Source organism: Triticum aestivum, chromosome 1B (genome assembly GCF_018294505.1).
Source record: "Triticum aestivum cultivar Chinese Spring chromosome 1B, IWGSC CS RefSeq v2.1, whole genome shotgun sequence".
NCBI lineage: Eukaryota > Viridiplantae > Streptophyta > Magnoliopsida > Poales > Poaceae > Triticum > Triticum aestivum.
In genome coordinates this window covers 491,101,633-491,389,990 of record NC_057795.1, presented here as the reverse complement: position 1 = coordinate 491,389,990, position 288,358 = coordinate 491,101,633, and positions in this window count along the sequence as shown.

Sequence of the window (288,358 nt, the reverse complement as noted above, 5' to 3'; positions counted from 1 at the left end):
GGTGTTCCAGGCGGTATTAGTCGTGAAACAATTTCCACAATGTCTTAATTGTGTACCAAACTCGTAACTCAGATATTTATCTCTATGATCATATCATAGGCATTTTATCCTCTTGTCATGACGATCTTCAACTTCACTCTGAAATTACTTGAACCTTTCAATAATTCAAATTTGTGTTTCATCAAGTCAATATACTCAGAATCTACTCAAATCATCTGTAAAGCAAGAACATAACGATATCCACTGCGTGCCTCAGCACTCATTAGACTGCACACATCAAAATGTATTACTTCCAACAAGTTGCTTTCTTGTTCCATCTTACTGAAACCGAGGCTTTTCAGTCATCTTGCCCATGTGGTATGATTTGCATGTCTCAAGTGATTCAAAATCAAGTGAGTCCAAACGATCCATCTGCATGGAGTTTCTTCATGCATATACACCAATAGACATGGTTCGCATGTCTCAATCTTTTCAAAAACGAGTGAGTCCAAAGATCCATCAACATGAAGCTTCTTCATGCATTTTATACCAATATGACTCAAATGGCAGTGCCACAAGTATGTGGTACTATCATCACTATCTTATATCTTTTGGCATGAACATGTGTATCACTACGATCGAGATTCAATAAACCATTCATTTTAGGTGCAAGACCATTGAAGGTATTATTCAAATAAACATAGTAACTATTATTCTCCTTAAATGAATGACCGTTTTGCGATAGACATAATCCAATCATGTCTATGCTCAACGCAAACACCAAATAACAATTATTTAGGTTTAACACCAATCTCAATGGTAGAGGGAGTATGCGGTGCTTGATCACATCAAGCTTGGAAACACTTCCAACACATATCGTCATCTCACCTTTAGCTAGTCTCCGTTTATTCTGCAGCTTTTATTTCGAGTTACCAACACTTAGCAACCGAACCGGTATCTAATACCCTGGTGCTACTAGGAGTACTAGTAAAGTACACATTAATATAATGTATATCAAATATACTTCTATCGACCTTGCCAGCCTTCTCATCTACCAAGTATCTAGGGTAGTCCTGCTTCAGTGACCGTTCCCCTCATTACAGAAGCACTTAGTCTCGGGTTTGGTTTCAACCTTGGGTTTCTTCACTAGAGCAGCAACTGATTTGCCATTTCATGAAGTATCCCTTCTTGCCCTTGCCCTTCTTGAAACTAGTGGTTTCACTAACCATCAACAATTGATGCTCCTTCTTGATTTCTACTTTCACGGCGTCAAACATCGCGAATATTTCAAGGATCATCATATCTATCCCTGATATGTTATAGTTCATCATGAAGCTCTAGCAGCTTGGTGGCAATGACTTTGGAGAAACATCACTATCTCATCTGGAAGATTAACTCCCACTCGATTCAAGTGATTGTTGTACTCAGGCAATCTGAGCACAAGCTCAATGATTGAGCTTTTCTCCCTTAGTTTGTAGGCTAAGAAACTCATCGGAGGTCTTATACGTCTTGACGTGGTCACGAGCCTGAAATTCCAATTTCAGCCCTCGAAACATCTCATATGTCCCGTGACGTTTCAAAATCTTTCTTCGGTGCCTCAATTCTAAACCGTTTAACATTACTGAACTATCACGTAGTTATCAAAACGTGTATGTCAGATGTTCACAACATCCACAGACGACGTTCGAGGTTCAGCACACCGAGTGGTGCATTAAGGATATAAGCCTTCTACGCAGCAATGAGGACAATCGTCAGTTTACGGACCCAGTCCGCATAATTGCTACTATCAACTTTCAACTAAATTTTCTCTAGGAACATATCTAAAACAGTAGAACTAAAGCGCGAGGTACGACATAATTTGCAAAAACCTTTGACTATGTTTAGGATAATTAAGTTCATATCATGAACTCCCACTTAGATAGACATCCCTCTAGTCATCTAAGTGATACATGATCCGAGTCAACTAGGCCGTGTCCGATCATCACGTGAGACGGGCTAGTCATCATCGGTGAACATCTTCATGTTGATCGTATCCACTATACGACTCATGTTCGACCTTTCGGTCTCTTGTGTTCCGAGGCCATGTCTGTACATGCTAGGCTCGTCAAGTCAACCTAAGTGTTTCGCGTGTGTAAATCTGGCTTACACCCATTGTATGTGAACGTTAGAATCTATCACACCCGATCATCACGTGGTGCTTCGAAACAATGAACTTTCACAATGGTGCACAGTTAGGGGGAACACTTTCTTGAAATTATTATGAGGGATCATCTTATTTACTATCGTCGTTCTAAGCAAATAAGATGCATAAACATGATAAACATCACATGCAATCAAATAGTGACATGATATGGCCAATATCATTTTGCTCCTTTTGATCTCCATCTTCGGGGCTCTCCATGATCATCATCGTCACCGGCATGACACCATGATCTCCATCATCGTGTCTCCATGAAGTTGTCTCGCCAACTATTACTTCTACTACTATGGCTAACAGTTTAGCAATGAAGTAAAGTAATTACATGGCATTATTCAGTGACATGCAGGTCATACAATAAATAAAGACAACTCCTATGGCTTCTGCCGGTTGTCATACTCATCGACATGCAAGTCGTGATTCCTATTACAAGAATATGATCAATCTCATACATCATATATATTTCATTCATCACATCCTTCTTGGCCATATCACATCACACGGCATATGCTGCAAAAACAAGTTAGACGTCCTCTAATTGTTGTTGCAAGTTTTTACGTGGCTGCTACGGGTTTCTAGCAAGAACGTTTCTTACCTACGCCAAAACTACAACATGATATGCCAATTGCTATTTACCCTTCATAAGGACCCTTTTCATCGAATCCGATCCGACTAAAGTGGGAGAGACTGGCACCCGCTAGCCACCTTATGCAACAAGTGCATGTCAGTCGGTGGAACCTATCTCACGTAAGTGTACGTGTAAGGTCGGTCCGGGCCGCTTCATCCCACAATACCGTCGAAACAAGATAGGACTAGTAACGGTAAGCATATTGAACAAAATCAACGCCCACAACAACTTGTGTTCTACTCGTGCATAGAATCTACGCAATAGACCTAGCTCATGATGCCACTATTGGGGAACGTAGCAATAATTCAAAATTTTCTATGCATCACCAAGATCAATCTACGGAGATTCCAGCAACACGAGAGGGAGGGGATGAGTGTATCTTCATACCCTTGAAGATCGCGATGCGGAAGCGTTACAAGAACGCGGTTGGTGGAGTCGTACTCGCAGTGATTCAGATCACGGTCGATTCCGATCTAAGCGCCGAACGGACGGCGCCTCCGCGTTCAACACACGTACAGCCCGGGGACGTCTCCTCCTTCTTGACCCACTAAGGGGAGAGGAGAAGTTGAGGGAAAACTCCAGCATCACGACGGCGTGGTGGCGATGGAGCTCGTGGTTCTCCGGCAGGGCTTCGCCAAGCACTACAGAGGAGGAGGTGTTGGAGGAGGGAGAGGGCTGCGCCAGGGAAGAGGTGCGGCTGCCCTCCCACCCCTCCACTATATATAGGGGCAAGGGGAGAGGGGGAGGCTCCCTAGGGTTTCCCCTAGGGGGCGGCGGCCAAGCAGATTGGATCTCCCTAGGGAAAATCCTAGGGAGATTTGCCCCCCAAGCCAAGCAGGTGGAGGATTGCCTCCCAAGCCAGGTGGAGGCTCCCCACCTCCCCAAATAACATGGGAAAGGGTGTGGGGGGCGCACCACCCCTTAGTGGGCTGGTTTGCCCCTTCCCCTTTGGCCCATGAGGCCCTCCAACACTTGCCGGGGCTCCCAAAACACCTTTCGTTCATGCTGGCCATAGCTTGGTACCCCCAAAACACTTCCGGACTCCAATACCCTTCGTCCAATAATCTTCACCGTTGGACCATTCTGGAACTCCTCGTGATGTCCGGGATCACATCCAGGACTCCGAACTACCTTTAGTAACCACATACTATTTCTCGTAACAACTCTAGCGTCACCGAACCTTAAGTGTGTAGACCCGACGGGTTCGGGAATCATGCAGACATGACCGAGACATCTCTCCGGCCAATAACCAACAACGGGATCTGGATATCCATGTTGGTTCCCACATGTTCCACGATGATCTCATCGGATGAACCACGATGTCGGGGATTCAAGCAATCCCGTATGCAATTCCCTTTGTTAATCGGTACATTACTTACCCGAGATTCAATCGTCGGTATCCAATACCTCATTCAATCTCGTTACCGGCAAGTCACTTTACTCGTTCCATAATGCATGATCCCATGACTAACTACTTAGTCACATTGAGCTCATTATGATGATGCATTACCGAGTGGGCCCAGAGATACCTCTCCATCATACGAAGTGACAAATCCCAGTCTCGATTTGTGCCAACACAAGAGACACTTTCGGAGATACCTGTAGTGCACCTTTATAGCCACCCAGTTAGGTTGTGACATTTGGTACACCCAAAGCATTCCTACGGTGTCCGGGAGTTGCACAATCTCATGGTCTAAGGAAATGATACTTGACATTAGAAAAGCTTTAGCAAACGAACTACACGATCTTGTGCTATGCTTAGGATTGGGTCTTGTCCATCACATCATTCTCCTAATGATGTGATCCCGCTATCAATGACATCTAATGTCGATGGTCAGGAAACCATGACCATCTATTGATCAACGAGCTAGTCAACTAGAGGCTCACTAGGGAGAAGTTGTGGTCTATGTGTTTACACATGTATTACGGTTTCCAGTTAATACAATTATAGCATGAACAATAGACAATTATCATGAACAAGGAAATACAATAATAACCATTTTATTATTGCCTCTAGGGCATATTTCCAACAGTATCTACTTGAGAAAATGCAGTAGTGCATCCACTTTTCACAAACCACACTAGTACATCTAGTTGGGAAACAAGTCTGATGAAATTTTCAGGATACAGTACAAATAAAACAGATAAACCATACAGGGCAAATGAGTAGGATTTCTCACCATTTTGTGGCCGCTACGATGTGGTACACCAAGCAGAGGTCATCAACGCACAACTGCAGGACTGCTGCCATCTGGGGAGGTTCATCTTCGTTGGTGTAGTGCACACCAACGCCGACGATCCTACGATTCGGACTCTTGCCGCCAAGCTTCCTCCAGAGCCTGGAGATCACCTTGTCAGCCTTTTCTGGTATGCTGGTGCAGACGATCTCCAGCGTCTCGTTGTCGTGGAGCTCAACCCCTTTGAGGGTTGTTGTGTACTCGCGCTTCTTGCCGGGGACGTGAATGTCAACGAGGTTGCTGCTCTTGTCCGACGTCTCAGCATGATGACGCTTGGCAAACGGTTCCTCCGCCATCGCCTTCCGCCGGCGACTGTGGGCTTGGGAGAGAGAAGTTTTTGGTTTGTGTGCAGTGGAGATGGAAGCAGCAATGGTGGTTTGTGGAAATGAGGGAGAGATGGAATAGAAAGGTTTTTTTTGCAGTGCGTGGATGGGGATTTGTGGGAGGCGGTTCATCGTGGGCGTGGGTGTAGTGGGTGTAGTGGCGTGGGGTCACCGTTTGCAGTCCCTTGTGGCAACCGCTCAATGGGTGGCGCGGGTGGAGGCGTGGAAGAACTAACCGTCCAAGTTAAATGGTTTTTACTGTTGAACTGACTAGTCTTGTCAAGCTGTACTTATGACCTACTAAATCCCACTTGAACGTCTCTGCGGTGGTGATGATGGTATTTCACTGTTGCACCGATTTGTATAGTCAAGCTGTACTTATCAGCTTCTTATCCCACTTGCACGTGTCAGGGTCGGTGTTGATGGAGGTCTAAACTCCTCTACTGTGGTACTTGGACTGGTGATTGAAGTGTAATTGAACGTAACAAATACCAGTGAGACTATGTGTGGTGCTAATGTTTTTTTAAAACATTTTTTGTATTTTTTAAAGGATTGTTTATATCAAGATAATCTCTGAGTATTTTTTACAGACAAATTAGATTTTCATCAGTATAGGATGTATTATATTTGCATTTTGCTTGAGGTAATTATTTTTATGTACTGATGGTCTTTCTGAATTGGGACTGGCAGAAGCAGACATAGTTTTTTTTAAAATGATGTTTTTTAGGCGTTCACGGGTGTGTTTGTTTTACTCTGCTTTTGTACTGACGACCGAGAATTATCAGTACTGATGTACTACAAGAGTTTAAATTTTTCCTTGACATATTTTTGCTGAGTTACTGGTCGACAGTAGCGTTTGCGTCAGATATATCAACATAAGTTTTTTCAAATTTATTTGTGATTGTATTCAAAAGGATTATCAAATGGTTTACATAATAATGTCACTGCTCCAGTGGGCACAAATCAGAAATTATATCAGTACTGATGTGTACTCTGCCTTGTACTGACGATTGAAAGTTATCAGTACTGATGTACTACAAGAGTTAAAATCTTCCTTGACATATTTTTTTGCTGAGTTACTGGTTGACAGTAGCGTTTTGCGTCAGATATATCCAGATAAGTTTTTTCAAACGTATTTGTGACTGCATTCAAAATGATTATCAAATGGTTTACATAATAATGTCACTGCTCCAGCAGGCACAAATCAGAAATTATATCTTAACTATAGTACTGATCGAGAAATCGACGATAAAGCTAAATAAGTTTTGGTAACGACAGTGTTTCTGAAATGTGTCCTCATTGTGTGCCGATGCAACCGAGACTACAAGGTTATTTTTTAGTTGACGCAACAGGATAACCACTATGTATTATTCAGTCTTGAGCTTCTCATAACTGTCCTGAATGTTGTGCCTTGCCGGCGCCCTTTCCAGGTTGAGCCTTGGCAGCTTCATCGTCAGTTTCAGTTTCCTCGCCCCTAACACTGTCATCTTCATTGTCTTCGTCTGATTGGTCGTCATTCTCATCAAACTCTTCTTCTTCATTGTCTTCATTTGATTGCTTGGAACTCTGTACCTTGCCCTGTTTCTGTTCAGCTCCACTGACCTCCTTGCCCACTTTGCACGTGCGGGCATTATGTCCGTCAGTTCCCCCACACTTGCGGCAAGTGTAGTTGTTACGTGTGTTGTCTCCATTGGTAGAAAGCTGGGTGGCTCCAATCTGCTTGTTCTTGTTGACAGTGGCATCTGTGCGGAGTGGGCATTTGCGGTAGTTATGGTTGCTCACGACGTTGCAGAATCCGCATGCCCTTATCCCGAGAGGTTTGCCGTCCGGGCCAAATTCCACGCGCTTGATGGGGCGTGGTGGCTTTTTGGCTACTGCTTTCGCAGCTTTCACTGCTTGCGTCTTGCTCTTCCTCCCCTTTGTGTTTGAGAATATGGGTGGTTTAATCACCCTTTCTTGCTGCTGGTGGTAGGATGTGCTATTGTCATGTCGTTCGCCTACAGCACCATCAAGCTCATGATCTCGCATGTGAGCTTGTTGGTGCTCTTGAGTGTGCACATGGGCAAGCTCCGGTTGCTGCTGCTCCTCTTCCTCGTTGTCAAATGGGTCAATAGCTCCCAGATGGTTCATCTCAATGGCTTCATTGTCTGCGACACCTCCATTTTCAGCAGCATGCATGGCATCGAGTTCTTGTTCAAGTTTGTCCATGACAACCCGTGACCTCGCCATTTGCTCTTGGCTTCTCAAGCTTTTTCTATGCACCCTCATGTTCAGCATCAGTAGTGAGCTTTCAATGCAGTATTGGGATTCCTTGTTTGACGCTACTGTCCTCAAGTCATTTCTGTCAAATGTTGGCTGGATGTTCAGGTGTTTGGTGTATCTCCTGAGGATGTATTTCTCTGGAACGCTGGCAGCCTTAATTGTCTGCATCATGCACAGGACAAGCACGCAGAAAAGACCTGTATTGTTTTTGGAAGAGGTGCATGTTTTTTGTCATTTCATTCAAACAAAAACTTTGCAAAAAAAGTAGTACAGTATGTAACATCTTTTTTGTAGTCCTCACCTGTGTGGTCCCATAGCCTGCACTCGCACTCATATGTTTCTCCCACGGGGTCTGCAACCACCTGGAACGCGTGCTGAGCCCACACAGACAGTTTTTGCGTGTGGTTGTAGCACACGAGGTACTTTGTGGGCTCTTCCGTCTCTGTCGCCGTGAAGAGTGTGCTCAGTTTTAGCCTATTTCTGATCTTGCTGTACACAGCTCGTGTGTACAGCTTTGCCATCTGGGTGTCAAACCCATAGAAGGTCAGCGTGTTTTGTTCCTTTTGCACATGCAAGAATGATGACCAAATTGTTAGTTTTCTCGCAGCAAAAACTTCTAATAAAGTTTCACTTTAGTAAGCATGTAATTTTTTGTATTACGACAAGTGATAGAGCTATACCCGGTTACCCATTGTCTCCTGGTTCTCTGTCTGCCTCCTGGTTTGGACGCAGGAGTTTACCTGGCTGACAAACCGGTGTAGGTTATGTCTCTCACTTACGTAGTTCTTCTTGAGCACATAGTTCATGCTCTCACTTCGCTATGTGAATGTCATTTTGGCGCAGAAAATTTCTTTGAAGTAGGCTGATATCCATCTCTCACGCACGTTCCACATGCCCACCATTGTGGCATCATCGTGGAGGTTGTACTTATCCATGAGTCTTTTCCAGGCATCCTCAAACTCAGTTGGCATGAGGGGCCAGCTGAGCATTGATGTGAATTCATCCTTAAAGTCAATGTGCAGGTAATACAGGTACGCGAGGTGTTCCCTGTACTTCTTCATAATGTGCCAGCAGCATAGCTTATGTACTATGTTCTTGAAAACATCTGTGATCGCCAAAGCCATTGCCGGGCACTGATCTGGTAACGAGAAAATAGACTCGGAGTGGTCAGCAGATGGTTGTGCATATATACCAATAGAACTGACACAACATTTTTACTATGTTATTTTCCTTTTCTTTTTTGGATGGGGGGTGGTGGTGGTGGTTGGGGGTGGTTTTAGTGGTTGTACCTGTGAGGATGCATGCAGGAGCCTTCCTTCTCATGCACCTTAAAAATGTCTTGAACAACCACTTGAATGAATCTACATCCTCATCTCTTATCAGGGCGAAACCAAAGAATGTAGTCTGTAAGTGGTTGTTAGTTCCGACAAACACCCCAAGTGGCATATGGTACTTGTTGGTCTTATATGTTGTGTCAAATGTTACACAGTCCCCGAAGTCCTGATACGCCCCTCGGCAGCTTGCGTTCGCCCAGAATATGTTCTTAACTCTGTCGGACTCATTGAGTTGCATGTCACAGAAGAATTCCCTGTTTATAGCTTTCATCTCCCTAAAGAAGTTGACAGTCTTTAGGACATGGTCCACATCATCAACCCTTGAATTCTTTGCTTTCCTGCATATTAAAAGTTCATTGGAAAATGCATGTTGAACTGGCGTCAAGTCATGCGCTGCGTAATATGTTTGTACTGATAGAGGAAAAAAGATGGAGGCGGTTTATGGGAGGAGAATAAGTTTGTACTTACAGGATAATCAGGTCTTTGGCATTCATTTCGAGGAAGTAGCTACCAGGGTCATCATCGCCCAGTATGCTCATGATTTGCGCGTGTTCAATGCCTTTGAACTGCAGGTACTTGACGTACTCCAAGATTGTTTTGTCAAAGTTTTTGTGGGAGTGCAAGAAGACAAGCATTTCTGCGGTGAGCTGTAGCTTGTGGTTGTGTTCCCAGACTATCTCTTTTACGACAAATGTTCCATCCTTTTCCTTCTTCAGCCTCATTTTAGCCCCGCATTTAGTTCTGGCTGTCGTCTTGTTACGCTGTCTATTTGCTTCAGACACCTTGGATTCATAAACTCCATGGCACGTGCAATAAAGGTAGGCTCTGGTCTTAAACTTGGGGTCTTCCCTGATAGCAAAACCCGCGTGCTTTGCATATACATTGTAGAAGTTCTTTGTTTCTTCAAAAGTTTCAAACCACATCTCTAGCCTTGGCAGAACGTAAGCTTCAATGTCAGGTGGCTGCACGCAATAGTGACCAAACAAAAATGTAGTGATGAAAATGTTAGATGGGGTGGTCACAACACCATGGTATGGACTGTGCTTGTATGTTTTTTTTCTATATGGATACTTACATGTGTATAGCTCTGCGCTGCCTCTGGTGTTTGTTGTTCACCCTGGTTTATGGGCGCGGGTGGTGTCACCCTTGGCACATGCAGCAATGCATCTCTTGGAGGGAGCAACGTTGACGAAGATATCCGTCTCTCATTGTATGGCCGTCTCCCCTCAGACTCATTGTGAGGTTGCTCCTGTCTATATGGCTCATATCTTGTACTTTTGAACCTGCTAGAGTGGCCAAAATTTCTGTCTCTTTGGCCTGGTCTTCCCGTCGCAACCGCTTTTGCAGCACGGATGATTGATGTTGACGGAGCGACTGGTGGAAGCCTTGTTGCAACCCATCCATGGCTTCCTATCCTTGGCTTTTTGCATGCGCTAGGGAAGGAAAACATTTGTTGTTGGTGATATTGTTGGCCTCATTGCAACCCAGCAGTGGCAAAGCTTGCATTCCTAGATATTGGTGTTTGCTGCATAGAAGAACATATCCATGCTTCTGATGATTCCGGTGTATCTTGAAATATGCCTGTATTGTTGAAGTATCCAGGCAATATTTCTGGTGTTACCCAACCAGGTGGTGCCCCATATCTGTTTGGCTCATCAAACGCTTGCTGCGTGCGCCGCCTTGGATGCTTCTGCAAATGACATTCAATAGTTTTGGCATTAATCTGGTTTCATTTTCTGTCGAACTGATGAACGTTCATGTTCAACACTGATGTACTGATGTACTGTTTTTTAGCACTGCGTGTAAACTGGACATTGAACTGATGCATGACTTCTCTTTTGTTCATCTATAACTTATGCAACTACACTAGAAGTACTCCTAGTTTATGTATCATTGAACTTACTGTGTAACTGTGGCACTCTCTTAGCACTATCTACTTGGACTGATGCATATGTTTAAGTTTTTTTTACTTGAACTGAAGCTAGCATATTAGATGTACTGACAGTAACCTCGACATCCTAATCGTGCATCAATGCATCTACATTACAAGTACTGCTAGTTTATGTAACATTGAACTTACTGTGTAACAATTTTATATTTTTTTATTAACAATTTTGTTACTCGTTCGAACTGACACAACTACATGACTTGTACTCTTAGAAATAACAACATACAACTTTCAGTGGTAGCTGAACCTTAGCACTATCTACTTGGACTGATGCATATGTTTAAGTTTTTTTACTTGAACTGAAGCTAGCATATTAGATGTACTGATAGTAACCTCGACATCCTAATCGTGCATCAATGCATCTACATTACAAGTACTGCTAGTTTATGTATCATTGAACTTACTCTGTAACAATTTTATATTTTTTTCAGTAACAGTTTTGTTACTCGTTCAAATTGATGCAACTACATGACTTGTACTCTTAGAAATAACAACATACAACTTTCAGTGGTAGCTGAACCTTAGCAGTATCTACTTGGACTGATGCATATGTTTAAGTTTTTTTACTTGAACTGAAGCTAGCATATTAGATGTACTGACAGTAACCTCGACATCCTAATCGTGCATCAATGCATCTACATTACAAGTACTGCTAGTTTATGTATCATTGAACTTACTGTGTAACAATTTTATATTTTTTTAGCAACAACATGTTACTCGTTTGAACTGACGCAACTACATGACTTGTACTCTTAGAAATAACAACATACAATTTTCAGTGGTAGCTGAACCTTAGCACTACCTCCTTGGACTGATGCACATGTTTAAGTTTTTTTACTTGAACTGAAGCTAGCATATTAGATGTACTGACAGTAACCTCGACATCCTAAACGTGCATCAAGTGGTAGGGGTGTAAATGAACTGATGCAAGCATTTGCAATGTACAATCGAGTTCTTCTTCATAGCAGGACTAATGAACTGATGGACTGACACAAACGTGGGAAGTAGACATTACCTCCAGTGGACTGACTTCTTCTTCTACCTCTCATGGGCGTCTTACTAGCATGTTCTTGGGAGGCGGCGCCATTGACGCAGCTCCTGCTTGTGGTGGACGTCTGGCGAAGAGGTTCGTTGGGGCAGCACCTTGCGGGGATCACTGCCCCGGAGAAGGAGCACCGGCAACGGAGGGAGGCAGGAGGCGGGGATGATGGCCCCGTCGATGGATCCGGCGACGGAGGGAGGCAGGAGGCGGGATGACGGCTCCGTCGATGGATCCGGCGACGGAGGGAGGCAGAAGGCGGGGATCATGGCCCTATCGATGGAACCTGCAGCGGAGGGAGACATGAGGCGGGGATCATGACCCCGACGATGGATCCGGCGATGGAAGGATGCAGGAGGCGGGGATCACGGACCTGTCGATGAATCCGGCGACGGAGGGAGGCAGGAGGTGGGGATCACGACCCCGTCGCTGGATCCGGCGACAGAAGGATGGAGGAGGCGGCGGCGGATCCATCACCGGCCAGTCACGATGCCGCGGGCTCCCTCGCTCGGGCTGCCGCCGTCGCTCGCTCGCCCACGATGCTTGCCTTCAGCGGAAGAAGGCGCGTTGGGGTCAGGGGGATTCTACAGTGGTGTGCGTGTCGCGCCTATAGGGGGCGGGGGGGGGGGGGGGGGTTGTAACAGAATAATATTCTGTTATGGGTAACAGAATAGTCCAGCCCTATGTATGGGGAAGGGGGCTCCTACACAACACAATATCAACTGTTAGCCGTGTGCGGCGCCCCCTCCACAGTTTACACCACCGGTCGTATTGTCGCGGTGCTTAGGCGAAGCCTTGCGCGGATCACTTCACCATCACCGTCACCATGCCGTCATGCTGACGGAACTCATCTACTTCCTTGACACCTTATTGGATCAAGAGGGCGAGGAACGTCATCGAGCTGAACGTTTGTAGAACTTAGAGGTGTCGTACGTTCAGTACTTGATCAGTCGGAGCTAGAAGAAGTTCGACTACATCAACCACGTTTTCAAACGCTTCCGCTTTCGGTCTACGAGGGTACGTAGACACACTTGTTGGGAAACGTAGCATGCAATTTCAAAAAATTTCCTATGCTTGATCTATCTAGGAGATGCATAGCAATGAGAGGGGGAGAGTGTGTCCACGTACCCTCGTAGACAAAAAGCGGAAGTGTTAACTTAACGCGGTTGATGTAGTCGAATGTCTTCTTGAATCAACCGATCAAGTACCAAACGTACGGCACCTCCGAGTTTTGCACACGTTCAACTCAATGACGTCCCTCACTCTTGATCCAGTAGAGGTATGAAGGAGTCGAGGAGTTCTGTCAGCACGACGGCGTGGTTACGGTGTTGGTGATGTGATCCGTGCAAGGCTTTGCCTAAGCACTACAACAATATGACTGGAGGAGTATATGGTAGAGGGGGGCACCGCACACGGCTAAGAAACAACTGTCGTGTTTTGGGATGCCCCCTGCCCCCGTATATAAAGGAGGAGAGGGCGCCGACCCTAGGGGGTGCGCCAAGTGGGGGGAGGAGTCCTACTAGGACTCCCAGTCCTAGTCGGCTCACCCTTCCTTCCAACGGAGGGTGAAAAGGTAAAGAGAGGGAGAGGAAGAGGGAAAGGGGGGTCGCGCTGCCTCCCCTAGTCCAATTCAGACTCCCTACAGGGGGGGGGACCACCTCGTGGCCTACCTCTCCACTCCCCCATGGCCCAATAAGGCCGATTACTTCCCCGGGGGGTTCCCGTAACCCCTTAGTACTCCAAAAAAATACCCGAACCACTCTGGAACCATTCTGGTGTCCGAATATAACCTTCCAATATATCAATCTTTACCTCTCGACCATTTCGAGACTCCTCGTCATGTCCATAATCTTATCCGGGACTCCAAACAACCTTCGATCACCAAAACACATAACTCATATAATACATATCGTCATCAAACGTTAAGCGTGCAGACCCTACGGGTTCGATAACTATGTAGACATGAGCAAGACACCTCTCCTGTCAATAACCAATAGTGGAACCTGGATGCTCATATTGGTTCCCACATATTCTATGAAGATCTTTATCGGTTGAACCGCAATGTCAACATACGTTATTCCCTTTGTCATCGGTATGTTACTTGCCCAAGATTCGATCGTCAACATCTCATACCTAGTTCAATCTTGTTACCTACAAGTCTCTTTACTCGTTCCGTAGTGCATCATTCCGTTACTAACTCATTAATCACATTGCTTGCAAGGCTTCATATGATGTGCATTACCGAGAGGGCCCAGAGATACCTCTCTGATACTCGAAGTGACAAATCCTAATCTTGACCTATGCCAACCCAACAAACACCTTCGGAAATACCTATAGAGCATCTTTATAATCAACCAATTATGTTGTGACGTTTGATAGCACACAAGGCATTCCTCCGGTGTCCGAAAGTTGCATAATCTCATAGTCAGAGGAATATATATTTGACACGAAGAAAGTAGTAGCAATAAAACTGAACGATCATTATGCTAAGCTAATGGTGTTGGAAATATGCCCTAGAGGCAATAATAAAATGGTTATTATTATATATTTCCTTGTTCATGATAATTGTCTATTGTTTATGCTATAATTGTATTGACCGGAAACCTTAATACATGTGTGAATACATAGACCACAACATGTCCCTTGTGAGCCTCTAGTTGACTAGCTCGTTGATCAACAGATGGTCATGGTTTCCTGACCATGAAAATTGGATGTCATTGATAACGGGATCACATCATTAGGAGAATGATGTGATGGACAAGACCCAATCCTAAGCATATCACAAGGTCGTGTAGTTTGTTTGCTAAAGCTTTTCTAATGTCAAGTATCATTTCCTTAGACCATGAGATTGTGTAACTCCCGGATACCATATGAATGCTTTGGGTGTAGCAAATGTCACAACATAACTGGGTGGCTATAAAGGTGCATTATAGGTATCTCCGAAAGTGTCTGTTGGGTTGGCACGAATCGAGACTAGGATTTGTCACTCCATATGACGGAGGGGTATCTCTGTGCCCACTCAATAATGCATCATCATAATGAGCTCAATGTGACTAAGTTGTTGGTCACAGGATCATGCATTACGGAACGAGTAAAGTGACTTGCCAGTAACGAGATTAAACGAGGTATTGGGATACCGACGATCGAATCTCGGGCAAGTAACGTACCGATTGACAAAGGGAATTGTATACAAGATTGCTTGAATCCTTGACATCGTGGTTCATCCGATGAGATCATCGTGGAACATGTGGGAGCCAACATGGGTATCCAGATCCCGCTGTTGGTTATTGGCCGGAGAGCTGTCTCGGTCATGTCTGCATGATTCCCGAACCCGTAGGGTCTACACACTTAAGGTTCGGTGATGCCAGAATTGTTATGGGAAATATTATGTGGTTACCGAATGTTGTTCGGAGTCCCAAATGAGATCCTGGACGTCACGAGGAGTTCTGGAATGGTCCGGAGGTGAAGATTTATATATGGGAAGTCATCATACGGTCACCGGAAGTATTCGGGTGTTTGCCGGTATTGTACTGGGACCACCGAAGGGGTTCCGGGGGTCCACCTGCCCCGGAGGGCCCTATGGGCTGTATGTGGAAGGGAACCAGCCCCTAAGTGGGCTGGGTGCCATCCCCCCTAGGGCCCATGCGCCTAGGGTTTGGGGGAAACCCTAAAGGGGGCGCCCCCTTGGCTTGGGGGGCAAACCCCCTCCCCTTGGCCGCCGCCCCCCTTCTAGATATCATCTAGAGGGGCCGCCCCCTCCCCCCTTCGCCCTATAAATAGAGGGGAGGAGGGAGGGCAGCAGGACCTCATCCAAGGCGCAGCCCTCCCCCTCTCCAACACCCCTCCTCCTCCGTTGAGCTTGGCGAAGCCCTGCCGGAGAACTGCAAGCTCCACCACCACACCGTCGTGCTGCTGGAGTTCTTCCCCAACTTCTCCTTCCCCCTTGCTGGATCAAGAAGGAGGAGACGTCCCCGTGCTGCACGTGTGTTGAACGCGGAGGTGCTGTTGTTCGGTGCTTAGATCAGAATCAACCGCGATCTGAATCGCTGCGAGTACGACTCCTTCATCCGCGTTCTTGTAACGCTTCCGTGTCGCGATCTTCAAGGGTATGAAGATGCACTCCCCTCTCTCTCGTTGCTAGTCTCTCCATAGATTGATCTTGGTGATGCATAGAATTTTTTTAATTTCTGCAATGATCCCCAACAAATGGATGGGTCTTGTCCATCACATCATTCCACTAATCATGTGATCCCGTTTATCAAATGACAACTCATGTCCATGGCTAGGAAACTTAACCATATTTGATCAACTAGCTACTCTAGTAGAGGCATACTAGGGACACACTGTTTTGTCTATGTATTCACACATGTATCAAGTTTCCGGTTAATACAATTCTAGCATGAATAATAAACATTTATCATGATATAAGGAAATATAAAATAACAACTTTATTATTGCCTCTAGGGCATATGTCCTTCAACACTCTCCCCCTCTCGTTGCTATGCATCTCCTAGATAGATCTTGCGTGAGCGTAGGAAAATTTTAAAATTGCATGCTACCTTCCCAAATAGTGGTATCAGAGCCAGGTCTGTGCATAGATGATATGCACGAGTAGAACACAAAGAGTTGTGGGTGGTGATCGTCATATTGCTTACCACCAATGTCTTATTTTGATTCGGCCGTATTGTTGGATGAAGCGGCCCGGACCAACCTTACATGACCACGTTCATGAGACCGGTTCCACCGACAGACATGCAACTAGTTTTGCACAAAGGTGGCTGGCGGGTGTCTGTTTCTCCTACTTTAGTTTAATCAAATTTGACTGCGGCCGTGATGTCTACTACGCAACCTTCTTCTTGTAGACTCATGTTGGGCCTCCAAGCGCAGAGTTTTGTAGGACAGTAGCAAATTTCCCTCAAGTGGCTGACCTAAGGTTTGTCACTCTGTGGGAGGCGTAGGATGAAGATGGTCGCTCTCAAACAACCCATCAACCAAATAACAAAAAGTCTCTTGTGTCCCCAACCCACCCAATACAATGGTAAATTGTATAGGTGCACTAGTTCGGCAAAGAGATGGTGATACAAGCGTAATATGGATAGTAGATATTGGTTTTTGTAATCTGAAAATATAAAAACAGCAAGGTAACTCGTGACAAAAGTGAGCAAAAACGGTATTGCAATGCTTGGAAACAAGGCCTAGGGTTCATACTTTCACTAGTGCAAGTTCTCTCAACAATGATAACATAATTAGATCATATAACAATCCCTTAACATGCAACAAAGAGTCACTCCAAACTCACTAATAGCGGAGAACAAACAAAGAGATTATTGTAGGGTACGAAACCACCTCAAAGTTATTTTTTCTGATCGATCTATTGGGCTATTCCTATAGGTGTCACAAACAACCCTAGAGTTCATACTAAAATAACACCTTAAGACACACATCAACCAAAACCCTAATGTCACCTAGATACTCCAATGTCACCACAAGTATCTGTGGGCTTGATTATATGATACGCATCACACAATCTCAGATTCATCTATTCAAACCAACACAAAGAACTTCAAAGAGTGCCCCAAAGTTTCTACCGGAGAGTCAAGACGAAAATGTGTGCCAACCCCTATGCATAAGTTCACAAGGTCACAAAACCCGCAAGTTGATCACGAAAACATACATCAAGTGGATCACATGAATATCCCATTGTCTCCACAGATAAGCACATGCAAGACATACATCAAGTGTTCTCAAATCCTTAAAGACTCAATCCGATAAGATAAATTCAAAGGGAAAACTCAATCCATTACAAGAAGGTAGAGGGAGAGAAACATCATAATATCCAACTAAAATAGCAAAGCTCGCGGTACAATAAGATCATGTCAAATTAAGAACACAAGAGAGAGAAAGAGATCAAACACATAGCTACTGGTACATAACCTCAGCCCCGAGGGTGAACTACTCCCGCCTCATCATGGAGAGCGCCAGGATGATGAAAATGGCCACCGGTGATGGATTCCCCCCTCCGGTAGGGTGCCAGAACTAGGTCCCAATTGGTTTTTGGTGCCTACACAGGCTTGCGGCGGCGGAACTCCCGATCTAGATTCTGTTCTGGAAGTTTTGGGATATATAAGAGGTATTGGCGCCGAGAACAAGTCAGGGGGTCCCCGAGTCAACCACAAGATAGGGGCACGCCCAGGGGGATAGGGCACGCCCTCCTGTCTTGTGGTTGGCTCGGGACTCTTCTGGCCCAACTCCAATGCCCCGTGGGCTTCTTCTGGTCCAAAAAAACTCACCATAAATTTTCATCTCGTTTGGACTCCGTTTGGTATTCCTTTTCTGTAGAACTCAAAAAAAGGAAAAAAACAAAAACTGGCACTGGGCTCTAGGTTAATAGGTTAGTCCCAAAAATCATATAAAATAGCATATAGAACATCGAAAACAGATAATATAATAGCATGGAACAATAAAAAATTATAGATACGTTGGAGAAGTATCAAGCATCCCCAAGCTTAATTCCTGCTCGTCCTCGAGTAGGTAAATGATAAATTTTTTTTGATGTGGAATGCTACCTAACATATTTATCAATGTAATCTTCTTTATTCTGGCAGGAATGTTCAGATCCGTAAGATTCAAAACAAAAGTTTAATATTGACATAAAAACAATAATACTTCAAGCATACTAACAAAGCAATCATGTCTTGTCAAAATAACATGGCCAAAGAAAGCTATCCTTACAAAATCATATAATCTGGCTATGCTCCATCTTCATCACACAAAATATTTAAATCATGTGCAACCCCAATGACAAGCCAAGAAATTGTTTCATACTTTTGATGTTCTCAAACTTTTTCAACTTTCACGCAATACATGAGTGTGACCATGGATATAGCACTATGGTGGAAGATAATATGGTGGTTGTGGAGAATACAAAAAGAGGGAGATAGTCTCACATCAACTAGGCGTATCAACGGGCTATGGAGATGCCCATCAATAGATATCAATGTGAGTGAGTAGGGATTGCCATGCAACGGATGCACTAGAGCTATAAGTGTATGAAAGCTCAAAAAGAAACTAAGTGGGTGTGCATCCAACTCGCTTGCTCACGAAGACCTAGGGCAACTTGAGGAAGCCCATCATTGGAATATACAAGCCAAGTTCTATAAAGAAAATTTCCCACTAGTATATGAAAGTGATATATCATAGGAGACTCTCTATCATGAAGATCGTGGTGCTACTTTGAAGCACAAGTGTGGAAAAAGGATAGTAACATTGCCCCTTCTCTCTTTTTCTCTCATTTTTTGGTTTTTGGTTTTTGTTCATTTTCTTTTTCTTTTTTGGGCCTTCTCTCTTTTTTGGCCTCTTTTCTTTCTTTTCTTTTTATTTTATTTTTCGTTCGGAGTCTCATCCCGACTTGTGGGGGAATCATAGTCTCCATCATCCTTTCCTCATTGGGACAATGCTCTAATAATGAAGATCATCACACTTTTATTTACTTACAACTCAAGGATTACAACTCAATACTTAGAACAAAATATGACTCTATATGAATGCCTCCACTGGTGTACCGGGATGTGCAATGAATCAAGAGTGACATGTATGAAAGAATTATGAACGATGGCATTGCCACAAATATGATATTAACTACATGATCATGCAAAGCAATATGACAATGATGAAGCGTGTCATAATAAATGGAACAATGGAAAGTTGCATGGCAATATATCTCGGAATGGCTATGGAAATGCCATAATAGGTAGGTATGGTGGCTGTTTTGAGGAAGGTATATGGTGGGTGTAAGGTACCGGCGAAAGGTGCGCGGTACTAGAGAGGCTAGCAATGGTGGAAGGGTGAGAGTGTGTATAATCCATGGATTCAACATTAGTCATAAAGAACTCACATACTTATTGCAAAAATCTATTAGCTATCAAAGCGAAGTACTACACGCATGCTCCTAGGGGGATGGATTGGTAGGAAAAGACCATCACTCGTCCCCGACCGCCACTCATAAGGAAGACAATAAATAAATAAATCATGCTCCGACTTCATCACATAACGGTTCACCATACGTGCATGCTACAGGAATCACAAACTTCAACACAAGTATTTATAGAATCCACAATTACTCCACTAGCATGACTCTAATATCACCATCCTCATATCTCAAAACAATCATAAGGAATCAAACTTCTCATAGTATTCAATGCACTTTATATGAAAGTTTTTATTATATCCCTCTTGGATGCCCATCGTATTAGGACTAAATTCATAACCAAGAAAATTACCATGATGTTTAAGACTCTCAAAACAATATAAGTGAAGCATGAGAGTTCATCAATTTCTTCAAAATAAAACTACCGCTGTGCTCTAAAAAGATATAAGTGAAGCACTAGAGCAAACGACAAACTACTCCAAAAGATATAAGTGAAGATCAATGAGTAGTCAAATAACCGTGTAACTATGTGAAGACTCTCTAACAATTAAGAATTTCAGATCTAGGAATATTATTCAAACAACAAGCAAAACAAAACAAAATGACATTGCAATGATAGCACATATCATGTGAAGAAGCAAAAACTTAGGCTCAACCAAAATTGACCGATAGTTGTTGAAGAAGAAAGGTGGGATGCCAACCGGGGCATCCCCAAGCTTAGATTCTTGAGACTTCTTGAAATATTAACTAGGGATGCCTTGGGCATCCCCAAGCTTGAACTTTTGTGTCTTCTTAATTCCTCTCATATCACAGTTTCCCTAAATCTTAAAAACTTCATCCACACAAAACTCAACAAGAACTCATGAGATAAGTTAGTATAAATCAACGCAATAACCTCAAAATGGGAATGGGCCGACCCAGCCCTGGCTCTGGCCCCAGCCCCATGGCCCCAAGGCCAATATGTGAAGCCATGGGCCGACCCATTTCATCAGATTTTGTGGCCCCATTGACCCATTGGGCACATCAGGCCGACCCAGATTTAGCAAATGTTTACACATCCCAGAGGATTACAGGTTTTTTGAACCAGATGTTTGCACCGTCCAACATTTGTGGCCTCACCAAATTACTAATAAGTCCCCAGAAAATAGATATGTCAGCAAATGTGTACACAGTACAATAAAATGACAAGGTTTAACCTTTTCACATTTAGTAAAATGGTGAGATTATGTTTCAAAGAGCATCAACCTAAAGACCTCAGTCCAACAGATTCGAACAAGATCAAAAGATTACAAGTTTCAAAGAGCGTCAAGCTAAGGACCTCAATCCAACAGACTCAGACAAGATCAAAAGATTACAAGTTCAACATGCAAAACTTTTCACATCTAGTAGGTTATAGAGAAAGCTGACTTATCTTTGCTTCATCATCTGCTTGAGGTTTAACATGAATTGCTCCAAAAAGCATCAATCCTCGATATCTGTATTTACAAAGAAATGTTACAAGAGTAATTATGTGCACATAAACTAAATAGTATATTTATCACTTTTTGGAGCAATTCTAAATGTGATCATCAACTAAATAGTATATTTATCACTCAAAAAACTAAATAATATATTTATGAACAAAGGAATATTCTTAGTAGCAAAGGCGTGTTCTAGAAAACCAATTCATGATCAGGTTTGCAAGAAAATACACTTCTAAATATCCATCATACACTACCCATCATCCACTCCACAAAAAAGATTAGAACAAAGAGAATATTCCCGATTCTCATAAGCATATCAACAAGAAAGAATGAAAATAGAAATATATATATTAGAGATCAACTATAACTTGGGGAAACCAAAACCAAAAGCACTAGTTCTGTGTGCAAAACACTCTATATATTCATCTACATGATTGGGCTGCATCTTGCAAATAGTTCCCTGGAACAAAATGTAGATATGAAATCACTCATTAAAAAGCAGACTTCATACTTTAAGTGTACTTTCATATACATGGCACTATATACATCAGAAGGTTTCTCATACCTTGTAAGTCCATTATAATGTTGTGAACTGAAGCCAAGTTATGTTGAGTATTAGCTGCAGAAAAAAGAAGAAACTTGTAAACTTGAAGCATTAATAAGAAACAAAAAAGAAACTTGTGTCCTATGGCTTTATCACTGGCCCTTATCCAATCTTGTAAGCAAACAAGAGCTTCAAGTGTTGTTGCGGTCATTCGACTTCCAAAATCTGATAGGACTCTCTTCCCTGTGCTGAAGGCAGACTCGGATGCCACCGCAGAGGCAGGAGGCGCCAAGATATCTGCTGCCATGCGACTCAGTGTTGGGTATTCACCTGAGTTGGTCTGCCACCATGCAAGGATATTGAATTGATCACTTTGATGGATGGGTACCTTTGACAAGTACGAATCAAGTTCAGTAGAATCTAAATATGTTGATTGAGAAGTGAGGGTGACATGGTGGTCCCAAATCAGCCATAGGATCTTCACCACTTACAGCCATGTCATCATCACCTCCTTGTGACATGGGATCTGAGCCATTGCCATTCAATTGTAGGTATTCCTTGAACAACCCTTGGAACACATTTTTTATTTCAGCAATCATTGTTGTAGCTTCGTTCCAAACTCTAGGCCAAATCGGAACTCAATATATTTCAACTTGAATTGTGGGTCCAAAATCACTGGAATACAAAGGCTCAACCATGTCATATCCCAATACCTTCTGAATTTTCTATTCATATATTTGACCGTTGTACCCATCTCGGAATCCTATTCATAATGTTGTTTCTCTAAGGTCAACTTCACTTTCCACATGTCATGGAAATACAAGTTAGCAGTTGGATATTTTGTGCCGGATATCACATTAGTGGCTTCATAAAATACCTTCAGTAGCCTGCAAACATCTTCGGCATTTTCTCAATCCTCAAAAGATGGCTTGAAGGTATATTGTTTATCTTGAATGGCCAAAGAGTCAAACACTCCATGATACTCCTTTACTATATCAATCATCATGTAGGTTGAGTTCCAGCAAGTTGGAACATCAAGATTTGGAGTTCTCTCACATGATACACCATGCTGCGCAACGATTTCTTGAAAATTTTCCTTTCGACTTGGTGAGCTTTGAATATATTTAACACTTTCACGCATCATGTTGATCACTGGACCAAGGAAGTTCAATCCTGCTTGACATATCAGATTTATGACATGGGCGATACAACATTGGTGAAACAATTTGCCACTACCAGGTAACATCTTCTTAAGCAGGAGATGTGGCTTCAATAGCTTCATCATTGCACCATTGTTTGATGCATTGTCTAGCGTCACATCAAAGAAATTATCTTCAATATTCCACTCTCTTATGAAATTCACCATGATGTTGAACATTGCAGCTCTGTGTGCGGCGTCTCCATAGCTGCGAATTTCACTATCCTCTTCTGCGGCTTCTATCATGGTTCTAAGACTGATAGTAGAAAGGGGGGGGGTGGGTATGGAGAGGCAAGATCTCAGCTATGGTGAAGGTGTACACACGGGTTTTACGAGTTCAGGCCCTTCTCGGAGGAAGTAACAGCCCTACGTCTTGGTGGTCGATTGGATTATATGTGTGATGTTACAGGGGGTGCGAACCCTTGTGCCAGAGGAGGAGGGTGGCTTATATAGAGTTCGCCAGGACCTTTCCCACCCTCCATTACAAGGGAGTTAATGTACATAAAGTGGTGGCATTACTGGTAACGCTAGCCTTAAGTGTTGTTAATGACCTTAAAGACTACGGAGTTAATGCTTGTCCGTTGCACGCTGAGTGACTCCTGGTCTTCAGGAGGTCGAGTGATTCTCTGGTAGGTCGAGTGACAGTAGGTAGGGAGACTCCCGAGTGACATGATGTCGAGTGGATTGCACTCGACATCTTCGACCGGGGGTCTCATGTTGTCTCTTGACCTTCTTTCCTTCTTGGGTAGTGACCTTGGATATGATGTATAGGTCAGGCCTATGACCCTACCCCAGGTCTATATCCTCATCAGTAGCCCCCGAATGGCTTAAGGTTCGAGTGGAAATTAGGTTGGAGTTGAACTTGTTCTGACTCTTGCGCCTTCGCGAGCGTTTTCTGCAAGATGGAAAACTCACGTTGGTACTCCAGCGTCGATTCAGTCGCCTTGATCCATTCAGGGAGTCGTCGACTGAACTTGTGGCGTCGTTTGTCGAGTGTTGTTTTGGAGTGCAGGATCGTGGGCGCGATTGACTGCTGCATATCCCGGATTTCACGGGATACAAAATTTCGGGGAAGCGCGCGGGACGGGGAGTGCCGAAGCGTGCGGAGTGGATAAACAGTGATGCCTCGATTTTCCGTGCTGCCTTTTTCGCCACGTACGCTGCGTGCGACTATTGCGGGATTTGACAAGATTGCCTGGCCCCACGCGTCAGTCACTCAGAAGCGGCCCTTTATAAGGTGACGGGACTGAGGCGTCTGCACTTTGCACATCCTTTCCTCCTTCTTCCTCCTCCGCTTCTCCGTCACACCCAGCTCTTCTGTTCCGTCGCTGCTATTCCGCTGCCATGGTGAAGGACAAGACGGCGTCGCTAGAATGCACAAAGAAGATGAAGGGGGTGGCGAAGGGCAAAAAGCAGCAACACGGGTCGTCATCATGCGCGGGGCTGCCGCCGGGCTGGATCCAGGGCGATTGGATCCGGTCTTCAATTCGGCAGGAGGATCTAGACGAGCTGGCGGAGTTTGGTCTAATCGCCAAGGGAGTGGCAAGGCTGCCGGAGGGGGAGATGAATCCTCAGCCTCGACCGGGTGAGTGCGTTCTGCTCACTACCCACGTCGACCGTGGTTTTTCGCTTCCCCCGCATCCTTTCTTCCGGGGGTTCTTGAACTTTTTCGGCGCTCAACTCCACCATTTTTCCCCTAACACCATCACGTATCTGGCCGCCTTTGTGTCGACGTGTGAAAATTTCTTGGGGTATCGACCGCACTGGGGTCTTTTCAAACACATCTTCACCATTCGATCCCATTCGGTCAAAAAGGCGAAGTCGAATGACTCAAAGACCAACGTCATCCAGATGTGTGGGGGTTTAGGTATCCAGAAAAGGCATAGGAGCTCCTTCCCTGCTATGACTCTCCCTGAATCGGTTAGAGGCTGGCAGTCGACCTGGTTCTACTGTCAGGACCAGGCAGCTCCAGGTCAGTCGACAGGCCTCCCTCACTTCACATTCGACCGCGTCCAAACTCCTTCTCCACTCAAAGTGACCGCAGCTGAGAACTTGGAGACGAAGATGCTGGTAGAGAAAGTGGTTCAGCTTATCAATGAAGGTGTTACCGGCCTGGACCTGCTGGAAGTGTTCCTCAGTCGATGGATCCAGCCTCTCCAGGCCCGTGATCATCCTATGTGGCTATACTCTGGACCTAAAGACACCGCTCGGGTCCATCTAGAGGAAGTGTCATCTGAGACTGTGGCCATGTGGTTGAGGAGTATCACAGGCAATCAGGACAATCCCAGGGGATCCAGGCGAGTTATTCCTTTCAGAGACAACAATCCACCTAACAAGGTATGCCTTTTTGTTCTGACTGCTTGGCACATAAGTTCCGACTGCATTCGATGTCGACTGATTTTTGCTTGACTTTTCATCTTGTAGGTCTTCACTAAAATGTACTCTATGCCCAACAGTGAACAAGCCCTAGAGTAGGGCCAGGAGGAGGAGGCCAGTGCAGACGAGAGCGGCGAATGGGAGTCTTCGGGCGGAGAGGATGAGGAGGAGAGCGAGGAGTCGGACGACGAGGAAGAGGTCGACTTGCCGCCGCGTTCCGAGCGCCGATCCAAGCAGCAACACGACCCTGCAGGCGGGCGCGGGAAGAGCATGGCTCCGAGTACTCACGCTCAGAAGCACACTTGGACATCGACTTGGGAACCGATAGAGAAGACTGCCAAGCAGCTCAAGGTTTCCCCTCCCAAGACTCGGAAGACTTTACCGCGGATCAAGATGGACATCCCAGTGGCTTCGGGGTGAGTAACAGACTTGTGCTTATACATACCGACTGGCATTTCTATTCTGACCAATCGGATTACGCATCTTTCCAGACCCACCTCTGCTGCTACTGACATGGATGTCGATAAGGCACTAGGAGACGAGGAGGCCACCTCCCGAGCTGGTAAGTTCGTTCGACCAAGTTTCATTTAGTCGAGTGGGCAGTCAATCGGCTGAAAATTTGATACTTCTCTCTTTCTGTAGCTCCGCAAGAGATCGTTGTGCTCCCTGATGACGAGGAAGAAGAATTTCCTCTACAAGAGAGGAGGAAGAAGAGTGGAGGCTCAAGCAGGAGGAGGTTTGAAATCCAAGTCCCTCAATCGACACTGGCGCTTGAGGCAGTGGTCGAACGTTCCGAAGGGCTAGTTCGGACCAACGTCACATTCGCCTACCCACTGACGACTGATCGTCCGTCAAGATCGACTGCACAGACTCCTGCTCCACCCGTGCAACTCCACTCGTCCGACCTAGTAACTGCTTCGACCACCTTGGAGCCATCACTCTTTGCTACGTATCAAACTCCAGATGACTCGCCGGGCACCGTTAGGGAAGCTCTTCATCAGGTGAACCTTGTCATGGAGCAGGTGAAAGTGATGCATGAGGCTAGCCAGGTAGCTTACAACACCAGCACTGCCCTTCAGACCAATGTTCAGGTCAGCAAAATTCCGACTGAACTTTTGAGTGTTGCTTTATGTCTGATCACCCACTGGGGTGTTCCTTTGTTTAGAATCTAGGAAATCTTCAACTCCGCTCGCCTCAAGCTGAGTCCCAGTAAACTGTTTGAATCAGTGGGGGCACGCCGAGTGCACCCACTGGGTGTAGTCCCCGAGACCACGGTCGACTGCTGGCAGTCGACTGAGGTCTAATGATGTATCCTCTTGCTTTTTTTTGAACTCACGCTGGGCAGGCCTTGCTGAGTATTGATCTGATCTAGTGGGGGTACGCTAAGTGCACCCACTGGGTGTAGTCCCCGAGACTACTGTTGAATATCTGATTCAGCATTAGTCTTAGAGTAACTTATCTCCATGACTGTCTCTTATTTCTATCGACTGACATGTCTCTGTTGCTGGCTGCACAGGTCTTGTGATCTTGGAGCTCGACTCTCCGAATTAAAGAAGAAGCATATCAGCGTTGAACTTGACCTTGAACTCGCAAAGAAGAATCTCAAGACTGCTGAATAAGAAACGACCATCATGGGAGGTAATCATTCGACCGTTTTGTCTGCTTTGTAGCTTGAACTTCGCACTGGTTTTTCTTTCAGTATCTTTGAACTGAGTGATTTCACACAAGCAGATGTGCATAGTGAAAATCGCCAACTTCAGGCTTGTCTGAAGAGTGTTGTTTCTTTAGAGAGGATGAAGGAGGCTTTGGAGAAGAAGGACCTGGTCCTTGCCGCTGCTCAGAAGGAAGCGCGTGAGAAGACGAAGCTTGCGGACCAGAAGCTGGCTTCAATCGGCAAATTGGAGGAGGAGAACGCGAAGTTGAAGGCCACCATCTCGGAAGCTAATCAGGAAGTCGAGCAGCTGAGGAAGGATAAGGAGAACCTGACCACAGAAGTCGGCAGCCTCAAAGCCAAGATAGACAAGAAGGAGTCTTATATGGAACAACTTGCTGCGAAACTTGTTCTGAAGCTTGAAGGTATGACCATTCGACTAGTCAATTTGTCGCCAACTAAAGTTTGTTGTTATGCTGTCGACTCATCGTTTTTCGTGATGGGACAAAACTGTGTCAGGACTTTGAAGCTGAAACTGGGCGGGTCGAGACGGGTCGAGACCCATCAATTGTCCTGTGAAATATGACGTTGCAATGAATCTGCTACGATTGGAGTCACGCTTGGATGGTGCAGTTGCTTATCTGGCTCGACTGAAGGCGGCGATGACCCAAGTGTACGCTGAACTCTGGCCTCGGGCAGAACTGTCTCAAGACCTCGAGTCACTGATGACTCGACTTAATCAGATTCCAGGCCGAGTGCAAGAGTGGAAGAAATCTTCTGCCCGCTGTGGTGCCGACGTCGCCTTATCGTTGGTCCAAGTGCACTGCAAGGAGGCTAAGGAAGACAAGCTGTCTGCTCTCAAGGTAGCGAATACTAAGAAGCACTCCTTCCAGACCTTCATGGACACCTTCCTCAAGGCAGCCACTCGTATCACCGACAGCATCGACCTCGACAGCTTCTGCGATCCGGCCAGTCCTTCTCCCGCCGAGTGATTGAAAAAAAACATTATGCTTCACCTTTATTTGCCTCAGAATGCCGAGTGATTTTGTAACCGTTAAAACTCCTTCGGGCCTGATGCCCGAGCACTTTATTCTGCGGTTAGGAATCTTTGGATTTATCTTCGAATATATTGTGTTTGTCTTTGAGTGAAATTTGTTTTTCTCTCGGATTGGTTTCTATTTTCTTGATGCAGCTTCTGAAGAAGAATCAGCAATCGACCGATTGGACGATCCTTGAGCAGCATTGATCAGCTCATCAGCAAGGCACCCAGCAGTGGTCTTGACATTCTTGTCAACCGTTGGAGGGGCCTTTCACAGTGCGCACAATCTCGTCCTTCTTCTTGACGGTGCAGCCCTGGGGGTGTGGGGTCACAGTCGACCCGACTCATTCGACAGGACCGGTCAACTCATCAACGAGAAATTCAGCAATGGTCTTGACATTTCTGAAAGTGGCTTGCCCTGGCGACACGCTCAATCTCATCCTTCTTCTTGATGGTACAACTCTGAAGTGGTGGTCGTGGTCGACCCGCACTTTGCATAAACTTCGAGTGGGAGGATTGCTCATCACTCGGTAAGATTTTTCAAACTTAGGTGAGTACTGGACTGCAGCTAAGCCCCCGAGTGGGAGGATTTCTCACCACTCGGTACGATTTTTAAAACTTAGGCGAGTACTGGACTGCAGCTAAGCCCCCGAGTGGGAGGATTGCTCACCACTTGGTAGGATTTTTAAAACTTAGGCGACTACTGGACTATAGCTAAGCCCCCGAGTGGGAGGATTGCTCACCACTCGGTAGGATTTTTCAAACTTAGGCGAGTACTGGACTACAGCTAAGCTCTCGAGCCGGAAGATTGCTCTCACAATCTCGTCCTTCTTCTTGATGGTGCAACCCGGGGGGGGGGGGTTATGGCTGACCCGTATTGTTTGATGGGACTTTTTAAACTTAGGCGAGTACTGGACTACAGCTAAGCCCCCGAGTGAGAGGCATACTCACCACTTGGCAGGATTTTTTATTACTTAGGCAAGTACTGGACTGCAGCTAAGCCTCCGAGTGAGAGGCAGACTCATCACTCGGTAGGATTTTTATTACTTAGGTGAAACAGATTCACAGCTAAACCCCCGAGTGAGAGACATACTCACCACTCGGTAGGATTTTTATTACTTAAGTGAAACGGATTCGCGGCTAAGCCCCCGAGTGAGAGACAGACTCACCACTCGGCAGGATTTTTAAAACATGTAAAAAATGAACAACAATCATTCAGAAGACTGTAAAATCATGTCTTTTGATAATCAAACTAAAAGGGCACTTCTTATTACATCTCATCAGTTCTAAATACTTAAGAGTAAGAAGGGCGGAGCGATTCCGCATTCCAGGCGCGTGACTCATATTTATTATGCTCGACGTTGAAGAGACGATACGCTCCATTGTGGTGCACTTTGGTGATGACGAAAGGGCCTTCCCAAGAAGGAGTGAGCTTGTGTGGTCTCTGCTGGTCCACTCGAAGAACCAGGTCTCCTTCTTGAAATGCCCGACCACTTACATTTCTGGCATGGAATTGACGCAAGTCTTCCTGAAAATGGTCGATTGGATCAAAGCCATCTCTCTTTCTTCTTCTAGGAGATCGACTGCATCTTGCCAAGCCTGCTCTGCTTCCTCTTCTGAGAAGAGTTCAACTCGAGGCGCGTTGTGGAGCAAATCACTAGGGAGCACGGCTTCGGCTCCGTAGACTAGGAAGAATGGAGTCCTTCCACTTGACCGGTTAGGAGTTGTCCTCAATCCCCAAAGTACTGATGGGAGCTTGTCGAGCCAAGCCCCTGCTGCATGCTTCAGGTCACGCATCAACCGGGGTTTCAGTCCTTTGTGAATCAACCCATTTGCCTGCTCGGCCTACCCATTCGACTAAGGATGAGCGACCGAAGCGTAGTCGACTCTCGTTCCTTGGGAGGCACAAAAGGTTCTGAATTCTTCTGAATCGAAGTTCGAGCCGTTATCTGTGATGATGCTGTGTGGGACGCCATATCTGAATATCAGTTCCCTGATGAAACTCATAGTTGTACTGGCTTCAAGGTTTTTTAATGGGCTTGGCTTCGATCCATTTGGTGAACTTGTCGACTGCCACCAGCACATGAGTAAATCCACTCCTGCCAGTCCTCAGAGGTCCAACCATGTCCAATCCCCAGACGGCAAAAGGCCAGACGAGCGGAATTGTTTTCAGAGCTGACGCAGGTTTATGGGACATGTTGGAGTAAAACTGACAGCCTTCACACCTGTCCACTATTTCCTTAGCCATCTCATTGGCCCGCGGCCAGTAAAATCCGGCTCTGTATGCTTTGGCCACGATGGTCCGAGAGGACGCATGGTGACCACAGGTCCTCGAGAGAATATCATTGAGGATCACTCAGCCTTCTTCTGGCATGATGCACTTCTGGCAGACTCCAGTTGCACTTTCTCTGAACAACTGTCCCTTTATCACAGTAAAGGCCTTAGATCGCCGGATGATCTGTCGAGCCTCTTCTTCATCCTCCAGAAGTTATTTCCTTAGAATGTATGAAATGTACGACACTGTCCAGTCGGGAGTAATGACCAAAACCTCCATGACGAAGTCGACCACGGCTGGGATTTCGACTTCAGTCGGATCTGTGGCACTCTTGGGCTGTGGCGACTCTTCAGTGAAAGGATCTTCCTGAACTGAAGCTGAATGAATATGTTCCAAGAACACATTGCGGGGATTGGCCTCTCTCTTTGAACCTATCTTTGCCAACTCATCTACAGCTTGATTTTTCAATCGGGGTATATGGTGAAGCTCCAACCCTTCAAACTTCTTTTCCAGCTTCCTAATAGCATTGCAATAACCAGTCATGGCTGGACTTATGATATCCCATTCCTTCATCACTTGATTAACCACTAGATCTGAGTCGCCATATACCATGAGGCGACGGACACCGGGTGAAATGGCCATACGCAACCCGTATAAAAGTGCTTCATATTCCGCTTCATTATTGGAGGAATCAAAATGAATCTGGAGAACATAGTTAAGCTTGTCTCCACGAGGGGACACCAATACTACCCCAACACCTGATCCGTTTAGCATCTTGGAGCTATCAAAGAACATAGTCCAATGTTCTGAGTGAACTTGAGTCGGCAGTTGTTGCTCAATCCACTCGGCAAGGAAATCTGCGATTGCTTGGGACTTGATAGCTTTCTTTGCCTCAAACTTGATGTCCAGTGGAAGGAGTTCAATCGCCCATTTTGCCACTGGACCAGTTGCATCTTTGTTATTCAGAATATCAGACAATGGTGCGTCGCTGACGACTGTAATAGAGTGATCAGAGAAGTAATGTGCAACCTTCTTCATGGTCATGTATATTCCATAGACAAGCTTCTAATAATGAGGATATCCTTGCTTGGATGGAGTCAAAACTTCAGAGAGATAATAAACTGGGCGCTGAACCTTGTAAGCTTTTCCTTCCTCTACTCGCTCGACCGTGAGTATTGTGCTGACAACTTGTCCAGTGGCTGCAATATAAAGCAGTAAAGGCTCTTTGCTGATTGGCGCAGCGAGCACCGGCTGGGTGGAAAGCAGGGTTTTGAGTTCTGCAAACGCTGCATCAGCTTCCTCAGTCCACTCGAACTTATCAGATTTCTTCATCAATCGGTAAAGAGGCAAGGCCTTTTCACCGAGACGAGAAATGAATCGACTCAAGGCGGCCAAACAACCAGTCAATTTCTGAACGTCATGCACTCGCACAGGGCGTTTCATTCGGAGGATGGTATCAACTTTTTCTGGATTGGCATCGATCCCTCATTCGGAAACAAGAAAACTGAGTAACTTTCCTCCTGGAACCCCGAACATGCAATTTGACGGATTAAGCTTGATATCGTACCTCCTTAGGTTGGCAAAGGTTTCTGCGAGGTGAGTCAGTAGGTCGAAACCTTTGCGAGACTTGACCACGATGTCATCCATGTATGCTTCCACATTCCAACTGATTTGAGTGAGCAGACACTTCTGAATCATTCTCATTAATGTGGCTCCGGCATTTTTAAGACCGAATGGCATGGTGACATAGCAAAAGCACCCGAATGGGGTGATGAAGGATGTTTTTATTTCATCGGGACCATAGAGTCGGATCTGATGATACCCGGAATATGCATCTAGAAAAGACAAGCGCTCACACCCCGCAGTCGAGTCAACAATCTGATCGATACGGGGGAGAGGGAAGTGATCTTTCGGGCGGGCCCGATTGATATGCTTGAAATCAATGCACATACAAAGTGAATGATCCTTCTTAGGGACCATGACGACATTGGCAAGCCACTCGGAGTGGTAGATCTCTCAGATGAACTCTGCTGCTAGCAGTCGAGCCACTTCTTTGCCAATCGCTTTCCTCTTCTGCACAACGGACCACCGAAGGTGCTCTTTGACGGGTTTTGCCTTGGGGTCAACACGCAGACGGTGCTCAGCCAGTCCTCTTGGTACACCTGGCATGCCAGAGGGTTTCCATGCAAAGATGTCCCAGTTCTCATGGAGGAACTAGATGAGCGCTTCCTCCTATTTGCTGTCGAGTGTCGTTGATATATGAGTCGGCGCGGCACTGGGATCGGTCGGGTGAATATGGATCAGATTCGTTTCACCAGACGACTGAAATGCAGAATCTGTGGTAGGCTTCTTGGCTCGGAGCAAATCACTCGGATCTGCATTCTTCTAATACTCTTGAAGTTCAACAGCTGCCATCTGCGTATCGGCAATTTTGGAACCCTTCTGGAAGCATTCCTCCGCCTTTTGCCGATTGCCAGTAACTGTGATCACACCCTTGGGGCCAGGCATCTTCAACTTGAGGTATACATAACACAGTCGATCCATGAAACGTGCGTATGCAGGCCTCCCCAGAATGGCATGATAAGCACTCTGGAAATCCACGACTTCAAATGTCAACTTTTCTTTACGGTAATGCTTGGAATCACCGAAAACCATGTCGAGAGCGATCTGGCCGAGTGATTTGGCTTTCTTTCTGGGGATAACACCATGGAAGCTCATATTGCTCTCACTAAGCTTGGACATCGGGATGCCCATCCCCTTCAAGGTTTCAGCATAAAGGATATCCAGACCGCTACCATCGTCCATCAGCACTTTAGTCAGTCGAGTGCCTCCGACCACTAGGTCGACCACCAGCGCTTGCTTCCCGGGGGGGGGTGGCTACACGAGCAGGATGGTCCGACTGGTCGAATGTGATGGCTGTCTGGGACCATTTCAGGTACGTGGTCGTCGTCGCCGGAGCAACCATATTAACCTCTCTATTGATAACCTTCAACCGACTCTTGCTCTCAACATTAGCAAAAATCATGAGAGTGGAATTGACTTTGGGATAACCATCGTCTTCCTCTTCATCCTCATCTTTGTCCGACTCTTTCTCCTTCTCATTGGGTTGTTTCTCTCGGAACTGTTGGATCAGGAGTCGACATTGTCGAGTGGTATGCTTCGGGTAAATCAGATTACCTTCTTCATCTTTCTTCGTGTGGATGTGACATGGCAAATCCAGCACATCATTTCCTGCTTGATCCTTTACCTTCTTAGGGGGCCAGGGCCCCTTAGGTTTTCCCTTAGACTTTCCTTGAGCCACTGCTGCAATCTCACCGGGTGCTGCCGGCTCGGCCTTACGCTTCTGTTTCCGACTGGAGTTACCCCCTCTGGCTTCTTGGCCGACTGGTTTACTCTTCCCGCTACGGAGTCGATCCTCTTCTTCTCCGTTAGCGTACCGGGTGGCTATCTCCATCATCCAAGTCAGAGTCATATCCCCAGTCCGACCGAATTTCAGGACCAACTCTCGGTACTTGACGCCTTCCTTGAAAGCGCACACTGCTTGATGCTCTGATACATTTTCAACAGTGTGATGCAAAGTGGTCCATCTCTGAATGAATTCCCTCAAAGTCTCATTCGGCTTCTGCACACAATGCTGCAACTCAGGCAACCATGCTAGTTGCTTGCACGTGCCCTCAAAAGTTCATATGAACACTTGAGCTAGCTCCTCCCAACTGTGTATACTGCTTGGAGTTAACTGAGTCAACCACGCTCAGGCCGACCCTTCCAACATAAGAGGGAGATGCTTCATCGCTATCTCATCGTTTCCGCCTCCAATCTGCGCAGCCACTCGGTAATCCTCAAGCCAGGTTTCAGGCTTGGATTCTCCAGTGAACTTACTGACTTCGGTTGCCAACCTGAAGTTGGGAGGAATCACTGCTGCCCTGATGGCTCTGCTGAAACACTCTGGGCCTGAAACATGCAATCTGCTGCCACTCGGACGATCTCTGCCAGGGTCTTCTCTATGCGCTTTGTCCCGGTCGACCAAGCCTTGAACGAGAATGGATCTCGCATCGAAGCCTGACTCTCTTGGGTCGACTGGAGCTCTGTGCTTGTCACTGTGACGACATCTATCATCATTCTGCCGAGGCACGTACGACGCACTCCTCAGAGGAGGTGTAGGCACTCGACGACGATTGTCGCGGTCGAATTGACGATCATACTGTCCACTGCCTTCACGCTGCTGGGCGATCTTGGGCTATGGGCCGACTGGACCATATCTGCTACTACGGATCTACTGTGAATCCTATTCTGCGACTGAGACAATGCAGTGTTCTGCTCTCCTGCTGCCCGGAGCAAGGCCCGGATCTGCATCAACCCTCAGCCAGTCTTCGACTGGGAAGGTTGGATTGACTCTGCAATTCGGGCCGTAGCTGTGAGGTTCTGAATCGGAGTATGGTATACCTTAGGTGGAGGCGGGAAACGCTTCCGTCGACTGGACTCAGGGACCCGCTCCCGAGCTCGCTCGTCGAGAACGCGCTGCAGGTTCTCCAGTCAAGTGCGCTCAGCCAAATTAGCCAAGCGTGCCTCCTCCAAGGCTCGAGCCTCGAGTTTTCTCCAACGATGGGCGTGTGGAGTGCATCCATGTTGCGGCGATGACGTTCTTCCCTCTGCTGCGAAGAAAGAGGTTCAGGATGATACTCCTCATGGACTCATGATGGATCGCCGCCACCATCTTTGTCGTCCTCACGACGAAAGCCTGGTGGGCCACGCGGACCATCGACCATCAGGAGTTCAGCCACAGGGTCGCTGCTATTGCACTCAGATGCAGTCTCCACGGAGCCAGTCGACAGATCGAACAGGCCGTGGAGAGTTTCATCGGGCTCGATTACCGTGACCTGATGGGTGTCCGAACACCGAGCCACCACGTGTTTCACCCACCGCTGAAGTCGCGATCAACCGGATCGCTTGCGGCAGTGAACAGCAGGGAGGGAAGACACCGTCGAAGCCGACTGATACTGGGTCGACGGCTGCCGAAGAAGGACGCCATGAACGCACGCGTGAAACTGCGTTGCCCCTCAGACAGGAAGCGCCTCAATGTCAAACGGAGCTTCTTGAAGCCATGCGAGTCATCGGTGATGAAAACAAGCGTGCCGAGACGGATCTCACGGCCCTCAGCCAACTCGCCGCCGGAAACCATGATGATGATTGGAAAAACTTGCAACTTCACCAATAAGTCGCTAAGACACCTGCCCCGCGGTGGGTGCCAACTGTCGTGGTTCTAAGACTGACAGTAGAAAGGGGGGTAGGTATGGAGAGGCAAGATCTCAGCTATGGTGAAGGTGTACACACGGGTTTTATGAGTTCAGGCCCTTCTCAGAGGAAGTAACAACCCTACGTCTCGGTGGTCGATTGGATTATATGTGTGATGTTACAGGGGGTGCGAACCCTTGTGCCAAAGGAGGAGGGTGGCTTATATAGAGTTCGCCAGGACCTTTCCCACCCTCCATTACAAGGGAGTTAATGTACATAAAGTGGTGGCATTACTGGTAACGCCAGCCTTAACTGCTGTTAATGACCTTAAAGACTAAGGAGTGAATGCTTGTCCGTTGCACGCTGAGTGACTCCTGGTCTTCGGGAGGTCAAGTGATTCTCTGGTAGGTCGAGTGACAGTAGGTAGGAGACTCCCGAGTGACATGATGTCGAGTGGATTGCACTTGACATCTTCGATCGGGGGTCTCATGTTGTCTCTTGACCTTCTTGCCTTCTTGGGTAGTGACCTTGGGTAGGACGTATAGGTCAGGCCTATGACCCTACCCCAGGTCTGTATCCTCATCAGCTTCCACTCCTCATCAATGAAGTGGACTGTGATGCAAATGTAGCCCACTGTCTGATTTGATGTCCACAGGTCCGTAGTCAAAGAAATCTTGGATTTGGAGTTTTGGAACATCCTTTGTAGAATTCTCTTCTCTTCCTTAAATGCTTTCATGCAGTCCTCCTTCACTATTCTTCTACATATCATCTTAAAGCTAGGATTTAGATTAGAGACAAATCTTCTAAATCCATCTTACTCCACCAATGAGAATGCCAATTCATGCAACACTATCATCCTCATAAGCTCTCGGCGTGCTAATGCCTGATTAAAGGTCCAAAGCCCCATTGCAACTCCATCAGGACTCATGATAGAAGCACTCAGCTGTCCAGAAACTCTAAGAACCTTCTTTCTTTCCCTGCATCTCTTCAAATGTTTGCAGAATGAACTTGTTCCATGTTTACGCTCAGCACAAATATTCCTTGAACAGTGTTTGCACTCAGCAACTACAACTATGCCATCAACACGGATAGTGTCATGGAATTGTCACATAAGATGTCCTAGTGTGAGGACTTAGTCGTGAGGCCAATGCATCTATGTGGAAGCTTGAGAGGGGTTGAGCGGAATCAAGAAACACAACACGCAAGACAAAGATTTAGACAGCTTCGGGCCCTGCGAAACATCATCCGGTAACAACCCTACATGCTGTTTGTGGCTAGGTCTCATTATCATCACGAGGGAGTCACTGTAAACCAGCTCTCCTAGTTGTGTCTAATCCTTAAGATTATCTTCCCCTCTTGGGGTGCCCTGCCCCTCCTTATATATGCTGAAGGGGCGGGTTACATGTAGAGTCCAACTGGGATTAAGACTTAAACTATTCTAACTTCTCTTCATGGGCTTCTTAACGTCTTGGGCTTCATAATGTCTCGGGCTTCATAACCCCTGGCAACCGAGTTATCTCTGTCTGTCGGGTTATGACTGGTGTCGGTTTATGATGGTCTTCCGGGTCATGATTTCCTGCCGGTTTATGATTGTCTGCCGAGTTATCATCTAACTTAACTCCTGCCGGGTTATCATCTGACTTAATTCCTGTAGGGTTATCATCTGACTTAACTCCTGCCGGGTTATCATCTGACTTAACTCCTGCCGGGTTAACATCTGACTTAACTCCTGCCGGTTTACCACCTGCGGTTTACGGTCTGTCTTAGCCATCTGTCTTAACTATCGGTCTTAAGTGTCTACCTTAACTGTCTGCCGGTTTACCAAGTCCCAGCCGGGTTATGACTCCGGCCGGGTCATACCACGGGGTATATCCCCGACATTAGCCCCTAGTTTAATTTGGATTTATCCATGTTAAACTGATCCTGATCATCCTTAAATCCTTGGCACTTCCTTCTAGAAAATCCGGGTCAATAGGCCAGCTTCATAATCAAATTGCTGACATTGACTTGTCATGGAAAAGTATTATGAAGAATAATTCATTTGTCTCAGCTCCCAATGCTTAACAAAAATATTGGTCCTTGAAATATTCATCTGATCTTCAGCCGATTTAAGGATATAGAACTCGCCGGTTTATCATTGCCAAGATTGCCGGTTTATAAATATTGATAGCACCGGGTCATAATTACAGTTAATATCAAGCTTGAAAATATACCTCTTATATGCCTATCACTTGTAGCCCCCAAGTCTTAAGAAGGTAACGTAGTAACAGCTTAAGATTTGCTTCAGTATGAATGTCACAAGCTTGAAGAAATCCAGGTTGTTCATCTCAATCACTAGTCAGAAATGAGTATTCCACATATGTAGCCCCCAAGTGCCGGGTTGTCATGCTTGCAGCAACCTGGGACTTGTAATTGCCTGATGCTCATAAAAACTTCAACCAGTGTAGCCCCCAAGGGTCGGGTCATTATGCAATAATGAGCAAGGACTTTTAAATATAATCATGTAAACTTTGAACAACAACGTGTATCCCCCAAGGGCCGGCTCAGTAAGATAATATTGAGCTGGGACTTGAGATATACTTCAATGAAAATAACATCATATGATGTAACCCCCATCATGGGGCTTGAATCCATGTCCACATGGTTAAGAGCCTTATGCTTTACCAAGTGAGCAGTGTACCCTTCAATATAATGGATTAAAAGCTTTGTACCTTGAATTGTTGACAGGAGCAATTGGTAGCCCCCAAGGGCCGGCTCATTACGATGTGATGAGTTGGGTCTTCAATAAGGTGAGAAAACAATGACTTTGCATTAGCCCCCAAGTGGCATGATGCATGCTTGTAGCGACATGAGACTTGTGTATTTCATGTAATCTCAACTTAAATAATGTAGCCCCCAAGTGCCGGGTCGTAAGCCTGTAGCGACTCGGGACTATTCCTTCCATTGTAGAATAAATTATATCCATTGTGCTGAAGCGACTTTGAAAACCTCAATCATAATATTTATTCATAACCATAATAAAAATACAGCCGTGTTGTCTATTAAATATTTGAATAATATAACCTGGTTTGAAAACTAATTCCTGCCATATAAACTGATATATCCGTGCACATATGATACATGCTATGATGATGTAATAATGATGCAATATATGATGATGTATGTGTATGATCAAGAGGGTTTAAGCTATGGTTCGGATACGACCAGAGTCCCCAAGTAGTCATAATTGTGGCATTGCGCCGATCAAGAGGTGTAGCTATGGTTCGAATACGACCAAGCCCCCAAGTGATTTCCCTGGTGCCCTTATGCCTATCAGGAGGTGTAGCTATAGTTTGAACCCATAGCCCCCAAGTGATTTCCCTGGTGGCCTTACGCCAATCAAGAGGGTATAAGCTATGGTTCGGATACGACCAGAGCCCCCAAGTGATCTCCCTGGTGGCCTTAAGCCTATCGAAAGGTGTGACTATGGTTCGAACATAGCCCCCAAGTGATATTGTGAGCTGTGCTCAAGGGATACCCATGTTTGAGTTGTGCTGTCCAGCAGACTCTCTTTGGCCCCTTATGATAATATTGGCTTGATAACCGGATTACCGAAGTAACCAAAGCTGTGCTCTTCTGATAATATTGTCTTGATAGCCGGATCAAGAGGTGTAGCTATGGTTCAAATACGACCAAGCCCCCAAGTGATTTTTTATATATGGCTTTATAAGCTGGATCAATGGGTAAACAGAACTCCGCTTTATAAACAGAAGCCCCCAAGTGATATATTTCTGAGCTGTGCTCGCCGGGTGCCTATGTTTGAGTTGTGTCGTGCAACAAACTCTCTTTGGCCCCTGTAATTTTTTCTAAAAACTCAAACTTGCGAGAGATGAATTTCTTTTTAACCCGAATTTTGAACCGGATATTGAGAGCTTCAAAGCTTTGTGGGAGACAATTTACCTTGAACCGGATTTTGAACCGGAGTCCATCTTTTTAAGCCAGAAATTTTCCGACGGCCTTTAAATATTCGCCAATAAGGCAGTAGCCTCCGGGGCCGGGTTATTTTTCCTCCACTGACCCAGAGTTCTTGAATTCACTGAAACCGGCCAATTCTGCCAAGTCATGTCATTGTAGCCCCCAAGTCTTAAGATGACTCGCGGAGTTGGCTTGAGATTCTTCACATTTGACCATGATACAACCGGTATGAGTCATTCAACAACTAAGTGATATAATAGTCCCTTTTGTAGTAGACAATTTATCCTGCATTGAAGAACTTGCAAGCCAGAGTAATTGCTCTTTTGAAAAAAGCAATATATAATATAAAAATATACTGGATAGATTTCACCTGATATGTTAGGCCAGAAATTATCCACCGCGGAGTTGATGATCACCATGGTGATACTGAAATTAATCACGGCTGAGTCGGCCGCGGCCTTGTAAGCCGGTGCAGTCAGGCAAGTCGGCCGCGATGTTGTAAGCCAGTGCAGCCGGGCGAGTCAATCACTGGTGCGCGGATGGATGAACCGGCCGCAGTGTTGAAATGCCGAAGCGGCAGCTTGCACACCCGTTGAACATCAAGCGGGCGTGCATGCTCCATGAGCATGACACCACCTTTATAATGAATCATTGTCCTGCACAAAATATACTGCAGAATAGAGTAATGGTTCTCGAAAAAAACAACATGTACAAAAAAGAAACAGATAGAAAAGATAGCACCTGGAAGTTTAATTGGCCGTGCCACCAGCGAGCATTAGCATGCTTTTTTTATCTGCACGTACCGACTGTTTCTCGATTGTGAAATATCATCCTTGACATGAGTAGTAAAACAGCCACTAGTACTTAGTACGTACTAGCACTTAATATTGATCTGGTTTGATATTTGATGTAGTGCGTAATAACTTCTGTAGCTTGAGTTAAAACCGGCCGGACCAGCTCCACAGTAAACCGGCCAGAACACATGTCGTGGCCTGGTGACTGTTAGCACTAGGATTTGACCCTCAGGTCGCCGATTCAACCCACGGCCTGCTCTTTTATCTTCACGTACTAATTGCTGGATTGATGCTATGTGCTTTCCTGCTTCTATCGCTTTGCCTTAGCAAATCACTGTAGTAGGAGCACTCAAAAAACCGGCTCATGCATATAGGCTTCAGAGAGGCTGGCAGTGCGGGACGAGCCCAAGGCGGCTCAAAAACCAGGGGTGGGTCAATAGCAGGCGGCCTTGCCAACTGTGATAGATCGACAAAGCTCCAAGCAGGCCGACAGGGCTTCGGCAGGTCGATGACAGATGCAGGTTAAACATCAATGAATAGTAGCAATTTTAACACAGAAGCCAATAGCAGAGGCGGCGATGACGCGGTGAACTGGAAGCCAACCCGACGGGAGTAGCGCGGGTGCCTGGGAATCGATCGGCGACTCGATTTATAAGAGGCGCACGGGGCGGTACGACTAATGGCGGGTCGGAGTCCGGCAGGCGAGCGGCAATACTGGTGGGTCAGTGAGCTTGGTGTAGGCCGGTCTGTAGAGCAGGGGTCGCGCTGGCGGCTCACCACAAAAACAAGGCCGCGGGAATGGCAACTCACTATGGCGCCGACGGTTTGGAAGTGCAAACCAGCGATAGCAGAGGCGTGTAGAGGCAGGGCCGGCTCGAAGCCACGGCGGAGACAGCCGTGAAGCCGGACCAGCTTGAAATGCGACGCGACAGGCCAGCGTGGAGACGGCCACAAGGCAGGGCCATCTTGAAGAGCGTCGGCGCAAGCGGCGGGTCACTCGGCCCAGGCGGGCTTCGCAGAAGAAGCAAGGTGAAAGAGAACCTTACGGCGACTTGAGGCACAACTGTAATGGCAGGAGTCATAACAAGTCACGGCCTGGCCGTCTCAACGCAGCGGCGATTTAAAGGTGCGGGCCACGGTGAGTCTTAGTAGTAGCGGTGAGTTAACTTGGCAGTTTGACCAATCCGAGTTACTGAACACATCAGTTTCCTGGTTGTTCCTATTTTCCGGGTTGCAGCCATATGTTTGCTAGGCAGAGGCGACGGGCGGTTCAACAATAGCGAAGCTGGCAATTTGTAGCTCTTTATGATGTGAGCAGAAACAACTGCGGCTCTCCTGCAGAGATAACTTGGAGCTGAAACAACGGCTTGCTAATCGCGGCGATTTGCGGATCGAGGTGCAGTATCCAAAGGCAAAGCGACTCAAATCCGGAGCGGCTCCGCAGACGACGATTCAGAACCGAGCAGTAATTCCAGCGGCTCGTAGGCAGGTCATGGCCATGGCTCAGGGTCAAACCCGCTGCAGCTCGGCGACGCGAATCTGGGCTGTGGCCGTGGTCATTTTTTACCAAGTGACATATGTGACTTCCTCCGGGTTGTGTCCCCTCTATATTTTTTTAAATCGCTTTCCTTTCCATTAATTCCCTTGACTCTGACTTGCAATCAGCACGGGGTGACTAGGCCAGGTCAAACCTTCGGTTCCTTATACTTCAATTTGGTTTTACTGCAGATCGGATCGAACCGGTGACTTCTATTTCTCTTTCCATAGATATGGCGACTTGACAGCCATGACAAACCGGGAAACAACTATAGATCATCCATGGCAACTTGACAATATTTGCCTGATTTCAGAGTTGTTGCCAATCCTTCCGTGCTGAATCTTTTTCCACTTGAAAAATTACGAACTTCTCCAAACCCTAGAAAAGATCCCTCCAAAAAACTCAACACCACCGTGCGCAGGCCCCATGGTGGGCGCCCACTGTCGTGGAATTGTCACGTCAGATGTCCTAGTGTCAGGACTTAGTCGTGAGGCCAACGCATCTATGTGGTAGCTTGAGAGGGGTTGAGCGGAATCGAGAAATGCAACACGCAAGACAAAGATTTAGATAGCTTCGGACCCCGGGAAACATCATCAGGTAACAACCCTACATGCTGTTTGTGGCTAGGTCTCATTATCATCACGAGGGAGTCGCCGTAAACTGGCTCTCCTAGTTTTGTCTAACCCTTAAGATTATCTTCCCCTCTTGGGGTGCCCTGCCCCTCCTTATATATGTTGAAGGGGCGGGTTACATGTAGAGTCCAACTCGGATTAAGACTTAAACTATTCTGACTTCTCTTCATGGGCTTCTTAACGTCTTGGGCTCCATAATGTCTCGGGCTTCATAACCCCTGTCAACCGAGTTATCACTGTCTGCCGGGTTATGACTGGTGCCGGTTTATGATGGTCTGCCGGGTCATGATTTCCTGCCGGTTTATGATTGTCTACCGAGTTATCATCTGACTTAACACCTGCCGGGTTATCATCTGACTTAACTCCTGCCGGGTTATCATCTGACTTAACTCCTGACGGTTTACCACCTGCGGTTTACCGTCTGTCTTAGCCATCTGTCTTAACTATCTGTCTTAACTATCTGCCTTAACTGTCTGCCGGTTTACCAAGTCCCAGCCAGGTTATGACTCCGGCAGGCTCATACCGCGGGGTATATCCCTGACAGATAGGCTCATATTCTTTCCACACTTTATACAAAAACTTTCTTCCCGGTTCAGAAAATGATCCCATGTCAATGGTCTCAGCCCCTCCCTCTTCATCCACATTATCTCGCTCTTCTTCTTCATCATCATCATCATCATCATCATCATCATCATCATCATCATCATCATCATCATCATCATCATCATCATCATCTTCTTCTTCTTCTTCATCCTCAACTTCTTCTCCTTCCTCTTCTTCTTCATAGTCAACATCTTCTTCATCAGCCTCATCTTCTTCAAAGTCAACCATACGAGTGTCTTGTGAACGTCCTGCCGAGAAAAGGACACGAGTGTTAGCATTGCAATTACGAGTATTTTTTATTTTAGCAATCATTAATTTGCATCCCTAGAAAAAGAAAGATTAACTACTCACCATGATAAGATCTACAAATGTTTATCAAAGAAGGAGACACCCCTTGGGGTGGTTGAGCCATTCTCATTGTCGCACCGGATATCAACGATGAACCACCACTTTGGTATGCCTCATGGTCCCCTTCTTCCTCTTCCAAATTTTTTGATCAGAGGGAAATATAGGAACATTATAGAGCATTAACTATCAAAATCAACAGCAGATGTAATACCCAAATTTCATTTATTTGTACTAGTGTAGGACAACCAACAATTTTTGTATATGAACTTAACAGAATTTGGTTTGAGAATCCAAACACTTAATAGGATTTGGGGGAAGATATTTACAAAGCACTGATAATATCTGAACACACGCACGAACATACTTCGACGGAGCCATACACATACGAGACCAGGACAAACAACAACGAGATGCGGCGAATGGATATACTACTAAACTGCCTCATCGGCGAGAGCCGCACACTACAAATGGACAGACTACTAAAGTGCCTCATCAGCGAGAAAATTCTGCACATTTATTGATCACAACTACACAAACAAACTGCTATGACTTACTAGGCATGGTTTTTGTTCCACTTTGACAAGCAACATAAACAAAGCTACAACCATGAACCCCAAATCTGTTGCTTGCCCTGGGCAAAATGATCCACTATAAAACATTTCCAATCAAATATGATCTAGTTCTTCATGTACTTGTTCATGTACACCGACTGAATGACAGGGAACACTATATAATTACTACAGAACCAACACTGAAAGTAAAAGACCCCATGGCTACAGAGTACACTGACTGGAAGTAGCAGAATCAATACTGAAACAATTGCAGACAACACTGACCAAGAACCTAAACAAGACTAGTGCTTGCATTGCAGCTGCACTGGGACAGGGAGGAAGCTGGCAAGAGTCTCACCTGCAAGATGATGACGCTGAGGACGGCGACCGGAATGGCGAGGTAGACGGTGGACGGGACTGCAGGTCAGCGAGCTCGACGTCAACCAAGACGACGAACTAGATGCAGGAGGAACACCGGCGACATCATGCCAGCAGGGATGTTCAGGGGCAGCCAACAGCGGCAGCAGGTCGGCAGAGATGGTCGGGAGTGGCCGGTAGAGAAGGTCGTGGGAGGCCGGGGGGCGGCAGAGATGGCTGGCGGCAGCAGAAATTGTCGGGAGCGGCCTACAGAGATCGTGGGGGGGGGGGAGGGCGGCATAGATGGACTAGGGCAGCACGATCAGACTACTGGGTCGACCCGTCTGGTCCATCGGGTCACACGGGGCCGGCTCCACTGACCCGTTTTATGATTCGAGGCCAACCCGCCTGGCCCATTGGCCTCGAGATTTCGGGCCGGGTCAGTGACCCAGCGGGCCAACCTAGCCCATTCCCATCTTGACAATAACCTTATCATTCTCTACTGTAGCAAATCACTAAAATTATTATTTGATATTGCCTACTAAATGCCTCTGCATATTAACACTCCTCTCCTCAAATAGAATCATTAAACAAGCAAACATATGCAACAATGCAAACATAACAGCAATCAGCTAAATAGGACAGTCTGTAAAGAATGCAAGAGGAATCATACTTCCCTAACTCTAAATTTTGAAAAATTACCACACTGTAGAAAATTTGTTGTTACTCATTGTGTCAAAATTTCAAGATTTTATCATGTTCTGACCATTCACCAATATTCAAAACATAACAACAAACTTTCTGATTTCAAAACAACAACGTATAGACTTGTAAAATAAGCCTGGTAAAGGCTACAATTGACCTTTTTTTTGTACTGAAAGATAGAGAACATGTCTCTGAATAATAGCAAGCAAATATAAACAAAATAAAATGACGCTCCAAGCAAAACGCATATCATGTGGTGAATAAAAATATAGCCTCAAGTAAATTTACCGATAGACGAAGACGAAAGAGGGGATGCCATCTGGGGCATCCCCAAGTTTAGTTGCTTGGGTATTCCTTGAATATTACCTTAGGGTGCCTTGGGCATCCCCAAGCTTAGGCTCTTTCCATAGTCCATCGAATCTTTACCCAAAACTTGAAAACTTCACAACACAAAACTCAACAGAAAACTCGTAAGTTCCGTTAGTAGAAGAAAATAAATCACCACTTAGGTACTGTTGTGAACTCATTCTAAATTCATTTTGGTGTTATATCTAATGTATTCCAACTTCTCCATGGTTCATACCCTCCGATACTACTCATGGATTCATCAAAATAAGCAAACAACCCATAGAAAACAGAATCTATCAAAAACAGAACAGTCTGTAGTAATCTGGAAACTTCCCATACCCCTGTAACTCCAAAAATTCTTAAAACTTAGGACAATATAGGCAATTTGTATATCAATCTTGTGTAAAAACTTCAGATCAAAATCACGTTCTAGTGAATTTTCAAATTTCCTGGACTAAGCGCAAAAGTTTCTGTTTTTGCACAGAATCAAGTCAACTATCATCCACACTATCCCAAAGGCATTACTTGCCACTTTATTGAAATAAAAGCGATAAAACATGATTAATACAGTAGCATAATCATGTGAAAACAAAAAATTAGTAGGGGTAAATATTGGGTTGTCTCCGAACAAGCGCTTTTCTTTAATGCCTTATTAGATAGGCATGATGATTTCGATGATGCCCACATAAAAGATAATAATTGAAACATAATGGGAGCATCATGAAGCATATGACTAACACATTTAAGTCTAACCCACTTCCTATGCATAGAGATTTTGTAAGCAAACAACTTATGGGAACATGAATCAACTAGCATATGAAGGCAAAACAAGCATAACTTCAAGATTTTCAACACATAGAGAGGAAACTTGATATTATTCCAATTCCTACAAGCATATGTTCCTCCCTCATAATAATTTTCAGTAGCATCATGAATGAATTCAACAATATAACCGTCACATAAAGCATTATTTTCATGATGCACAAGAATAGAAATTGTATTACTCTCCACATAAGCAAATTTCTTCTCATGAATAGTAGTGGGAGCAAACTCAACAAAATAGCTATCATGTGAGGCATAATCCAATTGAAAATTAAAATAAGGATGACAAGTTTCATGGTTATGATTATTCTTTATAGCATACATGTCATCACAATAATCATCATAGATAGCAACTTTGTTCACATAATCAATTGGAACCTCTTCCAAAATAGTGGATTCATCACTAAATAAAGTCATGACCTCTCCAAATACACTTTCATAATTATCACAATAAGATTCAACACCCTCCAAAATAGTGGTATCATTACTTCCTAAAGTTGATGCTCTTCCAAACCCACTTTCATCAATATAATCATCATAAATATGAGGCATGTTTTCCTCATAATAAATATTCACATCAAAACTTGGGGGACAAAAAATATCATCTTCATCAAACATAGCATCCCCAAGCTTGTGGCTTTGCATATCATTAGCATCATGGATATTCAAGGATTCATACTAACAACATTGCAGTCATGCTCGTCATACAAAGATTTTATGCCAAACATTTTATAGACTTCTTCTTCTAACATTTGAGCACAATTTTCCGTTCCATCATTTTCATGAAAGACATTAAAAAAGATGAAGCATATGAGGCAACCTCAATTCCATTTTTTGTAGTTTTATTTTATAGACTAAACTAGTGATAAAACAAGAAACTAAAAGATTCGATAGCAAGATCTAAAGATATACCTTCAAGCACTCACTGATGCCTGCTTGAACTACGCCGTTATTTCCCCAAAGAGGAAGGGTTGATGCAGCACAACAATGATAGGTATTTCCCTCAGTGATGAGACCAAGGTTATCAAACTAGTAGGAGAACCAAGAAACACAACGTAAACAGCCCCTACACACAAATAACAAATACTCGCAACCCGATGTGTTAAAGGGGTTGGCAACCCCTTTCGGGTAACGATGCCTCAAATTGGCGAGAAGACGTGATAAAGTTGTGTTAGATAGGATAAATAGATCACAAAGTAAATAAAGTGCAACAAGGTATTTTTGTATTTTTGGTTTAATAGATCTGAAAAGAAAAGCAAAGGAAAATAGATCGCAAAGGCAAATATGATGAAAAGAGACCCGGGGGCCGTAGGTTTCGCTACTGGCTTCTCTCGAGAAAAATAGCAAACGGTGGGAAAACAATTACTGTTGGGCAATTGATAGAACTTCAAATAATCATGATGATATCCAGGCAATGATCATTATATAGGCATCACGTCCAAGATTAGTAGACCGACTCCTGCCTACATCTACTACTCACACATCGACCGCTATCCAGCATGCATCTAGTGTATTAAGTTCATGGAAAAACGGAGTAATGCAATAAGAACGTTGACATGATGTAGACAAGATCTATTTATGTAGAAATAAACCCCATCTTGTTATCCTTAATAGAAACGATACATACGTGTCATTTCCCCTTCTATCACTGGGATCAAGCACCATAAGATCGAACCCATCACAAAGCACCTCTTACCATTGCAAGATAAATAGATCAAGTTGGCCAAACAAAACCCAAATATCGGAGAAGAAATACGAGGCTATAATCAATCATGCATATAAGAGATCAGAAGAAGACTCAAATAACTTTCATGGATAAAAACATAGATCTGATCATAAACTCAAAGTTCATCGGATCCCAACAAACACACCGCAAAAAGGCTTACATCATATGGATCTCCAGGAGACCATTGTATTGATAATCAAGAGAGAGAGAGAGGAAGCCATCTAGCTACTAAATACAGACTCGTAGGTCTACAAAGAACTACTCACGCATCATCAGAGAGGCACCAATGGACATGATGAACCCCTCCGAGATGGTGTCTAGATTGGATTTGGTGTTTCTGGAACTTGCGGCAGCTAGAATTGATTTTCTTCCCTAGGGTTTCTAGAATATTGGGGTATTTATAGAGCAAAGAGGCGGTGCGGGAGGCTACCAAGGTGGGCACAACCCACGGGGGCGCGCCTGGGCCCCCAGGCGCGCCCTGGTGGGTTGTGCTCCCCTCGGAGCACCCCTCAAGTACTTTCTTGGCCCACTAGATGTCTTCTGGTCCAAAAAAATCCACAAAAATTTTCGCTGTGTTTGGACTCCGTTTGGTATTGATTTCCTGCGATGTAAAAAACAAGTAGAAAAGAGCAACTGGCATTGGGCACTATGTCAATAGGTTAGTACCAAAAAATGATATAAAATGACTATAAAATTATTGTAAAACATCCAAGAATGATAATATAACATCATGGAACAATTAAAAATTATAGATACATCGGAGATGTATCAGCATCCCCAAGCTTAATTCCTGTCCGTCCTCGAGTAGGTAAATGATAAAAACAGAATTTTTGATGTGGGAATGCTGCCTAACATGTTCATCACATTTTATTTTCTTTGTAGCATGGACATTTGGACTTTTAGACGGTTCAAAGCAATGGTCTAGTTTTGACATGAAGACTTTAATACTCAAGCATACTGATACGTCCATTTTGCATCATGCTTATATATTGATATTTATTGCATTACGGGCTGTTATTACACGTTATGTCACAATACTTATGGCTATTCTCTCTGATTTTACAAGGTTTATCATGAAGAGGGAGAATGCCGGCAGCTGGGATTCTGGCTAGAAAAGAAGCAAATATTGGAAACCTATTCTGCACAACTCTAAAAATCCAAACTCCACGGAAGTCATTTTTGGAATTAATAAGAATTAATGAGCGAAGAAAATACCAGAGGGGGCCCACACCCTAGCCAGGAGGGTGCCCCCCCCTACTGGGCGCGCCCCTGTCTCCTGGGCCCCTGTTGGCCCTCCGGTGCCCATCTTCTGCTATATGAAGCCTCTTACCCTGGAAAAAAAATCATAAGCAAGCTTACGGGATGAAACTTTGGCGCCACGAGGCGGAACCTTGGCGGAACCAATCTAGGGCTCTGGTGGAGCTGTTCTGCCAGGGAAACTCCCCTCCGGGAGGGGGAAATCATCACCATTGTCATCACCAACGATCCTCTCATCGGGAGGGGGTCAATCTCCATCAACATCTTCACCAGCACCATCTTCTCTCCAAACCTTAGTTCATCTCTTGTATCCAATCTTGTATCAAAACCACAAATTGGTACCTGTGGGTTGCTAGTAATGTTGATTACTCCTTGTAGTTGATGCTAATTGGTTTACTTGGTGGAAGATCATATGTTCAGATCCTTAATCCATATTAATACTCCTCTGATCATGAACATGCATATGCTTTGTGAGTAGTTATGTTTGTTCCTGAGGACATGGGTGAAGTCTTGCTACTAGTAGTCATGTGAATTTGGTATTCGTTCGATATTTTGATGAGATGTATGTTGTCTCTCCTCTAGTGGTGCTATGTGAACGTCGACTACATGACACTTCACCATTATTTGGGCCTAGAGGAAGGCATTGGGAAGTAATAAGTAGATGATGGATTGCTAGAGTGACAGAAGCTTAAACCCTAGTTTATGCGTTGCTTCGTAAGGGGCTGATTTGGATCCACTAGTTTCATGCTATGGTTAGGTTTACCTTAATACTTCTTTTGTAGTTGCGGATGCTTGCAATAGGGGTTAATCATAAGTGGGATGCTTGTCCAAGAAACGGCAGTACCCAAGCACCGGTCCACCCACATATCAAATTATCAAAGTACCGAACGCGAATCATATGAGCGTGATGAAAACTAGCTTGACGATAATTCCCATGTGTCCTCGGGAGTGCTTTGCTCATTATAAGAAATTGTCCAGGCTTATCCTTTGCTACAAAAAGGATTGGGCCACCTTGCTGCACTTTATTTACTTTCATTACTTGTTACCCGTTACAAATTATCCTATCACAAAACTATCTGTTACCTACAATTTCAGTGCTTGCAGAGAATACCTTACTGAAAACCGCTTGTCATTTCCTTCCGCTCCTAGTTGGGTTCGACACTCTTACTTATCAGAAGGACTACGATAGATCCCCTATACTTGTGGGTCATCACATACCAACAAGCAACCATGTCTTTCAAAATATCAACACTAAAGCAAGTTATCCCTAGCCCATTATGCTCAAGCATTGATCTATTCATGAAACACACTCGAATATTAGCTACACCTAATGCTCAAATACGATCATAGTGCCCCTTAGTTGGTGCCATATAAGAGAAGATGGAGACACAAATTCAAAATAAAAATTGCATAAAGTAAAAGAAAGGCCCTCACAGAGGGAAGTAGGGATTTGTAGAGGTGCCAGAGCTCAAAGCAAAAATTGAGAGATACAAACATTTTGGGAGGCATACTTTTCCCACCTACGAAAATGACTTAGAGCTCCCAACACTACAAAAAAAATACACTTTTGTGATGATACGTGTTTTTCACAGTAGGTCATGTTTTCTGTCATGCATGTACATCCATGGCGATTTTATGACAGAATCAAGATAGTCATACCTGTGCTGTCGTAGAAGTGTTCCATGACATTACCTAAATTATCATCACGGAAGTGTCCACTTCCATGACGATAAATTGTGCGTCATAGAAGTGCTTTCGTCAAGGGTGACCGACACGTGGCGTCCACCATAACAGGATGCCGTTAAGCTATCAGGTCCGGTTTTGGATCTGATAACCCGTTAACAGCCCAGACCAATGGGGATTTTCCACGTGTAAAATTCTCATTGGCCGGAGGAAACACGTGTCTGCTCCTCGGTGGGCCAGATGTCATCCACTCATTGGACAGGAGGTGCCTATGATACGTCGACACGTGGCACGACCCAGCAGAGGCCCATTGCAGTGAAAAGGCCGGCCCGTTTGACTTGGTAAAAAGGTAACGGGATGGCCCATGGAAAGCATGTTAATGACCTGTTCGTATATCGCCCATTTACGACCCGCTAACACCCGTCCCATTACGACCTATCAGAATTAAGCCCAGTAGCTTCATCCGGGCCGTACAATATGATTCCAGCCCGTTGTAACTTTCGACCCATGTATGGCCCATGATGTCTTTTGGCCCATATGAGGCCCTTCCTAACTCTGGTCCCATTAAAGGCCCGAGATGAAACTTGCCCATAATGAACAGTGTATCGCTTTATACCCATTAAGGGCCCATTATTCCGTCCGCCGTTTCCAGCCCGTGTTAACTTTCGGCCTTCTAAGGGCCCATTTATTCTTGGGGTCATTTCTAGAATTTGGCTAGTTATGGTCCGTTACTGGCCTGTTCCGTTTGTGGGCCAAATTCAGCCCGTGGTTACATTCGGCCCGTTTGTGGCTTGTTAACCCGTTGGGCTATTTTCATGTCAAAAAAAAACCCGTTGGGCTATTTTCTTTGAGTTATCAAATACGGCCTATTAACGGCCCGTTATGGTCCATGAATAGTACGACCCATGATTGGCGAAATGATTATATGCCCCGTAGAAGGCCCATGGATCCTACGGCCCGTAGAAGACCAATGGATCCTACGGCCCGTAGAAGGCCCATCAATCGTACGGCCCGTAGAAAGTCCATGGATCCTACGACCCATAGAAGGCCCATGAATGCTACGGCCTATAGAAGGCCCATGGATCCTACGACCCATATAAAAGACCAATGGATCCTACGGCCCTAGAAGGCCCATGGATCATACGGCCCGCAGGAGGCCCATGGTTACAACAGTCCATGTGTTGCCATGATTATTGTGGCCTAGTTACCAAAAATAGGTTATTATGGCCACTAGAAAAACATGGAAAAAGAACTGCAGTGACTACAAGCAAACAACTAAACTAGACAATAAGGAAATAAATAAGCAAGAAACTAACGCTAGCCTATTACCGCTATTACACATATTACATCCACTGGGCATCAAAGTTCTCCACCAGTGCAAATATAGGGAACAAAGCAGCATATTACATACACTGGCCATCAAAATTGGACAACAGTGCAAATAAACGCGGCAGCAAAACAAGAGCATAACTGAAACAACTTCAGAAGAGCTCAAGAAACATTATCCTGGATATCCACCATGCTGGCAATAAGCTTAGCAAGCTTATTAGCTTTGTCCTATTTGGTGCTAAAATCCTCCAACGCTTGTTGTTGCACCAAAAGTATGTATCTGAATGCTCCAGGGACTTCCGCAGTCCTTCCGCTTCTTGTCGCAGCACAGCTGTCGATGTCTTTCAACTTGTAGTTGAGACTCAAGAAACCGAACTGATTCAGACAATGAGTTTGAATAGCTTGTGCAAGCGTTAGTGGCTAGTAACTCGAACACTAAACCAAGACAGGACTTTGGGGCTGTCTCACTGTCTTCAAGATAACCTTCCTTAGCTGTTTTATCAGCTTTGTTGGAGACCAACAAGGATGTCTCACTATCCTGAACCTTATCTGCATTACTTCCTTTACCATTGCTTAATAAGGCACTCTTTCCCAATATTCTGTCAGCATTCTAAAAGAAGAAACAAGCACACACATAACAGGTTTAGCATGTACTAGTATATGAAGCTCATTTCGATGAACCAGTTCATTAGTAAGGTGGACATGATTAAACTACCAAGTATTTCATTGCCAAGTACTAGTACATAATAAAAGCATCAGACAAACATATATCTATGTCCTATGGTCACTGCATTGTCTTGCCAAATCAAAATAGAGACCCGGTTCAAATCATATCAATTCAAGACAAAGTAGTAGTGAAAGAATACAAAGCGTGGGAAACTACATGACACAACAAGATTTCAGATGGGTACCACGGGTCTACATGTACAACAACACTATTGGCTCTGTTGTGATGCTAGTAATGTGCATGATATGAGAAGTCAACTGTATACACAATTGAAATTGAAATCAACAGAGCTATTGATAAGAGTAAACCTGTAAAAGAAACATGTGTGAACATACCTGCTGTGCCATTGGAGTTTCGATTGGATCCTTCAATTTAAAAATAAGTTTGTATGAGTAAACACAGTGATATAAGAGCAAAGCAGTATGCACGATAGCAATGGAATCTTAAATTAGAACAGTTGTTGTTCAGGTTTAGGCACTTGTTCTACATGAACAGAGTATAGTAAGATGCAAGAATACAATACTTAAAAATAGAAAATGAGCTCATAGAGCTTACCACATTCTTGGTTCAGGACCAGTACAGAACAAGGCATTCCCAGTCATCGTCCAATAAATGTGTCTCAGGAGAACGTAAGGGAATTTGATGAGTTTCTTTGCTGGTGAAGTACGTTTTCTTCAGGTAATTCTGATACTGCCACCAAGCATTCTTGAAGATATCAGAGGTATTAGCACAGGTTACCTCATCCTGAGTTTCCAAATCAGTTCTTCTCTATAGAGAAAAATGGAAAAATTTGCTGTATTATAACCATCATGGAGGTAGGATGTATGGGACAAAGCAAAGTAATTGCCATGAATAACATTACTTACACATAACTCCTGGACAAACACCTGCAACTGGCATTTTCCTTCATCTTCAGTATAATATTTCCAAGGTGGGAAGATACACACATAGGATTTAACAACATCAAATGCGATAGATGCCAAAATATGACTGGTTGATTGTGCTTCCTTCACAGGAATAGGAGTACTAACTGGTGCAGTTGGGGTTCGCTGTGGTAGTACTGGCCCTTTGGGCACTAGAGCTGCCTTACTAACTGCTCTTGTTTGGGAGTTCTGTGGTGGAGATGGTGTTGTGTCAACAGGAACTGGGTTATTCACTACAAAAAAATACACTTCCATGATGATACGTGTTTGTCACAGTAGGTCGCGTTTTCTGTCATGCATGTACATCCATGACGATTTTATGACAGAATCAAGATAGTCATACATGTGTTGTCGTAGAAGTGTTCCATGACATTACCAAAATTATAATCATGGAAGTGTCCACTTCCATGACGATAAATCGCGCATCATAGAAGTGCTTTCGTCAAGGGTGACCGACACGTGGCATCCACCGTAACGGGACGCCGTTAACCGCCGTTAACCTATTGGGTCCATTTTTTGGATCCGATAACCCGCTAACAGCCATGACCAATGCCGATTTTCCACGTGTAAAATTCTCATCGGTTGACAGATCCACGCGTCAGCTCCACGTTGGCACAGGTGTCACTCATTCAATGGTCGATATGGGCCTATGATATGTTGACACGTGGACCGGCCCAAAAGTGGCCCATAAAGTTTAAATGGGCCGGCCCAACTGAAGGCCCATAAGATTTAGCGGATCATAATGGGCCGACCCAGCTAAAGGCCCACAAGATTTTGCAGACCATAATGAGCCAGCCCAGATAAAGGCCCACAAAATTTAGCGGACCATAATGGGCCGGCCCAGCTAAAGGCCCACACGATTTTGCAAACCATAATGGGCCGTCCCGGCTAAAGGCCCACAAGATTTTGCAGACCACAATGGGCCGGCCCAGCTAAAGGCCCACAAGATTCTGCAGACCATAATGCGCCGGCCCAGCTAAAGGCCCAACATTCTCTGTCAAATCGGCCCATCAACGGCCTGTCCTAAACTTATCATAACATGGCCCATGGTCACTTCTGGCCCGTTAACAGTCTGCTAAGTAATTGGGCTGAATTACGGCCTGGTGTATTTCTGGCCTGTTAAAGGTCCTGCTTCATTTGGGCCCATTTACAGGCCATCAAAACTTTCGGCCCATAAATGACCGTGAAGGATTTGGGTCATATTCGGCCATGTCTGACATTCAGCCTGTTAGAGGCCCACTATAGATTTGGGCCACTTTCGGCCTGTTGTCATTTTCGGCCTGTTAACGTCGGACGAAAACCATGGGCCATATGTGGCCCAACGTCATATCGGGCCCATTAACGGCCCATATAAGAATGACGATAATCTAGCCCGACCTAAGTTCCGGCCTGTTAAAGGCCCGTGTATTAGGTCGGCGCATTTACGGCCTGTCCGAATTTCGGCCTGTCAAAGATCTGCATCGTAAATGGACCACCATTTCGGCCTGCTAAGACCAGTGGTTATTTGGCACAATCAGGGCCCAATCTCACTTTTGGTCTATTAAAGGCCCATGTTTTTTATGGGCTCGAGATATTTACACCTGTAAATGGCCTATTTTTACTAAGGGCCCAAATTATGTTTAGGCCTGTTAAAGGCCCACTATGGGCACATGCCAACCAGAAAAATATGAAAGCTTATGCTGATTTAGGCCCAGATATTTTTAGTGGGCTACATGCCAATTTTGGCTCGTAATCGTTTTTAGCCCAATTGGAATGGGCCCGCCGAATGTTGGCATGTTGGGCTCCTACGAAGCTTTCGGCCGAATACATTACTAAGATAAACCTACACTATAAAAAAATAGCGTCGTAATTACTGCAGCCTATGGCAACATCATAAATGTTGTATCACAACAAAATAAATTCCAACCATACAACAAAAGGCCTGTTGGCATAAAGTTTATAGTCCTTCCAGATAAAAGCACCATCAGATGTATAGAAGCATAGATCATTTGACCTAAGTGCTAATGTTTCAGGCTATAGAATCTGATGGAGCAGCACGATCTCCACCTTTTTTCTGCCATTGCTCTTGAACAACGAAGCGAATTTCTGATTATCTGGTTTCAAAACCATTCATATCTTGACGACATTTGTCAACCACTATTCTTGTTTCTGAAACGACGTCCATTAGGGATTGGACTTGTGTCTGGAGCACAGATATATCACTTTGTCTAGCAGGAAGATTTTGTTCAATAGGCGATTTGGATGAGGTTACCTTGACAACCAACCCAGAATTACGCAGGAAGGTGTTTTTTGCACTGTTAGTGGAGAGATACTGATGCACTGCAGCAAGAGGTGACATTGTGCCTGTGGTAGCCTCGTCACCTTCAGGTGGTTGTGGCTGTTCAATCATTTGTTCCATAGCTTCCTGAAAGTTTGAACTTGTAGATTAGTGTACCAGATAAGTTACTAATGAGACAAAAACAAACAAACTAGGTTAAACGTTTATACATAACTTATTTTGGTGAACTACTGTAATACATTAGCATGTATTATAGTGCCAACTACATAATAAAATCACTTTCGGAACATATGTCCATGTAGCATGCCTACTGTATTGTCTATTTCCTCACATTGGTTAACATCTAAGGATAAAGAGACATGGTTTAAATTAGGATGAACATAGTATGACATCATTCATATTATGGGCGAACAAATATAAAACAAACAGGCTATTTTATCATTGTGTGCGCACGTGAACATAACAACTAGATTACAGATCAAGACCAAAAGAATATCTTTCATCTCTTTTAAACCATGTAAGGTGAAATGATACGTTAAGACAACTGTGTATAAAAGTGAACAGAGTAATTGACATTGGCTGCAAACCAAGTAGTTAAATGAACACATCATAGTACCAATCAGTTCAAGGCAGGAGGAGTAAGGACTTACAATAGCGGCTTGAACTGGTGTGCTCATGCCCTTCATCTTGCTGGTGTGGCAATCCTTGAAGATTTGCACTGCATTCGGTTCAGGTTCTTTTTGGTCCGCACGGGCTTTCCTCTATATTTGGAACAAGTCAATATAGATACGATAATATGGCACAAAAAAAAGAAGGAAGTAGCAGCTATTTACAAGAGCCTAGCAGTGTGCAATATAGCTACGAGATCCTGTTGTCTGTTGGAATTTCACTTTAGAACGGTTGGTTTTTTTCTTCAAACAGTTAGCCTAGAAGAAGATACACTTGTAAGGCACATACATAAATACAAGTTCAATATGTGGTCTCATCAAATACATATAGCCTCCCTGATACTTTGGATCAGACCAGTGTTTAACGAGGGCTGTCCAGTCTTCATCTGTAATATATTCCACTAGAGATGTTTGGGCGATTTCATTGTTAGCCTTGCCTTTAAAGTGAGATTTTCTAAGGTGGTACTGATACTGTCGCAGAGCAGACTGAAAAAGATGAGTGCATGCTTATTTAGTTGCATCATCTTTCGGATCCAACTTGAACCTCATCTGTTGAAAAAAGAATGTGAGTCTTATTAGGACGAAGCTAGAAAGTATGGGACAGAGCAAGACAATATTACTAATTGCGATGAATAACATTACTTACGGATAAATGGTTAAGGAAGGTGTTAAACTAGGTATTGTCTTTCTCATTCCTATACTGGATCCACGTTGGGAGGATATATGCATGACACCTAATGGCAATGGCTGCCTCTGATACTAACTTGGCTGACTCTGTAGCATCACGTGGCCTTTTTAAACCTGTCTCAAAATGGATCTCCATTCTTCCTCCTTTAGATTTTGTTAATATGTCAAGCATTATCCCTGATGTCTGTTTCCGCTTGCGTCGTGGTGCTAGTTCAATGACGAATATGGAAAGTGTTAAGTGTACATCAAACTATGAGAGTACATATAAAGGAGCATGCAACTGCAACTTGACTCGGTCAGGTACCGTCTTGGTGTTGATGCTCATGAGGTTCGTCTGATCTTGCCAAGTCCTGTTGTGTCAGCAGTGCTTTGGAAGTAGTGTTAGGTGTGAAGGCAGCTTGGGAACTGGCCAGTTCCGGAGCAAACAAATGAGTAACTTGTTGAGATGCTGGTACAGTTGAAGCGGATGCTGCAGCTAGTGGAGCAGGTGATACTTTGTTTGTAGATTTAGCCTGTGGACTTGGACCTTCTACTGCACTATAAGTACCAGCAGAATCTCGACGGCAGATCCTTTTCCGTTTCACTCGATGAGTAACAACACTCCCTACTATATTATTTTCCTTGCTCTTTTTTGACTTTTCCATGTCAAGCTGTACCCACAACACAAAAGAATAAAACCACTCTTCAGAACTCATTGATGCATGATACAGACAAGCAATACTTTGATGTAAGACAACCGTATGAGGATGGAATATGTAAGAAAAATAGGACGGCATGACATATTCACAGCTACAATTTGCAAACTAAGCAGAAGGATTTTCAAGAAAATAGAAGTAATGCAAGCTAGACACCATATGAAAGATGCAACCAATATTACTCTGCCAAGTTAAAAGTGTCTTGTCATAAGTGGCAATTTGAAAAATTAGAAGCAGTACAATGTAGAAATCAATGCAAGATGCAACCACTATCAAACTGCCATGTTAAAAGCGTCCAATCATGAGTGACTGATGCGGGATACACAATAGCAGTACTTTGATGTAAGAACATGGTATGATAGATAGATGCAATGTATTCTAGACACAAAAAGCCATGTCATATGCACATGTATAACGTATAAACTCAGCAGGTGCAATTTAATTAAAATAGAATAAATATATGCTATACAACATATGCAACATGAAACCAATTATCACACTGTCAACTTAGAGCAAGCACCTGCGATGGTGGAGTACGGGAGATGAACTCATCATGTAGATTTGGGACTTCAACTTCATTAGCAGTAGCAGTGGCAAATCTAGAGAGTCTCTGTTTGCGTCGGTGCGGAGGACCACCAACATCCCCTAACTTACTCTTTTCCTTCCTATTTTCTGATATTGCCTTATGAAGTCAAAACCACAAGAAGATGAATAAAATTAGCTCTGCATAACTGGTTGATGCATGATACAGACGAACACTACTTTGATGTAAGGCAAGCGCATGATAGGAGGATGGAATATATACAAAAAAGACATCGTTTCATATTCACACGTACGATAGGAGGATGGAATATGTATGAAAAAACAGTAAGCGGAAGGCATTTCAACGAAATTAGAAGAAATGAAAGCTAGGCACCATATGAACATGCAACCAATATCACTCTATCAGGTAAAAAGTGTCTCGTCGTAAGTGCCCTTTCAAGAAATTAGAAGCAATACAAGCTAGAAGACAATGCAAGATGCAACCTACATCATAGTCCCAAGTTAACTGTGTCTTATGGGTAAGTGATCATTGCAGGTATAAGTTGTAAGCTACGCAGATGCAATTCAACATAATCAGAAGCAATACAAACTAGACATCATACAGAAAACACAACCACATATAATAGTTCCAAGTAAGAGCAAGCACCTGTGATGGTGGAGTAGGGGAGATGTGCTCATCATGTACATGTATGTTCTAGAAACATGAACATGTGTCATATTCACAGGCATTATGTGAAAGTAAGCAGATGCAATTCAAGTTAGAAGCAATACAAGCTAGACATCATACGCAACATGCAACCACATATAATAGTGCCAAGTTAGAGCAAGCACCTGTGATGGTGGAGTAGGGGAGATGTGCTCATCATCTACACAGCTACGTTGACTGTCCAGCCTTGTGTTGTGTTGCGAATCTTGTTGGGAGGATGGCGGAGTAGAATCTGTAGAGACCCCCTGTTTGAGTTGCTCCTAAGGACCACCATCATCCACTGCCGGACTAATTTCCTTCAGCTGTAATGATTTTTCACTATGAAGTCAAATCGATAAGAAAAAGGAATAAAATTCGCTCTTCAAAACTCATTCATGCATGATACTGATGAACACTACTCGGATGAAAGGCAAACACATGATGCAAACACATGATGCGAGGATGGAATATGTATGAAAAACAGGATGGCATGACATATTCACACCTATGATGTGGTAACTAAGCAGAATGCATTTCAACAAATTAGAAGCACTGCCAGCTAGACACCATATGAAAGATGCAACCAATATCACTCTGCCAAGTTCAAACTGTATGGCATTTCAACAAATTAGAAGCAGTACATGATAGAAATCATATGAAAGACACAACCAATATCACAGTGGCGACTTAAAGGTGCCTTATCATAAGTGACTGATGCGGGATATGCAAGAACAGTAGTCTGATGTAGAAACAGGAACACATGTCATATTCACAGGCATTATGTGTAAAGTAAGCAGATGCAATTCAACAAAGTTAGAGGCATACAAGCTAGACATCATACGCAACATGCAACCACATATAATAGTGCCAAGTTAGAGCAAGCACCTGTGATGGTGGAGTAGGGGAGATGTGCTCATCATCTACACAACTACGTTGACTGTCTAGCCTTGCGTTGTCTTGCAAATCTTGTTGGGAGGATGGCGGAGTAGAATCTGTAGAGAACCTCCGTTTCAGTTGCTCGGAAGGACCACCATCATCCAATGCCTTGCCAATTTCCTTCAGCTTTATTGATTTTGCATTGTGAGGTCATACCGCAAGAAAAAGGAATATAATTCGCTCTTCAGAACCCATTCATGCATGATACTAACAAACACTACTCTGATGAAAGGCAAAGTCATGATACGAGGATGGAATATGTACGAAAAAATGGACGGCTTGACATATTCACACCTATGATGTGGTAACTAAGCAGAAGGCACTTCAACAAATTAGAAACACTTCAAGACACCATATGGAAGGTGCAATCAATATCACTCTGCCAAGTTAAAACTGTCTCATCATAGGTGGCGTTCATCAAACTAGAAGCAATACATGCTAGAAATCATATTCAAGACGCAAACCAATATCACACTGCCAACTTAAAGGTGTCCCATCATAAGTGACTGATGCAGGATACACAAGAAGAGTAGTTTCATGTAAGAATATGGTGTGATAGACAGATATAGTATGTACCAAAAATAGGAAAGCGTGTCATATTCACATGTATCATGTGTAAGCTAAGCAGATGCAGTTTACACTAATTAGGAGCAATATGAGCTAGACACCATATGCAACATGCAACCAGATATCACACTGCCAAGTTAGAGCAAGCACCTTGGATGGTGGAGTAGGGGAGCGGAGACTTGGACCTTGTAATGCACTATCAGTACAAGAAGAATCGGTACAAATGCTCCGTTTACGTTGCTGCAGAGGACCACCATCATCGCCTTCCTTCCTCTTTTCCTTCCTCTTTCTTGATTTTGCCTTGTCAAGTCAAACCCACAAGAAAAAGGAATAAAATTTGCTCTTCAGAACTCATTGATGCATGATACTGACGAACACTACTTTCATGTAAGGCAGCCGCATGATAGGAGGATGGAATATGTATGAAAAACAGGACGGCGTGACATATTGACATGTATGATGTATATAGTGTAAACTAAGCACAAGGTGCTTGAACTTGTTAGAATCAATGCAATCTAGAAACCATATGAAAGATGAAACCAATATCACTCTGCCAAATTAAAAGGGTGCCCTAACAAATGTATTTGACCAAATTAGAAGCAATACATGGCAACAGGCTAGAAATAATATGCAATATGCAACGAATAAAAGGTGACTCATCGTAAGTGATTGATGCAGGATACAGAAGAGAGGTAGTTTCATGTAAGAACAAGGTTAACACATAGATGTAGTGTGTACCAAAAATAGGAAGGCATGTCATATTCACAGGTATAGTGTGTAAACTAAGCAGATGCAATTTACCCTAATTAGAAGCATTACAAGCTAGACACTGTATGCAACATGCAACCACATATCACACTGCAAAGTTAGAGCAACCTGTGATGGTGGTTGAGGGAGTCCTGGACTAGGGGGTGTCCGGATAGCCGAACTATCATCATTGGCCGGACTCCAAGACTATGAAGATACAAGATTGAAGACTTCGTCCCGTGTCCGGATGGGACTTCCCTTGGTGTGGAAGGCAAGCTTGGCGATACGGATATGTAGATCTCCTACCATTGTAACCAACTTTGTGTAACCCTAGCCCTCTCCGGTGTCTATATAAACTGGATGGCTTTAGTCCGTAGGACGAACAACAATCATACCATAGCCTAGCTTCTAGGGTTTAGCCTCCTTGATCTCGTGGTAGATCTACTCTTGTAACACACATCATCAATATTAATCAAGCAGGACGTAGGGTTTTACCTCCATCAAGAGGGCCCGAACCTGGGTAAAACATCGTGTCCCTTGTCTCCTGTTACCATTCGCCTAGACGCATAGTTCGGGACCCCCTACCCGAGATCCGCCGGTTTTGACACCGACATTGGTGCTTTCATTGAGAGTTCCTCTGTGTCGTCACCGATAGGCTCGATGGCTTTTTCAATCATCAACAACGATGCAGTCCAGGGTGAGACCTTCCTCCCTGGACAGATCTTCGTATTCGGCGGCTTTGCACTGCGGGCCAACTCGCTTGGCCATCTGGAGTAGATCGAAAGCTACGCCCCTGGCCGTCAGGTCAGATTTGGAAGTTTGAACTTCACGGCTGACATCCGCGGGGACTTGATCTTCGATGGATTCGAGCCACAGCCAAGCGCGCCGCACTTTCACGACGGGCATGATTTAGCTCTGCAGCCGGACAGTACCCTGGAGGCCGCACTCGAGCCCGCTCCGATCTTCAATTCGGAGCCGGCTGCGCAGATCGAGGACGGATGGCTAGACACCGCCTCAGGGGCTGCAACCTCTACGACGATAGAGCCAAACACTGACCTTGTCCCTCATGAAGCTCGTGACTCCGAGGCGCCATACTCCTTGCCGGACTCCGAACCTCCCGCGCCCCCTCCAATCGAATCCGATTGGGCGCCGGTCATGGAGTTCACCGCTGCGGACATCTTTCAACACTCACCTTTCGGCGACATCTTGAGTTCGCTAAAGTATCTCTCGTTATCAGGAGAGCCCTGGCCGGACTGCGGTCAGGACGGTTGGGATGCGGACGACGAAGAAATTCAAAGCCCACCCACCACCCACTTAGTAGCCACTGTCGACGATCTAACCGACATGCTAGACTACGACTCCGAAGACATCGACGGTATGGACGACGATGCCGGAGACGACCAAGAACCAGCGCCTACCGGGCACTGGAAAGCCACCTCATCATATGACATATACATGGTGGATATCCCAAAGGATGGGAATGGCGAAGGAACAGCGGAGGATGACCCCTCCAAGAAACAGCCCAAGCGCCGGCGTCAGCGGCGCCGCTCTAAATCCCGCCACAGCAAGAATGAAGATTCCGGCACCGGAGATAATAACACCCCAGACAGTGCCGAAGACAACCCACTCCAGCAAGATTCAGCACAGGAGGACGGAGACGCCAGCCCTCATGAGAGAGCGGCAGAAGAAGAGGTAGAGGATTATATGCCTCCCTCCGGAGACGAGGCAAGCCTCGACGATGACGAATTCGTCGTGCCTGAGGATCCCGTCGAACAAGAGCGTTTTAAACGCAGGCTTATGGCCACGGCAAACAGCCTCAAGAAAAAGCAGCAACAGCTTAGAGCTGATCAAGATCTGCTAGCCGACAGATGGACTGAAGTCCTCGCGGCCGAAGAGCATGAGCTCGAACGCCCCTCCAAAAGCTACCCTAAACGCAAGCTGCTCCCCCGATTAGAGGAGGAGGCGTATGAACCCGCATCACCAGCAGACAATACGGCTGACCGACCACCCCGTGGTCGCGACAGAGAGGCCTCTAGGCCCTTCACTAGAACCGTACCCCGGCATCGCTCGAAAAGCACAAGGCCACAGGGGAACGCTCCGGACTTGCGAGATATATTGGAGGATAAGGCAAGACAAGCAAGATCGATCTATGGATCGCGTGGGCGCCCCATGATACGTGACGACAACCGTCGCGCCGGACACAGTAAGTCCGGCCGGGCCGAACAAAATAGACAAAGCTCTTTTGAGCTCCGTCGTGATATCGCCCAGTACAGAGGCGCCGCACACCCACTATGCTTCACAGATGAAGTAATGGATCATCAAATCCCCGAAGGGTTTAAACCCGTGAATATTGAATCTTACGATGGCACAACAGACCCCGCGGTTTGGATCGAAGACTATCTCCTTCACATCCACATGGCCCGCGGTGACGATCTTCACGCCATCAAATATCTCCCACTCAAGCTTAAAGGACCAGCCCGGCATTGGCTTAACAGCTTGCCAGCAGAGTCAATTGGGAGTTGGGAAGACCTGGAAGCCGCATTCCTCGATAACTTCCAAGGCACGTATGTGCGACCACCAGACGCTGACGACCTAAGCCATATAATTCAGCAGCCAGACGAATCGGCCAGACAATTCTGGACACGGTTCTTAACCAAGAAAAACCAAATCGTCGACTGTCCGGATGCGGAGGCCCTCGCGGCCTTCAAACATAACATCCGCGACGAGTGGCTTGCCCGGCACCTGGGACAGGAAAAGCCGAAATCCATGGCCGCCCTCACATCACTCATGACCCGCTTCTGCGCGGGTGAGGACAGCTGGCTAGCACGCAGCAACAACCTCAGCAAAAATTCTGGCAGTCCGGATATCAAGGACCGTAATGGCAGGTCGCGTCGCAACAAAAACAAACGCCGCATTAACGGCGATAATAGTGAAGATACGGCAGTCAATGCCGGATTCAGAGGCTCTAAACCCGGTCAGCGGAAAAAGCCATTCAAAAGAACTACTCCGGGTCCGTCCAATTTGGACCGAATACTCGACCGCTCGTGCCAGATACACGGCACCCCCGAAAAGCCAGCCAACCACACCAACAGGGACTGTTGGGTATTCAAGCAGGCAGGCAAGTTAATTGCCGAAAACAATGACAAGGGGCTGCATAGCGATGACGAGGAAGAGACCCGACCGCCGAACAATAGAGGACAGAAGGGTTTCCCCCCACAGGTGCGGACGGTGAACATGATATACGCAACGCACATACCCAAAAGGGAGCGGAAGCGTGCACTCAGGGATGTATACGCGATGGAGCCAGTTGCCCCGAAGTTCAATCCATGGTCCTCCTGCCCGATCACTTTTGACCGAAGGGACCACCCCACCAGCATCCGCCACGGCGGATTCGCCGCATTGGTTTTAGACCCAATCGTCGATGGATTTCACCTCACCAGAGTCCTGATGGACGGCGGCAGCAGCCTGAATCTGCTTTATCAGGATACAGTGCGCAAAATGGGCATAGACCCCTCAAGGATTAAACCTACCAAGATGACCTTTAAAGGCGTCATACCAGGTGTAGAAGCCAATTGTACAGGCTCAGTTACACTGGAAGTGGTCTTCGGATCCCCGGATAACTTCCGAAGCGAGGAGTTAATCTTCGACATAGTTCCGTTCCGCAGCGGCTATCATGCTCTGCTCGGACGTACCGCGTTCGCAAAGTTCAACGCGGTGCCGCACTACGCATACCTCAAGCTCAAGATGCCAGGCCCTCGAGGAGTCATCACGGTCAACGGAAACACTGAACGCTCTCTCCGAACGGAGGAACATACAGCGGCTCTCGCGGCAGAAGTACAGTGCAGCCTCTTAAGGCAATTCTCGAGTCCGGCCGTTAAGCGACCGGACACGGCTAAACGCGCCCGGAGTAACCTACAACAAGACCACCTGGCACGTTCCGAGCACGCGTAGCAGTGCGGCCCCAACCCCAGCCCCTGCAAAACGTCAAGACAGGTCCTTCGCGTACACCATTACGCTCTGAAGATACCATGGGCATGGGGAGAGGGGCACGACCACGATAGGCCCAGAATGCGGCTCAACCACACCAGGGGCTCTCAAGTGTGTCGTTCTTTTTTTCTTTTCCTTTTTATTTTTACCCACAGGACTCCGTTCGTCAGAGGCCCTGTCCGGCAGCAGACCTGCCGAACTCACGATGCAACAGCCAGGGAAGGAGAAAGGCTACAACGAATATCCAGGTGGTCTCCATTACGAGCATTAAATCTGTTTTATGCACCATTCCGCAGCCTACCCCTGGAGGGGGACATGTTTAATAGTCCCATCCCTTGCTTATCGCACCATTTGTATCGTTCTGCATTTACAGCAGTTTTTCTTGAATAAGTAATGCAGCACCTTTTTGCTTCCAATTGCATTTCTTTCTTATACATATGTTCATTTATGACATGTTGCATCCGTACATTTTGGTACGGCTAAATACACCAGGGGCTTATGTTTCCCGCATCATGGTGTGATAAGTCCGAACACTTTCACAAGTGCGGCACCCCGAACTTATAGCATTATATGCATCGGCTCCGAATCATGTCTTGGGTCAATAGTTGGGTTTGCCCGGCTCCCATGTTTTGGTACCTTACGTTCCGTTGTATCGGCTAAGGTAGCACTGGGAGAACCACTGCGATTGCGCCCCAGTTGAGCTGGGCGAGCGCCTCAGTGGAGAAAGCTAAAACTGACCGTCATGATGAGGCGAGAGCCGGTCGCTGTTCGAGAGGTTTTTTGCGAGTCCCTAAAGACTTATGCCGCTTAGAGCGAGGAGCCGGCTTTGTCCGGCCCAGGCGTGGATAGCGCCCCAAATTCGGCCTTCCGAAGACTAGGGGCTTCGCCGAAATTTAAAATTATAGAATTCTATGGCTAAGTGAGAGTGTTCAAGCATTATAAGTCCGGTTGCCTTGTTCGTTGTGTTGAGCGCCTCCCTAGATGGACCCAAAAATGGGAACAAGAGTGCTCAAGTTTATCCCGAACACCCCAGCACTCGTGGCATGGGGGCTGAAGCCGACGACTTGCCATCTCTCAGATTTGATAAACAGCCGCACAGAAGGTAATATTTTAAATTAACAAGCGTTGCTTAGCGCATATGAACTAAGTTTTCAGCGCACAGGATAACAAAATGCGAGTCTACTCAAATATTACATCTTTGGAGCACTCACCCGCAATAATGCGGGCACCCTTCAGGACACTCTTATAATACATCTCGGGCGTGCGATGCTCCTTGCCCTGCGGTGGCGCGTCCGTCACAAGCTTCTGAGCATCCATCTTGCCCCAGTGCACCTTTGCGCGGGCAAGGGCCCGACGGGCACCTTCAATACAGGCGGAGTGCTTGATGACTTCAACCCATGGACACGCATCCACCAGCCGCCGCACCAGGCCGAAGTAGCTCCCAGGCATGGCCTCCTTCGGCCACAGCCGAACTATGAGGCCCTTCATGGCCTGTTCGGCCACCTTGTGGAGCTCGACCAGCTGCTTCAGCTGGTCGCTAAGGGGCACCGGATGTCCGGCCTCAGCATACTGAGACCAGAAGACCTTCTCCGTCGAGCTCCCCTCCTCGGCCCGGTAGAACGCGGCAGCATCGGACACGCTGCGAGGAAGATCTGCGAACGCTCCTGGAGAGCTCCGAATTCGGGTAAGTAACAGGTAATTAACACTCACATGCTTACTTTGCATGAAAAATGCCTTACCCGCTGCTATTTTCTTCAACGCCTCGATTTCTTGGAGGGCCTTGTAGGCTTCGGCCTTAGCGGCTTTGGCACTCTCAAGAGCCGATGCAAGCTCAGACTCTCGAGTCTTCGAGTCACGCTCCAGGCTCTCATGTTTTTCCACGAGATCCTGGAGCTCTTGCTGTACCTCCGCCACCCGCGCCTCCTGCTTCTCTCGCTCGGTGCGCTCCGCGGCCGCATTACGTTCGGCCGCGGCCACCGCCTCCTTCAGGGTCGCCACCTCGTTAGTGGCCCCTGCAATACCCACGTTATCCTTGTCATTCTTCTTGCAACCAAAATCCTTTTCTGTAAGGTACAATTTTAATAAGGTGTTACTCACCTTCCTTGTCCTCGAGCTGCTTCTTGGCACGGCCGAGCTCGTTCTCGGACCGCTCGAGGCTTTGCTTCAAAGTATTGACCTCCGCAGTCAATGCGGCAGAGGTCAGCAGCGCAGCCTGCAATCCCATATTGACATATTTTTTATGACTCCTGCGTATATCTTTTTAGATCCTCAGTCCGGCTTTTCTTTCCGAACACCGAACCGAGCATCAGGGGCTACTGTCTATGCGGTACTATTTTACATATATCAAAATTCTTACCTCAAAGCCTGTTAGAAGGCTGCTGCAGGCTTCGGTCAGCCCGCTCTTGGCGAGCTGAACCTTCTGAATCACCGCACTCATAACAGTGCGGTGTTCCTCTTCGATGGAGGCGCCATTGAGCGCCTCCAGCAAGCTATCCGGCGCCTCCGGTTGGACGGAGGCTGCCGGCGTCACGGTCTTGCCCTTCTTACGAAGGGGCCGCCCGCCGGACTCCGGAGCCACTATGGGTTCCGGGGCCGAGTCCGGTGCAAAGTCCGGGAGGTTGTTCTGCGACACCTCCGGGGCCTCCTCCTCCTGGTGGGTCCCTTCCCGGGATCCCACCTCGGCATCGTCCGCATCACGGGGGGTGGAGGCGGTCGGAAGAGAATCCATATCCGACGCACCTAAGGACCCGCTCGACGAAGCGGGAAGATCATCCTTGGGCGGACTGCAGGGTTGTATGCGGCATTAGAAAGACATTATGTGGCGAAAAGAAAAACCATGAAGTTATTCGGGAGTCCGGATACTTACGATCTCGCCAGGGGCTTGGCCCTTGGAGGCCAGTCCTCGTCGTCGTCGCTGGCGTTGGCAGAGCAGTCCGGGGAAAGAGTTTTTCCCTTCTTGGACCCTTCGGCCTCCCTCGTTGGGGAGGCCTTCCTTTTCTTCCCTCCCCCCGCTGGGGGAGAGGCTTTCTTTTCTCCTCCTCGCCTTTGTGGGAGGAGTCTGCCTCGGAGTCATCATCCGATAACACCTGAAAACGGGAACTCTTCCGAGTGCCCGTGGCCTTCTTCTTGGCCTTCTTCTCCGGCACCATGTGGGGTGCCGGAGCCAGCAGCCCTGTTAGCGGGCGTCCGCTGGGTCCTCTGGCAATGGGCCGGACAGATAGTCTGTTCGGCCTTCTCCAGCCAGTCCTGTCAAAGGAAAGGGAGTTTAGATCCCGCATAGAGTCAAACTATGGAAAAAAGCCCAAAGGGCAAAATCACTTACCTCGTCAGCTGGACGCTGCGAGCGGAATCCGCGATCTTCGGTAGCGGATGCGGGGGCCTCGACACCCTTAACAACACCTTCCAGACATCTTCGTATGTAGTATCGAAGAGCCCGCTCAAAGTCTGGTGCTGCGCCGGATCGAACTCCCACATATTGAAGCCCCGTCGTTGGCACGGGAGAATCCGGCGGATGAGCATGACCTGGACTACGTTGACAAGCTTGAGCTTCTTGTCCACTAGCTTTTGGATGCAGGCTTGGAGTTCGGTCAGCTCCTCCGAATCACCCCATGTCCGGCCGCTCTCTTTCCAGGAGGTGAGCCGTGTGGGGATGCCAGATCTGAATTCGGGGGCCGCTGCCCATTCAGGGTCACGCGGCTCGGTGATGTAGAACCACCCCGATTGCCACCCCTTAATGGTTTCCACGAAAGTGCCCTCAAGCCAAGTAACGTGGGACATCCTGCCCACCATGGCGCCTCCGCACTCCGCTTGACTGCCCTTCACAACCTTCGGCTTGATACTGAAGGTCTTGAGCCACAAGCCAAAGTGGGGCTGGATGCAGAGGAAGGCCTCGCACACGACGATGAACACCGAGATGTTGAGGATGAAATTCGGGGCCAGATCATGGAAATCCAGGCCGTAGTAGAACATGAGCCCCCGGACGAAGGGATGGAGTGGGAAGCCCAGTCCGCGGAGGAAATGGGGAAGAAATACTACCCTCTCATGGGGCCTGGGGGTGGGGATGAGCTCTCCCTTGTTGGGGAGCCGGTGCGCGATGTTGCTGGACAGATATTCGGCGCTGCGCAGCTTCTGGATGTGCCCCTCCGTGACGGAGGAGGCCATCCACTTGCCTCCCGCTCCGGACATAGTTGGAGGAGGTTGAGGTGAGATGTGCGGACTAGGGCGCTGGAGCTCGAGTTCGCAGAGATGGATAAGCCAAGGAGGAAGAAGGCGCAGGTAAAAGGGTTGGATCCTTATCCCCTTATATGGGCGGACAAAAACATGTGTCCCCACCGGCCTGATAAAACTCGCTTATCTCCCAAGCGCCGCAATCAATGGCGCGGTTGGGTTACCCACGTCCGTATTGATGGGAATCCCGGAATAAGGGGAACACGATCTCTGCTTCGACAAGACGTGCCAAGGAAACCGCTTCGCTAAACGCGCTGAGGTGGTACAATAAAAACAATTCTAGTAAAGGCTTGGTAGTGGTGTGACGTCACGCCACCAAATACGTCAGCAGATTGAACTTGTGTAATATTATTCTCTCTACGGTGGTACGTGGAATTTATTTTGCAGAGCCGGACACTATCCTGGTGTTCACAATCTTCTATAAATTATTCGGAGAAGGAACCCGCCTTGCAATGCCGAAGACAATATGCGCGCCGGACTCATCGTCATTGAAGCCTGGTTCAGGGGCTACTGAGGGAGTCCTGGACTAGGGGGTGTCCGGATAGCCGAACTATCATCATTGGCCGGACTCCAAGACTATGAAGATACAAGATTAAAGACTTCGTCCCATGTCCGGATGGGACTTTCCTTGGCGTGGAAGGCAAGCTTGGCGATACAGATATGTAGATCTCCTACCATTGTAACTGACTCTGTGTAACCCTAGCCCTCTCCGGTGTCTATATAAACCGGATGGCTTTAGTCCATAGGACGAACAACAATCATACCATAGGCTAGCTTCTAGGGTTTAGCCTCCTTGATCTCGTGGTAGATCTACTCTTGTAACACACATCATCAATATTAATCAAGCAGGACGTAGGGTTTTACCTCCATCAAGAGGGCCCGAACCTGGGTAAAACATCGTGTCCCTTGTCTCCTGTTACCATCCGCCCAGACGCACAGTTCGGGACCCCCTACCCGAGATCCGCCGGTTTTGACACCGACAGTGGTGTAGGGGAAGTGTGGTCTTCAAGTACAGAGCTACATTCAATATCTTCATTTAGGCTTGCTATTTCTTGAGAATCATGTGGAGAGGATGAAATTGCATTCTTTATAAGAGTATAGCGTCTCATATTAACCCACGCGCCTGACTGTCTCATCATAAGCGATAGATGCAGGATACACAAGAACAATAGTTTGATGTAAGAACATGGTGTGATAGGCAGATGTAGTATGTACCAAAAACAGGAAGGCGTGTCATATTCACATGTATAATGTTTAAGCTAAGGAGATGAAATTTAACAAATTAGGAGCAATACAAGCTAGGAACCATATGCAACATGCAACCAGATATCACACTGCCATGTTAGAGCAAGCACCTTGGGTTGTGGAGTAGGGGAGATGAGATTTGGAACTAGCACTGCAGTACGAGTAGCAGGAGAATCTGCAGAGATCATCTGTTTCGGTTGCTCCAGAGGACCACCATCATTATGTGCCTTCGTCCTTTCAGATTTTGCCTTGTCAAGTAAACACACAAGAAAAAGGAATGAAATTCGCACTTCCAAATTCGTTGATGCATGATACTGACGAATAGAACTTTTATGTATGGCAACCACATTGTAGGAGGATGCAATATGTATGGAAAACGCTAAGCAGAAGGCATTTCAACAAACTGGAAGCAATGCAATCTAGATACCATATGAAAGATCCAACCAAAATCACTCTACCAAGTTAGATGTATCTCATTATAAGTGGCACTTCAACAAATTAGAGGCAATACATGTTTGAAATGATATGCAAGATGCAACCAATATTACACTATCAACTTGAAGGTGTATCGTCAGAAGTGATTGATGAGGGATACACAAGAAAAGTAGTTTGATGTAAGAACATGGTTAATAGAAAGACGTAGTATGTACCAAAAACAGGAAGGCATGTCATATTCACAGGTATAATGTGTTAACTAAGCAGATGCAATTTACCCTACTTAGAAGCATTACAACGTATGCACCATATGCAACATGCAACCACATATCACACTGCCAAGTAAGAGCAAGCACCTGCGATGGTGGTGTGGGGGAATTGCGGTGATCAACTAGAGAGCTACGTTAACTATATTCATTTAGCCTTGCTATTTCTTGAGAATCATGTGGGGAGGATGACACTACACTCTTTAAACGAGTAGGGCGTCTCACAGTAACCCACTCGGGTGACTGTCTCGTCATAAGTGATTGACGAGGGATACAAAAGAGCATTAGTTTGATGTACGAACATGGTTAATAGACATATGTAGTATGTATCAAAAACAGGAAGGCATGTCATTATCAAAGGTATAATGTGTAAAGTAAGCAGATGCAATTTAACCAAATTGGAAGCAATACAAGCTAGACACCATATGCAACATGTAACCACATTTGATAGTGCGCAGTCAAAGCAAGCACCTGGGATGGTTGTGTGTGGCAATTGAGATCATCAACTGCAGAGCTATGTTTACTGTCTCCAACTGTTGACACTCCACCCATTAGAGCGCTGAAACGCTTAGTGCTTATCATGGAATTACACAGGAGCGACTTGTGTCTTTTCTTTTCTGCATTCATCAACACTGCGTCAGAGCCTGAAATACCCATGCATAAAAAAGAAATAGTGTGAGTATGGGTGAAGTGTGTGCACAATTAGTACAGTGTAAAGGTAGCAGATAGTAGGTCGGTGAGAAATAAATGACGGGAGACATATGATAGCTCTACAACATGCATGGCACACTAAATTACTATAGGATTCTATGAAAATAAAAGTCGACTGAAAGCAAATAGGTCAGTCCATTTTTTCTGCACTATCTGATGTACAAAGAACGGGCAGATCGCCTTCATATACCTCCAGCCAGTCAGTGTTGACGAGCTTCCTCGAAATGCCAGCGACCACCGGCCAAGTATTCCTCCCCTGCCTGCGCCCTCCTCTCGACCTAACCGCACCGCCGTGCTTGGCACCGTCCCCCGGCCATCCATTCAAGCCCCGCCAACCGCCAGATTGGGTGCAAGCAGCTCCTGCGCCCCACACCCCTATGATAGACAATGATGCGCCGCTTCCCCGGGGAACAGGCAGACTAGATGCTCCGCGCGCCTTAGCGGGTGCCACTTCTTTTAACTGCGGTTTGACTGACTGAATTGAAATCCAGGTGGGCTACTGACCTCTAGCAAAGGTGAAATAGTAAAAGGGAGGAAACCTTGTGCATTTAGTATCACGAAGAAGATGTAGTAAGAAGCGCTCAACTAGTTTCTTTCATGGGATGAATACGGTGTAAGCGGAGACGTAAGATTTGCACGAATAAGGGAAGAGGAGTACCTCTTTATGCTGGCAGTGTTGTTCCCTCCTTCTGTTTTTCCAGCGATCTTCTTATGGTTCGCCGAAAACCAGAAGTTGTGGAGGACGGTGCAGCCTTGGACGAACCCATGGCCAAGTTGTTGAGTGTGGTGCGGTGGCCATCTGTCGGCGGCGGGGAAGCAGATCGAGGCGGCGAATGACGGCGTAGCAGGAACAGCTCCGGTGCGATGGACGGTTGCGACAGTGGAGCGGCAATAGTGAGGCGCAGGAAGGCATGGTCGGAGTGGTTCTGGTATGGCGCACGTCGGCGTCGGCGTCGTGGAGGCAACTCTGCCTCGGCTTCAGCTGCTAAGTCCTTGAGGGCGTTGTGGTTGCGGTTGCGTTGGACGATGACACCGGGGTAACGGCTCCGGCGTGATGGAGGAGAGCGGCGGTGGATTGGCCGCTATGGGGTGGAGGACGGAGGAGGCTGGGGTTTCGCGACTGGTAGAGAGGGCGTTTTGGCGCCCACGGAGTATGAATGGGGAAACGGAGGGAAGCAGGGAACTAAGAGGGAACAATGTTTCGGTTTGAGACGCGCTTGTTTGAAATTTGGGGAAAGTTACAAACTTTTCCCCCCTCTAAAATTTCAGACATATTGCGGGTTGGGGGTAGGACAGTAATCTCAGGTGTCCCAAATGTGGGCGGGATAGATTTTGGCCGAGCGCATGGGTGTTTAGGTGCCCATGGCGTATGAATGCTTCTCGGAGGCGGTTGAGACTGGCATCTTGGTGAAGTTACAAACCTACCCCGGTTTAGACCTTTGGACATCAGGCCGATAGGATACACGAGCCAGAGTCAACACAGTAATTTCCTACCACCAAAGATTAGTCTCACGCGGTTTCGGGTGACCACAGGCCTATTTGGCGCTTCATTCAATATTTGGGAGCAGAAGCATTAACGTTTTTGGTTCTCTTGATTTGAACTTTCAGGATTTGTCAAACTTTACAAATCTTTACTCTTGAAAATCCTAAAGCTACGATTATTTTGGAATGGAGGGGGTACATTTGAATATACATTGTACATGAGTATATATTAAAAAATATGCAACTTACCTCAGTTCATGCATGGTTCCAGATATAATCTCCTTGGTTGCAAAAAAAAGTTAGATATGTGTATGGTTATATATAGCATGTTCAAACTCACAACAAAGATTGATGCCCCCTTTTACATCTGATTTACAAATGCCATTATCTCGGGTTCAAATAGATGAATGCACTTGCTATGAAATCGAATCTTCGAAACCCCCTTTATGTTGAATTCGACATGTATTCTATTTCATAGGTAGCAATTTGGAATGTATCCATGCAAGTGACAAATGTTTAAAGTGCTTCACACTAACAACATGGAGTGCACTAATTAATGTTTATACATGAATTGCAAAAGTATCCATTGACTGTATTTCAAACCACTCTCACTCTATGGATCAATAATATGAAATAAACACATGCACATGCTAGAATTCAATACAGTATGGGTGTCTGATAGACCGATTTTCGTCCATACGCAATTTGCAAAATTCATGATCTCATCCAAAAATAATAATGCCATTTATATGTTAATTTAATGCGTAGAACCGCCTTTTACACGTAAATGCACTATGCCTCGGCCCATTCTCACAAACGCATTATATATCTCTCTATCTAACGCATAAGTTCACACACTTTATATGCATCGGCAGTTCTCTTTCACACATGCTCACAATCACTCTCAGGGTGTCGGGGTGTCTCACACACATGCTCTCTCTGTTTCTCTCTCTCTGTCATTCTGACTACTATGTACCACTCTTTTCACTAATCTCAGTTGGAAAACACTATTTCTCTCACATGCATATATACACATGCACGGTCTTTACTAGCCCTCTATACGCACATATATGTGCCTACATGTCTCCTGCACGCACATTATCTTTCGGCCTCTCTCGCACACATTGCCCCCCCAGACACACCTCTCTCTTAGTAGTTGGCAGATATGATTTCATCATATCATTCAGTAGGATATCCCTGGCTGTTAGGCTGGATGGTAATACGAGGCAAAGTTTTACCCTAGTTCGGACCCTTGCAGTTGAAGAAATAGCCTACTCCTGGTACTGTATATTAGTGATAGGGGTGTGTACAAAGTACTAGTGAATACCAGGCATTGTGTGTGTGTATACTATCGACGAACTAGCCCCCAAGCTTCTGTAACATACTGGGGGCCTAGGGTTACAAATCATATATAGTCGGCTTATCACCAGTGGGGATAGAGTCCTCCGCGACTCTGGTAGCTTCGTGTTGTACGCCGAGTCCTCCACATGGGTCTTCGTATAACGCGTCTCGGGCCAACCTATATGTGGCGCAGGATGGAACCGGCCCATGAGTCTTCATGTTGACCCACCACAACTAGAAATGATGTGCCCACCACACCACACACGCAATCGGCCACTAAGAAAATAAGCATATACAATAGTACAACGGTATCTAGCTCACGACACGTCTCCATATTTTGTTGATGACACTGACGGACTTTGCATATGATGCGTGCTCTGTATTTTGTTGGCGACACTTATGGTCATTGTATTTGAAGCGAAAGCACGATATGGTCACTGGACTTTAGAATAAGCTCATCACGGTCACCACATACATTTTGTCGTGCTAACCAACATATGGTTGGATGGTTAGGGGGACAATGGTTTCTCGAGCCCACCAAGGTTAAAGTCCCGGTGCTCGCATTTATCTTGTGTTAATTTCAGTATTTTCCGGTGATGTGTGTTCAGTGGGAGGAGACGTTCCACTCGACTACGAGGCACCTATGGTGACTTCGTAAAATCTCAAGATCATATATGCTAGCCCACTCTCTCGAAGGTGCTCATAAGGGTAGGGTCCGCGTGTGTGCGCTTATAGCGGTGAGTGCTTGCGCGTATATATGAGCCCTTGCGTTTGTACCATGTTAAACAAATACATGTCATGATTATACGGTCACTGGCTCACCCGTACAACTTCATATTTTGTTGATGACACAATCAATTGACCAGTCAAACGTTCCACGCGGCGCAACTAGTGTTGCACCATCAGGGTGCGTAACCGTGGGGCCCAACTGTCAGCCCGTATGTGAAAGAAAGAAAATGGTAGTTTGAGTCTGTACTGTGTTAATAAACTAAGAGTACATTTTAGGGTGATCATACGGTCACTGGCTCACCATACAGCTCCGTAAATTGTTGATAACACGATCAATTGACCAGTCAAACGGTCCGCATTCAGCAGTGCACATTACCATAGGGCCCACCCGTCAGCGCGTATATGAAGGGCATAAATGGTAATAAATTACTGGTTGGTGGGTATTCGAAGTCGTGAGACCTCTGGTTGGGGGAGGCGTTGATTGGGCGGTGGGGTGGGGATCGCCGGAGAAAAAGCTCGGTGCGGGGGGGGGGCTAGAGGGATGGCCGGTGCGGCGGTGGACCGGCGATGGGGAGTGGTTTCGGGGAGGGCGGGGCAGCATAGCAGCGCAGGCCGGCCGCGGGCGGCGGGGGCCGGCGGTTCGGCCGGTGGTGCCTGGCGGCTCAGGGGGGGGGGTGGAGTTTGATGATAAACTGGAGCCCCTTGATTTCGTATCCAATGGCTGGAAAATCTAATGACCATAGATTAACAAGTCAGTCGACTAACATGTAGCCTCACCCCGCACGTACACATGCACGCACGCAAGACACGCACCCATGCAGGCGTGCAACACTGACAAGTACACATAACGTACACACGCACGCATGCTGGCATGCAACACTGACACGTACACATGCACTCACGAACATACGCACGTATGCACCCATGCATGCAACACTGAAACGTACCCTGATGTCTACTACGCAACCTTCTTCTTGTAGACGTTGTTGGGCCTGCAAGTGCATAGGTTTGTAGGACAGTAGAAAATTTCCCTCAAGTGGATGACCTAAGGTTTATCAATCCGTAGGAGGTGTAGGATGAAGATGGTCTCTCTCAAACAACCCTACAACCAAATAAGAAAGAGTCTCTTGTGTCCCCAACACACCCAATACAATGGTAAATTGTATAGGTGCACTATTCGGCGAAGAGATGGTGATATAAGTGCAATATGGACGGTAGATATAGGTTTTTGTAATCTGAAATAATAAAAACAGCAAGGTAACTAGTGATAAACGTGAGCGTAAACGGTATTGCAATGATAGGAAACAAGGCCTAGGGTTCATACTTTCACTAGTGCAAGTTCTCTCAACAATAATAACATAGATAGATCATATAACAACCCCTCAATATGCAACAAAGAGTCACTCCAAGGCCACTAATAGCGGAGAACAAACGTAGAGATTATGGTAGGGTACGAAACCACCTCAAAGTTATTCTTTCGGATCAATCTATAAAAGAGTTCGTACTAGAATAACACCTTAAGACACAAATCAACCAAAACCCTAATGTCACCTAGATACTCCATTGTCACCTCAAGTATCCGTGGGCATGATTATACGATATGCGTCACACAATCTCAGATTCATCCAACCAACACAAAGTACTTCCAAGAGTGCCCCAAAGTTTCTACAGGAGAGTCAAGAAAACATGTGCCAACCCCTATGCATAGGTTCATGGGCGGAACCCGCAAGTTGGTCACCAAAACATACATCAAGTGGCACGTGATATCCCATTGTCACCACAGATAAACACAACAAGAGATACATCAAGTGTTCTCAAATAGAGACTCAATCCAATAAGATAACTTCAAGAGGGAAACTCAATTCATCACAAGAGAGTAGAGGGGGAGAAACATCATAAGATCCAACTACAATAGCAAAGCTCGGGATACATCAAGATCGTGCCATAGAGGGAACACGAGAGAGAACACAAGAGAGAGAGAGAGAGATCGAACACATAGCTACTGGTACATACCCTCAGCCCCGAGGGTAAACTACCCCCTCCTCATCATGGATAGCGTCGAGATGATGAAGATGGCCACCGGTGATGGGTTCCCCCTCCGGCAGGGTGCCGAAACAGACTCCCGAGAGGTTTTTGGTGGCTACAGAGGCTTGCGGCGGCGGAACTCCCGATCTATCTTGATTTCTGGTGGTTTTAGGGTACGTAGGCATATATAGGCGAAAGAAGTCGGTCGGGAGGTGCTCGAGGGGTCCATGAGACAGGGGGCCGCGCCTTGTAGGGGGGCGCCCCCCTATCTCCTGGGATCCTCGAGGGTCTTCTGACTTGATCTCCAAGCCTCCCGGATGATATTCTTCCAAAAAATCACGATGCCAAAGGTTTCATTCCGTTTGGACTCCGTTTGATATTCCTTTTCTTCGAAACACTGAAACAGGAAATAAAACAACAATATGGGCTAGGCCTCCGGTTAGTAGGTTAGTCCCAAAAATGATATAAATATGTAAAATAAAGCCCATAAACATCGAAAAGGGGTAATATAATAGCATGGAACAATAAAAAATTATAGATACGTTGGAGACGTATCAAGCATCACCAAGCTTAATTCCTGCTCGTCCTCGAGTAGGCAAATGATAAAAACAGAATTTTTGATGTGGAATGCTACCTAGCATAATTCTCAATGTAATTTTCTTTATTGTGGCATGAAAGTTCAGATCCAAATGATACAAAGTAAAAGTTCATATTGATAAAAGAAATAGTAACACTTCAAGCATACTAATCAAAGTAATCATGTCTTCTCAAAATAACATGGCAAAAGAAAGTTCATCCCTACAAAATCATATAGTTAGGCTATGCTTCATTTTCGTCACACAAAGATGTTCCCAACTTCTATACCCCCGATGACAAGCCAAGCAATTGTTTCATACTTAAATAATCTCAACTTTTTCAACCTTCACGCAATACATGAGCGTGAGCCATGGATATTGCATTATGAGTGGAATAGAATATGATGATGGGGATTGTGTGGAGAAGACAAAAAGGGAGAAAGTCTCACATTGACGAGGATAATCAACGGGCTATGGAGATGCCCATTAATTGATGTCAACATGAGGAGTAGGGATTTCCATGCAACGGATGCACTAGAGCTATAAATGAATGTTTAACAAAAGAAAACTAGTGGGTGTGCACCCAACTTGCTTGCTCACGAAGACCTAGGGCATTTGAGGAAGCCCATCGTAGGAATATACTAGCCAAGTTCTATAATGAAAAATTCCCACTAGTATGAAAAAGACAACTTATGAGACTCACTATATGAAAAACATGGTGCTACTTTGAAGCACAATATATGAGACTCACTACATGAAGAACAAAGTGCTACTTTGAAGCACAAGTGTGGAAAAAGATATAGTAACATTGCCCCTTTTTTTCTTTTTTTTTTCTTTTTTTTGGGACTTTTTTTTTCTTTTGGCCTTTCTTCTTTTTTTCTTTTTTTCTTTGGGCAATGCTCTAATAATGATGATCATCACACTTCTATTACAACATATGAATTACAACTCGAAACTAGAGCAAGATATGACTCTATATGAATGCCTCCGGCGATGTACCAGGATGGTGCAATGAATCAAGAGTGACATGTATGAAAAATAATGCATGGTGGCTTTGCCACAAATACGATGTCAAGTACATGATCATGCAATGGCAATATGACAAAAGTAAAGTATGTCATGATAGTGATGAACGGAATGGTGGAAAGTTGCATGGCCATATATCTCGGAATGGCTATGGAAATGCTATAATAGGTAGGTACGGTGGCTGTTTTGAGGAAGATATAGGGAGGTTTATGTGTGATAGAGCATATTGTATCACAGGGTTTGGATGCACCGGCGAAGTTTGCACCAACTCTCAAGGTGAGAAAGGGCAATACACGGTACCGAAGAGGCTAGCAATGGCAGAAAGGTAAAAGTGCGTATAATCCATGGACTCAACATTAGTCAAAAGAACTCATATACTTATTGCAAAAATTTAGAAGTCATCAAAAATCAAGTACTACGCGCATGCTCCTAGGGGGATAGATTGGTAGGAAAAGACCATCGCTTGTCCCCGACCGCCACTCATAAGGATGCACAAGCCAGTTACACTTCATGTTTCAAATTTGTTACACAACTTTAACCATACGTGCATGCTACGGGACTTGCTAACTTCAACACAAGCATTCTTTAAATTCATAATCACCCAACTAGCATGACTTTAATATCACTACCTCCATATCTCAAAACAATTATCAAGTATCAAATTGATCATAGCATCCAATTCACTTCCTATGATAGTTTTTATTATACCCAACTTGGATGCCTACCATTCTAGGACCAATTTTATAACCATAGCAAATACCATGCTGTTCTAAAAGACTCTCAAAATAATATAACTGAAGCATGAGAGACTAACAATTTCTACAAAATATAACCACCACCGTGCTCTAAAGGATATAAGTGACGCACTAGAGCAGATGACAAACTACTCCGAAAGATATAAGTGAAGATCAATGAGTAGTCGAATAATTGTGCAACTATGTGAAGACTCTCTAGCATTAAGGAATTTCAGATCTTGGTACTCTAATCAAACAGCAAGCAAAGCAAAATAAAATGACATTGCAAGGATAGCACAACTCATGTGAAGAAGCAAAAACTTAGGGTCAACCGATACTAACCGATAGTTGTTGAAGAAGAAAGGTGGGATGCCTACCGGGGCATCCCCTTAGATGCTTGAGAATTCTTGAAATATTATCTTGGGGTGCCTTGGGCATCCCCAAGCTTGAGATTTTATGTCTCCTTAATTCCTCTCATATCATGGTTTCTCTTTTTATCAAAAGCTTCATCCACACCAAACTCAACAAGAACTCGTGAGATAGGTTAGTATAAACCAATGCAAAACCTTATCATTTTCTACTGTAAGAAATCACTAAAATTATTATTCAACATTGCATACTAAATGCCTCTGAATATTTAATACTCCTATCCTCAAATAGAATCATTAAACAAGCAAACATATGCAAACAATGCAAACATAACAGCAATCTGTCAAAACAGTACAATCTGTAAAGAATGCAAAAGTATCAATACTTCCCTAACTCCAAAAATTATGAACTAAAATTCCCACTGTAGTAAATATCAGAGCTCATTATGCAAAAAGTTTCAACATTATATCATGCTCTGACTTTTCTAGGGAATTTTTGCAACAGCGGTAAACTTTCTGTTTTCAAACAGCAACATGTATACTAGCAAAATAAGCATGGCAAAGACTATCCTTGACATTTTTATTGAAAATGAAGATACAAAACATTATTATAAATAATAGCAAGCAAATAATATCATGTGGTGAATAAAAATATAGCTCCAAGTAAAGTTACCGATGAACAAAGACGAAAGAGGGGATGCCTTCCGGGGCATCCCCAAGCTTAGGCTTTTGACTATTCTTGAATATTATCTTGGGGTGCCTTGGGCATACCCAAGCTTAGGATCTAGAAACTCCTTATTCCATAGTCCAACGAATCCTTACCCAAAACTTGAAAACTCCACAACACAAAACTCAACAGAAAACTCGTAAGCTCCGTTAGTATAAGAAAATAAAACCACCACTTAGGTACTGTAATGAACTCATTCTAAATTCATATTGGTGTAATATCTACTGTATTCCAACTTTTCTATGGTTCATACCACTTAATACTAGCCATAGATTCATCAAAATAAGCAAACAACACATAGAACACAGAATCTGTCAAAAACAGAATAGTCTGTAGTAATATGTACGAAACATATACTTCTGGAACTCCAAAAATCCTACCAAATTAGGAAGTCCTAAGAAATTTGCGTACAAATCCAGAGCAAAAAGAATCAGATCAGAATAACGTTTCTGTGAATTAACCAAACTAATTTAATGGGTGCAAAAGTTTCTGATTCTCAGCAGGATCAACACAACTATCACCGTAAGCCATCCTAAAGGTCTTACTTGGCACTTTATTGAAACAAAAGCTATAAAACATGATTACTACAGTAGCATAATGATGTGGACACACAAAAACAGTAAGGGTAAATATTGGGTTGTCTCCCAACAAGCGCTTTTCTTTAATGCCTTTCTAGCTAGGCATGATGATGACAATGATGCTCACATAAAAGATAAGAATTGAAACATAACGGGAGCATCATGAAGCATATGACTAGCACATTTAAGTCTAACCCACTTCCTATGCATAGGGATTTTGTGAGCAAACAACTTATGGGAACAATAATCAACAAGCATAGGAAGGTAACACAAGTATAGCTTCAAGATTTTAAGCACATAGAGAGGAAACTTGATATTATTGCAATTCCTACAAGCATATATTCCTCCCTCATAATAATTTTCAGTAGCATCATGAATGAATTCAACAATATAACCAGCACCTAAAGCATTCTTTTCATGATCTACAAGCATAGAAAATTTACTACTCTCCACATAAGCAAGATCCTTCTCATTCGGAATAGTGGGAGCAAACTCAACAAAATAATTATCATGTGAGGCATAATCCAATTGAAAACTAAAATCATGATGACAAGTTTCATGGTTATGATTATTCTTAATAGCATACAAGTCATCACAATAATCATCATAGATAGCAACTTTGTTCTCATAATCAATTGGAACCTCTTCCGAAATAGTGGAATCATCACTAAATAAAGTTGACACTCTTGCAAATCCACTTTCATATTCATCACAATAAAATTCAACATGCTCCAAAATAGTGGGATCACTACTTCCTAAAGTTGACACTCTTCCAAACACACTTTCATCAATATAATCATCATAAATAGGAGGCATGCTTTCATCATAATAAATTTGCTCATCAAAACTTGGGGGACAAAAAATATCATCTTCATCAAACATAGCACCCCCAAGCTTGTGGCTTTGCATATCATTAGCATCATGGATATTCAAGGAGTTCATACTAACAACATTGCAATCATGCTCATCATACAAAGATCTAGTACCAAACATTCTAATGCATTCTTCTTCTAGCAATTGAGCACAATTTTCCTTTCCATCAAACTCACGAAAGATATTAAAAAGACAAAGCGTAAGAGACAAACTTAACTCCATTTTTTTGTAGTTTTATTTTATAAACTAAACTAGTGATAAAACAAGAAACAAAAATATTTGATTTCAAGATCTAAAGATATACCTTCAAGCACTCACCTCCCCGGCAACGGCGCCAGAAAAGAGCTTAGTTGACGGTGTGTGAGTGAGTGCCGCTTACCTAGCCTCCCCGGCAACGGCGCCAGAAAAGAGCTTGATGTCTACTACGCAACCTTCTTCTTGTAGACGTTGTTGGGCCTGCAAGTGCACAGGTTTGTAGGACAGTTGCAAATTTCCCTCAAGTGGATGACCTAAGGCTTATCAATCCGTAGGAGCGTAGGATGAAGATGGTCTCTCTCAAAAAACCCTGCAACCAAATAACAAAGAGTCTCTTGTGTCCCCAACACACCCAATACAATGGTAAATTGTATAGGTGCACTAGTTCGGCAAAGAGATGGTGATACAAGTGCAATATGGACGGTAGATATAGGTTTTTGTAATCTGAAATAATAAAAACAGCAAGGTAACTAGTGATAAACGTGAGCGTAAACGGTATTGCAATGATAGGAAACAAGGCCTAGGGTTCATACTTTCACTAGTGCAAGTTCTCTCAACAATAATAACATAGATAGATCATATAACAATCCCTCAACATGCAACAAAGAGTCACTCCAAAGCCACTAATAGCAGAGAAAAAACGTAGAGATTATGGTAGGGTACGAAACCACCTCAAAGTTATTCTTTTGGATCAATCTATAAAAGAGTTCGTACTAGAATAACACCTTAGACAAAAATCAACCAAAACCCTAATGTCACCTAGATACTCCATTGTCACCTCAAGTATCCGTGGGCATCATTATACGATATGCGTCACACAATCTCAGATTCATCCAACCAACACAAAGTACTTCCAAGAGTGCCCCAAAGTTTCTACCGGAGAGTCAAGAAAACGTGTGCCAACCCCTATGCATAGGTTCATGGGAGGAACCCGCAAGTTGGTCACCAAAACATACATCAAGTGGCACGTGATATCCCACTGTCACCACAGATAAACACGGCAAGACATACATCAAGTGTTCTCAAATAAAGACTCAATTTGATAAGATAACTTCAAGAGGGAAACTCAATTCATCACAAGAGAGTAGAGGGGGAGAAACATCATAAGATCCAACTACAATAGCAAAGCTCGGGATACATGAAGATCGTGCCATAGAGGGAACACGAGAGAGAACACGAGAGAGAGAGATCAAACACATAGCTACTGGTACATACCCTCAGCCCCGAGGGTGAACTACTCCCTCCTCGTCATGGATAGCGCCGGGATGATGAAGATGGCCACCGGTGATGGGTTCCCCCCTCCGGCAGGGTGCCGGAACGGACTCCCGAGAGGTTTTTGGTGGCTATAGAGGCTTGCAGCAACGGAACTCCCGATCTATCTTGATTTCTGGTGGTTTTAGGGTACGTAGGCATATATAGGCGAAAGAAGTCGGTCGGGAGGTGCTTGAGGGGTCAAGATGCCGAAGGTTTCATTCCGTTTGGACTCCGTTTGATATTCCTTTTCTTCGAAATACTGAAACAGGCAATAAAACATCAATATGGGCTGGGCCTCCGGTTAGTAGGTTAGTCCCAAAAATGATATAAATATGTAAAATAAAGCCGATAAACATCCAAAAGGGGTAATATAATAGCATGGAACAATCAAAAATTATAGATACGTTGGAGACGTATCATACCCTTGCACGCACGCAACACTCGCACGCCTGCATGCGCATAGCACACGACGGAAGACACACGCTCAACCTATATGTGCATGCACCCTTTGTTAAGGACATGGATTGTTACGGGTATTAATCAATCTTATCTGTGATAAGCAGAACATTTATGTTTGCAGCGGTCTTTATGAATCACAATGTATCGAACGGGCTATCAACATAGTAGGCTTATCTACATGAAAAAGATGACGTCACACTGAATGAACAATCATCAGTTTATGAAATGCCCGCTTCTGTCCGCCCTGGCCCACCAAAGGTTCCTGTGCTGTGCGCTGCCTGCGTTGACATGCAGGTCATGTACCCAAAGAGCCCACACATCAGTGGAAGAATGGTGCGGTGTCCTAGGTCAGATTCGAGGGCACCACTCGCTGCACGCCCGACTGAACACGCCTCCTTCCCGCATTCAAACGCTTCCATGAAACCCGCCCGTGTGGAAGCCAAGAAACCCACTCTGGACACACGTCCGTTCATGACCGGGCCAGCATTAAACGCAACACCGACCGAGCTCCTCCCGTCCGCCGTCTATTTAATCTCCTATTTAAACGAGGCCAAAAGCTGGGCAAGAATCGCACACCTCCGCCGCTCCCCTCTCTCCTCCTTCACCATTTTGTCCACTCTTACAATGGCTTACGAAGAGTAGTTATTTTGCATCCATGCCGACTGGGTAGCCCACCGGATACGAGCTATGCAGCTCGCTGATCCACCTCCCTCCCCTCGCCCGACAGAGCCAGTTGCCGCCCCAAGCCGGCACGCGGTTCAGCAACTCGCCGCTCTAGGCCAGCTTGACGAGGAGCGGTGCATGGGCGTCGTTGCTGCTGCCTCGTACCGCGTCTCCCGTTTCTGTGGCCGAGACTCCCATGCCGGCGGCCGGGCCATGCAAGCAGTGACAGAAGCCGGGTGTGCGGAGAGCGACGAGTCGGTGGCCAGCGCCTCCGCGTCCGCCGCCATCATCGAGGAGAAGTAGAACATGGGAGGCCACCGTCGCTTGGGTCCCATGAAGGACACCGCGGAGGCGACGTCGGCGTACACAACAGGTGTCTTGCCGGATCTTTTTTTTGCCAGGACATTCATCAACCCCGCATGGGCGCCACGGAAGAGGGGAATGTTAGGATGAACTCGAGCCGGTGCCGGCCATGGCGAAGTAGTGGTCGGTGATGAACTCGAACTAGTGCCGGCCACCATCATCTTTGCCATCGGCCAATGATATCAGTTGGGCAGTGGGAAAGCGAGCCGTCCTTTGCGCTGAAGCATATACCTCCGGGGCTCCCGACAGTCCGGTGATTGGGCTGCCGGACATGGGGAACACAAATCGATCAACGGGCGACCATTTAGGCCAGGTATTATATACCTGTGTTGTCCAGAACTAGCACCACATAGTTCATTTGAATGTAATGAAATCCGTCATGTTTGCATGAAAATCCGGTATTTTATATGATTTCCGTCGTTGTTATATGAAATATCAGTTTGTCTACGTGTTTGCATGAATTCCGTCCGGTTGGTTGAGTTGCTGTCATACTGTGTGCGGCTACAGTTGGATAGCGTAATTTGCGGGTCGCCGGTCGGTCTGCGGGCGGCTTGGGCAGTGTTGTGGGACAAAAAAAACACAGCTCGTGCGAGCTCGTGTCCAACCTGCGCGCTGGAGGATGCATGAGCACCCGAGCCATTCCTCGTTCATCTGTGGCAAAGGCATCGGTGGACAAAAGGGTCGCCAATATTTAGGCTACCCCGGGCAAGATCGAAACAGCCCCTCCCAACAGATTCAAATCCCTCGTTTGCCGTGGAATTTTGCCATGTGTTGTTTTCATGGACTAGCAAGATGCCCGTGCATTGCACGGAACATCAAGATGCATTTTTTTACAAACTCCCACATGCATGGAAGGGATAATTAATGTCCTCCTTTGCTAGTACCATGAGGCAAACACCATTAATATTTAGTGTTAGTGGCCTTTTATATCTGCAAATTGTAATTTTGATAGTGGCCCCTTGTATATAAAAATGGAGGGAGAAAGATGAGAGATAAGGTGAGGAGGAGTGGGGCATGGTGGTGACTGGTGGTCGGACTGGGGGAGGCATGGGGATGGACGGCGCATTATGTCTAGGTTTGTATCTCTCTCACACACACCCACGTAGGTGGGGGACGTGCACGAAGAGAAGAGGTGCACGCACAACACACGTACTCCCATCTCTTTCCCAACCATGCCCGCGCGGGTACAGGGTGGAGCTCATTTCTGTATGAAAAGGCAGCCCATGTGGTAATTTGACACGTGTACTGGTTGTCCACTTGGTGGAGGGAGGATCGTCTACCACGGGTGAACAAACAAATTGTGACTTGACGTGTTACGTTAAAAAAGAGGCAAACCATGTGGGGCCTACCTTAGAGGCAAGGCTCTATACACTGGAGTAATTTTGATGTGTCCCGTCAACTCGCAGAACAAGGAGAAGCTTGCTTAGTACGCCGTCTCCCCCGCCCACGGGCGCGGTGGCTCGCAAGATGAGGTGAAGCTTGCTTACAAGTAGTAGTAGTAGTAGTACTGTACGCCTTACGCCCGCTCCCTCGCCCACGCGCGCGGTGGCTCGCAGGACGAGGAGAAAATTTTACTACTCCCTCCATTTACTCCTCGTCCCTACTACGTACCTTGGTTAGAGAGATTATCATATTGTTTGGAATATATATGTCCTTTAGTACTCCCTCCATTTACTTATACACGGCCACTATAAAAAATACATTTTGCATCTATACAAGGCCACAAATAGTAATCGAGACAAAAGTTACTACTCCCTCCTTTCCAGTTTATGGCTCAATTTCAAAATCTCTCCAACCAAGGTAGACTGTGAGTGGTCGAATTAATTTCGTAGTTTGCACAAGTAATTAGTACGCTCGTTTTTCTCAAGAAGTTATGTTTACCGAGGCATTAATTAGAACGAATGCATGAATGCCCACTAAATTTCCATGAACTTCTACATGCATTGGTGAGTTTCCTCTTGACACTGCTTGCATCGGGTGATCTAACGCACCTCGAAATCCAACATGTAATGGTACTACTACTAATAGTAGAATTGAGACTTATCAAACCAAAAAACGAATGTTTTTTAGATGATCCCTATAAACCCTAGTGGGTACGTACTCCGTAAAAACAGATTTTTCCAAAACTAAGTCGCTCCCTTTCATGAATTTTGTACTTCCTGTCGCCGACATGTGGGACATATAGCAACCAGGTCGACGTGTCAAGTACCAAATAACAGTGCAGAACAGCAGGGGGACACACCCCACTCGTACCGGCCCAGTAGTAGTAATGAGCAATGAGGCGTTAAATCATAATGACACACCTTCCTAGACGGACGAAGCAACCATTATTTCAGACTTCAGTTCGCCATCATCTCAAACCACATAGTATTGCTTCTGCCTCAAGAGGGACACGCGCATCGCCTTGGTACATCATGACACGTGGGACCGCATGACAGGCCATGCTCCCCCGCCGATCGCTCGGTAAAATCACCTCATTTTTACTATACTTCCTCCATATCGGTTTACTACATGGCATGCACGTCGTTCTAGGTTGAGAATTTAACTGTCTATATATGTGATGAGCAGTACTCTAGCCTTTTAAAAAATGTATACTATTGTACAGTAGTAGTATCGATGGATTGCGCCATGGAGCAAAAATTGAAATTAAAAAAAGGTGGTACATATAGAGAGCGCTCGTCGCCAAATTATGCATATAGTACTATTAAAAAAGCTAGTATGTGCTTAATTGGGGTGCTAAATTCTATTAAAGAAATACTAGTAGTATGTACATACAAAAGAGTTAAAGTAACGAGAAGAAACATAACATAGTTCTGCTGGGGGCTCAGTACAACACACCCCTCAATTTAAACTAAGCACGCCTGAAATTAAACTATGCAACTAATCCGGTAGACACTACATTAGAACCACCATGAGCAATGATATTGACACCTTACTCACTCGGAGTCCTCGTCCACGTCCTCGACTTCGTCCTTGTCCCTCTTCCTCTTGGCCGATACTTCTTTGCTTGAACCGCACACTTGGCTCTTTCTCTTCATCCAACCCTTGTAGATATTGAAACAAAGGTAGCCATCCATTGCAGCATAGTGGATGTGGTCTATATCTAGTACATTCCGCTGCCATGCATGACGATGAAACGTGTAATGAGGTTTCTCCAGTTTACGGTACGAAGGATGAACCATGGCTCCTGCCAGGGTCAGCATTGAAGGCTGGCCACCGGAGGGCAGCAGCCGATTCTTCTGGAGGTCGAAGGGGTTGCCTACAACGAGGCCTATCCGAACCAGGACTTCTTTGTCGTTCCTAAACTATACAGTAACAAATTTGACTAGGTTGCTCTCGAGGAATTTCTTAAAATCCTAGCACTCAACGTCGGCATGGCATATGTTGTAGACCAAGCATAAGTCATGCACGCAAACCTGGATCATGGTGGGCTTCTTCCTATCTTCGTCCTTTAGATCCTTCTCTCGTCCCAGGACTGTGGTGTACTCAACATCTAGCCCAGCGACCCACTCATCGTCTGAGTTTTCGAACATGCGTCTGAAGCAAGAAAGGCATCCTTTAACTGGCACCGAAGAACGGGTGTAGATGACGTAGAACTCATCGCCGGTGATAGTTCTAACCTTGTACTCAGCGCCGATCATGGAGATTTGGGACGCCATGGATTTGGGAGGAGGGTTAGGATTAGTGGAACTGCCGTAATGTGAAAAGGAGGGGACGACTAGGAGCGAACCACCGTAGTATTAAAGGATGTGCGGGGACGAGTAGGAGCGAACTACCAGCGTGCGAACGGCAGGGTAGTGGCTTTCCATTCTCCCATGGTACAGGCTTCCAAGAGCCCTTGGATCTGAGATCGAACGGTTGCATGGCGTGATTCTAGACCTATTGGTGAATATCCTATCCTGGAGGGTTATTCTGCAAATTTTTAACAACTTAGCATGCGACCGTTTGATCTCAGATCCAAGGGCTGCCAGCAGCCCGTATCATGGTCGCGCCTACCACGACCATCTTATCGCACGCGCGGTCGTGCCCTTGGAGATTTAACACGGTGCATTAGGCTATCTGATGTTGGCATGTCATACATAGTCATCACTTAGTCACTCATACTACAACAAGGTTAGCTATAAGGTTGGCTATAAGTGTATTTTTTTACTTCTCTCTATCTCTTTCTTCGTACTCCCTCTGTCCCATAATGTAACAACATTTTTGACACTAGTGTAGTGCCAAAAACGTTCTTATATTATGGGACACAGGGAGTACTAGCATTTATTGCATTTGCCAAGGAGTGACCTCTTCCAATGAAATGGTGTGCTTATTAGTTTTTTGTTGCTAAGTTTGCTTCATTTAATTAGCTATAGACTCAAAATTGTCTTTTCACCTAGGTACACACGCTTAGCACTGTTTCTTCCTTGGTTCACCAAACTAGTCTCTCTCTTCTTGATTAACTTGCCACATCAGACTTTATGCCTATGTGGCAAGCTTAGCACCTGTAGGAGCAAGTAAGTACAATAGTGCGCTTTACATGGCATTTTTGCATATGTGGAGGAAAGAGAGGCAAGGAAAAAGTGGAGAAGTGGGTTCTCATGCAAGAGCCAGTCTCTACTACATGGTGGAGCATTGGGAGAGGCACCTGTATGGAGGTGGTCAGGAATCGGGAGACTCACGCCGGTCGTAGCGCCACAATTAAAATGATAATGGAAAGTCAAATCACAGGGCCCCACCTGTCCAGCAGTAACTCGCTGTCAAATCACATAGCCCTACATTTGTAGCGGCCTACTCCCTCGTCTTCTCGCATCTCTATCGAACCGACTAGGCGGAACTACCCCGCCTACCGTGCAGGAAAAGCCCCGCCTTTGACTTTTAAATACAACTACATCCGCTTAAGAATCCAATGATATACTTTTTGTGACATAGTAACTCATATTTAGTTAGTCAAATGGATTACCTAGAACTACGTGCACGCCCTATAAACCGAGATGCCTAAAAATAAAAAAACAAGATGGAGAGGGTAGTTCAGCATGTATCTTTTTAGATCAATATAATCGGGATTCACCAAGGAGCAAAACCAAGTGGTAGGCTGCTCCTGTCGTGTTGGCGTAACAACTCAAGCATGGTCAGTCCGCACACGAAATAGCGACACACTTAACAGGACCCCTTTGTCCGACATGTGGCTCATCCACCGTCTTGTTCCACGTGCAATGCACCAAATTACAGTTCGGAGCAGCGGTTGGAATTGGAGGCACCCCGGTCGTAACGCCACAGTAGTAGAAAATGAGCGATGAGGGGTCAAATCACATAGCCCCACCTTTCCCGCAGTAAGCTGGACGGACGAAGCAACCATCATTTCACTCTAGGGTGCAAGAGCATAAAGAAAAGAGAAAACAATGATGCGTGCGGCAGCTACCTAGGGCACCCTAGGGTAGGGGTCTCCACTACAGATCCTTTTTTTTGAAAGCGCCTCCACTACAAATCGGCTTCTCCCTTGTCCTCTTGAAGAAAACTGATGATGAGTGCGGCGGTAGGGTTTGTAGGAGTACTACGGCGTGCAGGCCACATCGTAGTAAATGGGTTCGAGTCGACGCCTTAAATATGGGTGGGCCGCTTGGTTTTACGGGAACGAGGCAGCATTTTGGATTCGGGGACTAGTGGAGATATAGTATACGTACAAAACATTGTGGACATAGGTTCGACCGAAAGCAATGATGCATGGGCCCTGCATTTGGACATACTCGATGCCGCGTGGAATTTGTTACTCTACTGAAAACTAGTAAGGTACACATGCATTGAATGCATGAGATTTCGAAACCAAATTATGAATAAATACACACTATAGCATGTAAAGCTTCGAGTCATATATGCATGATGTAGATGTTCGTTTAGTTCTTATAGTTCATCTCATTCAAAATCAATTAGTTTTATAAGAATGTTAAGATTCATGGGGTTGTGCATTGTAAAGCATAAAGTAAAAAAACAAATAATGGCAATTCATTTAGAAAAAAAATCAATTATGATACAGAAGATTCTAGAACAAAGGAGAAGTGCTTGTGTTTTGAGGTTTGTGCATTATGCTTAAGTTCAACCATCGAGTCTTCTAAATTGTACATGTGGCAGATCTGGTGGAATGTTGATGATATCCAACGGCCAGTAGTGCTCAGATTCGCCATCTCCGTACTGTCAGATTAGCTTCATCCAGCGACCATCTTTCAAAGTTATTGGCACACTATATAGTTCTTGTGCCATAGTTGCATGTTTTGGAAAAAAGCTACTAGTGGGTTGTACTATCTATTTAGGAATAGAAGATGTATACATGGAAGTTGTAGGGAAAGAGATGACATGGAGCATCTCAATTCCTATGAGTAGGGATTGGAAAAGAGATGTCATTTGGTTCACATCATAGGAACTTTTCTATTGAATCTAGAGATGACATGTATCTCAATTCCTATGAGGAGGGATTAGAAAAGAGATGTAATTTGGTTCATATCGTAGGAACTTTTCTATTGATTATACGCTAATTTTTATTTTCCTTTGAAATTAAGGGAGTATAGGAATCCATTCATATGAAACAGGTGGCTCTAAAGCTATAGAAATGATATCATGTTTATTTCCTTTGAAGTGTGGAGTATATGAATCTATTCCTATGAACCAATTGGCTCTAAAGGAAAAAATCCTATAAAAATCATATCATTAGAGTTCCTATGATATTCCTCGACACTAAAGGATGGTTGAAATTGTTGTGGGTGATACGATGGTCTTTCTTTGTAAACTCCTCACCCATCTTTATAGTTACCTCTCGAAGATGAATGAAATGATATATACAGGGTATTCTACATGTGTAATTTGGTACACGAAAACTTGGTAAAAGTTTGCGAGGTTCAAATTTTCAGTAAAGCTATATGCACCGCATTTCGGAACGGAGGGTGCATACATAGTTGCTAACACTCACGTGGAAGATTTGTGTGTAGGAGGAGTGGTTGTTCTGTTAAATGACATGGCAAAACTGACACTGTCAGATGCCGACTTAAGGGTTCTTACGGCGTTTGTCAGGAAAAGGCTTGTGGTGAACGTTTGTCGGATAATTATTTACGGACACATGCATTGCATTGATACGTGCACCCCTCTCTCTCACGCACACACACCCTCATGAGTCACGACTCTCCCGAGTCTTCTCGCAGACTCGCACGTCGCACCCACCGTCTATTTGTAGGTAGACGTCACGCACATATGTGCTCTTCACACCCCCTCAGAACTTCTAAAAAACAAAAGACGTCGCGCACATTTTATTTTAGCTCACACGTCACACACTTATACTATTACTCTTGTGGCGAACATTCTTTGGGCATAGTATATTGTACTCTCACGAAGACAAGTTGTGCACGCACGCACTAGTTCTGTCACACCCACTCGCGGGTACACGTAGGAGCGCATTTTTTTGAAGCTGGTACAACAAAATCACTCCACTATATATATAAGCAGGAGCCTTAGCGCTTCCTTTACTAGGGTTCCTCTCGTTCACTCTCTCAGCTCTCCAGATCTAAGCAAGACATAGGTGGCCACACTCTCTCTCAGCTCATGGTTGTTCACAAATCCGACCGGACAATCTCGACCGGGGCAGGGGTGTAGGTGCATCATTCACGCTATCGTCAGCAGCGAGGGAGGAGACCAACGGCTACCCGCGCGTCTCGATCGGCGGCCGTCTGAGGACTATAAGGTGCCAAGGGAAATAGCTCCATCCCATTGGATATCCCTAGCCATGGTGGATCAGTGCAGTGAGAAAAAACTCTTCCATTCTATCTATGGTAGATAAAGGAGCTTCAAAGCTGTAGCCATCCTCATGGCCTTTTCACCCTACAGCCATTGCACTTTTTTTATTAAATGAAATAGTTCGTTTTCTCGCTCTTAACTCGAAAGTACTAACTAAATAGGGGCACGGGAAATGCATCCTCGTTGGCTTATGATTGGTTCCTCGACCCTGCCTTTAAACGCACGAAATCGAAGCAAGGCAGTGGAAATCTCATTGAATGCAATGCGTTCTCTACTTTCGTATCTCCATGTTGATAAAAACTATTAGCAAAACATGAGGAGAGATAAAAAGAAATCAAGTGGGAATTCAAGTCCAATCAATCTTCAAAAAACTCGATCAAAAAGAAATGCCGGACATCTAATCTAGTCTTTAGTCTGGAGGAGGTCAATCAAAAAAATGACTCAATCAAAGATCCAACTGATCCCCACGCCTTTATTGCAAATACGCAGTCATGAATAATCCCGCTAAAGTAATAGGAATTAGGCTGTCGTTCTCTCTGAGAGAGCGCCGGATCGGGAGGGCCTCCGACCCCGGTATTGTGGCCAAGATGCGGCCTCCCGACGCCGTCTTTGCTACATGTCGTCGACCCTCAGGTATATATTCCTTCGAAACGAAACACCTGCCTTGCTCTACTGCCCCAGCTCCCTTCGTGTGGATCTTTTTCTACTTCCGTCCGCTGTTCCAAAGCCACCTAGACTTTTACTATTACTAGAGGTAAAGCTAGTTCATACAGTTGACTCTAAGCATTCGTTCAAACAGGGAAGAAAGTGGGAAAGCTGTAGCATGAATCTAGGACTTGGTTCTAAGAGGAAACGGGGGAAAGTAGTAGATACTGGCTACCCAACCGGTCTCTTGGTTGAAAAGACGTAGAAAGCATGGTGGATGGCGAAGGGTGGGGGGAAGTGGACCTATCTCTTGGTTGAAAAAGGAAATAAAGTGACGGGTGTTGGGGGACAACGCAGATGAGAATGAGCAGGTCTAGATTTCCTGTGCTCACATAGGAAAATGTCGCTGAGGAGATAAAAAATGGGACAAATGCAGACATGCTGCCTGAGTGTTTGCCGCTCTCGGCAACCACATCTGCCTCACCACTTTATGCCCCTGCTGTCCCTACGCCCATATCGCTACCGTTAATGTAAAATCACATGAAGCATTAAGCAATGCCACCTAATGTCACTATAAGTAATGGTCTAGTGCCGTCGATAAATTGTAGCAATGCCACCACCATTTTATGAAGTGCTTCCGTCTTGCTTTATTTCCTATGAATTGTGTTTTTGCAGTTACACTTAAATATCACACCGCTAACATTGCTTCATCCCAGTGGAACTGCACAAATATGATTGCACATTTACTGACCATGTGCTACTCTCATGACAGTAATACTAATGCCATTGTTCTGCATGTTAATCTAGTGGCATTGTTGATGTGATGTGATGCTACTTACTTAAGGACTCTTCATACTGTCAATCTAGTGCCAATTATAACACAATAGTTGATGCTGTTAATCATACGCCACTGCAAATATCTGTCACTATTTAAATAACCGTATTTCGTATTTGCGCAAACAGGGATGTCTGTCTCCATATCGTTTCGGGATGTCTGTCTCCGTATCGTTTCTATCCGCGCAATCAAAAGCACACACCTCAATTTTAGTACAACTGCGCAAAATGAGATGGCTATCCCTCATTGACGTCGTCTAACCTCCCTTCTTCAAGGTATTCCTACATTGGTAGTAACTAAGGTAGAATGACCAACGCAATCTAAAAGAAGTTGATTCGTATGTTTTACTTCTTGACTGCAGTGCAGGGACGAGCGAAAACAACTGCATCCTAGTCCGGAATGCACTTTCTACTAGTTCATCCATGGACCGTGGACTAGCTGGCACGGCTGCATGGAAATTTTTTGGACAGGTGCGCGGACAAGAGATATTGTGGTCTGCTTATTTCTGCAAATAGCGGTGCTTAAATTTAGTGGAATGCACAAGAATTTCACCTGGTCAGTACACTGCATGGTTCAGTTCAGCATTCCAGCTGAGACCACAATTATAATTGGTTATTCTAGAATGAGAGAACCTAACCCTGGATGGTGGCAACAAGAAAAAACCAGAGTGAACTCCAGGAAATTTAAGCCTGCCGGGAGGCCCTTTGCTCAGAGAAGCCTTGCTTGTTTTTTCCTGATTTGTAAACCTTCTCACAACTTTGTCTTTTGCTGTGAACTAGTATATGTTTGTTATGTTCTATGAATCATTGGGATGTATAAAATTGCTTAACTTATGCTTTTCAAGTTTTTTATGAAGACGAGTTTAATGTGAGTGTTCCACATGAGCGCTGGACTAGCGTGTGAATGTTTGGAATTTATTACATTGTGGCCTCAGTTAACTGCATGAACCACTGTAACAAGATACATAGTTGCTTATATGTCAGACAACAGATTGTTGATTGCTAGCTGGTCGATAGCCTAGTGTTGAAGCGAGCTGAGCCAATGTGCCGTGTTTTGCACAACTGCTTACAAGTGGGGTAGCACTAATAGTGTTTACAAGTACTTATGTATACGTCGGCGCACAGTTCTCGAACGAGTGCTCTATTTCATCAAAACACACACTGCACGTATGATAAACCGTGACAACTTATGTCTTACCATGCCATATTCATGAAAAAACTAGCGAGGACGCATCTGTTTAGGCAACAATTACAATGGTTCTCACATGATTCACGGGCACACAAAAGTAGTAGTAGTTCCCATAGATGGATTCAAACAGAGTACTAGCCCCAGAGGGGTCGATAACAGGCAAGGTTCGGATAATTAGACACAATCCAAACTACTATTAAACACTAGCTGGGGCAACTATTTCATGCCTCGATCTAATTTGGGCTGGACACAAGACGGACCTTGCCATGAACATCATCGAGGACGTCCCGCAGCAGCTCAATCCCGTGAACCTTCACGAAGACAACCTTGTGGCCTTGCCACTGATAAACTTGTTTGTGGAGGCATGCCACGTCATCTTCCTGCGTAAGCTTGACAAGAACAGTATGCCTCACAAACGAAGGAGTAGCTTTGAACTTCTTGTGCTTCAGTACACCCTAGACAACACGCCTGACAACAGTGAGGCTGGAATACAATTCTTCATTGGTATAACCGCAAATGGCTTCAGGGATCCAACAGCCTAAGAACTCTGTTTTCCCAGTGCATATATTTAGGTCATCCGCCTCATAGCGAGTGACGTGTACAACCACACAATCCTTGTCTGCATCAGGCCTCTAATTGAAACAGAAACAAATTCTGAATTACTTTTCAGTATAAGAAACACAAGTTATTTAAACCACTATGTATAGCATGGCATCGAAGCTAATAAAATTTTGCATTATTAATCACCGCATACTTAGATGAAAAACCACAATCGAGATCGGCAAAGAAGAAAATCACCTTGGGCAGCTCAGCGGGGGGGGGGGGACACATCCTCGAAGGTGGAAAATTGCTCCTATAGTGCCACGGGGGATGTAACCTCAAACGGGGCGTTGACCATCTCAGTAGTGGCCGTGAGCGTATCTGGGGTCGGCTCGGTGGCTGCCTCCATCTTATTGGAGCTCTCTGTCTCGTGGGGATCAGTCTCCCGCGTCTGCTCCAATATCGACAGATCTTTGTCTGGTTCTCCTTGGTCCATCATGAAACTGACGAATACTAGGAGACCACTCAAATGAAAACACAATCGCAATGACAATGAAACAAAAAAGAGAGTGAGGATCGGTTACTGCTTTGCAAAAGTTCTTTTTTTCTCTGAACGAAAATATACCAACATCACGGATCTTCTTACCTTCCCTTCGTTGGGAGAGAAGAACAGTGGCAGATGCGAGTGTTGCCTTTCTTGAAGATGGTGAGGGAGAAGGGGATTCAACGAAGAGTGAAATGATGGTTGCTTCGTCTGTCAAACTTTTAGACTACGGGGAGGTGGGGTTTTGTGATACGATGGGCTGTTTGGTTTGTGACTAACTTTGCCAAAGATTGCCACACCTAAGGTTAGGCAAGTTTGACCAACTTAGGCAACTGTTTGGTTCTAGCCACACCTTTGGCAAGCCACACTTGGGCCCCACATGGCATACACACAAAAAGTGTGGCAAGATTCCCTTAGGCTTGCCAACTTGTGGCTTTCATTTTGATGAACTAACCTTAGGCAAGCTTGGCAAAAATGTGTGGCAAAGTGTGGCAATGCTAGGCCTAGAACCAAACAGCCCCGACGGCTCGTTACTGCCGCGCTACGACCGGGGCGACTCTCCGCCTGCATACTGCCTTCTAATTTGGTGGATGGCATTTGGGCCCGCGTGCTGCATGGCCCGCATGTCAGTGAACAAAAGTATAACGACATTCAGTAGAGGGAGACGTTTCAATGACCTAGGAAGAGCCAGAAGCGGTAGAGTGTCTCCACTGTACTAGTAGTAATTGTTTTTTTGGGTAGCTGTAGAGTGTCTCCACTGTACTAGTAGTAATTGTTTCTCTGGGCCCAAGACAAAACAGCCCATCCGCACTAGTAAATAGTAAAATCAATTCAAAAGCCCATATATTTACTGAATGAGAGGCGCTACCCACACCCAGGCACCCAGCACACTGCCCCCCAAAAAAACCTGGGTGCTCTTCTTCCTCCTCGCTCCCACCCACCTCACGTCAGCTCACTCCACTCGTACCCCCAAATTCCTGACCTCACTCCTACAGAAAACCCCAGCTCCCCTTCTTCCTCACTCCTACAGAAAACCCCCAGCTCCCCTTCTTCTTCACTTGCACTACAACTAGGCTCGTCATTCATTACTCTGCCCAAATCCATGAGCGCGACGCGACGCCCTCGAGGAAAATGGAGTTGGCTGACCCCAGCACCAAGAAGATGAGGCTCCTGCCAGTGGCGATGCCTGTTATAGATCCTGCCAGCGGCAGCGCGGGGAGAAGCAGCGACCCCGCCCCTACCGGATCCCAGGAACCCGTAGAATCTTGGGTGGACCGCATCAGCGATCTCCCAGACGCCATCCTTGGGGAGATCATCTCGCTTCTCCCCACCAAGGATTGCTGCCACACCCAAGTCCTCTCAATTTGGTGGTGCCCTCTATGGCGTGCCATGCCCCTTAATCTTGACTGTCGTCAGCTATCTCTCTTCAATGATTTTGAAATCCCCAGAGCCATCATCTCCTCCCACCAGGGATCCGTTCAAAGCCTCTGGATCCCGTCATGCTACCTAAGCAAGCATACCATGCCCTACACGGTGGACGCCTAGCTGAAATCCCCTGAATTCACAGAACTACAGCTGCTTGAGTTCTACTATTACCCTGGAAATCACATACTACATACCGAACGCCATGAACTTGTGCCCTCAGCACCGATGTCCATCTCACAGTTTTCCTCCTCTCTCCACACCGCCACCTTTGCATTGTGCTACGTACCAGACAATCTGGTACTAAACCTTCGACTCCCATTTCTCAAGAAACTTCCACTTGTGCGGGTTCGTATATCGGAGGCCTCATTGCACAGCATCATCCACTCCAGTTGCCCTGCCCTGGAGTGCTTGGTGCTTGTTTTCACAGTTAGAATTGGTTGTCTCCAAATAAAGTCGCCTAACCTTGTAAGAATTGGAATTTCTTTTGACGGGAGGGAGCTCATCATCCAATATGCCCCTTCACTTCAAAGGTTGATCCTTGATTCTAGTTATTCACCGTTGCAAATAACCGTCCTCTCTGCGCCTAAACTGGAGACCTTGGGTGTAATACATGATCTATGTGCTCATTTCAATATGGTGTTTGGCTCCACAGTTCTTCAGGTACTTTATATTATCATGTACACTTGTAACCATAAGCTGCATTTTAAATTTCTGCGCATAAGTTATATATCATCTTGGAGTACACATTTTGTACTAATATTATGTTCTATGCTCAATGAAGAATTTCTCCATGGATGGCCTATCAATGGTGCTAGATTCTGTTAAGATCTTATATATCCAAATGAATAGTTTTGATCTGAACAAGATTGTTGGCTTGCTGCAATGCTTTCCATGTATGGAGAAGTTGTATATAAAGGTGATAATTTCACGCACATTGGAAACCCGCATATAGTGTACTAGAATTAACCGTTTAGCCGTTGCTCTTTTGACACTCTTCTTTTAGACCTTAACTGTTTTCAATCTTCATGTCTATTTAGGCAACAGGATGGGGTAAGAAAGTTATAACCAATCGGTGGATTCGTAAGCATCGGGATTTACTCACTTCTCATGAGATTCGATTGAAGACAATAACGCTAGAATGATATGTAGCCAACCGTGTAAACACTAGATTTGTCACATTCTTCCTGTTGAATGCGAGGTTACTATTGTCCATCAGGCTTAAGTTTATCAGCAGCATGGTTTTGACAGATGGGTATGTCAAAGAGCAAAAAAAGGAGTTTCAGGTGGGAAAAAGAGCTTTTGAACGTGTCGGGCTTCTATTTACAACATATTGTGGTCATAATCCAGTAAATTTTACGACCCAGGATGTTCATTCTATGGACCTGACCGATCCATTTGACTGTGACTGCCGAAAATAGTGCTGGAGTTAGATGTTGTTGCCCTTTTCAACCTGGGTTTTTTTGTAAACCTGATGAACAATTAACCCTCGTGCTTTTGTATAGTTTGTAAGCTAGAGTTAGATGTTCCTGCCCTTTTCAACTCGGATGTGACTGTCATATTTTCTTTGAAACAAGGCTAATGGCTTGCCATTCATTTAATTTAGAGTGAAATATTGTAACAAATTCCAACCAAGGGAAATAACATCACTCTCGCCGGCTGCTTGAGCTCACTGTGCATTACAGAAGCCAAGTGATTAGCCCCCACCAGCACCCACAAACTTATTTCGAACTAGCACATCAAGTGGGCTATAAATTTTCATAGGAAAGGCTGAATGACAGTGATAGATATGGATTCTGACATTTGGGGCCCGCGAGGAAATAGTCTATCCAAGGTGGTGTCGACTTACTAGCCAGTCAACAAACGATTCTGCCTACTAGCCATTTCATTGACATCCAACATCTGTCGTGTATCTTCTATCTCTTGTCTTCTTCTTCCTCCAGCCGCCCAAACCAAACCACCCCGTCGGCTCTGCCTCCTCCCGCCTCCCATGGCTCGCTGCGCCTCCGTCGCCCTACCGTACGTACCCTCCAACATTGGCCAGTCCCTCCATCTATTCCCCCACACGTCCTGTTATTCTCCGGCGACGTCAGCCCCAACATGCACCTGCACCCGAACTAGTCAACCCTCGTACTCCCCACCGCCTGCGATTGGACCGACGCATCTTCCACTGCTCCTGTTCGTTTCGTCCAAGGCCTCGCCGTCATCCTCCGCCTTGCGGCCTTGGTTCGCTCGCCGTGCGTGGTGCGATGCCCTCTTGCATTGTCAACGTCGGCAACAACCGAGAGGAACAAGGATATGACTGTACGTGGAGAGGATGACAGTAGGGACCCACCAGCGTCATGGCAGTACGCAAGCAAGTGCCTCTATATTACAAGCCCAAAAATATGGTTCCTCCTAATGGTTGGACATCTGGGGCTCACGCCATTGTCCACGTAGTCAATAAATGAGAGAATTACACTAAGAGTGGCTGACACCAGGGACCTAGCAGGTCGTTGATACGTCTCCGTCGTATCTATAATTTTTGATTGTTCCATGCCAATATTATTCAACTTTCATATACTTTTGGCAACTTTTTATACTATTTTTGGGACTAACATATTGATCCAGTGCCCAGTGCCAGTTCCTGTTTGTTGCATGTTTTATCTTTCACAGAACCCAATATCAAACGGAATCCAAACGGGATAAAAACGGACGGAGAATTATTTTGGAATATTTGGGATTTTCCGGAGGAAGAATCAATGCGAAATGGTGCCCGAGGTGGCCAGGAGATAGGGGCACGCCCTCCCCCCTGGGCGCGACTGGCACTCTCCTGGGCCACCCGTAAGGCAGTTGACGCTCTTCTTTTATCGCAAGAAAGCTAATTTTACGAGAAAAATCTGGGCAAAGATTCACCCCAATCGGAGTTACGGATCTCCGGATATAAAAGAAACGGTGAAGGGGCAGAATCTGGGAACGCAGAAATAGAGAGAGACAGAGAGATAGATCCAATCTCGGAGGGGCTCTTGCCCCTCCCACGCCATGGGAGCCAAGGACCAGAGGGGAAACCCTTCTCCCATCTAGGGAGAAGGTCAAGGAAGAAGAAGAAGAAGGGGGGCTCTCTCCCCCTTGCTTCTAGTGGCGCCGGAACACCGCCGGGGGCCATCATCATCACCGCGATCTTCACCAACACCTCCGCCATCTTCACCAACATCTCCATCACCTTCCGCCATCTATATTCAGTGGTCCACTCTCCCGCAACCCGCTGTACCCTCTACTTGAACATGGTGCTTTATGCTTCATATTATTATCCAATGATGTGTTGCCATCCTATGATGTCTGAGTAGATTTTTGTTGTCCTATTGGTGATTGATGAATTGCTATGATTGGTTTGAGTTGCATGTTTTATTACTGGTGCTGTCCTATGGTGCTCTCTGTGTCGCTCAAGCGTGAGGGATTCCCGCTGTAGGGTTTGCAATATGTTCATGATTTGCTTATCGTGGGTGGCGTGAGTGACAAAAGCACAGACCCAAGTAAGTAGGTTGTTTGCGTATGGGATAAAGGGGACTTGATACATTAATGCTATGGTTGGGTTTTACCTTAATGATCTTTAGTAGTTGCGGATGCTTGCTTGAGTTCCAATCATAAGTGCATATGATCCAAGAAGAGAAAGTATGTTAGCTTATGCCTCTCCCTCAAATAGAATTGCAATAGTGATTACCGGTCTAGTAAAGTAGTCAATTGCTTAGGGACAATTTCACAACTCCTACCACCACTTTTCCACACCCGCTATATTTACTTTATTGGTTCTTTATCTAGACAGCCCCTAGCTTTTATTTACGTGTTCTTTATTATCTTGCAAACCTATCCTATCACACCTACAAAGTACTTCTACAGTTTCATACTTGTTCTAGGTAAAGCGAACGTCAAGCGTGCGTAGAGTTGTATCGGTGGTCGATAGAACTTGAGGGAATATTTATTCTACCTTTAGCTCCTTGTTGGGTTCGACACTCTTACTTATCAAAAACTGTTGCGATCCCCTACACTTGTGGGTTATCAAGACCTTTTTCTGGCGCCGTCGCCGGGGAGTCATAACGTGGGGTGAATATTCTCGGGTGTGCTTGTTTGCTTTAGCACTAAGTAATTTTTATTTGCTGTTCTAAGTTGTTCTCTATCTTTACTTATGGATATTGAACATGAAATACCAAAAAAATTAGGTGTACTTGCTACTCATGGAGATGGGGAACCTCCTAAAACCATCGATGCTCGTTATGTTCAAGATATTATGTACTACTTTGATAATCCTGAGAAAACCCCATTCAATTATGTTATGGGACACACGTTGGATCAACGTGAATACTGTAGGGATTATCGCTTGACACAAAAAAGGAAAGCCATTATGGGATCAAATTAATATGTTGCGTTGGTATGCTCGGGATCTATGCTTGAGATATGATATTACTTGTTTCTCTAGGATGAAGGCTCCACACCTTCCCTTTTCATGCAAATTTAATGATAATGAAACCTTAGCTTCTTATGCTACTGGTGTATATGATTACTATGATGTGGAACAAATAGAAGAATTTGTTGCTTTTATGGGTGCTTATGAGATTGAATCTATGTTTAAAGAGTTTGATGATTTTGATGATGCAGTTTATAGACCTGCAAATTTTGCTATACTTAGATATTGCTATAAAAATTATGAATACAATTACAATATTAATGCATATATTGATAAAGTCTCTGCTGTCCAAGAAGAGACTAATATTTTGCAGGAAGCTATGGAAGAAGAAATTGATGAAACTGTGAGCTCATTGGATGAAAAAGATGACGAGGACAGCAAAGAACAAAAGGAGGAAGAGCGGATTGATCACCCATGCCCACCTTCTAATGAGAGTAACTCTTCAACTCATACATTGTTTAATTCCCCTTCGTGCTTACCGAAGGATGATTGCTACGATCCCTTGAATTAGTTTGAAATATCCCTTTTTGATGATGCTTACTATTCTTGTGGCCAAGATGCCAATATGAATTATGCTTATGGAGATGAACTTGCTATAGTTCCTTATGTTAAACATGAAATTGTTTCTATTGCACCCACGCATGATAGTTCTATTATCTTTTTGAATTCTCCCAACTACACTATATCGGAGAAGTCTGTGCTTACTAAGCATTATATTGATGGGTTGCCTTTTACCGTTGCATATGATGATTTTGATGAATATAATATGCATGTGCTTGCTGCTCCTACTTGCAATTATTATGAGAGAGGAACTACATCTCTGCCTCTTTATGTTTCCGACACGATAGAATTGCAAGAAACTGCTTATACTATGCATTGGCCTTTACTTGGTGTGCATGAATTGTTCTCTTATGACATGCCGATGCATAGAAAGAGAGTTAGACTTTGTTGTCGCATGATATATGTTACTTTGTGCTAACTACTAAACTACAAATCATTGTTAATTAAAATTGGCTTTGATATACCTTGGGATCCGGGTGGATTCATTACTTGAGCACTATATGCCTAGCTTAATGGATTTAAAGAAAGCACTGCCAGGGAGACAACCCGAAAGTTTTAGAGAGTCATTTATTTCTGTTGAGTGCTTTTATATAGTTTTAAAACAAAAAAAATAAAGAGGGGAACCTAAAACTTTTCAAAAAGGAAAGTGAAAGTGAGAAATACAAGCATTGTTGAAGTGGGAGCTAGCCTTGAACTTTGTTGATGCTCATGGAAACATTGTGAATCTTGATTACAGAAACTTATCGTCAAAAATAATTATCCCCTTGTATAATTCCATTGTATTATAAAAATAATGTGCCAAGGTTTGCCTTTAGGATGTTTACAATGCTTGTTGGTTTGTACGGTGCATGACAGAAACTTTGGCTGTAGTGAGAGATTTTATATTTTTAACAGGAACGTCAAACAGTTCCGATTATTTTTGCACTGTCTTGCTATACATATTGTTTATTATTCCTAATTTTGGTAGAATTTTTGGGGTACCATAAGTATGGTGGATGTTCAGATTGCTACAGACTGTTCTGTTTTTGACAGATTCTGTTTTTGATGCATAGTTTGCTTGTTTTGATGAATCTATCAATTTATATCAGTGGATTAAGCCATGGAAAAGTTGTGTTACAGTAGATACAAAGCAAAAACAAAATATTAATTGGTTTGCAATAGTACTTAGAGTAGTGCTTTGATTTATTATACTAACGGATCTTACCGAGTTTTCTGTTGAAGTTTTGTGTGGATGAAGTGTCTAATCGAGGATGTCTCGATATGAGGAAAATGAAGAGAGGAAAGAGCTCAAGCTTGGGGATGCCCGAGGCACCCCAAGTAAATATTCAAGGAGACTCAAGCGTCTAAGCTTGGGGATGCCCCGGAAGGCATCCCATCTTTCTTCAACAAGTATCGGTATGTTTTTGAATTCGTTTCGTTCATGCAATATGTGCAGGTCTTGGAGCGTCTTTTGCATTTAGTTTTCACTTTTCTTTTATGAACCATGCTGGTATGAGATAGTCCTTGGTTGATTTATAGAATGCTCATTGAACTTCACTTAAATCTTTTGAATATGGCTTTATAGAATGCTTCACGTGCTTCACTTATATTATTTGAAGTTTGAATCGCCTGTTTCTCTTCACATAGAAAATCGCCATTTGTAGAATGCTCTTTTGCTTCACTTATAATTGTCAGAGCGTGGGCATATCTTTTGTAGAAAGAATTAAACTCTGTTGCTTCACTTAGATCTATTTAGAGAGATGACAGGAATTGGTCATTCACATGGTTAGTCATAAAATCCTACATAACTTGTAGATCGCTGAATATGATATGTTTGATTCCTTGCAATAGTTTTGCGATATAAAGATGGTGATATTAGAGTTATGCTAGTGGGTGACTGTGGATTAGTAGAAACACTTGTGTTGAGGTTTGTGATTCCCGTAGCATGCACGTATGGTGAACGGCTTTGTGATGAAGTTGGAGCACAATTTTATTTATTGATTGTCTTCCTTATGAGTGGCGGTCGGGGACGAGCGATGGTCTTTTCCTACCAATCTATCCCCCCTAGGAGCATGCGCGTAGTACTTTGTTTTCAATGGCTTGTAGATTTTTGCAATAAGTACATGAGTTCTTTATGACTAATGTTGAGTCTATGGATTATACGCACTCTCACCCTTCCAACATTGCTCGCCTCTCTTGTGCCGCACAACTTTCGCCGGTACCATACACCCATCATATACCTTCCTTAAAACAGCCACCATACCTACCTATCATGGCATTTCCATAGCCATTACGAGATATATTGCCATGCAACTTCCATCATCATCATATACATGACTTGAGCATTCATTGTCATATTGCTTTGCATGATCGTAAGATAGCTAGCATGATGTTTTCATGGCTTGTCCGTTTTTTGATGTCGTTGCTATGCTAGATCATTGCACATCCCGGTACACCACCGGAGGCATTCATGTGGAGTCATATCTTTGTTCTAGATATCGAGTTGTAATATTGAGTTGTAAGTAAAGAAAAGTGTGATGATCATCATTATTAGAGCATTGCCCCAGTGAGGAAAGGATGATGGAGACTATGATTCCCCCACAAGTCGGGATGAGACTCCGGACTTTATGAAAAATAAAAGAGGCCAAAGAAGCCAAATAAAAAACAGAGGCCAAAGAAGCCCACCAAAAAAAAAGAAAAAAAAAGAGAAAAAAATGAGAGAAAAAGAGAGAAGGGGCAATGTTACTATCCTTTTACCACACTTGTGCTTCAGAGTAGCACCATGTTCTTCATAGAGAGAGTCTCCTATGCTATCACTTCCATATACTAGTGGGAATTTTCATTATAGAACTTGGCTTGTATATTCCGATGATGGGCTTCCTCAAATGCCCGAGGTCTTCATGAGCAAGCAAGTTGGATGCACACCCACTTAGTTTTCAGTTTGAGCTTTCATACACTTATAGTTCTAGTGCATCCGTTGCATGGCAATCCCTACTCACTCACATTGATATCTATTGATGGGCGTCTCCATAGCCCGTTGATACGCCTAGTTAATGTGAGACTATCTTCTCCTTTTTGTGTTCTCCACAACCACCATTCTATTCCACCTATAGTGCTATGTCCATGGCTCACTCTCATGTATTGCGTGAAAGTTGAAAAAGTTGGAGATTATTAAAGTATGAAACAATTGCTTGGCTTGTCATCGGGGTTGTGCATGATTAAATACTTTGTGTGATGAAGATAGAGCAACAGCCAGACTATATGATTTCGTAGGGATAACTTTCTTTGGCCTTGTTGTTTTGAAAAGAGATGATTGCTTTATTAGTACGCTCGAAGTATTATTGTTTTTTTGTCAAATGATAGACTATTGCTTTGAATCACTCATGTCTTAATATTCATGCCATGATTAGAAATATGATCAAGATTATGCTAGGTAGCATTCCACATCAAAAATTATCTTTTTATCATTTACCTAGTCGAGGACGAGCAGGAATTAAGCTTGGGGATGCTGATACGTCTCCGTCGTATCTATAATTTTTGATTGTTCCATGCCAATATTATTCAACTTTCATATACTTTTGGCAACTTTTTATACTATTTTTGGGACTAACATATTGATCCAGTGCTAGTGCCAGTTCCTGTTTGTTGCATGTTTTATGTTTCGTAGAAACCCAATATCAAACGGAATCCAAACGGGATAAAAACAAACGGATTATTATTTTGGAATATTTGGGATTTTCCAGAGGAAGAATCAACGCAAAATAGTGCCCAAGGTGGACAGGAGATAGGGAAACAACTACCAAGTATTCCCTGGCTCCGTGTCGTTCCCTTCCTAGGCCTCACTGTCGTCCACCGCCCTGGTGCTCTTGGCGCGGCCTGGTCAATGTGGTACTGTACGTGGAGAGGCTGACAGCTTGGTCCATGGCCGCACGCAAGGAAATGCCTCCTTATTACACACAAAATAATGATTCCTCCACCTGACAGGTAGGACCCACAGGAAGGGCCTCTGTATTTTGCGAAAAAAAAGTTCCGCCCGCTAAAAGGTCGGACCCACCAGCTATATCTTCGCACGCAAGGAAGTGCCTGCTTATTGCGCCCAAAAAAATGAATACCCCCTGCTAGCTGGGACCCACTATATTGTTGGGCTGACTTGTGGGCCTACTAAGTTGACGGGGACGGAGGGCTTTGTCAACTTAGTCAATACTCCAGTGACCGTATGATGTCCATCCAATGGCCATAGTGCTTCTTCAGCCTCTGGTCTTCTTGCTCCAGCCGCCCAAAGCAGCGCCGGTCGTGCCGCCTGCTCCTGCCTCCCGTGGCCGGCTGTGCTACCGCGGAGACCTCACCGCCCCCATACTACTCCCACCACTGGCCAGGCCATCCCTCCACTCACCCACACCCCCTGTTATTCTGCGGCCGTGGCAGCCTCACATCACAGCCGAACCAGTGAACCCTCGTACTCCTCTCCGCGTGGGCGTCCACTACCGCGTCTTCCCCGGCTCCGCGTCGTCGCCTTCCTAGGCCTCGCCGTCGTCCACCACCGTGGTGCTCTCGGCACGGCATGGTCAATGTGGTCAACCACCAACTTCCATTGGAGGAGTACTGTACGTGGAGAGGCTGACAGCTGGGTCCTGGCAGCCGCAAGGAAGTGCCTCCTTATTACGCGGAAAATGTTTATTCCTCCACCTGACAGCAGGGACCCACCGGACGGGCCACCAGTATTTCACAAAAAATGTTTGCCCCTGACTGTTGGGACCCTCCCGACGGGCCATCGTATTTCGCAAAAAAACGTTCCCCCCACTGTCAGCTCGGACCCACAGGAAGTGCCTCCTTATTATGCACAAAAAAATGAATACTCCCTCTGCTAGCTGGGACCCACCTTGGTGGGAGGCTGACTTGTGGGCCTGCTAAGTTGACGGGGACGGAGGGCTTTGTCAACTTAGTCAATATAAACGATTCTAGCTCTAGTGACCGTACGATGTCCATCCAACGGCCGTAGTGCTTCTTCAACCACTGGTCTTCTTGCTCTAGCCGCCCAAAGCAGCGCCGGTCGTGCCGCATGCTCTTGCCTCCCATGGCCGGCTATGCTACCGCGGAGGCCTCACCGCCCCCTACTATTCCCACCGCTGGCCAGGCCCTGAAGTGACGGCAGCCTCACACCACATCCGAACCAGTGAACCCTCATACTCCTCTCCGCGCGGGCTTCCACTGCCGTGTCTTCCCCGGCTCCCCATCGTCCCCTTCCTAGGCCTCGCCGTCGTCCAACGCCCTGGTGCTCTCGGCACGGTGTGGTCAACGTGGTCAAGGAACGACTTCTATCAAACATGGACTGTACATGGAGAGGCTGACAGCTGGGTCCATGGCCGCAGCAAGGAAGTGCCTCCTTATTACGCGGAAAATAATGATTCCTCCACCTGACAGCAGGGACCCACCGGACGGGCCACCGTATTTCGCGAAAAAAACGTTTCCCCCCTGACTGCTGGGACCCACCAGCTACATCTTCGCACGCAAGGAAGTGCGACCGGGCACAAAAAATGATTCACCCCCCTGACTGCTGGGACCCACCAGCTACATCTTCGCACGCAAGGAAGTGCCTGACAGTCGGGACCCACCTGGTCGAAGCATATGTAGCATTGTCATTCTGGTCGCGAACGTGTACGTACATAAATACTGGTGGATGTAGAGGCGCTTACGTGTCGATGTAGAGGCGCGCACGTGTCATAGTAGAGACACGCATGTAGCATGTACACGTACGTACAGCGGCCAGTGTGCAAGAAAGAAAATACGGCCACGTATGTGTACATACGGGCAGGGTCTCGAATGCCTACTCGCGCATACGTACGGCCAGGGCTCGTGTACATGGCTGGGTCAGAATAGAGAAACAACATCGTCGTCGTGTTCATGGGGAGCCAACTAGCTGGGTCGGAACGGAATGCGTCATCGTGTTCATCGGGAGGGCTTGGATGGAACAGGCGATGGAAACGAGGCCTGGCATACCGCAGAACGGAGGAAACAGCCTTGTGTTCGACCGGCTACATTCAAAACGGGATGCTGTTCATCGGGAGGGGTGTGGCGTACCGCAAAACGGAGGAAAAGGACCTCCTACGGTTGAAACGGGGGTCCTATTGATCAAGAGGGGTGTATCATACCGCAAAACCGACGAAACGGACTTGTGTTGGAGTGGTACAGTCGAAACAGGGGTCCTGTTGATTAGGAGGGGTGTGGCGTATCGCAAAACGGACAAAACGGACTTGTGTTGGAGCGCTACGGTCGAAACGGGGGTCCTGTTCACCGGGAGGGGTGTGGTGTAACGCAAAACGGGACTCCACGGGATAATGTTCATCTCCACCATCGACCTCCTCTAGCCTCCATGGGCTACCATCGACCTCCTCCAGCCTCCACGGGCTCCTGTTCATCCAGCCTCCACCGCGCGCTACTCCATCGGCTACTATTCAACCACCCCTCCACGAGCACCCCTCCACCGTCTACTGTTCATCCAGCCCTCCGTGGGGTCGTCCTACTCATCCAGCCCTCCATGGGGTCCTGTTCATCCAGCCCCAACCAGCTCGATCGATCGGGGTCCTGTTCATCCAGAGGCAACGCCACCGTTCACTGTTCAGCCAACCCCCCTCCCCCCCCCGCAACATTCACTATTCATCCCAGAGGCAGCATCGATCGGCTTCAGTTAGCAGCTGTAGCGAAGGAATCGCTTGATCGGGTTCAGCTAATAGCCATCGATCGATCGCTCGGGTTCAGTAACACATAGCCTGCAGTGCAATCGCTTGGGTTCAGTTAGAGCCCAACGCCTCGCTCGGGTTTAGTTAGAGCCAACGCCTCGCACACACGCGCGTACATGTACGAGAGAAACGCGCATCGCTCGGCCCCCGACCACCCACCATAACCGGGAACTCCCCAAAATTTTCCTCGCCCTCACTTCTACCATAGTTTTTTCCGTCATGGACGGCCCAAAGAATGTCGTGCAGCTGCGTCTCCGGCCCGCCCAGGACAAAAAGCCCATTTTCTGTCATCGTTTTTTTATCATAGAAGTAGGATCCCACCACATCTATGATGATACCGGGTTTTGTCACAATTATCATCGTAGAAGTGTCACCGAAAAAAGTTTCGTTCGGCCCAAAATGTCACGGATGTGTCTTTTTTTGTAGTGATTATCTGCTGGGGTTGGGGTTAGATTGGGCGAAGCTAGTTCTCTGTCCATCGCAGTAGGGGTACAATCTGCGAGAGTCTGGGTTATGTGTGGTAGGGTTGGTTCCCGTGCATGTACAACCGGGGTGCTATCTCCACCAAGAGGTAGTACTGTTTTATTTTAAGACCATGATTTTACTTCGCCAGATACTGGCATCACCCGCTCCAATTCAAATGGCCGATAAACAGGAAACATAGTTGAATGTACAGACATTGTATGAGAGACAGATGCAATAGATAGTGTGGAAAAAAGAGGGCATGAAATAGTTGACATGTATATTGTTTAACTAAAACGGATAGCATGACATAATTTCACATATATGATGTCTATCTAAACTGGATAGCATAGCATAACATAATTCATAGCTATGATGAATAACTAAACAGGATCGCATGACATAATTCACCTACATGTTATCTAAGTAACCAGGATCGCATGATTTAATCACATATGTGATTTATATGCTAAACAGAGGGCATTCTATATGATGTCTGAACTAAGAACATGGTGTTGAATATTGTGTATATGATGTCTAAACTATGCAACGCAAGACACCATATGCATGATATGAGCAGTATAATCGTGCCAAGTTAGAGCATACACCTCGGTGGGGGAATAGGACAGGTAGCATAGTCTGCTATTAGGACCCAACAAGAGATCTGCTTCGACAGGTAGCATTGTCTGCTCTGAAGGCCTTGTTTTCACTCCATATTTTTCCATCTCCCACCCAAATGGCTGATTCAGAGGAAGAGTAGTTTAATGTACTGTCGACAAATGGAAATGTAATGAAGAAAAGGATGGGCAAGATATCATTCAAATATATGATGCCTGGTTAAACAAGATGGCATTGCACATTTCACATATATTATGGCTGGCTAAAAGACACGATACTGCATAATTCCCATATATGATATAGAAACTAAACAGGTGGCATTACAGAACATGTCTCAACTAAGAAGATGACATATATGATGTCAAAAGTAGGCACTGCAAGGCAACATATGCATGGTATGACTAACATCATCATGCCAAGGTAGAGCAAACACCTTGGGGGTAAATAGGAGTGGTGTCGGGGGTTGGGTGCGACATATGCCAAAGGATGGCTTATCATGGTGGGAGCGAGTAGAACGTCGCCGGTGCCAGGAAACGGAATTAGGCGAAGGCATGCACGCCGGCGAATCTTACCCAGCTTCGGTGCTCTCCGGGGAGATAACACCCCTACTTCTGCTGTGTGGGGTCTCCGCATGATCACTAAGGTGTAGTGACTACAAGGTTGCTCCTAGAGCTGTATTCAGGAGGTAGAAGGAGGCAAGGCTAGCTCTCTCCCTCCTATATGATCTAGTCTAAGGCTAATGGATGCGAACCCTTTGCATGGGTGCCCCGGGGGGTTTATATAGGCCTACCCCTGGGGGTACAATGGTAATCCGGCTGGTCGCGGGTCCCAGCCGTATGTCTCACAGGTTGTCGTCTTCTCCACCGACTGCTGGGGCCCGCTGACTTGCGGGCCCCGCCAGAGTCCGACACTGTAGCCGTGCTTCTGATGATGCAGGCTTGATCACTGGGTCATGGAAACAGTGTCACCGTCTATCGGGCGATCAATGTCATTACTTCCCGTCTTGTCTGGTTAATGGCGCGTGGGCCCCGTGGGAGAGGCCGGCCGACTCTGGGGAGCCGACTCCCACCGGGCCGCCTTCGGGGCGTATCCGCCGTCTTCTATGCTCTCACTAACTGGCGGGTCCGCCGTCTTTGAGCCATACAGGTAGGCCATCGTGGCCACAGTGCGCCACTCACTGTGGCTGAGGTCAGGGCTTGGCATGGCAACAGTGTCAGGCCGCACCGGAGATCTCCAGCGGTACGGCACACTGTAGCCATGCTAGCCCCTCGCAAGGAGGAGGTGACGGCCACGCCGTGGTCGTACCCGCCTCGCTTATCACGACGAGTGTAGCGTCATGGGCCGACTCTCCATAGCCGACTTTTCTGGAAGTCGCCGGCCATGAGTCGGCTCATCTGGGAGTCATCATCTGAGACTCGGCTCATCTGGGAGTCGTCATCTGAGACTCGGCTCATCTGGGAGTCGCCATCTGAGACTCGGCTTTGAGGGGCGCGGCCTGCCCCGATGTCTTGAAAGGTTCTGGGGCTTGGGTTAGCCTACCCGTGGCCCATTACTTCGACAGTAGTCCCCGAAGCTGGTGAGGCTCCGAGAGTGACTCACTGGGGGGCCTCAACAGTTTCATTCTTCCGGTGGTGGACTCTGGGCTTCGCTTGCCGTCTTCCTCTGGGCCGACTATTCGAAGTCGGATTCGTAGAGGGTTGTCCTGCTCTGTGGAGAGCTCGAAAGTTGTGGCGGGAGACCAAGCGGCATGCCTGATAAGCTTCCCTGCTGCCGCCCGCCGTGGCCCTATCGCGTGGCGCCACGCGGCGGGGACAGTCTGTCAGCCCACGCGCGCGACGGGACAGGCTGTCAGGCGGGGCCCGCCACTACCGCGCCTCGGCACACGAACGGATCCGCTGCGGCCGTGCGAACGGTTAGGCTTCCCACGCTGTTACTGCATGCAGTAACTTCGTGGGGTAAATCATGGGGCGGCGTGGGGCTCTGAGCGTAGTTAATCCCACGCCCGCCCCCTCGGCTTCTCAGCCTCCAAGGCTATAAGTAGGGGGGGAGTGGAGCGGCATAGCATGCGCGCCCATCTCCCCCGATCCCCGCTTCCTCTTGCCTCCTCTCTCCTTCTTCTTGCCGCCGGCGAGCAGAACCACACCGCACCAGCCAGCGATGAGCTCTTCCTCCGCCGCCGCGGCTCTGGCTGTGCGTTCTGGCGCGTGGGACGGCTTGGTGGTCGACGACGACCTCATTGAATTCCTCCGCAATACGCGCCGCCTCCCCGGTGCTCACCTCGTGCGAGCCCGCACCGCGCCGGCGAGGGAGATATCGCCGGCGCCGGAGGAGGGCGAGCGGGTCATCTTCCGCTGGCACCTCATGCGAGGCCTGGGGCTGCCGGCGAGCGGCTTCTTCCGCTCCTTCTTGGAATTTCACGGCCTCCAGCCGCACCACCTCACCCCGAACACGGTGGTGCTGCTGTCCGCCTTCGCCACTCTGTGCGAAGGTTTCCTCGGCGTTCTCCCCACCATCGAGCTGTGGGGAGAATTCTTCTCATCTAAGCTCGGCACGCACGTCGCTGGCGTGCCGGCTCAGTGCGGTGCCTACATCGCGATGCGGTGCTCGACGGCCGACAACCCCTTCCCTTCCATCTCGCTGATCAAGTCGGTGAAGATGTGGCAGCGCTCGTACTTCTACGTGAAGAACCTCGCCTCTGACGGTGACTGGGTTAATCTGCCACCTTACGAAGCCGGCCCCCCCAGCTGGGAGGCTCCCCAGCTGGTCTCATCGAGTAAAGACGCTGACTTCCGCCGGAGCCGCCGCCGTAGCGCAACTCCGAGTCTTGACGCAGTCGGAGGGCCTCGTCAGGGCCGATTTGCTGGCCGCCTTCGTGGCGCGCCGAGTTCTCCCGCTCCAAGGTCGGCCTCACCTGATCTGTCAGATGAGCGGCCTCCGAGACCCGAGTCGGATGAGCACCAAGGAGATGCCCCGCGAGGAGGTGGCAAACATGGTGAACCATATCGCGAACTGCAAGTTCGGGGAGGACTGGCAGTTCGGCAAGGAGCCGTACTCGCGCGCCAACCCCCCTCCAGTGGTAAGTCGTATCTCCTTATTGCTTTGTCTTCTTTATAGCCGAATCCGGTTTCTGATTTTCATTGGTTTCTTCTGAGCTAGAACCCCCTCATGCAGCCTTCAGCCGGTGTCGCGAGACAGCCCCGCGAGTTCGTCCCCGACCGTGCGGAGAGCGACGTCGACAACCCTGACTTGGGGGCGGCGGCGATGGAAGCCGATGCCGAAGGAGGAGGAGGAGGAGCGGGAAGCGGCCTCAGGCTCTCGGCCACCTTCGCCGACTGGCCTGAGGATGACGCCGAAGGGGAAGTCACCCCGCGCCATCAGCTAAGGGTCGGCCCCTCGGGCGCAGGCTCCTCCGCCGGCCTGGCCGGCCAAGGCGGCGCGAAGAGGCGTCTCGCCGGGCCGAGTGCGCCCGGCGGCAAGTTGTAGAAGTTCAAGGGGGCGGCCGCCGCAACCAAGCTGGAGGAGGCGGCCGCGAAGGCCAATCGCTTCCGTAGGGAAGTGAGAAGGCCGCCGCTAGTCTCTGCGTAAGTTTTTACGCTTTCGTCTTTATTTTTCTTCGGTGAGTCTTGTCCGAGTCTTCTTTTATACTCCTCCCATTCTTCTTCAGGGCCCCCTTTCCCTTGATAGAGTCGCCGTCCCCTCCGTCATGGGGTCGGCAGAGACGTTCGCCAATACTCCGCGGGTCGACCCCGCCGCCGACCTCTGGGAGGCGATGGAGCGAAACGCGCGGGAGAAGCACGACGAGGAGGAGGCCGACCGCCTGGAGAAGGAGGAGTCCGAGAAGGCAGCTGCCTCCGCCCAGAAGAAGCTGGAAGATGCTGAAGCCGCCCTTGCGGCGAGACAATGAGCTGAGGAGGCCGTACGTCGCCAATCGGCAATGCTCGTCCCCCCACTGTCTTCCGCACCGCCGCCTCCGGAATTCACGGGGCAGACTGGAGAAGCCGGCGCCGAGAACCCCATCATGGAGAAGGAGAGTGGCGAGGCCTGTATGTCGGACACGCTAGAGCCGCCGCCTCCGCCTCCACCGCCGTCTGGGAGAGCCCACGGCAAACAGCCGGCAGGCCCGCGCGTGCCGCCGACTGAGGACGAGGCAAGGCTGCTTCTTCAGGTTGCCTCGCCAGTGCGCCGCCGCCTCGAGAAGGCGACTTCGGCGCCGCGGCCCCTGGAGGTCGGAGCCGCCAGCTCGGCCATCCCAGACGCCGAGGCGACGAGTGTCGCGCTCGTTGGGTGGGTGCGCGGAGGTGGCTCGGGCCCGCTGAACCAAACGCTTCTGGATGTCCAAGCGAAGCTCCGAGCCGAGGGCGACACCCTCCAGATCTGCACCAAGGCGCATCTAGCGTCGCGAGCGGCCGTCCGGGTATGTTTTCCTCTTTGATTCTTGTTTTTCTTGCCCTTCTCTGTGGGGGCGCGCCAGCGCACCCACTCGGTGTAGTCTCCGAGTTCTGGGCCGACTGCTGAGCAGGCGGCTCGGAACTCCCTCTGGCGAGTTCCAAGTACTTATTTTGTCCGAAATCTTTGTTTGCAGGAGTATCACAACCTCCGTGCCACTGCCTTCAACCGCAATGTTGAGGAGTTGAGCAAGCGGACTGCTGACTTGACGGAAAGCCGGAGTAAGTTCTTTTCCTCTTCTTTGCGGGGGCGCGCTGGCGCACCCGCGGGCTGTAGTCCCCGAGATTCGGGCCGACTGTTGAGCAGTCGGGCCGGATCTTCCCGGCGATCTTCTTTGCTGACAACTTATTTTTCTCTTTCTTTCGTTCTTCAGGGGCCAACGCTACTCTTCGGGAGCAGCTGGGTGAAGTTAACACCGCCTTGCGCGTCAAGGGGGAGGAGTGCAGCAAGCTCGCTACGGAGCGCGATCTGCTTACTGCGCAGCTGGCCGAGCAGAAGGAGGTGCTCAAGAAAACGCAGGACGAGGCCAAGAAGAAGGAGGCTGCTCTTCTGATCGAGTTCGAGAGCGAGCGCTCCTCCTGGACCGACAAGGAGGCGATGCTGACCTCCGGCTTCCACGAGATCGAGGATATCGTTGATGGTGAGCTTTCTTTCTTTGAGTTTCCGACTATGTCTCAGGCTGACTTCTGATTTTTTGACTTGCTTCTTTTTTGTTTTGGCAGACTTCTTCCCTGGCCACTCGCAGGCAGTCCCTCTGGCCATCGAGGCTGATCGTGAGGCGCGGAGGGCAAGCGGCGAGGTGATTGCCGCCAACGCTCCCCTGACTGTCGATGAGCAGCTTCTGAGCATCGAGGCCCGACTTTGTCCGGCCCACCGGCGGATGCGCCGGCTTCAGCGTGCCGGCGCCCAGGCAGTTGCCGCCCTATGGCCAGACATGCCGGCTCTGCGCACCGCCAGCCGGACTGCCGACTGGCTGGAGGTCGCAGCCGGCCGTCTTGAGGCCTGGAAGGGTTCCTTGGCCCGGGCCGGAGCGCGCCGGGCCTTGGAGTTCGTCAAGGCGTGGTATCCGGGGCTGGACCTGGACTGTCTGGGCGCGTTCCGGTCAGAGGCCCAGGCCGAGATGGAGGCTGTGGAGGGCGCCCTTGTCGAGCGTGCGGCGGCCATTGCCGACTACACGGACACCAGTGTCTTCGTCCCCGAACGGGCTGAAGGCGGCGAGGAGGTGCCGCCAGAGTGGTTTGGGATGGACCCGAAATATGGCGAGGACTCGGCGGAAGTGATTGACTCGAGCACTGAGGAAGAAGGCGAGGCGGAGGACGAAGGCGAGACGGAGGTGCCAGAAGGTGGAGCGGGCGACCAGCCTCAGCTCGACCGCGCCTCTAGCAACGAATCGCGTCTGACCGGGCAGACTGCCGCTGGCGGCGATCAAGCCGAGATTGCCCAGCCGACTCCCCCGGCGCCTGACACCGTCATCTCCTCCGACCCTCGGAACCCGTCTGCTCCTCCCTAGGCTGCCTTCTAGCTTTGTTTATCTGTTCTAGAAAGTCTTTGATAAACTTGTTAATTTGCACAATTCCACCCACTGGGTGTATTTTGAACTTCTGTCTGAAGATTCGGCTAATCGGCCTATGTTTATGTCAATATTAATCCGAGTTCTATCTTTCCTTGCTTATTGCTCGTTTGGCTTTTTCCTTTGCTGCCTTCCCCTAATTTCCGCTTTGCCAGCCGGCGAACCACTCTGCGGACTGCCGCTGGGCCAAATGCCTGGCTACTTTGGGGAAAACAAGTACTTGCCTTTCTTTGGAGTTTATTTAACAAGTTGGATAGAAAGCAGTAAGCCAAATATTCGCGAGTCGGCTTGTAAAAGGGGGCTGGAAGCCGACTTAGGCTATGTTGATGTTTTGGGTCCTTAGCCATTTTTCGTGTGGACGCCCATTCATCCTTACTCCTGCCTACCAAACAGTCGCTCTGCGAGCTGCGGCTTCTGGCAGGAGACGGCTTAGGCGCCGCACACTACTTGTCCGACTTCAGGAAACATTTCATAGCGCCAGACGGCGAGTCCCCGGGCCGACTAGTCGAGCCCGGTGCCAAGCGGCGTAGCAAGAAGTAGCATACTTGAAGGCATAATTCTTATCATACAGATAATCAAAAGGGGCAGTCCCCGAGCTCGTCTCGGGGGGCCCGAAGTCTCGGTACTTTAATACAAAGGGGTAGCATGATACATACTGAATCAGCTGTAAAATCTTCAAAGGAGGTTTGCATTCCATGGTCGTTCCGACTCTTTGCCGGAGTCATCTCTCTTGCGTGCTCGGGGATTCTGAGCATCGATTAGGTAGTAGGAGTCATTGCCCAACACCTTGCTGACAATAAAGGGGCCTTCCCAAGGTGCTGACAGCTTGTGCTGGCCGGTTGTCCGCTGGATCAGTCGGAGTACAAGGTCACCCTCTTGGAAAGATCTCGACTTGACCTTCCTGTTGTAGTATCGGCGCAGGCTCTGCTGGTAGATGCCTGACCGACTGAGTGTCAACAGCTGACCCTCTTCCAGCAGATGGACGCCGTCTTGACGTGCTTCTTTTGCTTCCTCCTTGGTGTACATGGTGACTCACGGGGAGTCGAATTCTATGTCCGTCGGGATGACGGTTTCAGCACTGTAGACGAGGAAGAAAGGCGTGAAGCCGGTTGACTTGTTTGGAGTCATGCGCATACTCCAGAGGACGGCTGGCAGCTCCTCAAGCCAACAGCCGGCCGAATGCTCCAGTGGTTCAACCAGGAGGGGCTTGATGCCGGATAGGATGAGGCCGTTGGCTCGCTCTACCTGGCCGTTTGACTGCGGATGGGCGATGGACACTAAGTCCAGTCGGATGCCCTGCGTTGCGCAGAAACGGGCCAAGGCTCCTTTGGCACAATTTGTGCCATTGTCGGTGATGATGCTATGTGGGATGCCGTATCGAGTTGTAATGTCGGCGATGAAGGTTACTGCAGTCGGACCATTCAACTTCTTGATGGGTTTTGCTTCTATCCACTTGGTGAACTTGTCCACCGCGACAAGTAGGTGAGTTAAGCCGCCTCATGCCATCTTGAATGGTCCCACCATGTCCAGGCCCCAAACCGCAAAGGGCCAGGTGATGGGAATGTTCTTGAGCGCCAAAGCCGGCTGGAGCGGCTTGGAGCGGAACATCTGGCACCCTTTGCAGTTTTGGACGAATTCCTTGGCCTCCTCCAGGGCAGTCGGCCAGAAGAAGCCGTGTCGGAAGGCTTTGGCGACGAGTGCCCTTGAAGCCGCATGATGGCCACACTCGCCTTCATGAATGTCTCTCAGGATTGCTTGGCCTTGTTCTGCCTCGACATAGTGTTGACACTGCGCCTGACCAGCTCTCTGTTGACTATGGTATAGGCTGCCGCTCGGCGTTGCACTTGCCGGGCCAGGATTTCATCAGCTGGCAGCTCTCTATTTACTAGGAACTTGAGGATGTGCTGGGCCCATGAAGGTGCTGCTATTTCTTCGATTGCCACTATTGCGACTTGGACAAGGGTGGCTGGGCTGGGAGGCGGCAGGCTGGGATCCGTGGCCGCTTGCTGGGTCAGTGAAGTCCCCGGGCCGACTGGAGCAGTCCCCGGGCCCAGCTCTGAAGTCTTCAGGCTGACTGTCGCAGTCTCCGGGCCGGGTTCTGAAGTCCCCGGGCCGACTGCAATAGTGGCACTTTTGGAGCCGTCTGTAAGGATTTTTGTGTCGTCTGTAAGGATTTCTGTGTCGTCGGTGCTCTTGAGTCGGATCCGACTTCTTCGGGGGGAGCTGGCACAAAAATGGAGTCTGATTCTGGCGAAGGCTTGATAGACGGTTGAGGAGGCGTTGAAGGGCGACGCCGGACGGTATTGCTTGACGGGTGGAGCCGACTCGTGCCAGGGCGTCCGCTTGGTCGTTGTCATTTCTTGGAATGTGAAGGAATTCACACCCCTCGAAATATCCGCTAATTTGCTGCACCAGGAAGTGATAGCTCGCCATGTTTGCATCTTTGGCGTCCCAGTCACCAGATGATTGCTGGACCACCAAATCGGAATCGCCATAGCACAGGATCCGGCGGATGCCGAGTTCTTTGGCAAGCCGGAGCCCGTGAACGAGCGCCTCGTATTCGGCAACGTTGTTAGAGGCGGCGAAGTGGATCTGTAGTGCGTACTTGAGCTTGTCGCCTTTGGGGGAGGTGAGGACGACGCCGGCTCCCAGGCCAGTGCGCATCTTGGAGCCATCGAAATGCATTCGCCAATGGGTGGAGTCGGGTGCTGGCGGTAGGTACTGTGTCTCGGCCCAGTCGACAAGGAAGTCGGCCAGTACTTGTGACTTGATGGCGGTGCGGGGCTGGTAGTAGATGGTGTAGGGAGCCAGATCTATGGCCCACTTGGCTACTCGGCCTGAAGTATCACGGCTTCCGATGATCTCGGCCAGTGGAGCGGTGCAAACCACAGTGATTGGATGCTCTTGAAAGTAAGGCTTCAACTTCTTGGCGGCGAAATGCACGCCGTAGCACATCTTCTGGTAGTGGGGTAGTTCTGCTTGGAGGTCGACAGTACCTCGCTCAGGTAATATACCGGTCTCTGGACGGGGAGCGCCTTGCCTTCCTCCTTGCGTTCGACTACGATAACTGTGCTGATTACCCGGCTGGTGGCGGCAATGTATAGGAGCATAGGCTCTTTGGGAGTCGGAGCCGCCAGCACAGGGGGAGTAGTCAACATCTTCTTCAACTCGAGAAATGCTTCATCCGCCTTGTGGTTCCACTCAAAAAAGGTGGTCTTCTTCATCAGTTGGTACAAAGGGAGAGCCTTCTCGCCCAGCCGACTGATGAATCGGCTGATGGACGCCAAGCAGCCGGTGAACTTCTGCACATCTAACAGTCGACGGGGGACTTCCATCCTCTCGATGGCTTTGATCTTCACAGGGTTGCACTCTATGCCGCGTTCGGAGACCAGGAAGCCGAGGAGCTGACCGGCTGGTACTCCGAAGACACACTTCTCTGGATTGAGCTTGATCTGGAATCGGCGCAGATTCTCAAACGTTTCTTGGAGATCTTCCAACAGTGTCCCACGCTTTTCGTCTTCACCACCACATCATCCACGTAGACGTGGGCATTCCTGCCGAGTTGCTTGAGGAGACACTTCTGCATGCAACGCTGAAAGGTGGCGCCAGCATTCCTCAAGCCGAACGTCATAGTCAGGTAGCAGAAGGCCCCAAACGGCATGATGAAGGCAGTCTTCAGTCTGTCTGCCGGGTTCAGCTTGATCTGGTGATATCCTGAATATGCATCTAAGAAGCTCAACAGCTCGCATCCGGCTGTGGAGTTTATCACCTGGTCAATTCTTGGCAGAGCAAATGGATCTTTGGGGAAAGCTTTGTTGAGGCCGGTGTAGTCGATACACATCCGCCACTACTTGTTCTTCTTCAACACTAGGACCGGGTTCGCCAGCCATTCTGGAAAGAACACCTCCATAATGAAGTTGGCCGCTAGGAGTCGGGCTATCTCTTCTCCAACAACTCTTCTTTTCTCTTCTGACAGGCGGCGCAAAGGTTGCCTGATGGGCTTCACATCAGATCGGACATGTAACTTGTGCTCGGCGAATTCCGTCGGTACACCTGGCATGTCCTTAGGGGACCATGCAAAGATGTCTCGATTCTCACGGAGGAAATCGACGAGCTCGCCTTCCTATTTGCTGTCTAGGTTTGCACCTATGACAGCGTACCTCTCCGGGTCCAAAGGTATCCTCTTTGTTTCTTTAGCCGGCTTGAACGAACCCTCCGCTTCCGACTCCTTGGGGTCGGGCGACATCTCTGACTGCTTGCCGGCCATTGCCACAACCCGATCAAGGAGCCGCCTCTCAGCTGCGATCACCAGGGACTCGGCCAGCCGACTACTCTCGGCCGCGCAGGCAGACGACTTCCTGTAGTCGCCGGCCACGGTCAAAATACCCTTTGAACTTGGCATCTTCATCTTGAGGTAAGCGTAGTGGGGGACCGCCATGAACTTGGCCAGAGCGGGTCGGCCAAGCAATGCTTGGTACGGGCTTTCAAGGTCCACCACTTCAAACCAAACTGGCTCTCAGCAAAAATGATCCTTGTCTCCGAAGAGGACATCTATCTGAATCTTGCCAATTGGGGAGCAAGAGAGGCCAGGTACAATGTCGTGGAAAACAGTTCGGCTGCTTTGAAGCTGCTTCTGCTTGATTCCTAATTTCTCCATGGTATCCTTGTACAGGATGTTGATGTTGCTGCCTCCGTCTATCAGCACTCGCGAGAAGCGAGAGGCCCGCCTATCCATGGCCAAGGTGGCGCTCAGAACCAAGGCGTAGGAGCCCAGATTCGGCATCACCTATGGGTGATCAGCTCTGCTCCAACTGATAGGCTTCTCGGACCAATGCATAAACTCTAGAGTATCTGATGCTACCACATTCACTTCCTGCTACTGCAACCGTCTGCTGCACCGATCATCAGCCATACTGGTGAACACCACATAAGCTCCGTGTTCTTCGGGGTACTCATCTTGCACGGCACCGACTGGCCTGGCCGTCGGCTGCTGGGGCGGTTGTGGAGGCGGCGGCCCAGCAGGCGGAGGAGGGAGGAGGCCGTCTCCCTTGGCGATTCTGGTGAGCCAGTGGCATTTCCGGGTGGTATGGTTTGACGGCTTCGCGCCGCTATGGAACTTGCAGGGACCATCCAAAGTCTGCTCATAAGAGAAGGCCGGCAACCAATTGGACTTGCCGCCTTTCTATCGCTTCGCTGGAGGCTTCCCCTCAGGCTGTTGGTCTTCGACTGTCGCAACCTGCCGACTGCTGGGAGCCGGTTGTGGGGCCTTGCGCTTGTGATCATTCTGCTGCTGTCGCCGACTGGTGTCCCCAGCCAGAGTTCTGGGGGCTTGAGGGGCCACTTTGCCAGTCGCACTAACTAGAATTTCTGTCTTCATGGAGAAGTCGGCCGTTGCATACTTGTCTGCTATGACCAGCAACTTGTCGAGGGTCTCTGGCTCGTCATAGAGGAGCCTGTGCTTGAGGAGGGTGCCTTCTCTGCACCCGGCGGTGAAGTACTCGATAGCCTACACCTCGTGCACGCCCTCGCAGGAGTTCCGAAGCTCGCCCCATCACGTGAGGTAGTCGCGAGTCGACTCGTCTTGGCCTTGCACGCACAAGGAGAGCTGGCGCGGCTTGAGGGGTCGCTTGTATGTGCTTGTGAAGTTGCCGATGAAAGCCTCGGTGAAGTCGACCCAATTGTTGATGCTGCGGGGCTTCAAACTGTTCAACCATGTCCGGGCCGTGCCTTGGAGCATGAGCGGAACGTACTTCACGGCAACGCGCTTGTTGCCGTTCGCTATGTTGACGGCTGTGGAATAGTGAACTAGCCAATCTTCCGGCTTCACGGAGCCGGTGTACTTGGGCATGTCTCGGGGGAGCATGAACCCTTTGGGAAAAGGGCTCGTCTCAAATGCGGGGCCCGAAGCAGGGCAGGCCCAGCTCATCTTCTTCTTCCAGCGCCAGGGATCGGTGGAGTCGGTCGATCCAGAGGCGGGCGTCGTTCTCTCCGACTCCCTCTCGACGGCCGAGGTGGTCGCCGAGAGTCGGATGCTCAACGGGCGGCGGGGAGACTCGTCTTTCTCTTCGTGGTGGGGGAGGCAGGTAGTCGCCCTGCCGTTCCACTGCTCTTGGGCGGCCGTCTTGGTCGCGCTCGATGGTGATGCGAGTCCGACTATGGCTGACAGCCAGATCCTTCTCTCCTCTTCCGCGGGCTCCGCTAGTCGGCGTCCGAGACGTCGCACCTTGATCTCGGCGGGGAGGTAGGTTGTCATTTTGTCGTTGCGGCGCCTCCGTGCGGCAGCCGGCTTCGTTCTGCGCGGCAGCCGCCTTGAGGAGTCGCTGGACTCACTCGGTCATCAAGCGGCGCTCTTCGCCATCGAAGTTGTCTAGTTCGTCTGCTGCCGCCTGGGCGGCGCGGATGTTCTCCACAGGCGTGGCATATACGGGGCGATCATCCCCGAACAGGTTGGCGATGGCCACGCCGCATTGTCGGACCGCGCCTAGGCGGCTAGGCCCAGTCGGCGCTGGCGAGCCGCCCACGGCGCGGTCCATCTCACGTTGGTAGGCCTCCGACAAGCGTCTCATGCTTGCCAGCTTCTTCGCGGCCTCGACGAGCTGAAGGCGGCGTGCCTCCAGCGTCTCGGCGTCAGCGTCCTCCAGAATGGGTGTCGACAGGTCTCGCAGAGCCGCGTCGAGCGGGTCATGGGCTCCTTCACCGGAGTGCTCGCCATGACTAATAACGAGCACCTCCGTGACGGCGCTTCCGCCGCTCTCTTCACGAGCTGGCGGCTCGTCGTAGATCACCACATTGGAGGGGAACGTGTCGAGCGACACGCCGTCGGAGTCGACCAGCATCGGGTCGGTGGAGCCTACGGACTCCAAGTCCACGGCAGGCTCGCCAGCGACATGGAGATGGTCGAGGAGGCCCGCGAGGAGGCTTTCGGGGCCGCCCGTGCCCGCATCGGATGCAGGCTCGTCGGAGATGCTAACCTCGCCGAGAAGGTCAGCGAGGCAGCTCGCCGCGCAGGCGTCGTCGACGCTTTGCAGCGCGTTAGGGCAAGCGCGATCGGGCGTGCCAGGCTGGCTACGCTCGCGGAGGAGGAAAAGGGTTCCCGTCCAAAGCAGGTCTCTAGACGACGGTGCACCTCGCCCCACGGTGGGCGCCAAATGTCGGGGGTTGGGTGCGACATATGCCAAAGGATGGCTTATCATGGTGGGAGCGAGTAGAACGTCGCCGGTGCCAGGAAACGGATTAGGCGAAGGCATGCACGCCGGCGAATCTTACCCAGCTTTGGGGCTCTCCGGGGAGATAACACCCCTACTGCTACTCTGCGGGGTCTCCGCATGATCACTAAGGCGTAGTGACTACAAGGTTGCTCCTAGAGCTGTATTCAGGAGGTAGAAGGAGGCAGGGCTAGCTCTCTCCCTCCTATATGATCTGGTTTAAGGCTAATGGATGCGAACCCTTTGCATGGGTGCCCCGGGGGGTTTATATAGGCCTACCCCCGGGGGTACAATGGTAATCCGGCTAGGCACGGGTCCCAGCCGTCTGTCTCACAGGCTGCCGTCTCCTCCGCCGACTGCTGGGGCCCGCCGACTTGCGGGCCCCGCCGGCGAGTCCGGCACTATAGCCGTGCTTCTGATGACGCAGGCTTGATCACTGGGTCGTGGCAATAGTGCCGCTGTCTATCGGGCGATCACTGTCGTTACTTCCCGTCTTGTATGGTTAATGGCGCGTGGGCCCCGTGGGAGAGGTCGGCCGACTCTGGGGAGCCGACTCCCAACCGGGCCGCCTTCGGGGCGTATCCGCCGTCTTCTATGCTCTCACTGACTGGCGGGTCCGCCGTCTCTGAGCCGTACAGGTTGGCCATCGTGGCCACAGTGCGCCGCTCACTGTGGCTGAGGTCAGGGCTTGGCATGGCAACAGTGCCAGGCCGCACCGGAGATCTCCAGTAGTACGGCACACTGTAGCCATGCTAGCCCCTCGCAAGTAGGAGGTGACGGCCACGCCGTGGTTGTACCCGCCTCGCCTATCGCGATGAGTGTAGCATCATGGGCCGACTCTCCATAGCCGGCTTTTCTGGAAGTCGCCAGCCATGCGTCGGCTCATCTGGGAGTCGTCATCTGAGACTCGGCTCATCTGGGAGTCGTCATCTGAGACTCGGCTCATCTGGGAGTCGCCATCTGAGACTCGGGTTTGAGGGGCGCGGCCTGCCTCGATGTCTTGAAAGGTTCTGGGGCTCGGGTTAGCCTACCCGTGGCCCATTACTCCGACAAGTGGTCAGCTGCGTCTGAATCCGCCTTAGAATAGATATCTTCCTTTGGATTACAATCTGGAGAGGGGGGAGGTTTTTCCATTAAACCCACCATGGAGCGATGTCTGCATGACATTGTATTTCCGTGCAAAACTCTTCTCTTTTTCTCTACATGTCTAGCATGATTGTGTACAATATGTGACATGCATACGAAAAAAATATGGTGCGATTATGTAAGGAGAGCATGCAGAAATTTACAGTGATGGTAACAACCAGTGGATGGATCCAAAAATAATGATAGCATGCTGATGATTGCTTTAACTTAATAAAAAGACATATGATGATTGCTTTACTATTTGTTTCCCACCCAAGATGAAGAACATAGGCATACCCTAGGTGAACCATATATTAGACAAAGATACTATTCATTGCTGCCTTGATATGTGCCCCACAACTAATTTAGAACTCAAGTTTGAACATTAATTTGGACCTGACTTGGAGTCTAAGAGGTGAACAGGATGATAAAGTAGCAGGTAATTTTAAGCAATGCATAACATAAGCAGAAACAAAAGAATGGGACCTCTCTTGTGGACCCGTGTACTCCTCAGGTTCATCCACTGAGTCAATGATTGTGATGCCGTTGTGGTGGGTGCCGGTGGCAGGGAAGGAGATCTGGGGCGGCGAAAGACAGCTAGGAGTCGTGATGTCTGGTTTGGTGGATGCTTCTGTCGATGGAGCAGCTCAAGTGAGGTGGACCACGTCGCCGCAAGAGCAGGACAAACCACACAAAGTTCCCTTTGACACCTACCTATAAATGAAGTAATTCTCTAAGGGCTCATTTGGCTTGCATGATTCTAAAAACGCAAGGATAGGAAAAACACCGGAATAGGATAGGAATGCACATGGTAGACAAAGCATTTGTAAACACATGATTTCTGTCAACTTGGTTGTTTGGTTCACAGGAATTGGAAGAGCAGAGAAATGCAAAGAAACATGGCCAAAATAAAGTGAAACCATATGAAAGCATGTACAGATAGAATGTTATTCTGCCACTAATGCACTTGGTCTTGTTTTCATCCATAGGATGTTGAAAAGTAGGTCTAGGTGGATGTTTTGCTCCATTCCTTTCAACAAAAGCATTAATAATTGAATAGTAGAGTGGCATAGGAAAATTTCCTATTGATATGTTTTTCCGTTGAACCAAAATAGCCCTAATGGATCGACATGAATGTAGAGTAATAAGTGATGCAACAAGTGTACAACCTCTTTGCCGTAGCCGTGTCGACTCAGCATCCTCTTTGCCGTAGTCGTGTCCACCTTAGCATCATTGGGTTGGCCGCTGAAGAGGTTGAGGCAGAGGTGGATGTCAGAGGTGTGGAGGAAGATCTGAGATATCTGTATACGGCGTCCAGGGCACTGCTCTATTGTGATGGATCGTTCCGTCATTGGAGCAGCTCCGGTGAGCCGTAAGACATCAAGGCTGAAGCAGCACAAGACATACATCGTTAATCTCAAGTGGGATTCTAATAGCATCTCCAATAGATGATATAAAATAGATGTAAAATTTACATCACCAAAAACCACCTAACTACAACAGATGAGGTAAAAACTGTTGACTATGAACTTAACTGTCGAAACTGAAATTTACTGTGGAATCTGAATGTTACTGTGGAAACTGAATGCAATGGTAGCGGAGAGGCACTTGAAATGTAGTTTAAGGAGGGCTTGCAGTTCATCTTCAACATGCACCCCCTGAGCCGCCAGCCACCACCAGCCGAAGCGCCGGCCCCAGCGCCACCCCGAAACAACTCCCCACCGCCGGTCCCCCCCCCGCCAGCCCTCTAGGCCCCCCGCCCCCACCCTGAATCCTAAGATAGATAGTGGGGTACCTCTCCGGTGAGCCCCCTCCTCGCTGCGGGTGGTTCTTCCTTAACTCCGGTGAGCCCCCCACCCCCTGAAAATCGACTGACCCAAAAGTCGATTCAGTCGACTGAAGTGTAGCTAAATCGGAGCAGAGCAGCAGCACGAGCGAGGGGGAGAGAAGCAATAGTAGCACGAGCAAGCGAGAGCCAGAGCAGCAGCAGCTGCGCAAGCGAGTGAGCGAGAGTCGAAGCAGAAGCAGCTGGGCGAGCGAGCAAGAGCTAGAGCAGCAGCAGATCTGGCTGGTATGGCCGCCGCCGCCGAAGGGGCCTTGCACTGGGGGAGAGCCGCCGTGGAGATGTCGCCCACGGAGCCGGCTTCAAGGTAGCTGCTCCATGGGGGTGCGGGATGGAGCACCGTCGGTGCCGGGAGGTCGAGTTAAGGAGAAGTGCGATGCGATGAGTGTACAACCTCTTTGGTGGCGCCGAGTAGGCCTCGGCTTCGTTCGAGGAGTCGGTGAGGATGTTGTAGTTCTGGTGGAGCAGGTTAAGGCGGCGCTATGGTGATGGAGCAGCCATGATAGACGAGGTGATCGTCGGAGCAGCTCCTTGGAGGTGGAGGACGGGGCGGCTGAACTGGTGGAATGGCGAGATGGACGACGGATCCTCATCCAGGGAGGTGGACGAGGGACGTCGAGCTGTTGCGGTGGACGACATCATCGGAGAAGAGGCTCCGGCTGGGCAACGGTGACATGTCGGATGGAGGAGGGTGGGGTTTCACGGCTGGAGCGGAGAGGTTATGGCGGCCTGGGATTTCGAATGGCAAAATGGGGGCGATGGGAGGGGGTGAAGCATGACTTAGGGACGCGCTTGTCCAAAATGTAGGGTGTGTTACAAAAGTACCCCCACCGATTTGAACTAGCGGCCCTTTTGGCTCAGGGTTAGAAGGGGGATTTCACGTGTCGGGATTTGGTAGTTGGAGGGAGTTTTTGCGCGCGTTGTAATTTTGGGATAGCAAGGCGCGGGTTGTGAAGGCGCCAGTTTTGGGAGCACGATATCTGAATTTTCGGGATATAACAAGACGCGGGTTTAATTTTATGGGACAAGCCTAATGTAGTAATATTGTACTTGTACGTACCAAATTAATTCGCACTTCCCTCAACCAAAAAGAAAACGAAAAAAATAGAACTATTCACACCACACAGAAGAGAGAGTCTTGCCCGTTTTACTATACAAATGATATTCAAAGCTACTCCCTCCTTCCATCTATATAGGGCCTAATGTGTTTTTCGATGCTAACTTTGACCAAATATTAGAGCAATAATATATGACATGCAACTTACGCAAAGCACACCGTTAAATTCATGTGTGAAAGGAGCTTTCAATGATATAATTTTCACATTGTGCATGTCATGTACTATTAATCTTGTCAATAGTCAAAGGCGGTCTTAAAAAATGCATTACGCCCTATATAGATGGAAGGACAGAGTATGAATCCATGTTATGTCCAATCAAATTTTTTTGCTGGCTGTATAATGCATGTAACCTACTCATACCAACATTTTAGTGCATTCCAAATGTCTATACTACCGTTGCAATTCGAACTGAATTTGAATTCGTTTCTCTATTTCAATAAGAATCTACAATCATGATTGTTGCCAACTTCAACCATCATTCGTGTATTACCTTAATAACACACCGCATGATTACTATAGAGATAGATATGAACTATGTGTACTACATGAACTCGAATTCTATTTTCTGAATAGACTTGATGTTGATTCCAAATAATAGTACATTTGATGTACTAACTATATATTCATAATCTAAACCATGTTCCATACGTACACCGTGTTTATCCACAAAGTATAGTGCCCCGCCCCCTACATTATGACAAGTATTTAGACCTGAGTTGCAAAAGCCACACATTAGCCCAAATTATAATCAATGTCTACATTGATATCTTCTTCAAGTATCCATATCCACTTTTTTATAATGAATTATGATCTTTGTTCCATCTTTACACCTTCACGATCCTCTTCTATTTGTAGCTAGCTAGCGCTAACTTTCTATCGTGCATGCACATGCCCTCCCCCCTCTCACCACCCTTAGCATCCCCTCCATCGCGCACGTTCATTATTTCTCTTTAGGTCGTCCACCAGCGGTGTGTGTAGGCCCCCGACTCCTTCTTTCTAGCACACACCGGTCGATATACCTCTCTAGCCAAGTGTGCCTACAACAAACTCATATATACTTCCCCTCTTCTCTTCTCACCGTCCATGCCCCCATATGTCCAATACGATTCCACGCAGGTGCACACTCCCACCCCTATTTTCAATAATCACATGCTCGCACACTCCTCCCCCTCGACATGGTAGGCCTCTCGCACCACCTCCTAGCCACACCCTCTCCCCCTGTCTGCCTCTCCGGAACTTATTTGCTTCTAACACATGCAGGCGTGATATGAACTGATCTCCCTACATATAGCCAAGTCAACTATAATTTGTTTTCACCAAGCACCAATACACTTACCTCGCTAGTTATGTCTCTCCTTTTCTCGGACACACGACAGGTTGATCTTCCTATGTAGTTACGCATGCTTACCACAACCATATCTTCTCCCCTCATCATCCTTGAATACCTCCCGACCCGTCTCTCACACGCACATGCATAGACAGACACACACCCCCGCCCTCTCTTATTGATATTGCACTCATACCCTCCGTTCGTCTAGCAGGCCTCTCCCACCATTTGTGAGACGCCACTCCACCACCAACCCTCCGATACTCTACCTTTGTCTTTTCCCCAACCTTATTCCTCTGCTACACATATCCATGGATGTCGATCGATCTCCCTCAATACATAGCTAGGTCTCTCTCCTTCCCCCACATATATACTAGTCGACCGGTCTCTACCCCCCCCCCCCCACACACAGACCGATAGTCGAACGTTGTAGGTAGGTATCCATGCCACGGAGAAGAACTGCACCTCTGCCCTCTCAAATTCCAGTAGGCCAGCCGCCCTGTATCTTTGACGTGGGCAAACACAAATTCGAGGGCACTCTTTATCGATCGCGCAGCCACACACTTCATCCCTGTTTTCAATTCTATCGATATCTCACGTCCATGACTCCGTTTCACACACAGTGCATATGTTACGTTTTTCTAATTGAGATATCATCAACACATTGCCTCTGTTTTCGCACAAACCATCTCTCTCACACCCACCCACGTACGTACCTGCACCTAAAGAGGAGGTGCACGCAGGACGCACGTACTCACGTCTCGTTCCCAGCCACACCCACGCGGGTACACGGTGGAGTTCGTTTCTGTACGAAAAGGCAGCCCATGTGATAATTTGACGCGTGTAGCGGTTGTTTACTCGAAGGAGGGTCGAGTACCACACCTAGAATATAAAACGATTGCCATGGGGAAAATGGAAAAATGGGTTTGTCTCTCGTCACACCATCTCACACAAGGCCGCCGTGGCTCTCTCTCTCAACGTTGGTCAGTGATCTGGCCGCATCCCATCCGCCGGCGGAAAGGGAGGATGTGCATCGTCTCTCCGTTCGACGGCATTGAGGCAGCTCGTCCCGATCTGCGGTACCCGTCGTTCTTTCTGACCAAGCTCCGGCGCGGTAGGGCCTTCGCCACTTGCTCGTTGCTGCAGTATGGGCAGATCCCGACCGCCGGTGCCCTCGTAGTAACATCCCGACGACCCTCAGGTACAGCTTACTCCGCCCTTGCTCCACTGCCCATCTTCCCACGTTGCTGCATCTGGATCTTCTTTAGTTGTTTGCTTAAAACGTATCTTGGCCGGTGTACTTTCCATCTTGCAATCTCGTCCTCAAACCATTTTTGATAAACCACCATGTGCTATCTTTCCCTTATTACATGGAATATGCTTCTTTTTTGTCCGTGTATGTGTCTTCAACTCGTGTTATTGGGCAGTAATTTTTTCCTTTCTACCTCCTTCTGCAAACAGGGCTATCCATTTTCACCTGGTTGCTATTGAGACCTTTTGGTGAACTGCACAAATCACTTTTTTCTTAAGAGTGTTTTATGTAGTTCCGCCAAAATGTCACACGGGCAACGTTTTTACATTTCTGTGGGACTGTAGAAAGGGAGATTGGTTTTGCTATCCTCCTCATCCAACTATGTGCCTAATCTTCTCCAACAACTAGTTAGTCCTAAAGAGAGATCGTAGAGGTGATCGGTTCCTATTTGTGTGTGTTATGTTTCATCATCTAGTTCCACTATTATTGTGATCACACTGACTGGATATCTTTGCAAACAGGGAAGGTCCGCTTGATTTTAGTGGAGCTGCATGAAATGATCGAATTGTGGTGTCCTCCATACACCTCTTTTTTGGCTACAGAGCTCGGTGAAACTAGCTGCCAAGCAATGAACATTGTGCCAAGGAAATGGAGCCATGCCTATGAACAACATCGATCAATTATATATTTTTCTTTATTTGTACACCTTCTCACAACTTTGTCTTTAGTTGTGATGTGAATATTGGCTCTCATCTACGAACCATTAAGATGCACTAGCAGCCATGGTAGTTTCATTTCTATTTGATGGAATGTTGTAACGAGATAATCTTGAGTCAAGAGACATGAATCCTAAGTTGAAACCTTTTTTTCCTATGGGAACCAAAGTTGAAACCTTCATAGCATCACAATACAATTTCATCAAAATTATGCGTACGTATAAATAAATCCTGAAGGATTGATAGCAATGCAAAAATAATTCAACTTTGTTTCGCCGACATGTGGGACATCCTTTAACCGGCTCCACCTGCCAGCAGCAATATTGAGTGCACAGCTGCAGGGAAAGATTCATCCCGGTCGTTGCACCGCAGTAGTAATGACTAGTGAGCAGTCAAATCACAGAGCCCCACCTTCGCCATAGTAAGGCCCTGTTTGGATACTCTAACTTAGCTACTAACTCTAGCCAAAAAGGTGTTTGGATGACAGAGTTAGATTGACAATAAATGCACTAGAAGAACTAGCTCCAACTAGCACCTCTTGGGTGGGATAGTTTTTTTTGGGTGAGTTAGATGCAACTAGCTCAAACTAGCCCTAATGTTTGGATACATTAGGGCTATTTGAGCCCAAACTAGCTCAAACTAAATCTAACCCATGGATCCAAACAGGGAAAAGTTGCTCAGACGAAGCAACCATCATTTCTCTGTTCCTTGAATCCGCTGGTACTCCCATATTCCTAGAGTAATAAGTTGCTCGGGCAAAGCAACCATCACTTCACCTTTCCCATAGTAAGTACTAGTACCTCCTTTTTTTACTCTAGAAACAACCACACGCGAATATTGGTGGTAGCAGCACAGCAACTGAATCAAAAATCGAAACCAACCAATGAACTACTACCAATGGTGAGCATCTGCTAGTAAGTATCATGTACTCCGTCTGTCCATGTATATAGGGCTTAATGCGTTTTCCAAGACAAACTTTGGCCCTATTTGCATCCATGGGTTAGAGTTAGTTTGAGCTAGTTGGGGCTCAAATAGCCCTAAAGTATCCAAACATGAGGGTTAAATTCGAGCAAGTTAGACTTGTTCGGTCCAACCGCCTCCCTGGGTGTTTGGAGAGGAATTGACTAGCGCGAGGCGGTTCTATTGGTGGGCAAGCAGCTTGTAAGAAAAAGTTTCTCCTCGTGCTGCGAGCCATCGCGCACGCATTGGCGAGGGAGAAGGTGCAGTAAGCAAGCTTTTCATCGTTCTGCGAGTTGATGCGACACATCAAAGTTATTTAGTACGTACTCTCTCTCTCCAAAAAAGGGCTGACCATGTCATGGCTACCATCCCGTGCTCCGTCGTTGAGTACATGCACTACTCACGTGTCACCGAGGAGAAAAAATATTGCATAGTAGGTGCCATCGAACTGCACGACTCACTTACGCACTACTTATCTGATTATCTCCATTTTCTCGCATGACACGTGCACCTTGATGCTAGATGTCTCGCATGTTGGCACAAAGCTCACGTAAAAAAAGAGTGGAATAACATAGATTCCCGAAGGCCGAGAAGGAGCAAGGAACCTCGTGGGGGAGAGTCTGCACTCATAATATTTTATATTATTCAGTTGTTGCTAGATTTTATGGATCAGACCGATCCATTTGTTTGTGACTGCGAAAAAGAGTGGTTGGTTAGATGTTGCTGCCGTGCTCAATCTGGGTTTTGTCTAAAAATTTTATGAACAATTAATCCTTGGGCTTTTTGTACCATTTGTAAGCTTGAGTTGCATGTTGTTGCCCTATTACTCCCCTCCACCTACCACTACACTACCGCATCTTCCACGGCTGCTGTTCGTTCCTGTCCGAGGCCTTGCCGTCGTTCTCCGCCTTGGTTCGCTCCCTGTGCCCGCCGCCAACTGACGTTGTCAACATGGTCAACAACCAAGAGGAATTAGGAGATGACTGTATGTAGAGAGACTGACAGTAGGGACCCACCAGGGTCATTGCATTACGCAAGCAGGTGCCTCGTTAGTACAAGCCAAAAAAATGCTTCCTCCTAATTGTTTGACAACTAGGTCCCACGCCATTGTCAATGTAGTCAAATAAACGAGAAAATTACACAATGAGCGGATAACACCAGGGACCCAGCAGTTCGCCCAGTTGTTTTTTAGTTTCAGAGACGGAGCTTAACTGTGTGCTGTGCGAGAGCTGTGGCCCGTCTAGCCCATGCTTACGCTTTTATTTAAGCACATGGCGAGGCCAGTTGATATACTTTTTCTTTCTGAAACTGGCTAGCCTAGTTCTTTGTTTTTTGGAGAATACCAAAACCGAGGCCTACTTGCTTTTCTCAGCCCCGCTGGGCTTCAAATCATTCAAGACGAGGAGGGATGTAAGTAGTAAGAAATGGGCTTCCCCAGAAAATGGGCTATAAGTTGTAAGAAATGGGATGTAAATTTCTAAACCAAAGCCAACCAGCAATTGCATTAAAATATCATTTTTTTGGATTTCTCTACTCTCTACTCTTATAAAAACCAAAGCCAACTGGCAATTACATTAAAATATCATCTTTTCTCCCACAAGATAAACTACTCATACAAATGCATCTTCATGTTCCGTGCAACGAAGAGGCATCTTGCTAGTTAAGATTTAAATTTCATTCTTTTTTTGCGGAGAATTGTTTTTTAATTTTATTTTGATATAATTTTTAAAAAATTACTTTTAACGTGACTCGAAATTTCGTGATTAAAAGAGTTTGGACCCCCACCGAAATATGCAAAAATTCATTGAATTTTGTAGCAGTGCCCAGAATATATGGTCTGTAATGCTAATAAAAAGAATATGGGCTTAAAATATCCTTAGAAATTAGCAAATGGGTTGTAAATTATTGAAAATAATGGCTAATGGGTTGTATGTTGTTTTCCACAGATTTGGAGGCTGACTTCTGGGCCTACTAGGTTAATGATGACGCTGTCCTAAAAAAATTGACGCGTATGCAAGGCTTTGTCAACTTAGTCAACACAAAGCAGTGAGTGTTGGATGTCCATCCAACGGCTGCTGTGCTTCTTCAATCTTTGATCTTCCTGCTCCAGCTGCCCAAACCAGCGCCGGCGGGACTGCCTGCTCCCTCCTCTCGTGGCTGGTTGTGCTGCCGCCAGGCCATCCCTCTACCCACCCACACATCCTGTTATTTTCCGGCAACGTCAGCCTCACCCTGCAGCCGACCAGTCAGTGCTCGTACTCCCCTCAACATGGGCATCCGCTGCGGTGGCTTTGCCAGCTCCGGGTCGTTCCCTTCCTGAGCCTCGCCCTCGTCCACCGCGTTTGTGCTCTCGGCGCGGCGAAGTCAACATGGTTAACAAACAACAACCATCAGAAGAGGCTGATAGCAGGGGCCCACACAGGGAAATGCCTCCTTATTACGCGCAAAATAATGATTTCTCCACCTGACAGCTGGGACCCACCGGAAGGGCCTCTGTATTTCACAAAAAAAACGTTCCCCCTGTTGTCAGCTCGGACCCACCAGCTATATCTTGCACGCAAGGAAGTGCCTCCGTATTACGCACAAAAATATGAATACTCCCCCTGCTAGCTGGGACCCACCATGGTGGGAGGCTGACTTGTGGGCCTACTAAGTTGATGGGACGGAGGGCTTTGTCAACTTAGTCAATATGAACAATTCTAGCTCCAGTGACCGTACGATGTCCATCCAACAACCGTAGTGCTTCTTCAACCTCTGGTCTTCTTGCTCCAGCCGCCCAAAGCAGTGCCGGTCGTGCTGCATGCTCCTGCCTCCCGTGGTCGGCTGTGCTACTGCGGAGGCCTCACCGCCCCATACTATTCCCACTGCTGGCCAGGCCCTGCGGCAACGGCAGCCTCACATCGCAGAAGAACAAGTGAACCCTCATACTCCTCTCCACGCGGGCTTCCACTGTTGCGTCTTCCCCAGCTCTGTGTCATCCCCTTCCTAGGCCTCGCCGTCGTCCACCGCCCTAGTGCTCTCGGTGCGGCGTGGTCAACTCGGTCAAGGAACGACTTCCATCGGAAGAGTACTGTACATGGAGAGACTGACAGCTGGGTCCACGGCGGCCGCAAGGAAGTGCCTCCTTATTACACGCAAAATAATTATTCCTCCACCTGACAGCAGGGACCCACCGGATGGGCCACCATATTTCACAAAAAAACATTCCCCCTGACTGCTGGGACCAACCAACTACATCTTCGCACGCAAGGAAGTGCGTCCATATTACGGGCAAAAAAAAACGATTCGCCCCTGACTGCTGGGACCCACCAGCTACATCTTCGCACGCAAGGAAGTGCCTGATAGTCGGGACCCACCTGGTCGAAGCGTACATATCGTTGTCATTCTGGTCACGAACATGTACGTACATACTGGTCGATGTAGAGGCACGCACATGTCGTAGTAAAGGCGTGCACGTAGCATGTACACGTATGTACAGCGGCCAGGGTGCAAGAAAGAAAATACAGCCACGTACGTACATACGGGCGGGGTCTCGAATGCCTACTCGCGCATACGTATGGTCATGGCTCGTGTACATGGCTAGGTCAGAATGGAGAAACTGCATCATCATGTTCATGGGGAGCCAACTGGCTGGGTCGGAATGGAATGCGTCGTCGTGTTCATCAGGAGGGCTTGGACGAAACAGCCAATGGAAACGAGGCCTGGCGTACCGCAGAACATAGGAAACGGCCTTGTGTTCGACCGGCCATGGTCGAAACGGGATCATGTTCATCGGGAGGGCTCTGGCGTACTGCAAAACGGAGGAAACGGACTTATGTTGGACCTCCTACGGTCGAAACGGGGACCTGTTGATCGGGAGGGGTGTGGCGTATCGCAAAATGGAGGAAACGGACTTGTGTTGGAGTGCTACGGTCGAAACACGGGTCCTGTTCATCGGGAGGGTTGCGGCATACCGCAAAACGGGACTCCACGGGATACTGTTCATCTCCACCGTCGACCTCCTCCAGCCTCCACGTGCTACTGTTCATCCACCATCGACCTCCTCTAGCCTCCACCTGCGACTGTTCATCCACGAGCTCCTGTTCATCCAGCCTCCACCGCACGCTCCTCCACCGGCTACTGTTCAACCAGCCCTCTCCACGGGGTCCTATTCAACCACCCCTCCATGGGCTACTGCTCATCCAGCCCTCAACCGGCTACTGTTCAACTAGCCCTCCACTGGCTACTGTTTAACCTTCCCTCCACGGGGTCCTGTTCATCCAGCCCTCCACGGGGTCCTGTTCATCCATGCCCAATCGGCTCGATCAATCGGGGTCATGTTCATCCAGCGGCAACACCACGGGGTCCTGTTCATCCAACCCCCACCAAGAACTGTTCATCCAATCCCCCCCCCCGCTCGCCCCCAGCAGTGCTCACTGTTCATCCAGAGGCAGCATCAATCGACTTCAGTTAGTAGCATTAGCGAAGGAATCGCTCGATCGCTCGGGTTCAGTAACGCGTAGCCTGCGGTGCAATCACTCGACTTCAATTAGGCGACGCCTCGCTCGGGTTCAGTTAGAGCCCAATGCCTTGCACCCACACGCATACGTGTACGAGAGAAATGCGCATCGCTCGGCCCCCGACCACCCACCGTAACTGGGAACCCGATATTTTCCTCGCCCTCGCTTCTACCACGGTTTTTTCCATCATGGACAACCCAAAGAATGTCATGCAGCTATGTCTCCGGCCCACCCAGGACGAAAAGCCCATTTTCTATCATGATTTTTTCTCATAGAAGTAGGAGCCCACCACATCTATGATGATACCAGGTTTTGTCACAATTATCGTCATAGAAGTGTCATAAGTATGACAGATTTTTTTTGTTCGGCCCAAAATGTCATGGATTTGTAGTGCAACACTTTCCATGCTAGATACATCATAGGCGGTTCCCAAACAAAAAATAAAGTTTATTCCTTTTTCCACCATTACTTTCACTTTCCATGGCTAACCGTATCCACGGGTGCCCTCCATACCAACACTTCCATTTTTTAATTTCGAGACTGGGCATCCCTAATACCTTTGCCATACTCTCATGCAATGACAAGTGAATAAACACTCATCATGAGAATAACACATCTAGCATGGAAAATATCGGCCACCCTTCACCGCCTCGCGAGCGGTGCGAGCACACAAAAGAGAAATTCATTTTGAAAATTAGAGATGGCACATGGAAATTTGCTTAGGACTACACGAAAATACCGCATATAGGTAGGTATAGTGGACTCATGTGGCAAAACTGGTTTAAAGGGTTTTGGATGCACAAGTAGTGATCATACTTAGTGCAAAATGAATGCTAGCAAAAAGATTGAGAAGCGACCAACCAAGAAGCGAAAAATCTCATACCCATGCATTAAGTATAAGTAACACCGAATAATGCACCACAAGTAGGATATAAATTTCATTGCATAACTATTGACTTCCGTGCTTGCATAGGAAATCACAAACCTTAACATCAATATTCTTACTAAAGCACAATTACTCATCAACATGACTCACATATCATATTGTCATATCTCAAAACCGTTACTAAGAGTCAAGTTTATTTTGTCCAATGATCTTCATGAAAGTTTTTATTATATCCTCCTAGGATATCTATCACTTTGGGACTATTTTCATATGTTGCTTTTGATAAGCTCAAACAAATTTAAGTGAAGAACATGAGCATAATATTTCTTTCTCTCAAAATAATTTAAGTGAAGCAAAAGAGAATTTCTTAAAAAAATTACTAACTCCCAAATAAATCTAAGTGAAGCATGAGAGCATTTCTTCAAAAATAACAAAGCACACCGTGCTCAAAAAGATATAAGTGAAGCACTAGAGCAATTCCATGGCTCTAAAAACTTAAGTGAAGCATAGGAGCAAGCAGAGCATAATGTTTGGCTGTCTCAAAAAGGTGTGTCCAGTAAGGATTCAAGACTCAAAACACAAAGCAAAAGAACCAAAGACTCATATCATACAAGATGCTCCAAGCAAAACTCATAATATGTGACGAATAAAAATATAGCTTCAAGTAAAATACTGATGGTTGTTAGAAGAAAGAGGGGATGCCACTCGGGGGCATCACCAAGCTTAGTTGCTTGTTACTTCTTGAATATTAACTTGGGGTGCCTCGAGCATCCCCAAGCTTAGTGTCGGTGTCAAAACCGGCGGATCTCGGGTTAGGGGTCCCGAACTGTGCGTCTAGGCGGATGGTAACAGGAGACAAGGGACACGATGTTTTACCCAGGTTCGGGCCGTCTTGATGGAGGTAAAACCCTACGTCCTGCTTGATTAATATTGATGATGTGGGTATTACAAGAGTAGATCTACCACGAGATCAAGGAGGCTAAACCCTAGAAGCTAGCCTATGGTATGATTGTTGTTCTGCCCTACGGACTAAAACCATCCAGTTTATATAGACACCGGAGAGGGCTAGGGTTACACAGAGTCGGTTACAATGGTAGGAGATCTACATATCCGTATCGCCAAGCTTGCCTTCCACGCCAAGGAAAGTCCCATCCGGACATGGGACGAAGTCTTCAATCTTGTATCTTCATAGTCTTGGAGTCCGGCCGATGATGATAGTTTGGCTATCCGGACACCCCCTAGTCCAGGACTCCCTCAGTAGCCCCTAAACCAGGCTTCAATGACGACGAGTCCGGCGCGCATATTGTCTTCGGCATTGCAAGGGGGGTTCCTCCTCTGAATAATTTATAGAAGATTGTGAACACCAGGATAGTGTCCAGCTCTGAAGAATAAATTCCACATTCCACCGTAGAGAGAATAATATTTACACAAGTTCAATCTGCTGACGTATTTCGTGGCATGACATCACACCACAACCAAGCCTTTACTTGAATCGTTTTTGTTATACCACCTCAGCACATTTAGCGAAGCGGTTTCCTTGGCACGTCTTGTCGAAGCAGAGATCCTGTTCCCCTTATTCCGGGATTCCCATCAATACGGACGTGGGTAACCCAAACGCGCCATTGATTGCGGCGCTTGGGAGAAAAGCGAGTTTTACTAGGCCGGTGAGGATGCATAGTTTCATCCGCCCATATATAAGGGGATAAGGATCCACCTTTTTACTTGCGCCTTCTTCCTCCTTTGCTTATCCATCTCCGCGTACTCGAGCTCCAGCGCCCAAGTCCGCACATCTCACCTCAACCTTCTCCAACTATGTCCGGAGCGGGAGGCAAGTGGATGGCCTCCTCCATTACGGAGGGGCACATCAACAAGCTGCGCGGCGCCGGATATCTGTCCAGCGACATCGCGCACCGGCTCCCCGATGAGGGGCAGCTCATCCCCACCCCCAGGCCCCATGAGAGGGTGGTATTCCTTCCCCATTTCCTCCGCGGACTGGGCTTCCCACTCCACCCCTTTGTTCGGGGGCTCATGTTCTACTATGGCCTGGATTTCCATGATCTGGCCCCGAATTTCATCCTCAACATCTCGGCGTTTACCATCGTGTGTGAGGCCTTCCTCTGCATCCGGCCCCACTTCGGCTTGTGGCTCAAGACCTTCAATGTCAAGCCGAAGGTTGTGAAGGGCAGCCAAGCAGAGTGCGGAGGCGCCATGGTGGGCAAGATACCCAACGTTACTTGGCTCGAGGGCGCCTTCGTGGAAACCATCAAGGGGTGGCAATCGGGGTGGTTCTACATCACCGAGCCGCGTGACCCTAAATGGGCAGCACCCCCCGAATTCAGATCTGGCATCTCCACACGGCTCACCTCTTGGAAAGAGAGTGGCCTGACTTGGGGCGATTCGGGGGAGCTGACCGGACTCCAAGCATGTGTCCAAAAGCTAGTGAACAAGAAGCTCAAGCTTGTCAACGTAGTCCAGGTCATGCTCATCCGCCGGATTCTCCCGTGCCAACAACGGGCCTTCAAATTGTGGGAGTTTGATCTGGCCCAGCACTGAACCTTGAGCGGGCTTTTCGACACTAAGTACGAAGATGCCTGGAAGGTGCTGTTTAAGGGCGCCGAGGCTCCCGCATCCGCTACCAAAGATCGCGGATTCAGCTCGCAGCGCCATTCTAGTGATGTAAGTGATTCTACCCTTTACGGGACACTTGTTTTCCATTGTTTGAATCTATGTGGGATCTAAACTCCCTCTCCTTTGATAGGACTGGCGGAAGAAGGTCGAGCAGACCAACTGTCCGGCCCCTTTGCTAGAAGACCCAGCGTACGCCCGCTTAGCGGGGCTGCTGGTTCCGGCACCCCACGTGGTGCCGGAGAAGAAGGCCAAGAAGAAGGCCACGGGCACTCAAAAGAGTTCCCGTTCTCAGGTGTTATCGGACTCATCGCCCGATGACTCCGAGGAGGACTCCTCCCACGAGGATGAGGAGGAGAAGAAAGAGGCCTCTCCCCCAATGGGGGGAGGGAAGAAAAGGAAGGCCTCCCCAACGAGGGAGGCCGAAGGGTCCAAGAAGGGAAGGACTCTTCCCCCGGACTGTTCCGCCAACACCGGTGATGACGACAAGGATTGGCCTTCAAGGGACAAGCCCCTAGCGAGATCGTAAGTATCCGGACTCCCGAATAACTTCATGATTTTTCTTTTTGCCACACAGTGTCTTTCTAATGCCGCATACAACCATGCAGTCCGCACAAGGACGATCTTCCCGCTTTGTTGAGCGGGTCCTTGGGCACGTCGGATGTGGATAGTACTTCACTTCCAACCGCCTCCACCCCCCGTGGCGCCGACGACGCCGAGGTGGGATCCGAGAGAGGGACCCACCCGGAGGAGGAGGTACCGAAACCTGTAGTTGTTCCGGAGTCCAGCGGGCGGCCCCTTCGTAAGAAGGGCAAGACCATGACGCCAGCGGCCTCCGTCCAACCGGAGGCGCCGGATAACTTGCTGGAGGCGCTCAACGGCGCTTCCATCAAGGAGGAACACCGCACTATCATGAGTGCGGTGATTCAGAAGGTTCGGCTCGCCAAAGGAGGGCTGACCGAAGCCTGCAGCAGCCTTCTAACAGGCTTTGAGGTAAGAATATTAATATATGTAAAATAGTACCGCATAGACAGTAGCCTCTGATGCTCGGTTCGGTGTTCAGAAAGAAAAGCCGGACTGAGGATCTAAAAAGATATATGCAGGAGTCTTAAAAAATATGTTAATATGGGATTGCAGGCTTCGCTGCTCACCTTTGTCGCACTGACTGCGGAGGTCAATGCTTTGAAGCAAAGCCTCGAGCGGTCCGAGAACGAGCTCGGCCGTGCCAAGAAGCAGCTCGAGGACAAGGAAGGTGAGTAATACCTTATTAAAGTTGTACCTTACAGAAAAGGATTTGGTTGCAAAAGAAATGACAAGGATAACGTGGGTACTTCAGGGGCCACGAACGAGGTGGCGAACCTGAGGGAGGTGGTGTCCGCGGCCGAACGTAATGCGGCCGTGGAGCGTGCTGGGCGAGAGAAGCAGGAGGCGCGGGTGGCGGAGGTACAGCAAGAGCTCCAGGCTCTCGTGGAAAAGCATGAGAGTTTGGAGCGCGACTCGAGGACTCGAGAGTCCGAGCTTGCATCGGCTCGTGAGAGTGCCAAAGCCGCTAAGGCCGAAGCACACAAGGCCCTTTAGGAAATCGAGGCGTTGAAGAAAATAGCGGCGGGTAAGGCATTTTTCATGCAAAGCAAGCATGTGAATGTGAATTACCTGTTACTTACCCGAATTCGGAGCTCTCCAGGAGCGTTCGTAGATCTGCCCCGCAGCATGTCCGATGCTGCCGCTTTCTACAGGGCCAAGGAGGGGAGCTCGACGGAGAAGGTCTTCTAGTCTCAGTATGCTGAGGCCGGACATCCGGTGCCCCTTAGCGACCAGCTGAAGCAGCTGGTCGAGCTCCACAAGGTGGCCGAACAGGCCATGAAGGGCCTCATAGTTCGGCTGTGGCCCAAGGAGGCCATGCCTGGGAGCTACTTCGGCCTGGTGCGGCGGCTGGTGGATGCTTGTCCATGGGTTGAAGTCATCAAGCAATCCGCCTGTATTGAAGGTGCCCGTCGGGCCCTTGCCCGTGCTAAGGTGCACTGGGGCAAGATGGATGCTGAGAAGCTTGTGACGGACACGCCACCGCCGGGCAAGGAGTATCGCACGCCCGAGACGTATTATAAGAGTGTCCTGAAGGGTGCCCGCATTATTGCGGGTGAGTGCTCCAAAAATGTAATATTTGAGTAGACTCGCATTTTGTTATCCTGTGCGCTGAAAACTTTGTTCATATGCGCTAAGCAACGCTTGTTGATTTAAAATATTACCTTCTGTGCGGCTGTTTATCAAATCTGAGAGATGGCAAGTCGTCGGCTTCAGCCCCCATGCCGCGAGTGCTGGGGTGTTCGGGATAAATTTGAGCACTCTTGTGCCCATATTTGGGTCCATCTAGGGAGGCGCTCAACACAACGAACGAGGCAACCGGACTTATAATGCTTGAACACTCTCACTTAGCCATAGAATTCTATAATTTTAAATTTCGGTGAAGCCCCTAGTGTTCGGAAGGCCGAATTCGGGGCACTATCCACGCCTGGGCCGGACAAAGCCGGTTCCTCGCTCTAAGCGGCATAAGTCTTTAGGGACTCGAAAAAACCTCTCGAACAGCGACCGGCTCTCGCCTCATCATGACGGTCAGTTTTAGCTTTCTCCACTAAGGCGCTCGCCCCGCTCAACTGGGGCGCAATCGCAGTGGTTCTCCCAGTGCTACCTTAGCCGATACAACGGAACGTAAGGTACCAAAACATGGGAGCCGGGCAAACCCAACTATTGACCCAAGACATGATTCGGAGCCGATGCATATAATGCTATAAGTTCGGGGTGCCGCACTTGTGAAAGTGTTCGGACTTATCACACCATAATGTGGGGAACTTAAGCCCCTGGTGTATTTAGCCGTACCAAAGTGTACGGATGCGACATGTCATAAGTGAACATATGTATAATGAAGGAATGCAATTATAAGCAAAAAAGTGCTGCATTGTTTATTCAAGAAATACTGCCATGAATGTAGAACGATACAAATAGTGCGGTAAGCAATGGATGGGACTATTAAGCATGTCCCCCTCCAGGGGTAGGCTGCGGAATGGTGTATAAAACAGATTTAATGCTCGTAATGGAGACCACCTGGATATTCGTCGTAACCTTTCTCCTTCCCTGGCTGTTGCATCGTGAGTTCGGCCGGTCTACTGCCGGACAGGACCTCTGGAGAACGGAGTCCTGTGGGTAAGAAAGAAAAAAGAAAAAAAGAATGACACACTTGGGAGCCCCTGGTGTGGTTAAGCCGCATTCTGGGCCTGTCGTGGTCGTGCCCCTCCCCATATGCCCATGGTATCTCCAGAGCGTAATGATGTACGCGAAGGACCAGTCTTGCAATTTTGTGAGGGCTGGGGTTGGGGCCGCACTGCTACGCGTGCTCGGAACGTGCCAGGTGGTCTTGTTGTAGGTTACTCCGGGCGCGTTTAGCCGTGTCCGGTTGCATAATGGCCGGACTCAAGAATTGCCTTAAGAGGCTGCATTGTACTTCTGCCGCGAGAGCCGCTGTATGTTCCTCCATTCGGAGGGAGCGTTCAGTGTTTCCGTTGACCGTGATGACTCCTCGAGGGCCTGGCATCTTGAGCTTGAGGTATGCGTAGTACGGCACCGTGTTGAACTTTGCAAACGCGGTCCGTCCAAGAAGAGCATGATAGCCGCTACGGAACGGAACTATGTCGAAGATTAACTCCTCGCTTCGGAAATTATCCGGGGATCCGAAGACCACTTCTAGTGTAACTGAGCCTGTACAATTGGCCTCTACACCTGGGATGACGCCTTTGAAGGTCGTCTTTGTGGGTTTAATCCTTGAGGGGTCTATGCCCATCTTGCACACTGTGTCCTGATAAAGCAGGTTCAGGCTGCTGCCGACGTCCATCAGGACTCTGGTGAGGTGAAATCCATCGATGATTGGGTCTAAAACCAATGCGGCGAATCCTCCATGGCGGATGCTGGTGGGGTGGTCCCTTCGATCAAAAGTGATCGGGCAGGAGGACCATGGGTTGAACTTCGGGGCGACTGGCTCCATCGCGTATACATCCTTGAGTGCACGCTTCCGCTCCCTCTTGGGTATGTGGGTTGCGTATATCATGTTCACCGTCCGCACTTGTGGGGGGAAACCCTTTTGTCCTCTATTGTTCGGTGGTTGGGTCTCTTCTTCGTCATCGCTATGCAGCCCCTTGCCATTGTTTTCGGCAATTAGCTTGCCTGCCTGCTTGAATACCCAACAGTCCCTGTTGGTGTGGTTGGCTGGCTTTTCAGGGGTGCCATGTATCTGGCACGAGCGATCGAGTATTCGGTCCAAATTGGACAGACCCGGAGTAGTTCTTTTGAATGGCTTTTTCCGCTGACCGGGTTTGGAGCCTCTGAATCCGGCATTGACTGCTGTATCCTCATTATTGTCGCCGTTAATGCGGCGTTTGTTCTTGTTGCGACGCGACCTGCCGTTGCGGTCCTTGGTATCCGGACTGCCAGAATTTTTGCTGAGGTTGTTGCTGCGGGCTAGCCAGCTGTCCTCTCCCGCGTAGAAGCGGGTCATGAGTGATGTGAGGGCTGCCATGGATTTCGGCTTTTCCTGTCCAAGGTGCCGGGCAAGCCACTCGTCACGGATGTTATGTTTGAAGGCCGCGAGGGCCTCCGCATCCGGACAGTCGATGATTTGATTTTTCTTAGTTAAGAACCGTGTCCAGAATTGTCTGGCCGATTCGTCTGGCTGCTGAATTATGTGGCTTAGGTCGTCAGCGTCTGGTGGTCGCACATACGTGCCCTGGAAGTTATCAAGGAATGCGGCTTCCAGGTCCTCCCAACACCCAATTGATTCTGCTGGCAAGCTGTTGAGCCAATGCCGAGCTGGTCCTTTAAGCTTGAGTGGGAGGTATTTGATGGCGTGAAGATCGTCACCGCGGGCCATGTGGATATGAAGGAGATAGTCTTCGATCCAAACCGCGGGGTCTGTTGTGCCATCATAGGATTCAATATTCATGGGTTTAAACCCTTCGGGGATTTGATGATCCATTACTTCATCTGTGAAGCATAGTGGGTGTGCGGCGCCTCTGTATTGGGCTATATCACGACGGAGCTCCAACGAGCTTTGTCTACTGTGTTCGGCCCGGCCGGACTTGCTGTGTCTGGCGCGACGGTTGTCGTCACGTATCATGGGGCGCCCACGTGATCCGTAGATCGATCTTGATTGTCTTGCCTTATCCTCCAATATATCTCGCAAGTCCGGAGCGTTCCCCTGTGGCCTTGTGCTTTTTGAGCGATGCCGGGGTGCGTTTCTAGTGGAGGGCCTAGAGGCCTCTCTCTCGTGGCCACGAGGTGGTCGGTCAGCCGTATTGTGCTCTGGTGATGCAGGTTTATATGCCTCCTCCTCTAATTGGGGGAGCAACTTGCGTTTGGGGTAGCTTTTGGAGGGGCGTTCGAGCACATGCTCTTCGGCCGCAAGGACTTCAGTCCATCTGTCGGCTAGCAGATCTTGATCAGCTCTAAGCTGTTGCTTCTTTTTCTTGAGGCCGTTTACCGTGGCCATAAGCCTGCGTTTAAAACGCTCTTGTTCGACGGGATCCTCAGGCACGACAAATTCGTCGTCGTCGAGGCTTGCCTCGTCTCCGGAGGGAGGCATGTAATCATCATCCTCTACCTCTTCGTCTGCCGCTCTCTCATGAGGGCTGGCTTCTCCGTCCTCCTGGGCTGAATTTTGCTGGAGGGGGTTGTCTTCGGCACTGTCTGGGGTATTATTATCTCCAGTGCTAGAATCTCCATTCTTGCTGTGGCGGGATTTAGAGCGGCGCCGCTGACCCCGGCGCTTGGGCTGTTTCTTGGAGGGGTCTTCCTCTGCTGTTCCCTCTCCATTCCCATCCTTTGGGATATCCACCATGTATATGTCATATGACGAGGTGGCTTTCCAGTGCCCAGTAGGCGCTGGTTCTTGGTCGTCTCCGGCATCGTCGTCCATACCGTCGATGTCTTCGGAGTCGAAGTCTAGCGTGTCGGTTAAATCGTCGACAGTGGCTACTAAATGGGTGGTGGGTGGGCCTTGGATTTCTTCGTCGTCCGCATCCCAACCGTCCTGACCGCAGTCCGGCCAGCGCTCTCCTGATAACGAGAGATACTTCAGCAAACTCAGGATGTCGCTGAAAGGTGAGTGTTGAAAGATGTCCGCAGCGGTGAACTCCATGACCGGCGCCCAATCGGATTCGATTAAAGGGGGCGTAGGAGGTTCGGAGTCCGGCAAGGAGTCCGGCACCTCGGAGTCACGAGGTTCACAAGGGACAAGGTCAGTATTCGGCTCTATCGCCGTAGAGGTTGCTGCCCCCGAGGTGGTGTTTAACCATCCGTCCTTGATCTGCATAGCCGGCTCCGAATCGAGGGTTGGAGCGGAATCGTGTGCGGCCTCCAGGGCACTGTCCGGCAGCAGAGCTAGATCATGCCCATCGTGACAGTGCGGCGCGCTCGGCTGTGGCTCAAATCCATCGAAGATCAAGTCTTCGCGGATGTCAGCCGTGAAGTTCAGACTTCCAGATCTGACCTGACGGACAGGGGAGTAGCTTTCGATCTGCTCCAGATGGCGAAACGAATTGGCCCGCAGTGCAAAGCCGCCGAATATGAAGATCTATCCGGGGAGAAAAGTCTCACCCTGGACCACGTCATTGTTGATGATCGAAGGAGCCATCGAGCCTATCGGTGACGACACAGAGGAACTCTCAATGAAAGCACCAATGTCGGTGTCAAAACCGGCGGATCTCGGGTAGGGGGTCTCGAACTGTGCGTGTAGGCGGATGGTAACAGGAGACAAGGGACACGATGTTTTACCCAGGTTCGGGCCCTCTTGATGGAGGTAAAACCCTACGTCCTACTTGATTAATATTGATGATGTGGGTATTACAAGAGTAGATCTACCACGAGATCAAGGAGGCTAAACCCTAGAAGCTAGCCTATGGTATGATTGTTGTTCTACCCTACGGACTAAAACCATTCGGTTTATATAGACACTGGAGAGGGCTAGGGTTACACAGAGTCGGTTACAATGGTAGGAAATCTACATATCCGTATCGCCAAGCTTGCCTTCCACGCCAAGGAAAGTCCCATCCGGACACGGGACGAAGTCTTCAATCTTGTATCTTCATAGTCTTAGAGTCCGGCCGATGATGATAGTTCGGCTATCCGGACACCCCCTAGTCCAGGACTCCCTCACTTAGCCTTTTGCTAATCCTTATTCCTTAATCCATCGTAAGATCACCCAAAACTTGAAAACTTCAATCACACAAAACTCAACAAAAGCTTCGTGAGATCCGTTAGTATAAGAAAGCAAACCACTACTATAAGTGCTGTTGCAAACCCATTCATATTTTATTTTTGCATTATATGTACTGTATTCTAACTTTTATATGGCAAAAACTCTTCAAAGAAAACCATAGAATCATCAAAACAAGCACACAACGCAATGAAAACAGAATCTATCAAAAGCAGAATAGTCTGTAGAAATCCGACTACTTCGAATACTTCTATAACTCCAAATATTCTGAAAAATTAGGACGATGTGAATAATTTGTTTATTAATATTCTGCAAAAAGAATCAACTCAAAATCACTATTCTGATAAAAATGAAAAATAATTTCATGAGCGTAAAAGTTTCTGTTTTTCAGCAAGATCAAATCAACTCTCACCCAAATCATCCCAAAGGCCTTGCTTGGCACAAACACTAATTTAAACCACAAAAACACACCTAAGCAGAGGCATAATTGTGTATTTTATTGAAAACATCAAAAAAACCAAAAATAAAAAAGGTACAAGTTGGGTTGCCTCCCAACGAGCGCTGTCGTTTTACGCCCCTAGCTAGGCATAACGCGTAGGATCTAAGTTTTGTCATCTTTAGTTCTAGACCAATATGTTGCCCTCATGATTGATTAATATGGTGTCCTAATTATTGTTCTAGGGAAGTGTTCCATACCCTTCCTTAGTGGAAATTGAAATTTAATATTGCCTTCTTTCATATCAATCACGGCACCAATAGTACGTAAAAATGGTCTACCAAGTATAATTGGGCAAGACGGATTGCAATCAATATCAAGAACAATAAAATCTATGGGCACATAATTCCTATATGAAAGAATAAGAACATCATTAATTCTTCCCATAGGCTTTTTAATAGTAGAATCTACCAAGTGCAAATTTAAAGAGCATTCTTCAATATAGGTAAGACCAAGCACATCACATAAAGACTTTGGAATTGTAGAAACACTAGCACCCAAGTCACATAAAGCAAAACACTCATAATTTTTAATCTTGACTTTTATGGTAGGTTCCCATTCATCATGTAATTTTCTAGTAATTGAAACTTCAAATTCCAACTTTTCTTCAAAAGCTTCCATCATAACATCAACAATATGTTTAGTAAAAGCTTTATTTGTTTCTTAAGCATGGGGTGAATTTATCATGGATTGCAATAAAGAAATACAATCAACCAAAGAGCAACTATCATAATTAAATTCTTTGTATCCAATAGTGGGTGCATCACTAGTTAAAGTCTTGACCTCTTCAAACCAACTTTTATCAATTTTTTCAACAAGATTTTCACCCTCCGAATCATAGGGACGCCTTCTAGCTAAAGTTGACTCTCCTCTAGTCCCTTTTTCATCAATCTTAATTTTACTAAACAGAGAATCAATAGAATAAACACCAATCATTTTAATATCTTCATCAATTATATGAAAGTAATCACTAGAAAACGTCCTTCCTAAAAATTCCCTTTTAGCTCTAAGCATAGCGGTTCTTTTCTTACTTTTAGCCATAGAAAAATAAAGAGCTTTAATTGATTCTTTAACTTTAGGCACAAAATTTTACATCTTGAAAGTTTCTACATCATGATAAATTCTATCAATACTTCTAGACATATCATCAACTTTATTCAACTTTTCTTCTATCGAAGCGTTGAAAACTTCATGAGTATTGATAAATTATTTAATATTATTCTCAAGATCAGATGTGTTTCTATTATTATTATAAGAGGGATTACTATAGGAATTACCATAATTATTAGAGGAATTACTAGGAGAAGGCCTAGGATTAAAATTACCTCTATTAGCATTGTTATTGAAATTGTTTCGCGAGATAAAATTCACATCTATGGCATCACTATTTTGCTAAGTAGACAAAGGCACATCATTAAAATCAATAGGAGCACTTTTATTAGCAACCAACTTCATAAGAGCATCACCTTTTTTACTCAAAGAATTTATTTCTTCTACCGAATTGACTTTTTTACTAGTAGGAGCTCTTTCGGTATGCCATTGTGAGTAATTGGACATAATATTGTCTAGCAATTTAGTAGCTTCACCCAAAGTAATTTCCATAAAAGTACCCCCCCCCCCCCCCCGCCCCTCCTGCGGCAGAATCCAAACGATTACAAGAAACAAAATTCAATCCCACATAAAATTTGTGTATGATTATCCAAATATTTAACCCATGAGTTGGGCAATTCCTTAGCATCAATTTCATCCTTTCCCAAGATTGTGCAACGTGCTCATGTTCAATTTGCTTGAAATTCATGATCTGGATTCTAAGGGAAATGATTTTTGCGGGCGGAAAATACTTAGTATTAAAAGCATCCTTGCACTTGTTCCAAGAATCAATACTATTGCGAGGAAAAGAAGAAAACCAATTTTTGCGCGATCTCGCAAAGAAAACGGAAATAATTTCAAATTCACCACATCATTGTCCACGTCTTTTTTCTTTTGCATATCGCATAATTCCACGAATGTGTTAAGATGGGACGTGGCATCCTCATTAGGAGTACCGGCAAATTGATCTTTCATAACAAGATTTAGCAAACAGTATTAATATCACAAGACTCCGCACTAGTGGCGGGAGGAGCAATCAGAGTGCTAATAAAATCATTGTTGTTGGTATTTGAGAAATCACACAACTTGGTGTTATCTTGAGTCATGGTGACTACACAACAAGATTGCACTCAAAAACGGATCTGACGATAAAACGGCGAACGAAAAAGAGGGCGGATAAAATGGCATTTTTTTGTGAAGTGGGAGAGAGGGAAACGAGAGGCAAATGGCAAATAATATAAATTGTGAGGAGATGAGATTTGTGATTAAGAACCTGGTTGATGTTGAAGATCCTCCCTGGCAACGGCGCTAGAAATTCCTTTTGACGCCTGCTTGAACTACGTCGGTATTTCCCCAAAGAGGAAGGGATGATGTAGCACAGAGACGATAGATATTTCCCTCAGTGATGAGACCAAGGTTATCGAACCAGTAGGAGAACCAAGCAACACAACGTAAACAGCCCCTACACACAAAGGGTTTGTCAATCCCTTTCGGGTAACGATGCCTCAAATTGGCGAGAAGATGTGATAAAGTTGTGATAGATAGGATAAGTAGATCGCAAAGTAACTAAAGTGCAACAAGGTGTTTTTTTATTTTTGGTTTAATAGATCTGAAAATAGCAAAGGAAAATAGATCGCAAAGGCAAATATGATGAAAAGAGACTCGGGGGCCGTAGGTTTCGCTAGTGGCTTCTCTCGGGAAAAATAGCAAACGGTGGGAAAACAATTACTATTGGGCAATTGATAGATTCAAATAATCATGACGATATCCAGGCAATGATCATTATATAGGCATCACATCCCAGATTAGTATACCGACTCCTACCTACATCTACTACTATTACTCCGCACGTCGACCGCTATCCAGCATGCATCTAGTGTATTAAGTTCATGGAAAAATGGAGTAATGCAATAAGAACGATGACATGATGTAGACAAATCTATTTCTGTAGATATAGACCCCATCTTGTTATCCTTAATAGCAACGATACATACGTGTCATTTCCCCTTCTGTCACTGGTATCAAGCACCGTAAGATCGAACCCATCACAAAGCACCTCTTCCCATTGCAAGATAAATAGATCAAGTTGGCCAAACAAAACCCAAATATCAGAGAAGAAATGCGAGGCTATAATCAATCATGCATATAAGAGATCAAAAGAAGACTCAAATAACTTTCATGGATAAAAACATAGATCTGATCATAAACTCAAAGTTCATGGGATCCCAACAAACACACCACAAAAAGGCTTACATCATATGGATCTCCAAGAGACCATTGTATTGATAATCAAGAGAGAGAGAGAGGAAACCTTCTAGCTACTAACTACGAACCCGTAGGTCTACAAAAAACTACTCACGCATCATCGGAGAGGCACCAATAGACATGATGAACCCCTCCGAGATGGTGTCTAGATTGGATCTGGTGTTTCTGGAACTTGCGGCAGCTGGAATTGATTTTCGTCGACACCCCTAGGGTTTCAAGAATATTGGGGTATTTATAGAGCAAAGAGGCGATGCAGGAGGCCAACAAGGTGGGCACAACCCACCGGGGCATGCCTGGGCCCCCAGGCGCGCCTTGGTGGGTTATGCTCCCCTCGAAGCACCCCTCAAGTACTTTATTGGCGCACCGGATGTCTTCTGGTCCAAAAAAATCCACAAAAAGTTTCGCTGCATTTGGACTCCGTTTGGTATTGATTTCCTGTGATGTAATAAACAAGCAGAAAACATCAGCTGGCACTAGGCACTATGTCAATAGGTTAGTACCAAAAAATGATATAAAATGACTATAAAATGAGTGTAAAACATCCAAGAATGATAATATAATAGCATGGAACAACAACAAAATATAGATACGTCGGACACGTATCACTCACCACCACAGGAACGGCGCCAGAAAAGAGCTTGATGTCTACTACGCAACCTTCTTCTTGTAGACTCGTGTTGGAACTCCAAGCGCAGAGTTTTGTAGGATAGTACCAAATTTCCCTCTAGTGGATGACCAAAGGTTTACCAATCCGTGGGAGGCGTAGGATGAAGATGGTCTCTCTCAAACAACCCTGCAACCAAATAACAAAGAGTCTCTTGTTTCCCTAACACACCCAATACAATGGTAAATTGTATAGGTGCACTAGTTCGGCGAAGAGATGGTGATACAAGCGTAATATGGATAGTAGATATAGGTTTTTGTAATCTAAAAATATAAAAACAGCAAGGTAAGTAGTAACAAAAGTGAGGGAAAATGGTATTGCAATGCTTGGAAACAAGGCCTAGGGTTCATACTTTCACTAGTGCAAGTTCTCTCAAAAATGATAACATAATTAGATCATATAACAATCCCTCAACATGCAACAAAGAGTCACTCCAAAGTCACTAATAGCGGAGAACAAAGAAAGAGATTACTGTATGGTACGAAACCACCTCAACATTATTTTTTCTGATCGATCTATTCGGCTATTCCTGTAAGTGTGACAAACAACCCTAGAGTTCGTACTAAAATAACACCTTAAAACACACATCAACCAAAACCCTAATATCACCTAGATACTCCAATGTCACCACAAGTATCTACGGGTTTGATTATATGATATGCATCACACAATCTCAGATTCAACTATTCAAACCAACACAAAGAACTTCAAAGAGTGCTCCAAAGTTTCTACCGGAGAGTCAAGACAAAAACGTGTGCCAACCCCTCTGCATAAGTTCAGAAGGTCACAGAACCCGCAAATTCTCACCAAAACATACATCAAGTGGATCACGTGAATACCCCATTCTCACCACATATAAGCACATGCAAGACATACATCAAGTGTTCTCAAATCCTTAAATACTCAATCTGATAGGTTAACTTCAAAGGGAAAACTCAATCCATTACAAGCAGGTAGAGGGGGAGTGATATGTCTCCGTCGTATCTACTTTTCCTAACGCTTTTCCTCTTGTTTTGGACTCTAATTTGCATGATTTGAATGAAACTAACCTGGACTGACGTTGTTTTCAGCACAACTACCATGGTGTTGTTGTTGTGAAAAAATAAAAGTTCTCGGAATGGAACGAAACTTTGCGAGGATTTTTTATACAATAAAAGAAAATATCTGGAGCCAAGAATCACCGGAGGGGGGCACCTAGGTAGGCACAACCCACCAGGGTGCGCCACCCCCTCCGGTCGTGCCCAGGTGGGTTGTCCCACCTGGTGGCCTCGATGACCCTGAAACCGACGCTATAAAATCACATATTTCCCAAAAAAATGGGGAAGAAAGAATTATCGCGTTTCACATGACGGAGCCACCGTCCTCTCCTATTCTTCATCAGGAGGCCAGATCTGGAGTCCCTTTGGGGCTCCGTAGAGGGGGATCTTCGATCTTCGTCATCACCAACACATCTCCATCGCCAATTCCATGATGCTCCCCATCGGGAGTGAGTAATTCCTTCGTAGGCTCGCTGGTCGGTGAGGAGTTGTATGAGATTCATCATGTAATCGAGTTAGTTTCGTTAGGGCTTCATCCCTAGTATCCACTATGTTCTAAGATTGATGTTGCTATCACTACAAAAAAAGACAAAATCCGTGACATTTTGGGCCGAAAAAAAAATTTCCTGTCATACATATGACACTTCTATGACGATAATTGTGACAAGACCCGGTATCATCATAGATGTGGTGGGCTCCTACTTCTATGACAAAATATCATGACAGAAAATGGGCTTTTCATCCTGGGCGGGCCGTAGACGCACCTGCATGACATTCTCTGGGCCATCCATGAGAGAAAAAACCATGGTAGAAGCGAGGGGGAGGAAAATTTCGGGGAGTTGCCGATTACGGTGGGAGGTTGGGGGCCGAGCGATGCGCGTTTCTCTCATACAGGTACGCGCGTGTGTGCGAGGCGTTGGCTCTAACTGAACCCGAGTGAGGCATTGGACTCTAACTGAACCCGAGCGATTGCACTGCAGGCTACGCATTAATGAACCCGAGGGATCGATCGATGGCTGTTAACTGAACCCAATGGGGCGATTCCTTCGCTACTGCTGCTAACTGAAGCCAATCGATTGGATGAACAGTGAGCGTTGCGGGGGGGGGGGGGGTGGATGAACAATGAGCGGTGGCGTTGCCTCTGGATGAACAGGACCCCGTGGTGTGGAGGGCTGGATGAACAGTAGACGGTGGAGGGGTGGCCGTGGAGGGGTGGTTGAATAGGACCCCGTGGTGTGGAGGGCTAGATGAATAGTAGACGGTGGAGGGGTGCCCGTGGAGGGGTGGTTGAACAGTAGCCGGTGGAGTAGCGCGCGGTGGAGGCTGGATAAACAGGAGCCCGTGGAGGCTGGAGGAGGTCGACGGTAGCCCGTGGAGGCTGGAGAAGGTCGACAGCGGAGATGAACAGTAACCCGCGGAGTCCCGTTTTGTGGTACGCCACACCCCTCCTAATGAACAGGACCCCTGTTTCGACCGTAGCGCTCCAACACAAGTCTGTTTCGTCTGTTTCGCGGTACACCACACCCCTCCCGATCAATAGGACCCCTGTTTCGACCGTAGGAGGTCCGTTTCCTCCGTTTTGCGGTACGCCACACCCCTCCCGATCAACATGACCCTGTTCCGAACGTGGCCGGTCGAACACAAGGCCGTTTCATCTGTTCTGCGGTACGCCAGGCCTCGTTTCCATCGCCTGTTCCGTCCAAGCCCTCCCGACGAACATGATCACGCATTCCGTTCCGACCCAGCCGGTTGGCTCCCCACGAACACGACGACGATGTTGTTTCTCCATTCCAACCCAGCCATGTACGTATGCGCGAGTAGGCGTTCGAGACTCTGCCCGTATGTACGTACGTGGCCGTATTTTCTTTCTTGCACCCTCAGCATTGTACATACGTGTACATGCTACGTGCGCGCCTCTACTACGACACGTGCGTGCCTCTACATCTACGACACGTGCGCACCTCTACATCGACCAGTATGTACGTACACGTTCGCGACCAGAATGATAACGCTACGTATGCTTCGACCAGGTCGGTCCCGACTGTCAGGCACTTCCTTGCGTGCGAAGATGTAGCTGGTGGGTCCCAGCAGTCAGGGGGGTGAATCGTTTTTTTTGCCCGACACACTTCCTTGTGTGCGAAGATGTAGCTGGTGGGTCCTAGCAGTCAGGGGGGCGAATCATTTTTTTTGCCCGGACGCACTTCCTTGCGTGCGAAGATGTAGCTGATGGGTCCCAGCAGTCAGGGGGCGAATCATTTTTTTGCGAAATATGGTGGCCCGTCCGATGGGTCCCTGCTGTCAGGTGGAGGAATAATTATTTTGCACGTAATAAGGAGGCACTTCCTTGCTGCGGCCGTGGACCAAGCTGTCAGCCTCTCCACGTACAGTCCACGTCCGATGGAAGTTGTTCCTTGACCATGTTGACCATGCCACGCCGAGAGCACCAGGGCGGTGGACGACGGCGAGGCCTAGGAAGGGGACGACGCGGAGCCGGGGAAGACGCGGCAGTGGATACCCACGCGTAGAGGAGTACGAGGGTTCACTGGTTCGCTGCGGTGTGAGGCTGCCGTCGCCGCAGAATAACAGGGTGTGTGGGTGAGTAGAGGGATGGCCTGGCCAGCGGGAGTAGTAGGGGGTGGTGAGGCCTCTGCTGCATTGCAGCCGGCCACGGGAGGCAGGAGCACGAGGCACGACCGACGCTGGTTTGGGCGGCTGGAGCAAGAAGACCAGAGGTTGAAGAAGCACTACGGCCGTTGGATGGACATCCTACGGTCACTGGAGCCAGAATCGTGCATATTGACTAAGTTGACAAAGCCCTCCGTCCCCGTCAACTTAGTAGGCCCACAAGTCAGCCTGCCACTATACTGGGTCCCAGCCAACAGGCGGAGTATTCATTTTTTTGTGCGTAATAAGGAGGCACTTCCTTACGTGCGAAGATATAGCTGGTGGGTCCGAGCTATCAGCGGCGGTAACGTTTTTTCGTGAAATACAGAGGCCCTTTCGGTGGGTCCCTGATATCAGGTGGAGGAATCATTATTTTACGCATAATAAGGAGGCATTTCCTTGCGTGCGGCCATGGACCCAGCTGTCGGCCTCTCCACATACAGTCCACTTCAGATGCATGTTGGTCCTTGACCACGTTGACCAGGCCACGCCGAGAGCACCAGGGCGGTGGACGACGGCGAGGCCTAGGAAGGGAACGACACGGAGGCAGGGAAGACTCAGCAGTTGTTTCTCACGCGGAGGGGAGTATGACTGAACGAGGGTTTACTGGTTCGTCTGCCGTCGCTAGAGAATAATAGCAGGTGTGGGTGAGTAGAGGGATGGCTAGGCCAACGATGGGAGTACGATGGGGCGGTGAGGCCTGCGCGGCAGCACAGCCGGCCGCGGGAAGGAGGGAGCAGGCAGTCCCGCCGGCGCTTGTTTGAGCAGCTGGAGCAGGAAGAGCAGAGATTGAAAAAGCACGACGGCCGTTGGATGGCCATCCACCAGTCATTGCTTGTGTGTCAACCTTTTTTTAGGGAAGCCTCAAATTTGTGGAAAACAGCATAGAGCCCATCTGCCATTATTTCTAATAATTTACAGCCCATTTGCTAATTCTTAAGGTTTTTTTTGGAGCCCATATTCATTTTGTTAGCATTACAGCCATACTGTGGCCACGGTTAAAAAATTATACGAAATTTTGCATATTTCGGTGTGGTCCGAACTGTTTTTAATCCCGAAATTTCGACTCACATTCAAACTGATTTTAAAAATAAATGTATATCAATATAAAATCCAACAAATTCTCCACGCATAAAAAATAATGTAATTTAAAATCTCGAAATGAAAAAAAGATATTTGAAACTAATTCCCAGTTTGATGTGTTTTAAAAATGTATAGCCCATTTCTCATTACTAATGGGCCATTTTCTCGGCCAGCCGAATGAAAGCTCACCTCGTCTTGAAAGATTTGCAGCCCAACAGGCCTGACAAAGCGACTTACTTGGCAAATCACAAAAAAAAACTGGGTTGTGGTCATGGACCCAGCTGTCAGCTTCTCCATGTACAGTACTCTTCCGATGGAAGTCGTTCCTTGACCACTTTGACCACGCCGCGCGGAGAGCACCACGGCGGTGGACGACGGCGAGGCCTAGGAAGGGGATGACATGGAGCCGGGAAGACGCGGTAGTGGAAGCCCGCGCGAAGAGGAGTACGAGGGTTCATTGGTTCGGCTGCGGTGTGAGGCTGCCGTCGCCGCAGGGCCTGGCCAGCGGTGGGAATAGTATGGGGCGGTGAGGCCTCCGCGGCAGCACAGTCGGCCACGGGAGGCAGGAGCATGAGGCACGACCGGCGCTGGTTTGGGCGGCTGGAGCAAGAAGACCAGAGGTTGAAGAAGCACTACGGCCATTGGATGGACATCGTATGGTCACTGGAGCTAGAATTGTTCATATTGACTAAGTTGACAAAGCCCTTCGTCGCCGTCAACTTAGTAGGCCAACAAGTCAGCCTCCCACCAAGGTGGGTCCCAACTAGCAGGGGGAGTATTCATTTTTTTGTGCATAATAAGGAGGCACTTTCGGTGGGTCCGAGCTGATAGCGGGGGGGGGGGGGCATTTTTTTCGCGAAATACGGTGGCCCGTCAGGTGGGTCCTAGCAGTCAGGGGGCGAACGTTTTTTTCACAAAATACGGTGGCCCGTGCAGTGGGTCCCTGCTGTCAGTTGGAGGAATCATTATTTTCCGTGTAATAAGGAGGCACTTACTTGCTGCGGCCGTGGACCCAGCTGAGACTCTCCACGTACAGTATACTTCCGATGGAAGTCATTCCTTGACCACGTTGACCTCGCCGCGTTCCATTGCATGCATGCGTCCATGGGCGTGGTGCGTCCTCACTGCCAGCCTCTCACGTATAGTCATCTTCTGATGACTCTTGGTTGTTGACCATGTTGACCACACCGTGCCGAGCGCACCCAGACTAGAACGACCCGGAGATGGGGAAGACGGGGCAGTGGAGTCGCAGATGGAGAGGAGTGGGAAACTTCACTGGTTCAGGTGCGCGGCAGCACAGCCGCGGTGCACGGGAGACAGGAGCAAGAACAAAGGTTGAAGAAGGAGCACGGCTGTTGGATTAACATCCAACGGTCCAGCTGCTAGAATCATTTGTTGATTAAGTTGACAAAACCATGCGTACACGTCCGCTTAGCAGGCCCACAAGTCAGTCACCAAATCTGACGGGTCCCAGCTGTCAACGGGATGAATAATGTTTTTCGCAAAACAAGGAGGCACTTCCTTCCCAGCGAAGATACAGCCGGTGGGTCCCAGCTGTCACGTGGAGGAAACATTTTTTTCAGCTTAATAAAGAGGAACTTTCCTTGCGTGCGACCATGGACCTCATGGGTCCCAGCCGTCAGGCTCTCCACTTACAGTCCTCTTATGATGACTCTCGTTTGTTGATCACACCGCACCGAACACAGCGAGGTGCTGGACGACGGCGAGGCCCCGGACGGGAACGATTCGGAGATGGGAAAACGCGGCAGTGGAGTCGCAGATTGAGAGGAGGAGAATGGTTATAACTAGTTCTGTTGCGGCGTGGGGCTGTAGTCTGTGGAGAATAACAGGAGGTGTCGAGGGGTGGAGGGATAGCCTGGCCGGCGGTGGGGTAGCGCTTCACAGTGATGCGTGCTAAGCAGAGCCGCTAGGCGCCGGAGGCCGGACCAGGCGGTCCCGGCGACGCTGGAGGAAGAAGACGAGAGATTGAAGGTGCATGCCAGCCGTTGGATATAAATCCAATGGCTGTGGATGACACAATCATTTGTTGACCAAGTTGACAACGCCCTGTGTAGGCTTCGAACTATTGGCCCACATGTCAGCCTGCAAAAATGTGGCATATATTTAACCCATGTTTTCTAGAATGTACAGTCCATTTGCTGGGCTGGGTGAACAAATAATTTCGCGTCAATCAGGCCCATTTATATTTTCTAAGAAATCCCAGCCCATTTGCACTTCCTTGAAATACACGTATTAGATGGGCTCGTTATATATATAATGGTATGTTAGAAGGAGCAATTAATATCAAAGAGTAAACCGGACAGGCACATTATATATATATAATTAAGAAATTAGCGATTTATTGCTCAAAATAAATCAAGCGCGTTATTATTAAATTGGTCCTTAAAATCTTCGCAAGCTTTTGTACGCAATCACCAGGATTTTCCTTGCATGTGAGTCAAAAACAACCAGGATTTTCCGTTAAACATTTACTTTTATAAGTTAATAACACGTGGGATGTTTTTATAATGTATATATAAGTCTCTATAAAATATACGATAATAGTAATAATATAAATATATATAATGTAGTTAGAAGGGAAAACATAAATTGGACACAACATTACTTTTATAAGAGACGTGTGTTTTATACCCGATAGTAGGCATACTAACAAGTTCACACACAAATACAACAGAAAAGGTAAACATTCATATCAAACTCGGGTTCACAGGACACGTTCATATTCATAGCCAACATTCACTATCAAGAACTCAAAAGATTCATATATACACAAGCTCAGCATATCTATGCATCCAAATGATTGATAGATCACACGACAATATTCATACATAATTCACAAAAAGATTCAGATATACACATGTTCAGTATGTTTATGCATCCAAATGATTGAGATCACAGCCAATATGATACGTGGACAAACTTTAATTACCTAGGGTACAGACTGGTAAATGGTGTTCAATCGGAGGTACTTCTTGCTAAAATTAGTTCTTGTACGAGTAAACTTTCGAGTACATAAGAGGCAGCACAGACAGTCTGAACTTTGCTTGTAGGTTTATCCTCAAATAGTGGCCTCGTGCCGAGGGAGGTTTGAGAAACTTGGCCACTACTTTCATCCAACTAGTTTACTGGCTCATCTTGGTCCTGTATCTCGCCAAAATTCTACATTGCAGACGAGAAAGGAGGCGGTTGAGAAAATGAACCACCCAAATTTTTTGTGCAGTTCAACTGAAATGGAGCATCCTTGGCGTGCAGACTGATTAAGTGCCAGATGAATATACGCGTCAACCAACTTGTTTGGAATCTTTAGACTCCATGCCATATAGTTCGCTACCATATGTGCCGATAACCAAAAGGCACAAGTTGGGACCAAAGACTGGACTGCGTTTTTCTGGGCTATGCACCAGGCAATGTTTTTGGCGTTCACTCTCCTAATACTTGGAGTTTGACAATTGGTTGACGCTGGTTGATACTTGAATGAATATAGGCACTTCTTGTCAACATCGATGCTTGTCTGAGTGAACTTTGGAGTACATAGCAGCAGCATAAGTACCTGTCCATCTGATCATTTTGTGCAGTTCTACTGAAATCACCCGATGTAATGATTTGCCTGCGAGTTCAGGCTCCAAATTACTCCTTTATAAAATCGGCAAACAGTAGCACAATACCAGATTACCAATACATATGACAGGCACAATAATCAGGATAAAGACCAGTACCAACCTGTGTGAGGTAGCATATCAATTACTATTTCCTTTGACTCGAAGCCGAGATAATCCAAGCGACTGGCAGCAAAGGAAGAAAGCAAGCAAAGAATAGCGACTGATAGGAAAGGACGGAAGCTGTCGAGGCAATGAAGCACCCAAAGTTTTTGTGCAGTTCCACCAAAATCGAGCATCCCTGTTGGCACATATATTGAGTGAGATTACTGTAATAGTGGGACTAGTTGATGAAACATACACTAACAAATAGAAGCACCCTCATTATCTTATTGGGTAAAGTTAGCAACATAGTAGTCTTGCTTAAAGAGAGGTATTAGTTTATTTAATCAGTCCCAATTAGCTCAACTCAACACTCAAAGCATTGCCATTTATCATAGCTTGCAAAACTTAAAAGTGCAAAGATAAAGGAGTTTCTCATGACAATAGCACGATACAAATAGAGATGACAACAAACTAATATGGATGAAGGCCTTAGGCCCGCACCAACCTGAGAAAAAAAGCTTATTCATGTAGTCCCATAAGATATGATAAAGCACTAACTGGAAATCACACAATAGTATATATTTTTGTGCACTTCAAATGTATGGTTGAAATCGCTCTTGTTTAGCAGTGCTAAGATTAGATCGAAAGATTATCAAGAACTTCCAGCAGAGTTAAAGAACTGGCTGGGATACAGTTCATTGTATTGTCTTGTGTAGTTCCACTAAAATGTATGATTAGCACAACATGATCCCTGTTTGCACAAGTAGGAACAAGGTGAAAACTTCATTAGCTTAGTGAGAAAGGATAGGAAGACACTAGCATATTACTCAAACAGTAGCATCAAATTCATGATGGACAATACGCAAAACATTGCATCATTGAACCAATGGCAATAAATTGACATGCAAAACAATAGCACTATTATGTCATGACACTAATAATATTCCCTCCCTGCTCCACCACATGATTCACCTCCATAGACAAACATTCACACGTACATGATTCAGCATAGGGTCCTACTAAAGATTTGTTTAACTCCAACAGGAAAATTAGGCAGTAATAAATTAGTGGTACTTAAGTACTTCTAATTAATTAAGTGAGACAACAGAAGTGGAAGGGCTCCCTGGAGAATCGTCTCACATGTAAGGTAGTTGTTGCCGGAGCCCTTGAACAACCTCGATTGTGGCCTCTGGCTTCAGCAAGATCGCCTTGGGAAGGTTTATTCTTCTCCTTCTTCCTCTTCATGCCCGGTTTCTCTTTCTCCTCACCAGTTGGTGAAACCAAGTACATGATTGGCCTTCTAATTCAGAATTGGTTTTGTCAGTGAGGGAGTACAAGTGTACTAGTAAAAAACAGCATTATTTTCTCATGGCAGTCGGAAAATAGAGATGAACACATGCATTAAATATCATTCTTACCTAAAGGAAGGTTATGGCGCCAATATGGATGATGAGGATTGGAACACAGATCTCCCTTTGTGCAGTTCCACCAAAATGAACCAACTGTTCCATTTTGACATTCCAGTTAAACAGCACAAAAGTCACTTCTTTTAAGAAGAGTTTTGTGCAGTGCACCAAAAGTTCACAACAGCAACCAGGTGAATTGGATATCCCTGTTTGCACAAAAAGGCACAGAGGAAACAGTCAGCGTCTCAAACAATTACAGGAAAAAACATTTGGCTAAACTTGTCAGAGTCTCAAACAATTACTTGCAAAAACAGTGGCATGGCTTCATTTTTACCAGGGACATTATATTAAGAACAGCTAAGGCTGCGTACGGTTCACAGGTTTGGTGCAGGATTTTCATAGGAACACAATTCCTACGGTATTCTTTCCCTTCCAACCGTTCGGAACATGGGAAAGGTGAATAGTGTTTCATGGGAAAGCTGGTCTGGTAATACTGATTCCATCAGATTAGAAACATCCACGCGCTGCTCATTTTTTGGGCGGAAGCCTGAGGCAGGCGCTCGCTGCCATGCGTTAGATAGGTTATTGCGTTGTGTTTGCCCGAATAAAAAAATCAACCTATGTGTTGTACGTGAGGTGAGGACAAGAGTAGTCACTGTGCAGCTGAATAAACAAATAGCATCTCATACTGCCAAGCATGCTACTCTAAAAAACAAATTTGTACATTTTGTAGTCCATCCGAACACATTCTCTTGAGAGTTTCCTCCGGTTCACTGTTCCATAGTTTTATACCTACATTCCTTTCCTATTCCGGTCCTCTTTTCTGCACCTTTATTCCGACATGGTACAATGGGTGCACCAGCAGTACAGCACCATGTACGTAAACAGGGGCATAAAGTGGTGATTCATAGTTTGTTGCCCCGAGAAACAAACATCCAAGAAACATATCTGGGTTGGTCCCATTTTTGTTCACTCTAGCCACCTACTCCTATGTGTGGATAGAAAATCTAGTCCTGGTCATACCACTGTGTACAGCGTTACCCCTATATTTCCCTTTTCGACCAACAGACCGGTTGGATGACCAGTCTGTACTACTTTCATCCCCTTTCCTTCCTGTTTGTACCAACTCCGATGTACATACTAAATTCCCCCACCCCCACTTTATTTCAATGGCAAGTATTTTCAGACGGAGGGAGTACAAGATTCGACTCCATGAACTAGATTTACCTCTAACAATAGAAGAAGAAAAAATAGGTGACGTTGGACCATCCGATCGAGAGGGGCTGAGAGGTAGAAAATGATGCACATGCAGCGACGTAGCAAGCTGGGGAAGTAGAGCTAAGGCGGTTTCGAACAAAGATATACTTGAAGGTCGTCGGTATGTGGATAGGTGGGCGGTGGGAGGCCGGATCCGCCCACAGGCAACGACGAAGGGATCGGAGGACCTCCCGCGCCGACGCTCAGCCAGAGATAACGGTGTGGCCGGCAGTGGGTCTCCTCCCTCGCTGTCAATGACGGCCTAAATGCTGCCCCTCCTCCCCTTCACCGGCGGAGGGGGATACGTCCGGATCTGTAACCAGCGGTGAGGATAGAAAGCCAGTGTTTTTGACGGGAGAAAGACAATGTTACTACCCCTATCTTGTTTAGATCTGGAGAGGATGAGAGTGTGTGAATAGAGCAGCCCTATCAAGCAAGCGCGGAGGCTCCGTCCTATATATAAGTAGTGGTGTAGTTTTCCTTTTTCACTCCATCAAAACAATCATTTAAAATTGTGTACTACTACATGCCAGGTCGCGGGTTTTTTTAGTTGTTGATTGTTTTTTGAGATAGCTACCCGCTTGTTCCAAGTGGTGTTAGACTAGCCACAGTGGGAGTAACTTCGGCGGTAACATCGAGTCCAACTCAGCAAATTTGCTTATATATGTCAATGAGTTAATGAGGAGAGAGGTAGTTATAGTAACTTAGCTAGTTATTGTAACATCACATGTCCCAATGCAATATGAGTCTATAACCTAATAAATGAAGCTTTGCATGTTACCACACTTATGTTACTACCCACTATGAAGGTAGTAGCATAGTCTAGGGATATGTGTATGTTACTAGTGTATGTTACTATGCACTGTGGCTAGTCTTACGGTGTGCCAGGTCGCACTTTGTATCGTTCAAGTCTCGTACTACAAGTCCCTCCATTAAATGAACAACCACCCCCTCGTAAAAATTGTGAACAAGCCCACGGCTAAAATTAGCGGAAATGTGGGTTGCCCCAACATGCATTATTATTTATATTCTCTACTCCCTCCGTTCCTAAATATAAGTCTTTTTCATTAGCCACACCTAAGACAAGAATTTTTTTTATTAGCAGTGAACCCCACATGTCATAGACACAAAAATTGTGGCAAGATTCCGTTAGGCAAGCCAAAGTGTGTCTAACAATTTGAGCAACTTAGGTTAGGCAAGTGTGGCAAGTGTGGGAAAAATAATTTGGCAACATAAGACAAACATAGTCACAGTCCAAACAGCCCCGTAATTTTTGGTAACATGCATGCAAATTTGGTTAGTTAAATTTATAGTCAAAATTTGGCAAGGTGCATCAAATCAACACATGCAAGTATCAAAAGGAAAGTCACGGCATGCATGCATGCGTTGTACTCCCTCTGTTTCCAAATATAAGTCTTTTCAGAGATTGCAACAAGTGACTACATATGAAGCAAAATATTTCTACTCCTACATACGAAGTAGCCCATTTGAAATGTGTAAAAAGACTTTTATCGAGTGCAGTGCTTTGATGTGTCGCATCAACTCGTACAAGACCGAGAAATTTGATTACTACGACGCCCTCTCCCTCGCGGACGAGCTCCGGTGCCTTACTGCACCTGCCTTTGGCTGCATGATAGGTGGGCTAACCACCTGTTGGGCCCACCTGTCATAGACGCAAAGGCAGGAGCAGTAAGTAGAAGCTTTCTCTACACGCTATCTCTCCTGCACGAGGTGGACAGACATGCAGCAGTGGATTCGATATTGTAGAAGTAGGAGTAACATCATTGTTCATCTTCTCGAAGAGGCGAAGAGCCAAGCGCAAACCAAACGTGGCAGTTGCGAACGCTCGCGTGGTGCGTTTCCTTGGAGTACTAGCCAGGCTCTTGCATGAGACAAAATTGCTATTGTTTAACAATTAAACTCCATTATCCATTGGTTGATACTCATTCTGCATAGCTCCACGCGCTTAGCACCGTTTCCTCCTGGGGTCACCAATGTTTATTTTCTAATTAATAGCATTCCATGCAATGAACTAGCCATTGCAAGTCATTAAAAGCATGCACACCTCTCATCTCTTATTGGTTGATACGTATGTCAAGAAACAAGAAACAAGGTAGAAATTAATGCACCGCGCCTAAGTGTTTTGGGACTATTTGGTTTTCGTAAGATGACTTACACACCTAGACGGAGGGAGTAGTATAGACCTGTAAACCGGAAAGGAGTATTTGCCTTTCTAGAGATTTCAACAAGTGACTAGACTACACCGTGTGCAGTACCCCCTCCCTTCCGGTTTATAGGGCTCAAATCTCAAATCTCATGAACCAAGGCATTTTGCGATTGGAGGAATGTACTGTATCTCGTACTTTACAAAACTACCCTAATTAAACTCATGCATTCATTACGTAGTTCTCTCATTTTCCTCTCCGCCTTGGTCACGATGCACAATATTGAGCACTCCTATATGACTAGCCGCTCTATCTACATGCGGGACATTTCAAAGCATCCGGGCTCGCGTGCCATCCACCAAATCACAGCGAGGTGCTACAGTCGAGACTCACCTGTCACCCCGGTGTGGCCGTCATGAACCGTCATATCACAAAACCCACACCTTTACCAGCAGTTGTAAGGTGGCCTCCAAGTTGGACTGGACGAAGCAACCATCATTTCATTGGAACGCTCGTTCAAGCCCTTTCTTCCCTTTCTTGAAGAAAACCTCACTCCAGGGTACTCACTTCTGCCATTTTTCTTCTCTACCGACTAACGAAAGGTGGGCGAATTAGTTATGCTGCTATATTTTCATTCCAATAATCTTCTTTTTGCAAAGCACCGACCGATTCTCACATCCTATTCTTTTCCTGTTTTCATTGCGATTGTGGTTTCCTTTCGATTGCTTTTTGTTTGTCAGTTCATTGATGGATCCTGGAGCACTAGGCAAAGAGTTGCCGGCGGACAACCCACTGGAGACAACAATCTCCAGGAAGCGAGCACCGACCAACGAGTTGACCATGTTGGCGGGCCAACCCATGGAGACGAAGAACTCCAAGAAACAAGCACTGGCCAAAGAGTTGAGGATGTTGGCGGACGAACTCCTCAAAGAAAGTTGGAAGAACAGCAAGGGCCCCACCGTGCCTACCCCGGGAACTCTGATTGCCACCTATGTGAGGCTCAAGACCGAGTTTGAGGAGATAGTCGCCGTTGAGAAGCAGTACTCCCCTGGCAAGGTGATGGGCCCCATCGAGGACGAGGACATGGCCCCCCGGAGGGATGAGACCCCCCGGTGAGCTGCACAAGGTAAAAAATAATGGCTTATTACCATAGTTGTGGTTTTTGATTATTTGCAATGTGCTTTCTTTTTGATTATTTGCATTGTGCTTGCTAATATGTTAGGGTTGTGCAGGTGCCGGTGGTTGTCCTTGATGATTCCGATGTCGTGGCCCGTCCTATTGGCATCGCCCCGGAGAACGATTCCGATGCCGTTGTCCATCCTGTGGACATCGCCCCAGAGATCGATTCGGATGTCGCAGTCAGTCCTGTGGACATCGCCCCAGAAATCGATTCCCATGCCGATGTCCGTGCTGTGGTCATTGCCCGAGAAATCGATGACAAGAAATAGTTGGTCGCGCTAATCCTTCAGGGTAGTTTGCATTGCCCTGTGTTTAATTACTAGAACGATGTGTGTTATCAAACCATCTTAGGGCTAGTGCACTGTCTTGTGTGGGCGAATCTTGCTACTTTTGTTTGATAGTGAATCATGCGATGAATCATGCGAACCCTCTCTGAGTTATGGAAACAGATGTATCCTCACCAGCTTTTGATGTAATATATGGCATGCTTAGATGTAATTTTGAACTGTTTATCATATCAGCAGGGCTTGTTTGATGATTCTTGGTGTTAGTAGGCTAGCCATTGTGCGAGCTATAGTAATTGCAAAACACTCACCAAAGAGAAACGTTGGGGCTGATGAGCTCGTGGTATGCTTATACGTATCCCTCGTCGATCGACCAATAGCCCTAGCTCCTAAAATTGTAGGCTTAGCGATCGATCAGACAATAGTCGACATACATTCAGGCCTCATTTGGTTCATAGGGTAGGAAAATCGTAGCAAAACTACAGAGAACGTGCAACACAAAATCATAGCAATGCAGAGACGTACTCCCTCCGTTCCAAAATAGATGACCTAGGCGGGCTAGTTTGGCCTAGTGGGTTTCAGTGATATGACGTGGTACAGTGTCGTCCATTCTTCGCGTGTGGTAGCAGTATTGCAGGTACAGTAAGTTTTCTTGAAGAAGCGGAATTCAACGAAGTCATGATGGTTCCTTCATCCGAACAACTTACAGTGGGAAAGGTTGGGCCTGCAATACGACCGGGGTAGACCAGGATAATTTTGTGCATGGCAGGTGGACCAGGATGGTCGACGTCCCACATGTCGGCGAATGAAAGTATTCTTTCCGATATAGAGGACGACCAACGAGTATCCATTGTTTATTTTTGATGAAAGCTATTGTCTCCACTGTTACTCCTTGACTTTGTCAATGCCTCTCTCTCCTCCACATAAGCGGGGACTACTTGCTATGCATGCAGCGGGTAGCTGGCGTCTTGAGGGGCCAGGGCAGGCTCCGGAAGCGTTCCGGACTCCAGCATGGCCCACCTCACATTATCACCATATATTTCTTGGAGTCCGTGCGCGGCGGGCGGGCGATCTCTTCTCCCTCCCCCGTTTCTCTCTTCTCAGCCGACGCCCACCGAGCGATTAGATTTTGGCTATCGACGGTTTATTCAATTAGGGTCCCACGTGTTAGTGAAATTGCAAGACAACGCGTGTCCCCTCTGGTGAGCGGCGTGCGAGCCGGACTGTCGGGGTTGCAACGCATACGAGTCGTAAGTGTGCCTCCTTTTCCTTTAGAACTTGCGAAGCGTAACATTTTCGCGCGATCGGTCGATAGAAATCTAGAACAAAATGACGAGGGCGGTGCTTTCCCGCTCGTTAGGCGGGCTAGTTCGAGTGATATGACATGCTACAGTGCCGTCCACTTGTTCCATTTTTATGTAAGCAAGAGTTTACACTCCTACGCGGGAGGAGTGCGAAACACTGCGGATCTGATTTTGATCGAGGGATAACTGTTCCCTGCCAAATAATGGAGGATTGTTAGCGATTATAGCATGATAGTTAGGGCATCTCCAGCGCTGGCCCACAAATTTACATCGGCATCTATCCGAGGACACAGATGGATGCCATCTGATGCTGCCCTCATACATTTTGACAACTATATGAACTAAACAGACGAAATTCGTGCAAACAAAGCAAATTTCAAATTAACCGGATGAAATTAACCGGATGAAATTCATTACATTTCGAAAACTTTTCCTACAAACTGGACGAAATTCATTACATATTTCGCACAAACCATACTAAACCTACTGTAAATCTAATCTAAACGATCGCCGGTGCCCGACCACCATGTCCGGCCATGAACCCGAGAAAGCCGGCCATTGCCTTTGCCTCCTCCTCATCCGCATCGATAACCTCCTCCTCCGGCCGGAGCACAAGGTTCTGAAGATTTCCGCCTCCATGTCACCGTCAAGCGGCTAATCGGCCGCCGATGTTTACCCCACCAAGCTTGGCATCGACTGAGTGGAGTAGCGGTGACCTTCCCGGGACCAGAGCGGCGGTGACCTACCGTGTACTACTCTTCCTCGCTGCCGGCTGCACCCGCGCACGAGCGCCGGCTTCGTGGTCGTGGCGGCGGAGGGCGGCCGGGGGGGTGCCGGCGATCTCCTTCGTTTGCTCCTGCGACAGTACGTCGAAGATAGCTCTGGAGCGTGCCCGGAGCCGAGCCGCCGATGTCCCTCATCTGCTCCTGTGACAGTACGTCCAAGAGAGCTTCGGAGCACCAGGAGGCCATGGTTGAAGTGGTGCCGACAGAAGGAAGGGACCGGAGGACAATAAGTGTGGGTCTTTGGCTATGGCTGGGAGGGACGATGCTTCAGTGCCTTAAGGCACCTACCTTTGTGTCTATGACATGTGGGCCCAATAGGTGGCTGGCCCACATGTCAGGGACCCAAAGGTAGGTGCCTTTAAGGCACCGAAGCTGCGTCCGGCTGGGAGCTGGGGCTCAAGTTAATATAGCGGGCGAATGGTAATGAGCCGCGGCAGACGGATGGACAACTGGCGCCGGAGTAGGTTCGTCGGGCGTGAATGGGGATGCTGCTTCAGTGACTTAACTGCAGATGCGTTTGGGTTACTGACATGTGGGCAGAATGGGCGTCAGGCCCGCATGTCAGTGACACACCAATTGCACCTGCAGTTAAGTCCGGTGAATGTGGCATTGACATTCTGGAGAGACGGTGATTGTTTCAGGTGGGAAGCGTGCACTAGCGATGGAAGGGGTTTCGGTGTGCAGTGGCACTAAGATCGGTCGCTCACGATAGTACATACTCCGTACCATACTACCATAGTACCCTCTCTAGCTTAGGCTGTTTTATAGATTGTCGTTGTGATGGACGATATACATGAGCAAGGTGGTCCGAGTATGACCGTTCGTGTTGAGCCAGGTGAATACATGCTCGGTGTTCGTGTAGGCCTCCATCAAACGTCTAAACAGTAATGTCAGGCACCGCCGGGGCGCGCAGGTGATGGGTGAGGGAGTCCTGGATTAGGGGGTATCCAGACAGCCGGACTATATACATCGTCCGGACTATTGGAGCGTGAAGATACAAGACTCAAGACTCCGTCCCGTGTCCGGATGGGACTCTCCTTTGCGTGGAAGACAAGCTTGGCGATCCAGATATTATATTTCCTTCCTTGTAACCGACTCCGTGTAAACCCTAGCCCTCTCCGATGTCTATATAAACCGGAGAGGTTGGTCCTTAGAAGGCCCATCACAATTACAATCATACCATCATAGGCTAGCTCCTAGGGTTTAGCCTCTAGGATCTCGTGGTAGATCTACTCTAGTACTACCCATATCATCAATATTAATCAAGCAGGAAGTAGGGTTTTACCTCCATTGAGAGGGCCCGAACCTGGGTAAACATCTATGTCCCTTGCTTCCTGTTACCATCAGCCTTGACGCACAGATCGATATCCGCCGGTTTTGACACCGACATTGGTGCTTTCATTGAGAGTTCCTCTGTGACATCTCCGCAAGGTTTGATGGCTCCTTCAATCATCATCAGCAACGCTCTCCAGGGTGAGGCTTTCCTCCCCGGACAGATCTTCGTGTTCGGGGGCTTCACACTGCGGACCGATCCGCTTGGTCATCTGGAGCAGATCGCATCAGGATCACCAGATAGTTATGATGAGCATGGCTTGGACCTTCCATCAGACGATGCTCGGGGTATTACCCCGACAGAAGCCTCAGGTCTAAATCCAGGACAGGTTGCGTGGCCTAAGTACGGAGGGCTGGTCCCTGTCCCGTAGGCCATATCCTCGTTGGCGATAGAGCCGAACACAGGCTCACCTCCGAGGGAACCTGTGACTCTGGACCCCTGGATCCATATCCGGATGTAGGTTCCAGTCCGCGCGTCCCCGAGCCCGCTGACCCTGGTTGGGCTCCGGTGATGGAGTTCACCGCAACAGACATCTTTCAGCATTCGCCCTTTGGCGACATACTAAACTCATTTAAAATCCTCTCTTTGACAGAGAATTTCGGGCCGAACTATGTCACGGTTGATGATTTAACCAACGTGCTGGACTTCGACTTGATAGCCACGGTTGATGATTCGTTACCCACCCACCCACCCACTTGATAGCCACGGTTGATGATTTAACCAACGTGCTGGACTTCGACTCTGAAGGCATCGACGGTATGGATGACGATGCACGAGAAGACTCAGAATCTATGGGGTACCGTATTCCCGCCTCGTCACACGACATATATATGGTGGATACGCCCAAGGAAGGCGACGGTGACAATCTGGAAGATAAGACCCCTGGGCAAAAACCAAAGCAACGGCGCAGACGCCGTTCCAAATCCGGCAATAGTAACAATATCAGCAAGAGCGCCAGAAGAATGGATACTCCGGTCAGCCCTGAAGGCAATAACGACCAAACAGAACCAGCGATGGAGCAGGACGAACCAGGTCACGCCGAACATAGTCTGGAGCATAGGCCCGAAGAAAACGATCCAGAGGGACGAGTTCATCAAACCGATCCAGGACAAGAAGACAGTCCGGACGACGACACATTCATCGTTACGGAAGAAGGCGTGGAACGGGAGAACCTCCACAGAAAGCTTATGGCCACAACAAGAAGTCTGAAGAAGCAGAAGCAACGGCTCAAAGCCGCACAGGAAACGCTCAATCGCATATTGAACAAAGTGCTAGACACTGAAGAAAGATATGGCGACGATCGCCATACAAAGAGCTACCCAAAACGCAAGCTACTGCCAGAATTTGACGTCAGGCCGTTCCACCGAAGAATAACACGACCAGGAGACCAGGAGTACCACTTCATAACCGCAATAAATCAACTACTGAAGATGCCCACGATCTACATGAGCACCTGGAAAAGAAAGCTGGCGCAGCTAGGTCCATATACGGATCTAAAGGACACACCCCGGCGGGGGACTGTGGTCGTCAAAACAATTATGACAACCAAACACTAGTTCGGAATAAATACCGAACACAACAACAGCCGACGGCATGCCACAGCGTGTCCAGATACAGAGGGGCCGCTCACCCCTGTGCTTTACTGATGAAGTACTGGACCATGAATTCCCACAGGGCTTTAAACCTATAAACATAGAGGCATACAACGGAACGACAGACCCAGGGGTCTGGATCGAGGACTTTATCCTCCACATATACATGGCTCGTGGGGATGACCTCCACGCCATCAAATACCTTCCCCTCAAACTGAAGGGACCAGCTCGGCACTGGTTGAAAAGCCTCCCCGAAAATTCAATCAGGAGCTGGGAGGAACTAGAGGACGCTTTCAGGGCCAATTTTCAAGGGACTTATGTCCGGCCTCCGGATGCTGACGATTTAAGTCACATAATCCAACAACCCGGAGAGTCCGCCCGCAAGCTTTGGAACAGATTCCTCTCTAAGAAGAATCAAATCGTTGATTGTCCGGATGCCGAAGCCTTAGCGGCATTCAAACACAGCATCCGTGACGAGTGGCTCGCCAGACACCTCGGCCAAGAAAATCCAAGGACAATGGCAGCCCTAACAAGCCTTATGACCCGCTTTTGCGCAGGAGAAGATAGCTGGCTAGCCCGTAAAGGCACCAGCGACCCCGACACATCCAAAATAAGGAATGGCGACGGGAAGCCATGGCGTAATAAAAACAAACGCCAAAACAAGGAAGAGAGCCCGGACAACACAATGGTTAATGCCAGATTCAGGGGCTCTCAACCTAACCAGCAAAATAAGCAACCTAAAGGCAGTAAAGAAGGACCGTCCGGTCTGAACAGAGTTCTGGACAGACTATGCCAAATTCATGGCACCTCCGACAAACCTGTGAACCACACGCACAGAGAGTGCTGGGTCTTCAAGCAGGCCGGCAAACTAAACGCCGAACACAAGGAAAGGGAAACACCAAGTGAAGACGAGGATGAACCTCGCCAGTCGAACACTAGGGGACAGAAAAAATTCCTGCCAGAAGTTAAAACAGTGAACATGATCCACACGACTCGCACATCCTTGGGAAGGCATGAACGCGCCCATAAAGACGTGCGTGATATAGATCCCATCGTACCCACACCTAACTACTGGATGTCTTGTTCGATCAGTTTCGATCGCCTGGACGGCCGAACTAGTATTCGGCGCGAAGGATCAAACGCCTTGGTGCTTGACCCAATAATCAACGGATACCATCTCACTCATGTCCTCATGGACGACGGCAGCAGTTTCAATTTAATATATGATGGCACTGTCCGCAGGATGGAGATAGACTCATCCAGAATCAGCAAGATCAACACCACCTTTGAAGGGGTGATACCAGGCATTGAAGCCTACAGCAGGGGCTCCGTCATACTGGAGGTAACATTCGGCTCTCCAGGCAACTCCAGGAGCGAAGAACTAGTCTTCATCATTGCACCCTTCCAAAGCAGCTATCAAGCATTGCTTGGAAGAACGGCCTTCGCCCGCTTCAACGCATTGCCGCACTATGGCTACTTTACACTTAAGATGCCCGGTCCACGTGGCGTCATCACCGTTAGCGGAATAATAGAGCACTTTTCGTTCACAGAGGAATATGCGACGGCCCCAGCGGCTGTACTATAAGCGGCCTCTAACAAAAATATACCGGGTCGTTAACACCACAGACATGATTAGACGAGTCCGGCAGCCCATATCAAACCAGGGCATTGTATATGTAATCCTATAGTGGACACCAGGGGCTAATAATAAAGCCCCACACTCGGCTCAACCTTATTGGCAGGCCAGCATCTTACATTTTTTTACTATTCATTGCATACTTACGTTGCACTCTCCTATGAGTTTCCCTTTTCCGCAGACAATGTTCGCGCGATACCCTTCCAGGATGCGGCACAACGGAGACAAAGGCGCAGACATGCAGCAGGGCCCCATTCAACAGGTTTCTTTTTAGATTAAGCCCCTATGTAAACCTTTTCTATTGCCTGTTGTTGTTTAACCATCCCATGGGTTCCATACCCACAGAGGATACTGCCATTTTTTGGCATTTCGCCACGACAAATTAACGCACGTACCTGGAAATACAGGGTTCATAATGAATGGGCATTCTTGAGCCCATCATCTGTTATAAAGTCCGAATACCTTCGGGAGTGTTCGGTATCACGAGTTTGGCCTTATATGCATCAGCTCCGAATCATGTCTTTGGTCAAATGTTGGGTTTGCCCGGCTCCTGGGTTTGCCGCCTTACGTTCCATTATAATCGGCTAAGGTGGCCAAAGGAGAACTACTGTGATTGTGCCTGGTTATTCCAGATGAACACCTCAGTAGAGAAAGCCGAAAACTGACTGTCATATACAACGAGAGACTGGTCAACCACTCAACGACTCACCGGAATCTCTAGGATTACTCTGCATCAACGAAGGGCCATTTCCTGGCCAGGTACATATGAGCCCGTATTCGGCTGCACGCGAAGGTACCAGGTGCTACATAGTAGCCCCAACGTTAGAATCCCGCGGCTAAGCGAAAGTGTTACAACTATATAGTCCGGTTGCCTAGTTCGACGTGCGATCACCTCCTTGTCGGACCAAGACGTTGGATAAAGAGTGATTAAGCACATTTTTTCGCGAACACCCCCGCATTGAATGCATGGGGGCTGAAGCCAATGACTGCTATCTTTCGGATTACCCACACACACACACACACACACACACACACACACACACACACACACACACACACACAGATATATATATATATATATATATATATATAAACGGCCGCACAGGGGACACAATCATATTTTCAGACAAAAATTATAAATGTAACGTTCTAATCACAATGTTTTTACAATGATTTGAATCATCACTCGAAGAGGAGATTCTTCGGGCACTGCGCCTCTATCACGCGGGCACCTTCCATGACCTGCGCCAAGTAGTGCCCGGCCGGATATTGGCCCCCCACCGGATCCTGAGACGCTACCATAGTGGCATCCATATCCGTCCAATACGCTTTAATGTGGGCAAGGGCCATCCGTGCACCCTCTATGCATGCTGACCTCCTCATGGCATCGATCCGAGGCACCCCAAGGAACTGCTGCACCAAACCAAAGTAACTGTCCGGCTTAGGCCCCTTCGGCCAAAGATGGTCTATTACAGACCACATTGCAAGATCAGACAGCCTGTGAAGCTCCGCTACAGCAGCCATCCTATCACTCAACGGTAGCGGGCGAGTGGGAGCATTGAACTGCGACCAGAAAAGCTTCTCCACCTCCTTATCACCCTAATCTTTGAAGAACTCCACAGCATCAGCCGTACTCTTCGCCAGGTCTGCGTAGGTGTCCGCCGAACTCTAGCGTCCATCCAGGGGAGCATACTTCGGATCAAAGAACTTCGTCCGCAGCAAATAGGAGCCTCCAGCCGCGATCTTACCGGCCTGTTGAAGCTCCTCCCGCGCACTTCTGAGTTCGGTCTGTATTTCCTTGGTGGCATTAAGTGCCTTGCTCAGGTCAGCCAATTTATCCTCATGCTCCTTTTTTAGGAGCTCATACCGGTCAGTGGCATTTTTTAACTTGATAGCCATTTCGGCTACCTTTTCCTCGCTTCGGCAATGAGCAGCCTGTTCGGCTCTCAATTCCTCGGCCGCCTTTAGGACAGCCGCATGGCTCACCCGAGCCTGTTCCTTGGCTAGAGCAAGTTCCGCCCTCAGGGCCTCGACGACAGCAGCATCATCTGCAGTCCAAACATATTACATTACTATGTGCCACCTTAAATATTTTCCTATGCAGGAAAGACAGGACACATACCTTGTGATTTACCCAGTCGCTCATTCGTTAGAGTGATATCGGCATCAACCGAACCAATTTGCCTCGTCAGTTCGGCAACTTCAATGGACGGGCCGGCGGCCGGACCAACAAGTACCTGCACATATTTACAACATAAATCTTTGGTTCATGATCCCCCGTTCGCCGCCTAAGGCGGGAAACCAGAGTCTCAGGGGCTACTGTCTATATGGAGCACACCTAGCGCGTGCCTCACAATTAAAGAAACAATGGATTCTCCATTACATACCTCAAAGCCTCTGAGCAAGCTTGTGAATGCTTCATTCAAACCGCTCATAGCGGATGAAATCTTCTTAAGCACCATGCTCATTAATGAGCGATGCTCCTCCGAGAGCGTAGCTCGCTCCAGCAAGCCCGTCAGTACGTCCAGACGGACATTGAACTGTGTCGGACTCTTCCCATCGCCCCCCATTGTAGCCAAGTGCTCCGGGTGCAGGGCGGCTGATGAATTGACTGTCGGATTCGGCAGATCTGGACTCCTCCATGATGACACCTCGGTGTCGCCCGCTTCATGAGTCAAAGAAGGGGATGGGGTGTCGGTGTCAAAACCGGCGGATCTCGGGTAGGGGGTCCCGAACTATGCGTCTAGGCGGATGGTAATAGGAGACAAGGGACACGATGTTTTACCCAGGTTCGGGCCCTCTTGAGTGAGGTAAAACCCTACGTCCTGCTTGATTAATATTGATGATGTGTGTTACAAGAGTAGATCTACGACGAGATCAAGGAGGCTAAACCCTAGAAGCTAGCCTATGGTATGATTGTTGTTCGTCCTACGGACTAAAGCCATCCGGTTTATATAGACACCGGAGAGGGCTAGGGTTACACAGAGTCGGTTACAATGGTAGGAGATCTACATATCCGTATCACCAAGCTTGCCTTCCACGCCAAGGAAAGTCCCATCCGGACACGGGACGAAGTCTTCAATCTTGTATCTTCATAGTCTTGAAGTCCGGCCGATGATGATAGTTCGGCTATCCGGACACCCCCTAGTCCAGGACTCCCTTAGTAGCCCCTGAACCAGGCTTCAATGACGACGAGTCCGGCGCGCATATTGTCTTCGGCATTGCAAGGCGGGTTCCTCCTCCGAATAATTTATGGAAGATTGTGAACACCAGGATAGTGTCCTCCTCTGCAAAATAAATTCCACGCACCACCGTAGAGAGAATACTATTTACAGAAGTTCAATCTGCTGACGTATTTGGTGGCGTGACGTCACACCACTACCAAGCCTTTACTTGAATCGTTTTTATTATACCACCTCAGCATGTTTAGCGAAGCGGTTTCCTTGGCACGCCTTGTCGAAGCAGAGATCGTGTTCCCCTTATTCCGGGATTCTCACAAATACGAACGTGGGTAACCCAACCGCGCCCGTTGCCACGCCCCCTCCATCGAAGGCGGGTTCCAAACGGTCATGGGGACGGCTCTTGGTATTCTTCCTCTTTATAATGAGACCAAGGCCCGTTCTTTTTCTTCAATCCTCAATCGAATCCGCCCCTCGCCCCGAGTTCCAACACCCAGGGCTCCAGATTCGGGTACCTTCGACCTTCGACAATGTCCGGCTCCGATCTACGAGGCCGGTGGATGCCCTCTTCTGTCACGGAAGAAGACGTGCTAAAGCTGAGAGACGCCAGGTACTTGACCTACGAGATTTTGCATAGGTTGCCTCCCCGAGGGCAAGTTATTCCTACTCCCGAGCCCGGCGAGAGCGTCGTGTTCGTGTCTCACCTCCGTCGGGGTTTAGGCTTCCCGATGGATCCCTTCGTGAGGGGGCTCATGTTTTACTATGGGCTGGAATTCCATGACTTGGCTCCGGAGTCCATCCTCCACATCTCATCATTCATTGTCATCTGCGAAGCCTTCCTCCGCACTACCCCTCACTTCAGCTTGTGGCTCAAAACCTTCAACATGGAGCCGAAGATGATTGAGGGGCGTCAGGCAGAGTGCGGCGGGGCGGTTATAAGCAAGATGGCCGATGCTCCATGGCCCGAGGGCTCTTTTCAGGAGGAGCTCGGCTTGTGGCCACAGGAGTGGTTCTATATCACCGCTCCCAGGGGCAGCAGGCAGAGGCCGCCGCCCGTCTTCCGCTCAGACCCCCCACAACGGCTGACGTCATGGGTCAACAAGGGGCTTAACTGGGGGGCGTCCAAAGACGTACCCCTGTTGCAGGACCGGATTCAAGGCCTCCAAGAAAGGGAGATTAATCTGATCGTAGTGGCACAGGTTATGCTGATCCGGCGCCTTCTGCCCTGCAAACGTCGCCCCCTCCGCCTGTGGGAATTTAATCCGGAGGGGCCACGAGCTCTCCAATACTTCATGGGTTTGACACCCGCGAAGATGTACAAACTGTTCTTCGGATCGCAAGAAATGCGTCCGGACTTGACCGAGGACGCTGGCCTAAGCTGCAATCGCCCGGATACTCAAGTAAGTAGCCCTGTGTCCGGACATATTTTCCATTTATTTATCATGGGTATGCCTTTTAACCAGATATCCCTTGGACAGGAGTGGATAGTGCAAGCAAAACTGATACGGTGTCCGGCCCCCCTCCCTGAGACCACGTCGGATCCCGTGTTAATCAAAATGTTGGAGTTTGCGCCTTCGGAGGGGAGCAAAGGGGGGCACAGGGAAACTACCACCTCTGCCAAGGAGGCCTTCAATAAGGGGGGAATAGAGAATCCCTCCTTCCAGGGGGAGAAGAGGACCGCTTTCGAAGACCCGGAGGCCAAGGCCTCAAAGCGGGGAAGGAAATCTGCGCCGGAAGGTCCTGCGCCAGGAAGAGCCCCGGCCGCACAGCCTCCCCAGAGGAGTCAGCCCTCCAGCGAGCCGTAAGTAAAAAAAGGGGGAATTTTGTAATAGGGGATGCCCCTGTATTATTTCCCAAGGTAACCGAAGTTTTCACCTTGTAGTTCGGATCTCAGCAGAGCTCATCTTCGGGGGACCTTCGTCCGGAGATGATGGAGAGCGAGACGCCTCCATCTGCCGCCCCGTCGGGTGGGGCGGATGACCCTGAAGTGTCATCACGGAGGGTCTCCCCGAGTCCGGCGGGGCCGGAGAGTTCGGCACCCATTGTAGTACGGCCAGTGGAGCTGCAGGATTTGCTCAAGAGGGCGTCTATCTCAGAAGATCACCGCATGTTAATGAGTATGGTGATTGAGAGGATCTCATCCGCCGAAAGCGGGTTGTATGAGGCCGTCGGAAGTTTGCTGACGGGGTTTGAGGTACGCAAAAAATGACATACCTTTTGAAAGTTTTGCACATGGAGTGCGCCCTGTATAGATAGTAGCCCCTGAGACTTGGTATGCTGTCGAAAGCGACAGCGTGCCAAGGATCATATTTTCATTTATAGAATGTCGCCTTTCCTATGCAGGTGGCGGAACGTTCGGTGGCCAGCCGGACTGATGGAGTTGCCGAACTGAAGAGGCAACTCGATGTTGCGGATGCGGACATCGCGCTGGTCAATAAACGACTTAACGAGTCGCAAGGTAGGTGGTTGCTCCGCGGTTGCCTAGTAAGGGAGCTGATGCCCGTTCCTTACAATTTGTATGCTTGATGCAGATGGTGCCGCTGCTGTGGAAGACCTTCGAGCAGATCTTGCTCGAGCCAAGGAGCAAGCCAGGAAAAGTGATGCGGCTGCCACGAAGGCAGCGGAAGAGCTAAAAGCCGAAAAGGCTGCTCACTCCCGAAGCAGGGATGAGATGGCCGGAATGACCACGAAATTAAAAGATGCTGCCGACCGCTATAAGGTTCTTGAAAGAGAACGCCGAGCGGAGCAAGAGGACCTGAAGAAGGCCGCCGCCAAAGCCAAGGATGCCTGTGGTGCGATGCGGGCTATGAAGGAGGAACTGCGTCAGGCCGGAGACATTGCGGCCGGAAAGCCCTTTCTACTGCGTAGGAAGTTTACGGATCCGAAGTATGCTCAGTTGGGCCAATTGTGTGGTGCGGAGGATCCTTATCTGGATTTGGCGGCGAGTGCGGCGGACGCAGTCGTGCACTTCCGAAGCCAGAAGGATCACGAAATGGAAGAGCTTTTTTGGTCTCAATTCCATAGTCCGGAGCGTCCACTCCCGTTGGCTGATCGGCTGGCTGAGTGGGCTGAGCTGAATAGATTGTCCGGACTTGCCATGACGGATGTGGTCGCTCATCTGTGGCCGGAAAGGCCCAAGCCGAAGAGTTATTTTGGCTTGTTGCAGCAATTCCTTGGGGCGGTGCCGCATATCAAGGCGATGAAGCGGTCGGCATGCATAGAAGGTGCACAGATGGCTCTTGCCCGTGTGAAAACATACTGGGCGGAGATGGATGCCACCGCTGTTGCATCCCGGGGTTCGGACAAAAGCCGATTACCCGCCGAGCACTAATTTGAGGAAGTCCTGCAGGGCGCTCGTTTAATAGAGTCGCAGTGCTCGAAATATGTTATGTTTAAATGACATGTATGATTTCTGAGATCATGTTTATAATGCAACGGCTTTTTATACTTGTGCGTTCAAGTATTGAACTATCTCCTATGCAGCCGTATGTGTATGAATAACCTGAAAGTTGCAGTCTTTGGCTTCAGCCCCCACGCACATGGTGCGGGGGTGTTTGCAAAAAAGAAAAGCACTTTTTCACACTTAATCCAACGTCTTGGTCCTTTGAAGGAGGTGATAGCATAGCAAACTAGGCAACCGGACTATAATGCTTTATCACTTTCACTTAGCCATAGGAGCTCGATGGTGGGGCTACTATATAGCCCCTAGAGGCACCGCGCTCTCCGAACTCGGGGCATGTATGTGCCTGACCGGGAAGCGGTCCTTCGTCAAAACGGAGGAATTCTAAACATTCCAATAGTCGATCGAGTGGTTGACCAGTCTCTCGCTATATCACGACAGTCAGTTTTTGGCTTTCTCTACTGAGGTGCTCGCCCGGCCGAACCGGGGCACAATCGCAGTAGTTCTCCTGGTGCCGCGTTAGCCGATGGAGTAGCCGATGGAGCGGAACGTAAGGCAGCAAAACACAGGAGCCGGGCAAACCCAACATTTGACCAAAAGACATGATTTGGAGCTAATGCATATAAGGCCTAACTCGAGATGCCGAACACTCCCTGAGGTGTTCGGTCTTTATGATACCGGGCAGAACAATGCCCTAAGCCCCTAGTGTCCAGGTACAGGCAAGAACTTCTGGCGCGGCCAATGCCAAAACGCCAGCCTCCTCCTCGGTTATGGTAGAAAACCGGGGGATGTGTATCAACAGGAGACAGTAAGAAAGGTTTACGCAGGGTCTTAATCTGAAAAGAATCCTTGCAACGGGTCCCTGCTGCACGTCTACGCCTATGTCTCCGTTGTGCTGTATCCTGGATGGGTGTAGCACATGCTTCATCTGTAAAAGAGAAGGACTTAGTTTGGTAGAAATATCGTGCAAAAGTTGTATTTAAAATAAAGTATAATTTGGAAGATGAATAAAGTTGAGCTTTATTGGCTCTCATCGTTCATAGCGCGGCCCCTTGTAAAGGGGTATGCGGCTGGGAAGCCCCTTGCTTATTTACGCCGGACTCGCCTAACCGTGTCCGAGGTCTGAATGACCTGTTTTTAGGGGCTTTGACCTGCAAGGTCAGATTAGTGTGTGGCTATCAAGGCAGCCTCATGTTCTCCGTGGTCGAGGAACACTCGGAGTTACTCTTTAATGAGATTATGCCACGTGGACCGGGCATTTGAAGCGTAAGAGACATGTGATGTGGTATTGCGTTAAAGCGGGCGAAAGCTTCGCGTCCCAGTAGTGTTTGAGGGCCACTATTAGATGGGGCGATATGGAGAGTGAGCTTTTCACGACGGAGGTTGTCGGATGAACCGAACACAACTTCTAGTGGTATAGAGCCTGTACAATTGGGTTAAAGGCCTGGCATCACTCCTTTGAAGGAAGTGCTGCTACGGCAAATTTTGGTAGGGTCTATCCCCATTCTGCGGACGGTGTCCTGGTATGGCAGGTGCCGCACTATGTTTTCGTGTTATCACATGAAGTGAGTTCACTGTTTTGACTTCTAGTGGGAAAGTCTTCTGTTTACCGGTGTGCTCCTTGTGGGGTTCGTCGTCGTCTTCGCTTGGTGTGGCGAGCCCCTTGCGTTCGGCGTTAAGTCGGCTGGACTGCTTGAAGACCCAACAATCTCTGTGGGTATGGTTTGCAGGCTTCCTGGAGGTACTATGTATTTGACATAACCTATCCAGAATTTTGTTTAGGTTGGATAGCTCATCGCTGTTGTCCTTGAGGGGCAGTGTTTTATTATTCGGTCGAGAGCTTTTGAATCCGGCGTTGACCGCCGTGCTATTTGGGCCATTTTCCCTATTCCGGCGCTGATCTTTTTTGCGTCGTGATTTCCGATTTCCATCCCTTACTTCGGATGTATTCGGGTCGCTGGTGCTGCATCTAGCCAGCCAGCTGTCTTCGCCCGCGCAAAAGCAGGTCATGAGGCTTGTTAGTGCGGCCATTGTTCTTGGTTTTTCCTGGCCGAGGTGTCTGGTGAGCCATTCGTCTCGGACGTTGTTCTTAAAGGCTGCGAAGGCTTCGGCGTCCGGATAGTCGACTATTTGGTTCTTTTTGGCGAGGAACCTGTTCCAGAATTTGCGTGCTGACTCTCTGGGCTGTTGAGTTATGTGACCTAAATCGTCTACATCCGGAGGGCGGACATAAGTCCCCTGAAAATTTGCTCGAAACGCATCCTCGAGCTCTTCCCAACTTCCAATGGTATTTTCTGGGAGGCTTTTGAGCCAATGCCGAGCTGGCTCTTTGAGCTTGAGGGGTAGGTATTTTATGGCGTGGAGATCGTTTCCTCTGGCCATATGTATGTGTAGGATATAATCCTCAATCCAGACTCCGGGGTCTGTTGTTCCGTCATATGCCTCTATGTTTACGGGTTTGAATCCCGCTGGAAATTCATGATCTAGTACCTCGTCGGTGAAACATAGTGGGTGTGCGGCGCCCCTGTATTTGGGTGTGCCGTTGTCTTCAAACGCTCGGCGGGTTGTGTTGCTTCCTGGAGTCTTCTTTTTTGGCCCATAGATAGACCTGACCAGGTCATCCTTTTTCTGAGGATCTTTATGCTGATCGTGTGCCGGCTTGTGTGCGGCGCCCCTTGCTACTCTTAGCCTGTCATCTGGTCATCTATCCGGCCAGGCGGCCTCTTTCTTTTTTGACTATGGGGGCTCTAAGGCCTCCTCGTCGAATTCGGGCAACAGCTTGCGCTTTGGGTAGCTCTTTGCCTGGCGACTAGCGCCATATTTATCTGCGGTATTGAGTACTTTGCTCCATCTCATTCTGAGTGCGTCCTCCGCTGTTTTGAGCTTCCGCTTTTGCTTCTTCAAACTTCTTGCAGTAGCGACGGGCCTTTTATGAAGGTTCTTATGCTCTGGTGATGTGTTCGGCGTGAGGTCGTCTAGGCTCTTGTTTTCGCCGGGGATGGGTTGCTTGTCCAGTTCGTCATATTCGGATGGTTGCTTGGTGGCATGTTCGCCGTCCACTGCTTCGCCCTGCTCTAGGGCCGGGTCCGTATGGGTGCCGTTTTTATCGAGGTGGGACTTCGGGCGGCGCTTGCGTCGCCGTTTTGGTTGTTTGTTGGGGGAGTTGTCCTTCGCCATGTCCCGTTGTTCCTCATTGTCGCTTCCTTTTGGTGTATCCACCATGTATACGTCATGAGTTGGGGTGGCTTTCCAGTGCCCGATAGGCACTGGTTCTTGGTCGTCTCCGGCATCGTCGTCCATACCGTCGATGTCTTCGGAGTCGAAGTCTAGCATGTCGGTTAGATCGTTGACAGTGGCTACTAAGTGGGTGGTGGGTGGGCATTGAATTTCTTCGTCGCCCGCATCCCAACCATCCTGACCGCAGTCCGGCCAAGGCTCTCCTAATAACAAGAGATACTTTAGCAAACTCAAGATGTCGCCGAAAGGCGAATGTTGAAAGATGTCCGCGGCGGTGAACTCCACGATCGGCGCCCAACCGGATTCGATCGGAGGGGGCGCGAGAGGCTCGGAGTCTGGCAAGGAGTCCGGCACCTCGGAGTCACGGGCTTTATGAGGGACGAGATCAGTGTTCGGCTCTATCGTCGTAGAGGTTGCAGCCCCCGAGGCGGTGTCTAACCATCCATCCTCGATCTGCGCAACCGGCTCCGAATTGAAGACCGGAGCGGGCTCGAGTGCGGCCTCCAGTGAACTGTCCGGCTGCAGAGCTAAATCATGCCCGTCATGACAGTGCGGCGCGCTTGGCTGTGGCTCGAATCCATCGAAGATCAAGTCCCCGCGGATGTCAGCCGTGAAGTTCAAACTTCCAAATCTGACCTGACGGCCAGGGGCGTAGCTTTCGATCTGCTCTAGATGGCCAAGCGAATTGGCCTGCAGTGCAAAGCCACCGAATACGAAGATCTGTCCGGGGAGGAAGATCTCACCCTGGACTGCGTCGTTGTTGATGATCGAAGAAGCCATCGAGCCTATCGGTGACGACACAGAGGAACTCTCAATGAAAGCACCAATCTCGGTGTCAAAACCGGCGGATGTCGGGTAGGGGGTCCCGAACTGTGCGTCTAGGCGGATGGTAACAGGAGACAAGGGACACGATGTTTTACCCAGGTTCGGGCCCTCTTGGTGGAGGTAAAACCCTACGTCCTGCTTGATTAATATTGATGATGTGTGTTACAAGAGTAGATCTACCACGAGATCAAGGAGGCTAAACCCTAGAAGCTAGCCTATGGTATGATTGTTGTTCGTCCTATGGACTAAAGCCATCCGGTTTATATAGACACCGGAGAGGGCTAGGGTTACATAGAGTCGGTTACAATGGTAGGAGATCTACATATCCGTATCGCCAAGCTTGCCTTCCACGCCAAGGAAAGTCCCATACGGACACGGGACGAAGTCTTCAATCTTGTATCTTCATAGTCTTGGAGTCCGGGCGATGATGATAGTTCGCCTATCCGGACACCCCCTAGTCCAGGACTCCCTCATGGGGTCTCGCTCTCCATCATCTCCGGAGGAAGGTCCCCCGAAGACGAACGCTGTTGAGAGGAGCTGCTGGCGGGACTGCAAAAATGTGAATCCTGGTTACTGACCGAGGAGAAATGCACTACCTTCGGATCGTAGATTGACTTATAGCTCGGTGGAGGGCTGGCCCATTGGAGGGCATGGCGCGGTGAGGATGCCTGTCGGGGCAAGGCCCCCTGGGGATGCCTTTTTCCTCAATTTGGGCATCTCTGCCTCCAAATCTTCGGAGGCGGCCCTCTTCTTCCCATGTGGGTAGGAGGCCTTAACCTCTCCTCCCGACTATCCTCCTTGGTGGAGGTAGCAACTCCCCAGGTTCGGATGTGTAGCGTGTGGGGTTCGGATTTTTCATCCCTCCCCTCGCCTTTCCCCGAGGGCATCCTGCTGAGTACTCAGTCAAGCATCTTGGCCATGGTGGGAGCGGGTGAGCCTTCGGGAAGTGGCGCCGGACACCTGATTCTCTCCGCCTTGCTGAGCCATTCCTGGACGCGGATGATTTTCAGAATAAACAATCATGAAAAATACAAAACAGGGTGTCCAGTATCAAGGCTACTTACTCGAGTGTCTAGGCGATTGCAGCTTAGTCCCACATCCTCGATGGTGTCCGGACACATTACTTTCCGTCCGAAGAATAATTTGCACATCTCTTCGAGCTTTAGGCCGAAGAAGTGCTTGACGGTCCGCGGACCCTCCGGATTGAACTCCCACATCCGGAGAGGCCGGCGTTGGCACAGCAACAACCGCTGGATCAACATCACTTGCATTATGCTGACAAGATTAACGTCCCTTGCAAGAAGATCCTGGATGCGATTCTGCAGTACTGGTATAACACCAGCGGGTCCCCAATTCTGCACTACGTCTGTCCAAGACGCCAACTGTGATGGAGGGCCCGAGCGAAACTCGGGGGCAGCCACCCACCTTGTGCCTCTGGGAGCCGTGACTTAAGACCACCTCCGTTGCCATACATCAGATACTTCTGGAAAAGAACCCTCCAGCCATGGGGCGTCGGTGTTTCTGCTTATTACAGCACCTCCGCACTCCACATGTCACCCCCCGATCATCTTCGGCTTCACATTAAAGGTCTTGAGCCATAAGCCGAAGTGCAGGGTGATGTGGAGAAAAGCCTCGCACATAATAATGAACGACGAGATATGGAGGATAGCGTCCGGAGCCAGATCATGAAAATCCAACACATAATAGAACATGAGCCCCCTCACGAAGGGATCGAGGGTTAAACCCAAACCGCCGAGGAAGTGTGGGACAAAAACAACACACTCATTGGGCTTCGGCATAGTGATGACCTGCACTGGAGCAGGAAGCCTGTGCTAGATATCTGCGGTTAGGTATCCGACCTCCCTAAGCTTTGCAATGTCCTTCTCTTCAATCAGGAGGCCACCCACCGGCCTGGAGGGTCAGATCTGGACATATTGGAGGATTCCGGAGGGGTGGAGCTTAGGTTTTGGGTGTTAGAACTCGAGGTGCGAGAGGGCGCGATGAAGGTGAAAAAAGAGGCATAGGTATCGACCCCTTTATAAAGAGGGTGAATATCAAGAGTCCCCGGTGTGACCGTTTGAGGCTTATCTAAAAACACACGGGGTAATACCAACAACCGTCGTGGGGTCACGCATGCTCATATTGATGGAAAATCCCGTAATAAAAGGGACACAATCTCTGCCTCGACAGGACGTGCCAGTAAAACCGCCTCGTAACACGAGTCGTTGTGGGGAAGAAAACGTCAGTTTGCATTGGACCGAGCCATGCTGCAAGGGCACGACGCATGAAGGTTGCCAGCAAATCAGATCTATACCATACTAAGATCATCTTGTAGATCCGGACATGGTCTACGTGTTCGATGACCACTTTGGAGTATTCGGAGGAGGAACCTGCCTTGCAATGCCGAAGACAATACTGCACGCCGGACTCATCGTCATTGAAGCCTGGTTCAGGGGCTACTGAGGGAGTCCTGGATTAGGGGGTATCCGGACAGCTGGACTATATACATTGTCCGGACTATTGGAGCGTGAAGATACAAGACTCAAGACTCCGTCCTGTGTCCGGATGGGACTCTCCTTTGCGTGGAAGACAAGCTTGGCGATCCGGATATTATATTTCCTTCCTTGTAACCGACTCCGTGTAAACCCTAGCCCTCTCCGGTGTCGATATAAACCGGAGAGGTTGGTCCTTAGAAGGCCGATCACAATTACAATCATACCATCATAGGCTAGCTCCTAGGGTTTAGCCTCTACGATCTCGTGGTAGATCTACTCTTGTACTACCCATATCATCAATATTAATCAAGCAGGAAGTAGGGTTTTACCTCCATCGAGAGGGCCCGAACCTAGGTAAACATCTGTATCCCTTGCTTCCTGTTACCATCAACCTTGACGCACAGATCGGGACCCCCTACCCGAGATCCACCGGTTTTGACACTGACAATGGGCTCGCCGTTTGCGTTGCGCCATGAGCAGGACTTTGATTTAGAGGGCGACGTGCATGCATTAGCATGCTTTGACAGCGTGAGCATGAGTGTATGACGCGAAGTATTTCATTTTCATTTGGCTGACGAGGGTGCGTTGCAGCGACGAGTCCGTGGTTTGATTCCCCACATATGCATAATTTTGGTTTTTACAGTATTTCTTTCTCCATTCATAGGTAGCCCGCGTAGATAGATAAACAACACAAGCTGATGAGGCGCATGCGGACTATTTGACTGGTAAACCATACAAATACGGAGCTATACGCTGAGCCAGTGTCCGTATAATCACCATATCTCGTATACAATGATCAAAGTGAGCTATCAAGACAAGTTTGATCACCGCCAATGCATTTTACTCGGTAATAAATGACCAGGATTGAAGGGGAATCCTAATTTGCTTCGTCTTCTGTCCTTGAGCTCTTGACAAACCAATGCACTATACGGTTGTCCGGCCACTCCACCCCAGAGCTCTCACCAAGCGTCGTTCATGCCACTGCGCCGCACACTAACCGGTAAGGCAGCGATGGCATCCCGCTGCGCCGAGTTCCTCGCCGCCCACGAACGCACACAAAATGGTAGGGAAGCGATGGCATCCCGCCGTGCCGAGTTCATCGCTGCTCGCGACCTCACAACTATGTAGGAGGAATTTGAAGATGCCAAGGCCGAATGGGCGGTAGAGCAAGAGGCGGCCAAAGCCGCACAGAGGGAGCGGAGAAGTCAGAAAGCACTCAAGAAAAGAGAGGCCCGCCGCCGCAAGAAAGAAAAGGACGCACGCGCTGCTGCGGAGAGGTCGACGGAGATCCAAGCACGATGGGGTGTCGCCGACAAAGCCGGGAAGGAGAACGACGGTGTCTGGCCAGCATGTGAGAAGTAGTAGTACTAGTAGTTAGTGTGTGTGTGTGTGTGTGTGTGTCTGAGTACGAGCATGTACCAGTACTACTAGTTACTACTGTAGTTTTTAGAGCAAATTACCAGTACATTAGCCTAGACTAAATGGAAACATTCCTATCCTATGCATCAAATGGCATCTCTTTCTCTATAGGAATTGAGATGCATGTCATCTCACTTCCTATGATTTTCATATTCCTATCCTATGAACGAAAGGAGGCCTATGTTGGAGTAAATATTGTAGCTAGCCGTACTGCTGGTACAGTAGTTTTCTTCAAGAAGCGGAATTCAACGAAGTCATGATGGTTCCTTCGTCCGAGCAACTTCAAAGTGGGAAGTGGGCCTGTGATTTGATGGCTCATTAGTCATTGTTACTGCAGCGCGACGACCTGGGTGACTCTCCCTTGGAGTTCTGCGTGCATGGCAAGTGGACCAGGATGGTCGACGTCCCACATGTTGGCGAACGGAAGTATTCTTTCCGATATCGAGGAGCAAGGAAACTGCGTGGTATAGTATCGCTGTTGATTGGTTCGCAAAAAAATAGTATCACTGCCGATTTATAATTATTTTTTATTTCTGATGAATGCTAGTGTTTCAACTCTTACGACGAAGGGTGCCAAACACGGCATGTGCTGGATGTCCCACACGTCAGCGAAAGGAGTGGGACATGAACAGCATGGTAGAGCCCAGCGTAAAAAAACAGCGTGGTAGAGCGTCTCCACTTCTTCCACTTCTGGGTCGGAGACCACACGTAGTAGTACTTAGTGATATGAATGATACAAAGTGCGACCTGGAGAGAAAGACACGTCTAGTTGGAAGGTCTCGGGGCATACACATAAACAAATATAAAAGTTAATATGTGCCTCCAACTAATATAGTAGTAGTAGAGTACTTAGGCACGTACTCCATAACATCACCGTGCATTGCACGTACAACATTTAGTGGTAGTACGTAGTAAGAGACAAATGCCGCCCAAGAGCTCCCTTCTCGACCTACTTTTGGGTGTTTGGTAGAGTGTATGGAGGCTGCATGAGTCCACACTAGTTTAGCACAAATACACTAGAAGCATGCATGAAGAGAGCATGCATGAAGAGGGGTGTTGAGTTGAGCATGCATGAAGAGGAACAACTATGCTGAGCGCAACCAAACACACCCTATATGCCACGCATGTTCATACCATTTGTGCCTTTCTACTTCACTTACTGCGCTACATTACTCAGGTTCGTACGTCCACTCCTGGGTACAAGTCCGTCTCGTAGTTCCAGTCCCACGTGTTCTTCATATAGATGGAACGATCGTTGCATAACATGTGCACCTTGATGCTAGATGTCTTGCGTGTTGGCAAAAGGATGAACAAAGCTCACATAAAAAAATAGAGTGGAAGAACATAGATTCCAGACGACCGAGAAGGAGCAAGGAACCTTGTGGTGGAGTGTCTGCACTCATAACATTTAATATTATTTAGTGATATAAAATTAACCAATCATCTCCAAAGTGGACTGGAAGAGTACGAAACACGGCAGTCCAGTGTAGTTACATCATACTAGTACATGGCTAACCCACGCTATCACCATATTTCTTAGCTTCTGTGCGACACCTATCTCTAGTAATCCAGCAGCCTGTATCGCTTCTCCCTCCTCGTCTCTATCAAAGTGCGGCGGGCTGGCATTTCTGCCGTCTATTGAGGTCGGTTAACTATCACATGTTAGCGACATGCCAAGAGCATTCTAAAAAAAGATCCTTTCATGTTCTGTTTTCAAAAAGAAAAAATCCTTTCATGTACGAATTTGCTTGTATGCTTTGAGCAACTTGCATGTCCTATACTGCTCCTGTTTGATACTCTAACTTAGCTAGAGGTTAGACTAACTCATGACTAACCCTGAACTAACTGTAGCCAAAGAGGTGTTTGGGTGACAGGGTTAGATTGACAATAAATGCACTTCCTGGAGAGAGAAAAATGATTTTTCAGTGGTCCCAATGAGAACTATCTCCAGTTAGCACCTCTTGGGCGGGATAGTTTTTTTGGTGAGTTCGGTGCAACTTGCTCCAATTTAAACGCTCATGCTTGGATACTTTAGGCCTATTTGAGCCCCAACTAGATCAAATTAACTCTAACCCATGGATCCAAACAGGGCCTATGGCCAGTCTCGACGCGGAGCAGTCGCGTGCACCGGGAAGCGGCGCTCTCTCGGCTGTCGCGCCACTTCAAAGCCGTCGCCAGTGAGAGGTCGCCTCCGCTCTGGCCGGGCATTAATGTGGCACTGACGCTCCAGGGCGACGCTGACCGTTTCACGTGGGAAGCGCGCGCTGGCAAGGGAGTATAGGTTTTGAACCATTTCAGGTGTAGTAGTAATGGTAGTTTGCAAAACTACTTAATTATTGCACTCAATTTCCTAAGAAATTGTGGTAAAAACGTCATTCCACAGCCTGCTTCCCTTCTCCTTCCTGCTCGTGATTTACGTGGCCATGTTAACGTGGTTGTGTCAAAAAAATGTCACTTCCTGCTCGTGATTTGCGTTATATAATTACAAGCAAGATTCTCGTGCATTGGACGGAACATCAATATGCATTCTTTTACAAAACACCTGTTGTGATTGACCCATGCAGGAGTAATCCCATGTGTAAAAACTAATGATATCTCGAGAATTTTATCGGAAAACTGGTATCTCGAGAATGTCATCAAAAAAATGAAAGATGAGAGATAAGGTGAGGAGGAGTGGAGCGTGGTGGTGACTGGTGGTCGGAATGGGCGGAGGCATGGGGATGGACGGCGCCGGCAGGCGGCAGCGGCCACCATGCATACTAGATTGTTCCAGAGACTTATTTCTTTTTTAATTGCTGAGCAATGAGGTTGCGAGAGATAATGATGTGGAGAGAGGTCTGGGTATCTTTTGTAAAATTATCATAGTTTGCTTTCTATCCGTATATATAGATCATACGGTCTGCATTACAAGATGGCAGGCACACCATCATTGCCAACTCGTTTTTTTATAAGGGTACAGATGATAATTTTGCTGACCACTAAAGTAAAGTGGAATCTGTCCATGTTATGCAAGTAAATAAAGGTGACTGTTTATCATACGGGTAAGGTTGGATGAAGGGTGGTAGGAACAAATGCTCCGCCTAGAGCATGTATGTGTGAGATGGAGTCTTAGTGTGTGTGTGGGGTGTGTGTGTGTGTGAGAGAGAGAGAGAGAGGAGAGAGAGAGATGGAGTCTTAGTTTGTGTGTGTGTGAGAGAGAGAGAGAGAGATGGAGTCTAAGTGTGTGGGGGGGTGCATGCGTGTGTGTGTGTTTGTGTGTGTGTGTGTGAGAGAGAGAGAGAGAGATGGAGTCTTAGTGTGTGTGTGGGTGTGTGGGTGTGGGTGTGTGTGGGTGTGTGTGTGTGTGTTGCGAGGTCCTCTGTGGCGGATGTAATTTAAGTGTGCATGGCTTCATCATAGAGAGGTGATGTGTATGGAAGAGGCCACCAACGATGGGGTGCGAGAGAGAAAATGCCCGTAGAGAGGAAGAGAAGGTGCGTGCGCGTGAGAGGAGTCGACATCGAGAGAACGTGTTTGTTCAAGAGACACCAAGGAAGACTACTATATATCGATGGTGCATGTAGGCGGGAATTAAACTAAGGGATGGTCTTATTGGTTTTGGGGATATAGGGAAGAGTGAGAGGTGCACGAGGGGGGTAGCTAGAAGGAGATTGCTAAGTGTGAGTGTGTGTTTTGCCCATCCAGGTGGAAGTTATGTGCACAAAAGAGGAGAACGATTCGATGTGGCGTTAGGATTGAGGGTAATTAACTACGTATGGAGACATAGAGACCTTGAACGTGCATGTGTGAGAGGTATACATGTATACGTGGGATGTGTGTGTGTGCGCGTGCGCATGATCGAGATAAAAGAAAGAAGACATAAGTCATAAGATCAACGACATGGGAGAGACGGGTCGGTATGACAATATTCATGCATGTGAGAATGCAGGGAAGAAGGCCCGACAATTGAGCATGTGTTTTTGTCTTTAAGAGATAGTGGCGTGGGCTGGAGCATGCATCTATGGCGAGCAGAGGGGTGAGGCGCAATGATTGTGCAAAAGAGATCAACCTATAAATGCATATGTATGGAGAGACATATATAGTGTGGGTGATAGGAAGCAAGACTCCGTGCGAGAAAGAAATGTTGACGGAGAAATGATACGTCTCCAACGCATCTATAATTTATGAAGCATTCATGCTATATTACTATGTGTTTTGAATGATTATGGGCTTTATTATACACTTTTATATTACTTTTGGGACTAACCTATTAACCGGAGGCCGAGCCCATATTGTTGTTTTATTGCCTATTTCAGTATTTCGAAGAAAAGGAATATCAAACGGAGTCCAAACGGAATGAAACCTTCGGCAACGTGTTTTTTTGGAAGATTATCATCCTAGAGGCTTGGAGATCAAGTCAGAAGATCCTCGAGCAGCCTAAGAGATAGGGGCGCCCCCCCCCCCCACACACACACACAGGGCGTGGCCCCCTGTCTCGTGGACCCCTCGAGCACCCCCCGACCGACTTCTTTCGCCTATATAACCCTACGTACCCTAAAACCATCAAATATCAAGATAGATCGGGAGTTCCGCTGCCGCAAGCCTCTGTAGCCACCAAAAACCTCTCGGGAGCCCGTTCCGGCACCCTGCCAAAGGGGGAATCTATCACCGGTGGCCATCATCATCATCCCGATGCTCTCCATGACGAGGAGGGAGTAGTTCACCCTCGGGGCTGAGGATATGTACCAGTAGCTATGTGTTTGATATCTCTCTCTCGTGTTCTCTCTCGTGTTCCCTCTATGACACGATCTTGATGTATCCCAAGCTTTGCTATTGTAGTTGGATCTTATGATGTTTCTCCCCCTCTACTCTCTTGTGATGAATTGAGTTTCCCCTTTGAAGTTATCTTATCGGATTGAGTCTTTTATGAGAACACTTGATGTATGTCTTGCCATGTTTATTTGTGGTGACAATGGGATATTATGTTCCACTTGATGTATGTTTTGGTGACCAACTTGCGGGTTCCGCCCATGAACCTATGCATAGGGGTTGGCACACGTTCTTGACTCTCCGGTAGAAACTTCAGGGCACTCTTTGAAGTACTTTGTGTTGGTTGGATGAATCTGAGATTCTGTGATGCATATCGTATAATCATGCCCACGGATACTTGAAGTGACAATGGAGTATCTAGGTGACATTAGGGTTTTGGTTGATTTGTGTCTTAAGGTGTTATTCTAGTACGAACTCTTTTATAGATTGATCCAAAATAATAGCTTTGAGGTGGTTTCGTACCCTACCATAATCTCTACATTTGTTCTCCGCTATTAGTGTCTTTGGAGTGACTCTTTGTTGCATGTTGAGGGATTGTTATATGATCTATTTATGTTATTATTGTTGAGAGAACTTGCACTAGTGAAAGTATGAACCCTAGGCCTTGTTTCCTATCATTGCAATACCGTTTATGCTCACTTTTACCATTAGTTACCTTGCTGTTTTTATAATTTCAGATTACAAATATCCATATCTACTATCCATATTGCACTTGTATCACCATCTCTTCGCCGAACTAGTGCACCTATACAATTTACCATTGTATTGGGTGTGTTGGGGACACAAGAGACTCTTTGTTATTTGGTTGCAGGGTTGTTTGAGAGAGACCATCTTCATCCTACGCCTCCCATGGATTGATAAACCTTAGGTCATCCACTTGAGGGAAATTTGCTACTGTCCTACAAACCTGTGCACTTGCAGGCCCAACAACGTCTACAAGAAGAAGGTTGTGTAGTAGACATCAAGCTCTTTTCTGGTGCCGTTGCCGGGGAGGTGAGTGCTTGAAGGTATATCTTTAGATCTTGCAATCAAATCTTTTTGTTTCTTGTTTTATCACTAGTTTAGTTTATAAAAGAAAACTAAAAATGGAGTTAAGTTTGTCTCATACGCTTCGTCTTTTCAATATCTTTCGTGAGTTTGAGGAAAGGAAAATTGTGCTCAAGTGCTAGAAGAAGAATGCATTAAATTTCTTGGTACTAAATCTTTGAATGATGAGCATGATTGCAATGTTGTTAGTATAAACTCCTTGAATATCCATAGTACTAATGATGATTGCTCTAGTCATGATGAAAATATCTCTCATAAGCATGTCAACTTTTGTGGAGTGCATGTTTGCATAAACACACCAAATAAAGAAGATATATATTGCAAGAGACATAAGTATTTAGAAACTAAGAAGTTGCAAGAAAGGCTAGATAAGAGTGCGGAGTATTTAAGATATCTTTCCCGTTGTGAATTTTGCAATAAACAAGATCATTTACATCTCCAATGCAAATTGTTTCATGATCGGATCGTGTCCAAAAATTGTGATGATTTGATCTCCCTTTCTCATTACAATGAACTTAGATTGCTTTTGGGGTGTGAAGAGTTGAAATGTTTAACTAAGCCTATTCCAGAATTTAATCTTAAGCATTTTCTTGATATTGATTTAGAAAAGATTTACATGTTTTGTGCGGAGAATTGCATTGAAAATCCTTATATTGCCAATTACCTAAAGAAAAGAAAGCAAATAGAAGAGGATGAGAATACTAATGAAAGGGAAGAGACTTCCCAATATCCTCCTATTATTTCTTATGATGAATCAGGTAACGAGGAGGAGCTTTCTATTCAACCAATCCCATCAATAAGGAGCTCAAAGAGGAAGGTTGAACCCACACATAATGTGAAGAAGAAAAAGAAAAGAAGGAGCAACAAAGGTAGAAAGGTATCCCTCCCAAATGATGTTGCTCCTACTACTCATTTTGATGATGATAATTGCTATACTATTGGTGTTATTCATATTTTAATGATGAGAGTGATTATGCTTATGATATGAAAGAGCCCAAGCTTGGGGAAGCTATGTTTGATGACGATGAAATATTTGATAATATATTTGCTGAAATTAATGTTTGTCCCAAGCTTGGGGATGCTATGTTTAATGAAGATGATATTTTTAGCATCCCAAGTTTTGATATGCAAAGTTGTTATGATGATAGCATGCCTCCTACCTATGATGATTATATTGATGAAAGTGGGTTCGGAAGAGAGTCAACTTTAGGAAGTAGTGATCCCACTATTTTGGAGGATGTTGAATTTTATTGTGATGAATACAAAAGTGGATTTGGAAGAGTGTCAACTTTATTTAGTGATTCCACTATCTTGGGAGAGGTTTCAATCGATTATGATGAGAACGAAGTTGCTACTTATGATGATTATTGTGATGAAACTTATGCTATAAAAAGTAGTGATGATTATATTTATAAATCTTGTCATGATTATGATTACACTTTTTCTGAACATTACTCTTTTAATGTGGAAACAATTTTAGTGTTCAAGTCTCTTATGATACTCCCACTATTCCGAATGAGAAGAATTTTGCTTATGTGGAGAGTAGTAAATTTTCTATGCTAGTAGATCATGAAAAGAATGCTTTAGGTGCTGGTTATATTGTTGAATTCATTCATGATGCTACTGAAAATTATTATGAGGGAGGAATATATGCTTGTAGGAATTGCAATAATGTCAAGTTTCCTCCCTATGTGTTGAAAATCTTGAAGCTATGTTTATTTTGCCTTCCTACGCTAGTTGATTATTTTTCCCATAAGTTGTTTGCTCACAAAATCCCTATGCATAGGAAGTGGGTTAGACTTAAGTGTGCTAGTCATATGCTTCATGATGCTCCCGTTATGTTTCAATTCTTATCTTTTATGTGAGCATCATTGTCGTCATCATGCCTAGCTAGAAAGGCATTAAAGAAAAGCGCTTGTTGGGAGACAACCCAATATTTATCCTTACTGTTTTTGTGTGTTCACATGATTATGATACTGTATTAATCATGTTTTTTTTCAATAAAGTGCCAAGTAAGACCTTTAGGATGGCTTACGGTGATAGTTGTGTTGATCCTGCTGAAAATCAGAAACTTTTGCATCCAGTAAATTAGTTTTGTTAATTCATAGAAACGTCCTTCTGATATGATTCTTCTTGCTATGGATTTGTACACAAATTTCTTAGACCTTCCTAATTTCGTAGGATGTTTGGAGTTCCATAAGTATACGTTTGATACAGATTACTACAGACTGTTCTGTTTTTGACAGATTCTGTGTTCTATGTGTTGTTTCCTTATTTTTGATGAATCTATGGCTAGTATTAAGTGGTATGAACCATAGATAAGTTGGAGTACAGTATATATAACACCAATATGAATTAAGAATGAGTTCATTATAGTACCTAAGTGGTGGTTTTATTTTCTTATACTAACGGAGGTTACGAGTTTTCTGTTGAGTTTTGTGTTGTGGAGTTTCCAAGTTTTTGGTAAAGATTCGATGGACTATGGAATAAGGAGCGGCAAGAGCCTAAGATTGGGGATGCCCAAGGCACCCCAAGGTAATATTCAAGGACAACCAAGAGCCTAAGCTTGGGGACGCCCCGAATGGCATCCCCTCTTTTGTCTTCGCTCATCGGTAACTTTACTTGGAGCTACATTTTTATTCACCACATGATATGTGTTATGCTTGGAGTGTCATTTTCTTTTGTTAGTATTTTCTTGCTGTTATTTAGAATAATGTTTTGCATCTTTAGTTTCAATAAAAATGTCAAGGATAGCCTTTGCCATGCTTATTTTGCTAGTATACATGTTGCTGTTTGAAAACAGAAAGTTTACCGCTGTTGCAAACATTCCCTAGAAAAATCAGAGCATGATATAATGTTGAAACTTTTTGCATAAGGAGCTATGATAAATTTACTACAGCGGGAATTTTATTTCATCATTTTTGGAGTTAGGAAAGTATTGGTACTCTTGCATTCTTTATAGACTGTACTGTTTTGGCAGATTGCTGTTATGTTTGCATTGTTTGTATATGTTTGCTTGTTTAATGATTCTATTTGAGGATAGGAGTATTAAATATGCAGAAGCATTTAGTATGCAATGTTGAATAATAATTTTAGTGATTTGTTACAGTAGAAAATGATAAGGTTTTGCATTGGTTTATACTAACCTATCTCACGAGTTCTTGTTGAGTTTGTTGTGGATGAAGCTTTTGAGAAATAGAGAAACCATGATATGAGAGGAATTAAGGAGACACAAAAGTTCAAGCTTGGGGATGCCCAAGGCACCCCAAGATAATATTTCAAGAAGTCTCAAGCATCTAAGCTTGGGGATGCCCCGGTAGGCATCCCACCTTTCTTCTTCAACAACTATCGGTTAGTATCGTTTGAGCCTAAGTTTTTGCTTCTTCACATGAGTTGTGCTATCCTTGAAATGTCATTTTTTTGCTTGCTGTTTGAATACAATACCAAGATCTGAAATTCTTGAATGAGAGAGAGTCTTCACATTAGCTACATAATTATTTAGCTACTCATTGATCTTCACTTATATCTTTTTAGAGTAGTTTGTCATTTACTCGTGTGCTTCACTTATATCTTATGAGTAAATGGTTGAATGAGTTGATTGTCATAAATCTGAAATTATATATGCCTCATTTGATTATCCCATGGGGAGTAATGACTTCACGTCTAAGAAGTAGAGGTTGTAAATTTATTGAAGGTTAGCAATCATTGTATTGGTCATTTGAACAATTCATGAAAGAATATTGAAGGAAGAGAGATTTCACATATAAATATACTATCGTAGACATCTTTTATGATTGGGAGCACTCATTAAGTATGACATGCTAAAGAGTTGATCTTGGACAAGGAAGACAACGTAATGGTTTATGTTTTCTGACATCTCAATTAAAGTATATTGTCATGGATCATTCAAACATGTTGAGATTGCCTTTCCCCCTCATGCTAGCCAAAATTCCTAGCACCAAGTAGAGATACTACTTATGCTTCCAAATATCCTTAAACCCAGTTTTTGCCATGAGAGTCCACCATACCTACCTATGGATTGAGTAAGATCCTTCAAGTAAGTTGTCATCGATGCAAGCAATAAAAATTGCTCTCTAAATATGCATGACTTATTAGTGCGGAGAAAATAAGCTTTGTACGAACTTGTTATGGAAGCAATAAAAGCGACGGACTGCATAATAAAGGTCCATATATAAGGGGCAATATAAAGTGACGTTCTTTCGCATTAATATTTTGTGTATCCAACCCTAAAAGCACATGACAACCTCTGCTTCCCTCTGCGAAGGGCCTATCTTTTACTTTATGTCTTTTACTTTTATGCAAGAGTCAAGGTGATCTTCACCTTTCCCTTTTTCATTTTGTCCTTTGGCAAGAACTTTGTGTTGGGGTGATCCTGATATATATATCCAATTGGATGTAAGTTAGCATGAACTATTATTGTTGATATCACCCAAAGGTGAATACGTTTGGAGGCAACATTATAAGCCCCAATCTTTCTCTGTGTCTGATTAAAACTTCATAACCACAAGTATTGCGTGAGTGTTATCAATTGTAGAATACTATATGATGGTTGAGTATGTGAAGTTTGCTAAATCAAAGCTCTGACATAGGCCCTTCCTGAAAATAGGATGAAATGCAATTGTTTGATGACTAAGAATGAAGTTTGCTACTTTTCAAGAAAGATTATGGTCTATGCTTTAACATGTGAATTGCTTGTTACTTGATTATGAAAAGTTTTATGAGATGAACTATTGTTATGACATATTATCATGCTAGAAAAGGTGATTGAAATTATCATTGATCAAACTTGTGCACCTTCTAGCATTCACATTTCATAAGTTCTTTCTTTATCATTTACCTACTCGAGGACGAGTAGGAATTAAGCTTGGGGATGCTGATACGTCTCCAACGCATCTATAATTTAAGAAGCATCCATGCTATATTACTATGTGTTTTGAATGATTATGGGCTTTATTATACACTTTTATATTACTTTTGGGACTAACCTATTAACCGGAGGCCCAGCCCATATTGCTGTTTTATTGCCTCTTTCAGTATTTCGAAGAAAAGGAATATCAAACGGATTCCAAACGGAATGAAACCTTCGGCAACGTGTTTTTTTGGAATATTATCATCCTGGAGGCTTGGAGATCAAGTCAGAAGATCCTCGAGGAGCCCAGGAGATAGCTCCCCCCCCCTACAGGGCACGGCCCCCTGTCTCGTGGACCCCTCGAGCACCCCCCAACCGACTTCTTTCGCCTATATAACCCTACGTACCCTAAAACCATCAAATATCAAGATAGATCGAGAGTTCTGCCGCCGCAAGCCTCTGTAGCCACCAAAAACCTCTCGGGAGCCCGTTCCGGCATCCTACCGGAGGGGGAATCCATCACCGGTGTCCATCTTCATCATCCCGGCGCTCTCCATGACGAGGAGGGAGTAGTTCACCCTCGGGGCTGAGGGTATGTACCAGTAGCTACGCGTTTGATCTCTCTCTCTCTCTCTCTCTCGTGTTCCCTCTATGGCACGATCTTGATGTATCCCGAGCTTTGCTATTTTAGTTGGATCTTATGATGTTTCTCCCCCTCTACTCTCTTGTGATGAATTGAGTTTCCCCTTTGAAGTTATCTTATCGGATTGAGTCTTTTATGAGAACACTTGATGTATGTCTTGCCGTGTTTATCTGTGGTGACAATGGGATATCATGTGCCACTTGATGTATGTTTTGGTGACCAACTTGCGGGTTCCGCCCATGAACCTATGCATAGGGGTTGGCACACGTTCTTGACTCTCCGGTAGAAACTTCGGGGCACTCTTTGAAGTACATTGTGTTGGTTGGATGAATCTGAGATTGTGTGATGCATACCGTATAATCATGCCCACGGATACTTGAAGTGACAATGGAGTATCTAGGTGACATTAGGGTTTTGGTTGATTTGTGTCTTAAGGTGTTATTCTAGTACGAACTCTTTTATAGATTGATCCGAAAGAATAGCTTTGAGGTGGTTTTGTACCCTACCATAATCTCTACGTTTCTTCTCGGCTATTAGTGGCTTTGGAGTGACTCTTTGTTGCATGTTGAGGGATTGTTATATGATATATCTATGTTATTATTGTTGAGAGAACTTGCACTAGTGAAAGTATGAACCCTAGGCCTTGTTTCCTATCATTGCAATACCGTTTACGCTCACTTTTACCATTAGTTACCTTGCTGTTTTTATAATTTCATGTTACAAATATCCATATCTACTATCCATATTGCACTTGTATCACCATCTCTTCGCCGAACTAGTGCACCTATACAATTTACCATTGTATTGGGTGTGTTGGGGACACATGAGACTCTTTGTTATTTGGTTGTGGGGTTGTTTGAGAGAGACGATCTTCATCCTACGCCTCCCACGGATTGATAAACCTTAGGTCATTCACTTGAGAGAAATTTGCTACTGTCCTACAAACCTGTGCACTTGCAGGCCCAACAACGTCTACAAGAAGAAGGTTGTGTAGTAGACATCAAGAAACTACAGATAGATACAGAGATGGAGATGCTAGCTAGAGGGACATCCATTAGTTTGGGTGTTGGAGATGACCGTCGGGTGGTTCAAAGGGTGAAGTTATATATGTGTGTGAGAGGGCACTTGACTGCATGTAGAGAGAAACATATGTAGTGTGTGTGATAGGAATCAAGAGTGAGGGCGAGAAAGAAGGTTGATGGAGAAACAGATAAATAGAAAGATAAAGATGCTAGCTAGTGTGCGTTAGAGATAGGAGTCGAGTGGATCAGAAGGCTGGGTTATGTGTGTGGGTGTGAGAGAGATAGAGAGAGGGTGCATGTGAGTCACATACAAACAGATATCAGAGAGAAATGAGATTCAGAGAGACGGAGTTTTGTGTCTGCAAGAGATAAAGATATTTCACAACGAGAGTGATAGCTAGAGAGACATATGAGGGAACACAAGATATTTCTAGGGAGAGAGGGTGTGTTTGAGCGACATACAAGAGAACAATGGAGAAATATGAGACCCTGGGAGACAGAGTTTGTGTTTGTGTGTGAGAAAGAGATATTGAAGAGGAAGAGTCGTAGGTTCTCATATCTAAGGAGCGAAAGACCTCTATATATGAGGGGTGTGCGAGTGGCATATATGGGAATAGTTGAGAGAAATGAGACCCCAGGAGACAAAGTTTTGTGTTTGTGTGAGAGATAGAGATTCCACATGGAGAATCATAGCTAGAGACACATAGCAGGGAGCGAGATATACTTAGAGAGAGATAGAGTGATGAAGGTCGAGGGAGAGAGTACCGTCAGTGTGCTACGAAGATAAAAGATCATTGTCGACATACAGGTAGCACGAGAGATGCCTGAGAGACGATGAACGCGCATAGGTCCAGAGAGATAGTCCTATATAAGCATGAGTGATAGCTATATGAGACGAATATCCGGATTAAAGGGGATTCAAATATTTAACTGGAGATCATGACATACACAAATTGGTGTATCAAACATGCATATTCATTTGAATTTGGGCACACGTGTAATTTTATATAGTTTATCAATATTGGTGATCCATAGATTCTTCAATTACAAACAATGCATGGTTTATATGCAATTAATGTCTAAACGGGATTACACTATATGTTGCGTGTGTGAAACACGTTATACTTGTTTGAGAAGTTAAAAAACCCGCATGAAACACACATTAATTGGAGACAGTTAGCGAGGAATGCATACATTGGATTTCAACATAAAGTGGTTTCAAATATTTGAAAATCCAAATTGATTGATACAACCTTATGAATCTGAGATCATGCCATTTGTAAACCATATTTATGTATAAATGGTGTTGTGCTTTTGAAAGTATATATAAAAAATGATGTATATAGAATGTAATTCTATAGGACCTTGAAGTATGTCTAGAGGGGGGTGATTAGACTACTTGACCAATTAAAAACTTAACCTTTTCCCAATTTTAGAGTTTGGCAGATTTTAGCAACCTTTGGACAAGTCAAGCAATCATCACACAAATCAAGCAAGCATGCAAAGAGTATATAGGCAGCAGAAATTAAAGCATGCAACTTGCAACAAAGTAAAGGGAAGGGTTTGGAGGATTCAAACGCAATTGGAGACACGGATGTTTTTGTCGTGGTTACGATAGGTGGTGCTATCGTACATCCACGTTGATGGAGACTTCAACCCACGAAGGGTAACGGTTGCATGAGTCCACGGAGGGCTCCACCCACGAAGGGTCCACGAAGAAGCAACCTTGTCTATCCCACCATGGCCATCGCGGACGAAGGACTTGCCTCACTAGCAGTAGATCTTCACGAAGTAGGCGATCTCCTTGCCCTTACAAACTCCTTGGTTCAACTCCACAATCTTGTCGGAGGCTCCCAAGTGACACCTAGCCAATCTAGGAGACACCAGTCTCCAAGAAGTAACAAATGGTGCGTTGATGATGAACTCCTTGCTCTTGTGCTTCAAATGATAGTCTCCCCAACACTCAACTCTCTCTCACAGGATTTGGATCTGGTGGAAAGAAGATTTGAGTGGAAATAACCTTGGGGAAGGCTAGAGATCAAGATTCATATGGTAGGAATGGAATATCTTGGCCTCAACACATGAGTAGGTGGTTCTCTCTCAGAAATGGTAAGTTGGAAGTGTAGATTTGTTCTGATGGCTCTCTTTACGAATGAAGAGGAGGTGGAGGGGTATATATAGCCTCCACACAAAATCTAACCGTTACACACAATTTACCAATCTCGGTGGGACCGAATCAAAAAACTCGGTCAGACCGATTTAGTAAACCTAGTGACCGTTAGGGTTTTCGGTGGGACCGACATGCAACTCGGTAGGACCGATATGGTTAGGGTTAGGGCATAAAGTGATCTCGGTAAGACCGATTACACAAGCTCGGTGAGACCGATTTTGGTAATAATCTTTCCAGAGAGTTGGTCAGGTAAACTCGGTGGGACCGATTCGCTCATTTTGGTGAAACCAAAATGTTACGGAAGGGAAACAGGGATTTTACATTGCAATCTCGGTGGGACCGATCACTCACTTCGGTTAGACCGAAACGTTACGAAGGGAAACAGAGAGATTACAATCCCATCTCGGTGAGACCGAGATCCCTATCGCTGAGACCGATTTGCCTAGGGTTTGTGGCAGTGGCTATGACATATGAACTCGGTGGCGCCGGATAGAAAGAATCGGTGTGACCGATTTTGGCTTTAGGTTTAGGTCATATGAGGATGTGAGAAAGTAGCTGAGGGTATTTGGAGCATATCACTAACACTTGAAGCAAGAGGCTCATTAAGCAACACCTCATCCCTCCTTGATAGTATTGGCTTTCCCTATAGACTCAATGTGATCTTGGATCACTAAAATGTAAAATGAAGAGTCTTGAGCTTTTGAGCTTGAGCCAATCCTTTGTCCTTGATATTTTGAGGGATCCACTTTCATCATCCATGCCATGCCATTCATTGAGCTTTCCTGAAATAATAGTCTTGGAATAGCATTAGCTCAATGAGCTATATGTTGTTATAAATTACCAAAACCACCTAGGGATAGTTGCACTTTCAAATTCCAATTGAAAATGGATCCCGCCTGAAAAAAATAGTAGAATACAAATGGGATTCGAATTGAGTTGGGATGGTAAACGTGCACTGTGCAAAATTTGAACGAAGCGGGGAAAGTCGCAATAACCGCCCGAAACCAAAATCTGTGAGATGGAAATCACTACTGCCTATCCCTGCCATGCAAAGCCTATCTGCTGGATTTCTATCGGTTTCGATAGGGGTAGGTTTGTAATTTCACCCAAACGTGACATAACCGCCTCTCACCCGGATTCATACACGGTGGGCGCCAAAACACAGTGTGCCCTCGACCGAAATCGACTCCCTCCCCGATTCATATTCATACACGGTGGGCGCCAAAAACAAACTCTCATCGGCAAATATTCGGTGTATGCGAGATTACCGTCTTATCCCCAACCGACTAATGTTGCTATGATGTAGTAGAAATTTGAAACGGGGGCTAAGTTTGTAAATTTCCTCGCATTTGAGACAAGCGCGCCCTGAATACATCGTCCCCCCCCTTCCTCTCTACCTCCCTTTTCCCCATTCGTACTCCATGGGCGCCAAAACACCCTCTCCACCCCACCCTCCTCTGTCCGCCGCCGTCCGCCACCCCATCCACCGCCGTCCTCCTCCACCATGTTGGAGCTGATACCCCGACGCCACCGTCCATTACAAGAGATCGACCTCTCTCATCCACGCCTTCGGACCGGGATCCTTGCATCCCGTCCTCTCGCTTCATCCCCGCCGTTGTCCACCTTGCCGGCGCCGGTCCTACGACCATCTCGTCCACCGCGCCCCGCTGAAGGAAATATGCCCTAGAGGCAATAATAAAGTTATTATTTATTTCCTTATATCATGATAAATGTTTATTATTCATGCTAGAATTGTATTAACCGGAAACATAATACATGTGTGAATACATAGACAAACATAGTGTCACTAGTATGCCTCTACTTGACTAGCTCGTTGAATCAAAGATGGTTAAGTTTCCTAGCCATAGACATGAGTTGTCATTTGATTAACGGGATCACATCATTAGGAGAATGATGTGATTGACTTGATCCATTCCGTTAGCTTAGCACTTGATTGTTTAGTATGTTGCTATTGCTTTCTTCATGACTTATATATGTTCCTGTAACTATGAGATTATGCAACTCCCGTTTACCGGAGGAACACTTTGGGTGCTACCAAACGTCACAACGTAACTGGGTGATTATAAAGGAGTACTACAGGTGTCTCCGAAGGTACATGTTGGGTTGGCGTATTTCGAGATTAGGTTTTGCCACTCCGATTGTCGGAGAGGTATCTCTGGGCCCTCTCGGTAATGCACATCACTATAAGCCTTGCAAGCAATGTAGCTAATGAGTTAGTTACGGAATGATGCATTACGTAACGAGTAAAGAGACTTGCCGGTAACGAGATTGAACTAGGTATTGGATACAGACGATCAAATCTCGGGTAAGTAACATACTGATGACAAAGGGAACAACGTATGTTGTTATGCGGTTTGACCGATAAAGATCTTCGTAGAACATGTGGGAGCCAATATGGGCATCCAGGTCCCGCTATTGGTTATTGACCGAAAACGTGTCTCGGTCATGTCTACATAGTTCTCGAACCCGTAGGGTTCGCACGCTTAACATTTCATTGATGATATAGTATTATATGAGTTATGCATGTTGGTAACCGAATGTTGTTCGGAGTCCCGGATGAGATCATGGACATGACGAGGAACTCCGGAATGGTCCAGAGATAAAGTTTGATATATGGGATAATAGTGTTTGATCTCCGGAAGGGTTCCAGAATTCACCGGAAGGGGTTCCGGATGTTTCCCGAAATGTTTGGGTAAGAGAACACGTTATTTGGGCCAAAGGGGAAAGCCCACAAGGTTTTTGGAAAGCGCAAAAGGAAGTTTTGCGGAGTCCAGGGGCCAGACACGAGGGTCCCTGGCGTCTGGGTCCAGACACTGGGAACCCTGGCGTCTGGCCCTGGAGTCCGAGAAGGACTCTTGCCTTTCGGGTGAAACCGACTTTGTGGAGGCTTTTACTCCAAGTTTCGACCCCAAGGCTCAACATATATATAGAGGGGCAGGTCTAGCACCAAAGAAACATCAAGAAACACCAAGCCGTGTGCCGGCAACCCCGTCCCCTCTAGTTTATCCTCCGTCATAGTTTCCGTAGTGCTTAGGCGAAGCCCTGCGGAGATTGTTCTTCACTGACACCGTCACCACGCCGTCGTGCTGCCGGAACTCAGCTACTACTTCGCCCGTCTTGCTGGATCGAGAAGGCGAGGACGTCATCGAGCTGAACGTGTGCAGAACTCAGAGGTGCCGTGCGTTCGGTACTTGGATCGGTCGGATTGTGAAGACGTATGACTACATCAACCGCATTGATAAACGCTTCCGCTTAGCGATCTTCAAGGGTATGAAGATACACTCCCCCTCTCGTTGCTATGCATCATCATGATCTTGCGTGTGCGTAGGAAATTTTTTGAAATTACTACGTTCCCCAACAATGGTATCAGAGCCAGGTTTTATGCGTTGATGTTATATGCACGAGTAGAACACAAGTGAGTTGTGGGCGATACAAGTCATACTGCTTACCAGCATGTCATACTTTGATTCGGCGGTATTGTTGGATGAAGCGGCCCGGACCGACATTACGCGTACGCTTACGCGAGACTGGTTTTACTGTCGTGCTTTGCACACAGGTGACTAGCGGGTGTCTGTTTCTCCAACTTTAGTTGAACCGAGTGTGGCTACACCCGGTCCTTGCGAAGGTTAAAACAACACCAACTTGACGAACTATAGTTGTAGTTTTGATGCGTAGGTAAGAACGGTTCTTGCTCAGCCCGTAGCAGCCACGTAAAATTTGCAACAACAAAGTAGAGGACGTCTAACTTGTTTTTGCAGGGCATGTTGTGATGTGATATGGTCAAGACATGATGCTATATTTTATCGTATGAGATGATCATGTTTTGTAACCAAGTTATCGGCAACTGGCAGGAGCCATATGGTTGTCGCTTTATTGTATGCAATGCAATCGCCCTGTAATTGCTTTACTTTATCACTAAGCGGTAGCGATAGTCGTAGAAGCAATAGTTGGCGAGACGACAACGATGCTACGATGGAGATCAAGGTGTCGCACCAGTGACGATGGTGATCATGATGGTGCTTCGGAGATGGAGATCACAAGCACAAGATGATGATGGCCATATCATATCACTTATATTGATTGCATGTGATGTTTATCTTTTATGCATCTTATCTTGCTTTGATTGACGGTAGCATTTTAAGATGATCTCTCACTAATTATCAAGAAGTGTTCTCCCTGAGTATGCACCGTTGCCTAAGTTCGTCGTGCTCAGACACCACGTGATGATCGGGTGTGATAAGCTCTACGTCCATCTACAACGGGTGCAAGCCAGTTTTGCACATGCGCAATACTCAGGTTAAACTTGACGAGCCTAGAATATGCAGATATGGCCTCGGAACACGGAGACCGAAAGGTCGAGCGTGAATCATATAGTAGATATGATCAACATAATGATGTTCACCATTGAAAGCTACTCCATTTCACGTGATGATCGGTTATGGTTTAGTTGATTTGGATCACGTGATCACTTAGAGGATTAGAGGGATGTCTTTCTAAGTGGGAGTTCTTAAGTAATATGATTAATTGAACTTAAATTTATCATGAACTTAGTCTTGGTAGTATTTTACAAATTATGTTGTAAATCTATAGCTTGCGTTGTTGCTTTCATATGTTTATTTTGATATGTTCCTAGAGAAAATTGTGTTGAAAAATGTTAGTAGCAATGATGCGGATTGGATCCGTGATCTGAGGTTTATCCTCATTGCCGCGCAGAAGAATTATGTCCTTGATGCACCGCTAGGTGACAACCTATTGCAGGAGCAGATGCAGACGTTATGAACGTTTGGCTAGCTCAATATGATGACTACTTGATAGTTTAGTGCACCATGCTTAATGGCTTAGAATCGGGACTTCAAAGACGTTTTGAACTTCATGGACCATATGAGATGTTCCAGGAGTTGAAGTTAATATTTCAAGCAAATACCCGAGTTGAGAGATATGAAGTCTTCAACAAGTTCTATAGCTAAAAGATGGAGGAGAATCGCTCAACTAGTGAGCATGTGCTCAGATTGTCTGGGTACTACAATTGCTTGAATCAAGTGGGAGTTAATCTTCCAGATAAGATAGTGATTGACAGAATTCTCTAGTCACCACCACCAAGTTAGTAGAACTTCGTGATGAACTATAATATGCAAGGGATGATGAAAACAATTCCCAAGCTCTTCGCGATGCAAAAATCGGCGAAGGTAGAAATCAAAGAAAAACATCAAAGTATTGATGGTGGACAAGATCACTAGTTTCAAGAAAAAGGGCAAAGGGAAGAAGGGGAACTTCAAGAAGAACAGCAAGCAAGTTGCTGCTCAAGTGAAGAAGCCCAAGTCTGGACCTAAGCCTAAGACTAAGTGATTCTACTGCAAAGGGACTCGTCACTGGAAGTGGAACTACCCCAAGTATTTGGCAGATAAGAAGGATGGCAAAGTGAACATAGGTATATTTGATATACATGTTATTGATGTGTACTTTACTAGTGTTTATAGCAACTCCTTGGTATTTGATACTGGTTTAGTTGCTAAGAGTAGTAACTCGAAATGGGAGTTGCATAATAAACAGAAACTAGTTGAGGGTGAGGTGACGATGTGTGTTGGAAAGTAGTTCCAAGATTGATATGATCATCATCGCACACTCCCTATACTTTTGGGATTAGTGTAGAACCTAAATAAGTGTTATTTGGCATTTGCGTTGAGCATGAATATGATTTGATCATGTTTATTGCAATACGGTTATTCATTTAAAATCAGAGAATAATTGTTGTTCTGTTTAAATGAATAAAACCTTCAATGGTCATACACCCAATGAAAATAGTTTGTTGGATCTCGATCTTAGTGATACACATATTCATAATATTGATGCCAAAAGATGCAAAGTTAATAATGATAGTGCAACTTATTTGTGGCACTGCAGTTTGGGTCATATCGGTGTAAAGCGCATGAAGAAACTCCATAAAGATGGATTTTCAGAATCACTTGGTTATGAATCATTTGATGCTTGCGAACCATGCCTTTTGGGCAAGATGACTAAAAACTCCGTTCTCCGAAACAATGGAACGAGCTACTGACTTGTTGGAAATAATACATACCGATGTATGCGATCCAATGAGTATTGATGCTCGTGGCAAGTATCATTATTTTCTGACCTTCACAGATGATTTGAGCAGATATGCGTATATCTACTTGATGAAACATAAGTCTGAAATAGTTGAAAAGTTCAAAGAATTTCAGAGTGAAGTGGAGAATCATCGTAACAAGAAAATAAAGTTTCTACGATCTGATCGTGGAGGAAAATATTTGAGTTACGAGTTTGGCCTTCATATAAAACAATGTGGAATAGTTTCACAGCTCACGCCACCTGGAATACCACAACGTTATGGTGTGTCCGAACGTCGTAACCACACTTTATTGGATACGGTGTGATCTATGATGTATCTTAATGATTTACCACTATTGTTTTGGGGTCATGCATTAGAGGCAGCTGCATTCATGTTTAATAGGGCACCATCTAAATCCGTTGAGATGACACCATATGAACTATGGTTTAGCAGTAAACCTAAGCTGTCGTTTCTTAAAGTTTGGAGTTACAATGCTTATATGAAAAAGGTTTTCAACCTGATAAGCTCGAACCCAAATCGGAGAAGTGTGTCTTCATAGAATACCCAAAGGAAACTGTTGGGTACACCTTCTATCACAGATCTGAAGGCAAAAACATTCATTGCTAAGAATGGATCCTTTCTAGAGAAGGAGTTTCTCTCGAAAGAAGTGAGTGGGAGGAAAGTGGAACTTGATGAGGTAATTGTACCTTCTCCCTTATTGGAAAGTAGTTCATCACAGAAATCAGTTCCAGTGATTCCTACACCAATTAGTGAGGAAGTTAATGATGATGATCATGAAACTTCAGATCAAGTTGCTACCAAACCTCGTGGGTCTTCCAGAGTAAGATCCGCACCAGAGTGGTATGGTAATCGTGTTCTGGAAGTCATGTTACTAGACCATGATGAACCTACAAACTATGGGGAAGCGATGATGAGCCCATATTCCGCGAAATGACTTGAGGCCATAAAATCTGAGATATGATCCATGTATGAGAACAAAGTATGGACTTTGGTGGACTTGTCGGATGATCGGCAAGCCATAGAAAATAAATGGATCTTCAAGAGGAAGACAGATGTTGATAGTAGTGTTACTATCTACAAAGCTCGACTTGTCACAAAAAGGTTTTTGACAAGTTCAAGGTGTTGACTACAATGAGATTTTCTCAATTGTAGCGAGGCTTAAAGTCTGTCCGAATCAAGTTAGCAATTGCCACATTTTATGAAATCTAGCAAATGGATGTCAAAACTGGATTCCTTAATGGTTTTCTTAAAAGAAGAGTTGTATATGATGCAACCAGAAGGTTTTGTCAATCCTAAAGGTGCTAACAAAATATGCAAGCTCCAGCAATCCATCTATGGACTGGTGCAAGCATCTCGGAGTTGGAATATATGCTTTGATAAGTTGATCAAAGCATACAGTTTTATACAGACTTGCGGTGAAGCCTGTATTTACAAGAAAGTGAGTGGGAGCACTACAACATTTCTGATAAGTATATGTGAATGACATATTGTTGATCGGAAATAATGTCGAATTATTCTGCAAAGCATATAGGAGTGTTTGAAAGGAGTTTTTTCAAAGAAAGACCTTGGCAAAGCTACTTATATATTGAGCATCAAGATATATAGAGATAGATCAAGACGCTTGATAAGTTTTTCAATGAATACATACCTTGACAAGATTTTGAAGTAGTTCAAAATGGAACAGTTAAAGAAAGAGTTCTTGCTTGTGTTACAAGGTGTGAGATTGAGTAAGACTCAAAACCCGACCATGGAAGAAGATAGAAAGAGAATGAAAGTCATTCCCTATGCATCAGCCATAGGTTCTATAAAGTATGCCATGCTGTGTACCAGATCTATTGCATACCCTACCACTAAGCTTGGCAAGGGAGTGCAATAGTGATCTAGGAGTAGATCAATGGACAGTGGTCAAAATTATCCTTAGTGGAATAAGGATATGTTTCTCGATTATGGAAGTGATAAAAGGTTCGTCGTAAAGGGTTACGTCGATGCAAGTTTTGACACTAATCTAGATGACTCTAAGTCTCGGTCTAGATACATATTGAAAGTGGGAGCAATTAGCTAGAGTAGCTCCGTGCAGAGCATTGTAGACATAGATATTTGCAAAATACATACGGCTCTGAATGTGACAGACCCGTTGACTAAACTTCTCTCACGAGCAAAACATGATCATACCTTAGTACTCTTTGGTTGTTAATCACATAACGATGTGAACTAGATTATTGACTCTAGTAACCCTTTGGGTGTTGATCACATGACGATGTGAACTATGGGTATTAATCACATACAGATGTGAATATTGGTGTTAAATCACATGGCGATGTGAACTAGATTATTGACTCTAGTGCAAGTGGGAGACTGAAGGAAATATGCCCTAGAGGCAATAATAAAGTTATTATTTATTTCCTTATATCATGATAAATGTTTATTATTCATGCTAGAATTGTATTAACCGGAAACATAATACATGTGTGAATACATAGACAAACATAGTGTCACTAGTATGCCTCTACTTGACTAGCTCATTGAATCAAAGATGGTTAAGTTTCCTAGCCATAGACATGAGTTGTCATTTGATTAACGGGATCACATCATTAGGAGAATGATGTGATTGACTTGATCCATTCTGTTAGCTTAGCACTTGACCGTTTCGTATGTTGCTATTGCTTTCTTCATGACTTATACATGTTCCTGTAACTATGAGATTATGCAACTCCCGTTTACCGGAGGAACACTTTGGGTGCTACCAAACGTCACAACGTAACTGGGTGATTATAAAGGAGTACTGCAGGTGTCTCCGAAGGTACATGTTGGCTTGGCGTATTTCGAGATTAGGTTTTGTCACTCCGATTGTCGGAGAGGTATCTCTGGGCCCTCTCGGTGATGCACATCACTATAAGCCTTGCAAGCAATTTAGCTAATGAGTTAGTTATGGAATGATGCATTACGTAACGAGTAAAGAGACTTGCCAGTAATGAGATTGAACTAGGTATTGGATACCGACGATCAAATCTCGGGTAAGTAACATACCGATGACAAAGGGAACAACGTATGTTGTTATGCGGTTTGACCGATAAAGATCTTCGTAGAATATGTGGGAGCCAATATGGGCATCCAGGTCCCGCTATTGGTTATTGACCGGAAACGTGTCTCGGTCATGTCTACATAGTTCTCGAACCAGTAGGGTCCGCACGCTTAACGTTTCGTTGACGATATAGTATTATATGAGTTATGCATGTTGGTAACCGAATGTTGTTCGGAGTCCCGGATGAGATCATGGACATGACGAGGAACTCCGAAATGGTCCGGAGATAAAGTTTGATATATGGGATAATAGCGTTTGATCTCTGGAAGGGTTCCGGAATTCACCGGAAGGGGTTCCGGATATTTCCCGAAATGTTTGGGTAAGAGAACACGTTATTTGGGCCAAAGGGGAAAGCCCACAAGGTTTTTGGAAAGCGCAAAAGGAAGTTTTGCGGAGTCCAGGGGCCAGACGCCAGGGTCCCTGGCATTTGGGTCCAGACGCCGGGAACCCTGGCGTCTGGCCCTGGAGTCTGAGAAGGACTCTTGCCTTTCGGGTGAAACCGACTTTGTGGAGGCTTTTACTCCAAGTTTCGACCCCAAGGCTCAACATATAAATAGTGGGGCAGGGCTAGCACCAAAGAAACATCAAGAAACACCAAGCCGTGTGCCGGCAACCCCATCCCCTCTAGTTTATCCTCCGTCATAGTTTCCGTAGTGCTTAGGCGAAGCCCTACGGAGATTGTTCTTCACTAACACCGTCACCACGCCGTCGTGCTGCCGGAACTCATCTAGTACTTCACCCGTCTTGCTGGATCGAGAAGGCGAGGACGTCATCGAGCTAAACGTGTGCAGAACTCGGAGGTGCCGTGCGTTAGGTACTTGGATCGGTCGGATCGTGAAGACGTATGACTACATCAACCGCGTTGATAAACGCTTCCGCTTAGCAATCTTCAAGGGTATGAAGATACACTCCCCCTCTCGTTGCTATGCATCATCATGATCTTGCGTGTGCGTAGGAATTTTTTTGAAATTACTACGTTCCCCAACACCCGCCGCCACGACCTACCCTCCTAGATCTGCTCCCACGCCGCCAACAGCCATCGCTACCGCAGCACCGTCAAATTCTCAGCAGATGCGTACACGGTGCCGCACCAGAGGTGGTTGCGAAGTTGCCTTTGTCCGGTTTGCACCTTCAGATCCGCCATGGCACGCTCAACACTATACTCCCAATGCTTATGGTTTTCCCCTTTTATATTCCACACTAGTTAAATCATAGTAGACTAAATTTCAAAATTGGTTCAGTCGATTTTTCAGAGCTCGTCGGAGCTCGCCGGTGCGATCCAAGGGGCTCGGGTGGTTGTGGGGCCTCACCGAACAAAGAAAACTCGACGCGGGTGGGGGTGGGGGTGGCGGAGGAACACTGGCGGTGGGGGCCAGTGGTCCAGCCGGCGGCCCGTGCGGTGTTCTGTATGGGAAGATTTAGACACAAGGAAGAAGAAGGGTTAGGAGACGCAGGATCTTCATCCAACCGCCTGAAATGGTCGAGAGATAGCTGGGAGTTGCATTCTTAATGCGCTCTGGTTCATCATGTGTGGGCACTGCGCAACCAACATTTTATTATCCAAAATCTGCTTGCTCTTCTTTACCATGTTCGATAGTGCTGGCCTGTACGTGATCGATAGGCTTTCAATTACTAGCGGCAATACAACACCGTATTTTCAAGCCAGTTCCACTTTCCCGATTTATATATCGTGGTTATGGTGCACCCCTGTTATGTACACTATGATCTACCTAGTTGTTGTGTGCTCTTGTTATCATGGTTTGGCAATAAACTCTGTACACAGTATATTATGAACCTATCATCTGCCAGCTATCCTTACTTCTGGAGCCTATTTTTTGTGTACTTGTGCCAGATTATATAAATGCACGCACGATATTACAGCACACATGAGCTCTCTCATCAGAATCTAGTGATAGCACATAAGTGTTTACAGGGGCACCCCTATATTAGAATATCATCTGCATTACAAAGATAATCTCACAACTATTTCTGTTTTCATGGTTCTTAGATATTATACGCAATTACAGTGAATATCAGAATCTGCGCATCAGAAGAATATTGTGGAACACTACAATGACTTCCAAAATTGGCACCAAGGCATTGAGTGCCATTCTGGAAGCAATGAAACTCGTACGCTCCCCACCTGTTGATTCTTGTTCAGAATATGATCCAAATGACTATTCTAACATCGAGGAGTCAAAGGCAGATGGCCTGTCCTGTTCACCCATCAAGGTGCATGTTCTAATTTGGCAAGGTTTTATTGATTGTGCGTATCTTGCATATGTTGTCTTGCATTTCCTCTACTTTGTTGCACCACCATCTGCTTAGTTTACTCATCATATAACTCCAGATGCTATGCCCATCCATTATCAATACATATTCCATCTGTCGTCATACCATGTTTTTCCACTCAAATATTGTTCTTGTGCATCAGACATCAAAAAGGAAGAGGGTGATTGCCGAACCTGAAGGAGCACCAGCAAAGTCCTTGAAAAACATGGTGGTGCTGGAGAAATCAGACAGCGCCCCACTTATATTGGTTGTACAACCAGCGACACAAAACATAGGACTGAGTCTAGCAGATTGTACCCATACTTCACTGGCCACACCACTAGCCCCACCACACAGGACCTGCACTCCAGCAAAAGGTATACCGATTTCATTTGCCATAGCACCAGCCGTACCATAGAAAAATCCCACTCCAGCAAAAAGTACAGCAAGTCCACAGGCCGAAGACCTATCCCAACTGCAGAGATGGCCAATTCCTATAGATTGGAACCCCATTCCATTTATTCCCAGTTTAAAAGACAATGCTTTCAATGTTGTTAGGTACTACGTGCATCTATTCCCATCATGGGAAGATTATAGTGAAGACAAACACCATTTTCACATCTTCCTGTCCAACTTACGTGTAAGTGCTATTATTCATGGTTATTATTTGGGACATTTACATCTGTGCCCCTAACTCGAACCCACTACTCAGATTTGCCCCTAATTTTGAAGCATGCTCAAATTTGCCCCTCCGTCGTTAAGTCACTACTCAAAAATGCCCTTCCATACAGTACTGTAGCACTTTCCGTCCAATATTGTAGCACTTTCCGTCTTCTACAGTACACATGGGCCTCTGACGGTCAAAGGCCTTTGACTGGATGGAAGGGCATTTCTGAGTAGTGACTTAACGGCAGAGGGGCAAATTTGAGCATGCTTTGAAATTAGGGGCAAATCTGAGTAGGTGGTTCGAGTTAGGGGCAGAAATGCAAATGGCCCTTATTATTTTCTTGTTTTCTGCTGATCGAACACATCAATGATTTACATTACATTGTTGTAACTAGGTGAGGGTCAATCTGGATAGTCATGACGAGCAAAGCTTGCTTGTGCTTTTCAAGGAAGCATTGCAGCAGTATCGGTGTTACCTGAGGAAATCACACTTTGATGGCAAGTCTATAAACGAATTTCCGGTGAAGTCTCCTGTGCTAAATTTAGAAGAATTGAATGGAAAAACCTTGTTATGCACTGGTCTCGTTCCCAGGATGAGGTAATGTCTATGAAATCACATGACAATTTGAACTTTTACTTTTCCGCATGTGCCTTGCGGATCTTTTGTGCAGGATATCTGCTCAAAGAAGAATTATGGTTTGAAAAGAACGACGGGATATCGCAAATATGCTTCCCGCTGCTTTTCTCTTGTTAGTACCTATTGTCTTGTATCACTGTACTTGCATACATACCTGGTTCATTATGTGACAACAGTATGCATGATAGCTTGCTTATCAATTGTTCGCTCCCAATTATCTGATCTGTATGAATGGTTACATTAGTGTAGAATATATCCAATGCCAATAAATTTTTTAGCTCTGCATTGTTCTTGTAAGTACATGCTGTCCTTTATCAGTGTACTTATATTGACAGGTAGTTGTTCATGTACCATCACTCTGCACCTTATTTTCCTTTGCCCTCCATTTTCTACACATCAGATCTATATTTACTCTTACCATAAGGTTGGTACTGAAGAAGTTTAGCTGTGCATTGCTCTTGGCTGTGCCTTTTGCCTGTATCGCTGTACATACATTTATAGCCACTTGGTTATGTAGCATCACTCTTCATCTTATCTTAAATATTCTCCATTTTTTCGTATATTATCACATCTATATTTACTCTTAACAAAATGTAGAATAAAGGTAATGCTTATGAAGAACATTCTGTGCTAAACTTCTTGAATTGCCCCCCCCCCCATCAGCATGGACAAGGGCTTTATAGAGCTTGTCTTGACCAGTAATGTAAGTTTGTCCTTCTCAAGCCTTAAAACTTTGTTGTGTATATTTGGTTAGGCATGACAGCAACAGCTGTTTATTTTTGGTGTTTGCATCAAATTGCATGTTTAAAGTTTATTATGTAGTTCATAAACAAAAGTTTGTCCTTCTCATTTTAAGTTTTCAGTTGTACAACCAAGTTCCTTCTTCATACCATGTAAATTAAACTATACAGAGCAAGTGATCTTCTTTTGCACTGCATGTATGCTTCTGTTCTTCATCCGTAATCCAGTGGTGTGGTGAACCTACCCACTACAGCACAATGTCATATTCTGCAATGTCTTAACTATGAACAATGTCATATCACCCGCAAAAAAAATCTACTACTCCCTCCGTCCGAAAATACTTGTCATTGAAATGGATGTATCTAGATGTATTTTAGTTCTAGACACATTCATTTTGATGACAAGTAATTCCAGACGGAGGGAGTATTATTTAAACCATCTCTTTATTTGCCATTCTGAAATGGGATAAATTGACAGCACACTAACCATTGATACTTATGAGTTCTTGATCTGTAATCCAGTGGTGTCGTGAAGCTGCCAACTCCTTCACAGTGTCATTTCCTGCCATGTCTTGACCTGAACAATACCATATTGTGTTAATGCAATTTTAAACTGTGTCACTTTATTCGTCGGTAAGAAATGTGATGAATTGTCAGCACTGATACTTTTATGTGCAAAACCTGTCATCTGTCTGCTTGTTTATCTTTCAGAGTGAGGAAGATATAAGTGTTGAACAAGCACAGTCTCATCATCTTGCTCAGCTGCTTGCGCTGCAGCTCCCTAGTAGGGCTAACCTTTCTTGAACTCTATTGAAGTGATGTCGGTTTTGTATATTATTTTGTCGGCGTGTTTATTTGCACTGGTGGCGATCTTTGATGCCCAGTTTATGTAATCTGCTGTCTGCTTGTGCTTTATTATCATAGTGGCGAACTTTGATCCCTAGTGGATGTAATATGCCATAATTTCTTTATTGTATAGTCTAGGTTTTTTCTTATTCACGATGTTGCAGTTATTTTACTGTATATATATCCTATCTTCACAGTAAACCGGCCAAACCGTAAAATTATGGTACATAATCGGGCCATCATGCAATCACGATGTATGATCCGCATCATGGGCCCCGTCAAACTGGCCCACTAGTAGATTTGGGCCTTTAATAGGCCGAGTAACCCACGGCCCTCTTTTCGCAAGAAAACTCAATGGGCTTTTAGGAGGCTGAGAAGTAGGCTGGACCTGAAATGTGCCGAATAGCTCACGGGCCGGCAGCAGCCCGAAATGGACCCCGGCCCATGATTGTGTGAATCAATTCACGGGCTTTTAACAGGCCAAAGTTGTCTCGGTCCTTGTTTGGCCCAATCAGATATCGGCTGCGAGCAGGCCGGATGCAAACCGGGCCATAGTTAGGCCCAACTATATGACGGGCTTTTAACAGGCCGAAATTAATATAAGGCCGAAATGTTAAATGGGCCCTTAATAGGACGAAACTAATATCAGGCTGAATTACTAAATGTGCCTTTAGCAAGTGGACCCAAAAGCATAGCGTCAAGTCAACGGGCCGAATCTGATATGGGCCATAATTGAGCCCAAAGCCTCTTAAAGGGCCGGACCTGATCTGGGCCATGATTTGGCCCAGAAAGTGGGAGGCTTTTAACGGGTCGGATCTTATATGGGACATTATTAGGCCCAGAGCATGGCAGGCCATTAATGGACCGGATCAAATATGGGCCGGCATTTGGCCCAAAACATGGCAACCAGTTAATGGGCCGGCCTACTAGGGTCCTCAAAATCTTGTGGGCCTACAGCTGGCCCGGCCCATTAATGTCGGTGAAATCTCGTGAGCCTTTAGCTGGGCCCGCCCATTATGATCCGCAAGAATTTTGTGGGCCTTTACCTGGGCCGGCCCATTATGGCACACAAAAATCGTGTGGGCCTTTACTGGGCCGGCCTAATATGGCCCGTGAAATCTCGTGGGCCTTTAGCTGGGCCAGCCCATTATAGTCCGCAAAATCTCGTGGGCCTTTAACTGGGCCGGCCCATTATGGTCCGCAAAATCTTGTGGGCCTTTAGTTGGGCCGGCCCATTTACACTTGATGGGTCGTGCCATGTGTCGACGTATCATAGGCGCCTTCTATCCAATGAGTGGATGACATTTGTCCCAGCGATGAGCCGACACGTGTTTCCTCCAGCCAATGATGATTTTACACGTGGAAATTTCCCATTGGTCGGGGCTGTTAACGGGTTATCGGATCCAAAATCCAACCTGATAGCTTAACGGTGTTCCGTTGCGGTGGATGCCACGTGTCGGTCACCCTTGACGAAAGCACTTCTGTGACGCGCGATTTATCGTCATGGAAGTGGACACTTCTATGATGATAATTTTGGTAATGTCATGGAACACTTCTACGATAGCACAGGTATGACTATCTTGATTCTGTCATAAATTTGTCATGGATGTACATGCATGACAAAAAACGTGACCTACTGTGACAAACACGTATCATCACGAAAGTGTATTTTTTTTGTAGTGTATGACATTGCCATGCTTAGTGCTTGTCACTTTGGGCTCGGGTGCCATGATTTCAGATCTGAACCGTTTATCTTATCACCACTATATGCATGTTCTAGATCCGATCTTGCAAATTATAGTCACCTACTACGTGTTATGATCCGGCAACCCGGGAGTGATAATAGTCAGGACCACTCCCGGTGATGACCGTAGTTTGAGGAGTTCATGTATTCACCATGTGTTAATGCTTTGTTCCGGTTCTCTATTAAAAGGAGGCCTTAATATCCCTTAGTTTCCAATAGGACCCCGCTGCCACGGGAGGTTAGGACAAAAGATGTCATGCAAGTTCTTTCCATAAGCACGTATGACTATTTACGGAATACATGCCTACATTATATTTATGAACTGGAGCTAGTGCCGTATCACCCTAGGTTATGACTGTCTCATGATGAATATCATCCAATGAGTCACCGATCCAATGCCTACTAATTCACCTTATATTGTTCTTGCTAAGTTACTACTGTCGCTACTGCTATCGTTACTGCTACAAAATCACTGGTATCACTGTTACTGTTACTACTGTTGTTGCTACTATCATCAAAACTATCATATTACTGTGCTACTGATCACTTTGCTGCAGATAATTAATCTCTAGGTGTGGTTGAATTGACAACTCAGATATTAATACTTGCAAGTATTCTTTGGCTCCCCTTGTGTTGAATCTATAAATTTGGGATGGATACTCTACCCTCGAAAGCTGTTGCGATCCCATATACTTGTGGGTTATCAAGACCTTTTTCTGGCGCTATTGCCAGGGAGCATATCTATATTTGTTGAGTCACTTGTGATTATTATCATATTATCACTATGAAGAATCTGAAGGAGGCTAAGACTAAGATTTTTTTCCTCTAAGACGAGGGGAGGTAAGGAACTGCCATCCAGTTCCGCTTTAGATCCACCTTCTATTATAAGTAAACTTGCAACACCACCACATGCTATTAATTCTGATATGTCGCAAGTTGTTGATGATGCTACTTCTGCTATGAATGCTACTCATGATGCTAGTACCTTGCTTGATGATGATGTGCCACTAGGTAAATTTCTTGATGAACAAATTGCTAGAGTAAGACAACATGATATTGCTGAAACTGATGATGAGCTTGAAACTGAAAATCTTGAAACACCTACTAGAACTAGCCCTCCTAGATATGAATGGCCAAAGGTACGGGAAGGTTATGCTATGAGTGAGGAGGCAACTAGAGATATTCTTGCTTGCAAGGATAGAGATGATCTAGAAAAATTATTATGCAAGTATAAAGAAAGATCTCTGAATGCTAAAATGAAATGTGATCCTAAGTTTGCTACTTCACCTATCTTTATTGATGATAAGGATTATGAATTCTCTATCGATCTAGAGTTAATCACTTTGGTTGAATCTGATCCTTTACATGGTTATGAAATTGAAACTGTTGTGACACATCTTACTAAGTTGAATGACATAGCCACCCTTTTTGCTCATGATGAGAGGATTCGCTATTACTATATTCTCAAGTTATTTCCATTCTCATTAAAGGGTGATGCTAAAGCTTGGTACAATACTCTTGCTCCTGGTTGTGTGCGTAGTCCCCAGGATATGATTTATTACTTCTCTAAAAAATATTTCCCAACTCATAAGAAACAAGCTGCCTTGTAGGAAATATTTAACTTTGTGCAAATTGAAGAAGAGAGTCTCCCACAAGCTTTGGGGAGGCTTCTCCAATTTCTTAATGCTTTGCCTGATCACCCTCTTAAGAAAAATGTAATACTTGATATCTTCTATAATGGACTAACTGATGCTTCTAGGGATTTCCTAGATAGTTGTGCTGGTTGTGTTTTCAGGGAACAAACTATTGGGTAAGCTGAAGAATTATTGAATAACATATTGAAAAATTATGATGATTGGAGTCCTCCTGAAACACCTATTAACACCACTCCGAAGAAGAGGGGTATCTTATATCTCAGTCCTGAAGATATGCAAGAGGCAAAGAAATCTATGAAGGAAAAAGGTATTAAAGCCGAGGATGTTAAGAATTTACCACCTATCGAAGAAATTGATGGGCTTGAAGCACCACCACCACCTAAGGTGGTAGAGGTAAACTCTTTAATGAAATTCAATGATAGTGATGATCCTCATAGTAAACATGCTAGTCAATGCCTTTATGAGTTTGATAATTACATTAGAAAACAAGATGAGTTCAATGCAAATGTTATGAAACAATTGAAATACAATTCTGATATGATTGCTCGCTTAAGTGACTTGTTATTTAGAATCTCAAATGATGTTAGAAGTGTAGCAAAGCATGCATCTATGGTTCAAACTCAATTAGAACAAGTTGCTAAATCTCAAAGAGAGTTGCTTGATGAAATGAATAATAATATAAGTGACTTTGCTGTTAGAGTAGACCCTAGAGGAGGTAAAATGACTCAGGAACCACTTTATCCTAAGGGACACCCTAAGAGAATTGAACAAGACTCTCAGAGAATTAACACTGATGCACCTAGTCCTTCTAAAAAGAAAAAGAAGAAGAAAAACAATAGGACTTTGCCTGCCTCTAGTGAACCTGAAGTAGAAAAACCTCCTGGTAATGATAATGAAGTTTCTATCTCTGATGCTGAAACTCAATCTGGTAATGAACACTCACCTTCTGATAATGAACACTCACCTTCTGATAATGAAAAAGATAATGATGAGGTTCTTGAAGACACTCAACCTAAAAATAAGGAACCAGATAATGATGTTGAGATAGAACCATCTATTGATCTTGATAACCCACAACCTAAGAATAAAAGATATGATAAAAAGAGACTTTGTTGCTGGAAAACATGGGAAGGAAAAAGAACCATGGGTTCAAAAGCCTATGCCCTTCCCACCTAAGTCAACTAAAAAGAAAGATGATGAAGAATTTGAACGCTTTGCTGAAATGATTAGGCCAGTCTTTTTGCGAACTTGCTTGACTCATATCTTAAAAATGCCTCCTTATGCAAAGTACATGAAAGACATCATCACCAATAAGAGAAAAATACCGAAAGTTGAAATCTCCACTATGCTTGCTAATTATAGTTTTAAAGATGGAGTACCTAAAAAAACTTGGAGATCCGGGAATACCAACTATACCTTGCTCCATTAAAAGAAACTATGTTAAAACTGCTTTATGTGATTTGGGAGCTGGTGTTACTGTTATGCCTTTCTCTTTATATAAAAGACTTGATTTGAGTAAACTCACACCTACTGAAATATCTTTGCAAATGGCTGACAAATCAACTGTCATACCTATCGGTATTTGTGAGGATGTGCCCGTTGTTGTTGCTAATGTTACCATTTTGACTGACTTTGTTATACTTGAGATGCCCGAGGATGACAACATGTTGATTATCCTTGGTAGACGCTTCTTGAATACTGCAGAGGCTGTTATTGATTTCAATAAAAGCAAGGTCACTTTTCATATCAATGGTAATGAGCATACGGTGCACTTTCCGAAGAAACAATTCCAAGTGAATTGTATTAATGTTATTGAAAAATCTCCGACAATCACTATTGGAAGTTTTCAGCTACCTCACCTACTATTAAAAATAAATATGAAATGCTTATTGTTGGGGACATTCATATCCCCGTTGAGGTAACTTAGTGATTTACGAAAGTTCTTCAGTTTCATACTAATCAAAAGTGGTTGTTAATAAGACTTGATCAACCTTATTAATGGATCATTTTTGAGAGGTATGAAGTTGATGAATTTAGTGAGCACTACCTTTTGTCCATACTTTTTGTTTTCTATTTTTCTTATTTAAATAAAATAAAATGACATCCTTTGTCTGTTTTCTGATTTTTACGTGCAATAAAAAATGACCCAAAAATAGAAGTTCTCGGAATGCCCTGAAATTTTAACACGATTTTTTCTGAATATTTCTGAATTCCTGGTGCAAATAATATCATAGGGAGGTGCACCGGGTGGGCACAACCCATCTAGGCGCCCCTTGGTGGGTTGTGGTCCCCACATGGCCCCCCTCACTTACTTCTTCTTCCCACATCACTGCATTCACCCGAAAAAATCACCATTGCTATCTCTCTCGTGTTCTTGCTCCCAAAACTGTGGATTTCGATCTCTTTGCTCGGAGCACCATTTCCGAAACTATTTCGGGTTTGGTTGCTTGGTGTCCAATTAGTTTTTGTTTTTGTGGTTTATATTTTGAATAATTAGCTACTCTTGGTGTTGATGTAGATGAGCTTGCATGTTGAACTCTTAGAGTTCTAAGTAGTTTGAATGCTTGCTATGGCCTCTATATGTCTCTATGAGTAGTTGCTATCATTTTTGTCAAGTTTTGTTGAGAAAAATTTTGTGGACTAAAAATTTCAGAATTTTGTTCATAGGAAAAAGATGAGTTTCTTTAGGAAGTTTGCTTCCAAGGAGGTTATTGGGGAGTCATCTGACAATGATCTCCATACCCGGAGGTTGGCGGAGCTACGGCCGTGCGAGTGGCCTCATAATCCGTTCATGGAAGAGGATGGAATCCTTCAAGAGTTCACACGATATGCTACTAATGCCGGCCTCACCGACTTCATCGCAGCTAAATGCGAACAATATCATCTCCTCACAAACTCCTTTGTGCAAAACTTTCATTTTCATTCTAGGAATAATCCCCCTGAGGTGCAGTTTAATTTATATGCTGAAACCCACCAGATACCACTTACTGAATTTTGTGACATATGCATGCTTCCTTCTGATGGGGATTTGGTAGAGCCTAAGCCTCAAGCACCACCGCTGTTAGCTTGCAGTTTCCTGCCATACATTATTTTGCTATATTTATTGCAAAGTGCTTGCTATAGAGAGAGAAAGTGGGTGCACTTAGCGCCCCAGACTTTGATGTTTTGCATCGCGCACTTTATGGCGACAAAATTTATAGCTTGGGAGCTATTGTGGCACGTCGCCTTCACCTTAACAGATCTAAGGGTAAAATACATAGGGGCATTTATGCTACTCACTTGGCGACTCACTTTAATGTGCAGATACGCCAGTATGATCATCCTTTGCCCAGAGCTTACTTAGATAGAGCAGCTATGGAGGACCACTAGTTTATTGCTGTTGATTACCCTGATATTGATATGCCTTATAACTTAGTTTTCAGTGTGAAAACTCGTGATATTATTCCCCTGCCGGCACCTGCATTGTTTGAACATGTTGCCAGGGGAGGATACAAGATTATGCCTGAGGACATTGTCGCTTACCGGAACAACCTGGCTGCGGCACAGGAGGAGCCTCAGCAGTGGGACCCTCAGGTGCCTGCTCCCCAGCACTTCAACATTGGACCTCACGGCTTCTTTGAGTGGCCCTAGACCAAGTTAGGACAAAAGCCTAAGCTTGGGGGAGTACGTATTTCCACCGACATTACATTCATGTTCAGGCATTTCATTCCAGTTGTCGGTGTTCACACTTTTTCATTGTATCATCCATGTTAAATTTATTTTCTTGCTTTCTTCTTATGTGTTTGAAAAACCTTGAGAATATCCAAAAATATGTTTCTTGCTTCTTTTTTATTTTTCTTCCTAGTTTAAATTGTTGTAGCACTAAAAATAATAAAACCCAAAAAGGTTTCCTTGTTCTTCTTTTACTTGTTGGGATCTTTCCCGTGTAAATAGTTTTTCTCATTTTTTTTCTTTTCTCTTTTTAGTTGCTCGTTTACGAAAAACCAAAAAACTCCAAAAATATTTCAATGTGTTTATCTGAATTTCTTTTCTTTTTATTGAGTCATACCAAGGAGAAGACCACGATGAAAATGTTGAGTGGCTCTCATTTGCATTATTATTGATCTGATAAAGAGCCCATATTACCTTGTCTTCTCCTCTTGAATAAAATGTTTGCAGAATCCAGCTTAGTCCACGGCACTCTTGCAATTATTTTCAGATCATTCGGTCATGCAAGTGAAAGGCAATAATGAAGATATTATATGAACTGGCCATGGCAGAGAGAAACGGGTATGAACTCGACTTGTTCTGGTTTTGTAAATATGTTTAACCTAGTGATACGTCTCCAACGTATCTATAATTTTTTATTGTTCCATGCTATTATATTATCTCTTTTGATTGTTTAATGGGCTTTAATATGCTCTTTTATATTATTTTTGGGACTAACCTATTAACCGAAGGCCCAACATAAGTTTATATTTTTTTGCCTATTTTAGAGTTTTGCAGAAAAGGAATACCAAATGGAGTCCAAACAGAATGAATACCAAATGATCTTTCTTGGACAGAAAGCAAACCAGAAGACTTGGAGATGAAGTCGGAGACGTAACGAGGAGGCCATGAGGCAGGAGGGCGCTCCCAGGGGTAGGCGCGCCCCCACCCTCGTGGGCCCCTCGTAGCTCCACCGACCTAGTTCTTTCGCCTATATATACTCTTATACCATAAAAACATCAGGGGGAGCCACGAAACCACTTTTCCACTGTAGCAACCTTCTGTACCCGTGAGATCCCATCTTGGGGCCTTTTCCGGCGATCTGCCGGAGGGGGATTAGATCATGGATGGCTTCTACATCAACACCATTACCTCTCCGATGAAGCATGAGTAGTTTACCACAGACCTTCGGGTCCATAGTTATTAGCTAGATGGCTTCTTCTCTCTCTTTGATTCTCAATGCAAAGTTCTCCTCGATGTTTTTGGAGATCTATTCGATGTAATACTCTTTTGTGGTGTGTTTGCCGAGATCCGATGAATTGTGGATTTATGAACAAGATTATCTAGGAATATTATTTGGTTCTTCTTTGAATTCTTATATGCATGATTTGATATCTTTGTATGTCTCTTGATACGTCTCTGTCGTATCTATATTTTTTGATTGCTCCATGCCAATATTCTACAACTTTCATATACTTTTGGCAACTTTTTATACTATTTTTTGGGACTAACATATTGATCCAGTGCCCAGTGCTAGTTCCTGTCTGTTCCATGTTTTATGTTTCACAAAAACCCCATATCAAACGGAGTCCAAACGGGATAAAAACGGATGGAGAATTATTTTGGAATATTTGTGATTTTTGGGAAGTAAAATCAACGCGAGACGGTGCCCGAGGTGGCCACGAGACAGGGGCCCACGCCCACTCTAGGTGGGCACACCCCCACCCTCCTGGGGCCCTCGTAAGGCTGTTGATGCCCTTCTTTGGCCGCAAGAAAGCTAATTTTTGGAAAAAGATCTGGGCGAAGGTTTCAATCCAATCCGAGTTACAGATCTCCGGATATAGAAGAAATGGTGCCAGGGCAGAATTCTGGAACGCAGAAACAGAGAGAGACAGAGAGATAGATCCAATCTCGGAGGGGCTCTCGCCCCTCCCAAGCCATGGGGACCAAGGACCAGAGGGGAAACCCTTCTCCCGTCTAGGGAGGAGGTCAAGGAAGAAGAAGAAGATGGGGGGCCTTTTCCCCCTTGCTTCCGGTGGCGCCGGAGCGCTGCCGGGGGCCATCATCATCACCGCGATCTTCACCAACACCTCCATCATATTCACCAACATCTCCATCACCTTCCCCCATCTTTATCCATCGGTCCACTCTCCGCAACCTGCTGTACCCTCTACTTGAACATGGTGCTTTATGCTTCATATTATTATCCAATGATGTGTTGCCATCCTATGATGTCTGAGTAGATTTTCGTTGTCCTACCGGTGATTGATGAATTGCTATGATTGGTTTGAGTTTCATTTTATTATTGGTATTGTCCTATGGTGCTCTCCGTGTCACGCAAGCATGAGGGGTCCCCGCTGTAGGGTTTGTAATATGTTCATGATTTGCTTATGGTGGGTGGCGTGAGTGACAGAAGCACAAACCCGGGTAAGTAGGTTGTTTGCGTATGGGATAAAGGGGACTTGATACTTTAATGCTATGGTTGGGTTTTACCTTAATGATCTTTAGTAGTTCCGGATGCTTGCTAAAGTTCCAATCATAAGTGCATATGATCCAAGAAGAGAAAGTATGTTAGCTTATGCCTCTCCCTCAAATAGAATTGCAATAGTGATTACCGGTCTAGTAACGTAGTCAATGGCTTAGGGACAATTTCAAAACCCCTACCACCACTTTTCCACACTCACTATATTTATTTTATTGCTTCTTTATCTGAACAGCCCCTAGTTTATATTTACGTGCTCTTTATTATCTTGCAAACCTATCCAACAACACCTACAAAGCACTTCTAGTTTCATACTCGCTCTTGGTAAAGTGAACACTAAGCATGCGTAGAGTCGTATCTGTGGCAGATAGGACTTGAGAGAATATTTGTTCTACCTTTAGCTCCTCATTGGGTTCGACACTCTTACTTATCGAAAGAGGCTACAATTACCCCGTATACTTGCGGGTCATCAAGACCTTTTTCTGGCACCGTTGCCGGGGAGTCATAGCATGGGGTGAATATTCTCATGTGTGCTTGTTTGCTTTATCACTAAGTAATTTTTATTTGCTGTTCTAAGTTGTTCTCTGTCTTTAGTTATGGATATGGAACACAAAATACCAAAAAAATTAGGTGTACTTGCTACTCATGGAGATGGGGAACCTCCTAAAACCCTCGATGCTCGTTATGTTCAAGATATTATGTACTACTTTGATAATCCTGAGAAAACCCCATTCAATTATTTTATAGGAGACACGTTGGATCAACGTGAATACATTAGGGATTATCTCTTGAGACAAAAAGGGAAACTATTATGGGATCAAATTAATATGTTGCGATGGTATGCTCGAGATCTATGCTTGAGACATGATTACACTTATTGCTCTAGGATGAAGGCTCCACACCTTCCCTTTTCATGCAAATTTAATGATAATGAAACCTTAGCTTCTTATGCTAATGGTATCTATGATTACTATGATGTGGAACAAATAGAAGAACTTGTTGCTTTTATGGGTGCTTATGAGATTGAATCTATGTTTAAAACGTTTGATGATTTTGATGATTCAGTTTATAGACCTGAAAATTTTTGCTATACTTAAATATTGTTATAAGAATTATGAATACAATTACAATATTGATGCATTTATTGAGAAAGTATCTGTTGTCCAAGAAGAGACTAATATTTTGCAGGAAGCTATGGAAGAAGAAATTGATGAAACTGTGAGCTCATTGGATAAAAAAATGATGAGGAGAGCGAAGAACAAAAGGAGGAAGAGCGGATTAGCTACCCGTGCCCACCTTCTAATGAGAGTAACTCTTCAACTCATACATTGTTTAATTTCCCTTTGTGCTTACCGAAGGATGATTGCTATGATGATTGTTATGATCCCGTTGATTCTCTTGAATTACCCATTTTTTATGATGCTTGCTATGCTTGTGGCCAAGATGCCAATATGAATTATGCTTATGGAGATGAACTTGCTATAGTTCCTTATGTTAAACATGAAATTGTTGCTATTGCACCCACGCATGATAGTTCTATTATCTTTTTGAATTCTCCCAACACTATATCGAAGAAGTTTGTGCTTATTAAGGATTGTATTGATGGGTTGCCTTTTACTCCTACTCATGATGATTTTGATAGATATAATATGCATGTGCTTGCTGCTCCTACTTGCAATTATTATGAGAGAGGAACTATATCTCCACCTCTCTATGTTTCCAATATGATAAAATTGCAAGAAACTGCTTATACTATGCATTGGCCTTTACTATGTGTGCATGAATTGTTCTCTTATGACATGCCGATGCATAAGAAGAGAGTTAGACTTCGTTGTTGCATGATATATGTTACTTTGTGCTCACTACTAAATCACAAATCATTGTTAATTAAAATTGGCTTTGATATACCTTGGGATCCGGGTGGATTCATTACTTGAGCACTATATGCCTAGCTTAATGGCTTTAAAGAAAGCGCTGCCAGGGAGACAAGCCGGAAGTTTTAGAGAGTCATATATTTCTGTTGAGTGTTTTCATACAGTTTAAAAACAAAAAATTATAGAGCGGAAACCAAAACTTTTCAAAAAGGAAAGTGAAAGTGAGAAAGACAAGCATTGTTGAAGTGGGAGAGCTCCTTGAACTTTGTTCATGCTCACGGAAACTTTGTGAATCTTGATTACAGAAAGTTTTCATCAGAAATAATTATCCCCTTGTACAATTCCGTTGTATTATAAAAATAATGTGCCAAGGTTTGCCTTTAGGATGTTGACAATGCTTGTTGGCTTGTACGGTGCAGGACAAAAACTTTGTCTGTAGTGCTTGATTTTACATTTTTAACTGGAATGTCAAAAGGTTCTGAGTTTTCTTGAACTGTCTTTCCGTACAAATTGTTTATTATTCATAATTTTGGTAGAATTTTTGGGGTACCGAAAGTATGGTGAATGTTCAGATTGCTACAGACTGTTCTGTTTTTCACAGATTCTGTTTTTGATGCATAGTTTGCTTGTTTTGATGAATCTATCAATTTATATCAGTGGATTAAGCCATGAAAAAGCTATATTACAGTAGACACAATGAAAAAGCAAAATATGAATTGGTTTGCAACGGTACTTAGAGTAGTGATTTGCTTTATTATACTAACGGATCTTACCGAGTTTTTTGTTGAAGTTTTGTGTGGATGAAGTGTTTGATCGAGAAGGTCTTGATATGAGGAAAAGGAAGAGAGGCAATATCTCAAAGCTTGGGGATGCCCAAGGCACCCCAAGTAAATATTCAAGGAGACTCAAGCTTCTAATCTTGGGGATGCCCCGGAAGGCATCCCCTCTTTCTTCAACAAGTATCGGTATGTTTTCGTATTCGTTTCGTTCATGCGATATGTGCAAGTCTTGGAGCGTATTTTGCATTTAGTTTTCATTTTTATTTTATGCACCATGCTGGTATGAGATATTACTTGGCTGATTTATAGAATGCTCATTGCACTTCACTTAAATCTTTTGAGTATGGCCTTATAGAATGCTTCATGCGCTTCACTTATATCATTTGAAGTTTGGATTACCTGTTTCTCTTCACATAGAAAACCGCCATTTGTAGTATGCTCTTTTGCTTCACTTATATTTTTTAGAGCGTGGGCATATCTTTTTTATAAACAATTAAATTCTCTTGCTTCACTTATATCTATTTAGAGAGATGATAGGAATTGGTCAATCACATGGTTAGTCATAAAATCCTACATAAACTTGTGGATCACTGAATATGATATGTTTGATTCCTTGCAATAGTTTTGCGATATAGAGATGATAATATGTGGGAGGTACTAGTAGAAGGTTGTGTTTAGTAAGGATGTTGGTGTTAAGGTTTGTGATTCCTGAAGCATGCACGTATGGTCTACTAACTATGTAACCAAATTGGCGCGCATTGTATTTTGATTGTTTATCTTTGCGTGAAGGTCGGGGGCACGCGATGGTTAACTCCTACCAACCTCCCCCCTAGGAGCATGCACGTGGTACTTTGTTTCAAGGCCTAATAAATTTTTGCAATAAGTATGTGAGTTCTTTATGACTAATGCTGAGTCCATGGATTATACGCACTCTCACCCTTCCATCATTGCTAGCCTCTTCGGTACCGTGCATTGCACTTTCTCACCTCGAGAGTTGGTGCAAACTTCGCCGGTGCATCCAAACCCCGTGATACAATACGCTCTATCACACATAAGCCTCCTTATATCTTCCTCAAAACAGCCACCATACCTACCTATCATGGCATTTCCATAGCCATTCCGAGATATATTGCCATGCAACTTCCATCATCATCATATACATGACTTGAGCATTCATTGTCATATTGCTTTGCATGATCGTAAGATAGCTAGCATGATGTTTTCATGGCTTGTCCGTTTTTTGATGTCATTGCTATGCTAGATCATTGCACATCCCGGTACACCGCCAGAAGCATTCATATAGAGTCATATCTTTGTTCTAGTATCGAGTTGTAATATTGAGTTGTAAGTAAATAAAAGTGTGATGATCATCATTATAGAGCATTGCCCCATGAAAAAAAAGAAAAAAAAGGGAGGCCAAAGAAGCCTGAATAAAAAAGGGGGCCAAAGAAGCCCACCCAAAAAAAGAAAAAAAAGAAAAAAAGAAGAAGAAAAGAAAAGGGGCAATGTTACTATCCTTTTTCCACACTTGTGCTTCAAAGTAGCACCATGTTCTTCATATAGAGAGTCTCCTATATTGTCACTTTCATATACTAGTGGCAATTTTCATTATAGAACTTGGCTTGTATATTCCAATGATGGGCTTCCTCAAATGCCCTAGGTCTTCATGAGCAAGCAAGTTGGATGCACACCCACTTAGTTTTCAGTTTGAGCTTTCATACACTTATAGCTCTTAGTGCATCCATTGCATGGCAATCCCTGATGTGCCTAACCTTGGGTTCTTGGCTACTTCCTGCTGGTTGGAACGAGATGATTTGACAACTAAAGAAGGTTGCGGCGCGCCGTCACAGTATCCAAAGAGAAGAAACGAAGCACCTCACAAGGCTCCTCAGAGCTCAGGCAATTTCAGCCGTCGGATCTCGTTTCTGATGTGTTTTCGGTTGTAGGATCTCGCTCTGGATCGATCTCGGGCGTCGGATCGAAACTGAGACCATTGCAATGAATAGTGTGTGCCCCGATCATGCCACCGCCTTTAAAATTGGGTGGTCGCCGAGGGCATTTTGGTCATTTCACGTACAGGGGCATAAAAGCGGTGTCGTCGTCGTGGGATGACCTAGCCGCCTCCTCCCTCCCGCACTCGCGCCTCCCCCACGCCTATCTCTCTCCCTCCCACTCCGCCTCTCTATCTCCCTCCAAACCCTAGCCCACGCCGGCCTCCCTGCCCCGCCGCCATTATCTCCTTCGCCTCTCGGAGCTCGGCCCAAGATTGGTGGTGCGGGGTTCCTGACAGTCTTGCTCCCGCTGCTCCGGGTGGCACACCGCCTCCGCCGCCGGCAGGAGAGGGACACGGTGGACACTGGACAGCCTGACTACCAGGATCTCGCGCCGCCCGGCTCGTGGGTCACCTCCCTCCTCCTCCCCATCGGGACTGGGTAGGAGGATGAGCGTCGTCAGACCGCCGCCGCACACCCCCTGCAGTCGTGCCACCACTGTCACTGGTGCTCGCCCCGACCCCCATCCTCGACCTCATGCTACCGTCGTCTCCTCCCCGCCCCTTGGCACTCGGTAGGATGAGAACAGGAAGCTCGTAGTTCGCCTCCCTCCTCCTCCTCCTCCTCCACATCGAGGTCGGGCAGGATGATGAGTGTTGCTACCTCTTGAGCTTGCGTTGGTTTTCCCTTGAAGGGGAAAGGGTGATGCAGCAAATTAGCATAATTATTTCCCTCAGGTTTGCGAACCAAGGTATCAATCCAATAGGAGATAACGCACAAGTCACCGAATACCTACACAAACAATCAACAACATGCACCCAACGCGATAAAGGGGTTGTCAATCCCTTCACAGTTACTTGCAAAAGTGAGATCTGATAGAGATAGATAAACGGTAAAGTAAATGTTTTTGGCATTTTTGGTTTATAGATCGAAAAGTAAAAGATTGCAAAATAGTAGATCGGAAACTAGTAAGATGTAAACGAGATTCAATAATATGGAAAAGAGACCCGTGGGCCATAGGTTTCACTAGTGGCTTCTCTCAAGATAGCAAATATTATGGTAGGGGAACAAATTACTGCCGAGCAATTGATAGAAGAGTGCATAATTATGATGATATCTAAGGCAATGATCATGAACATAGGCAACACGTCTGTGTCAAGTAGACCAAAACGATTCTTCATCTACTACTATTACTCCACACATCGGCCCACTCCTGCCTGCATCTAGAGTATTAAGTTCATAAAGAGCAGAGTAACGCATTAAGAAAGATGGCATGATGTAGAGGAATTAACTCAAGCAATATGATGAAAACCCTATCTTTTGTCCTTGATGGCAAGAATACAATACGTGCCTTGCTGCCCCTACTGTCACTAGCAAAGTACACCGCAAGATTGAACCCAAAGCTAAGCACTTCTCCCATTGCAAGAAAGATCAATCTCGTAGGCCAAACTAAATTGGTAATTCAAAGATACTTGCAAAGATATCAAATCATGCATATAAGAATTCAGAGAAGAACCAAATAATATTCATAGATAATCTGATCATAAATCCACAATTCATCGGATCTCGGCAAACACACCACAAAAGAATATTACATCGAACTCCAAGAACATCGAGGAGAACATGGTATTGAGAATCAATGAGAGAGAAGAAGCCATCTAGCTAATAGCCATGGACCCACAGGTCCATGATAAACTACTCACGCATCATCGGAGAGGCAATGGTGTTGATGAAGAAGCCCTCCGTGATCGAATCCCCCTCCGGCAGGACGTCGGAAAAGGCCCCTAGATGGTATCTCATGGGTACAAAAGGTTGCGGCGGTGGAAAAGTGGTTTCGTGGCTCTCATGGATGTTTTCAGGGTATAAGAGTATATATAGGCAAAGGAGCTAGGTTAGGATACCCTCGAGGAGCCCACGAGGTAAGGGGCGCGCCCTCCTACGTTGTGGCCACCTCGCTGCGTCTCCGACATCATCTCCAAGTCTTTTGGTTTCCTTCTGGTCCAAGAAAGATCATCGCAAAAGTTTCATTCCGTTTGGACTCCGTTTGGTATTCCTTTTCTGTGAAACTCTAAAATAGGCAAAAAAAAAAGCTGGCACTGGGCTCTCGGTTAATAGGTTAGTCCCAAAAATAATATAAAATAGCATATAAATGCCTATTAAACATCCAAAACAGATAATATAATAGCATGGAACAATCAAAAAGTATAGATACGTTGGAGATGTATCAAGCATCCCCAAGCTTAATTCCTGCCAGTCCTCGAGTTGGTAAATGATAAAAAACAGATTTTTTTTTTGATGTGGAATGCTACCTAACATATTTATCCATGTAATTTTCTTTATTGTGGCATGAATGTTCAGATCTAAAAGATTCAAAGCAAAAGTTTAATACTGACATAAAAACAATAATACTTCAAGCATACTAACAAGGCAATTATGTCTTCTCAAAATAACATGGCCAAAGAAAGTCTATCCCTACAAAATCATATAGTTTGGCTATGCTCAATCTCCGTTACACAAAATACTCAAATCATGCACAACCTCGGTAACAAGCCAAGCAATTGTTTCATACTTTGTTGTTCTCAAACCTTTTCAACTTTCACGCAATACATGAGCGTGAGCCATGGACATAGCACTATGGGTGGAATACAATGGTGGTTGTGGAGAAGACAAAAATAGGGAGATGGTCTCAGATCAACTAGGCGTATTAACGGGCTATGGAGATGCCCATCAATAGATATCAATGTGAGTGAGTAGGGATTGCCATGGAATGGATGCACTAGAGCTATAAGTGTATGAAAGCTCAAAAGAAACTAAGTGGGTGTGCATCCAACTTGCTTGCTCATGAAGACCTAGGGCATTTGAGGAAGCCCATCGTTGGAATATACAAGTAAAGTTCTATAATGAACAATTCCCACTAGTATATGAAAGTGACAAAATAAGAGACTCTCTATCATAAAGATCACGATGCTACTTTGAAGCACAAGTGTGGAAAAAAGGATAGTAACATTGTCCCTTCTCTCTTTTTCTCTCATTTTTTTATTTGGCTTCTTTGGCCTCTCTTTTTGGATTCTTTGGCCTCCGTTTTTTATTTCCTCACATGGGACAATGCTCTAATAATGATGATCATCGCACTTCTATTTACTTACAACTCGAAAAATTACAACTCAATACTTAGACAAAATATGACTCTATGTGAATGCCTCTGGCGGTGTACCGGGATGTGCAATGAATCAAGAGTGACATGTATGAAAGAATTATGAAAGGTGGCTTTGATGCTTTATAATCATTATATAGTCATTTTATATCATTTTTGGTACTAACCTATTGACATAGTGCCAAGTGCCAGTTGTTGTTTTCTGCATGTTTTTACATCGCAGGAAATCAATATCAGAAGGAGTCCAAATGCCACGCCAATTTTCGATGATTTTTATGAGCCAGAAGGAACACAACGGGCCCTGGTTGCACCTCGGGGGAGTCCCGAGGAGGGGACAACCCACTAGGGTGCGCAGGGAGGCCCAGGCGCGCCAGGTGGGTTGTGCCCACCTCGGGTGCCCCCTGGACCAACTCTTTGCTCTATAAATACTGCAATATTCCAGAAACCCTAGGGGAGTCGACAAAATTTTGATCCAGCTACCGTAGAGTCCAGAACACACGGATCCAATCTAGACAGCATCACGGAGTGGTTCACCACTTCCATTGGTGGCTCTCCGATGATGCGTGAGTAGTTCTTTGTAGACCTTTGGGTCCATAGTTAGTAGCTAGATGGCTTCCTCTCTCTCTCTCTCTTGATTATCAATACAGTGGTCTCTTGGAGATCCATATGATGTAAGTCTTTTGGCGGTGTGTTTCTTGGGATCTGATGAACTTCGAGTTTATGATCAGTTATATCTTTTTATATCCATGAAAGTTATTTGAGTTCTTTGATCTCTTATAGCCTCACATTTCTTCTCCGATATTAGGTTTTTTTGGCCAACTTGATATATTTATCTTGCAATGGGAAGAGGTGCCCGGTAGTGAGTTCGATCTTATGGTGCTTGATCCCAGTGACAGAAAGGGAACCGACACGTATGTATCGTTGCTACTAAGGACAAAAAGATGGGATCCATATCTGCCACAATAGATAAACGTATCTTTTCTACATCATGTCATCATTCTTATTGCATTACTCCATTTTCTCATGAACTTAATACACTAGATGCATGCTAGATAGCGGTTGATGTTTGGAATAATAGTAGTAGATGCAGGCAGGAGTCGGTCTACTAATCTTGGACATGATGCCTATGTAATGATCATTGCTTGGATATCGTCATGATTATTTGAAGTTCTATCAATTGCCCAACAGTAATTTGTTCACCCACCATTTGTTATTTTTCTCAAGAGAAGCCACTAGTGAAACCTACGGCCCCCGGGTCTTCTTTCTCATATATTTGCCTTGCGATTTACTTTTTCCTTGTGTTTATTTTCAGATCTATTAAACCAAAAAATATAAAAATACTTTGCTGCAATTTATTTGTTCCGCGATCTATTTATCCCATCTACAAATTTACCTCACATCCTTTGCCTATCTTTAGGCGTCTGTAACGCCCCAGATATACTTTCCATATTTGTATCCAACTCTTGCCGTCCCCGGCGCTAAGTTATATTTATTTCTCGGGTTCGGGTCTTTGTCTCCGTGTGTTGTTTTTCTTTTTCGTGCACCCCTTATCATGTCATCACGTGCATTGCATTTGCATACATGTTCATCTCATGCATTCGAGCATTTTCCCCGTTGTCCGTTTTGCAATCCGGCGTTCCGTTCTCCTCCGGTGGTCATTTCTACCTTTCTTTCTTGTGTGGGGATTAAACATTTCCGGATTGGACCGAGACTTGCCAAGCGGCCTTGGTTTACTACCGGTAGACCGCCTGTCAAGTTTCGGGTCATTTGGACTCCGTTTGATACTCCAACGGTTAACCGAGGGACCGAAAAGGCACCGTGTGTGTTGCAGCCCAACACCCCCCAAATTTGGCCCAAAACCCACCAAACTCTGCTCCATGTCCTAGAGCGTTCGATCACGATCGTGTGGGCGAAAACCGCACCTCATTTGGACTCTCCTAGCTCCCTCTATGCCTATATATACACCCCTCCGTTTTCGGATCTCTCCACCTCTCCCCGAAACCCTAAAAAAAAACAGATCTCCCCGCGCCGACGGACGTGTCCGGCCCGCGCCGGACAGCGTCCGCTCCACCCCGCCGCCACTCAGCCGCCGCCACGTGGCCCGGGGGACCGCTTCGCCGCCGCCGGCCCGCCAGGCCCGCGGGAAGCCCCCGCGGCCCAGCCGCCTCGCCCCGCCGCCTGGTGCCTCCCGCCGCCAGCGCCGCCTCCCTCCTCGTCTCCGGCGCCCGGCGCCGCCGTGGGCCGCCGCCCCGCCACCGCTCGCCGCCCCCTCCGCCGGCCTCCTCGCCGCCCGCGGCCGCCACCACCGACGCCCGGCCGCCGCCGTGCCCCTCCGCCGCCTCCTCGCCGCCTCCTCGTCGCCGGCAGCCGCCACGGCCACGGCCCTCTCGCCGGCGAGCTACAGGAGCTCCGGCGTGAACAGTGCCGCCGCCGCCTCGGGATCCGTGCGCCAGATCTGGATCTGGGCTAGGTTGACCTCTCCCCCGAAACCCTAACTCCCAGATTTTTATGCTATCTTTGACTGTTTGTATCTCCGCAACCGTAGATCCGTTTTAGGCGTATGATATATCGATATCTTCGTCTCGACATGTACATCATTTCATTCCATTGCATCGTTTGCATTTGAGGTCATATTGATACCCAAAATGCTGTTAGAAGGAGGCTTCGTGAGTTAAATTGCAGAACCGTTAGTTCATCATGCACTTTTGTCATTTTTGCTATGTTTAATCCGTGCATGATATGCCTGTGCCCCTTTGGGATGTATTGTGAAGCATTTTGTCTTCTTTCCAGAGGTGCCACCCATGCATTTTTAGGATGTGTGTGTTGTCTTGTGCAAGCTTGCGAAGAGAGGTACCTGAGATTGCAGATTTCAGGGACTTAGTGATTTTCGCTAAGTCTGGGATATTTTAGTTCGTGATGCTATATGTCCAGCTTGTTTCCTAGTGATCCGTGCCTCTTTTGAGGATGATCAGTAAGGGAGTTTTGATATTTATGTCATGCTCTATCCATCCATGTCTTTGTTGGCATTTGTGGAGTGCTCTAGGTTGACTCAATCGAGCTCAACTTTTGCTTCGTTGTTAATCTGGGCAGATCGTCAACTTGTTTGCGATTTCGCCGATGCTACCGTTAGAGTTCCATGCATGCTATGCCTTCGTTCTTGCCATGTGTAACTAGCACTTTGTGCCTTCTTGCTGGTTATATGCTTTCCTTGCCATGACTTGCACCGTAGTGAGTGCATCGAGCTCGTTTACATGCCTTCGTGAGTTAAATTTCAGCATGTCTCAGTTTTCACTAAGTCTGAAAACTGATTGTGTTCGAGCGATGTTCGTGAGCTCGGTAGAGTATTTTGTGAACCCTTTTGGCCCCAGGTCACTTTGGGTGTTTTATTAAGCTTGATGAGTAGCTCCATGCCATGTTCTTACTTGTCATGTTCAGGTTTTCTATCATGTTGTTTTGCTGCTCCGAAGAGAGCTTCGTGATCTGAAATTTCAGACTAGTGTTAATTTCACTAAGTCTGAAATCTGTTTTGCATTTGCGTTTTAGCCATGCTTGTTTGAACCTCTTAATGGATGAATTTGCCTATGGCTCAGTGCTAGTGTTTTGTCAACCATCTTGTGTACATCACTGCCATGTATTTTGTTTTCATGTTTGGTGGCTGTAGCATGTTCTTTTCGTTGCATTTAGATGCCTACTTGCTGTCAATCGCAGACCGGTGTCATATCTTAAAACGCTTGCCATTTCTAAACCGTAGCTCCGATTCCTATGATCTTTATATCGTTTTCAAGCGATTTCATCCCCTCTATCCAGTGGCACACTTGGTTTTCCAAGTTGATGCCAGGTTCATGCTTTTCCTGTCATATCTTGCATTTTGCATCCCGCATCGCATCCCGCATAGCATATCGTCATTTCATCATATTGCTTGGTCTTGCCCGTGGTTGATTGTATCCTTGTTGCTTGTTTGTCTTGTTGGGTAGAGCCGGGAGACGAGTTCGCTACCGAGGAGCCCGTTGGGTTTGCTTGTGAGGATCCAGTCAACTCTGACAACTGTGCAGGCAAGATGATCATACCCTCGAAATCACTACTATCTTTGCTATGCTAGTTTGCTCGCTCTTTTGCTTTGCCACTGCTATGATGCCTACCTTTTGCTTGTCAGCCTCCCAATTGCCATGTTGAACCTCTAACCCACCATTTTCCTAGCAAACCATTGATTGGCTATGTTACCGCTTTGCTCAGCCCTTCTTATAGCGTTGTTAGTTGCAGGTGAAGATTGGAGCCGTTCCTTGTTGGAACATTTATATTCTTATTGGGATATCATTATATTGCTATGTTATCTTAATGCATCTATATACTTGGTAAAGGGTGGAAGGCTCGGCCTCTCGCCTGGTGTTTTGTTCCACTCTTGCCGCCCTAGTTTCCGTCATATCGGTGTTATGTTCCCGGATTGTGCGTCCCTTACGCGGTTGGGCTATAATGGGAACCCCTTGATAGTTCGCCTTGATTAAAGCTTTTCCAGCAATGCCCAACTTTGGTTTTACCATTTGCCACCTAGCCTCTTTTTCCCTTGGGTTTCCGGAGCCCGAAGGTCATCTTTATTTTAGCCCCCCACGGGCCAGTGCTCCTCTGAGTGTTGGTCCGAACTAGAGCCCTGTGCAGCGCCACCTCGGGGAAACTCGAGGTTTGGTTTTAGTTGTACGGATTGCTCATCTGAGTGTGCCCTGAGAAAGAGATATGTGCAGCTCCTATCGGGATTTGTCGGCACATTCGGGCGGTGTTGCTGGACTTGTTTTAACCTGTCGAATCATCTTGTTGTACCAAGATACCGAGTCTGATCGGTGTGTCTTGGGTGGAGGTCTATTCCTTCGTTGACCGTGAGAGCTTGTTATGGGCTAAGTTGGGACCCCCCCTGCAGGGATTGATCTTTCGAAAGCCGTGCCCACGGTTATGGGCAGATGGGAATTTGTTAACGTCCGGTTGTAGATGACTTGAACTAAACTTAATTAAAATGAATCAACCGTGTGTGTTACCGTGATGGCCCCTTCTCGGCGGAGTCCGGGAAGTGGACACGGTGTTGGAGTTATGCTTGCGCAGGATGTTCTTTTAGCTTCTCGCTCGTGCTTCGCCTTCTCTTCTCGCTCTCTTTTGCGTATAAGTTAGCCACCAAATATGCTAGTCGCTTGCTGCAGCTCCACATATATTCGCCTTATCCATTCCTATGAGCTTAAATAGTTTTGATCGCGTGGGTGTGAGATTGCTGAGTCCCTGTGACTCACAGATACTACAAATCCAGATGCAGGTCCAGGTGATATTGCTCCAGTTGACGATTACGAGCTCAGGTGGGAGTTCGACGAGGACTCTCAGCGATACTACGTGTCCTTTCCAGATGATCAGTAGTGGTGCCTAGTTGGGGTTATCGATTCAGGGCAGATCGCATGTTGGGGGTCTTTTCTATTTTGGCACCGTAGTCGGGCCATGAGTGATTTGTTTGATGGATGTTATTTATGTACTCTGATGTGACGTGGCGAGTGTAAGCCAACTATGTTATCTTCCCCTTTTAATTATATATTACATGGGATGTTGTAATGATTGCCTGACTTGCGACATTGCTTTCAATGCGGTTATGCCTCTAAGTCGTGCCTCGACACGTGGGAGCTATAGCCGCATCGAGGGCATTATAGCGTCGTACCTCGAAAGGGATTGACAACCCCTTTAACATATTGGGTTGCGAAGTGTTGTTCTTTGTATGCAGGGGTTGTTTACGTTGTGTTGCTTGGTTCTCCTACTGGTTCGATAACCTTGGTTTCATATCTGAAGGAAATACCTACCGCCGTTGTGCTACATCATCCCTTCCTCTTTGGGGAAATACCGACGTAGCTTCAAGCGACATCAAAAGGAATTTCTAGCGCTGTTGCCGAGCAGGATCTTCAACATAACCAGGTTCCTAATCACAAATCTCATCTCCTTGTAATTTATATTATTTGACTCTCGTTTTCCTCTCCGCCACTTCACAAAAATTTGTCGTTTTATTCGCCTTTCTTTTTCCATTTGCCATTTTCTCGTCGTATCTATCCTTTGCTTGCAATCATGAATGATTTCGGTATGGCACCAACAGATGATGGCCTAACTCCTAAATTTGGACGTACGGGCAATCTGGACGCTAAAACTTTTATCTTGGGGCAAGGGAATGTTATGGGAAAAGAACGTATTCAAGAATTTTTCAATTGTGTTGGGAATCGAAGTCATGATGATGCTCCTTGTTGGAAATATGCCCTAGAGGCAATAATAAAATGATTATTATATTTCCTCGTTCATGATAATTGTCTTTTATTCATGCTATAATTGTGTTATCCGGAAATCGTAATACATGTGTGAATACTTAGACCACAATATGTCCCTAGTGAACCTCTAGTTGACTAGCTCATTTATCAATAGATGATCACGGTTTCCTGACCATGGACATTGGATGTCATTGATAACGGGATCGCATCATTGGGAGAATGATGTGATGGACAAGACCCAATCCTAAGCATAGCACAAGATCGTGTAGTTCGTTTGCTAGAGCTTTTCAATGTCAAGTATCATTTCCTTAGACCATGAGCTCGTGTAACTCCCAGATGCCGTAGGAGTGCTTTGGGTGTACCAAACGTCACAACGTAACTGGGTGACTATAAAGGTATACTACAGGTATCTCCGAAAGTGTCTGTTGGGTTGACACGGATCGAGACTGGGATTTGTCACTCCGTATGACGGAGAGGTATCTCTGGGCCCACTTGGTAATGCATCATCATAATGAGCTCAAAGTGACTAAGTGGTTGGTCAGGGGATCATGCATTACGGTACGAATAAAGTGATTGCCGGTAACGAGATTGAACGAGGTATTGGGATACCAACGATCGAATCTCGGGCAAGTAACATACTGATTGACAAAGGGAATTGTATACGGGATTACTTGAATCCTCGACATCGTGGTTCATTCGATGAGATCATCGTGGAACATGTGGGACCCAACATGGGTATCTAGATCCTGCTGTTGGTTATTGCCCGGAGAGTCATCTCGGTCATGTCTGCATGTCTCCCGAACCCGTAGGGTCTACACACTTAAGGTTCGATGACGCTAGGGTTGTAGAGATACTAGTTTCCGGTAACCCGAAAGTTGTTCGGAGTCCCGGATGAGATCCCGGACGTCACGAGGAGTTCCAGAATGGTCCGGAGGTGAAGAATTATATGTAGGAAGTCCAATTTCGACCATCGGGAAAGTTTTGGTGGTCACCGGTATTGTACCGGGACCACCGGAAGGGTCCCGGGGGTCCACCGGGTGGGGCCACCTATCCCGGAGGGCCCCATGGGCTGAAGTGGGAGGGGAACCAGCCCCTGGTGGGCTGGTGCGCCCCCCCCCCTTGGGCCCCCTAGCGCCTAGGGTTGGAAACCCTAGCGGTGGGGGCGCCCCACTTGCCTTAGGGGGCAAGCCACCCCCTTGGCCGCCACCCCCCATGGCCGCCGCCCCCCTTGAGATGGGATCTCTAGGGGGCTGGCCACCCCCCTGGACCCCTATATAAAGAGGGGGGAGGGAGGTCATCCGCACACTAGTCCCTGGCGCCTCCCTCTCCCTCTGCTACACCTCTCCCTCTCGTAGAGCTTGGCGAAGCCCTGCCGAGATCGCCGCTACTTCCACCACCACACCGTCTTGCTGCTGAATCTCCATCAACCTCTCCCTCCCCTTGTTGGATCAAGAAGGAGGAGACGTATTCCCAACCGTACGTGTTTTGAACACAGAGGTGTCATCCGTTCAGCACTAGGATCATCGGTGATTTGGATCACGACGAGTACGACTCCCTCAACCTTGTTCTCTTGAATGCTTCCACGCGATCTACAAGGATATGTAGATGCACTCCTCTATCTCGTTGCTAGATAACTCCATAGATTGATGGTGAAGCGTAGGAAATTTTTTATTTTCTGCAACATTCCCCAACAGTGGCATCATGAGCTAGGTCTATGCGTATTTTCTATGCACGAGTAGAACACAAATTTGTTGTGGGTGTAGATGTTGTCAATTTTCTTGCCACTACTAGTCTTATTTTGCTTCGGCGGCATCGTGGGATGAAGCGGCCCGGACCGACCTTACACATACGCTTACGTGAGACAGGTTCCACCGACTGACATGCACTAGTTGCATAAGGTGGCTAGCGGGTGTCTGTCTCTCCCACTTTAGTTGGAGCGGATTTGATGAAAAGGGTCCTTATGAAGGGTAAATAGAAATTGGATATCACGTTGTGGTTTTACGTAGGTAAGAAACGTTCTTGCTAGAAACCTATAGAAGCCACGTAAAAACTTGCAACAACAATTAGAGGACATCTAACTTGTTTTTGCAGCATATGCCTTGTGATGTGATATGGTCAAAAGGATGTGATGAATGAAATATATGTGATGTATGAAATTGATCATGTTCTTGTAATAGGAATCACGACTTGCATGTCGATGAGTATGACAACCGGCAGGAGCCATAGGAGTTGTCTTTATTTTTTGTATAACCTGCATGTCATTGAATAACGCCTTGTAAATTACTTTACTTTATTGCTAAACACGTTAGCCATAGAAGTAGTAGTAATCGTTGGTGTGACAACTTCATGAAGACACGATGATGGAGATCATGATGATGGAGATCATGGTGTCATGCCGGTGATGAAGATGATCATGGCGCCCCGAAGATGGATATCAAAGGAGCAATATGATATTGTCCATATCATGTCACTATTTGATTGCATGTGATGTTTATCATGTTTTCTTATTTGCTTAGTACGACGGTAGTAAATAAGATGATCCCTTATAATAATTTCAAGAAAGTGTTCCCCTTAACTGTGCGCTGTTGCGAAAGTTCATTTTTTCGAAGCACCACGTGATGATCGGGTGTGATAGATTCTAACGTTCACATACAACGGGTGTAAGACAGATTTACACATGCAAAACCCTTAGGTTGACTTGACGAGCCTAGCATGTACAGACATGGCCTCGGAACACAAGAGACCGAGAGGTCGAACATGAGCTGTATGGAAGATACGATCAACATGGAGATGTTCACCAATGATGACTAGTCCGTATCACGTGATGATCGGACACGGTCTAGTTGAGTCGGATCATGTATCACTTAGATGACTAGAGGGATGTCTAATCTGAGTGGGAGTTCATTAAATAATTTGATTAGATGAACTTAATTATCATGAACTTAGTCTAAAAATCTTTACAAAATGTCTTGTAGATCAAATGGCCAACGCTCATGTCAACCTCAACTTCAACGTGTTCCTAGAGAAAACCAAGCTGAAAGATGACGGCAGCAACTATTCGGACTGGGTCCGGAACCTGAGGATCATCCTCATAGCTGCCAAGAAAGCATATGTCCTAGAAGGACCGCTAGGTAAAGCACCCATCCCAGAGAACCAAGACGTTATGAACGCTTGGCAGTCACGTGCTGATGATTACTCCCTCGTTTAGTGCGGCATGCTTTACAGCTTAGAACCAGGGCTCCAAAAGCGTTTTGAGCAACACGGAGCATATGAGATGTTCGAAGAGCTGAAAATGGTTTTCCAAGCTCATGCCCGGGTCAGGAGATATGAAGTCTCTGACAAGTTCTACAGTTGTAAGATGGAGGAAAATAGTTCTGTCAGTGAGCACATACTCAAAATGTCTGGGTTGCACAACCGCTTGTCCCAGCTGGACATTAACCTCCCGGACGAGACGGTCATTGACAGAATCCTTCAGTCGCTCCCACCTAGCTACAAGAGCTTTGTGATGAACTACAATATGCAGGGGATGGTGAAAACTATTCCTGAAGTATTTTCAATGCTGAAATCAGCAGAGGTGGAAATCAAAAAGGAACATCAAGTGTTGATGGTCAATAAAACCACTAGTTTCAAGAAAGGCAAGGGTAAGAAGAACTTCAAGAAGGACGGCAAGGGAGTTGCCGCGCCCGGTAAGCCAGTTGCCGGGAAGAAGCCAAAGAATGGACCCAAACCTGAGACTGAGTGCTTTTATTGCAAGGGAAAGGGACATTGGAAGTGGAAATGCCCCAAATACTTAGCGGACAAGAAGGCCGGCAACACTAAAGGTATATGTGATATACATGTAATTGATGTGTACCTTACCAGTACTCGTAGTAGCTCCTGGGTATTTGATGCCGGTGCGGTTGCTCATATTTGTAACTCAAAGCAGGAGCTGCGGAATAAGCAGAGACTGGCGAAGGATGAGTTGACGATGCGTGTCGGGAATGGTTCCAAGGTCGATGTGATCGTCGTCGGCACGCTACCTCTACATTTACCTATGGGATTAGTTTTAAACCTCAATAATTGTTATTTAGTGCCAGCTTTGAGCACGAACATTGTATCTGGATCTCGTTTAGTACGAGATGGCTAATCATTTAAATCCGAGAATAATGGTTGTTCTATTTATATGAGAGATATGTTTTATGGTCATGCCCAGCTGGTCAATGGTTTATTCTTAATGAATCTCGAACGTGATGTTACACATATTCATAGTGTGAATACCAAAAGATGTAAGGTTGATAACGATAGTCCCACATACTTGTGGCACTGCCGCCTTGGTCACATTGGTGTCAAGCGCATGAAGAAGCTCCATGCTGATGGACTTTTAGAGTCTCTCGATTATGAATCATTTGGCACATCCGAACCATGCCTCATGGGCAAAATGACCAAGACTGCGGTCTCCGGAACAATGGAGCGAGCAACCAACTTATCCGAAATCATACATACTGATGTGTGCGGTCCAATGAGCGTTGAGGCTCGCGGAGGCTATCGTTATGTTCTCACTCTCACTGATGACTTGAGTAGATATGGGTATGTCTACTTAATGAAACACAAGTCTGAAACCTTTGAAAAGTTCAAGGAATTTCAGAATGAGGTAGAGAATCAACGTGACCGAAAGATAAAATTCTTATGATCAGATCGTGGGGGAGAATACTTAAGTCATGAATTTGGTACGCACTTAAGGAAATGTGGAATCGTTTCACAACTCATGCCGCCTGGAACACCTTAGTGTAACGGTGTGTCCGAACGTCGTAATCACACTCTATTGGATATGGTGCGATCTATGATGTCACTCATCGATTTACCGCTATCATTTTGGGGATACGCTCTAGAGACAGCTACATTCACTTTAAATAGGGCACCATCTAAATCCGTTGAGATGACACCGTATGAATTATGGTTTGGCAAGAAACCTAAGCTGTCGTTTCTAAAAGTTTGGGGATGCGATGCTTATGTCAAGAAACTTCAACCTGAAAAGCTCGAACCCAAGTCGGAAAAATGCGTCTTCATAGTATACCCTAAGGAAACCATTGGGTATACCTTCTACCTTAGATCCGAAGGCAAGATCTTTGTTGCCAAGAACGGGTCCTTTCTGGAGAAAGAGTTTCTCTCGAAAGAAGTAAGTAGGAGGAAAGTGGAACTTGATGAAGTACTACCTCTTGAAAGTAGCGCAGCTCAGGAAGATGTTCCTGTGGTGCCTGCACTAACTAGAGAGGAAACTAATGATGATGATCAAGGTACTTCGGATCAAGTTACTACTGAACTTCGTAGGTCCACGAGGACACGTTCCACACCAGAGTGGTATGGCAACCCTGTCCTGGAAATCATGTTGTTAGACAATGGTGAACCTTCGAACTATGAAGAAGCAATGGCGGGCCCAGATTCCAACAAATGGCTTGAAGCCATGCAATCCGAGATAGGATCCATGTATGAAAACAAAGTATGGACTTTGACAGACTTGCCCGATGATCGGCGAGCGATAGAAAACAAATGGATCTTTAAGAAGAACACGGACGCGGATGGTAATGTTACCATCTATAAAGCTCGACTTGTCGCTAAGGGTTATCAACAAGTTCAAGGGGTTGACTACGATGAGACTTTCTCTCCCGTAGCGAAGCTGAAGTCCATCCGAATCATGTTAGCAATTGCCGCATACTATGATTATGAGATTTGGCAAATGGACGTCAAAACGGCATTCCTTAACGGCCATCTTAAGGAAGAACTGTATATGATACAGCCAGAAGGTTTTGTCGATCCTAAGAATGCTAACAAGGTATGCAAGCTCCAGCGCTCCATCTATGGGTTGGTGCAAGCATCTCGGAGTTGGAACATTCGCTTTAATGAAATGATCAAAGCGTTTGGGTTTATGCAGACTTATGGAGAAGCATGCGTTTACAAGAAAGTGAATGGGAGCTCTGTAGCATTTCTCATATTATATGTGGATGACATACTTTTGATGGGAAATGATATGGAACTTTTGGACAGCATTAAGGCCTACTTGAATAAGTGTTTTTCAATGAAGGACCTTGGAGAAGCTGCTTACATATTAGGCATCAAGATCTATAGAGATAGATCGAGCCGCCTCATAGGTCTTTCACAAAGCACATACCTTGATAAGATATTGAAGAAGTTCAATATGGATCAGTCCAAGAAGGGGTTCTTGCCTGTATTGCAAGGTGTGAAATTGAGCTCGGCTCAATGTCCAACCACGGCAGAAGATAGAGAAAAGATGAGTGTCGTCCCCTATGCCTCGGCCATAGGGTCTATCATGTATGCCATGCTGTGTACCAGACCTGGTGTAAACCTTGCCGTAAGTTTGGTAGGAAGGTACCAAAGTAATCCTGGCATGGAACATTGGACATCGGTCAAGAACATACTGAAGTACCTGAAAAGGACTAAGGATATGTTTCTCGTTTATGGAGGTGACGAAGAGCTCGTCGTAAAGGGTTAAGTCGACGCTAGCTTCGACACAGATCTAGATGACTCCAAGTCACAAACCGGATACGTGTATATTTTGAATGGTGGGGCAGTAAGCTAGTGCAGTTGCAAGCAAAGCGTCATGGCGGGATCTACATGTGAAGCGGAGTACATGGCAGCCTCGGAGGCAGCGCCTGAAGCAATCTGGATGAAGGAGTTCATCACCGACCTAGGAGTCATACCCAATGCGTCGGGGCCAATCACCCTCTTCTATGACAACACTGGAGCTATTGCCCTTGCCAAGGAGCCCAGGTTTCACAAGAAGACCATGCACATCAAGCGTCGCTTCAACTCCATTCGTGAAAATGTTCAAGATGGAGTCATAGATATTTGCAAAGTGCATACGGATCTGAATGTCGCAGATCCGTTGACTAAACCTCTTCCGCGAGCAAAACATGATCAACACCAGAACTCTATGGGTGTTTGATTCATCACAATGTAACTAGATTATTGACTCTAGTGCAAGTGGGAGACTGTTGGAAATATGCCCTAGAGGCAATAATAAAATGATTATTATATTTCCTCGTTCATGATAATTGTCTTTTATTCATGCTATAATTGTGTTATCCGAAAATCGTAATACATGTGTGAATACTTAGACCACAACATGTCCCTAGTGAACCTCTAGTTGACTAGCTCGTTTATCAATAGATGGTCACGGTTTCCTGACCATGGACATTGGATGTCATTGATAACGGGATCACATCATTGGGAGAATGATGTGATGGACAAGACCCAATCCTAAGCATAGCACAAGATCGTGTAGTTTGTTTGCTAGAGCTTTTCAATGTCAAGTATCATTTCCTTAGACCATGAGATCGTGTAACTCCCGGATACCGTAGGAGTGCTTTGGGTGTACCAAACGTCACAACGTAACTGGGTGACTATAAAGGTATACTACAGGTATCTCCAAAAGTGTCTGTTGGGTTGACACGGGTCGAGACTGGGATTTGTCACTCCGTATGACAGAGAGGTATCTCTGGGCCCACTCGGTAATGCATCATCATAATGAGCTCAAAGTGACTAAGTGGTTGGTCACGGGATCATGCATTACGGTATGAGTAAAGTGACTTGCCGGTAACGAGATTGAACGAGGTATTGGGATACCTCGGGCAAGTAATGTACCGATTGACAAAGGGAATTGTATACGGGATTACTTGAATCCTCGAGATCGTGGTTCATTCGATGAAATCATCGTGGAACATGTGGGAGCCAACATGGGTATCCAGATCCCGTTGTTGGTTATTGGCCAGAGAGTCGTCTCGGTCATGTCTGCATGTCTCCCGAACCCATAGGGTCTACACACTTAAGGTTCGGTGACGCTAGGGTTGTAGAGATACTAGTTTGCGGTAACCCGAAAGTTGTTCGGAGTCTTGGATGAGATCCCGGACGTCACGAGGAGTTCCGGAATGGTCCGGAGGTGAAGAATTATATATAGGAAGTCCAGTTTCAGCCATCGAGAAAGTTTCGGGGGTCACCGATATTGTACCGGGACCACCGGAAGGGTCCCGGGGGTCCACCGGGTGGGGCCACCTATCTCGGAGGCCCCCATGTGCTTAAGTGGGAGGGGAACCAGCCCCTGGTGGGCTGGTGCGCCCCCCCCCCCCCCCCGGGCCCCTTGCACCTAGGGTTGGAAACCCTAGGGGTGGGGGGCGCCCCACTTGCCTTGGGGGGCAAGCCATCCCCCTTGAGATGGGATCTCTAGGGGGCCGGCCACCCCCCTGGACCCCTATATAAAGAGGGGGGAGGGAGGGCAGCCGTACCCTAGTCCCTGGCACCTCCCTCTCCCTCTCGTAGAGCTTGGCGAAGCCCTGCCGACATCGCCGCTACTTCCACCACCACGCCATCGTGCTGCTGGATCTCCATCAACCTCTCCCTCCCCTTGCTGGATCAAGAAGGAGGAGACGTCTTCCCAACCGTACGTGTGTTGAACACGGAGGTGTCGTCCGTTCGGCACTAGGATCATCGGTGATTTGGATCACGATGAGTACGACTCCCTCAACCCCGTTCTCTTGAACGCTTCCGTGCAATCTACAAGGGTATGTAGATGCACTCCTCTATCTCGTTTCTAGATAACTCCATAGATTGATCTTGGTGAAGCGTAGGAAATTTTTTATTTTCTGCAACGTTCCCCAACACTCCTATACTTAAAACTACTAGATCTTATGCGGATGATATTTAAGCACTAGTTCTGAAACTTGAAAGTAAATTTATCTGTACCCATCCTACTTTGCAAAGATTGTTTTTTGAGCTCCCTGACATAAAGAATCCTAGGGCCAAAAAGTTGGACACTCTCGTTCTTATAAATGAATTTGACTACATAATACGGGAAGCTAGGGAAATCTTTGATTTTTATGGTATGAATCGTGAAAAACCCCGAGATAGATGAAATTCTTTATAATAGTGATTACGCACTAAGGCATCTGCTTGGGGGTCATAAGATCTTTGATGAGAATCTTAAAAAGAAAGTCCCCATTCTAGATATAATCCAGCAAGTTTTTAATAATGTTAATCAACACCACTCCTGGATTGTTCCGGGTAATCAAAGGGGCTATGATGAGAACCAACTAGGAAATGCTAAAGTTTCCATGGATAATATGTTTTATGTGGTGTTTACAAAACCCCATGATGAAAATACATCTAAGAAAATTAAGAAGAAAAAGAATGACAAAACTTAGATCCTTGCTTTATGCCTAGCTAAGGGCGTAAAACTATAGCGCTTGTTGGGAGGCAACCCAACGATCGGGTAGACAGTACCAACCTACATCCCCTACATCTGCTAGTCTACCACTGTAAGAGTTCGCACGACTTAATCAACTATGCTAGAGCCCATAGTAGCTTGTGGCTGCACATGGAAGTTTCTAGCATGAATAATCTCATGATCCCTTTGAGCCTGGGTGGCGGTCCATAAAGAAAAACAGGCAATCGCTGGAATACCCAGGTGCCTCAATCCACCCAGATGTGTGTTAAAGTTGCCACCTTAAGTAAACCATTAAATAATAATCTCCCATCTGTCATGGATACACTCACCCAATCCACGTCTATTAGCATAGCATGGCATTATAAGCAACGTAGAAGTAACTCCCAAGGGTTTGATAATAAAATAGGTAATAGGTACTACCTCATCTGCTTCCCAAAACCCACATATTAATCAGATCCTAACCATGCAATTGTTTGAGGGTGAAACTAATGCATAAAAACTGGGTATGAAGGGGATATGATCAAAGTGTGAACTTGCCTGTACAGTTGATGAAGAAGCTTCACACTCAATACTCCTGATATTTCTACTCGTCACACTCCAGTCAATCTATCGTAAGCAAGCAATAGTAACCACACATAAGCAATCACTCAAAAAGCATCGGAAAGAACGAAGGAAACAATTCGTAAAACTTTGAAAACAAGCAAATAATTCTTGCAACAGAAAACAATTTCTAACAGTACCAAAATTAAGTGAATTTGGCCTTATCAGAAAGTTTAGGTCAAGAGCTTCGATATGCAAAAAGAATCAACTCAAACGGAGTTATAAAACTCAAGTTACAATCAAACAAAGTTCAAACACTAATCTGTTTGAATTCAAATTTTAAAACTTTCAAAAACATGTTTAAGTTATTTTACTGGATAGAGGGGATCATAGCGAAGAAGTGGGCGTTGGTTTCGTTGAATTTGGACAAAGAAGCAAAAAGTTGTGAGTGTTTGAAGTCCACGGGCTAAACTGTAAATAAAATATCTACAAAGAAGTCCATGACTAAAAACTAACAGAAAAAGAAAAAGAAAAACTATCTAACGAATGTTCGCCATAGAAGCTTATAAGACAAAAACTGCTCGCTGCAAAGACTAAAGCAACGAACTTTCACTACTTAAAAAACGGTTTGGAAGAAAAAAAAACTAGCAGATCTAATCTACAGCGTCGAAACTAGATCGGTCGGTCGAGGCTTACCTCGGCGGTTGTTAGCACCGGCGAGGAGGAAGACGGCGGCGGCGGCTTCGGCCTTGGGCGGGCCCGGCTGCTCCGGGGTCGGCGGCGACGGGCGGAGGCACGGGGAGGTGCGGCGCGAAGCGGCGATGACGACGGTGGTGTCGACAAGGGTCGACAACGGCAGTGGGGCGTGGGACAACGGTGGCAGCGGCGGCAACCGATGGGGCGGCGGCGGATCTGGCGAGGGGATTTCACCGGCGGCGGCAGTTCCCGGCGAGTGCGGCGGCAGTAGGAGAAAAGAGGGTTGGTGGGGTCCGGGGCTCCAGATTTATAGGAGATCGGGGCGGCGAGGCGTGGAGGAGGGGCAAGCAGAGGCGGCGGTGGGAGTTCGGGCGGCGTACGGCGGTGGTGATGCCGTACGGCGGCGGGAGTCCTGCGGGAGCTCGGGGACGGGCGCGGGCACGCTCGGCTAGCTAGGCCGGCCCAGTCGGAGGGAAGTTTTTTAAAAAAACATTTTGCAGACAGCAAAAATAATAGAAACAAAAATAAATAAAAATATTATATATATCAAAAAAATTAGAAAAAGATTTCCTACAAGATGAACATTATTCTAGCTTCAACTAAAATCCACAAAAATTCAAATAATCCAAACAGTGCTACTGCTCTAATAAAATCCACTCAAAATCATTTTAAAAATACCAAAATGATTTCAAATTCATTTCTCTCCAATTTTCTATTGTAGGGAATCATTTTACCCTAATTTCCATATATTTTATTTTTGGAGAAAAATAATTTGAATAAAACCCAAATAAGTCCAAATTGAAAATAATTTTCAAAGGGACTTTAAATTGGATTTCTGTTAAACTCCCAACTCATATTTCATATATTTGAAGAAGTCATTTTATCTTCTCTCATGAAAATCATTGAGTTGCTTGAAGTTTATGAATTGGAAATAATTTCAAATGAAATTCAAATATTTTTAACACCCCTTGTCATTTAAATAAATAGAAGAAGTCATGTCATCTTCTCTCCAGGGTTTTCTGGTGAAAAGAATTTGAATTCATGGAGGTCATGAATGCAAAAATGAAAGTTTGGGAAAGTCCTTTTATTCCCTCTCATTTAACTTCCAAAAAGTTTCGAATTTCACTCAATCAATCACACAACAATCAAACAAACAATCAATCTATCTATTTGTTATAACATTCCAAAATTTAGAATTTTGGGATGTTACAAACCTACCACCCTTAAAATGAATCTCGTCCTCGAGATTCGAAGAGGCTAGAAAGAATAGGTTAGGGTAGGGGGTCTTCAAAATCCATCGATCGTCTCCGGGGTCTCGGGTTCTACCACCCTTAGAAGCATTGTTACGGTTCCATCAAAACTCATATACTCCATCCCTATTCCTGACAGTGTTGGTCTTCTCAGTTCTCGGGAAAATTCCTTCTCTGGGCTCTTCCGGTAGTGGCATAACTTTTCCTCAATACTTCTGTCCTTTCATCTTGGTAAGGTTATTCCGAGACTGGGTCTTCTTAGCTGACGGGTCTGGCGCCAATACTAAACAACTATCTATATCCCATGGTGGTCAACAATTTATGGTTTCTCCTGCAGGAAATGGGTCTGGGCTTCATTCTCACCGTATGTCCTACGATTGGCAACAGCTGCCTTGTACAAGGGAAGAATACTTATACCATTCTAATGTTCAAACAAGGTTTTGATCATCGTCTCTCTACTATGGGTAAGTCACTCAGATTTACCATCCCACATAGCAAGACGAACAATAAGAGTAAGTCGGTATGGTGATCAATCCATCCCGCACCCAAATCATTATCTTGTATATGGTTTAGTGAATCTCGCATTCTAACACTCGGTCATCCTCACAAGCATTGCAGAACTTTCTCTTGTCAATGAACCAAGTTCGGATAATCCATGGATTCTGCAAGCCAGGCAAACATCTATCATTTTCTTCACAACTCTCATGTTTTGCATTGCTCCTATAAAATCGTCGGTTGATAAAGGCATATCCTCTTCTTCCAGGGTTTCTCCTTCAGCAAGAGTGTGCTTTCTTCTTGGCAGGTCCTGGGGCCTATGGGCTATGGCCCATTTCATCACTTGCAAACCTTGAATGCATCATCGGGGCAACTGATCCTATTCCAACATCCAGCTTCCTAGCATTTCTTAAACCCATAGAATTATACTATCTTCCTTCCTTCTACTGGTACCAAACTAAGAAGTGATTACTCAAACTCATCATGGAGCCACCATTGCTCCATATTACCAACATCATACCTCCTTTATATCCAAATAGTACGTCATCCCTTCATACTCTTGAGGGTATCCAACATATCGAGATAAAACTCATACTTCTTTAGTCTGAAATCCACTCCGTGGAATATCGTTATCCTTTCTGGGGTCAAATCTCCTCACAGGGTACTACCACCCTTAAAATGCACAAACTTATCCATAGACCATATTTCTCATATCCTCGAAAATGGTCAGAAATCTTCCTTCATGGAATAACAACTCATAAAAATCCAAATCAGTACCAACGATGATAACTTTATTGATTTTCCAATTACTACAATCTCATGTATTTCCATTACAGGCCTCAACTCAACACCTCAATAATAAAAATGTTCTCACTACTTCTACTATACTTCTCACATACTCAACTATTTAGCACAAGCCTCCTTCTCATTGGGACAATCTCTGGCAAAGTGCCCTGCTTCATTACAGAAGAAAAATATTACTTCTGACAAGTCTCGTGGTTTCCTTGTGATTACATAGCCTCTTTGGGTCCTCGGCTTCCTTTTTGGGCAACTCCTGAAGTAGTGCCCTGACTCCTTGCACCTGAAATAGGTGATATGGCTCAGGTCTTTCCTGGAATCCAATCTACTTCTCTTCCTGGACTTTTCCGTTACAATCAGGGCTTCTATTTCCTGTTGGTCATACTCTACTTCCTCTGTCAGGAATTCTACTAGATCCCCATTCAGACAATTCTGGGAGAGGTGTACTTATTCTCCACATGAATAGCATGACTTAGTGCAGGCTTTAATTTTTGTTTCCTTTGTGTGTGTCCTCCACCTCTTCCTTCATCACATGTTCTTCTAAAGTTTCCTTGAGGGCTCCTTTCATTGTTTCTTTCTTCTGTTGGATGGTTCTTTGTACCATGGGGTAAATGTGACACTGAGCAGGGTAGTGGGTAGTTCCTTCACACAAGAAACAAGTAATCTGCCTAGTTGGGCATTCTTCAGCTGGGTGACTTCCTTCACAATTAGGGCATTCATCCTTGTGTTCTTTATGGGTGTGTCCTATTTCTCCACAGAGCTTGCATGCACAAGGCTTCTTCACATCATTTCCATAAGGCTTCAACTTCTGGGACACAAGCCGAGATTTTAGCAGAGTCAGCTTAAATTCTTCCAAAGTGGTTACTCCTTGCCATCCATTGATGGTTTGGTACATCCTCCACCAAGTAGCAGCACCTCTTTCAAAGCAATGGAGAGCATCCTGGGCCATATCCTTTTCGGCTATAGTGTTATTCTCCATATGTTCTGAATCCATTGGTCCGTGTCCAATTGAGTCATCAGTCCAGAAAATATGAGTTCATCTCCACTCATCCTCCATTGGTTCCAAGGGTTTGGGGGGTAAGATAGGAGAGATGGAGAGGGATACACACAATTCAAACAATAGTTTTGAAAAGACAGATTTTATTTTGTGACTATCGGGAAAACATCAAACAAATGACAGCTCAAAAACGTCGCATCTAACATAGGTATATAACATGGGTTTGGTCTTCTAAAGGTCAATAAATCTTCAAAGTCGTCAAACTCTTCAAGTCTTGTTCATGTCTCCGATGGCTTCTTCCGATCATGCTTGTCCTTCTTGGAGTGGTCTCATAAGTCGAATCTTTGTGGTCAAAAAGGGGAAAGGGGGTGTAGTCTCACTAAAAGGGAATATTTGAATAAGCTCACAAGATAAGAGAGGTAAACGATCCTTTTGAAAAGAAAGTTGTAGAGAAAAATCTTTCCTATGGGCTTGCCAATTTCCAGGGGTCACGTCCTACAGTCAACATGTGCTCTGATACCATCATGTAGCGACCTGAACCGAATGGATCAAGTCTCTATGCTTAAGTGTCATCCCTGGATTGGTATGCTGACACACACAGTACTCGAGGATTTATAACAAAGGTAAATCACATGTATAAAATAACGTAAATACTATTACCCCAATCCAAAATAGCGGAAGTAACAAGGTTGTGGATTCCCATCAACACCAACGGCAAAGTTGAGTGTAGAAATTGTAACCCTAATGTATCACTTACTCGTTGTAAGATCCTGCAACATGAGATGTTGCAGCCACAAAGGGTCAATACATCGAATGTACTGGCAAATTCACACCATAGAGCAATGATAAATAAAGGCTATCACTACATGCATATATGGCTGGTGGAGGCTCTATGGTTATAATGTTGTTGCGAAAAGCCAATTTTTCCCTACTGCAAAGGAATATATTTTATTTAACTATCATGGTGGTTGTTAAACATTGAGAAGGTTCACCCAACTCAATCCCAATTAAACATCATCATTAAACCCAATCAAATTAATAATTAAGAGTGATGAGATCAACATGATAATCCAAGAACTAGATACTCAAAACGTCCATAACCGGGGACACGGCTAACCATGATTAGTTTATACACTCTGCAGAGGTTTGCGCACTTTTCCCCATAAGACTCGTTCTCCTCCGTTGGGATTCTCGCACTACATGATGTTTGAGAAACGGATGACCGAGACATATTCTTTCAGAAGCGCTAGCACCTTACGATCGGGTAGACAGTACCAACCTACATCCCCTACATCTGCTAGTCTACCACTGTAAGAGTTCACACGACTTAATCAACTATGCTAGAGCCCATAGTAGCTTGTGGCTGCACACGGAAGTTTCTAGCATGAATAATCTCATGATCCCTTTGAGCCTGGGTGGCGGTCCATAAAGAAAAACAGGCAATCGCTGGAATACCCAGGTGCCTCAATCAACCCAGATGTGTGTTAAAGTTGCCACCTTAAGTAAACCATTAAATAATAATCTCCCATCTTTCATGGATACACTCACCCAATCCACATCTACTAGCATAGCATGGCATTATAAGCAACGTAGAAGTAACTCCCAAGGTTTGATAATAAAACAGGTAATAGGTACTACCTCATCTGCTTCCCAAAACCCACATATTAATCAGATTCTAACCATGCAATTGTTTGAGGGTGAAACTAATGCATAAAAACTGAGTATGAAGGGGATATGATCAAAGTGTGAACTTGCCTGTACTGTTGATGAAGAAGCTTCGCACTCAATACTCCTGATATTTCTACTCGTCACACTCCAGTCAATCTATCGTAAGCAAGCAATAGTAACCACACATAAGCAATCACTCAAAAAGCATCGAAAAGAACGAAGGAAACAATTCGTAAAACTTTGAAAACAAGCAAATAACTCTTGCAACAGAAAACAATTTCTAACAGTACCAAAATTCATTGAATTTGGCCTTATCAGAAAGTTTAGGTCAAGAGCTTCGATTTGCAAAAAGAATCAACTCAAACGGAGTTATAAAACTCAAGTTACAATCAAACGAAGTTCAAATACTAATCTATTTGAATTCAAATTTTAAAACTTTCAAAAACATGTTTAAGTTGTTTTACTGGATAGAGGGGATCATAACGAAGAACTGGGCATTGGTTTCGTTGAATTTGGACAAACGAGCAAAAGTAGTGAGCGTTTGAAGTCCAGGGGCTAAACTGTTAATAAAATATCTACAAAGAAGTCTCTGACTAAAAACTAACAGAAAAAGAAAAAAACTATCTAACGAACGTTCGTCGTAGAAGCTTATAAGACGAAAACCGTTCGCTGCAAAGACTAAAGCAACGAATGTTCACTACTTTAAAAAAATGGTTTGGAAGAAAAAAAAACTAGCAGATCTAATCTACAACGTCGAAACTAGATCGGACGGTCGGGGCTTACCGTGGCGGTTGACAGCGCCGGGGGGACGAAGACGGCGGCGGCGGCTTCGGCCTCGGGCGGGGCCGGCTGCTCCGGGGTCGGCGGAGGCACGGGGAGGTGCGGCGCGAAGCAGCGATGACGACGGTGGTGTCGACGAGGGCCGACAAAGGCGGTGGGGCGCGGGGCAACGGTGGCAGCGGCGGCAACCGATGGCGGCGGCGACGGATCTGGCGAGGGGATCTCGCCGGCGGCGGCAGTTCCCGGCGAGTGCGGCAGCAGGAGGAGAAAAGAGGGCTGGGGGGTCCGGGGCTCCGGATTTTTAGGAGACCGGGGCGGCGAGGCGTGGAGGAGGAGGCAAGCAGAGGTGGCGGCGGCAGTCCGGGCGGCGTACGGCGGTGGCGATGCCGTGCGGTGGCGGGAGTCCTGCGGGAGCTCGGGGACGGGCGCGGGCGCGCTGGGCTGGCTGGGTCGGCCCAGTTGGAGGGAAGTTTTTTAAAAAAAATACATTTTGCAGACAGCAAAAATAATAGAAACAAAAATAAATAAAAATATTATATAGACATATAACATATCAAATTTTTCAGAAAAAGATTTCCTACAAGATGAACATTATTCTAGCTTCAAGTAAAATCCACAAAAATTCAAATAATCCAAACAGTGCTACTGCTCTAATAAAATCCACTCAAAATCATTTTAAAAATACCAAAATAATTTCAAATTTATTTCTCTCCAATTTTCTATTGTAGGGAATCATTTTACCCTAATTTCCATATATTTTATTTTTGGAGAAAAATAATTTGAATAAAACCCAAATAATTCCAAATTGAAAATAATTTTCAAAGGGACTTTAAATTGGATTTATGTTAAACTCCCAACTCATATTTCATATATTTGAAGAAGTCATTTTATCTTCTCTCATGAAAATCATTGAGTTGCTTGAAGTTTATGAATTGGAAATAATTTCAAATGAAATTCAAATATTTTCAACACCCCTTGTCACTGAAATAAATGGAAGAAGTCATGTCATCTTCTCTCCAGGGTTTTCTGGTGAAAAGAATTTGAATTCACGGAGGTCATGAATGCAAAAATTAAAGTTTGGGAATGTCCTTTTATTCCCTCTCAGTTAACTTCCAAAAAGTTTCGAATTTCACTCAATCAATCACACAACAATCAAACAAACAATCAATCTATTTGTTATAACATTCCAAAACTTAGAATTTTGGCATGTTACAGAATACGATGGCGCATCCACCTTGTTCTTCAAGGTCTTCGATGAGGAGGGCCGACGGCTGGAGTGCTGCCCTAGAGGAAGCAACCCGCAGGACGTGGCCGTGGGCGCTGGACCTGCTTCCATCCCCTTCGGCGCCTCCTTCAGTAGCAGTGATGACTCCTGGGAATCCAGCGACTCTCCTGAGCCCAGCGAGTCTCTAGAGTCCAGCGATGATAGCTATGTGCCGGCAAGCTCTCGTCGTGGCCGGAGCATGATACGTCTTCATCGTATCTACTTTTCCAAACACTTTTGCCCTTGTTTTGGACTCTAATTTATATGATTTGAATGAAACTAACCCGGACTAACGTTGTTTTCAGCAGAATTGCCATGGTGTTGTTTTATGTGCAGAAAACAAAAGTTCTCGGAATGACCTCAAACTCCACGGAATATCTTAGAATAAATAATAAAAAATCCTCGCCAAAGATGAAGACCAGGGGGCCTACACCCTGTCCATGAGGGTGGGGGGCGCGCCCCTCCCCCCTGGGCGCGCCCCCCTACCTCGTGGGCCCCCTGGTGCCCTCCGACGCCAACTCCAAGTCCATATATTGGCTTTCGGGGAGAAAAAAATCAGAGAGAAAGTTTCATCGCGTTTTACGATACGGAGCCGATGCCAAGCCCTAATCTCTCTCGGGAGGGCTGATCTAGAGTTCGTTCGGGGCTCCGGAGAGGGGGATTCGTCGCCGTCGTCATCATCAACCATCCTCCATCACCAATTTCATGATGCTCACCGCCGTGCGTGAGTAATTGCATCGTAGGCTTGCTGGACGGTGATGGGCTGGATGAGATTTATCATGTAATCGAGTTAGTTTTGTTAGGGTTTGATCCCTAGTATCCATTATGTTCTGAGATTGATGTTGCTATGACTTTGCTATGCTTAATGCTTGTCACTAGGGCCCGAGTGCCATGATTTCAGATCTGAACCTATTATGTTTTCATGAATATATGTGTGGTCTAGATCCTATCTTGCAAGTCTATAGTCACCTACTATGTGTTATGATCCGGCAACCCCGAAGTGACAATAATCGGGACCACTCCCGGTGATGACCATAGTTTGAGGAGTTCATGTATTCACTATGTGCTAATGCTTTGTTCTGGTTCTCTATTAAAAGGAGGCCTTAATATCCCTTAGTTTCCAATAGGACCCCGCTGCCATGGGATGGTAGGACAAAAGATGTCATGCAAGTTCTTTTCCATAAGCACGTATGACTATATACGGAATACATGCCTACATTACATTGATGAACTGGAGCTAGTTATGTGTCACCCTATGTTGTAACTGTTACATGACGAACCACATCCGGCATAATTATCCATCGCTAATCCGGTGCCTACGAGTTTTCCATATACTGGTTTACGATTATTTACTTTTCCGTTGCTACTGTTACAATCACCACAAAAATACCAAAAACATTACTTTTGCTGTCTTTACTTTTGTTACCGTTACCACCACTATCATATTACTTTTCTACTAAACACTTTGCTGCAGATACTAAGTTTCCAGGTGTGGTTGAATTGACAACTCAGCTGCTAATACTTGAGAATATTCTTTGGCTCCCCTTGTGTCGAATCAACAAATTTGGGTTGAATACTCTACCCTCGAAAACTGTTGCGATCCCCTATACTTGTGGGTTATCAAGAACTTTTTCTGGCGCCGTTGCCGGGGAGCATAGCTCTATTCTTTGAGTCACTTGGGATTTATATCTACTGGACACTATGAAGAACTTGAAAGATGCTAAGACAAAAATTTATCCCTCAACTACGAGGGGAGGTAAGGAACTGCCATCTAGCTCTGCACTTGATTCACCTTCTGTTATGAGTAAGCTAGCGACACCTAAACCTGCTTCTGCTATTCGTTCCGATATGTCGCATGTTATTGATGATGCCACTTCTGCTATGCACGATACTTATGATGAAACTACTTCTATGCTTGATACTACTGTGCCACTTGGTGAATTACTTGATGAGCAAATTGCTAGGTCTAGAGAAAGAGAAATTAGTGAACCTGAACACGATGATGTGAGTGATGATGAACCTATGCCTTCTATTCCTGAGGGTTATCTTTTTAATGTTGAATCTTTTGAAGCTGTTCTTGCTTACCATGATAAACTTGAACGTAAGAGGTTACTAATTGAGTGGAGTAAGGAATATTTTAGAGGTAGAATGAGACCCGACCCTGCTTTTGCTACTTCACCTATATGTGTTCCTGATCAGGATTATTATGATATTTCTGTTGATCCAGATATAATTACTTTGGTTGAATCTGATCCTTTTTATGGCTATGAATCTGAAACTATTGTGGCACATCTTCGTAAGCTAGATGATATAGTTGTCCTGTGTACTAATAATCTGAGATCGTGCCACTTCTATTTACTCAAAATATTTCCGTTCTCATTAAAGGGTGATGCTAAGAAATGGTTTAATTCTCTTGATCCAGGTTGTGTGCAAAGTCCCCAGGATATGATTTATCACTTCTCTGCGAAATATTTCCCTGCTCATAAGAAACAAGCTGCTTTGAGGGAAATATACAATTTTGTGCAAATTGAAGAAGAGAGTCTCCCACAAGCTTGGGGGGGCTTCTCAAGTTACTTAATGCTTTGCCTGATCATCCTCTTAAGAAACCTGAAATATTGGATATCTTTTATAATGGACTAACTGATGCTTCCAGAGATTACCTGGATAGTTGTGCTGGTTCTCTTTTCAGGGAAAGAACACCGGATGACGCTGAAATTCTATTGAATAATATGTTGGCAAATGAAAATAATTGGGCACCTCCTGAGCCACCTCCTGAGCCTATTCCTGAGCCTAATCCTGAGCCAATTACTGAGCTTGTTCCTAAACCAACTCCGAAGAAGAGAGGTGTTCTATTTCTCAGTCCCGAAGATATGCAAGAGGCAAAGAAATCTATGAAAGAAAAAGGTATTAAAGCTGAAGATGTTAAGAATTTAACTCCTATTGAAGAAATACATGGTCTTAATTTACCGCCTGTTGAAGAAGTATATGATCTCAGTTACTTATTTACGGAAGAACCTCCCGATATCCCAACACAGGTAGTAAAGGTAAATTCTCTCTATAGATATGATAAAGCTGAAGTCCCTCCTAATAAAATTGCTAGTCAGTGCTTGGATGAGTTTGATGACTTTATGTTTAAGCAAGATGAATTTAATGCTTATTTTGGTAGACAATTAAAACAGAATACCTTTATGATTAAACGCTTGAGTGATTATATGGCTGATATTAGAGGTGAACTTAAACTTGTTAGCAAACATGCTTCTATGGTTACCACTCAAGTAGAACAAGTACTTAAAGCTCAGAAAGAAATGCTAGATGAAATGAATAGTAAGAAAAATGATTATGCTGTTAGAGTGGCTACTAGAACTGGTAGAATGACTCAGGAACCTTTGTATCCTGAAGGCCACCCTAAGAGAATCGATCAAGATTCTCAGAGAAATAATGTTGATATGCCTAGTTCTTCTAAAAGGAAGAAAAAAAATGATAGGACTGTGCAAACTTCTAGTGAACCTATTGCTGAACCACCTGATAATCCAAATGATATCTCTATGTCTGATGCTGAAACACAATCTGGTAATGAACATGAACCTAGTGAAAATGTTAATGATGATGTTCATGATGATGCTCAACCTAGTAATGATAATGAAGTAGAAGTTGAACCTGCTGTTGATCTTGATAACCTACAATCAAAGAATTGACGTTATGATAAAAGAGACTTCTTTGCTAGGAAACATGGTAAAGAAAGAGAACCATGGGTTCAGAAACCCATGCCTTTTCCTCCGAAACCATCCAAGAAAAAGGATGATGAGGATTTTGAGCGCTTTGCTGAAATGATTAGACCTATCTTTTTGCGTATGCAATTAACTAATGTGCTCAAAACAAATCCTTATGCTAAGTATATGAAGGATATCATTACTAATAAAAGAAAGATACCTGAAGATGAAATTTCCACCATGCTTGCTAATTATACTTTTAGGGGTGGAATACCAAAGAAACTTGGAGATCCAGGAGTACCTACTATACCATGCTCCATTAAAAGAAATTATGTTAAAACTTCTTTATGTGATCTTGGAGCCGGTGTTAGTGTTATGCCTCTCTCTTTATATCGTAGACTTGACTTGAATAAGTTGACACCTACTGAAATATCTTTGCAAATGGCTGATAAATCAACTGCTATACCTATCGGTATTTGTGAGGATGTGCCTGTTGTAGTTGCGAACGTTACTATTTTAATGGACTTTGTTATTCTTGATATTCCCGAGGATGATAGTATGTCTATTATTCTTGGAAGACCATTCCTTAATACTGCAGGGGCTGTTATTAATTGCAACAAAGGCAATGTCACTTTTCATGTTAATGGTAATGAGCATACGGTACACTTTCCGAGGAAACAACCTCAAGTCCATAGTATCAACTCTATTGGAGAAATTCCATCGATTATATTTGGAGGTTTTGAATTTCCTCTCCCTACTGTCAAGAAGAAATATGATATACTTATTATTGGGGATGTCCATATCCCCATTGAGGTAACATAGTGTTATTCGAAATTTCTTCGGTTCCATGTTAATCAAAATGAGTTTGTTAACAAGACTTGATCAACCTTGTTAGTGGATTCATTTTGATGAGCATGAGATTGATGAAACTAGAAGCACAACCTTCTGTACCCTCTTTATATTTTCTGTTACTTAGTAGAAATAAAGTAAAATAGTATTTTTCTGCCTGTTTCCTGACTTATCCGTGCAATATAAAAATATCCCGAAAATAAAAGTCCTCAGAATGCCATGCCAATTTAATATGATTTTTTTGGGAATATTTGAGAATTTACTGTGCAAAAATTACCACGGGGGGAGCTGCCACCTGGCCACGAGGGTGGAGGGCGCGCCCTACCCCCCTGGGCGCGCCCCCTGCCTCGTGGGCCCATGGTGGCCCTCCTCCACTTATCCCTGCACCCATCTTCTTCCTCTGTCTCACACAAACACGAAAAACCAACTCAAGCACGAGTTCCAGCCCCCGTTGCTGTGATTTTCGATCTCCTTGCTCAAAGCACCTCTCGCAAAACTGCTTGGGGAGATTGTTCCTTGGTATGTGACTCCTCCATTGGTCCAATTAGTTTTTGTTCTAGTGCTTTATTCATTGCAAATTTGTGCTGCATATGTGACCATGTTCTTGAGCTTGCATGTCAAATTTATATGGTTCCAAGTAGTTCTAATGCTTTATATAGGTTCTAGGCACTTGCGGGAGTTGTTACTACCAATTTTATTGAAGTTGGTTCACTTTTATTTGAAGTTAATAAAAAATTCAGATTGTTTCAGAAATAATGAAGAGACTTTTGAGGGGCTCGTCGAGCCGAAGTTCTAAGGAAAAACAAAAGGAAGAAGAGGAGAAGCCCAAATTTAATTTACCTCACACCGCGGAGGTCCGGCCTTGTGAATGGCCTTCTGATGACTTCTTGAGGAGAGTTGGGATTCATGAAGATTTCTATTTATTGATTGAGAACGCCGGCCTCACCGACTTCCTCCGCGACCAACGTCATCAGTATCTCTTACTCACAAATACTTTTGTGCAAAACTTCTACTTTTTCCCTAAGAAATCACCTCCAACAGTAGAGTTTCATTTATATGACGTTGTTAAAGAGATGACATTAGCAGAATTCTGCGAGGTTTGCAGAATACCCTTTGAGGGCACCTTAGATGAACCCCACCGTAACGAATTAGAAGCTTTTGTTAACACCATCACGGTAGGAGAAACTAGGAAGGTTTCTGATGCAAGGATCACTAGCATACATTATCCTGTTTTATGCTGCTTTGCCTTATTTGCTAGTCGTTGCTTGATTGGACGCGAGAACTGTGGGAACCTTAGTATTCCTGATATTATTATTTTGCTCCATGGTTTATACCGCAATAACTCTGTTAGTATGGGTGGAATTGTTGCTAGACGGTTAAGTCTGAACTGTACTAAGGGCCCCATCTTTGGAGGCATTTATGCTTCACGCCTAGCTGAACATTTTGAAATACCTATTAGGCATGAAGAGAAAGAAGAAACAGCATTGTCCCGTGCTTATTTAGATTATAGGAGTATGATAGCGCATGATTTTCTTGTTAAGAATCGCGAAGGGGCGCTTAAATATAAATTGTACTTTGATAAACATCACCCTGAGACTATTACTTTGCCTGCTCCTTCTTTGTTTGACTTGTCTGCAGAACCTCACATTGTTCCGTGGTCGGCCGTTCAAGCCTATCAGAACCCTGCACCAGCCCCGGAGTCGGTGCCGCAATATGAGCCTCCACGACTATCTGTTTATTCTTGGGATCCAGAGGAGGCTGCCAGCCAGTGGCAGTCAGAGTCTTCTTCATCGCGGTACGACCCTAGCTTCACCTACGGGTATCAGCCAGGCTATCCCTGGCAATAGACCAACTTAGGCCAAAAGCCTAAGCTTGCGGGAGTACGTATTTCCCATCGACATTACATTCATGTTCACACACACTCATTGCTAGATGTCGGTGCTCATACTCTTTCGCTGTAATATCCATACTAGTTTATTTTCTTTTTCCTGCTTTCTTCTTGTGTGTTTGATAAACCTTAAGAAAAACAAAAAAAATAGTTAGTCTACTCTCTATGCTTGTAGTAGTAATAATTAAAAAGAAAACCCAAAAATATTTCCCGTTCTTCTTTTGCTTGTTGGGAGCTTTCCCGTGTAAATAGTTTTTATTTCTTTTCCTTTATTTGGGGGTCAAGAAGACTATAGTGCAAATGCTTAGTGGCTCTCATATGCATGATCGTTTATTTAACTTAGAGCCCATATTACCTGTCTTCTCTTTTGAGTTGAATGCTTGCAGATTCCAGCTTAGTCCAATGCACATGCACTCTTCTTATTATTCACACCATTCGGCCGTGCAAGTGAAAGGCCATAATGATGATATATAATGTACTTATTGGGATGAGAAAAGCTGGTATGAACTCGACCTCTCTTGTTTTTGTAAATATGATGATTCATCATTCCTGATTCAGCTATTATGAAGTAAACATATTTGCAATGACATTTAGAGATTATAGTTGCTTGTGCCATGCTTGATTAGCTATGAGTTATAATGGTTTACCTTGCGTGCCAACATGCTATTGAGATGATTATGATGTGGTATGATGAGATGGTATCCTCCTTTGAATGAATTGAGTGACTCGACTTGGCACATGTTCACGCATGTAGTTGAATCAAATCAACATAGCCTTCATGATATTTATGTTCATGGTGGATTATATCCTACTCATGCTTATATTCGGTGTAAATTAATTTTAATGCATGTTTACGACTGTTGTCGCTCTCTCAGTTGGTCGCTTCACAGTCTTTTGCTAGCCTTCACCTGTACTAAGCGGGAATACTGCTTGTGCATCCAACTCCATAAAACCCAAAGTTGTTCCATATGAGTCCACTATACCTTCCTATATGCGGTATCTACCTGCCGTTCTAAGTAAATTTGTATGTGCCAAACTCCAAACCTTCAAATAAAATTCTGTTTTGTATGCTCGAGCAGCTCATGTGCAACTAGGGCTGCCTATATCTTCCATCCTAGGTGGGTTATTCTCAAGAGGAGTGGACTCCGCTCCTCATTCACGAGAAAGGGCCGGTAACCGGGATGCCCAGTCCCATGATCCAAAAAGATCAAAGCAAATCAAAATAATTAAACAAAACTCCCCTTGGGACCCGTTGAATGTTGGAGGCACTCGTTGTTTCGAGCAAGCCATGGATTGATGCTTGTGGAGGAGGGGGAGTATAAACCTTTACCATTCTGTTTGGGAACTGCCTATAATGCATGTAGTATGGAAGATACAGCCATCTCATAGTCGTTGTGTTGATAGTGAAAGTATGCCGCTCAAAATATAATTTATCTCTATTTCAAAATCGAGCTCTGGCACCTCTACAAATCCCTGCTTCCCTCTGCGAAGGGCCTATCTATTTACTTTTATGTTGAGTCATCACCCTTCTTATTAAAAGCACCCGCTGGAGAGCACACTGTCGTTTGCATTCATTATGATTCGTTTATATTGGGTATGACTTGACTGGATCTATTTTACCATGAATTACAATGTTTAGTCAGTCCTTGGTCTTTAAAGGTGCTCTGCATTTATGTTTCATGGTCTCAGAAAGGGCTAGCGAGATACCATTTCGTTATATCATGTTATGATTTTTTTGAGAAAGTGTTGTCATCTGAGTTTTATTATTATGGCTCGCTAGCTGAATTTATTATTGATATGAGTAGTTGTGAGACCTACGTGTTATTGTGAGTATGGTTAGTTCATAATAATTGCTGAAACTTGAATGCTGGCTTTTCATGTTTACAACAACAAGAGCAAACAGAGTTTGTAAAAGTTTTTCTTTTTCTCTTTCAGTTTGTCAACTGAATTGCTTGAGGACAAGCAAGGGTTTAAGCTTGGGGGAGTTGATACGTCTCCGTCGTATCTACTTTTCCAAACACTTTTGCCCTTGTTTTGGACTCTAATTTATGTGATTTGACTGGAACTAACCCGGACTGACATTGTTTTCAGCAGAATTGCCATGGTGTTGTTTTATGTGCAGAAAACAAAAGTTCTCGGAATGACCTCAAACTCCATGGAATATCTTAGAATAAATAATAAAAAATCCTCGCCAAAGATGAAGACCAGGGGGCCCACACCCTGTCCACGAGGGTGGGGGGCGTGCCCCTCCCCCTGGGTGCGCCCCCTACCTCGTGGGCCCCCTGGTGGCCCTCCGACGCCAACTCCAACTCCATATATTGGCTTTCGGGGAGAGAAAAATCAGAGAGAAAGTTTCATCGCGTTTTACGATACGGAGCCGCCGCCAAGCCCTAATCTCTCTCGGGAGGGCTGATCTGGAGTCTGTTCGGGGCTCCGGAGAGGGGGATTCATCGCTGTCGTCATCATCAACCATCCTCCATCACCAATTTCATGATGCTCACCGCCGTGCGTGAGTAATTGCATCGTAGGCTTGCTGGACGGTGATGGGTTGGATGAGATTTATCATGTAATCGAGTTAGTTTTGTTAGGGTTTGATCCCTAGTATCCATTATGTTCTGAGATTGATGTTGCTATGACTTTGCTATGCTTAATGCTTGTCACTAGGGCCCGAGTGCCATGATTTCAGATCTGAACCTATTATGTCTTCATGAATATATGTGTGTTCTAGATCCTATCTTGCAAGTCTATAGTCACCTACTATGTGTTATGATCCGGCAACCCCGAAGTGACAATAATCGGGACCACTCCCGGTGATGACCATAGTTTGAGGAGTTCATGTATTCACTATGTGCTAATGCTTTGTTCTGGTTCTCTATTAAAAGGAGGCCTTAATATCCCTTAGTTTCCAATAGGACCCCGCTGCCACGGGAGGGTAGGACAAAAGATGTCATGCAAGTTCTTTTCCATAAGCACGTATGACTATATACGGAATACATGCCTACATTACATTGATGAACTGGAGCTAGTTCTGTGTCACCCTATGTTGTAACTGTTACATGACGAACCACATCCGGCATAATTATCCATCGCTAATCCGGTGCCTACGAGTTTTCCATATACTGGTTTACGCTTATTTACTTTTCCGTTGCTACTGTTACAATCACTACAAAAATACCAAAAACATTACTTTTGCTGTCTTTACTTTTGTTACCGTTACCACCACTATCATATTACTTTGCTACTAAACACTTTGCTGCAGATACTAAGTTTCCAGGTGTGGTTGAATTGACAACTCAGCTGCTAATACTTGAGAATATTCTTTGGCTCCCCTTGTGTCGAATCAACAAATTTGGGTTGAATACTCTACCCTCGAAAACTATTGCGATCTCCTATACTTGTGGGTTATCAGAGCACGGCGGCGGATGCCGCTCGGTGTCGTTGGTAATGCTCGAGGTCTCGGTAGTAGCCTTCCTTCTTTTGCTTCCCTGCGCGAAATTGGAACCAGCCCCCGTGGGGTATGTAAGTACTGAAGTGTGTTTAATACCGGTGTTGTTTTCTTGATTCTATGATGAAGTCGTGTATCCCAGTTCAGCACGATTCCCCCCTTTTCTTTCCCTTAGGCAGCATGACGCTCTGCGCCGACGGGACCCAGTCCCCAGGCAAGCTTTCAGTCGTCGCTAGTATGCCAGGTTGCGATGCTGTGGTGAAGGCTAGGAGGTGAGCGGCCAGAGGTCCGGTGAGAGCTTAAGACACGCAATGCTCACGAGGTCCCCCTTGGCGTGCAAGCAACCGCCCAAGGAACAGAAAAGGGGAGTGAAGCCATCGGAGTGGGACTGCGAGGTTGGGGCGAGAGTGCATGCGACTTATCTTTCAGTAGTTCTGTTGCAATCCACCGGGGGGTGCCCGCTCTTGTGTCTGCGGTGGTGTCATTAGGTGTGGCTCGCAACGACCACCCTCTCGCCTCATTCGCCTAGGTGCTCTACGTCCTCGGGTCCCGGCCCTCGAGCGAGCTCAGCCGCCGCTGGTATGCCAGGTCGCGGTGCCGTGGTCAAGGCCAGGGGGTGAGGGCTGGAGAGCCAGTAGGAGCTCCCGAGACGTGATGCTCGGGACCCCCCCCCCTTTAACATGCAAGCGACTCGCGAGGTAAGGTGGCGGTCGTCCGGACCGGCCTATGAACCATCATCAGGTGAACCTGCATGTTAGATGACTGGAGAGGTCGTGAACCCCTGCGGAGCGGACTGACAGCCTCTGGGCCCCTGGCGAAAGATGAAGGCATCGAGGACTTGGTGAGGTGGCATGCGCGAGGCGGGTCGCGAGCCAGAGCTCGGTCCTTGGGTTTGTTAGCGTTGCAGGGGCGGACCCAAGCACAAGCGTCATGCCGACGTGAGTAGCCGTGTAGTGAGGCGAGCGAGGGACAAGCCAGATAATGTGGGGAGACCGCGAGGTGGTTAAGACTCGAGGCCGCGAAGTGATGAGTATAGATAAGCTCATAAAAGATGGTTAGACAATTCTGGTGAATGCAAAACAATACAAGCCGCAGGGACGGACCCACGTGGCTTGGGGATGATGCATCTCGTGGGGCACCCCCAAACTGAACGAACTAGAGAGATGTCACCTCGTACCGTCGCTGAAGAGATGTCGGGGTGGTAGAAGACGCATGCTGCTGGAGTCGTTCCTCATGAGCCGCCATGGACCCGAGCCTCGGGAGGCCCAGGGGGCCCAGGAGGCTCCAGAAGATGCGCCTCCATCTCCGCCAGGATCGCCTGGTGCCTGTCCTCGTGAGCCGCCAGGGCGTCCTGCATGCAGCGCTGGAACACCGCAGCCGCGCTCGGTAGGCGAAGGGCATGCGAACGTAGCTGTGAGGCGGACCCTCGCATTGGCCGACACAAGACGGCCAAAAGAGCTGCCGAGATGCGGCCCTGTTGAGCCCTAGGATGTCGATGCAGATGCGGAAGTTCTTACCTATCCAGGGCAATGAGCCGCGCCTCGCGGGAGGCAGCGACCGGCTTGCAGAACCCTTGCCTCTTGAATCTCCTCGATTGCCTTGCCGATGAACTCCTGAACCCCTGGTGCCTTCCGCCCAACGCCTTCTCCTAGGAAGCATGCACTGAAGCACGCCTCTACATGGTGCCCGAGCGCCTCCCTCGTGACGCTAGCTAGGTCTGAGGCCTTCCAGAGGAAAGCCCTCGAGCCCAGCCTGAGAGGGGCGTCGGGCGCACCTTCCTATGCGATAAGTGAAGGCGCCCTGTCCGGGGATGCAAGGCTCAGTGTAGCGCTGTCAAGTGATGCTTCCTCGCGAGATCCCTGGCTCAGTTGCACCTTCTTCGTCTTGGGGGCAACCACGGGAGGGAGGACACCACCCTCATCTTCAGGGGTCTTGACTGCCGCGGCCTGGTAGGTGCGCTCGAGGGAGCATACCGCGTCCTCTTCCTGGAAAGCGACAGTGATGATGCCGATGCTCCCTGGCATCTTGAGGATGTTGTAGCCGTGGTGCGTCGCTGCCACGAACTTGGCCAGTGCTGGGTACCCTAGGATGTGTTGTACGGCAGGCGAATGTCGGTGACGTTGAAGTCGATGAACTCGGTGTGGTAGTTGTTGCGTTCGCCGAAGGTTACAGGAGGCGGACCTGCCCTACCAGGTGCCTGGAACCATCAGTCACTCCTGAGAATGGCTTGGTAGGCTGAAGCTGGCAGCATGACACTTGGAGCCTGTCGAACATTTGAACAGAGAGAACGTTGAGCCCTGCTCCACCATCGATGAGAGTCTTAGTGACGACCACGTTGCTGATGACGGGCGAGTAGAGTATGGGGAGTGCGCCGGTAGTGGCCGCGCACTTGAGCTGATCTGTGGAGCTGAAGGTGATGGCTCATTTGGACCACCTGAGCGGGGGAGTTGCTTCAGGCTTGGGGAGCACCGCGTTCACCTCGCACGCGAACTGCTTGAAGATGCGGTGAGAAGCTGGGGCCTGTGAGCCGCCGAGGATGCAGGCAGTGTCTTGGGGTTCCTGGAAGCCCCCATCCCCCTCGTCCTGGTGATGATCTTTGTTCCTCCTTGGCGGTGGAGGCAGTGGAGGAAGATCGGCATTGCCCTGAGGCCGATCCTCATGAGGCTGCTCCCTCCAGGCGTCCTCGCGAGGTTGGCCCTGCCAACGGTCCTCCCGAGGATGGTCGCGCCACTCCTCGCGATGGTCGCATCCGTCCCAGCGTCCTCCACCTCGTCCACCTCCGCAGTCGTTGCCTCGATCATTGCACTCGGGGCGTCGACCGAGGTGCCCGTCACAGAGGGCCCTAAGCTCCTGGTAGTCATTGGTGTTGTGGTTGTGGACATTATGAAAGATGCAGAACGGTCGGTTGCTCTTGGACGACTCGGGGTGGTCGCAGCTATGCTTCATCTCTGGCTCGGCCGCGAACACGGCCGGCCCCTTGCGCTTCACGTCCTTGGCCTTGGCCTTCTTGTCTTCTGGGTCAGCATCGGGGAGCTCGAAGAGGGAAAGGCGCCCCTCCTCGGCCCTCGCACACTTATTCGCCATATTGAACATCTCTAGGGCTATGTAGAGGTCCTCGTGGATGGCGAGCTCTTCCTTCATCTTGACGTCACAGATGCCATCAGCGAACGCTGAAATGATGGCCTCGTCCGATACCTTGAGGATCTTGAGGCGAACGTTGTTGAAGCGCTGGATGTACTTCTGCAGGGTCTCTCCTGGCTGCTGCTTCATGCGTCGCAGGTCACCCACAGCCGGCGGACAGTCGCGAGTGCCCTAGAAGTTGGCAATGAAGCGGACGCGCATCTCCTCCCAGGAAGAGACCGATCCCACGGGGAGATTAAGGAGCCAGGATTGCGCGCCATCCTTGAGGGCCATGGGGAACCAGTTCGCCATGATCTTCTCGTCGCCGCTGGCCGCCTTGATGCTTAGCTCGTAGAGCTGCAGGAACTCGGTGGGGTCGGCGGTCCTGTCGTAGCGTGGAGGCAGGTCAGGTTTGAACTTGCTCGTCCAGATGACGTTGCGAAGCTCTGAGGTGAACGTGCGACATCCTGATGTGGCCACGGGGGCCCGTCGAGGAGGTGGAGCTTGGTCCTGGTGCTCGTGCGCCGCCACCTCCTGTGGCGGCACGCAGGCTTGACGTGGGGGTGCTTGAACCATGCGTGCTTCTCCTTGAGGCCACTGCACCACCTGGCAGCTCACCTCTTCGCGTGCAGGTGCTTGGCGCGGCGGGCCGCGTGGCGGTGCCACACGCCTTGGCTTGACGATGACGCCCTGGGCTGGAGGTGGTGGAGGAGCCCCATGAGCCACATCACCCGCGGCAGGCGGCTGCTGAGGCAGTGAGCGGGCTGGTGCAGCAGAGCCCCCAGCCGCGTTGACGAGCTCAGTGATCCGCTCGAGCCACTCCTCATAGAATTTGTCGACCGGGCGGTAGCGAAGGAGCTCCCGCGCCATGAGCAGAGCAGCTGATGACCCACAAGTGTAGGGAATCTATCGTAGTCCTTTCGATAAGTAAGAGTGTCGAACCCAATGAGGAGCAGAAGGAAATGACAAGCGGTTTTCAGTAAGGTATTCTCTGCAAGCACTGAAATTATCGGTAACAGATAGTTTTGTGATAAGGTAATTTGTAACGGGTAACAAGCAACAAAAGTAAATAAGGTGCAACAAGATGAACCAATCCTTTTTGTAGCAAAGGACAAGCCTAGACAAGTTCTTATATAGAGAAAAGCGCTCCCGAGGACACATGGGAATTATAGTCAAGCTAGTTTTCATCACGCTCATATGATTCGCATTCCTTACTTTGATTATTTGATATGTGGGTGGACTGGTGCTTGGGTGTTGCCCTTTCTTGGACAAGCATCCCATTTATGATTAACCCCTACTGCAAGCATCCGCAACTAAAAAAGAAGTATTAAGGTAAACCTAACCATAGCATGAAACATATGGATCCAAATCAGCCCCTTATGAAGCAACGCATAAACTAGGGTGTAAGCTTCTGTCACTCTAGCAACTGCTATGTCTTGAGCTTGTGTTAGTTTTCCTTGAAGAGGAAAGGGTGATGCAGCAATAGTAGCGTAAGTATTTCCCTCAGTTTTTGAGAACCAAGGTATCAATCCAGTAGGAGGCTCCTCAAAAGTCCCACGCACCTACACAAACAAACAAAGAACTCGCAACCAACGCAATAAAGGGGTTGTCAATCCCTTCATGGCCACTTGCGAAAGTGAGATCTAATAAAGATAGTAAGATAAGATAAATATATTTTTGGTATTTTATAATATAGATGCAAAAAGTAAAGATGCAAATAAAAGTAGATTGGAAGCAAATATGATAAGAGATAGACCCGGGGGGGCATAGGTTTCACTAGTGGCTTCTCTCAAGATAGCATAAGTATTACAGTGGGTGAACAAATTACTGTCGAGCAATTGATAGAAAAGCGAATAATTATGAGATTATCTAGGCATGATCATGTATATAGGCATCATGTCCGTGACAAGTAGACCGACTCCTGCCTGCATCTACTACTATTACTCCACACATCGACCGACTCCTGCCTGCATCTAGAGTATTAAGTTCATAAGAACAGAGTAACGCTTTAAGCAAGATGACATGATGTAGAGAGATAAACTCAAGCAATATGATATAAACCCCATCTTGTTATCCTTGATGGCAACAATACAATACGTGCCTTGCAACCCTTTCTATCACTAGGTAAGGACACCGCAAAATTGAACCCAAAGCTAAGCACTTCTCCCATGGCAAGAAAGATCAATCTAGTAGGCCAAACCAAAATGATAATTCGAAGAGACTTGCAAAGATAACTCAATCATACATAAAAGAATTCAGAGAAGATTCAAATATTATTCATAGATAAACTTGATCATAAACCCACAATTCATCGGATCTCGACAAACACACCGCAAAAAGAGTTTACATCAAATAGATCTCCACAAGAGAGGGGGAGAACATTGTATTGAGATCGAAAAAGAGAGAAGAAGCCATCTAGCTAATAACTATGGACCCGTAGGTCTGTGGTGAACTACTCACAAATCATCGGAGGGGCAAGGGTGTTGATGTAGAAGCCCTCCGTGGTCGATTCCCCCTCCGGCAAAGTGCCGGCGAAGGCTCCAAGATGAGATCTCGCGGATATAGAAGGTTACGGCGGTGGAAATTGTGTTTCGTTGGCTCCCTGGATGTTTTCGGGGTACGTAGGCTTATATAGGAGGAAGAAGTACGTCGATGGATGCCCGAGGGGCCCACGAGACAGGGAGGCGCGCCCTATAGGGGGGAGGCGCGCCCTATAGGGGGGGCGCCCTCCTATCTCGCGGAGGCCTCGGCTGCTTCTTGACTTGCACTCCAAGTCCTCTGGATCACGTTCGTTCCAAAAATCACGCTCCCGAAGGTTTCATTCCGTTTGGACTCCCTTTGATATTCCTTTTCTTCGAAATACTGAAATAGGCAAAAAAACAGCAATGCGGGCTGGGCCTCTGGTTAGTAGGTTAGTCCCAAAAATGATATAAATGTGTAAAATAAAGCCCATAAACATCCAAAAGGGGTAATATAATCGCATGGAACAATCAAAAATTATAGATACGTTGGAGACGTATCAAGCTTCCCCAAGCTTAATTCCTGCTCGTCCTCGAGTAGGTAAATGATAAAAAGAAAATTTTTGATGTGGAATGCTACCTATCATAATTCATAATGTAATTTTCTTTATTGTGGCATGAATGTTCAGATCCAAATGATTAAAAATAAAAGTTCATATTGATAAAAAAATAGTAACACTTCAAGCATACTAATCAAAGTAATCATGTCTTCTCAAAATAACATGACAAAAGAAAGTTCATCCCTACAAAATCATATAGTTAGGCTATGCTTCATTTTCGTCACACAAAGATGTTCCCAACTTCTATACCCCCGATGACAAGCCAAGCAATTGTGTGATACTTAAATAATCTCAAACTTTTTCAACCTTCACGCAATACATGAGGGTGAGCCATGGATATATCACTATGGGTGGAATAGAATATGATGATGGGGATTGTGTGGAGAAGACAAAAAAAAGAAAAAGTCTCACATTGACGAGGATAATCAACGGGCTATGGAGATGCCCATCAATTGATGTCAACATGAGGAGTAGGGATTGCCATGCAACGGATGCACTAGAGCTATGAATGAATGCTCAACAAAAGCAAACTAGTGGGTGTGCATCCAACTTGCTTGCTCAGAAGACCTAGGGCATTTGAGGAAGCCCATCGTAGGAATATACAAGCCAAATTCTATAATGAAAAATTCCCACTAGTATGAAAAAGACAACTTATGAGACTCACTATATGAAAAACATGGTGCTACTTTGAAGCACAATATATGAGACTCACTACATGAAAAACAAGGTGCTACTTTGAAGCACAAGTGTGGAAAAAGAGATAGTAACATTGCCCTTTTTATTTTTTATTTTTTATTTTATTTTCTTTTTGGGTCTTTCTTTTTTTGGCTTTTCTTTTTTTTCTTTTTAGGCAATGCTCTAATAATGATGATCATCACACTTCTATTGATTACAACATATGAATTACAACTCGAAACTAGAACAAGATATGACTCCGTATGAATGCCTCCGACGGTGTACCGGGATGGTGCAATGAATCAAGAGTGACATGTATGAAAAATAATGAATGGTGGCTTTGCCACAAATACGATGTCAACTACATGATCATGCAATGGCAATATGACAAAAGTAAAGTATGTCATGATAATGATAAACGGAACGGTGGAAAGTTGCATGGCAATATATCTCGGAATGGCTATGGAAATGCCATAATAGGTAGGTATGGTGGCTGTTTTGAGGAAGATATAAGGGGGTTTATGTGTGATAGAGCGTATCATATCACGGGGTTTGGATGCACCGGCAAAGTTTGCACCAACTCTCAAGGTGAGAAAGGGCAATGCAGGGTACCGAAGAGGCTAGCAATGGCGGAAAGGTAAAAGTGTGTATAATTCATGGACTCAACATTAGTCAAAGGAACTCATATACTTATTGCAAAAATTTAGAAGTCATCAAAAATCAAGTACTACGCGCATGCTCCTAGGGGGGTAGATTGGTAGGAAAAGACCATCGCTCGTCCCCGACCGCCACTCATAAGGATGCACAAGCCAGGTACACTTCATATTTCAAATTTGTTACGCAACTTTGACCATACATGCTTGCTACGGGATTTGCTAACTTCAACACAAGCATTCTTTAAATTCATAATCACCCAACTAGCATGGCTTTAATATCACTACCTCCCTATCTCAAAACAATTATCAAGTATCAAATTGATCATAGAATCCAATTCACTTCCTATGATAGTTTTTATTATACCCAACTTGGATGCCTACCATTCTAGGACCAATTTTATAACCATAGCAAATACCATGCTGTTCTAAAAGACTCTCAAAATAATATAAGTGAAGCATGAGAGACTAGCAATTTCTACAAAATTAAGTCACCGCCGTGCTCTAAAAGATATAAGTGAAGCACTATAGCAAAAACTATCAAGCTCAAAAGATATAAGTGAAGCACATAGAGTATTCTAGCAAATTCTAATAAAATAGGCTTCTCCCAAAAGGTGTGTACAGCAAGAATGATTGTGGTAAACTAAAAAGCAAAGACTAATATAATACACGACGCTCCAAGCAAAACACATATCATGTGGCGAATAAAAATATAGCTCCAAGTAAAGTTACCAATGAACGAAGACAAAAGAGGGGATGCCTTCCCGGGGCATCCCCAAGCTTAGGCTTTTGGCTATTCTTGAATATCTTGGGTTGCCTTGGGCATCCCCAAGCTTAGGCTCTTGCCACCCTTTATTCCATAGACCATAAAAGCTTTACCCAAAACTTGAAAACTTCACAACACAAAAGGTACTGTAATGAACTCATTATTTATTTATTTTGGTGCTAAACCTACTGTAATCCAACTTCTCTATGGTTTATAAACTAATTTACTAGTCATAGATGCATCGAAATAAGCAAACAACACACGAAAAACAGAATCTGTGAAAAACAGAACAGTCTGTAGAAATCTGTAACTAACGCAAACTTCTGGAACTCTAAAAATCCTACCAAAATGGGAAGTCCTGGACAATTTGTGTATTGAACACCAGCAAAACGAATCAACGCAAAATCACGTTTCTCTGATTTAAAACAATTATATTCGTGCGCACAAAGTTTCTGTTTTTCAGCAGAATCAAATCAACTAGCATCATAGGTTATCCTATAGGTTCTACTTGGCACAAACACTAATTAAAAGATAAAAGCACATCTAAACAGAAGGTAGATGCAAAATTTATTACTAAACAGGAACAAAAACAAAAAAACACAAAGAAAATTAGGTTGCCTCCCAACTAGCGCTATCGTTTAACGCCCCTAGCTTGGCATAAAAATGAAGATAGATCTAAGGAGTGCCATCTTTAATTTTCAGTTTTTTAGCGGAGTCATGCTCGAATCCGGGAGGTTCTTTCCGCTTCCCTTCATACTTGGAAATTTTTAGATCTAAAGAATCCAACCACTTAGTGCAAAGAGTAATCAACATATTCATGCGGTGAAGATTTCCGCTAACACTTTTAAGAGGCTCAAGAGACTTTTGTAATATTTTTGTTACTTCGCAAATCTTTCAAAACACTTGGGTTTCTTCTTGGGTAGGATGTGGTCCTCCCTTTTGAGGTAGTGTTCCCACTATTCCCTCTATAATTTCATGTGCAATACTGGGATCAATTTCAATGAAATTTCCCTTGGCAATGCAATCCAAGAGTTGTCTATGCGTCATATTTAACCCAACATAAAAATTGCGAAGAAGAATTCTAAAGTTCACCTCTAGGGTGCATTTGCGGTAAGATTCCATCATCCTATACCAAGCAGCTTTTAAGTTTTCTCCTTGCCTTTGCTTGAAGTGAAGAACTTCAAACTCAGAAGACATAGGAGCGGATAAGGAACTAGACATAATGACAAGCAAACAAAGAGCAAGCAAAAGAGAGAAGGAGATTGGGAAAGAGAGGGCGAATAAGATGGCAAGGGTGAAGTGGGGAAGAGGAAAACGAGAGGAAAATGGCAAATAATGTAAATTCGTGGGAGATGGGTTTGTGATGGGTACTTGATATGTCTTGACTTGAGCGAAGACCTCCCCGACAACGGCGCCAGAAATCCTTCTTGCTACGTCTTGAGCTTGCGTTTGTTTTCCTTGAAGAGGAAAGGGTGATGCAGCAATAGTAGCGTAAGTATTTCCCTCAGTTTTTGAGAACCAAGGTATCAAGCCAGTAGGAGGCTCCTCAAAAGTCCCATGCACCTACACAAACAAACAAAGAACTCGCAACCAACGCAATAAAGGGGTTGTCAATCCCTTCACGGCCACTTGCAAAAGTGAGATCTAATAAAGATAGTAAGATAAGATAAATATATTTTTGGTATTTTATAATATAGATGCAAAAAGTAAAGATGCAAATAAAAGTAGATTGGAAGCAAATATGATAAGAGATAGACCCAGGGGCCATAGATTTCACTAGTGGCTTCTCTCAAGATAGCATAAGTATTACGGTGGTGAACAAATTACTGTCGAGCAATTGATAGAAATGTGAATAATTATGAGAATATCTAGGCATGATCATGTATATAGGCATCACGTCCGTGACAAGTAGACCGACTCCTGCCTGCATCTACTACTATTACTCCACACATCGACCGACTCCTGCCTGCATCTAGAGTATTAAGTTCATAAGAACAGAGTAACGCTTTAAGCGAGATGACATGATGTAGAGAGATAAACTCAAGCAATATGATATAAACCCCATCTTGTTATCCTCGATGGCAACAATACAATACGTGCCTTTGCAACCCTTTCTGTCACTAGGTAAGGACACCGCAAGATTGAACCCAAAGTTAAGCACTTCTCCCATGGCAAGAAATATCAATCTAGTAGGCCAAACCAAACTGATAATTCGAAGAGACTTGCAAAGATAACTCAATCATACATAAAAGAATTCAGAGAAGATTCAAATATTATTCATAGATAAACTTGATCATAAACCCACAATTCATCGGATCTCGACAAACACACCGCAAAAAGAGTTTACATCAAATAGATCTCCATAAGAGAGGGGGAGAACATTGTATTGAGATCCAAAAAGAGAGAAGAAGCCATCTAGCTAATAACTATGGACCCGTAGGTCTGTGGTAAACTACTCATAACTCATCGGAGGGGCAAGGGTGTTGATGTAGAAGCCCTCCGTGGTCGATTCCCACTCCGGCAGAGTGCCGGAGAAGGCTCGAGATCTCGCGGATACAGAAGGTTACGGTGGTGGAAATTGTGTTTCGTTGGCTCCCTGGATGTTTTCGGGGTACTTAGGCTTATATAGGAGGAAGAAGTACGTCGGTGGACGCCCGAGGGGCCCACGAGACAGGGGGGCACACCCTCCTATCTCGTGGAGGCCTCGGCTGCTTCCTTACTTGCACTCCAAGTCCTCTAGATCACGTTCGTTCCAAAAATCACGCTCCCGAAGGTTTCATTCCGTTTGGACTCTGTTTGATATTCCTTTTCTTCGAAATACTGAAATAGGCAAAAAAAACAGCAATACGGGTTGGGCCTCTGGTTCGTAGGTTAGTCCCAAAAATGATATAAATGTGTAAAATAAAGCCCATAAACATCCAAAAGGGGTAATATAATAGCATGGAACAATCAAAAATTATAGATACATCAAAGACGTATCAGCAACCCACCATCTACTTATTACTTCCCAATTGTCACGCGCAATATGCGATACTATCCGAAAGAGACTCGAAGGTCCCACCAAGGATAGAACCGCATATTGAAACGCTTTTGCAAGGTGGATATCATTACATCAACATTACATAAAAGATGAGGATACATACAAGAGGCATACAATGCCACACGAATACAACATCACAATACATAAGAGCAACATCCGACTACGGATGAAACACAAACAGAAACTCAAACGACATCCACCCTGCTAGACCCAGGCTGCCGACCTGGAACCTATCCCCTGATCGAAGAAGCAGAAGAAGAACTCAACACACGCAAGCAAATGACATGGCAAGGACGGCAAATAACTGGCAGACACCTGGCGCATCGAATCTGGGGCGTTACAACACTCCTCCACTAACAAGAGATCTCGTCCCGAGATCTTAGGACCGAGACGAAAGAGAAAAGGGATGAGGTGAAGCAAGAACTTAAATGAAGAAGCAAAGAATCGAGAGCACTCGAGAAGAAGAGGAGAACGACGAAAATGACGAGAATCGAAAGCTCACGGAATCAGATAGACTATGAAACCACTCCGGTTAAAACGAGATAAGAAACGAATAAGACTGAAAGGATTAGGCAGCACTCCGACTGAAACATGGAGGAATAGAACACGAACCTCACAAGATGGAATGAAACTTGACAACATAAGCGACGCAATGCCTCCGGAAGAATTGAAAGAAAGAAGTGAAAAGAACTTAGAAGGAAGGATTGAACGGAGTTGTTGAGAAAATCAACAACGAAAAGAATAAGCTTGATGTGGACTTATAGTTAACATCTCAGAAATTATGAGGTGATAACCAGCCGCAAACGGAAATGATTGGATAACTTAGAAGAACGAAGAAATGCAAAATTCCACTTCAAAAGAATACGGAGAATTAATTGCACTTCGAGACTTGAGAAGAAAAGATACTTGAACTCCGCCAACAAGAATCTTGATGAACTCTTGAAAGAATGAATTAAATCATAAAGAACCACCATGAAGAACTTTGTTGACAAAAGGATGATGAGATAGAATGAAGGATGAAAGAATAAGATTAAATCTTACGATGATTTAGATGGAGAATCCGATGAAATGGCCGAGGAAAAGAACTCTGGAAAAGAAAAGATGAAAACACTTGGAACTAGAATTTATTCATCAAGAACAAACTCTGAAGGAAAAGATTACTCGCTTTGAGGAAATAAGAATAAGATTTATTGTATGCTTATCCTTCATCAAATTAAATTGATGACAAGCAATGGATTTTGCATACTACTTATTCTTCTTGAAAAAGAATTGAGAAGTGACATATCGCAAACTTGAGAAGGTCTTCATGAACCACTGGTAGGATTGAAAAGAAAGAATGAATTAATATGATAATCAAGGAAAAGAATCTGAAGGAACCACCGGAAGAATTCGAAGATGACTAACGAAAGAGAATGAATCATCTGGAAGAATTAGAAGAACCAATATGCTCGAAGGGATTTAGATGCAAAAGAACAAAGAGATCATGAGCTGATTAAAGAACACTTGAACGAAGCACCGGGATAATTAGAGAACGAAAACTGGAATGATGGCCTCTGGTGAAAAGAAACAGGAAAACAACTTCTGACATACTCCGGATGGTTAAGAAAAGATCAACTAACAAATGGAATAATCCGCGAGGATAACATGAAGCCAAAACCACGAAACTTCAAGAGAACAGTCAAGATTGAGAGGAAAACTCTTCTTCGGTCTTCAAATGACGACGAGAAACACTACCAAAATTACTGAGATACTCTGGGAGAATGAAAACCGAAAAGGTTGAGCCAACGATGAAAAGAATTTGAAAGCGATCTTGGAGAAGGCATGTGACTGATGGAATTCATACTTACGTCACACTTGAAAAGAATTGAGAATAACTCCGGGGAAATTAGAAGAGTCAGGTAAGATCCTGGAAAAAGACCTGTGGGTTAGGGCCCACTGAAGAGATAACACCGTTGGAAAGGGATGTTGAACAGATAAATGATGCACCGGAATGATTGAAATATTTGAATGAGGTGACAACCTCGAATTAATTGGAACACAGACGAATCTCCTGAGATGTCTTGAGCACTCCGGAAGGATAAACTGGTGAGAGGCGAACGAGCAGGGAAAACACTTGAGCCGAGGAAAAGAATGTGATCAACCCGAAAAACTTGAATTGATGCCACCGGAAAAGAGATGAAGAATGCCAAACAAAAGAGAATTCACCGGTTGAAACAACTGAGGAAAGACTGAAGAGGCTCCACACGAATGAAATTGATGGTCGAAAGAGACTCAGACTCCGGGAAGAAAAAAGGGTGGGAGGGCGGGAAAAACAAAGGCAACTTTGAAGGGGGGAACCGACGAATATCTTGAAGAGAAAAAAACACCAGTTGAAATCATTGAGGAAAGAAAACAAATACTTCACACGAGTAGGATGGATACTCGATTACGGACTCTGGTTTCGAGGAGAAAAGGGGTGGGCGGGTGGGAAAATAAAGCAACTGAGGATTGAACTTGGCAATACGAATAGGCTCGAGTCAACTTGACGAGAAATGCACCGGATGAAAAGAGCTGAGGAACAACGATCAGAAAACCAACTGCGGGATCCTAAAGAAAATTTGAAAGGGAAGAGAAGTAATTTAAAACACCTACGTCAAGATTCCTTACCAGAGTGACGAAGAGGCAGAGGAGTAAAAAGAATTCCTACTCTCCGATATAACTAGACTCCGAAAATAGTTTTTTTTCTAGACTCAACAACGGCCAAACTACACGACCAATCAAGGGGGCTCCTAAGTTCGGTCGAGGCTCTGATACCAACTTGCCACGCCCAATATGCGATACTATCTGAAAGAGACTCGAAGGTCCCACCAAGGATAGAACCACATATTGAAACGCTTTTGCAAGGTGGATACCATTACATCAACATTACATAATAGATGAGGATACATACAAGAGGCATACAATGCCACACGAATACAACATCACAATACATAAGAGCAACATCCGACTACGGATGAAACACAAACAGAAACTCAAACGACATCCACCCTGCTAGACCCAGGCTGCTGACCTGGAACCTATCCCCTGATCGAAGAAGCAGAAGAAGAATTCAATGCACGCAAGCAAATGACATGGCAAGGACGGCGAATAACTGGCAGACACCTGGCGCATCGAATCCGGGGTGTTACACCAATGCCTTCCTCTAGGCCCAAATAATGGTGAAGTGTCATGTAGTTGACGTTCACATAACACCACTAGAGGAGAGACAACATACATCTCATCAAAATATCGAACGAATACCAAATTCACATGACTACTTATAGCAAGACTTTACCCATGTCCTCAGGAACAAATGTAACTACTCACAAACCATATTCATGTTCATAATCAGAGGGGTATTAATATGCATATAGGATTTGAACATATGATCTTCCATCGAATAAACCAACTAGCATCAACTACAAGGAGTAATCAACACTACTAGCAACCCACAGGTACCAATCTGAGGTTTTGAAACAAAGATTGGATACAAGCGATGAACTAGGGTTTGAGAGGAGATGATGCTGGTGAAGATGTTGATGGAGATTGACCCACTCCCGATGAGAGGATCGATGGTGATGATGATGGTGATGATTTCCCCCTCCCGGAGGGAAGTTCCCCCCCCCCCCCAGAATAGCTCTGTCGGAGCCCTAGATTGGTTCCGCCAAGGTTCCGCCTCGTGGCGGCGGAGTTTCGTCCTGAAAGCTTACTTATGATTTTTTCCAGGGTAAAAGACTTCCTATAGCAGAAGATGGTCAGTGGAAGCCTGCCAGGGGGGGCACGAGGCAGGGGGCGCGCCTAGGGGGTAGGGCGCGCCCCCACCCTCGTGGACGGTGGGTGGCCCCCCTCTGGCATTTCTTTCGCTCAGTATTTTTTTATTAATTCCAAAAATGACTTTCATGGAGTTTCTGGACTTTTGGAGTTGTGCAGAATAGGTCTCTAATATTTGCTCCTTTTCCAGCCCAGAATCCCAGCTGTCGGCATTCTCCCTCTTCATGTAAACCTTGTAAAATAAGAGAGAATAGGCATAAGTATTGTGACATAACATGTAATAACAGTCCATAATGCAATAAATATCGATATAAAAGCATGATGCAAAATGGATGTATCAACTCCCCCAAGCTTAGACCTCGCTTGTCCTCAAGCGGAAGCCAATATCGAAAAATATGTCCACATGTTTAGAGATAGAGGTGTCGATAAAATAAAATACGGGCATAAGGGCATCATGATCATTCTTATAACAGCAACATATATATATATATATATATATATATATATTGTCATATGATTTCTTATGCTTAAGTAATAATCTATCCACAATGTCAAGTATGAATCATAAACTTCATTCAGAACCAACAAACTATTATCTCGGTCATTGAAGCAATTGCAATTTATCATAACATCAGAAAGAGTCAATTAAGAGCTTTTCAGCAAGTCCACATACTCAACTATCATTTAGTCTTTCACAATTGCTAACACTCACGCAATACTTATGGGTATGGAGTTTTAATCGGACACAGAGAAAGATAGGGGCTTATAGTGTTGCCTCCCAACCTTTTACCTCAAGGGTAATGTCAATAATAATAGTTCATGCTAACTTACATCCAATTGGATATATATATCAGGATCTTTCCAACACGAGGTGCTTGCCAAAGGATAAAATGTAAAAAAGGAAAGGTGGAGATCACCATGACTCTTGCATAATGTATAAGACAAAAGCAAAAGATAGGCCCTTCGTAGAGGGAAGCAAAGGTCGTCATGTGCTTTTTGGTTGGATGCACGAAATCGTAATGCAAAAGAACGTCACTTTATATTGCCACTTGTGATACGGACCTGTATTATGCAGTCCGTCGCTTTTATTGCTTCCATATCACAAGATCATATAAAGCTTATTTTCTCCACACTAATAAGTCATACATATTTAGAGAGCAATTTTTATTGCCTGCAACATGACAACTTACTTGAAGGATCTTACTCAATCCATAGGTAGATATGGTGGAATCTCATGGCAAAACTGGGTTTAACGATATTTGGAAGCACAAGTAGTATCTCTACTTGGTGCAAGGAATTTGGCTAGCATGAGAGGGAAAGGCAAGCTCAACATGTTGGATGATCCATGACAATATACTTTATTTCGGATATATGAAAACATAACCCATTAGGTTGTCTTCCTTGTCTAACATCAACTCTTTAGCATGTCATATTTTAATTAGTGATCACAATCATAAAAGATGTCCAAGATATTATATTTATATGTGAAAACCTCTCTTTATTTATTACTTCCTATTAATTGCAACCATGACCAAAACTATGTTTGCCAACCCTCAACAACTTTTATTCATCATACTCTTTATGTGAAGTCATTACTCTCCATAAGATCAATATGATCTCTATTGCTTCTTTTTATTCTTTTATTCCCTCAAGATCATAGCAAGATAGCAAAGCCCTTGACTCAACACTAATCTTTATTATATATATAGCTCACGGACTCGATTACATAGAGGGGTCATAAAGCAAAACTCAAAACTAAATCATACCAAAACTTTATTCTACTAGATCAAGATATTACCAAAAGGATCGAACTAAGTAAAACGGTAAAGATAGGAGTGTGATGGTGATACGATACCGAGGCACCTCCCCCAAGCTTGGCAGTTACCAAGGGGAGTGCCCATACCCATGTGTTTATGTCTCCTTCTTCAGAGGTGATGATGATGATGGAGTTGCTGATGATGTAGGCTTCTTCCTTAATTTGCACTTCAGGATGGAATTTTGCTCCCTTAGATCATCGATCTCCTGCTCAAGGCTTAATATCCTTTTGCATAGTTCATGTTTGTTCTCCTGCAAGAGACGAAAAGGGATAAACTCGATCTTAGGTTTCTTTTCTCTATCAGGGAGGCTTGACTTTTTAAACTCCACATGCATGTCCCTAGGTTGAGGTAATGGGACTTCATCTTCATCTGAGCTCGTCTCCTCCTTTCCCTTAGGCTCATAGTCCTCTTATTCCTCGGTGGTCCAACCATAATGCTCCAAGTCCCCATAGACCTTAGGGCCTGCAAGGTAATCAGCCACATAGCTTTCTCCCTCTGAATCCTGGGACGACATATTGCTCTAATCTGCGATAGAAACAACTCAGAACAAAAACAGAGGATTCGTCGGGGTACAGTGGTCAAAACTTTCGGAAGATTATATAATGAATTTTTACCGACCAAAAGAAGTATCGTGCAAGAAAACGGATTCCGGAGAGCGCACGAGGTGCCCACGAGGTAGGGGGCGCACCCAGGGGTAGGGCGCGCCCTCCACCCTCGTGGATGCCTCGTGACCTTCCCGGACTACTTCTTATTTTCCTATTTTCTTAAATATTCCAAAACAGAGAAAAATTGCTATTAGAACTGTTTTGGAGTCGGTTTACTTACCATACCACGTACCTATTCCTTTTCGGAGTCTGAAACGTTTTGGAAGGTGTCCCTTATGTATTCCTCCGGGGTTAAGGTTTCAATAACATTAGTTTCAACATTTATTGGATTACTTGAGATACAATGTTTGATTCTTTGACCGTTCACCACCTTTGGATTTGTGCCTTCGAAGTTGTTGATTTTTATGGCACCGGAACGATAGACCTCCTCGATAACGGAAGGGCCTTCCCATTTAGAGAGAAGTATTCCTGCAAAAAATCTTAAACGAGAGTTTAATAGCAACACATGATCACCTACATTAAACTCACGCTTTTGTATCCTTCTGTCATGCCATCTTCTAACTTTTTCTTTAAATAGTTTGGCATTCTCATAGGCCTCGGTTCTCCATTCATCAAGTGAGCTAATGTCAAATAACCTCTTCTCACCGGAAAGTTTGAAATCATAATAGAGCTCTTTAATAGCCCAATATGCCTTATGTTCTAGTTCGAGAGGTAAGTGACATGCTTTTCCATATACCATTTTATATGGAGACATACCCATAGCATTCATATATGCAGTCCTATAAGCCCATAATGCATCATCAAGTTTTTTGGACCAATTCTTTCTAGATCTATTAACATTCCTTTGCAAAATTAATTTGAGCTCTCTGTTACTCAATTCTACTTGTCCACTAGACTGTGGGTGATATGGAGATGCAATTCTATGATTAACATCATACTTAGCAAGCATTTTACGAAAAGCACCATGAATAAAATGTGAACCACCATCAGTCATTAAGTATCTAGGGACTCCAAACCTCAGAAAAATAACTTCTTTAAGCATCTTAATAGAGGTGTTATGATCAGCACTACTAGTTGGAATAGCTTCTACCCACTTAGTAACGTAATCAACAGCAACTAAAATATGTGTATACCCATTAGAGGAAGGAAACGGTCCCATATAATCAAAGCCCCAAACATCGAATGGTTCAATAACAAGAGAATAATTCATAGGCATTTCTTGACGTCTACTAATATTACCAATTCTTTGACATTCATCACAAGACAAGACAAACTTACGGGCATCTTTGAAGGGAGTAGGCCAATAAAAACCGGATTGCAATACCTTATGTGCAGTTCTATCTCCAGCGTGGTGTCCTCCATATGCCTCGGAGTGACACTTGCGTAGGATCTGTTCCTGTTCATGCTCAGGTACACAATGTCTAATAACATCATCTGCTCCTTCTTTATAAAGGTGTGGGTCATCCCAGAAGTAATGTCTTAAATCATAGAAGAAC